Below are 288358 nucleotides of genomic sequence, written 5' to 3'. Positions count from 1 at the left end.
TCCAGGGATGGGGCATCTGCCACCTCTCTGGGCAACCTGTTCCAGGATTTCACCAATTCCATTGCAAAAAACTTTTAGTTTAAAACCTTTCCCCCTTGTCCCATCACTATGTGCCCTTGTAAGAAGTCCCTTTCCAGCTCTCTTGGAGCCCCTTTAGGTGCTGGAAGGTGCTGGAAGGTCTCCCTGGAGAGCAAGCCCAGCTCTCTTAGCCTGTCTTCAAAGGAGAGGTGCTCCAACTCTCTGATCATCTTTTTGCCCTCCTCTGGACCCACTCCAGCAGCTTCGTGTTGTATCCTGAGCAATTCCTCCAAGTGTCAGCTGGGTCAGCCCTCACCACGTCTCCACACACCCGTGTGTTCAGATGACTTTGCCGTAGGTCAGTGTATATGGGAGGAAGAATTCCAGCTGTCCTTTTGCTTTGCAGTTTTCATACCACTGAAAGGTTAATGGTGCCAAATGCCTCCCTGATCGTCAAATACATGGGCAAAACACGGGGAACACAGCTAGTGCCTTTGAAACTTAGAGCTGGAGGAAGGCTGGTGAGCCACCAGCATCTGTTCTCAGCAGGGCTGGCTGTGTGAGACTTGCAGTGTCTTCTCCAGCCCTCCAGCTGCTCTGCAGTGGTACATTTCTGAGGTGGGAGCAGCTTCTTCGTTTCCATGGGACCAATGTCACTGTCACTCTGCACTGTAACTTTCCAGGTTGCACAGCTATCTCCCAGCCTCAATTCCTACACTCATTTCAGCATTTGCATGCTGAGCTCCAAATTAATACCCTTCCTCTTTTGAAGGTCCTGATCCCTCTCTCTTCCTTTCCTTCTTCCTCACTCTCAGAGCAGGGGTCTGTCTGTTCCTTACCACTGACCCACAGTTGCTGATTACTGGTCAGACGGTGCTGCCACTCCATGGACAGTTATGGAAAATGGGTGTCAGGAGATTTTTCCACTGAGGTCTGCTGGGGTCAGAGGGGAGCTGCATTATTCTGGGAAACATGTTCATAGTGCCATGACCAATAGAAGGTCCAGCTAGCCCCTCTTCAGTCTCTCCACTCCAACGGCCTCCTAAAGTGTGACCATTCTTATTTGCTGGATGTCTTCTGCTTGGATTAATACCCTGGCCACTTCAGCTATTTGAGATCCTGCAACATCTCCTGAATTACCAGTTATCTTGTTAGCTATACCTGCCTCTGTGCTTTTTTTCTAGGATGTTTGGCTTAACTTTCTAGATGATCAGATGTTTTAGTTTACGTGACATGGACAAGTTCCAGTGACTTTTCCCACCTCACTTCTGTGATTTGGTATCTGCTGAGTTGCACAATCTCCTCTGCTGGTAACATCCAGCTCATCACTCCCCCAAGGTAAAAATCTGCTTAGGGAGCTGCTCTCATCTCAGATGCACAAACCTCTCCTGGCACAAATGCAATGGGAAAGTCAGACAACAAAGTTTCCTGAAGCCAAACGGGTGTCATTCATTCCTGCCATGTCTTGCTGCTTTAAGCAATACAGGAAGATCAGAACGAAGAACTCAGGAGCAAGTTTAGAAGTTGTCTGAAACTGTTCCTACAGGCAAGCAAAGCTAATATTTCTGCATGGAAAAAATAGATACAAAACATTAAAATATTTTGCCTGAAATAAAAAAATACATTCTCTACTTCTGCCTTTCAGCCCCATCCCTCCATTTCAAATAAGTCTGTGATTTGCTCAGCTGTTGGAGCTGTGCATGTGGAGTATCCAAAGCAAACATGCAGGACACCCATGGTTTCTGCTGCAGACCCTCAATGCAAAGGGAGCCCAGGTGCACTGGCCTTTACCATGCACAGTTCAGATGCATGAAAAAAAATGGACCTTTTCTAAGAAAATTTGGGACAGCTCTTTGCACTACTCTTTTCTTTCTGGCCTCAGATCTTTTCCAGGCTTTAGTCACTTGGGGCCACACCACTTCGCTGGACTGAGTGAAGACTCCAGAATATGGTTACTGATTGTAAAGGATCTTGTTATGTGCATTTGTCCTTTTTCTTTTCTGTGTACATATTTGGTGCATGCATGTATTGGTACATCTACGGTGCAGGGAAGAAAGAAAATATGCAATGTCCAGTGAATTTCTGTAGGGTCATTTTTTGATGTCCTGACTCAGGCATTCTTTTGGCCAAGCTGTACTGACCAGTTGTTCAAAGCCATTTAGACACTGGACATCTCAATATAGTTCAGCATTTGTCTTAGGTTGACTGAGGACTGGGCAAGACTTGTAGAGACTTATCCCTCCATGGTTATTATTTGTAAAGATATTGGATTTTGCTGCTGATATAACTGGGCCCTCTGTGCCCAGTTTTTTCTTTTTTTTTTTTTGTTTTTTTGTTTTTTTGTTTTTTTGAGAAGTTCTACTATTGCTCTTCGTGCCTTCTCTGATTTAGCCTCCTCCTGTTAAGCCTTTAGGCAGAGATCAAGGCTTGGATCGAAGAGATTTCACTGCTTTAAACTGTGGGAAAGACTTAGACCAGGTTTAGTCTCCTGCACTGTGGTTACACTATAGTAATGCAAAAGTGCATTACAGATATTCCTAGTAAAATACATTCACTTTCAGGCTTCCTTTTTGAGACAATCAGGTGTAACATCTCAGTGTTTTACCAAAAAAGACTCTTAATGTTCTATTAAAAGTACTTTGAAAGTTTCATTTTTTATCTGAACATTTCTGAGTGAAATATATATCAACCTTAACTGTATCAAACCTTTCATTTTTACAAGAAACTATCTGCATATCTGACTTGCCTACTTAGGAGGGTAGTTCATTTTTCTCCTTCTGTCTCAGCCATTTAAGTCCCAGAAAATCCATTACAGAAATTTCTTTCCTTTCATGAGGACACATTTTTCACTGTTTTATTCCCTGGGCTATGAAGAGGTACTGAGAGCTTGGAAAAAATGTCCATTGGCTACCTAAAATCTGCTACTTTTCCACAGCTCTGTTTCCCAATCTCTTCTTCCCAGTGAAGAGGAAATATCAGTGCAGAAAGACCTCTTTTTCCACAGTGGTCAGATCAGTGTTCCATTAACCAGCCAAAAGGTAATGGTAATTACTTACCTGGGTGACATGCATTGCCCAGGTAGAAAGGATTCAGAGGCTGCACGGCTGAGTATTTCAGGGCTGTACCTCTTATGTTTCCCTATCTGGTTCTTATTTGAGTCCTGTGCAGATTCTGGGAGAGCTGAACATGTAAAAGTGGGATTCACCAAAGACAACAAGGAGCAATCACCTAAGTTAGCCTGCAGGAAATGGCAAGGAGAGTAGCAGGGACCTGCAAAAAGATATAGACACTTAGCTCTGTGATGTAGAAGTACCTGCTCACATCTGGGATTCGTAACCATAAACTCTTTTCTGGAGATCGTATCCAAGCCACCCTTTTGCCGCAAAACACAGCTAGGGAGCTGTCCAGTAGCTCAGCGTTTGCAGGACTCTTCTGGAAGGTGAGAAGCTGAAGAGCAATTCCCTCCATTTCCTGGAGAAGGGCACCTGAAGGTGACCTCTCACTGTACAAGAGTCTTGTGAGCATTGGCCACGCCATGGAGAAGTGGTGCAGTAGGAAAGAGGCACTGTGCCCTGCATGAAAACATCCCTCAACCCAGCAGGGAAAGCATTTGAGCTGGGCATGTCTGGGACAATGCTTTGGCTGGTGGGCATCTCTTCTTCTGGTGTTGCAGAGACCATCTTCCAGAGCTTGCTGGCTTGGAGGATGCCTGATTAGAGTCTTTCATGACTCACCCCTGCAAAGTAGTCTCCCACATGAAAAAGGCCTGTGCTGAAATCTGACCAGTCCATCTTTGCTAATAGGTCTTCTCTATCTGCTGTAGACTTATGTGCCACTCCATTAGACTGTGTTGCATCTGCTCTTTCTTTCAGCTTCATCCATGCCTGATTTCCCAGGGTTGGTTCTGTAAAAAGGAAAAATGTTTTACTTTTACAGACATGAGTTCATAACAAGTAGATCCTTTTGGCCATCTCCCTTCCTCATCAGTGGGATTCCCAAAGGGACCACCACTCGGGAGTGACAATGCATTTAATGCCCTCTGAGTGCCAGTTGACTGCCATGCACTTGTGCTGGCTCCCTGCCTGCACAGCTCATGGAATCACCAGAATTCCTCAGTGACCAGGCAGGGAAGGTTGATGGGTTTGGTTTGCTGTGTGTGCACTTCACATTCAGTCTGTGCCTATCAGGTGGCAGGAAGCACCCAGTAAGCCAGAAGAAAACTGCACAAATGAACAAAAAGCCAGCAAAAGGTAACATCTGAGCTAATTAAGAGCCACCCTCAGTGACTGAGGATTATAGAAATACTTGCAATGCCTCAAGTAAATCTTCGTTATCGCTCAAGCCAGTGGCTTCCAGAGCAAGTGCTAATGTAAGATAAAATTGTGTAATGGTTAAGGTATTGGCAAGGAAATTCATTCCTGCTCAGGACTCCTCTGCTGAGGTGACAAGAGTTCTTAGCATTGGGACCTCAACCAATACAGACCTGCAGTCAGTCTCTTCCCACCGCTGATCACTGAACACAAAACATCACAGCAGTGGTGTCCCTCTGTGACTCCATGGGACTGGCTCATGGTGCTGACACCAATCCCTACTGGTGGCCAGGCTGGGATGGGGACCCTGGTAGAGGTGAGAGTGGCAGAGGGGCAAGGGAATTCTCTGCCCCATGGCCAGCTCCAGGATGCTGCTATCACTGTGGTAGCCACTGGCTCCTGCATGCTGCTCACAGACCCAACAGATGACATGAGGTTAGGAGCTGCTGGTGATTCCATGTCTTGCCTTTGCCTCTGGAAGGAGGTCTCATGGGTCTCCAAATGATGATATTTCATAAACAAAATGTTCGCTTGGTTCCTTTGTCATTTCCTGAGCGGGTGCATTGGTCTCCTATTTGTGGCTGTCAGCCAGAGCCCAGATCTATGCAGGAAATCTGCCTTGAACAACACATGAGCGCTGCCAAGACATGCACTGCTGGTCCCCACAGGCACCAGGAGACAACGTTATAATTACTTATCCTCTGGAGATCGAGCTGCACATGGTGTTCTTCTCCAAAGACCAGAGCCCTTCCCTATTGCACAGTAGCTCTGCTTGGGGAGAGAGGAGGGACAGCGCCCAGGGCTGCTATTAGACCTGGACACAGAGCAGGACTGCAGGATCTTTTCAGTGCTGAAACCTCTGTAGCATCCAACTGAGCCATTTGCTGTGGGCTTGCCAGGCACTGTCACAGTGGGGAGAGTTGTGACTCACACGGGATCAGATATTCAGAGCACGGGATGCACTCAGCTTCCTGGAGACCAGGGACTGGTCTGCAGCAAGTGCTGTGGCTGCTCCCTGTGTGCAGGGATCTTCTCTTTTTTGTTTGCTTATGCTCAGCTCTTTGCTTATGATCAGCTCTGGGGTCGATGTCTGCTGATCTCTCTGGGTGGAGCTGCCACATCTTGTGTGTTTGCAAAACCCTTCCCGCCCCGGGGGCTCTCAGAGGGTTGAGGGGAGAGAGTTTTTCTTCCTGCTTAAAAGAGGCCAAAGCCTGAAGCCCTAAAGGAGGTTTCATTCAGACCTTACTCTACTTTCATACCTCTCCCTGGCAGTGAGAGCTGTGCCCCTCCAAGCCCAGGCATCCCCTCTCCCAGCAGGATGGGGACTGGCTGTGGCAGTGGGATTTTTGCCCCCCTCTTTTCTCACAGGGGAGAGCAGGGAGAGCAAGCTCAGGAGGGAGAGAAGGGATGATCCTGCTGCCGGCTGAGGTTTCGACCTGGTCCTCACTAAAGCAGAAGCCTTTCAGCAGGGCTGCTGCCTTTTATTTCCTATGTGCTGTACCTCTGTGAAGGGAAAGCATGAGAGTGACTCAGCTGCTGCCACAGGGATTTGCAGCTGCAACCAGGCACAGGGGAGGGACGGCCCCGCCACCAGCACACATGGAGACACCATCAGCTGCAGCCACTGCTCATCAGCTGCCATAAAAGTTTGGGACCTGTTTCCTCTCTGATGTTAACAGGGGCCGTGGTTGTGCACGGCATCGTCTCAGACCACAAGCCAGCTGGGAGGGCTCACAGGGAGGGCTCTTATCCTCCTCGGTTGGCCTGACACTGCCAGGCAGGCTGCGCTGTTTTCCAGAGATTAGGGATAAAACTCAAAACATGTGATCTTGAACTGATCTCCCTAGGAAAATACTCTGCTTGTGAACCAAAAGGTGATCCCAAACACGAAAGTGGTCTCGTAACTGAAATATGTGTATGTCTGGAGTACGTATAACAGCTGGGGGGAGGGAAGGTAACTCCAGTACCAATGGAGATAATGGGACTCCCTAAGAAATAACCCCCTGCTGCTCCATGGAAAGTGTGAGCACCACACTGTGCCTTGCAGAGATTCTGAGCATTCAGGCAGAGACTCTGTGACTGTGCTGGAACAGAGCCCTGTCCAAGAGCCAGCAAGGGTCTGCTGGCCACCTGCCCTCTGCCCTTCTCCCCATTTCCACTTTCTTTAAGTGGCCCATTAAGCATGTTGGTTTCTTCATATTGACTGTCAGTTGCTGACATTGCCACAGGGGTTTCACCACCCAGCACAGGCAATACCTGAACACTTTCCCCTCGATAGGACTAGTGTCCTTTTCAGGATTGTGAAGAGACATCTACACTCATCTGGGATCCACCACCCAAGGCCCTTCCCTGAAAGCAGGTGTAGACACACCACCTTTCCCACACCTCACCAGAGCTGCTGCTTTCCTTTCCAAATTAATCTATTCCTCCTTTCCAGTGATTACACAGAGTTTGGAGCTTTGGTGCAAGAACTGGGGGAGCCAGGTTTGCTGAGTGAAGGGAATCAAATGCTTGCTCACCACTTAGTCCAGTGGGGGCTAGTGGGGATTCCCATCATTATTTCTGAAAATAGGTCTGCTGTTCAGCAAGGAACTCAGACTGTGATCTGATAGAGAGGGCACCACTGCAAATATGACTGTGATTTGTTGGTCAAGGTTTGGTGGCTGCCAAACCTCGCTGTGCATTTTGCATTAAATATTTAGCACATAAAAAAAGGAAATGGCTTTCTGGAGCAGAGTGCCCCTTCTCATAGGTGAGTGGCTTGACTGCTAAACCATCAAAGTCATCATTTTTCCCCTGCTGCCTGCACTGAGGTTTCCTTGCTTTCTGCAATCTGAAGAAAAAAGGAGTGTCCTGTCAGAGGTAACTTGTGAAATATTTCACTGGGGAATACCGGAATAGTATTATCCAAACGCTGCTTTTTGGTGAGTTTATGGGATTTTTGCAGGTTTTTGAGTTATTTCATGATGGAAGACTACTCTAAGACAAATGCAGTGAAACGCTCTTTCTTCTAAACTGCCCCACCCTTATGAAAAATAGAGGTGTTAATATTGCTGTTTTCCACTCAGCCTGCCTGCATGGTTTTGGTGTGAACTCTGAGCAGCCAAAGGTACAAAGAGATCCCACAGCTTGATGGGAAAGGTGGGTACCTCCAGCTGCAGCACAGGGGAGTATTTAACAGTGACTCTAATTATCCAGAGGGGTTGCTGAGAGAGGCTTCCCTACTGCATTAAGCCCTTAAATGAAGGTTGTTATCTTTAGGAAGTCTAAAGGTTGCCTAGCATTTATCAGAGGGTAAGAGTCAGCACATGGGTATGAAGACAAGGAGACAGAGGGCACAGGGCTGGGGACCACTCTGTGAGCAAGAAACTGCAGAAGAGGAGGAACCACAGGGATGAAACTGTAGCTCAAGAAGGGAGGTGTACAGCCAACAGGCGGGGTCAGGGACGGGCTGTTAGAGGGAACACTGCGCTGCAAAACAACATAATATGGCCATTCTGTTTTAAAGAAAAATACAGTGTCCTCTGTGTAAGTCCGTGTACACCCTTGTCTGACCCTGCTCTGAACCTGGGCGTGTGACCAGACATTATCTGGCGGGGGACTTGTAGAGGTCTATTGTAAATACTGTTTGCAGGAGACATTCCTACCAGAGGAAGAAGGGCTGTGCCAGAAGCACAAGTGGGGGACACAGCCCCATTGACAGAGAGGTGTGGAGGGGGTAAGGAAGGGCAGGACCGTGGCTGCCCAGCTCCCAAACCTCGGGGCCACCCGTGCAGCACAAACCCACCTTCCCTGCGCGCACCCCAGTGCTGCTGTTTTATCTTGTTTAATTCGTTTTGCATGATTAGCTTGACATGATGTAACCCCTATCCTTATGACTCAGCACGCCAAATATAAGCATCAAATGACTACAGAGTCATCTGATTTACAGGAGTCTCACTTATAACAGCTCATTACCGAGCCAGCAAAGTATCCACCAGCCAGCCAGCGGAAAGCAGATCGGAGAGCTTATGAAAACAGATTTTGGGAAGACTTTCCTAGTCAGGCCTGCAAAACCACCTACTTGCAGCTGATAAGAAAAATCATCCTGCCTTACCTTTTAGGCTTTCCCTTCTCACTTCAGTTTGGCTCAGGAAGCCAAGCTGTACTAACCAAAGCCAACTAAGGAATGGTTTAATGAGGCTGTTTAAAAGCAAGTTGAAAAGAAATCTGGCTGAGAGCTAGGGAATGGAAGTAAAATTTTCCATCAACACAGTGTGAGACCAAAGGAAACTCTAGGACCTGCAGATCTGCTGATGGCAGAATTTGCGTGCAGCATCTCTGCATTTCCTTTCATGACTCGGTGGTCAGAAACTCCAGTTGGCTGTGAAGTATATTGTTCACACACAGGCTCTCTGTATTTATTTTATTCTTCAAGGAGAGCCAGAGCACCAGAAGTTTTTATTAGATCACCCTACTCTGCTTTACAGCTCACTCCTAAAATACTAGATAGGGTCAGTGACTTGGGTAGGTAGTTCAGGCTAAGATGTTTTCTGAATTACTACAGCTAGAACTACTGCAATAGGATATCCCAGGCACTAAGTTTGTGTTATTTGACTGCAAAGCATCAGTTTGACATCTAGGTTAATAAAGGAAACAGACATTCAGAAGTGTAATTCCGCTGGCATTCAGGTCTTGCCTAATCTGATCCCCCCTGTCATGTACATTTCTCTTTCTGGGCATGTGCAGGTCTGCCTGTGCCCTGAAAACAAGAACTTAGAGCAATGAAGCTCCAGCTGCTCTCAGAGAGTTTGTACTTATGGATTCAGAAAACACATGCCCAAAGCCCTTCTCCACACTGTACAATGCAAACAGCTCTCTAGTAGTTCTCCAACAGGGTAGTTCTCCAACCTCCAGGCTATACGATACTTGGGATAAGGGTTTTCCAGGAGCAGAGATGGGCACTCAGGTCTCCCCACAGTTAGATAGGTCCCTTGCAGAGGAAACAAAAGGGTTTTATTTCAAATCTCTCTGCTATGCCCAGTACGTTACTGCTGCATCCTTGTGCTGGCCATGCTCCCTACCTGCACATCTCTTGCTAGTCAGCAGCAGATTGCCATAATGTAGGAAACTCAAGTAAGGGATTCAGTTTTTAAGAAAAACCCAGAATGTTTGAGTATATGGTAATCCATGAGTATTTTTCATTCTCTCTCACTCTTTTTGTGCAAAGCTGTCATGGGAGACATGTGACTCAGAGCCTCTTGGGCTTTGTCCGTGTATGACCACTGTTTGTGTTTTAAAAAATAATCCTGGAAATGCTTTGCCCAGCTCACATGATTTATTGCTCCAGGATGAGATTTTCTGGAAATATGTGAGATCCTCTGGGATAAAAGCAGCCTAGAGAAGGCAAGGTGCTGTTATCATTAGATCTTCAGTCACCTTTTTTTCCCCATGGGAGAAGTAATTGTGCATACAGTTTGTGGCTGGAGGCAGTATATTCTACAGAAATGCCACTTATTACTGCATTGCTTTTCATCTGCAGAGGGGGAAAATGATGTGAAAATGCCTGAAGGAGCAGAAATGTGGTAATATGAATCTCATTTTACCATGCCTAAAAGAACCTCATGCAGACAAGGAGTTGATAAAAGAGAGTCAACGCTGAATAAAAATTCCCAATTAGAGCCTTATCAAAAGCAGCTCTTCCACGGTGAGATGCCTTGTCTCTCCCTGCTTTTACAGAAGCCTGTGCTAGTGTGTGCTTGCTTGGCTCTTTTATAATCTGTCTGTACATCTCCCATCCTGAAGCCATTGATTTCTTTCCAAGTCCTGCTTCCAACAGTTGGATGGCCAAGAGCACTGGGTGTGGTGCTGGGTAACTGGGCAGAGGTGCTGCAAAGTCATTGCTCCAAGGCAGGGCACTGGAACTTCCCAGTCCCAAGATAAGGAGTTTTTTGACATCAAGTGATGACAGCTCATAGTGAGTTGCCATCACTTTAAATGGAAACATCCCTGGGTTAGCCCTGAACCCGAGAGAGAAACTGATAGTGCTCAGCAGCTCAGCCCCTGCTTGCTGCAGTCTGGGGACAGAAGTCTCATTTGCAGTGCTGGGTTTGGAAAGCAGCATACAGGTGGAGGGAGGGCATGTAACTGCTGCCATGGGGCCCAAAAGTTTTGGGAAGGACTGCAAGACTCCAGTTTTTGAGGGTTGTCTGCAACCCATGGGCTGGGACACAGCCTTGGTTTGCACCAACCATCACAATACTTGTGCAGGGGCCAGTTTTTAATTCCATCCCCAACTGAGCAAGGGGTTCATCCCAGGATGGCCAGCCTGGGATCTGGTAGCACTCCATTTGTGCCACCCTGGCACGGTGTATTAGCTGGTTTTCCTCACTCCTTGCACCACTGAAACTCGTGGGGCAATTCCTCAGGCAGGGACATGACATTGCAGGTTTACTTTCACCCTTTCTTCCCTGGAGTTTATTCCTGCAGCACATTGCCATGAGATTCAGATTTATTTCCTTTGCTTTTTCCATCCCATTGCGTTTGAGGGGGTAAAGCAAGACAACCTCTTTGCAAAACCGTGCTCTGTGCATCCATCCCCTCAGATCATGTGAATCTTCCCCCTCCACCTCCTTGCTCTCAGCACAGAGCCTTTATCAGCAGCGAGGCTGACTGATAAACCAGGGCTGTACCATTGGGGGCAGTGTTACGTGCATCTTGGCCACACACACAGAAACACACGTGCATGCACACACTCATTCGTGCCAAGAAGGAGGCAGCAGTGAAGCTGCCAGTGAGCTGGAAGGGATCTGGAGGCCTCTTAGGGAAGAACAGGGCTTTTAGGAACCCCTTTGAATTCAGTTCTTCCTCCTCCAGGTAACTGCATATTTCTAACATCTGATTTTCCCCTCAGCAAATTCATGTCACCTGTTCTGACTGAATTATTTCTGATTTCACCCAGTGTAAACTTCTGCTGGGCCATTTGTAACTGACCTGTCACAGGGTGCCCTATATTCTGCTGTCAGAGTGAGCACTCCTGATTTATTGGGAATGACTCCGTTAAGAAATTACTCGTTTACATTCAGGGGGAAAAAAAGTTATACTTTTTCTTCATCCTCTCAAATTTTATCACAGCATCATCAAAAATAAGGGCTGAAAAGGATTTCTGAAAATCATCCAGCCCTGGGGCAGAGCCAGGACAGACTGAGCATCTAAATCCTTTTGGACTCTACTTGGCCCCAGTGTAAGGACACAGCCATGCAGTCACAGTGTTGCAGTGTAAAGACCTCTCTGTAGCAGGCGATTTGCAGGGTTTTTCTCACCTTTTATTTCAGGAGTTCCAGGGTGGAGCTCTAGAGCAGACCTCTGTTTGTACCAATGGAGGTTTCGTTTCATTGTCTGAAAGTAAACATCTCCCTCAAATACACTCCTGATGGGGAAGTTTTCACTGGAAATGTTTGTTGTCATGAGACAACACAAAAGCAGCATCCACATCTGCAGATGCAGAGTCCTGGTGGTCACAGGGGTGCAGGAGCAGCAGGAGCAGCAGAAGCAGTGGTGTTTGGCCAGCAGAGGTTGTTGGATATGAGCAGACATGGCAGGAGGGAGATCTCACTGAAGGGAAGGGTGCTCCCATCCCTTCTTCTCAATCATCCCAGTGGGACCACTGTCTTTACAGTAACAGACATACTGCCACATGGTGATACCACCAGTGAGATGTACTCAGCAAGTCTGTCGGGCATCCAGCAAACGTGCTGTGAGCAGCTGGGTGGTGGTTCCTGTCATGAGGGACTGTATGGAGAGATTGGTGCCCGTGGTATCACTGCCTCCCCTGCCAAAACATAAATCTACTTCCCACAGCAGGACGAAGGTGTTTAAAACAGGCACTGTGCTCCTGTTCTTTACACTCACCAGGTTTCCAAGCAGATGTATTTTGTAGTTTCTGAAACAGCTGGGTGGGAAGCTGCATGTTGCCAGCAGCTGATACTGCTGTGTGAATTCCTTTTTCGGATGTTTGTTTATTTTGCCAGTGTCCTTAATGCGTCCTTGCTATGTGTGTAGCCTCAGTGCCAATAAAAACCTCCCGAAATTTCAGCAAGGGCATCTGATCCTGTGTTAGGTTGCAAGAATAGTGAGTGCTTTTCAACTGGTACTTGAACTTAAAACCTAATCCTGATTTACAGCCCTATAGACCTCCTTAGCTAGCCCTGTGCCTTTCCTCCTTCCTTGGGAGGGCCTGGTTTTTGAGTCAGTAAGCTGTGTGTGCTGGGAGTGGTGACACAGCTCTGCTGTGGTGGCAGTCGGTGGCTCTCAGGGCATGTCAGGGGAGCAGGTCTAGATGAAGAACGTCTTGGTGATCCCAGGAATCTTTCCCTGGAGTTTGTCCAGGGACAAGTCCTTTCCGAGCAGGGATTCACTCTTTTCCAAAGTTGTGTCTTGCAAAAGGTGGAGTCATGGGGAAGGTTATGGCGTGTGGAAATGGGGCAAAGTTAGGGGGACGCAGTTGTTTGAGTCTGTTCACTCTTCATTTAGTCCATGGAAACAAACAGTTTGGCCTCAAGTGTGAGGTGGTTTTGCTTTCCCTCACTTCTGCAGTTTCAGGATCAAGAACATTTCTTTATCTGCAATTTGATATCTACACAGAGTGCTCGGATCACGCCAGTCATTGCAGTTAGTAACATGGTGCTGAGGGAGGAGGCTTTGCAGTCTGAAGCACATTTAGCAAAGTGTATAAATGTGGGGAGGGGGGGAAAAATCCCTAAAGACGTCATTTCTGTAACTATGCACATAAAAATTTAAGCCACTTCAATAAAGTACACACAAATAGTTTGTAGTCTGTCTTCAACCCTAGCTGCTCTACTGTGATTTCTAAACAGAATATGATTAATGTTAAAAATAATCCAATAGATGAATTCTGTCTTTTGGATTGTTTTTACCAGGTCAAAGGCCATTATTGCAGTAATTGAATAATCCCACAGACCTTTGCTCCAGACATTCACTATGGAAACTAAGCAATGAGGACAGGCTATTCTATTTTTCAGTCATCCAGACAGCATTTTAATGGAAAAGAAAAACCTGATGCAGTTAAAAGCCCCTCTAAAAGCAGATTATGGGGAAAAGATAGATGCTCAGATGAGCTGTAGGCTGGTGATTCACTTCAAAATACTGTAAATGTTAAAGACACTGATAATCACTTTGGCAGGAATGCAAAGACATATAAATGCTTTTTTCCCCTATGTTCTCTAGATTGAGAGACAAGGGGAAGGTCTGTTTTCTTTCCATGAGACCAGTGAAAAGAGCAGATTTTTTAAGTAGAAATTAGGTTTTTGTTCTGAGAGTGTTTTGAGACTCTCGGATGAAAAATACTCTGCTGTTAGAAGTTTTGCATGTCATATTTAGACAACAGTGTTTATTAATTATAGGATAGAATCATCCAATGACTCCAGCTGAGATTGTGACATAGTGTGCCAAGTATTATATACACACTGTGCAGCAAGGTGTAAACACAGCCAGGGACACCTCAACTCTGAGTAGACTCGTAGCTGATCACTATTTATTTCTCCAGTTTTTACATCCTTGAAAATCCATTGACTCCAGTTGAGATGCTCTTGGCTTACCTCAACTTTGGATGGAGACAAATCAGAGGTGAATTTTGTTATTCTTATTTTATCTGAGAAAGGGGCATCAAAAAGGTAACTTATTTGTCTGAAGTCACAGGAGTAATATGTGGAAAAGGTGGCATTGACTCTAGATACGGTGTCCTAGATACATAAGAATTTTTTCTTCCTATAAGAAACGTGCTAAGCTCATTCAGGATGATTGAAGCACCCAGGTACTGTTTAGTGGTGAGCATTCAATGTTTCTCCTCCACTCTCTTGGAGTTTTCACTAGGTCCTGGCAGGTTCACATCCCCTGTGGTCCTTTCACAACCACCAAGAAAGACTCTGTAGATCTTGAGAGATCCAAGGAAAGCAACTGCAAATGGAAATGCAGACATGAGGTATGATCCAAACTTTTGACCATGCAGGGCTGCCACTGCAGCACTCATCAGGAGGGTAACTGAGCCAGCCAGGCTCAGTTCCTAAAAACATAATGGAATTTGGTTGCAGAATTTAACCTTTAGAAGTCCAGCAGCTGCTCCCCAGGCCCTCTGAGAGGCTGAGCAGTCAGCGTTTAAGATCCCAGATTTGAAGCATTGCAGATCAATTTTTTTATGCGTCTTCAATAACCTAAAAAAAGCTAAAGGTCTGCTGAACAGGTGCAGCTGCATTATCGGGAGAGAAGCATTTAAGATTTGGCACAGGAAAAAGCACATATTTAAAAGACAAGCCTATCAGTCTTTAATGAGGTTAGATGGGGACTGAGTGGTCATCTCATCATTGAGTAATCCTTAATGCAATGTGCTCTGAATCTATAATTAAAGCAGCTTCCACCTTTATCTCACATGCTAAATCTTGATTTCTCCTCGTTCTTGCTAAACCTCTCTCCATTTTAAAGGTACACCTGATGTATTCCTGAGCCTTGAAAGGACTCAAATCTTGAGTAGCCTAGTAGCACTGTGAAGGGTTCACTTGGAGTTGAGAACAAGAAACTCATCCAAAGTGACGTTTCCTCCTGACTGGGTTTCAGTGAAATAAAGTAGGTTTCAACAGACTGAAGCACCTTTTTCAGCTCTTGTTACTCATTGTCTCTTGCTGCAGTGTGTGGCTCCTGCCTGCTCACACTCCTTCCTTATGGAGAAAGTCATCTTTGCTCCTTCTTCAAAAACTCATCTCAACCCAGAGACCCTACAGATCTCCCAGGACCCTCTTTACCTTTTCCCCCATTGAAGTCTCTCCCACCTGAGCCACTGCAAAACTCTCCAATGGCACCCGTTGCTGGAAAAAGCAACTCAAGGCAAAAATAATTGCCTAAATTTCTAGAAATTACAGCTTGGAAGCACTTAGGATTAATGGTTGCCAAGGTACCCCCGGAGACAAGAGAAAGAAGGAACCTAGAGGTCCTAAAGGGCAAATTCTCACAGAGCAAAGCTGGCAGGGGTTCTGCCAGACTGAGCCCTCTGCCTCTTTATTGTGCAACTGTGAAATCGTTGTAAAAGCACAATAAAGAACATTATCAGATAATTTCCTTGTGGTCCAGGCCCTGACCAACAATTTGGCATTTTCTTTCAGTTCCTAGCCATATCCCTGGTTCCCTGTGTGATCATCAGCAAGTCCCTTAGACCAAACTTCCTCTCAAATTCCCAGGTTCCTAATTCCCACTGAGTTAGGTCAGTATGTGCTGACCTGCATTAGTCCAACTCTGCCTCAAGGCCCAGCCTGTGCAGTCCTCCCTTTCTTCTGATGACTTCCTTGCTTATTTAGATATATTTGGACTGGGTGGCAGACACTGTCTTCACTGCAGCACCCACCAAAGGTGAGTTCTAGGCTCAATTTGGGGCTCTAAAACACCTTCAATCACAATGCAGCAGTCCTAAACTACAGATGGTGGCAAAGCTTTCATGCCTGCTCAAGAATTGCATGGAGCACTTGATCTCCTTGCAGCAGATAAACTAAATAAGCCTTAGTTTTCCCCCAGGTATTGAGCCAGAAGTGTGAGCCAGGCGTAGTTTCCACAAGACAGTGATTTATCTAATCACATAGCCGTAGAGCAGAGCCATGTTGACAGCTGCCTCGGCACAAAGAGATAAACATGTCAAGAGTTTCTCCTAAAGTAATAGCAACATTTGGGTTGTGACTGTGGGAACCGTGTTGTCTTCACTGAGAATTCGGGAGAACTGGTGTGATTTCACAGCACCTCTTGTGTGCAAAATGAGAGGCATTTGAAGGCAGGTGAGCTGAGGGCATCTTTCTAAACATGCCAAGTGTTTTACAAATAACTCCTGAGAGCTGCAGCCAAGTCCAGCTGAGCTCTCTCTGCCTGCTGCTGGAAAAGGTTTGGTGTGCACTGTGGCTGCTGCCCAGATCCTTTAGGTGACATCCAGTGGGTGGGAAGGGCTCAGCCCTGGGGTCTGGGTGGTCCATGGCACAAACTACACACTTTTCACAACAGAGTAATACCACAGCATGGTCATCATTTTCCTGTTCACTGTGCCCAATTTCTGCACAAATCCAAGGCTTGCAAGCCAGGGGAGCATCATGGTATGGTCTGGTTAGGGAGGGTGAAGATGACCCACTGCTGGGGGATGTTTAGGTGGTGACTGTGGAAAGGGAGTCCCATGATCTGTTAGCAATGACTGTGGCCCTCATTCTGTCCTTCACATTCTTGCCAAGGAGCTGGGGAGCCCAGGGGTCTGAAGGGAATCCACCCATTTGAGGGCATTGCTGGGGTGGGATTTGGTGAATTTGCCAGAACAATGCGGAAAAAGAAAAAAAGGGTGGGGAGTTGAACACTTTAAGCAAAGGTTGCATTTTGTTCCTCTAACACATAAGCCATCACAGCTAAATGCAAACAGACCCCACAACAGTATTTTTGCACCTCACTCTTACTGAAATTAACGGGAATTAGGCATTAGGCAGCTAAATGAATTTCTGGCTCTAACCCTAATTTTGTAATGCGTCCAGTGCCCCATTAAGAAGTAAAACTCATTAAATGTCACAGAGCCTCTGAAACAAAGGTGACTGATGTGTTGGTAAATTGGAAATGCAATTCGCTCCATCTTCAGGTACAGAACTGTGTCCTGCATCTGACATTGCTTCATTATACTAATGTTTTTCTTTTTCTTTTTTGGAGAACGTGTTCCCAGAGAATTTGAGTCACATATAAATCAACCTGTCTTACATGTCAGCTTGTTTTTTTCTTCTTAAATTGAACAACTACTGGAAGTTAGAGTTTTAAGAAAGAGCTTTCAAATTAATGCAAAGCTTGAATTAGTCTTATACTGCAAACCAGTGGGAAAGAGTAAAGCTCCCTCTGACTGGCAGCCAACAGCCACTTAAATTAAGGAAGAATCAAACCTTTTGCCAGTTTCACAAAATGTCAACACATCTGTCTGAATTATGAATTAGGGATACTGAGCTTAAGTAGAAAAAACCAGACAAAACATGGACAAAACCAGATCCGGACCTCTAGTTTAGATGCAGAGGACTGAACTCGGTTACCCCTGCTTTTATGTGTTTGTCAAAACAATGTTGAAAAACACCTCTGCTTAAATAACTCAAATGTTCAGTAGAATACTAACAACCCTGGAATCCCTTGACACTTTTTCTTTAATTTAGGCTTTCCTTTGTTGGTTTGCTTACACTAAAACTCCAGGTTGAAATGGCAGTTTTGCTCTGTACTGAAAGAACGTGCGATCTTCTGGCCTACAGTGAACTGTTGTGCAAGTTGTCTCAAGTCATGCAAAAAATACATTTAAATAGCAGTTTTAATTAGAATTTAATTATGATGTATATACAAATTATATGTATATATAATTTGATTATAATTTCATTATAGTAACCATTACCAGCCCTTTAGGTAACATACACTACGAGTAGGGTTCAAAGCATTTCACAAAGGGAGTAAACATATGGTTAGCACTGTTTTACAAATGGGGAAACTGAGTCAGGAGCTGGCTTGGCCAGAAGAAGGCAAAAGGTTATCAGCAGTACTGCACCTCGGTCATCTGGGCCCAGATCCATGCTCAGGTTGGATGCTCTGGTATCCTTCTGACAGAACAAACTAAGATGGGCATTTGGGAGCTGTAACTTCTGTTTCCAAACACTCTTCTCCCTGCTTCTCCCCTGCAAAATCCTAGACAATATCTGCCTCCAAAAAAAAAGATGTAAGGCAACACATGCTAATTATTACTGTGGAAAAACTTTCTGTCTTTGTCAGCCAGCCAAACAAGATGTTGTCGTGGAAGGCTTATACACCTTTGGTCACCTCTCTAGCTGTTAAAAAAATACCTCTGAAGTGACTAACCCTGTTTAGACCTCTTGAGGTTTCACTTGTCCAAACCAATGTCCCACTTGCAAGCCTTCTGCTGCTGGGCCACCTCCAGTGATCCTTCCTGGCCATTTTGCTGCAGCTGCTGCTTATCCCTACAGACAGACACAGCAAGAGCTCACAGCATGTTTTGCCAGGTCATCATACCAAACAGATAAGCAGATCTGGATTGCTGCAAGAAGTGTGTGGGTGAGGAATTAATCCTCCCTTAATTGGCTGCTAAGAACTCCCTGGCTGTAACATTCTCCACAGCAAGCATTAGACTGTACAGTGTCAGACCTTAAGAAAACAGAAATACATACCTAAACTACAATGTGATCCAAAAGGTATAAAAAGATGTGTTTATAGGGAAAAGGAAGCTGTTAAAGAAGGGATTGCAATGAATAAATGAGGATATTAAAAAAAAAAAAGAAAAAAGGGAAAAAGAGGTAAAGAGCTTGACTGTGGCCCTCTTTTCCAACTTAATTGATTCTGTGATTCTGTGACTCCTGATCTGTGGGTTGTTCATGATGATTTTTATCATCATAATGCTCACCAAAAAAAGACTGAAATATGATTTTTTCTCCCACATGCTTAAAAAAAAAAAAAATCACATTTTTTTCCTCTGTACTAGTGAAATGACAGTGCATTCTCTGGAAGAAAGAAGAGAGAGACATAGTTCAAATAAATTAAAAAGGAATGGGAGAACTATGAAGTAAAGATATGCCTGAATGAATCATGCATATATACACTGTCAAGAGAGATGAAGTTACACAGGAAAGTTGGCATGTTTGTAAAATTTCCTGCCCAGATTGTGCCAGCAGAACATATGGGCTTTTGAACCTGCAATAACCCTAATGTGTCCGTGCCAGGGGCTTTTGTTCATGAAATTGTCTCTTCTGCTGCTTTGAATGATCCTACTGGTCCCAGTCCAGAGGGGAGGGTGGCTGCAGACACTCACAGAGCAGGCAATGTGTGAAATGTGACCTGGGACTTCAAAGTAATTTTTGTTATTCCAGGAAGGTGAGAATTGAGGAAAAGGCATTTCATGTCATGTAGGCATTCATGTAGGTTTAAAGACCTACAACCCAGAGCATTGCACAGAAGTGTAGGTTTCCTAGATTTGAATCCTGGCTTTCTGGGTGACTTTGGACAAGACCCTTAACAGCCTCAGCTTCCCCCTTATGCAAAAGAGACTGTCTGAGCATCTTTCATGGAGCACCACAAGATTCACTGATGAAAAAGACATATATGTTGTTATTAGTTTCCTTTAGCGTTTCTGAGTGGGTGGGTCACGTCCAGAAGACAGCAGGCTCTGATCCAAGAGGAGTTATTTAAGTTGCAGCAGTGGCATCATGAATGGAATAGAGTATTATCACAAATACTTCATACCAAAGTGCCTGGAAGTGGGAGGATGAGTAAAACACACTATGCAGCCCCCCTGTGCAGTAGGGCCCCCTGTTACACCCCTCACAGCCCCACTCCGACTCTACAGCTTCCTCAGCTTTGGCTCCTGCCCAAGGGCACCTTGGTTCTCACCAAAGAGATCCAGAGCTTCCTTCTCCCTGGAGCTCTGTCGTTGCCTAATTGTGGTGAAAAGTTCAAAGAGGTTGGCTTGTGCACTCACCTCATCGAGAGCACAGGAATCATAAAATTGTTTATGCTGGAAAAGACCTCTAGAAGGGAAGTAGAGAGGGAAAGGTAGAGGAGAAACACAGCACAAACCAGCGAGAGGGAGGAATGGCACATGGGTCTGTATTGATGATGTTTCATAGAAGAGTTACCAGCAGACCTTGGAAATTATGCTCATGGGTGAGGGGATGGTATGGAAGATGGCACAAAGCAAGGTCAGGGTGAAGGAGACAGGCTACACTTGGGCACCTATGAGGGAGTGTGGGATTAAAGGGAAAATATGGCCTAAAGGCAAAAGTAGGATCCAGAGAGGGTGAAGAACAATGACAGATAAGAGCAAGAGGGTTGGGGGTAAACAGAAGAGAAAATCTCCCTGTGATAATATTAGATAGTTAAATAAATCTGAACATTGCATCACGTCATTGCTGACTTGCTTTCACTGTAGCAGATACTGACAAATTCCTCAAATTATTTAACACAGAGAAATACACAAACAAGCAGCCTACAGAGATGTGTCAGCTTGCAGCCCTGAGGCAACTCTCACTTGCAGGCAGCCCTGGGTTGATGGGCTCTGGGGAGCCTTTGGTCCAGCACCCCTGATAGCTGTGCTGTCCCACTCCCATCATTGCTGGTTGATGCTGCTTCCATTCCAGGCTCAGTGTTAAAAGCAATTAAGAGATCCTGTTTTCCAGTGGCTGGAGGGCTGGCCAGGAAGTGCATCCAGGAGACGAGCTGTGCCCTAAGGAAAGGCCTGAGTCCCATGATATTAGATGAGGGAAGGTACATCCCTCTCTGGGATGTAGAGGGAGGCTCAGAGGCCCATTGTGGTCCCCTAGTTGCTTGGTCCTGAGAAAAAGGAAGGAAAAAATAAAGGAGAGAAACAATATTAATACCTATGTTTTTGCTTAACTAGGTGCAACTTTCAGGGTCAGGACAGGAGGTCAGAAACTCTTTGCTGTTGTCCAGCCCTTTCTCAGCTCTCTGCACTCCCTAAGACCATTCAGCAAATCTCTGGAGGAAGACTTCACAGGTGTAAATACCTTAACTCCCTTGGCTTTGGGTGGAGATACTGCTGATTTGAACCAGCTGAGGCTTTAGCTTCTCCAAGCCCAGCGTGGTTTGACCTGAGAATAGAATGCCATCCCAAAGAGAAGTTTGCTTTGGTGAACTGGAAGCTGATGGCCAGCCTCAGAGGTGAATGCTGTCTTTAAAAAATCTGATTTTCTGCAGTAGTTACATCACTTGCTTTTGATATTCTGAATCTGTTCCTAAAATCTAAGTTCGAGGATGTCCCTGTTCTACTGCTTGCTAATGGGAAGCATTTGTATCTCACTCGGATGTTATTTGTTCCAAGCGAATGCACTTGGAACAGCTTTCCCTACTTACCCTCCTCATGTTCTCACATAAAAATTACTCAAAAAAAATGTATTTCCTGGAACAGTCCTTGACAGCCTGTTTGCCATCTTTAATTGATCACCCATCACAGACTCCTTCTCTGCCATAACCACTCAATATTTCAGGGCCAGGCCAAGAACTTGCATTAAGTAGTGAAGATTTGTACGGTGTGTCTCCAAGACAAGAGGAGCCTTTGGAAAGGTTAAATACTCAGGTCTACAGCTCTCCCCATTTGGCTGGAGGCTGAAATGCTGTAGACAGGGGTGTGGGACACTGCAGCAGCCCTCAGCAGGCACAGGGACTGCCTGCTCAGCAAGGCTTTGGGAACTGGAAGCTGGGGGAAATGGGAGCAGTCCTAGTCAGAAGGTGATTATAACAACTTATGTTTTTCTTCCCACCCATCTAGCACTGCCCCTGGAATGTTTTCGATCTCCAGTAAAGCTGTGTTTCAACACAAAAATGGAATGGTTTTCTTTACTTTTAACTCCTTTTCTCCAAGTTTCGTTATTGGCAGATAGGAGGATTCAGGATGGAAAAGTGGAGAAGGAGGAACAGCCACAAAAAATCTAGATAAGTGAAAAATGCAAATGGCCTTGAAGCACTAGGAAATGTTTCATTCTACATCAAAATTGAGTAAAGTTTTTGCTTGCAAACTGAGAGTGCTGAACAAGTAAATAAATAGCCAGAGCTATTGTGCTGTTTGAAAGAGCAAAAACAAGAGCACGGCTGCTCTTGTTTTAAAAGCGCTGCTCACTGACGATATTTCAGGTTCTTACAATAATTTGCCATCCAAATTCCTATAACAATTAAGGTCCCTAGGTGTGGGCTGAATCAAACTCAGGGAGGTGGGATATGGGATATTTGGAAACACAAGGCGTTCCTTGCCTTCCACTGTTGGGGCATTACCTGTGGCCCTGGCCCCAGTCTGGACAGTGACCCCTTGGTGGCAGTGGCTGAGCAGCAGGATGGCCTGGCCCAGGGTGCACGTCCCAGAAACAAGGAGTCTTGTGAACTGAACCTCCAGCCAGAGGCAAGGATGCCTGCCTGGTGGGGTGATGCCTCCTTCAGCCATGCAGGGCTCAGAGAGCCCCAGGAATTGTGCTGAGTCAGTCCAGAGCCAGCATGCGATTGTTCACAGCACGATATTTCATTAGAGTCGTTTACTGTCATTAAAGCAGGTTAGTGAGCAGCAGGAGTTTCCAATCCATCCCCTTCTGGGTAGGTTTGTGAAGTCCTTTGTTTCCATCGGCATTAATTATCCATGGCTCGCTGTGCGGGAGTGTTGTAAAAGCAAACCTTTGGAGGTGGGGACCTGCACCGAGCTGCCTTTGAAGAGGAGATTCAGGGCATTTGTGTGCAGCGACATGTGAGTGAGCCAGGCGGGCTGTCAGGGTGATACAGCGCAGCACATACAGCGCTGAGAGAGGAGCAGGGAGCAGCAGGACATGCACTTCCTTCGGCTGGGGCTGCACAGCCCACCTTCACCGGGAGATACTCCCTCGGGAACAGCAGTGCTACATCCTGGCTACACGGCTTCCAGTCCTACAGCCTGCACAGGCTGTGGTCATTCTGGGTCCCTGCACAGCATCTGTCACCCACACGGGTCTGCCCCTGCTCACCAGCATCATGCAGGTCTTGCAAAGCTGAGCTGGGGAGTGCCTGAGCAACTCGTGTTTCAGCTCTTCAGTAACGTATTGGGAGCTGTAGGATATGCATTTGCACGGAGTTTTGATGTTAAATCCATCAAAACTCAGAGTACTGCTCAAAGGAGGCCATGGAAATCCCTTCATGAATTGTTTTTAATTCGATTCAGGCATTGTCTAATCATGGTGTTGTTTTCAGAGAGAGGTCAGTGTAATGTAAGACATCTCCTAGCAAGGACAATCTCCAGCTGCTGATCCTGTGTACCCTGGTCCTGAGGAGTGGTGTGTTCCAACTGTATGAGCAATATAAACGTTTTCGCTGTGGATTTAACAGATCCCACCTGAAATCCCTGTGAATCCATTGTAAAACTGGAAGGGGGTATCCTTTAATCCCTGACTGAAGTTTCTTGCCATTTTCCTGCTTCTCTGGTTGCTATTCAGTCCCTCACCTACTAGTCAAATGATGCCTTTGCCAGACATCCCAGCACATCAACAATTTAAATCCTCCTTACACCACAAATCAAGCACGCAGCTACCTGATCCATCTCCTACTGGACTTAGACTTGGCTTTGCCCACAGTTTGTCATGGAGCAGAGTCAGGCCACTCTGAGTATCAAACTGGTCACCCTAGCACTGCCCCTAAATCATCACCCAATAAAGCAGATTAATGCCTGTCTCCCTCCCTCCTGCATCAACTCCGTGCTTCCCCATATCAATAGCTCCTGAGCAGCTGACTTTAGCATAATGCAGTGATCCAAACACAAGCAGATACAGCGGGATTTACTGGAAGACGTCGTCTCTCACAATCCATTATTTATAACAGTGCTTTATGATTAAACCTGAAGCCATTAGAATGGCTCAGGCTGGAACCATGTCAGCTTACTCAGATGCACATGGGCATGGCCATACCAGAGAAAACATGTTTTTCCCTGCACTGTCTATGGGATATACAGGGAAAGGGTAAGAAAGCAAACAAGATGACAGTCTAATGCTGAAGGGATTGATTCTGATCTTGTGGGAAGGCACCACAATTTGTGTAGGTGGTGCTGAGGCTGCTTGCTGGGGCCAGCTTGTCTGCACAGACCTGGCTGGAGGTGCAGCAGCATCCTACTTCTCACTGGCCTGGCCTGGATGCAGGTGCTCTCCATGGAGGTGTACCAAATCTCTCTGGTGAATCCCCCACAAACCTCAGCCCCAGTGAGCTCTGCAACCCTCCCGCCCTCCACACAGCCAGCTACATATGGATGTGTTCAAAATCCTAATGCTTAATCCCGCTGCTGCTGCTGCTGCATCCACAGAGAGTTCCTCTGAGGAACCCCTCTGTGAAGCTGTCACTCATAGCTGGCAACTACAGCAAACATCCGGGAAGCACCACTGGTGATATCCAGAGTACCCAGGATGCACTTAAGTCCTGGCCAGTGAATCTTGTGGTGGTTTGCTTATAGCTGCCTCCATGAGGGAGCACAAGGGGAGCCCATGCTCTCCTGGGAGACGCTGCCTGAGTATGACAACAAAGCAAAACATCCCTCCTGGAGTGCCTTTGCTTGGTCATCACCCTGCAACTGTCCACACTGCAGATGAGTCTGTGTAACTCTGGGGGTCAAAAACCCTTTAGGACTGCTCTCCAGCTGAACATCAGCCTGAGCTGACTCTTTGGGGCCAGTCAAAGCTTTCTCCTCCTGGTGAGCTGTTCTTCCCATGGCAACACCAATACAAGTGCGCAGGTCAGTGACTTTTCACAAGGGAAGAAAATACTCTTAGGGTAGCCTGATGGAAGCTTTCCCATCCTGTCTAGCATGGGGTCTCAGCTCCCTGGTGGAGCAGAGCTCTCAACCAGTATTTGCTTGATTTAGGGTAGAGCAGTGGAGATCCCAGAGGAGACTTAAAAATGAGCCTCTCCAAGCCTCCTCTGTGCACGGCTGCTCTCAGCTCCAGAGAGTTTGAGGTGTGGGACGCTTTATCCCACTCCACGGTGCTGTCTGCAGGAGCTTCCTCCAGCAGTGAGACAGAGATTTTGGGACCTCCCAGGGGATCTGGAAGGGGTGTGAGATGCAGAGCGAAGCAAGAGGAACTGCAGCTTTTCCCTCTCTCACAGTTTGACCCTGGCAGGCAGTAAGCATATGAGATACTATGGAGAAAATTAACTCTACCCTCACCAAACTAAGTATATCCTCCAGCATGTAGTCTTGGTGAATTGGGAGAGACAAAGGGAATGGACAGAAGGAATTAAGGGAAAGTCCCTTTTTTTCATCTCTGAGAGAACAAGGGCTGGCAGCTGCAGAGCAGAATTGTCTGACAGCTCCCTGCCATACCCTTGGCTCTAGCAGGAGAGCTTGTCTGCATTGGCTGCTGTGGCTCCACACCAGACACACCAGGAACCATTTTTCAGTGTCCTTCAAAAATGTTTGCAATTATGCTCTCCAGAGCCATCTTTCTGATATCCCTTGCTCTGACCCCTTCCCCATCCAGGGCCTGACCCTGAACTGCTCCATGTGCAGATGGGGGTCAAAGGCCAGAAACTTCCAAACTCAGAAAAGAGAAAAATTACTTTCTCCACCAAAGAAAGCAGAGGGGGGAAAAAAACCCAACACATTAAAACCAATCAAACTCCTTGCTGGCAGCAGTTTGCCAGGGCAGTGAATTCAGGGATCTCTCTGGCAAGTAGAATATCAACATGGCATCCTTCTCCATTGCTGAAGGCTGAGTTATAAGTCCATCACAGATTTCAGCTTCCCGGAGTTTTTAATTCTGCCATTTCTAGTTCTATCCAGAGTAGAGGCTATTTCAGTCATCCTTCATTTTTTTGGATATGCCTTATTTTATGAGCCTTAACTCTGCTCCAGCTTCACCAGGAACACGATTGGGGTCAATATACTGAGTTTCCCAGCACTGGGCACAGTCTGCTCTTGCATTTTGGAAAATGAAAAGTTCCACTCCTTCTGCCCAGGTCCACAGGCTAACAGTGCATAGAAAGGCTCAGAAAAACCTGAGAAGGCTGGAGAGGAAAAGCTGCATTTTTGGGAACAGAAGAAACCATCTGAACTCTGCTTCTTGGTCCCCTTTCTGTCTCCAGTCACCCCATTTTCCTCTGAGTGAAGTAAGAAAAGATTTTTTTGTGTATTTTTTTTTCAGAGAATCTCTAGCTGCCCCATGTCTACAGCATCTAAACTCACTTAGTCCCTTCCAGGAAGCCACAGGGGAAATCCCACCCTTGCCCAAGCACCTAGTTCACCATAAATGGGGTCGTTAGATGCCACTGGCTGCAGGTGTCAGGCTCAGCTCTCTAGTGAGGATTTCATCACCAGCTTGCCAGCTCAGGTAGAAACCACCAGCAGGTTGTAATTGTGGTATGGTGACAACTCCTCCAGGACCAGGGCAGAGCTCTGGGACCAGGGCTGTGCCCAGACTGTGCCATAGGTCAATCTGTGACACTTCACCATTACAGCCCATGCTGTTTGGAGCAGGAGACCTGTTTGGGCACCACAGTTCCCTTCTGTACCCAGCATTCCCCTGAGGGGAATCCCTACATTGACATAAGAAGAGATCAGTGTTGGCATAGCTGGTGGAACACATAAGACTTTATTTACAACACCACTCACATAGTGGTGAACTCCTTCAGCTCACCTTTGTGCTGGTGTAAATTAGGAGTAGCAACACTGTGGTACAGTGAGATAAACCCATGATGAGTAACAGATTCCCTTGTATTTCCTTATCTCAGTGCTGTGACCTTGCTGCTGAAAAGTAACCTCAATCCATCACTTCTGGAGAATAAATTCCTTTACCAAACTTCAGGCCTGGATTCTGTCAGTCCCTGGCCATCAAGGTTAGGAGATTACTTTATGCTACCTGACCTCTGACAGTATTTTAGGGGCTCATCTACAGCTGCCACTATTCGTAACTTTTTAATATTTTCATATTTTTATAGTTTTGCTTTCTTCAGCCTGGCTGTAATGTTAATGAATGTGCAAAAAAACCCTAGTTTTGTTAAAATAGCTGCCTCGTAGGGGCACATACACAGTAGGCATAGAGGGCAGACAAGTTTTTCTGCACATCTATCAGATTCCTTTGGTATAACCTTATTTTCCATTGGTCTTATGAGGTCACTCCCATGTCTCACACTCATTTCAAATTGCATTGTCAAACTGTTTTGAAAGAAGAGTGTTACAGCTTGCTAACAGGCCATGGGATGCCAATAAAGCAAGCATTTGCTTGTTCTAATAAAAAATCCTCGCCCCATGTTGGATAACTAGCTAATTGTATACAGCCCCAAACAATTTCTGTGTTGCTTGATGTTTGTTCCATTCTTTTGGAACAAACCCTCAAGCCAAAGGATGCTCCAGTTACAATGCAAAGGGATGTGGGGCTTTGATAGCAGTTCCACACCTTAAACTTCCAACATCTTATGTTTATGTGACTCAAAGACAAGTAGAGTCAGAGTTCATGATAATTGAGCATCCATAACTCCTTTGAATTCTATTGAGTTGTACTTTGGACTAATCGGTCGAAGGATTTGTTACTGAACAAAACAAAGTCAAGGTGGGTTTGTTTTAGCCAGGAGACACAGTTCTGTCACCAGCATTCAGATGGTTCACCCTGATGAGTTCAGTTTTGCTGTGGTTATACTACTGTAGCAAGATGGAGTGGGTACAAGAGCTGGTGCATTTAGAAGCAGGTGAGGAATATCTTCCTACACATTTTGCCATCCAAAAATGATACATCAGGGAATCTTTTTCATCTTTCAATGGGTACTTCTACCTTTGGGTCATAAAGTGATCAGTCCACTTCATAAGAACCATTATTAGTTCAGGCAGAAAGTATGGGATGATATTTGAGGACACTGATCTTGTTAGATTCCTGGTACAAGGGGGACTAAATAGCAATAAATAGGAAGGATATGAGGAATGATTAAGCGGGGGGAATAAAGAGGGTTTTGCAGTCACCAGGAGAAAGTGAATGAGGAACAACAGGGCATTATTTGTCATACATGAGGACTGAAGAGTGTCCAGTGAAAAGACCAAGTAGCAGATTTATTTTAAAATAAACAAGGGGAAGTACTTGTTCACACAATGCATAACTGAGTCATGACTCATTGCTGCAGGATGTTGTGGAGGCCAAAAGCCTACACAGGTTTAGACAAACTCAGGGAGAAGAAGTCCACTGAGAGCTATTGAATAAGATGGGTCAGGTGCTACTTACAGGTCACAGTCCCTAAAGCACCAGTTGCAGGGATCTAGGCTGGGATGGCATAAGCAGGGAATAGATAACTTAGTACTTACTGCGTTTCCTACCTCTTCTCTCAAGAATCTGCTTCCAGTTGCTGTCAGAAAGAAGAGACCAGGCTAGGTGGACTTTCTGACTTAGAAAGCATTTGTATTTTGCAACACAGCCTATTTGTGAAACTAATGGTGGTTGTATTGATGACTCGCCTAAGGGGAAGATTTCTGTGAGGGGGCCTGCTGTGAGTGTGGGATTTGTGTGCACTCCTATTGTATGAAATAAACCAATGGTCAGTTATGTGTGGGAGTGCCATTACTCATCTGCTTTGCTTCCAGGCTGTGTGACAGGTTTTTGTGAGCAAAATCACAGCTGAGGAGTGCTGCTTTTGTCACGTACTCGGGGTTTTACTGTGATGGGGAAGAGCAGAGCATTCAGCCAAGGGCCAGGGTCCAGCTAGTTTTGCTGCTTAGTGTTCTTCTAAGAGGGGAGCGAAGGGAGGAAAGGCTGTGTTGGCTCTTAAATAAGTGATTTATAATAGGCTATGTAAATACAGGTTGATGCTCAGTGTGGTAAAGCACTCACTGGACCCTCACAAGTTTTGGAGAGCTTGGTTTTCCTCCAGCATCTCTGCCTGCTGGCTGGGCCTCTAAAACACAGAAGGGTTAAAGTGATTAGACCTCAAATTTGTAAAAAGGCTCTTGCTCACATCCACTGCTCAGCCTTCCAGGAAGATCACTGCAAATTTTATCCTTGTGTCTATTTAATCTGTTTAATCAAATCTACAAGTTCTTTTAAAGCTTTTATATCTGAAGTTGCCTCGGACTGCATGGGGAATGGGGAGATTTGCAGCTGGGCTTGAGAAATAGTGGGGATTACAAAACTGCTGCTTTTATTCTCCTAGAGAAAATTCATCTAAGCGTATCCAAATTCCCACTGCAAATTATGAGTATGTAACACTGGGAAATGGTGGCCATTGGTAAGTGCAGGGTTAATAATATAACCACAGGAGAGAGCAAATCTCTTAATATTTTACAAACCCAAACATCCCCGCAGAGCAGACGAGCCTTCAGCCATCAAAAATATTTCCTTTCCGAGTTTCAGATAGAGAGTGAGGTAGAGAGACTGGAATGGCAAGAAGGTGTGAACAGGTAAAACTCAGGGGCCAAGGTTGAGAACCAAGTAAATACTCAAGTGAGGTGTATCTTCTTCCACAGAAGTCTTTGCCATTGCAGTGATGATCTGCTGTAAAACATGTTCTCCAATCTCTTTGCCTTGGCTCATAGGGCAGAGATTAGCTGAACCATCCAGTTCAGAAAGCAATGAAAAATCATGGGTTTTCCTCTGTTTTGCTTTCTCCTGGCCTTTTGTGAAGAAAAAGGATATGCCCATGTTTTATTGGACTTGTTTCTTCTGTCAGTTCTCTGAAAATATTATAGAAATTGGATCTGGCCATGTTTCCCCCTAAAACTCTGGAAAAGTTATTGGATCAGTCAAATGAAAGAAGCTGTACAAATTAGCTATCAGCTGCTAGATATTTGGCAGCCTGGGCAATGCCAGCATCAATCAAGTTAACCATTCAGTGTTTCGCTCATTCTGCTGGATTAAAAACCAAAATTGCTCAGCTCATGAAGAAAACCACCAGAACTCGTCTTCTCCCTGCTTGGGTTGCTCTCTGCCCAAAGAGTCCTTGATAACACTTTGTTTCCAATTGTTGTGGAATTACAGCTTATCTCCCCATGCTATCTGAGAAGGTGATTTATTATGCACTGTTTTGGTGAGATGAAACAAATTACAGGAAATCAAGCTTGGATGGATGGGAACTCTGTCTGGCACTGGGTGGCACTGAGTCTGTGCTGAATCCCTCAGGTTTTAATTAAGGGACCTTTTTGCTTCTTGTTCAATTTCCCTGCTTTCAACCATATGGAATTAACTGTCCTTGGATGAGGGAGGAATGAGGTGAGAAACTCCATCAGCTTTGTGCTTTCCTTCTCCTGCCAGAACTGACTCCTGGAAGGGATCACGGCTCCTGCTGTCACTGGCCCCCTTCTCTAGGCATTACGAAGTGCTGCACTGAGTCCTGGCCTTGGTTTTTAAGTTCCCAAGATAAGAAAGTAGTTAAAGACAACCCTTGTGTCAACAATAAACAGAAGTTCTATATTTTCTTGGGCAATTAATACCCGAAAAAAGAAGCCAAATCTGTTAGTCCTGAACAAAGACCCTTGCAGAAAACCTGGTCCTGGCAGAACCAGCCAGGGGGATGGAGCCTGTCCTGCCCACTGCTCCCACAGTGTCTCACATGCATCTCCTGGCAGTATGACATCATAGCAGGGATCTGCCACTACCAGCCAGCTCAGAGCTGAAGGCCATCAGAGGGGAGAGGATGTGGGAGAACTGATTTTGGGGAAAGCAGCATCCTTTTAGCTTTGTGCCCTCTCCTACATTAGAAATCCTCCTAACACCAATTCTGCAACCTTCCTACCAGCAGCTCCACAAAAATCCCCTAACAAAACACACACAGTCTCAGCTCCCAGCAGCTTGGTTTGAAGTGATCTCATTAAAAGTGAAATTCCTTATTCCACAAACAAAAAGAAGTTTGAGTTAAAGAGAAATTACTTAAGCCATTTGGGAAACACATATGCCTTACCATCTTGTTGATCTGATGGATGCATTGCTTGGGTGGGGAGGCACAAACTGCTCCTGTCCCCCCTTGCTGCCTCCAGAGCCTGCTCATTCCAACACTCTGAGCACAGAAAACCCACAGACAACAGCCTCAGCAGCTGAAATGTCATACAGTGGGGTGCAAGAACTCTGCAAAGCCTCCAAAGACACCCTCTCCACTCACCTTTCCTCGCATCCAACTGTCCTGTGGCAGCTCTGTGCTGTGGGATGTGCATGATGCATCATCCCACGAAGTCTTTAGATTTGCTTCCCTAAGCTACATCGAGGTGCCCTTAGACTAGATCTGTGTGGCTGTCCTTTCTTAGTGAAAAAACCCCTCCATTTTATTTCTTATATTAATTTTTTCTGCAGGTTCAAATATAATTTTTTCTGCCCCACAATGCAGAATTTCACCTATTTGAACTGACGGAATTGCTTATCCAATTACATAATTGTTTTGACCACAAAAAAACTAAATAAAGAGTTTTCAGAGATTTTTATTTTGCTATGTTTAAGTAGGTTTGAAATGCTAGAATTTAACTGAGCTTTAAAAAAACCCCAAAAACCACCAAAAAACCCTTTATGCTTTGGAAGATGTTAACTTTGGCTCCTAAAATGTATTAGCCATAATACTAAACACATGCTGTCATAACTCAGGAAAACAGAGACACACAGACTCTTTTTTTCAGTGATTTTGGATATTGTCTCCATGTGTAACTTTATACATAAATAAGAATTCTTTCTCTCCCACCCCACCCATGCATTTTTAATATTCTCTCTGGAAAGGGTTTCCTTAAACACTTTAAGGAAGCTTCTTCTTCTTCAAAGACTTTTTTCCGCCTCCCTCCTTAAATCAAGAACTTGGGTGGCCTCTTTTCTGATAAAGGGTGTCAGCCCTGTGAGCTTTGGGGTTTCAGCTCTTTCCTGAGCATCTGTCCTGGCTGATGTTTGCACACACGGTGAAAGAAGCAGGTGCTCTAGGAAGGCTCCAGGAGAAAATGTTACGCCAGCAATGTTCCCGTAGCAATAACTGCAAGGAGCAGAAATTTAGAACTACCTTGGCAGCCACACTCATGAGCACTTTGGATCCAGAGGCTACTGCATTTTAAAAATTGATGGTTTAGGAGTGTTTTGGAGCCCAGATAGCTCTGACAATGCCCCAGTAACCTCAGTGCAGTTGTTCCTCTCTCTAGCAGGGCACGATTTGGACAGTGGGTCACTGTCCAGCTGCACTGATCTGTCCTTGATTCAAAAAGGCCTGAGAGAAGAGGGGGCTCAGCAGATAGGATAGGTAGGGGTCTGGAGCTCACGATGTACAGGGAGGGACTGAGGGAACTAGGCTTGTTCAGCCTTAAGAAGCAAAAACTGAGGATGATTTTGCTGCTGTCTTCAGCTACCTTATGGGAGGGTATTGGAAGATGCAGCCAGATTTTTCTTGGATGTGCACAGCAATAGGACAAAAAGCAATGGACACAAGTAGGAGAGTGAGAAGCTCACCTACTAGGGAACAGAAAATTACTAGGAGGACAGACAAGCACTGGGCAAGCAGGCTGCCCAGAGAATGGGAAATCTCCATCTTGGAAGACAGCAAAAACCTAGATGAAGTCCAGAGCAACCCATGTAGTTGGCCCTGGTTAAGTGAAGAGCTGGATTAGGTGGTAGCTAGAGGTCTCTTCCAGCTTGAATTTTTCAGTATTTCTGTAATTTCTCATGTATTGTTCCTTTTCATTTTCTTCTGTGTTTGTGGTTTTGTGTGCTGTGCCTGGTCATTTGCTCTGAAAACTGCAGGAGAAACAATTTTGTCTGGCCCAGATTGAGGGTCTACTGAATGATGATTTTGGCATCTAGGAAAAGTGATCAATCCTTCACCTTCACAAATGTCTTGCTTATAAATCATGGCTTGCTTGTTTAATTGACCTTCCGATCTCTAAGAACTTCTGTTGGGATATTACAGCAGTAAAAAAAAAATCATAGGATGGGTGTTACACAGGTTGGTAAGAGGAAAGGAGGCAGTGCCACACACTAGTAGAAGATGTCTGGAGCAGTTTCATTAATCCTGTCTTCATACAGGATCTTCTCTCGACAGTGTAATTCTCGATAGTGTAATTCTTCCTTTTGATTACTCCAGCACGCTGCCAAATGTGAAGATAAGGATCTTCAGTCACCTCTCTCGATTTAGTAAAACCTATGGTCTAATCCAGCAGAATACCAACAGCACTGAAAGGTAAGATCCAGCAGGAGCCCTGTCTCACAGAAATAAGAGCAAAGAAGAGAATAAATGGCCTGCCAGTATTGCATTTAGTCAAACCAGGAATGCCAGGTCCTTTCTGAAAAGAAACTACACAAGGTTCCCTCACCTTTTCTGCTGCCATTGGTAGGAAATAGGCTAATGTTCCTATGCCTTCTTCTACATAAGCATTTCCAATAAAGTCAATATGATGATATAGGAGCATGATTTGGTTCTTTGCTTGCCAAGTACTTTGATATCTTTGGAAAAAAGTATGTAAAGGTTTTAGCCATTATTAATTAAGATGATTATTGATTCTTGCAAAATACTGCCTGCTTGGAATAAGATAATGTCACTCTGTAAGTGGTACAATATTGAAACATAAACCAGAACATGGTCTGTGTTTGTCAGTCCAGGCATATGTGCACACATACAGACACAAACATATACAGAGAAGGGCTGCATATGATCCAGCCATGTGTCCTTCCTACCCTGGCTTCAGGGGAACAAAGGCAATATTCAGGAGCCTCAACTGGTTGCAGTGGGCATTTACCATTTTAATAACCAATAGAGGAACTGATGGGCAAAAGAGACAAGTCAACAGTAGTGTCTTTGCTCATTCCAATGACTGACAACTCCAAGTGCTCATACAGTGCTTTATGAATAAATTAGGTAATTCCCTATTAAGGTTGAAAAACACACTTTGGTTTGGGATGTAGACTTCTGGTTTGTGTTGGTTGCATCCAGCCCGCACATTTCAGCATCCCTGCAGCACTGTGAGCTCAGGAGCTGATGAAAGTGTGTCATTATCACAGCAATATGTGCCCATAGCTCAGTGTCTCCTCAGTGTACTGTGATAGCCTCCTGTGTCAAGATCATGAGATGTATATGGACAAGTGCCTTGTTTATAGATCTGCAGGTCCAGAGCATGATGGTCAAAAGCCAGAGGAACTTTAATGCCAGGATATGAAGGATCTTTGATGTTCAGATACTCTGGACCTTGGTGTCTACTGAGGGGGGATTTTCAGAGCCACAGTTACTAATTTAAAATGCCTAATCAGTATCTTATTGGGTGACTGATACCCACATCCAATGAGGATTTTAGACATGTTATCCTTTTATAGGCTCCACAGTTTCACTCATGCACTTGGCCCAATGTGTTGAGTGTGTGATGGACACCAGCATCTGCTCCATCTCCCAGATGGCACCCAATACACAGAGGCCAAGGAGCACCCACAGTGCTCAGCTTCAGCACTGGATTTTTGGCTCCATCCAAGCAGGAAGATAAAATGGTGCACAGGCTGTTTCCTGGTCATGGTGTGCCACAATCTTCATTGATACTGCGCACTTCTCTCTATGCCTGGGACATGTTGACTGTGATCAAGGGATCTGCTGGAGCAGTCTTGACCCTGGCAACTCTGAACATGGGCAGAAAAAACCATGCCATGGTGCCCACCAGCAGCTTAGTGTTGAGGATGACCATGTGCAGTGCTCAGACACAGCTCTTGCCCTATTTACTCATTGAGAATGAATATTTAGCTCAGACTACAGAGGCTCGTGCGTCTATTTAGGGAGGTGCCTGGTTTACCTCACAGTGTGCCAAGGTCCCTTGGGAGATGTTCTGTTTCTGCTACACTTCCTCCCAGATAAAGATTGACATAAATTTTATTTATTTATGTTTATTATTTACATCTGATGGTGAATAACAGCCATAGCAACGCTGGCACAGCTGTGGGCACAGACTATCACCCACACAAATGAAATCGGAATTTCAGGTTGTAAAGTCCTTGATGACAGGCAGTATCTTTTTTGTGGATAGAAGGGTCCCTTTTTAGCCAAACAAGTCTGAACCCTCACCAACTAAGTACTGTCTTTCTGATCTCTATATCCCTATCTCTTAAATTAGGAGTTACTAGGGAATTTATTCATACTTGTGCTTCTGCCTCTGTTGCCAAAAAGTGATCACCTTGAACAAATCCCTTCTGCTTGAAATTCTGCTTGAGGTACCCATCAGAGAGGAAAAGCTGGATGAGTCCAACAGATAATGGCATGGCTGGAAGTGAAAAGAATCAACATTCTTTCACAGTTTTGAATGAGAAATACAAGTACTGGTTGTAATTACGAAGGTGAGCAACTCTAAAAGAAGATACAACACCTTCAGCTAGTACAAATATTTAAATGTTGGCACTTAACAGATCATGATATATTCCATTCATATGGTGGCATATGAACTTTCACAGCATGCACTAGGGATGCACCATACACGTTACATCCAAGAATTTCCTTCGTAAAATCAAGATCACTCATTTTCTCCTAATTTTACAAGTAGAGAGCAGCTCTTCTGGCATTCCTCTGCCCAGCTCTGGCATGTTCCACTTTGAAATTCCTGAAGCAAAACCTTTGAGCCCTGGTCCAGTGTGACTGCTTCAGTGGAGGGTCTACATCTCCAGAGAGGTCACCTGGACAAGACTCTGCCCAGGTGGAGCTCACAGGCATCAGAGTAATTGTCAATACGTTTCTGGAGCACAGATGTCAGCACGGAAAGGCCAAATCTGAAAGTCACTAGAATTGTTTCATGAATAACATGGAGGATAATTAATGACCCCATTATAAAGACACAGCTATGGAAACAATTGCAAATTGACTTTTGGAAGACATTTTTGGCAGAACTGATCTGAAATACCAGAGAGGAGCTCATGGGGTTGGAATCTGTTTGCTGCACACAACATTTGCCCACGGACTCCTGGGGAAGCTGAGGGTGTGCACAGGGCACCACAGAATCACAAAATGGGTAAGGCTGAACTATCCATAGGGATGAACAAGTATTTCTTTCATGTCTGCCGAGCGCTCACTTGCTCTTCATTGAAATCACTTCCTTTGCAGTCCCTTCAAACCTCAGGCTCCACGCCACATTTCCTTCGCGTGTTTCTCAAATTATTCATGACTTGTTTGATAGGCTCACTGACTGCTTTACCCTTGTGTAATTCAAGGACAACAATTTTAAGTGCCTTGACATTTCAGGTGCCTCTTGCATTTTTTTAGGGGTTCAAATGAAGATCAATTAAAAAATTCAGATCCTTCAGCTTTTCGTGCTCAGAAACCTTGTCCTTCTGATGCAGTTCGCGTTGCTTGTCCCAAGTGATTTGCCATCTCATTAAAAACAACAACAACAAAACACAAACAAACTAAGAAAACAGAAAAAAAATAAGAAAGGAAAATTATGCTTATGTGTCTACGCAAGGAAATGACACACATCCACCTCCTTTCTCAAGCAAACAAACAGCTTCAGAGTAGTTGTTTGAGTCACGGCTGCCTGAAGAGAGCTGAGTAGTGAGCTCCAGTCTTGCTCACTCAGGGCACGAGAGATGCTGTCCTTTGTCATAACTAACAAGCAGAGCTGAACTAGAAGCAGTTTGACCACACAAAGATACAAATCTGTCTGTCACTTCATTCTGCATAAGCCCGTATTTTAAATAACTGTACACAAAAGCCACTGCAGCCATAGCAACACTTCTTTAAACAAACTGATCCTCAATGTAGTTTTTATACATTTATGTAACCCCTTCTTAGGCAAACATGGGGATGCGTGTCTCTATAGTTAGTATTTAAACAGACATATACATATTGATATATATCTGTATGTATATATACACATATATTTGTAGGAACATATGTGTAATGCAGAATAGTGGTCATGCCCTGTAAGTCAGAGTTCTTTGAAGATCCTCAGTGACTCAAAGCACTGTTCATCACCCTGTGAGGGGGAGCCCAACCTAGAGAAGGCCAGGTCACCCCATTGCCACTTCAGCCACCAGCCTGGCAGCTGAAAAACAGGTCATTGTTGTCTTTGGTGTTAGAAAGCTGGTCTGACTGATGGTGCTGGTGAGTACAAGAGCAAACTGGAGGGAGTGGACAGGCTGGAGGAAGAGACGTTGCTCTTTCATTATCTTTTCATGAGATCAATTCAGCGGATCCACAGCCCAAGCTATTCTCTTGGAAAGGCCTTTTTCTGTCTCCCATGACTGTGGAAAGAGCCCAGAGAAGCAAGTCTTCCTTGTCTTAGCCTTGCTAAATGCCCCTCCTATTGCTTACACTGGGATTTACGACAGCTTAACTAAACAGAGTGCAGCACCAATTAAAGTAAATCCATGGAATTCGAGACACATGAATTTCCACAGTTTAACCACATCAGTTAGTTTTAATTTCTTGCCTTTTCTTGTCCCCTTTTGCAACATGTCCAAAGTAGCATCACACAGTTCTGCAACTTCAGGGTTCTTCGAGCTGTTTCTCATGTTTGAAGACAACTTGTAGTGGGAGGGTTTCACTGGAACAGCTCAGAGAGAATATTAACATACTTCAGAGGGATATTATGTGGCTGTGACAGCTAGAACAGCTTGGACATTTCACCCCATGCCTCTCACAAGTCAGAAGATAAGAACACGATTCCCTTAAGGCAAAATACTGTAATATTTCTTACTGCAATATTTCTTACTCTGTATCCATGAAAAATGCCTTTCAAAATTACTCAAATAATAGGAAAATAAACATTAAATGCTCTTCAAACATGTGTTTTCCTTAAGATGACTATTTTGCAACTTTATATATACACTGTGAATCATTTAGTCTGATTATTTAAACTGCTGCACATACACCTACACTTTTAGCACTACAAATCCATCTCAGAAATGTAAAATTCTGGATTAATTAATTCAAAAGCTCATCTTGCAAGTCTATAAAATGACCTGATTCATTTTTATATTACGGAAAAATTAATTGGAGGAAACTGTTGGGTCAGTTGGAACAACCAAAGTTTGATGTGAATGTATCCTATCACACAGTTATTTCATATATTATGTTAGAATAAATTGCTGCCTAAAAAGAGGGAAGAATATTTTAGTATGGTCTTTGCAAATCTTTTTCCTGATCTTAATTATTACAAAATTGTGATAAAGCTGGTAGAAAATCCAAGCACATGAAGGCAGAGTTGTTATTGAAAAACACAGAGAAGAGCTCTGTAGCCACAGAATATATTGGTTATAAACACAGCACTTGTGATTGGGATGAGCTGGTCAACCTTGATAACTCACCATTATTGGAAAAGTGTGGACAAAGCATCAAAAGCTATTAAGGTGCCACAACTCAATCTCTCATGTGCTTCTCATCTGGAAGAGCTCTAAGAAAGCCAGTATGAGCCATCGATGGCCGAAACTGCTTTAAATTACTTTGGCAGTGGCCAGTTACACTTTGTGTGGTTTTATTCATAGAGGTTCTTGACAGCTGGGAAGGTAACTGCCTGTTCACAAGGAAAATTGTATCCCCGGGTGTCTCCTCATACAACATCTATGCTCCAGTCAGACACAGTGATCTCAAGTCACTTGCTGAGCCTTTTTTCTTAGTGTCAGGGACTTCAGGACTCCCAGCAAAGTGATCTCTAGAAAGCACTGTTGTAAAATCATGGATTCTGCGTCTTGTTGAAAAAATTTCTTCAGTTCCCAGGAAAAGCATAAAGACAGAAAGGGGTCGGTTGCTAGAACCAGCCTGCACTTCTGCACACACATAATTTCTGCTGGTTGTAATTGATTCAAGACTCCCTCCATGCTATAGACCAGACATTTGAAATCAGTAATTTGGTCTGGTTCACTGAATGTTGAAATCCTTGCAGTAAATTAAGCCAAATTACCTAAGACTTGCAGATTTTTTGGAGATGTAGTAAAAGAAAATGGTAAAAATAACAGCAAAACCAGGACAGAACAGACAATTGTCTCACTTGGAGTGCTCTGGATTGCAGACTGCTGGTGTGGCTGTCTGGAGAATGAGGTGGAGTATGTGCAGCAGTTTGGATGAAACACCATCTGATGGATAGTTAAGTTTGAGAAAGGGAGCAAGTGAGGCGTAATCATGTTTTTATCCTCATGTCCAGAGTGAGAAAGGAAAGAACCTCTCACAGCCCACCCTCAGGGTGTACAACCCATGAGGGGCACAGGGCGTGGCTGAGGCACAAGGTGTCCTCACACAGGGCTGGGTGAAACCTGAGCAGCAGATCACAGCACTGTGCCCAGGGCATGATCAACCAGCAGCCACATCCAAGCAGATGGAGTGCAGATCCTCCCCAGACCTAGAGCTCCTGTTCTGCTGGCTTAGCAAAATCCCCAGTTTGGGAGGCAGAGCTAATACACATGCCCCAGTTGAGCTAACCAGTCTGCCCAGTACCACCCCTGAGCCTTGCTCAAAGTGTCAGTAGGATGGAGGGATGGAGTTCCTCCAGCTCTCTGGATGCCTGTGATGTAAGACCAGCAAATTCTGGCATGTAGCTCACAGGACAAGAGGGTCAGCCTCTCTCACCTGCACTGCCAGCTGGAAGCAGATCTGAACCCATTCTTCTCATCACATCTAACAAAGAGTGGACAACACGAATATCATCTTTTCCAGCAAATATCCTGAGACTTGCAGGGTGGGCAGCAGGCACCCAACCAACTATTTGGGTGTAGACTGTGGTGTCAGGGGGGCCTGTTCCTCGTCCCTGTGGCAAGAGGAGCAGCAGTCAGCCTTGCCACCCGCTTCCATGGCCATGGCACAAAACATTCCCAGTAAAGCTGCAATGCAGCTGCCAGAGCACAACAATGGCTCAACCACAGCCACAGAGATCTCCCACCACAGTGGCTCCCTGGCTAAGCTGACTTTTCCCTTGCAGCACTGACGTCTCCCTTGCCGTGCTATGTCTGAAGATTGTTTTCAGCTCGTGGAACCACCTCAGATGCTTTTTCCTCTACAGGCTCTACTTTGCTGCTTTTCTCTTCCCATGTCACTAATGGCCCTTCCAGTACTCGGCAGTCCTGCAATGAGATTTTCTAGTCATAATTTACCCCAGTGGGGGAGTATGGGAAACAGGGTGCTGTAACACACATATATAATACACCAGCAGCCTCAGCTGAGGGCCTAGGAAAATTCCATTGCTGTCCTCCACAAGGATTCAGCCTGGAAAACAGCAGCTTGAACCTGACTGTGGCTGCAAGAAATGGTGTCAGGATGTGCTGATCCAGATGTGCTGACTGCAGGCATTTGCCATCAGATGTCATTGGCTTCTGAGCCTCCATTTGGGACTCTCTGCAAGGAGCTTTGTGCTGTCACAGCCCCTCATACAGATGTTGTCAAATGCATTCATAGCCCTTGCTTAGTTAGTGGATTTTCCATTACCTGGAACTAAATTTAGCTCAGTGCTTCTGTGTTGAAAGATGCTGTATAGAAATGCAAAATTAATACATTAAAAATTAAACAAGACAAAGATCTAAAATACTATCACAATATATTCAATTCAGTCCTCTCTATATTTCAGAATACCTTTGCCAATGAGCCGTTCCATATAAATTTATTTGAATATAGAAACCTTGGTGTCATTATTTCAAAAGAGAGGACCCAATCTTTTTTCCAATTACAGCTAATGAACTGATCTCACTGACTGTAGGGAGAACAGTATCCAGGCCTTAGCAATAAACTCAAAAATCTGAAGTTTTCAAATCACCTTATTCTTCAAGATTCTCCTCCTAAACAGCATATAAAGCATCAACAGCTTGTAAGTAGAGAGCAACTGGTGAATAGACTGACAGGATAGTGTATAGTTTTTTATAAAATTTAATAGCTCACTAGATTTACTTTTTAAGAGGCTTCTAGTTAACTAAATGCCTTTCCTTGACATAATTCTATCCATATGACATGTTTTTCCCTGACATATTCACACCCATATAAATCATGTCTGTATTCAAGTGAATAATAAATTAGTGCCCTCTATATTCAAAAATGAAAAATTAATATAAAGTGTGACTGAACTTCTCAACAAGACCTTTTTTTTTAAAAAAAAAAAGAACTATTGATGTGTCTGCATCTAAAGTTTATATTTTGCTGTATTATTAGTTGACACAAACTGTATGCTTTCATGTCTGAATTCAACAGCTTTTTACTGCAACTGCATTACTGTAAAATGTGTGTGGCATAATTCTCATTGCTAATTGCAACCTTATGACAATATCCTGCAGAGTCCTGCTGACCTCATTTACAATAGCATGAGAAGTCTAGGCCAGCTGCTAATAGATTCGTGCTAAGCTTTTTCTCTTTGGTGGGTTTTTTTAGCATAAATAGAAATGAACACAATCTAAGTCTTAAAATGCAGGTCCTTGGGCATTTGGGAAGAGTTTGGATCTAGACCCAAACTTTGAATTTTCAGGCCAGACCCAGATGCTGCAGCAGAGGCTCCCTGGTTTTACGGCTGATTTGTTTTGTTCTCAGAAATGTGACCTCAGCAATGGAGCAATATAAACCATTAAATAAAACACATGCTGCCCTCTTCCAGCTGGAGCTGTGATAGCGTCGCTAGTGCAGGAGGGGTTGGTTGTGTTCCCTCGTCTGCCCTCTTTTGATTTTGCTGTAAATTGTCCGGCCGTATGATTGTGGTGTTACTGACACGGAGCTGGGAGCAGCCGCCTTTCCCCAGCCAGCTCCTGGCTGTTAGCTCCAACCTTGCAGGTTTAAACAGTTTTCTTTTTTCAAAAACAGCTACACTGTGATCCATTTAGCTGTATTTAGTTTTACCACTTGCAATACAGACAAAATGAGGTTAAAGCCTGCCTTCTGCTGCAAAGAGCATCTGGAAACACAACTCAAGGAGGTGGCTGAATAAGGCTTTAATGCAGTCCATATGCCACATGCACAGTTCTAAAACATTTGGAGTATGGTACACACCAAGTTTTTAGCTGTGATGGGAAGGGATAGACAAGGTGAGAGCACACAGAGGATGTTCATAGCAGAGGTGGGAGAGAAGTGCTTGTTCCCACAGGCCCTTTCAATGCTCTCAGTCTCATGGTGAGATTCTTGGGGCTGTCCTGTGCAGGACCAGGATTTAGACTCGATAATCCTTGTGGTTCCCTTTCAACTCAGGATACTGCATGATTCTATGATTCTATGACAGCCTGCCTGGCTGCTTCAGGCTCACCGGCATCTCAGTGCAGTGGAGTTACTGCAGCTTCACCAGCTGCCATCTGTCTCCTGTACTGCCCTAACCCTGAGACACACATTCTCAGCTCACCCAGCTATAAGACACACATGTCCTATCTTAAAGCCAAGTGAGAGGTTCGAGGTAGCACATTCCCACCTCCTGGGCCATAAGCAGGCACAGCAAGGGTTTGGAAGTTCAGGGGACAGCTCACCTCAGCTTCAGAGATTATCACCTGTTTTATTTGATTGCTAAGCCATTGCCTGTTGTCTGTACCACAGCCACACTACTTTACTGGAGAGATGGCACCATCTGGCAGGAAAGGCAGAGGGCTGTCATACACATATATGCAAAACTCAAGCAAATTCTTCCTTTTTGCCATTTAATTCCAAGTTTGGGGTTTTTTTGCAAGGATCACAGAATCACAGAATGGGTAAGGTAAGGACCACAGTGGGTCATCTGGTCCCATCTCCCTTCTCAAGCAGGGTCATCCCAGAGTACATTGCACAGATTTGCATCCAAACAGTTCTTGAATATCTCCAATGAGGGAGACTCCACAACCTCTCTGGGAATCTCTTCCAGTGCTTGGTCACCTGCACAGTAAAGTTCTTCCTCATATTCAGGTGGAACTTCCTGTGCATCAGTTTCTGTCTGGGTACTGGTGCCTGCGTTATTCCTCCCCAGGTGCAGGACCCTGTATTTGCCTTTGTTGAATTTCAGATAGTTCTTCTCTCCCCACCTTTCCAACCTGTTGAGGTCCTTCTGAAGGGCTGCACAACTCTCAGGGTATCAGCCACTCCTCCCAACATGAGAGGGTGGTATGTAATTTTCATTCATCCTGTAGTGTTATATTTTAAACAATAAAATGACACCCGTTTGCTGATAATCAGTATCATTTCATGGGGTTTGGGACATGGAGACATCCATCAGGGACTTGGTGTCTTATTTTAGGGGCAGATAACTTAAACCATCTTTAATTCCATTTCCCACTGTGCAAAGTGCAGTGGTGACCACTGATGCACTTACCTCAGAAAACCCCTGTGAAGCTCACTTGAAGAATGAAGAAGCTCCTTGTAATTAAGGAGCTACACAGATGCTAATTATCATGATTTGGTGTTCTTTCAAATGCTGCTTGAAGTGGGGACTTGAGTTTTTAAAATATTTTTATGCTAATGCTTTATTTGATTATTTTTTCCTAGAGATTTGTTGAGTGTTAAATGCAATGACTTCAAGTTGAAGCACAGCACTTCTAATGGAGTGTCTGACCTTTCCACAACCTCACTGAGCAGCACCAATGAAACTTCCAGGCAAGCTAATTAAGAGACTGGTACAGCACCAGCCGGGTGTACCTCTAGCAGCTTAACTCTCAGCTGAGAGGATGAAATCCTCCTGCCCTCCCCACACCCACATCTCACTAACAACGATGGATTTGGGACCTAATCAGGCATTAAAACAGAGGATTAGTGATCTGCAAACCGCAGTGATCACAACTCCATTTACAGGGCATATAGGGCACTGGCAAAAATTACCAAGCATGTTCTCAGTAAATTAATGTCTGCATACCTGGAAAACCTGTGTGGGCAGCAGAGACTGTTTGATTTAACATATGTATATGGCAATTTTGAAAGATCAGCACAAAAAGCAACACAGAACAGGAACTTAATGGGAAATTATAATAGAGCAAGGTAGGTGACTGTGAAGCACTGAATACAATTCTACTCTGATACCACATCCCACTGCCATACATTTAAACAACCACCTTTCTGAAGATGTGGGATATGTAGCATCCTTCTTCAAGCTCTAGAGGGTTTAGGGAGTGTGGGCCCCACTTTCACCTGTGTTTAGAAGAGGTACCATAGGGAGAAGATATGTTGTTTTTCTGCTTTGACTACACCTATGGCAAGGAGAGATTGAAGCACAAGAATACAGCACTAACAGAAGCAGGAGTTGGAGGTTTCAGAGCTCAACAGATGTGTAATTGTCTGCCTTGAGGATCCTTTGCTTGACTGAATTGATTATAAGAAACAAGATCTTTAGATGTCTATTGCCTATGCCCAAAATAACGAATAATTTGGTGCAGTGTCTCTCTCTCTGAGGACTGGGCTCGCATATCAATCTCTGGAAGGTGCTGAATTCCCTCCTGCAAGAAGCCTTCCTGCAGGATATGCATGCAGCAACTTGGTGGCTCTGGAAGGAGACACTGTTTTGGGGCTGTGACACCTCTCCAGTAGCCAGTCTGACACCTGGAATAGCTGTCAGCCCTGCTGAGTGAAGGAAGGAGATGTTCTACCATTTGTTTTACACAAACATGGAAATGTTTGTTTCATGGCTTTGAGGCAAAGCCATCCATACTGGGCCAGGACTTGGCAGACAGTTCTGATGTTGTTGATATTTTCACATAGCTGCTATGTGAATGATTTCTGCTGCAGCCTGTAGACCCTGTGGAGTTGCTTTTAGAGGTGTGGCACCGCTCCTGGGCAGTCTGGTGATATTTGTCACTTCCCTGCTGTAATTCCATCAGAAGCTTTGTCTCCCCTGCCAAGCAACCTGTATAGAAAAGCAGCACTCACTGCGTTGGAAATAGGGGTATGGATACAGGGGTGCTGATGCCAGCTATGATGGGGAGGAGGTAAAAAAGGTATTTTACAGTATGATTTTGAGGGGATCTTCTGTGGGATACAGGAACCTTGAAACCTTGGAGCCACACCAAAGCACTGCCATTCCTCCAGATCCTCCACCATGGTGACAAGTCCATGTGAGCAGCTGCTGCTGTATTGTGCTCACATAGTTGGTGCATGTCTGCTGTGCTCTCAAGGCAGTGTAATGGGACTTCAAGGGGATCACCTTTATTCTCATGAAATCTGTTGCTGGCCAGTGCTCTCATACCAAGAACTGTCATAACATTACTAATCTGCTTCTACCAGCAAATCATTCTCCTACCCAGGAAACCTTTGTCCCTCTCATGCCACTCTCATTGAATAAAAAGCAATACCACTTCCATCAGGGGCCCAAGTCATAGTTCTCTGTGTTCTCAGGAGGCTGAAGGCAGAAGAGAGAACAGTTGGCAAATGGATAGTAAGAAAAAGGTCTGATAAAAGAAACGAGAGGTTCAGCAAGCAGGACTGGCAACAGAAGGGAAAGCAGCTGAAGAGAGGAAAGGATCTCAAACTACAAGTGTGAGTGGATGATGCAGTGGTGGCAGACTTGAAGGCTGGCAAAAGCTGGCAAATAGGAAGGTGCCTGTGGCACATGGCCTTTTATATATAGGTACAAGAAGCACTTCAGGATCTTGTGGGAGCTCTGAATTGTTTAAGTCTTCTCTTAGCACATGTGCTGTGTAAATTGCTGGAGGGTCCTAAAGTAGCGCAGCCCCACATATGGATTTGGAAGACAAAGTTACCCTGAAGTGCCAGAGTGGAATGGCATTTCTCTGCTTTTCCCCAGAAGACATCTAGTTTGTGCTCCCAAAATCACTCTGAGAACCAGACTAACCATTGAAGGAAATGTGAGCATTGCTTTGAAACCATGCTGCTGGACCAGACAAAAGTGCTCAAGGCAGCCACTGAATCCAGGGCACAGACAATTCTTGCACATCTATGCTTTTTAAAAAGGTGGATTACAATTCCTTTATCTTCCACACCTGACAGAAGAGAGGGACCTAAAGTATACCTTATGCCTCCTGGCACAGGATGTCACTTTTTTTTTATGGGTAGATCTTTCTACACTGACAACCCATCAGTGAAAGGGAATGGCTTTTCTGTGGTCAGCACAAAAAGCCGGTGGTCCAATACCTTTTTAATGCAGAGTGTAGACGGGATGAGTTACTTCCCCTGCTCAGGAGAACTAACAGATGTGTTGTGTGCACAAAAGACAGACAAGGGAGAGCTGCCATCTGCTGTTGGAAAAATCCTGGTTCATCCTTTAGCCCAGGCACTGCTGACTGCTGCAGTGGCTCATTGATGCCAGTGACTCCCATCGCACTGGTTTAGCACCCAGAGAAATATTTCTCAGTGGGAGCAGGGGATTCACACCCTTTGTGCACTGGGGAGAAGTAAAGTTTGCCCTGAAGAGCTGCTGTTCCCATGTCTAACTCAGGGAAAAAGATGGTGGATTTGCTGACCTTTTGAACCATCCATACCACAAGCAAAGCGAAGTGGGAAGGTATGGCAAGCCCACTGCGCCTCCAGGGAGGAGTTTAATGGAATAATCAACCACATTTTCAAATGTAAGCTTCAGCTAATCAATTAGATCAGTATTTAGACCTGAAATCTTCAGTGGGTTCTTAATAAGTTGAGCATTCTATATTACTAAGGAAACGAAAGAATTGCTGAAGTCTCCTACACTTCTAAAATCTGGATACTTGGGTTGAAAAAAAATTATTAATCATTGACTGAAAAGACAGCTCATTTATTTAAATGTCACTCTGAGTCAAAGTTATTTATTGACTTCTGAAAACATGTTTACTTCTATTTTCTTAATGACATTTTAAGTCAGTTTAGCTACAAGTAACTTCTTATTTTTTACAAGAAAAGACATCCAAGTATTTAATACAAATTAAGGAAAATATGTCAGTCCTTTAAATGGCAAGCTAATCTTGTTTAATGCTTCATTAAAAAAATCCTGAAACCAAACCAAACCAAAAACCCTGAAAATTCTTCATACAAAGATATTGATTTCTTACTTTTTTTTTTTTTCCCTCCCAGGAGAAAAAAATGAATGAAGACAAAATCACCCATGTCATTTACAGGGGAACCACACAATTCAGTATTTCAGGACCAGATCTTTCACAAAGAGATAGAAATTCATATTACAGCAGCATGGTGCTGGTTTGACCTGAAAGTAAACATTTTTCTGTTATTCTGTTGAATTTTTTCCCTGCAAACTGGTATTTTCCCAAAGGATAGAATGAAAAAGAGAATAATTCTGGAGTGTGAGTACTAAACACAAATAGTATTCCAGTGGGAATGGTGGTAGAAGCAGTAGCAACAGTTGCAGACGAGTGTTCAGTCAGTTCAGTTGTTTGGATTGATGAATTTTTGAGCAATGATGTTCTCTCCTACTAGATACATAAATGTGAGCGTCTAAATCTAAGCTTATAGTCCACGTCTGAAGCTTTTGGCCTATTTACCTTTTAAATAAAGACTGGGTTATTTAAAACAAAACAAAACAAAAAAACAAATAAAAACTCAAACCAAACAAACCCAAACCCCAGCAACAGTTCAAAAAGAAATTATTGATTTAATACAGTAATTATGGTGTAAACCACAAGGCATGGTCAGACAAAATTGCAAGATTTTTTTTTTCCCAAACAAATAACAGGAATTTTATTCCACTGTACTTCCGAGGGGAAAATTCTTAATCCAACTGTGATGATGCTTTTAACTTAAACCAGTCTATCAGAAGGTGTCATTCAACAGGAGCTGGGGATCTCAGCAGCAGCTGTCACACTCGTGCTCAGCTGGGCCTGAGTCCAGAGGAGCGACAGGTGAAATCCACACTGTACTTCACAGTGACCCATTTGATGTGAAAACCTGTACAAAACACACCAGTGCAGGTTTTGCTTGTAATTTTATGGGTTTTCAGCAGCATTTGCCTGTTCCAGTGGGAACACCCAGCAGATGATGCAGCCGATTGTTCCTCTGCAGGGACCCAGGGCTAGCAACTGGTTTTCCCAAGGTGGGTTATAGGGTGTGCTGGAGAGAAATAAAAAACAGTGTTATGTGGCCAGTCCTTAATAGAGTTACTCCTGTTACTCTGGGAAGGAGGCACTACAGTTTCCTTCTGTTCCTACACTGTGGTTTCTAAGGTCTGTGCCAGCTTCTGATGCTCCCCAGCTCTCCCACCACCTTGCTCGTGCTGCTGCAGAGACACCTCGAACTTGGCAGGGCAGAGATAGGTTTGCAAAACGCACACACCATTTTCTCTCCGCGTGCAAAGCCTGTTAAAGGAGAGGAGCACCTCACCCTCTGGACGGCCCGTTTGTAGCATTTTCCTTAGAGAAGACAAGGGTGAAAATGTAAAACTGAGCAAAACAACCTCAGTCGCTGCAAAAATGCTGAGCTCCCTTCAAAACTGAAGCGAGAACTGGAACCCTCGAGGTCCCCGCAGCACAAACTGTGGCGTGGGACGGTGACGCCATCCCAGCAAGTGTCAGACGCTTTGGGGCTGAATCACAGTCTCGCCGAGCTGGTCGGATATCCTCCGAGCTGCAGGCTGCCGCGGGATGGCCACGGAGGGTAAGAAACGGCTCCGAAGCAGAAAGAAAACAAATTAAAAAAAACTTTCAGACAGTTGCCAATAAAATCTTTTTGGTTCTGCGTCTGGGCATCGCTCCCAAATCCTGCCTCTCGCCTTTGGATAAAGCACTACAGCCTGGAATGAGAGGCAGATGCGTGGGAGGAGTGCATTTATCTGCGTCTGGACTGGAAAACATATGTACTATAGTGCCTAGAAAAAGCTTTCTACTTTGGGCCTTGCTCCAGAAAACCTTTTTCCTTGCTTTTACAACTGTCCCCTGTTCCTTGGGACTACCCAGATGTTTAACCGAGCCCGAGGACAGGGAGCTAAGGAGTTTTCTCTGCGTCCTCCCCTCTGCCCCCCCAGCCCTGGGAGCAGCCAGCCTTGGGCACGGCGCCTCCAGCCCACGCGTCTGGTCCTCGGGAGGTGGGAGGGATGGGACGGTCACCCAGGTCGTGGGGTGACCTGTCTGCAGCACTGTATCCACACCTTCTGGCTTTACCTATTACGAGTGGATCAAGCCCCAGCCTCATCAGAGGGTGTCCCTTGGGGGGGCACCTTGGGGGGCAGAAGAAGAGAGGGAGAGAGAGGAGATCCTGAGAGGCTGTTGCTGGCCCATTCCTGCCATTTTACCGTGAGGTTATATTTCTGGGTGGGCTGATTGTCACTTTTTTTTTAAATCCGTATCCCGGAACTTTGTAACTATATGAGAATTCTAGCTAAATTTTACTCTCAGATTAAAATCAAACAGGAACCACCACCATCAAACTGCACGTCCTTAGCCTGCCAGGACGCAGCAAGAATCTGGTTGCGGGGGGACGGGGGGGGGAGAGGGGAAGTTAATATTTTTCTTTTTCACATCACGGTTTATAAAACCAGCCTCTTCCCGGCGGGCAGGAGCTGGTTCTGTTTGGAAGGGCTGCTGTAACCCAAGGGATGCGGGTGCGGACAACCCGGGGCGAGGCTGGAGAGCCGGGAAGGCTCTTGTCAAAGCAAAGGGGAGAGAACGGGGGCTGAGGAAGGGCTGGGGCTCCTCTGCCCTCGCTGCTCCCGAGCGGAGGGTGGGAGGGCTCCGCTGTCCCCGGCCGGCCCCGTCCCGCCCCGCACCGCCCCGCACACCTCGGCCCGCCCCTGGCGACCTGCCGGGCAGCGGCGGCGGGCCCTGGAGCGGCGGTAAGGCTGTCCCTGCACCCAACAGGGGAAAACGCGGCTGGAGGAGCCGCCGGGGGGACGCGGGTGGAGGAGCCGCTTCCCCGGGGTGAAGCGCCGGCGGCTCCGGGACGCGCATCCCCTGCCCTGCCCTGTCCCAGGGGGCCCCACCGTGCCCCGTGTCCTTGGCGGCGGGAGGGACCTGCTGCCCCCCCGGACTGTGCCTAGGCCGCCTTCGGGGGGAACCTGGGTAAAAAGCACACAAAATTTGTTCTGTTAAGCACAGAAAATACCTAAGAGCGGCCAGAAGTGGGTTTAGTGTATGTTCTAACCTGCCCTCCCCCCCCTCAATAGCTCGGAAAAATACTTGAGGAGATGGGGTTAATCTAATGATAATTAGTTAATCTAATGATAATCTAGTGATAAATGCTAAAATGATCACCACCTGTGTCATCTACAGATGCCAAACTGAACTTATTAAACATGGCTCAGTTACTCAAACAGTTGGAAATACTGTATTTTTATAGGATCACAATCGAGATGGGGCAGCTCATGCAGACAGAAAGAGCGCTGCTTGGGTGTGCATGAGGTGGATGAAATAGTTATGGAAAATGTTTCTGAAGGGTTGGATTTTGTCTATAGTTATTTTGGTTTGTCTTCTGTATACTCAGTACAGAGTTAATATCCAGCAACTTCTGTTACGTATTTGCTGAATATTGTTCACTAATTTAATGGTTTGTGGTGTGGGCAGAGAACTGAATATAAATTTTAAATAATTTTACCTACAGCAACTTTCAGTGGATAATACTGGAATGTGTTTATTTTAACCCAAGCATTCTTTCTCCTACCTTATCAGCGATCTTTATTCCTACACAGCCCTTATCACAGAAGTATTTATTTCTAATGCTTTTTTTGCAGGCAAATATCCTACACAGAAAGTGAGGCTGAATTACGTGCACATGCCGATTACTGGAGGAGAGGCTGAAGGACATCCTGTTTTGATTTAGCAGTGTTGTTATTCTTTGGGGTGAAATGAAGAATTTGATTTTGTTTTGGAAACACTCAGATTTCTAATGCAACTGAACTTCAGTAACCTTTTTGCAGTGCAGATTTCGACAAATTAATTTTTCTCAAACAAAGATGCAGAACCTGTCAGTAGCAGAAAGTCTTACTAATACAGACATGTCACACCAGGGGTCTCCAAAAGACCTGGCATCTGAAGCAGGTGGTGTGTCTGTCAGTGGAAGTGACTGTAACTGGAATGACAAGACAAATAATGAAGAAATTATTAATGTCAAAGTAATGCAGCAAAGCCTCCCTGTAACGAACAGCAAAGGGGGAAGTTGTGATGGGATTTCTGAGAGCAGTCTTAGTACTTCAGAACCCAGTGGTTCCTGGGGTGATTTTGAAGGCTTCAAGGAGTCGTTAGACAAATCAGAGAGATTCAATCATAATCTTGAAGTTTTGGTGAAGTCAACAAAACCTTTTGGAGCTGACACGGAGTTAAGCAGTGGACACTGTAGCCCTTCTGCTGCCCAGTTCTGTGCTGAGCCATCTCTGTGCAGTGGGATACAGGAGGCTCTGGGCTCTCTCAATGAGGTATGTGTTAATAGTAAACCAAGGACCAGAAATGTTTGTGTTACGGCTTCCTACATCTCAAGTTTTGTATCTGTCTTCTCTACAGAGGGTAATGTTGTACAGGGAGAGAAACTGTCAAGCTGCTTTGCAGCTGACTCAAGTGGAACAAAAGCAACTTCTTTACAATGTTTGACAAATACTTAAGTTGTCTTGCTGGAGTGCCTTAAAGAATGTAATGCACCACTTTGCTTCTAGACACTAGGAAAAAGTAAGCACGTAGAAACCATGAACCCTGCCCTGAAGCACATGCAGTTTAAAACCTAGACAAGAAAGAGCATAGGAAACAAAAAATTGGGAAGGTGGGTGACAAAAGCAGGGTGGACAGAAATTCTAAAAGTTGCCTGCAAGCTTATTGAAGAAAACCAACCTAACATTGAGTTAGAAATTGGTAAAAACAATTACTTTTTTTATTTAATATACTGCCTGAATAATATCAACAGTCTTTCTGGAATTTTAGACTGATGGTGGTAGGAGTTAATAACACACACATGAACACATAAAAGAATAAAAATCTTTTATTGTAATTTATTTTTATAGCATAGGATGTTACATTCTCTCCTATGATGTTACAGGTAATATCCTGAGTAAATAATGTAATGTATCCTTATCAGCAAAAAGAAAGGTTCAGGTAAAGGGTTAGACCTTGTTGCGATGAATGTGTTTCCATAAGGACCAAACATGCATCGCCAAAGGGAAGGAAAGTGACAAAAAGGGAGAGAGAACATGAAAATACAGAGCAGCTCCTCTCCATTCTTACTACTTTTATCCTAAATTAGAACATTTGAAAAAAAACAGAGAACAATCAACTAAGACTTCCAAGGGGTTAATCTGTAGCAGTAATAACTTACTGCTTGTAGTCTGTTAGATGAGGTGTAGGGAACTGGGGGTTTTCTGGAGACAAGTCTTCTTGCCCTTGCCTAGGAATTTTACTTGTTGCACAGGTATTATTTGGGAAAGCAAAAAGATGCAGGTGGAATAAGCTGCCCACACTGATTGAGTGGAGGTACACAAGACACCTGGTTGTTGACATGCATAAACAAAGAACTCAAATTTTTTGTAATGCTGAAAATGGCAGACAAGAAGTCTTCTGTTGAAAAAAAGAGAGTATTGTAATGATTGAAACTAGAATAGAATATAGCAGGTTGCTTGGCTTCCTTCCAAAAGCAATAGATCTTAGTCTTACCTAAGCATTTGCTCTATTTTGCATCTATTAAAGGCAAAAGGAAGTGTCCAGTACAAGCTAAATAAGTTAACCATCCTTAGAGTTTCACGTTGGCTTTTCTTGTCGAGGGTAGAGAAACAGCTGCAGTGCTGAGAGAAATTTGAATGTAGAATATATGTGTAGCTTGTCCTTTATCCCTGTGCTTTTTGTATTGTTTGTTTGAGATCATAAACTCTTTGGACTGGGGCTCTGTCTTCCGTGTGGTCAATAGAAAAAATGCCAGTTAGGTTGGAGGGACCTCTATGGATCATCTGAGGTCAGAGGTCGGACCTTCAATATTTATGGCTATAACATAAATTAAACTATGTTGATCTGGAGCAAAATCACTTATCTTGAGATGGAAACAATTGCTAATTTCCTTGTAGTAGCTGGATGTTTTGCCTACAGAACTGAACACTTAAAGGATTTTTCATGTGCTCTTTAAATACTGGCCTTTGTGAGAGGGACAAGTGCACGTGTTTAAGCCCTATGGTGTTCTGATATAATGGGATACAGAGGATTTAATCAGGAAGCATGGTTGTGAAATGTGTGCATTAGTGTTTTTATAATTAGTACAAAGCTACAAGATAAGTGGAAATGTACCCAAATATGGTTTTAGAAAGACACACTGAAGTAGACAGTAATAAAGGTAATTAAAAAAACCTGCATTTTTCATCTGGCTTGACTATACTGTAAGTCAGTGACTTGTATGTGTGTTGGAGAAGCATCACAGGCTCTGAGGAGATACTACAATCGAGGTAGAGCTGTGCTTCCCTTGATGCACACTCTCTGTGGCTGTAATTGCCCCCCATCCCAAAGCCAACAGCAGCTGCCCGGCTTTTCCTTAACTCCCATCCCATTTCAGTTTTGGTACCTGCGAGGAAGTGTTTTATCCTTGACCATCAATGCTTCAACAAGTTTGCTTTCACAAAATTCTGCTTCTCAGGCATCTTTCAGGATCCTGTATGTAGTATCTCTGGTGTAAGGTGAAATAATTTACAAAGTGGTTGGAAGTATTGTGACACTTTGGGCAAGATTCAAAGGATTTTACTTGGGAGTCTCTGAGTGTCCCAGCAGCTGCTCATCAGGATAGGCATTTTAGCAAGGCCCTGCTTCAGGAAGGAGCAGCGTGGGGCGCAAATTCTGTTCCTAGAAGCAGGCTCAGAAGTACAGAATCCTTCTACCAGCTCTGTTGATTCTGCCCACGCATCATTAGATTAAATCCATAGTCTCTCAGTATTCACTGCATTTGTCTGAGTTCAGTATAATAAAACTGTGGAAGTACCTCAGTTTATTTCAGCTGTTTCAATTACAATTAAATGAAACTGTCAAAATACGGAGTATCCATACTTACATTTTTCAGATGAAATCATTGCTTGCTGGGCAAAGAAAACAAACTGACTCGTTCCATTCTCTTGTTTTCACACAATGTTGCTGCTCCTGGATTGCAGTCCCTTGGAGGGATGGTGAAGTCAATTAATTCCTTTTATTTAGAAAATTGCAGTAACTCCTTCTTTGAAGGAATAAAAGGACACAACTTCTGAACCAGACGGCATGATAACATCCCTTTAGGATAGGGTGTAAATTATGCACATTTTCCCTTGTATATGTATTTCTTAGTCATCAGATAACCCTGTTACTTCCAGTAGGCCTGTTTGGATCACTCCTGTGGCTGTGTTCAGTCTCTCAAACTTCCTCCTCATCACTGCTGGAGGAGGAACAAGTATGCAAATCTGGCTCTGATTTTTAATATGGAAAAAGTTTGGTGCAAATGCAAAGATACAGAGACATCCTCACCCCAGCTTTTCTGCAGACCTACACAGTGCAAATATTTACTGGTAGCTGTAGCATTTAGCAGTTGTGTTACGTTTGGCTGAATTAGGAGTATTTGAATACTGAGTTAGCAAAACAAGCTTTGGAGTTGATGTGTGTGTCAGATTTGTCCTGAATTATCTGAGCAGAAGAAGGAGTGTTAAATAGGCAAACCAGTCTATGATTTAGAAGCTGGGAAGTTGGAGACTAAGGTTCTTCAGAAACTCTTGGATTCTTGCTTCTCCTCCTCTAATTCTACGTAAGCACTCAAAATGCTGAACTATGGGCTCAGTCTCTCTGTGCCAATAATATTAATAAAAATATTTAAAACAATAAGACAATCTCCAGAAAAATTGTAGTCTTTGGACTAGGAACTGTGGGGGTGACTCGTATAACACATGTAATAAAACTCTCTTCTTTTTTCTAGGCAGACCACAGCTATGAGGATATATTTAAGTTGGGCTTTCCAGAAGTCTTTGTATCACAGTCCACAGAAAGCATAAGAAGCCTAGAGCAAGTGCTTGATACAAATAATGAAGATGTTGGGATAACTGAACTTCTGAAGAATCAACTTTGGTAATGAGTTTAGATCAACAGTTTAAAAAAAAAAAGTTCCTCAGCAATCTCAGCAATTACACTGTTTATTTCCTAATGTAAAAATCAGTGGTACACTCAAAAATCTTTCTTAACACTATGCTCTTCATCTTAGCAATTTTGTGCTGTATTGTTAGAGGAAATGGATGGTGGTTTAGCCATTAGAAAACAATGAAGGGAATATATCAAAATTACAAATTCCTGCTTAGGGTTTTTCCTGCTGTTGGTGTGCCTTCTTATGACTAAGCCTCTGGAATGCCAGAACCCAACAGGCAGCCTGTTCTTCCTGTTTGCTTGTCCTTTCTTTGCAGCACATCCCACTTATTTCTTCATCATCGGAGGCTGCTGCTTCAACCAACAACCCACAAGCCTTTCCCCCCCCCCCCCCGTTTTCCCAGTTGGTAACTTCCTTTCATGTTAAACCAGATGTGTTTCAGAATCTGTGGTGCATTTGGCTTCTTTCCTGGGTTGTGTTAATAGCAATTATCATCATTAACTAAGATTTCTCTTGCGACAGCTGGAACACTTCTAGATTTGTTACATGTTTGTGAAGGATCAGCAGCTGTTTAGCAGTATTGTAGTTACTGAACAGTATTGTAGTTATTTTTGCATAACTCTGAGGCTTTGTATCTAGAAAATTGGGTCAGACCATACTTGGGAAAGGTCCTAGGACTCAGAAGAAATGTAGTTAAAACATTTAATGTTTTAATGTAGGCATCCTTTTGGCAAGTTCTCTGCATACGCGCTATATTTTAATCAAGATCAAATTGTGGAGAAATAAATATATAAAAGGGACTACAGTATTATATGAGAGTACCAACTACAGACAAAAAAGCCCTGACCTATTGTGCTTAATAACTCAGGTCAATGATAACTACATCCTGTACTCAATAAAGTCCAACTGGATTTTTATATGTGATGAATGCAATGTGAGAATTGAAAATACCAGAGAATTGAAAATACTGTAATTCTCACCATTTCAGCAGTGAGTGCCTTTGGCTTGCTTTGTAGCACAGGCACGTCCAAAGCAGGTGCAGGTCACCCACCTGAGCAGCAGGTGCTGCAGAGTAGAAGTGTGACCTGTGGAATGGAGAAGGGTTTGAGAGACAGAAAACGCAAAGTGCAGAACTCATAGGGCTGAACTCTGCCCACATTTCACAGAAGCAATTGAATGATGTGAGCTGTTGGCATATAACACTCTCTGAAATGTGCTTCTGATGCCCTTCTTATCTGAAGAGTCATGTTGACTTACTGTTTCCTCTAATTGTCATGCAAGGTAATTAGTACATTGGGTTGATAGTTTGACCGAAGGTAGAAGGAGTTTTAAGGTAAGTTGCTTTTTAGATCGAGGTAGAGTAGTAGACAACTGTATGTAGGGAAAATAACGAAGTTATTTACATTCACTGGAAACCTAATACAGCTTATAACCTTAAATTGTGTTTTGTTTTCTAGGATCAATTCTGGAAACCTATGGAGAACACTTAGAGACTCTGATAACACCCCCAGCTTAAGACATCCCTGGAGTAAATCTCATTGCCAAGAAAACCTTCTGAGTGTTCTTGGAATAGATGCAAATCAAAAGGTAATTGAACAGTGGTTTGCCAGTATGGCAGCACAGACACTTGGTTAGGAGTCTGGTCCTCTCTCAGCTATACATGGAGGTGCATGAGGGACTAGATCTGGGTGAGTAAAAAAGGTTTTTTTACAGAGAGCTTTTTAAAGTGATAGTTTAGTGTTTCCTCATACTTATGTGTAAGTAACCATGAAACTGTGCAGGATCGAACTTTGACTGTCTTTACATGGAACTCTCCCCTACATAGTGCCCTGTTGTTAGATGGTATTTTGTTATAGATGGAGAATTAGCTTTCAGGTGTGTGTGCAGTAAGGTTGTTTACTTTTTTTGCTCAGAGTATGAGAAAACTGTTAGCCTCTAATATCTTTCTGTTAAGTGAAAATTAGACTTGAATCAGGGAGTCTGTTAAAGTAATTACTGGATGTTTTTACTGTATAGGAACTGAAAGTGTGTTCAGCTTCCCTTTTCCTCAGATTATTCCTCTGTCTGCTTTTGCAAGGCTTCAGGGAGAATATGTTTTAAATTGAATTGAGACCAAACCAACAGTGTTGGAAGATCTCAAATAAGAATGTCTCTGTTTAATTTCTTGTTTTGAGAAGGTAAAATTGTCTCAGATGATTCAGTATTCAGTTATTTAGTTGGGATCAATTAGTCACAAGTAATTTTCAGAAATAACTGTTTCAGTTGATATGTGATTGCTGAAGCATGAGGTTGGCAAGCTACTGATTTTTTTGGCATATTTGACTTTTCATGCAAGTTATATACAAACAGAACAACAGTGCTGAAGGTAGAAGACCTATTCTGCACATGTAAGTCATTTTTATAGAATTGGGATTTAACAGAGAGAGGAGACATTTATCCAACACAGTTAAATTCTCATTCTGTTCCTTTCTAGACCACAGATACAGCAGCATTAAATCAATGCCCAGGCAGCTTAAACTTACATCATTACTTCTTTTCTGTTACAGGAAAATTAAGTTGCTTTTAAAAATACTGATAAAGATATATTTCTCATCAATGTTTTGGCATTAATTAAGGCTAATTTTAACTGGAAATTGCTTTTTTATTAATGGGAGTCACAAATAGATTCATGTGATTAGGTAGAACTGGTTTTAGCATAAAATTGTTTTAATGCAGAGGGGAACACATGATAAAACAGCTTCAGAAAGTAAAATTTAGTGGTGGTTGTTATTTGAGGGAAACTTCTCTTTAGGTTATATACTTTGAGATCAGACAGAAATGCATAAATAAATTCATAAATGAAACTTTTTTAAGGACATTTCAGAGAACCAGGATGATATTTTTGAGGAATCAAATGTCAAAGATAGTGAGGACTTCAGATTTGATGGATTCAGTATCAATGACTGCAAAGCATTGATCCAGACCAAGGTAAGAATTGCTCTGAAAGAACTACAGAGTGTATTTTACATGTTCCTCTCTGCTGTAGCCAGCTGTTCTAGCATATGTCCTCATGTAATTGTTTGGTCCTGGTGTAACTATTTATATATGGAGTTGTTTTTTGCTCTTTGAAACCTCTCTGACAGCTTTAGAAAGGGTACCTGGGCACTTGTTTGTTTCTTGCTAAAGCAATGCAAGTTGGAAGGAAAATTGTGTTGTTTTGGAGGAATATTCTTCATCCAAGGTCCCTTCCCCAGTCAGCTGTTGTTGCTGTGGACACAGATAGTCTGAGGCACACTTCCATTGCTCTGTTTCATTCTATTTACTGCAATGGACAGTGAAGGTGTGTAACTGCTCTGGGAACCTTGTACATAAGAGATGATAGGCTAGAGATTTCAGAAATAAAGAACTAAAAGAGACTGTCCAGCTTATTCCTCCATAAATCAGTTCTGCTTTCTTAATTGAGTACGTGAGGGAGGGATCACAGTGGCTGAATCACACTTGGAAAGTGTAAACAATAGAGACAGGGTTTAGAGAAAGGGGAAGTGGCTTAAAATAGATGAAGAAAAAGTAAAAGTGAAAGGAATCATGGTACAAAGTTAAGGTAACTGGGCAAAATTTTTTTCTGGAATAGACTTGCATTTCGGGGTCTCACAAGTAAAATTCATTACAAAACATATGTTGCCATTTAATTTTAAGTAAGTAAAATCATATAATGGGATGTTTTCCACTTATCTTCCTAGCTGTGTCTCTTCCCCCCCTCCCCTATGCTAATTTTATTTTTATGAACATTTATAAAAGTTAAGTTGAAATATGCAAGCTGATTAACTTTCTGTAGGATGGAAAAAATTAACTTCGTTTTACTTTTTCACTCAGCTTTCTGTATCACCAGACTCCAGACACGGTCACCTTTTCACCTGTAACCTCTTTTTGAAAACCACACCATCAAATAAAAGCACACAGTATATAACAATCCCAAAGAAGAAGCACCTTTTCACTACTAACAACCTAAAAATGAAATTTTTCAGTAGTGATGTTTGCTGAACTAAATGCACTTTTTAGCCTTTTGTTTTGTTTTGTTTTTGAACTGAATGCTGTTTACTTTAATTTTGTTACTGACTTGGTACTAGAGACTACAGACGTTCTTTAGGAAAGTGACGTATTGCTGTATATGAGGAACCTAAAGTCACATTATTAAAAGAGATTTCTCCTCTTTAGCTGTGAAGTTAAAGGTGTAATTTTGTCCTGCTAAGTTTTTCTGCAGAGTTGTGTCTCTTACAGTAAACGCTGCAGCTGCTATCACACTTTAAAGATACTCTGTTGGAGTATCCTGAACTACTGACCTTTCAAGCCTTAATGCCTCTTCAGTCAAAACCTTCCTTTCCCTGCCAAAATCTACACCCAGCTCAGGTGTGTTGTAACGTGTGCCTTGTCACCATCTCTGCTCATACTTGGTCCAGTTTGGATCAGCTGAGATCTGCTTTGCCACTACTGGATGTAAGGAGAGGAGCCTTCTACATCTGGGATCTTCCACTGGGATTTAGGAAAATAAAACTGTGTTAACTTCTGTCTGGTAAAGCCTGCTGTGGTGATAGGGGTGGGGGCAGTGAAATGTTTTGTCCTGGCGTTGGTTTCTGACTGAAATAAATCACCTCGTTGAAGCTGATTGTAACAGGACTTGTTGGATTCATTCAGCCACACTTACACCACGCATAACCAGCTTGTTAAAGCTGAGCAGTGTTGTAGTTCAGGACTTGCACTGCACAAAAATGCTGTAAATTGCTGCCCTTTTAAAATTTTATAGTAACTATTGACTGTTGCCCCTCTTCCTGCAGCTTGAGTGCCACAGGGGATGCACTTCACTGTCATTCAGAGAATCCATGGTGCTCCCCTGCCAACTGCAACAGCTTTATTTATTCATTGGTAGTAATTTTTACACAAGTTACTAATCTATTTGCTGCTTTGGCCATATGAAAATTTTATATGGCTTTTTGTTTTAAAGAGTTGGTTAGCACTGCAAGTGATGTTTTACGTGTAAAAAGCAGGAAACAAACTTGGGTGTTCCAAAACTAAGTTAGTTAATTATTTAATAATGTGCCTGTTCTCTTCTTAGAATTAAAAATATTATAAAGCACTGACAGACTTCAACCCTTAACCTAGTAAACTGTTCATCAGTGACATTATAATTGCTGTAATAACTTTAGTAATGCTTATGATACCTTAGTGCTATTAGCTTGGGATGAACTGTGCACCGGTTACTCAGTATGTGGAGCAGAGCATTTGGAAAAGTGCTGTTTGAAAGTGGCTCTGCAGCTTCCCTGGCCTTGGAGGGAGTTCTGCAATGCCAGCCTGGAAACTCCATGTGGATAGAAGAGCAGGGTTAACTTCTTCAGTTAACAGTAGATTTGAATTAATTTTCAATTTCAATTGTATTCTTTCAGAGCAGCTAAATATGTATTAAATAGGTTGTAGTCATAAGCTCAAAAAAATAGTAGATTGCCAAAAAAGGGTGAATGAATAGTTGGGGTTGGTAATAAACATTATTAAAATCAATTATAAGACTAAAATCCCAATTTTTGTGCTTTCAGACAAGCGGGGCTCTGCAGAGGGGCTTGAAGGGGCAACCTGCAGTGTGTGTAGCACTCACTGATGCACTGGAGCCCAGACTCTCTTTCCCTCTGGGGTTTCAAGTTTGCCTTTGCTTTTGCTAACATTGGATAAAAGTAGTGAAGAATGTTTTGCACTGTTACTCTGGGAAAAGGATGAATATGTCATCTCTCCCTCATAGTACCAGGTTTTACAGCCCTGTACCAGGTACGGAATGGAAATTAAAAAAGGTTCAGCCCCTATGATTCACTGGGATAAAAAAACTGCTGGGGTTCCAAAGGTGAGAGGCTCCACCTTTCAAGGTCTTTCTCTTTTGGGCAGATGCTTTGAGCCACCTGAGCCCTACCTGCTGCATAAGAGAACTGAGAGACCTCTTAACTCCTGTTTCTAGCCTGAGATTAATGAGTTCACCTCCTCTAGGGAAAAGAGCAGCAAAATTGAAATTACAAAGTAATTCAATTCTGCTTCAAGGCTGTGGAGTCCTGGCAGCCCCCCAGCCCTCATCAGAATTTGGACATTATCTGTATATTTGGTGGTACTCACAAAGAGAAAACTGGACTCTCTCAAGTGACAGGAGATCACTTTCACAAACCAAAGTGTAGCCAACCACTATCAGGCACACTGCGTAGTAAACAGCAGCCTTGCCTTCTGTGGTTATCCTGGGAAACAAGGGGTGCCGGAAACCCCTCTGGCGTGTTTTGCACAAATAGTGGCTGTTGATTTCCTTTAGTCATTTCCTTGTTCCTGCCATCCCCAGCACCCGGCAGAAAGTGCCAGCAACAGCCGTGGGCCCTCTCCTGGAATGTACGGCTGCACCCAGAGGCACCAGGGGCCTGTGCTGTGAAAATGGTGCAGGGAGGAAATAAAACTTCGTGTCTTAGTACGTTTTAAGCTATGAATTTCATCATTTCTCATCTTAGTTGTGAGCTCTCAGCTGTGAAATCCTGAGTTTTGATGAACTAGACATGTTACTGTACTCTGTGTTTGCGGAAAGCAAATACCACAGATTTCTGACATTTGCTTAGGATTTTGAAAAGGTGAAAACAAGAGCAAGGCAAGAGTTTTGGACAGCAGGGCTAGACAGGAATGCTTTTTTCCTCTGCTGAGATTAGAGGGAAATATACCCATAGAACAAAGTTTTACAAAGTTCCAATCAGTGATGTAATTACTGAAATGCTTCCTTTGTGGAAGGAATGCTGTAAACAGCTTTGCAAAAAAAAACTAAAAAACCACTTAATTGTGAAAGACTGAAAATTTTTCAATGCAAAAAGAGATAAAAAAGGAGGAGAGACATTCAGACCCCAGGATGGTTTCTAAGTATACCATTAAGTACACCACTGGTTGCATATAGAGAAGATGGAGTGAAAAACAAACAAATCTTGTAAAAGCTTAACAGTTTTTTTCAAAATGCAGACTCATCTAAAAAGATCAGTTTTCATAGTTTAAAAAATGGGACTTCCTGGAGTATTCCTACTCCAGTTAAGACAGTAGAGGGAATTTGGCTAAAAATGAGCTGCATTCAAATTAATTTTTAAACTGCAAACTTCTTTGTGGATATGAGTTTAACTTTCCAGATCCACTCTGGAAGATTTAAAGAGAAGCAGCAATGCAGCCAGCAGATGCAGCAGGCTCACTGCAGTCACATCCAGAAGTTTCTGCTTCTTCTACTGAAAAATGGGTGAGAACCTTCGAAATTGCCATCCCATGGCATAGTCTGGGTGCCAGAGCACAGCCAGTGTAGCTGTAGCTTAGTGCTCTGCTGGGGTAAGCGGGGTCCTAATGAGAGGAAAAATGTATGGAATGAAGTTGCAGCATTCTTTTCGTTTTCAATTCAGGCTAGCTGTGAATGCTGGGCAAACCCTGAAATGCCAGAAATCTTCCAGCTTCCCTGAACATCTGCTTTAATAACACACACTTCTACAGACACACTTCTGTGACTTCAGATAACTTAATTCTTCACTTCTAATATTGGTTTTTAATAACTCAAAATTACAACTCATCTTCCTCGCAGAACTAACAGATAGGCTATTTTGTGTGTTTTACTCTTGCTTGAGCTGGGAAATTAGTCTTTTTAAGTGTCCCTGCACACAGAACACAGAGCTGGACAGAGCACTCCGGGTAGCACCAACATGTCCCCAGGCAGTCGTGTTTGAAGCAGCTTTGCACTGAGCTGAGCTGCTCTGCAGTTTTAAGCTCAGATCTTTCAGCATGGCTAAAATCTATGTAAGTGTATGAAACCTTACACTAACCTTTAAAGAATCTCAGCTTGACCCAAAAGCAATACTTCAGAAACATTTTCCTAAAAGGTTGAGCTGCAGCACCCCCTCATAAGGCAGCGTTTTCTACTGCCACTGGCACAAGCTCAGCTCTGTGCTGCAGCATCTGCAGTGCCTTCCTCAGTCACAATGGCATGGTGGTCACAAAACCAGGTTTCTGTGAAGTTCCTTCTGGACCTGTTTTTCAACCTCTGGTCAGCAGGCTCCAGGACAAAAGGCAGGAAGAATTCCTGGTCTGTAAGCAGCAGCCAGTGCAGTCCCATTAATCAAATGATGAGATCGTTCATAACCAGGTTGGATGGGGCTGCTGAGCCATGGGCAGGGACACTTTCCACTTGACCAGGTTGCTGGAGAGTGCTCTGTTATGCCTCAATGCATATATGAACATTTTTACCCTTTATAATGGATGGTCCTCCTTCATGTAACTCTTACAGTGGCACATTAATAGGTTCCTCTCAATTTAAACCCTTAAAAATGAGGGAAAACTGGGATTCTGCCTCAGTTTAAACCTTGACATTCACTGCAGAAGAGTCAGGATCTCATTGTAGAGTCCCACAACAGGAAGGGGATGGAAACCTTTAAACCTGGAGCTGCTGGTTTAATTTGTACACACAGCCCTTCACTAGCCCAGAGTGGCAGGGTTTTTGTCCCAGCCTGACAAGCACACAAGGCTTAAGTGTCAACAGTATGTGCATCAAGGACACTGGTATCTGACACTTGCTTTCAAGCTTGGCAACCCCTGAGGGGACACTAAGAACTGCAGGGGCTGGGAAGACTACACAGGGCAGTGGAGACAAAGCCCAGGGGACAGCTAAGTGCTAAAAAACATGTCATCTGCTCCCAACAGAATCCCCCCTCCCGCTCCATTGATCATAAAAACACTCTCTGGGTCATCCCTTGTTTGGTGGGGATGCACAAAGAGGACATGATGGTGAAGGAGTTAGTCAAAACTCCGAGCTAATAACAGCCAGAGCAGACAAAGCAGGACTTAAATATTAATAGCTAAAGTACACAAAGCCTGCTGTAACAATTTTATTAGAACATGACAAATTCCAAACTACAGACTTGGGCAAACCAGGCTGGGAGGGTGTGATGCTGTGCAAGACAAGGGCCACTTAGCACTGAAACACCAAAAACCACCAAATCAGTAAAAAGCATGAAGACCCCAGACCCCAATATTATCATTGGTTTGAATCATTATTATCATATAGGTATAACTGCCCAGGAATTTCAGTGTTCAGGCTCCATCTTTGGAGGCACTCAGCTTGAGCTGTGATGCTTCCCTAAGGGAATCCTTATCCTTCAGGTTATGTAGAAACCTCAAGTGGAACCCTGTTATGGTGCCTGTGATTTCCATAGAGGTTTAGAATTTCTGGGGAGAAAGGGCAGGGAGAGGCAAAAAAGACAGAAAACCCTAGGGAAAATGTTACATTGTTTGAGTAGGAAACCAAAGAAAGGGTAGCAAGGTGAAACATTTGTTTTGTTTTTAAAACAAAAGTACCAAAGTCTTCAAAATATAAACGGTTAAACTGCAAAACTGTGGCTTTTATTTCCAAACATACAATAAATAGGTCCACCACAACTAGCTTCTAACTTCATTTTACATGGAAGGATTTTAAAATTAGTTTGTGCATATTTAAAAATTAAACTTCCCTTTGCACATAATTCCATACATAACCGAACTGCATTACACACCAGCTCATGGTCTTGGCACTGTGACACAAGCAACCAATTAGAAACAGAGCTTTGTAGCAAGGACTTGAACAAAAATTGCATTTTGAATTGTTGAGAAAACATCTACCAACAATTTAATCTTTCTCTGCAGTATACAAAAATCTTTAGTACGTAAATGTTGAAAAGTGAGTTTTCTTCTGTTCTGTTTCAGTAGGTGCTGCAAGGTAAGTGGATTTATTAAGTGTTCACTATTTGCTACATGATACGATTTTCATACCAAAATATCTTTACTGCATAGTAACACTCCATATTTTTAAATGCAAAAAGAAATTAGATGCAGTCTTTTTATTTTATCCCTCATCACTGAATTTAAAGACTTTTTTAACCACAACTCTGTTTCATCACAGTGCAGAAGGCCCTTAATATTTCAAGGATTTATTCAGTCATATTTTTAATACAAAAGTAAGAGGCTGAGGAAAAGCCAGAGTAGTCTATACACAATGCACAATCTGTGTACATTCTGAAGCTGTACCTCTTCAAGAACTATTTATACACTCTTCAAACAAATCCCTTTATCCAGCAATTCAAAATACTTTAGATCAGAAGTTTTATATTAGAATCAATACAATATATGCATATAAATACATTTATACCCTTCGGTTGCTAAACAACCCAGATGGCTGCAAAGGATGTGACCTGAAATGGTTCTCCACTGGCTTGGGATACCAAATTATATCGGCAGCTAACTGTTAACCAAGAGAGTCACAGTAAAAAATGGAGATCTTTGCAAAAGGTAGGTGTGCCACAGCATCAGTTAAGACTAGAAATACCAGGTGACACCCTGGCCCCTTCAGCAGGGCCAGGATTTCAACTTCTGTGAGATGCAACATAGAGGCAACATTTTTTTCCTCTGCCGATGCTCAGTTCGTGAAAAGTCTCAGCAGAACAACAAAAACCCCAAAAATACAAACAAACCAAAGCAAAGCTTTTACAACTGCAAATTTTCAAGACAGGTGCTGCAGCTTTCAAGAACAAAGTAAAAGTTTTATCATTAAAAAAAACCAAAGAGGAAAAAAAAAAACAAAAACCCAAACCAAAAAGTAATGTGCAAGTGTGTAATTCAGAAGACGGTAGCAGGGATGGACATAGACCTCAGTTCAGGCTGAGACACAGTATCCAAAGTGTCTTATGGAAAAACAGTTCTCACTGCAAATCTCGTCTTCAGCTAATGAGTGTGTTTATATATCCTTATTCACACACCTGCCACACGTGCCCCTCCTTCCCCAGCACGGTCTGGGGCAGCAGCACGATGGTTCCAAGGCCCAGGTGGCCCCGGCGCCGCATCCCTGTGGTCAGACCCGGAGCTCTCCCGGACGCAGCTGCACGGCAGGACTGAGTCACCGGCACTGACTCACCCACGGGTGTTCCAGGAGCACTCAGAGCAGTGAGCACTCGTGTCGCAACAAGTGTTCTCAGCTTTGTTTCTTAAAGGACACAGAAATGGTTGACTCTCTGAGTATCCTCCAAAGGTGCTAGAGGTTTTTAAGTTTGAAGCGTTCCTTCCCGCAATGCCAGGTATACAAATGTGTATCTTTTTAAATAATATTGCACATAAAAATCATCTTAAAACATTGTAGTGAAAGCAGGGTTGGAGGACAGTGTTTTCCAAAACAGAATAAAAAGCTACCTGTACATAGTAAGTTTTAATTTAAAGAACGCCAAGATTATTCAAAATCTAAGCACATAATACTGACAGAAAAATGTTAAATTGCACAATCTACATATAAATTACATTTGTAAATACTTAAAAGTTTTTAAACATTGAATACCCTTGATTTCACAAATCAGCTAGGTCACTGTCAAAGGATCAGCTTAATGAGTTAGAAGTACTTTCCCCCAGAAAAAAAAAAAAAAGAAACAAAAAGATCTGCAGTCTTAGATGAAGCACTGGAAAGAGTTAAAGCATTTCAGCTCAGAGGTAGTGCTAAACACATCCAACTAGAAGTCCATTATATTTGAACTATGATGAAATAACGTAGTAAAATGTAGAAAGACTATAAAATTTACAAAAATAAATAGTTCTGAATGCTTTAGAAAATGCAAGAGACTTTGTTGGTAAGTATCTTGATCTGCTTTTCTGACCAAAAGAAAGCAAAGCGTGTCTCATTTTTAAAATATACCCATCTCTAGTAATGTGTCTGCAATCCACACGATCTAACTCTGCAACTTGACAGATGCCAACTTGGCATAGACTCTGATATTAAAAATAAAGTGGAGGCTTTGTAAAAGATCATCTCATATGAAATTTGCTTTGCATGTAAATTCTTCTGTCAAATTAAAAATTGCACATAAAAAAGTTTATTGAAAGAGGCATGAGGGGTGATGAGGGTATGTGCCTATTGTTCCACATACACCCTGGAAGGAAAATGATGATTGCACAGTTCTGATAAATAAATATTTGTTGTTTTTTTTTTTTTAAAAAATCTGCCACTTTTTTGGTTTTTAAGTTTTGGAATTATTTAGAAAATCCTACTACAGACAAATTGTTATGTAGTTTTTGTCTTAAAGAATTCTTTACAACTTTTCCAGTGGCTTTTATCCTGAAACCAAATGAAAGTGGCAGTTAAAAAGTATCTTTGGGTAAAACAAGTATCAGGATCCAACCAGAATTTCCATGATGTGGTCCAGCTCACTGAGATCTGTTCTACATATCTGAATGTTGCTTGCTGAAGAAGAATTACAAGATGGAAAGGTTTTCAATGGTTCTTCTGTAGCAAGAGATGGTGATCTGGGCGGCATTAGTGGAGGGCAACAGAAGTCTGAATCATACATTGAAGTGTCAATATCTTCGAAAATGTCATCTATTGCCAAATCCTTCAAGTAACTAGTTGAATTTGAAATCTCAAAGGAACCAAATACACATTCAGCTCCCTTCAAATCCTGCCTATCATCTTCTAGTTTCAGACCAGTATTCTCTGGAAACTTTGGTTGGTCATCTCCAGAAGGAACCAGACAAGTAGGAGGGCTTATATCTTCTACAAAGTCTAAATCCTTCAGAATGGATGAAATGGCAGACGACATGTCATCATCTGAAACTATCAGCAGGCTGTTTTCAATCGGGTCTTCTACAGACCGCAAGTCGCAACAGTTGGACTCTTGCTGACTAATACCTGAAGGCAACTGAAGAGAAATCCCAGATGACTCCATCCCTGGGTAGCTGTGAGAACTAGGAGTAATGCCAGGGCAGATGTTAACTGGCTGCTGGTTACTCTCTTGTCTCATTTCCTCTTGAATTTGCCGCACGGTGTTGGCGATGAGGACAGAGCGGTGCAAGTTCGGTTCCACCAGCATTTTGTACGTCTGTAACTTGGTGAGGCACATGTTGAGCACCAACTGCCTCTTAAGTGGATATGGCAGACTTCGACTGGAATCAAAGGCACTCGAGAGACCAGCCATGTTCTCCTCATAGTCACTCAGCTTGCGCTTCAGACCTCTCCCCAACATGAACCTGGAAGAGAGAAACTGTGAATTAACCTTGGGCAAGATTATCACCTCTACAGACAATTCTGAAACCCCTGTATTGGTTAACTTAAGACTCTGATGTTATACATCAAGAGACAGAACGAAATCCTACTCAATACTACTTCCATTGAAAAGATGCACTTTCCAGCTATATTGTTTCACAGCAACTTTTTCTTTTTAAACAGAAAATATGGAAGTAGAGTAATTCTTTTTTTAAAAAGCTATATACCTCTAAGTTTTGTGTTTAAGGTTTACTTTTAACTCCACTATGAGAATATGAATGTAATTATTTAAAATCTTTAATAGGTGAGCTTTTTGGTCTCCTATCCATTTAAATTATATAGTGTACAAAAATTCATAAATGAGAAATATCTGAATGTCTATGTGAAATAAAATAGATGCTTACACTATGCATCATAACAACTATATGGAATATTTCACCATTTTCATGTTAACATTTGTTCCTAGGTATAGTAGTTAATATTTCAAAGCTGGTTTTCAACACCCATTTTTATATCATGAAGGTATTTGCGATATCTTGCTCAGCGTCTCTGAGAACTCTCCATAGAACTAATTTTTCTTCTTTTTCTTTGGTGACTTAAAGTTGTTTGACTGTAGTTGAACCACCCAGCAAGACCAATAGCAGGGCCTCCCATGGGATCCTTATATCCATTCCATAGCTGAGTAGTTTGGCAAAATGTTGTGAGGACTCTGGATGGGCCACTGAGCTCACAGAGCGACAATCAGTGCTCACGGCTGCTGGTTCACAAGCTGCTACTGACTTCACACTAAGGACATTAGGGAGGAGGCTATCAAATGGCATTTTAAAACTAAGCAATTTTGGCAAACCAAATAAAAGAAATAGAATTTAGTTGCTTTCAGTCTGTTTTGTGTGCTCTTGATTGAAATACGGTGGGTCTAGAACATTGTGGTACAAAAAACTGTACACTCACCCCCCCCTAAAACAGAGGCAATCCAAACAAATATCTGCTCGTGTACTTTGCAATTACCATCCCAAATCTAAAGTGTTTCATTAGGGACAACAAGCACTGTGCAATGACTTGTACAGAACACAGAAAAAGACGTATACTGTGCACAGGAAACACTGGTAAAACCTTGGTTACACACAATGCTGCCAAACAATTAAAAAAAATTAAGCAATCATAAATTAGACACCCAGTGGCAGATTAAGGGCAGATCCTTCATACACAATGATCCAGACCCCGCATGCTGCCGAGGGCCTCCCAACTTCCTTTTCATGTGAGCACTGGCTACTGCCAGCAACAGCTCAGCTGATGGCCGCAGCTGCCAGCTGCTAGCCTGTTGCTAGACTTTTGGGGACAAGGAGAAGGCAGCAGGATAAAGCCTCCTTTACTTTCAGGATTTCTCCAGATTTGCAGGAAGCACTGCAGGGCTCCGTGGCTGCATCCATCTGCCTCGACAAGGCTGCTGGAGAACTCAGCTCCTCTGGAGGAACAGAAAAGCAAGCAAGCAGTGCCTCCTCCTCAGTAAGACACAAGAGAAACCAGACAGCTGCCACAGGAGTTTAGGTTTGAGACTTCTAAATTGTACACTTCTTTTTTTTTTTTTAAGGGACGTACCTGGATGAAATTCAGCTTTTCCTGAGAATGCATTTCTATTTAACAGGGAGTAGTTTGGCCTATTTTAAGTTCACTAACACCGACACTCTTGAAACAAAACCAACAACAACAAAACCTCACCTTTAATTACTCATAATTTTACCAGTGCTGTGCTTTTAAAATTTGGAAGTCTGGTTTTTTTTCTGAAGTTTTCTGCTAAACTGCCACAGCACCAGCTGAATATCTTTAAAAACCAGAAGGTGTCTGGATGTGGTGTGCCTGTTCACCCAGGTCATCTTCCCACACTGATCACGTATCGCTCCCTCATTCCAGCACCCCATTTAGAGCAGACAGAACCAGTCAGTACTAAGCACTCCATGACAAACAAAATCAGAAGAAATCTGGATATAAAGTTCAGGCACGAAATATAACAACAAAGTATTCTGGGGAAGCAGTGTGTGTGTCAGGCATCCTCAAACTACTGACAACACTGTCAGTAACTGATAATTTTTGACACAATCTATGGAAAATCACAATTATGCAGGACAAGTAAACTGTTGCTAAATATGCCAACCTTCATCATGAAAGAATCAGTGCCTGCAAATCATAGAAAACTCACAATAAAATTGTTAACTCTTCATTTTAAGTAGCATTTAAATGTTGTGCACTACCTAAAGCACTACCTCATAACATTACTATAAGATGGCTATTTATTCACTAAGTACCATTGTTCACATACACTGCATACTAGGGTTTTTTATTTTTTTTTTCCTCTCCATTAATTAAAGCAAACCAAAATTCACACTCATAAGGGAATGAAATTACAACCATATAGGAAACAGTAATTCTGACATTTCATACATTCAGAATGCTTGGATTTGATAATTTACTGCTTTTAATATTTTTAAAAATATATATTTATGATTTGTTAGACACACTGGACATATTATTCTTATCTATTTGAATTATATAAATAATGTTAATTTCTTACATCTCAAAAACGTGCTAGTATTTAAATTCTGCCACCAAGCTTAAAGAGTAAGCAAACTAGCATATGCAATGATGTATAATTTCACGAAAACAACTTAAAATGACATGTTTGACTTTTCAATTCAAACAGTAGCCTAGTTAGACGAAATACTTCATGCTCATATAGGCAGACACCTCTCTTTTCATTGCTCAAATTTCCTTCATAAAATTTGTCCCAGAGCATTCTAGAAATATGTAACAATGCTTGAGCTTGACAGCACTCGACTAGAAAAATGAAGTGCAAGAAACATAATTTGCTCCAACTTCAAAAAAAGTACTTAACATACTCCCCACTCTCTAGATGTCAAAGATGTTTTTTTAAAATACACAAACATGACACTACCTTAAGTATAAAATTTCTGTCTGTTTAACATGATTTTTTCCAAATTGCAAGGATCCCTAACTCTCCCTCCAGGAGCTAAATGACTTCAGAGGCTGCACAAAAATTTGGAAAAGGCTAATAAAAACCAGAGTACCATTGGTACAGTGGATTTAAAAATGACTAGTGCCATCGTTGCTACAGGAGACATTAAATTTCAGTTCTTGTCAAACACACTCAGCTGCTGACCTACAAAAGACACAAAGCCCCTTTGTTACCAGCTAATCTACATTTTATCAGGCCTTTTGCTTTACTTTCTAACACAAGGATTTCTGACAGGGTCAGATCCTTAACAAACTACTCCGTATTTCTTAAGCAGCTTGTCCTTTTCTAGCACCATGTAGACATCCCATCCCAAACCCAAAATTCACGCTCTCAAATGCTCTCTTTGACAGCATTACTTTGCAACAGAAGATGCTGATCACACTATTTAGTTATGTGATGCTCACCCCACTTCAATTTTGGGCAGTAAGGAGAGCAAACACACACAACCCTACGCTGCCATGCCCAGAGCACGAGCGGCTGCTGCACAGTGTCAGCCCTTCCATCAGCTGACACAACAGCACAGCAAGTTCACAGGAGCACAATCTGGGCACACCAAAGTACAAAGAGTCTCTAGAAACTGCACTCTTCTTTACTCCAGCCCAATTCCTGGAACCTACTCTGATCTCAAAAGAAAAAATGGATCAAGTAACAGGATTCTGAAACGTGCCAATCTGATAACTCTGTAATTTGTAAGTAAATACACTGAACAAAAATTAAAAGTTTATGCCAACTTCAAATGTGAGGTCTGTACATTGCTGTTCAATTATAAAAGCAGCAAGCTGCAAGTCACCCTTTTCTTGAAGCCTGAAAAAGTTCCGCAACCAAATTTTCTTTTGAGTTCAGATGATCTATTTCAGAATCTTTTGTCGTGAAAAAACCCCAGAACAATGAGGAACAACACATCTCAATAACTTTTTTTCTGGAATTTTCTCATCTTCTCTGATTATAGTAATGCAAACTGAGCCACAGGCCATTTATGGCAGAATGCTTTTTTAATTAAAATTATCTTGCAGACACAGAGAAAAGGAAGCAGAGTGAACTCAATATTTAGGAGTACCAAACTCTCTATTCACATCACTGAACTACAATGGAGTCTGTAGGTAGAAATTCTGCCCCTGACAGCATATTCCTCAGTTTCTTCCAGTCCTCCATGGAGGACATTTCATAGAAACTCCTCCCTGCTAAGATGGGAAGAAGCATCCACTGTAATCCTACACCGCACCACCAGGGTTTGAAAAAACTTGGGAGGGAAGAGGCACGTCCCTGGTTGGCAAATCCACACAGAATACCAAACAAACAGGCCTGGCCAGGGTGCAGCTTCTCAGAAGAAACATTCCAGGCTACCAAGAAAAATTCACATTGCGACGTGCCGTGGACAATACAGGGCTCGTGCCACCATTTCAGCTCCATCTGTCACAGGGTCTGATAGCACAGCACAGCTGCCACTGGCACATGGTTGGGAAGTACAGCTGGAAACAGTCTCAAGGAATAATGAAACGTGAAAACCTTCAATTACTTCTATCTGAACAAATTACTACTTAAAAACTTTTTTGGAAGATGAGGAAGAACTGAAAAGCAAGTTAAACAATGTTTAGAACCCAGAACCTCACACAGCTTAAATTTTCAGCAGAGAAAAGCTTCAAAAATAATGAGTACATCAAACATGACTGCCATGGTTAGTATTGTGTGAACATGAACTTTTCATGCACAAAACAAGCACTGTAGTCAACTACACAGGAGTTATTACTGTGCCTTTAAATAATATGTTCAAATAGCAAGATCTTCAATAAAGTACCTGGCCTTCACCATACAGATAAAAATAATTTAATTGATAGTGGTCCCTTTTGGCTTTTCTTTTTAGAACATTACTAAATTCAGACTTGCTTGACCCTTTCCATGCAGCCACACTGTTTCATTTTTCTGCCCAAGACTGTCTCAAAGTGAAATATTATTTTTTCTTGTGGGACAGAAATACCAGCTCTGCAGAGATGTAAGCACATTGTGAGTGAAAGTTGCCTGTCCAGTTCTAGTAATGCAACTTATGTATTAAAATCAAAATTAGAGACTCCTTGCTGTTGTAATTTGGTCAATTCCCTTTCAAAGTCTCCTTTGTCTCATAACTGTAGAAGCCATGTAACAGTAAACACAGGCAGAAGCGTCTCTGGATTGTAGACTTGTGTTAGTGGCTGACCCAGGCTGGCTGATAACCTGACGTCCTGCTCTCCCCTCTCTTCCACGGACACATCTCACAAGCACACATCTATCTGCAGGAAGTGCAAAGGAAGACAAACATCCCAACAGTTACGGTTACTTCCCAGAATTATTTGATGTATGCTGCATACTGTTTTTAATGATAACCCTTCCCCTACCTGACACACATCTTAGCTTAGGCAACACAACTTCATGAATAATTTTAATTAAGTGGCGGACTGGCTATTGACTCGTATACCATATTTATCCACGAATATCCAGCTGCACAAGAAAATGGGAAGGCTGAAGGTACAGTGAACAGACAGAGCACAAATCCCTTCCTCCCATCCGGACTTAGCACTGATCACTTGAACATGACTTATGTAACACAGTAAGCTGTCAGACCACACAGAACAGTGCATCTGATCTGGTGTCCTCAGCAAGTGCTGGAGGTCCCCACAACATCACATCTTGGCTGCTAGCAAAAATTCAGAGGAAGTGAGGGAAGGAGGATTTAAACACCTTAGAAAACACCCAAACTAAAAAGTAATTTGGACCTGGAGACAACTTTCAAATATATAAAAATGTATTCAAGTCCACTGCCTCCCCACCCCCCTCAGCCCTGCCCCAGTTTAGCCAGGATGAGTAACTGCTGGAGAAGGCACAAGTGACTAAAAGTGTGTATACAGGGAGGAGTGCAGTCCTACCAGCTTACTCCCATACCAAAACTCCTATGCAACAACTTCTTCACAGGAGTTAGAAATTACCAGAAAATAACTGCTCAAAGAGAGGAGAATTAATGTCAACTTCTTGATCAACAAATCCTGACCTATAATACACCCATGTCTGTTACCAGTAAAGCAACTGAAACACAGAACCAAGATATGCTACTGTTCAGACTTAAGAAATCCCAACAAAACCAATATACAAACCCAAAACCAAACAAACAGATGCCAACCCCGAAAACAAAACAGAAAAACCCCCACACCTAAGGATTTTCCCCACATTTTGAAAATAACAGTAGGCTGAATAACATTCATTAAGTATAGGAAAGGAATGAGAAGAAGATCAAGTTTAGCACAGAATTAATCTGTAATTCATAACGTTCCCAGTGTCACTCACTATTTGTGGAAGTAGAGAATAAACCTGTATCATACACAAATATTTTAGGAGCTGAAATGAGGTTTACGAAGCACTTTGGAGTAAGTTTTACCTTGATTTCAAAGTTAGTTTGAAATCCTCAATCTGTTTGAAACCACACAATCTGTTTGTTATGTCTAATGGGATCTGGAAAATTCCTGCACTTAAGGACATCTTCCCAAGTTCCTTACTCCCATTTTGTTACATAAAGCACTGGTAAGAGCTTTGCTTTAGAAACTGTGGCAACTAAGTTTCAGAGCATAGAAGTTTCCTCTGGAGAAGGAACTCCTCTGTTGGGATGTGTACCTTCCACACTTAAAAAGAGTGGATCCAGGCTGTTTGCAACAGATGAACCATATTCTCAGCAGCTGATATCTAACACTGGAGGCTGAGAGAGAGCTGCTGAGGGAGTACCAGTGTTGGGTAGAGAAACTTCCATCCTCAAAAGAAAAACTAAATCACTGTTACTCTTCCCTGTCACTTGTGCATCTCGTTTCACATCTACAAAGAAAGGTCGCAGGTGTACATCTGTGTGTTTAGCAGACTTTTTTTCCCAGGGATTCTGGGTGGATTTTTTTTTAGAGGAAGAAGAGCCTGAAATCATTTAAACTAAGGAGCAATAGTCGTTGGCAAAAGCTAATACGTGATCAAGACTTACCAAACCTAGAATCTCCCACAGCAAAACTAAACTGTAATTAAGTGAGAACATAAAGGAATCACAGAGGAAGCAACGAGAACTGAATCACCACCATTCCACCAAAGCATCCCACTGGAGAGGCAAAGGATCATTAGAACTGCAAGTGTGATGACGTACCTCTTCAACTGTTCTAGTCAACTGAACAGTTCTCAATCTCTTTTGTTTACAGTATTTCTTTACTTCAAATACAGAGATACTGGATGCATTCACCTATGTAATACTGACATATATTTTAGGGTTACAGTGATCTAAAAGATCCACTAATAAAGGAAGTCAAACCTTATTAACTATAAAAATTGGCATGCCCATACTGTACCAGAAAAAGTGGACAATTAACAGTAAAAGCAACCAAGAAAAAAAGGCTCTTTTCCTGATAGAGGACCATGCCTTTACTCTAGCTGTCTGTATGGGGTATTTAGTTACATAATTTTCAGACATCACTTTGAACTTTCTCTCATAACACACAACTTTACATCAGTATCCTTTACATCAGTATCCTTTACATCAGTGCTGCCCTCTCATAAGACATGATCCTAACACAATTTTAGCAGCTGAACAGTGGATCTCACTGGCAGACTGAGGCCTTAGTTAACAAATTTCCAAGAAAAATGTGATCTTATGGCAATATGCTTTGCTGAATTATAATAAGTCCTCATTATAATGGAAAAAGAAAAAAGCAGTAATGCAAATTCAGAACACTCAAACCAGAGAGCTTATATGATTCACTAAGTCTAAGCACTTCATATTCTATACTCTGTTTTTAAAAGATATTTTTCAGTTTACCACTTTAACCCACAAACAACATCTGCAGCCAATTATCAGAACGTTCTCTATGCACATAAGATACAATTTCATAAAAACATACAAGTAGTTACCCTCAGAAAACGGAAAGGAGTCCAGGCAGGAAGATTCTGGATTTTGCATAAAGCGTGGTCATCCAAGAGTCTTGAACTACCCAAGAGGCCAAGCCATCCACCGAGGTAGGATGATGTGACTTAAGAGGAAAAAGAAAACAAAACCAGAGTGTTTCATTACCGTGTGGTGGTTTTATTTTTTTTAAACAAGAAGCATTGAGCACACAATTAAACACAAATTTTTAAACAATTTGTGCTAAATCCTATTAAAACAGATAAAAACGTGAGCAAGAAAAACTGAAGTTCATGAATACACTGAAATAAGAGGAACCTAACAGTTTCACCTATGAACACATGAAATGTGGAAATTATCTTTCATAAATGAGTACTACAGAATGCTGATCCTCTAAGTGTTAGGCTTTAGGATAAAATCTTGCACTGATACTTCTTCAGGTTACTGAATGTCAATTTACATTTGCAATCATCTCCAGACTCAGACAATCAGGAGATAATACCATGCACTGTGAAGAACTACATTTCAGAATTATCCCCTAACACTTACAGGCTGCAAAAGCAGTTAGATTTTTATTAAATTCCCTAACTTTCCTCATTTTCAGCATAAACAAAACCAGTATGAGAAGATAACTGGCAAGGTATCCTATGATTGCATCTAATATTCAGTGTGGCATCATTTCCATCAAAACCCTGATAAAGCAACATCTGCAGTTTGGCTAGAGCCCACATGGATTAAATCATAGATTAGCTCAAGGCATTGGAAATTCTGGGAAATGTGAAAGGGCTGAAGTGACAGCAAACTATGGACTAGGCTAGGAGATGTGGAGGGAATCGCATGATCCATGCTCTTGGGGTCTCACCTCCATCTAAAGAGTTAAACAGTTACTAATTTCAAGAATTAAAGCCCTTACATAGGCTAACAGCCTACAGCCAGGATTGGACCTACCATGCCTGTTTGTGCACAGCACACACACAGACACCTGACCCCATCTACAGCAAACCACTTCACAAACGTACCACAAGAGCAAGGATCAGTACTATCCAGGTCAACACAGTCCTTCCCGATCAAAAAATCAAGAGTTCATACATTATTTCACAAATCTGAAAATAATACATAGTGAAAGGCAGTCTTACATTGAGACAGATGGGCAAGTAAACGCCTACAGTTCATCTTACATAGCAACTCATAGCCTGATGCTACCAAAGGGCTCCTCTGCTTACAGAACCTCGGAACTGTAAAGATGCAGTAAAACAGCAGTAAAATGCCTGTGACCTAAGAAAGCCAAATCTAACCCACAGCAACAAACACATTAACATCGCCCTCCTCCTCCTCCTCGAAGCTGACTTCTTTCCCATTATAAAGAAATCCATGCTATTTGTAAATTAAAAAAGCCCCAAACAAAGAGACAAATGAAGATTCATAACCTATTTGCTCTGAAACAGCAGGACATCAGAAGGTCACTATTGAGGTTCATTAAAGTGCACTTGTTAGGTCACATGGAGAGGTGCGCAGTCACTGCATTTTCTATACACTGAATATAAAAGAACATGTTTTAGAATGTGAAGTCGTTTAGCATTAAAGAATCCTAAAAAAGCTAATAAGCAAATTAAAATGTTGAAAAGTTTTAGACTTTAGCACCTTAGTTAAAAAAAAAAAAAAAAGCCCTAAGCAGTACTGTTTGTTGGATTTTAGAAATCCAATCTTTTGCTAGAAGGAGTTGAAGTCAAGAAGTTATCAAATTTAATTCCTTTATTATATACTTAAAGGACTCCTGCAACAGTAACTGTTGAGGTTATGACTTCTTCCCTGTATGATTTCAGACTGGGATGAGTGTCAGGAAGAAGTACAGAGGTAAGGTTATTAGGTTTAGTTTTTCCAATCTGTTAGGCAAAAAAAGAACAACTATAGAAGACGCACAGTAGCTGTAAATCACTATGAATTATATCTCTAGTAGATGAATTTTTTCCCTGTCTTCCCTTCCCAGTACCTGTTTAGGGGTCACTTTAGAATTTTGAGATTATACCGTTCATTTCAATGTTAATGGTATTTTCCACACTGCAGTTAGATGCCTGAACTACAGAATTTTAGCCACATCAAAAATAAAGCAGAAAACTACCTATGTTTTTGGAAACGAGCTGTTCCAACATAGTTTGAAAAATTCCAGGCCTAACTAGCGCAGAAATTATTAACTGCATCTATTAGCGAGATTAATCTACAAAACGCATAAAGGAGATCGAGCTTATTCCTCCCCCCCCCAGTCCTATCCACCTGCTCGCAGCCCGGACTGACACACGTTTTACTGAGCCAAACAAAAACCTGCTATTAAAAAACGTAACTGCAGCAGACACACAAGTCGCAACTACCGAGGGGCAGCGATCGGGGGGTGCCGGGATGGACACGCTGGGGATCCAGGGGAAAGCCCTTTCCTGCCGCCCTCCCGCGGGCTCCTGCCACCATTTGGCCTTTGTGGAAGGAGCGTCGGTGCTTCCTGCGGCCGCCCGTCCTCCCCCCCTCCCCGCCCCTCCCGCGGCCGTGGGCAGCGGTAACCAGAGACAACCTTGGGCTTCCCGAGCTGCGAAAAGTTACACTCCTCCCCCTTCCTCCTGCCGGCCCGCACAGACCCCGGCCGGGCTAATTATAACTGCGCGAACAACTTCCACCGCCGGCCGCGCTCGGGGCGCTCCCCCCGCGCCCGGCGCGGCTCCCCCGGGGCCGCAGTGCCCGCACCGCGGTCCCGCCGTGCCCTCCTCGCCCAGCCCGGCTCCCCGACACCCCTCCACCTGTGCCCGCTGTCCCCTTCTCCCTCCGCGCTGTCCCCCCTCGTCCTGACCCCCCTCCCCGCCAGGGCCCCCCCCCCGCCCCGTCGGGGTTCCCGCCTCGGCCGCCCGCTCGTCCCCCCGCTGCCCTCCCCCTGCCCTCTGCCCGCAGCCCCGCGCCCTCCCGCCCCGGCCGTGCCTGGCGCCCCACCTGGGAGCGGAGGAACCCCCCGTTCGTTCGCAGCCGGCCGGGCTCCCTCCCTTCGGCGGGGCTGGGACTCGGCGCGGGAGGAGGCGGAGGCAGCGCCACCCCCGCCGGGCCCCGGCAGCCTCCGCTCCGCCCTTCCCTCCGCCCGCGGCGCTGGGGGGGTGGGGAGGGCGGCTGCGTGCGCCGCGCCCGCCAGCTGGCCGCCCTCCCATTGGCCGGCGGCCCATTCAACCTGCCCGGCAACCATTTTCTGACTGGACGGCGAGCAGCGGGAGGCGGGACTACAGCTGGACCCGTGGCACCGCCCAATGAGAACACGAGGAGAGCCGCGGAGGGCGGGGCCGAGCGCCCGGTTCGGCCAATGGGGAGCCGGGCGCCGCCGAGTCCCGCGGCCCCGGCGCGGCGCTCCGGGGACGGCCCCGCCCGCACCGGCGGGGGCGGCCGGGCCGGGCCGGGCACCGAACCGCGCCTTAGGCTGGAAACGACCGCGGGACGCTGGCCAGCCCGGACAGAAGCTCTTTCTTTTTTTTTTTTCTTTTTTTTTTCTTTTTCATTTTTTTAAATTATTTTTTTGGTGTGAACTCACAGCTCGTCTGTGCCCAAAATTGCCAAAATTTCAGCAAAAGGCACGCCCCAGGGCCACCCTAAAGCAGCGTTCCTACAACTCCCGGTGCCAGGGCTGTTGGGAAACGAGGCACGCACCAGCCCTAGTGCTACGTCAAACATTGCACAATTCTCCCATGAATATTCACTCAATTTTTTTTTTTTCCCCTTCAAAGATGGGGTAGGTTTGGCCACGCTCAAACCTCGTATTTGCTTTCCCCAGGCATTTGCGTAATCAAGTTACACTGGCACAAGTGTTTGTACAAACTAGATTTCAAAATCTGACAAAGTATTTGTAAAGATAGATTTTGAGACTTTTGTCAAACCCTGCCATGGGTTGGTTGCCTGATGCATCCCCAAAAAGCTACTCAGCTCTCTGAGAGAAGGGTTTAGATCAATCTATAGCACAGTAAAAACAAACTAAACTCAAACACGTTTACACAGACACCTTCCTACACTGAAGGGGAGCACAGACCAAAAGCACACAAAGGTTCTAGGTCGGTCTAATAAGTACTACAGAAACACTTGCAGCTGGCTGGTGGAGGTACACCACAACTTCGATGAAAGATCAGCTGCTTTTTGTGATTATTCAGCTAAAGAGAACCGATTTTTTTTTTTTTAAAAAACCCTCAGGTCCAACATATTTTAGCTCTTGTGTCTCCTGACGGGCACTTGTGACAGGGTAGGAGGGTCCAGGGCCCAACCTGAAGGGCAGCGAGGCACAGAAAGCCAGAGCTGACCCCGTAGTCCATCACTGGGGGTGAGAGGACCCTGTCTCCAGGCCACCTCTCCCCTGCAGTGCAGTGCCACCGATTCCCGGGCCACAGCTGTGCTCTGACCTCGCTGCCGGGGGTCACGGAGCACAGAAGGGGAGCGAGTGCTGCCGCAAGAGGCATTAATGAATCCTTTTTGACACGCTGGAGCTGTGTTGGAGGGGAGGATGCCTCCCCGAATGGCTGAGGGGTGACACCCCTACCCCCACAGTCCATCTGCTGCACCAAGACCAGTGTCATCACTGAGAGGGAGGAATGGACCAAAAATCCCCCTCCCGTAGTATCCCTTCCCTTCCCAACACACACTGTGGCTTAAGTGGAAGAGTAACTCAGAGATGTTCAGGATTCTTCTGTCTGCTCAAGTCAGCCAGGGACAAGCAGGAGTATTGCACCAGGACCGACCCCTGCCATATGCTAGGGATTATCTCCAAGGAATAGACAACAGATAGGCATACAAAGGCAGCTGATGCAGAAGGGACAGATCTGGAATCCTTACGTCTAATGCAGCATATCCAGGGGTAGCTGAACCAGCAGCACCACCGAAGTGTCCTCATAACTTGAGCAAAGATTAGGTTTTGTAGACTTGACCCCTACTGGGGCAGCTTCACAGCACTGGCACAGCCCTGGACAATTCCTCCCTCTCTACAGCTCCAGGGAGCAATGCAATGCCTGAGCCTCTGGTGCAGCCATTCTCCTCCTGTCCAGCAGACCTCCCAGAAAGACACCAACACCCTGCTCTCCCCACTTTCTTAAGTGATTGCCCTAATGTGGTCAGCTGTTCTGTCACCAATTTTTGTTCTGTGCAACAGAAAAGGGTGCGCGTGCTTTCTACAGTGCGTGCTTCTAGAAAGGGCAGTTGTGTTTCAAACATGCTCTGACAAGAGCTATGAAAAAACTGAACCTGGAGTTGTTTGAATACACACATTAGAACTTTGGATTTATGGCTTAACATTTGGAGAAGTTAATAGGAATTACATAGAATACACCGACTATTTGCAAACGGTTTTGTCTTCTTTTTTTTTTTTTTTTCCCTTGTGTCAACAGTGGGATTCATGTAAGGGAACTGGAAACTAGTCCATCTTGGTGACATGTTCCATGCAACTTGCACCTTACACTACAGGAACCATGCTTGTCTCACAGGTTGAAGAATTCAGAGGGCTGAGCTCCTGTATAAGGCCTTTCTCGACAAAAAAACCTTTCATTACAAGGCCCTTACTTTCTCAAATGAGGTCATGTTTTAGGAGTCTGGTGCTCTCCCATTTTGACTTAAGCTAAGCTCGAGGCAAACAGAGGCCTAATATGATTTTTTAATGATTTAAACATGGCCTTTCAGTATGACTATGCTCACTGCAGCAGGCCAGGATACCACTCTCATGAGCAGCACTTTTGCTTTTGCAGCAGATTTCACATGAACCAGAAAAAAATCCAACCCCCAAACCAATCAAGGTCTCTGTATAACTCATCTGAAAGGATCACTGGAGGTCTGCTACTTCTCCTTACCCTTGTACTAAGCATCTATTCAAAAACATGGTTCCAGGAACACAGGAACAAATGAAGACTGCTTTCCTATGGATTTATGCCTGTGATTAATTACCTCTGAGTCCAAGGTACAAGCTCTAATTGAAGCTGGTCTCATGCCTGGAAACTTATGTCTCTCCCTTATCTGGATTACTGGATATCAGTACAGAACGCGGTTTTCTTCTGATCACTCATCTCCACACTTAGAAGAATTCTAAAAATGTAGTGACTGTGAGATCTGCCAGATTTGGCTGAAATTAATTAGGTATTCTAAAGCTGAATGGCAGAATGATCCCGTATGCCGTGTTTCCACAGGGAAATGAGAAAGGCAGAGCATACTGCACTAAAGCCTGGTTAGCTTTACCACCTCTTTTTGGTGGTAAAGCCTCTGTGAACAAACTAATCCTGCACTTACTCATGCTTTTTTAAAAAAAGAGCCATGACTCAAGATGGTTATTAAAACACCACCACCACCACCTTACTGAATATTTCTCAAGAGTAGTAAATCAGCCATTATTCTGTCAAAAGAATCACAATTTACAAGAAAAAGCACTTTCTCCCTGTACCTTTCAAACAGAGACACAAAAGCAAACCACATTACTGAGCTTCAATTAAAACAAAAAAACATTCAACAATTTTATCTTAAACTTGACAGCTCACTGGACACAAAACAATCCCAACACCCAGTTCTTTCCATATCTACCCTTTCCCTCAGTAATGATCTCAAATACAGAAAAGTGAGCTTGTTACAAGTACTGTTTTTTTCCCTCTAAGTATTAAACTCTTCTAGGTTTTGTTTGAAGGTTTGACTTTTTTTTTTTAGAACCATACCTGTTCTTCCCTTTTAGAAGTCCTGTTTTGGAAGCTTGCACAATCCCAGTTTGAAGTTGCATTACATTTTCTTGATCTCCTCTTCCAAACTTGACTGTAATTGACACATGAAAAATATTATCCACTTCTCCTTTGTTGCAGCATTTTACTATTGCAGTACATACCTGCACTTTCCACATGCTCCTAGGGGATTTTCAAATGCAGCAGACATGTGCATACAATTTTTTTTTAATTCTGTTTTTGAAAGAAATCACGTATTCACCTGTATCTTCAATTATTCTTTCCTAAGAAGATGACAGTTGAAATTACTCAAATGTTTTCCCTGCAATGCAAAGCTGCCTCCTGGCTTTAGGTTTTCCTGTTGACATGTTGGTCATGCATGAACATACCACAATAATTCTTCAGGTCATAAAACACTCATTTTGGGGGAATCTTGGTTAAGCAAAGGAGTAATTGTTTTTTTAAACAAGAGCTGCCATACAAACTTATGAAAATCATGTCAGATAATGAAATTTTAGTATTTTTCACTGGCTTTTTTTAAAAAGAGGCACTACAAACATCTAAAGTAAGTCTCTTTGCTGACAACTTAAATTATTCAATGGGATTTCATCTCTTCACAGAACTTCCTTGAAAAAAAATAGGAAAATTTATCTTAACTGTCAACTTTGCAAGAGACACCAAAAGGAGTTCAGACAATCCTTGCAAAACCCTGAACAAGTCAGATTGACAAAAATACGTATGTTCCCAAGATGTTTATTTCATTTCTTTGAAACTTTGTGGCTTTGTACTTTTATTCTTAGTCACAGAGTGTGAAATCACACTCATTTAAGAGTTGATGAGCAAACAAAATTTGTCATCATGTCATGTTTTTTTGCATATGGGACTATACATCCTAGACCTGAGACAGAAGCATACTTACACTTTGAACAGAAGTCACTACTGAAAGCATTTTTATTTGTCTTATCCTAGATGTCAGCAAATAAATGGATTTTTTTCCATTCTACCTTTTGACAGCTCTTTAGTTGTATGGGAATATGGAATAGTTTGCAGGACTGTAAAGCAGCCATACACTCAAATCAATATTCTGAGGCACAAAAAATCCATAATGGTCTGGTAATTACAATATGAAACTACACTCTCAGTCAATTTACAATAATGTCTTTTAAGATGCCTACTAAAGCAGCCCAGACATACCTGAGACTTCAAAAAAAGTCTAAGGACAGCTTTCAAAACAGGTAATTCCTGGTTAGTCTGAAGGCTCAGCTCACATGTGAATCCCTACTTTGTTCAAGGCTGGAACCCCTCACTGCTGCTCTCCTGATGCAGTCTGGTCAGGAAAGGTGCTTTTCATCCAAAGAAATTCCCTCTTCATTGACCAAATTTGTCCTTGAGGCAAATATGGCTCTGTTCATAGAGATAGTGACATGTTTTGCTACACAGGCTCACAGATTAAAGGAAAACAACAAACACTAAGCAAACAGGGAAGCAATAGCAGACAAGCCCTTGTTACTGCAGCCTGGATCCTCACACTTCTTGCACTTGCTGAACGCCAGAGCTACAGAACCTGGCATTTTCTGGTAAGGGAGAAAGAGAAATAAAATTACAGGCACAGAGGCAGAAGGGGACAGAGAAGGTAACTCAAGGTTACCTGAGGAGGAAGCAGATTTGATATTAGCTATGTGCTTGAAAGTTTGTTTTGTGCAAGTGTGCAGCCCAGTTACATCACGCAAACCAACAGCCTTGTTTCACACATGGCACTGACTGCCATGCAAACTCCGTGATGCTTTTCCCTAGGAGCACAAAAATGGCAGCAAAATCTGTCAGAAGCCTTTCCTAATTTAATAGAGGCCAAATTATTTCCCATTTATATGTAGAAATTAAGAAAATCCCCAGCAGCAAGTATAACCTCTTACCATTTGTATTAACAGCTCGCTAAGTAATTTAGAATTTACCATCTTACAGGCACTGTATCATTTCTGATGTCTCTCAGTACCTCAGAGGAACAAATAGAGGGGAAACATTGTATTAACCTTTAAGTGATGCATATTTAACCAATACCTCTTTAGACTAGCAAACAAATTACAATGGCAGTTAGAAAATAAAGCTCTTTTTTTAATTCCTTTTTTCCTCATTTTCTACCAGGACAGGCAAAACACAAGCAGCTGAATTAGACTGAGACACGTTATTAGAGCAGTGGGGACACAAGCTGATTTTACACTGACTGGTCTCTGCAAAGTCAGACCAGTTGAAGGCACACATCAGTACAGTGACTGTGCAAGTTTCAGCAACACCAATTCTTATACCTGCCAAGCCAAGATGTCAGGCTTGTAAAAGCACATATTTGGCGTAAGTTTTAAGAATGTAATAAAACAGGATATCTATTTCTGTTTAAATGCTTAACTCCATAAAAGCATATTTACCCAATACCTTTCCCGTTAAGCCACACAGTCTCTACAAATTGTTTTAATTAGGCACAGCTTCCCCAGTAAAGGAATGCACCCAGCTAAATCCACTGTACAGCATAAAGGTATAGAGTTAGAAATGCACACACGTGCATCTGACATATATAACAGTTATGAACAAATGATACTAATTCCTACCTGCAACATGCAGACAGTTCAGACTATTTAAAGACAGTTTGGAGCAGTTTTGGGGAACTTTCCCAGAGAAACAGAAGATATTTAGTTATTCGATTTAATGATGATGTTCCCTTTATAAAACTGCCTGGCTTTCTGCTTTATCCTAAGGCATCTGCTGTCCAATTCAGTGGTTCACACACAGAAAAACATCAAGCAAAAATTACCTGCAGGTTTATAATTTTGGAGCAATCTCTACAGCAAACACTATCAAATAAAGCAGACTGTTATTTCATTGGGAGGTATGACAGTTTGCATCAACATTTGTAGGCTCCTGAAGCAAGATGAACTACTGCAACACCCATCTCAATTGATTAAGACATGTAGCATTGGCTTTTCTTTGGTCCAGCTATATCATATGGACTGAACTTGCAAGTGCCTATGTGGTATTTCATCCTTTAATATGAAGTTATTAATCAAGCTTTAATTGAGGAAGCAATGCTTAACTACTACAGTCATTACAGATTATGTTATGCCAAGCTTAATACAAGAAACACTTTCAGATTCACTGAAGACTCACACCAAGTGTGTGGTTTCATGCAATGGAACCAATATTCATGCAACTATTGAGTTTGAAAAATTTAGCTAAATGCTCTAATTTTTCCTCAAAGCACATGATTCTAAAGCACTTGTTTAAAACATAAGCTCAGTGGTCTCCTTTTCTTCATGTGATACTCAAAGGTCCTTAACTACCCCTCGGTACTTCTCCCCCCAGTCCCCTTTTCAGGGGTTTGAGGATCTGCCAAGGACAGTGCATAGCAGGGAAGGTCACTCGTGGGAAGGCAGAGCTTGTCAGACACAGCAAGGTTTTCTCTTCATGTTCAGCAACTTGCTTGGTTCAGATCTACAGAAAACAACCAAGTCACTGGCAGATGTCTCCCCTGGCAGAGCCAGTCCTAACACATTCCAGAAACCAGCCCATCTTTTCCCCTTCTCTACTCCCTGCTAGCTGGGGCGTTTTCCCCAGCAGCAGCTTGTGATGGCAAACATTTGTTATTTTGTAACAAAACCATAGGCTGTACTTGAATTATTCCTTTCCCCTAAAAAAGCCTCATAAGAAGAAGTCGAATTGTATACATTCTAAATCGAATGTGAAGAAAAGACCACCATCCCATGTTGTATTATCTTTTGTTATTAAAAAAAATGCCAAGAGGAAACCCTTGGTAAGAGTGGAGCATATTAATTATGACAAGACATCATGACATACCAGTGAGATTTAAAGGCCGCTAATAACACTTTTTGTAGTAATTAGTGCAAGATATTTATCCCATATAAACAAATATTTGATGGTAGACTTCAGTGATAAACAATTCACTTGATGACATTTACATATAAATACACATAAATAAAAACCTATGTAATTTAGGTTTGTAGTTAACAAAAAGTATAGTCTGAAATGAATTAAATGTAATTGTATCTAGCTGGATCAAAGCTCTTCCTATAATGATACTCAAGTATGAGGGGTATGAAAAGCATAAATGTACAATTCTCAATTTAGTAAAGTACTACTCTATAAAACAGAATAATGAAAACAGCTCTTACATTTTAATGTAAAGTATAAAATTGTATATTTACATTTACATACACTTTACTGAACTACATTAGGTAGCTCATGGTAAAAAAAACATCCCTTTTTGAAAATCTTGCAAAAAATACATCAACTGCAGATATGATCAAAAGTTACTCAGTTAGCAGCTGACATAACATCTGTAGTAAAAATATATTTTAGGAAAATACCTGGAAAGATCTAAACACCAGTAAACACTTTAAAACTATTTGTGAAGTAAAAATTGTAGCAAAACCCAGAAGAAGCTAGCAAGGGTAACAGGAACTATTGCATACTGCTCTTTAAGAGCCATGTAGAGACTTAGAACAGAAGCAGCAGATATGGCAGGAATTTTGTGGTGTAACACACCACAAAGTGGAAACCGGAGGAAAATAGGAAACCAGTTATCCAACTTCTCTCTCGGTTTATTATCATTTTTATGGGGAGAAGTATAAGAAGATGACAGAGTTCCTCTCACTGAGCTTATCCTCCATCAAAGGCTAAAACAAATTGGTAAAAGGAACCCAATTTCGAGAGCCTTGGACCCCAAACTTAGAAACATTTACCGTATGTACTTACAGTTCAGTGGACGATAAATCAGATTATTACACTACAAGTTGCAGGTTAACTTTAAGAGTTAACACTATTTTGCAATATGAAGTGCTTCTTAATATATCTATATCTATATAATATATAGATATTTGTAAAATACTCGTGCAGATTTGATAGAACAAACTATGGAGTCTTTTCTTCCCGTTAACATTAAACTCTCAAGTCTTTTCTTCGCATTAACAGATCTTTACCTCCTACACAAGGAGTTTCAGGATTCAACAAGGATTTCCACAATATGATCAAGCTCATTAAGATCAGATTTACAATTAGAGTTAGAAGCTGTATTCGTTGGAGAAGAAAATGTTTCAAGCCCATCACAATGTCCCATTTTTGTGTTGCTCATCATGCCTGTTAACATAGTATCAAGATCATAGTAAGAATTGTCAACTTCTGAAAACAGATCTTCAACCGAATTAGGACTTTTATTCTCCAGCGTCTCAAATATTTGATCTAAAGATTTCTGAAAGTTTCCTTTATTTTCTTGTGGATTCTCCATTTCCCACACGTTGCTCTGCAGGTTTCTCGGAGCTTGCACTGAAGAGGCTGTTGACATAGTTTCTGAACTATCTTGTCCCTCGTCACCCTCAAAGTCTTTACTGAAAGTACCATAGCCTGGAACATGCTTTCCCTCAGCTTGTTCCCTAGATGAACGACAGAGGATATCTGTTGAAACAAGACGATCCAGGGATGTCTGCCCTGTACTCTGTGTATTTATCATCTGCCAAGTCCCATCCTGAGTCATTTCCTCTTGGATCTGACGTACCGTGTTGGCTATAAGTACTGAACGACAGAGGTTGGGTTCAACCAGCATGTGACACAGCTGAAGTTTAACCAAGGACATATCTAAAAGCGACTGCCTCTGAAGATTATAGGAAGGAATAGCCTTAATACCAGCCAGAGTCCCTTCAATATCTTCTTCACCATCAAAACATTTTCTCTTTAATCCTCGAACAAACATTGTGTCCTGTCAAAAAAACAAACAAATCTCGTACAACATCAACAGCTCAGGAGGGAGGGGAGAAACAAAAAAAGACTAAAAAACAGAACAGCAAATTTTAATCTTAAATTTAAAAAGCAAATTCTTTAAAGACAGAAACATCAGAATTGTCATACCAGGTTATAGAAAGCCAGTGTGGTACAACATGGGTCAGGAACATATGGACCGGGTCCCAAAGATGGCATTCAGGGGTGAGCAGGTCCACAAGGAATGGCATTGGAGAGAGGCAGGGGCTCCCAGCTCCTGGCTCCCATGAAGCTCCACACTTGATGGAAGCCAGGAGCCGCTGCTTCGCACAGAAGCAAACATCTCAATGGCTGTATTTCACCTACTGGAGAAGCAGCGTCTCCTCGCTCCTCCCGAGTTTCTACTGGCATGCTTAACCTCTAATTTTGGAAATAAAAATACAACCTGGCACACCATCTTTAAAAGATTTGACCCCTCCAAAACATTAACATGCCTAACAAAGCAACGTGAAAAAAAATACTACGGGCAGCATTTGTGAAAAGATTAGCTTATTTTGGCTACACAGAGAGCAGTATCTAGATTTGTTCCACGTAACTCGAGACATTCAGCTGAGGTGCCCAAAGCAGTCCTTCCGGTTCCCTTACTCAGGTGAGTAGGTGAACTGCATAATTCCAATAAGAATTGTGCAAGTCCAATAAGGATAGTAACAGTCATCCTCCATATGGGCTACTATAGTCCTTTCCCAGTTGACTTAAGACAGCAAAATTCCTGTATTCCTAGTTTAGGTTCACCAGCTAAAAATACACAGGCTGCATGCAGGCTTCTCATTATTCACGTCTAAAAGTCACTTGCTGAACTTTCCAAGGTGTGCCTCTCAAGTACCAGCCTCAGCTCTTCTTCTGAATTGCACTATTTTTGACAACAGTGCCTCATGCAAATATTGCAGCTGATCCTTGGAATACAAAGTAGCTTTTTTTTTTAATGCAGTAGGTATAATTTCTTCTAGTCTTATTAAAAAAATCAGGCTGCAAATGAAAGCTGGTATCTGATCTTTCCATTTATGCTTCTTCGTTACTTCCCTTCTAAGTCTTCTGTCCTTAAAATTCCTGTTTGTCCAATATCCGGGGATTTTTTTTTTAATGCAGTAACCCAAACAAAACACAGTTTTTCAACTAAAAGCTGATAAAACCAAAATACTATTGCAGTGTCTTTCTACATAATTTCCCATTTCCCTTGGTAAGCCCTAAATTCTGCCTTGCTTTTCTGGTTGCTACAATATATTCCATGTATTTTCTGAGAGCTCTCTCTCAGCTTTTTCAGAGTCACTAAAAATCCACCAAAGGGCAACAACACTGTTCTTTTCAAAATACATTACATGCTTATCTACTGTGAAAACCTGGGGATAGCACAGTAGCGAGATAAACACTTGGTTTGACTCTGTACAACACTTCTTACATTGCTGTACATATCCATGAAATAACCTTTTTTGGGATTTGCTGACTCTTAAAAGACTCCTTTCCACTGAAGGTACAAAACTCTTTAGAAATCTTAATGTGTAGAGACTACAATATAGAATACATGAACTTGGTCTTATGGTTATTTTTCATTATTTCTTAAAAAGTTATCCATGCAATAACAATATATTAAACACTTTAGAAGTTTCTTTAAAAATTTTATCCTGTAACCTAACATATTTGCATAACTCTCATTAAATATAACCCGTGTTTCTGCCTGACAGTGCCTTTTCCAGATCTTTAGACATTCCTGCAAACTTCCTATCAGAGGACATCCTATTTATGTACAGCCACTCACCCTCCCCTCCATGTGAAACAACCTCTAGAAATATCTTTTGGGACTATTAACAAACCACGTCATCAAACATTAAACACTGTGCAGAGTTTGAAGTTTCTTTTATTTCAACTTATATTCTTGTGAAGAGTAATTAAAACTTCAATTGAATGTTAACCTGGTTTACATACACCTAATGTTTGGCATTTAAATGCCTTCGGAGGCACACCAACAGAAAACAGAACACAGCAGAAAACTTGAAAACCTCAATACATCACTCACACACTTGGGCACGTAGGAGCAGAGGAAAAATGTTTATGGATTCTTAAAGGTAAACCTTTCACAGCATTCACTGGGGGTTTTTTATAACACTTGCTTCCAATTAGTGTCTTACATCATAAAGCCAGCTCTTTGTCACCCTGTTCTTGTGACTGCACAAAATACTGTGTTATGGTTTAATTTAAGAAACAAAAAATGACATACCAGTAACTGTGTTTGATGAGGTCCTTCCTCTTCTCCCATGCTACTGAGCAAGAGTCCATACAGCAAAAGTGAGAGCACCACCTACCAAGTACGGGGAAGCAGGATGTCAGGCAAGGACAGGAGATGAAGAACAAAATAGTTTTGCTTCGATATCTTTATTCTCATGTCATTCCCACAAACTTAAATAGTACTGTTAAACCCAATTCACAGCTAGAGCACAAAGGTGATTTGGCCAACAATACACCCAAAATCTGCAGCAGAAGGAAACTGCCAGTTTAATTCCAAGTCCTAGGCTATTACCCTGACCTTTGGACCAGCCTCTCCCTTATCCCTACACCTTTTGCCATCTAAAGAGCAAACAAAATCTTCAGCACTCATCTGAAAAATGGAAGTGAGCACAAAAGCTACTGAAAGCAAGTTACTTTTGTTACAAAATGATACATTTTTCACCTTGCTGTACAAAGCCCTGCATATCTCTGTAGCATCTAGAGAAAAAGAGCAGGCAGGCACAAACCCAAAACTGAAACACAGCTAACCCAGAGAGAATTTTCCTTTACCAGCACAGAAACTTTATGACTAAGATTTACTTTGCAAGATGACAATAATGAAAGTAATGACAGCAATGAAATTGTTTTAACTATAAAGGCCGAGTTTTTAAAACACATTTAAGGCAAAATAAGATTTTATATATCAAACACAACTTCCAATCATATGCAACAATTCCCTTAATTACTGAATCCGAAAAGAATGCTGTTTCAACAGGCTACAAAAACTTTTATGATAAACTATGAAAACAATTCAGATACTTTTCTAGACATGTCTGTACAATACAAGACAGTTCCGTGTCTGCAACTGAAATGCATACCTAGAAAAGAAACAAATAAAGAGGATGCACACGGATATCCCCTCTTGTTTTCTACTGTGGGTAGTAACAAACAATGTTTCAAGGGTGTTTGCTCTCAATATTGGGAGGGAAGAAGGTGGCCGACAAAGGACTTGCAGGTGGGGGTGTAGAAAACATGTTTTTCCTCAAGAAGCTGCATAGTCATTAAAATACCACAATGGAAAAAAACCACCACCTTTAACATTCTCAAGCCAAAATCCTCTGACTTGACCCCAAATATTCATGGAAACTGTATTTCAACCAACTCACAGTCTCATTCTCTTTTATGGACTGAGCCCACAGCAACATTCAAAATAGTGTCTCAAGGCATCTGAACTACAACTTCAGTCAGACACCACAGTATCAAACCAATAAACTATTTTTTATTTCTGGCGAACACTTCATGACACTATAAAATGTCAAAAGTTTTTGCTCCCCAGGTATACTTTCAAAACACTCCATAAATGAAAAATTATCTCTTTGAAAGCCTGTATATGGTAACTATTTGAATCCCAAAATTTCTACTTTCCTGGAGGGTAGGTGACATGGGCATAAACTTCGTTTAAAAAAAACCCCACCCAAACAAAAAACCACCCCACAGTAACTACAGGTAAAAACAGTGCAGTCATGAGAAAAACAAACTGAAATATTTTCTGGTGCTATTTGGTTTATCTGACAATTTTCGGGGAACAGGCTTCGGCTGTTTGCCTCCCAAAATAGCGGACCAATACAGGAGGGGACCATTGAAGGAGCTCTTGGTAAAAGAGCCATTACCATGTAGACAAACTAAATGACAGGGGATGCTGGCAGACCAGTCCAGTCTGTAACTATTTACATACGAAAGAAGGAAAGTTTTCCCATGCAATATAATAATGGGCACGTGATTCCAGGTTCTTCCCTAGAGCAACTGCCAAACCACGTGGACCTCTGTTAGTATAAACTTATGAGAATATGCCCATCACAGCAATAATTTCTTTAGGTTCTGTTAACTGGCATACAAATGTGCATCAGAACCCAAGTTCTTTGTAAAAGCACATTAACTTCATAGCAATTAAACCCTTGCACATAAATCACCTCCCGCAGACTTCTCTGCACTATCTCCAACAAGCACTCATCTCAAGAGAATGCTGAATTTAAAACTTAATTAATTAAAATCTCACTACGTTTTCCTATTGATGTATGTATTAAGGTACTCAAAAAGGCATTATCCATTGTGTAAAGCCCTTCGGTACACAGGAGCAAGACTGCTCCTGCTTCAGAGTCAAGGTGTTCAAAATCCCCCAATAATTTCAAGCATCTGCCTCTGCCCAAGAGGCAATGTCTGGACTAGTTACATCATCTCCCATCTTCCACTGCTATCCCAGTGTCATGAGCTCAAACTTGGTATGTTAAACTAAACCTCTGTATGAAACAGCTATACAAAAAAAAAAAAAAAATAGCTGTCAAGGAGACAACAGCCAGCTGCAGAATAACACACCAGGAAAAAGGAGTTCTGGTGTTTGCTTTGTTTTTAATAGTAGCACAGGGAGCACAGTATTATGTAATTCATTACAAGTTTTGGTTTTAGGATTGACAAATTCCCAGTCTGCTTTACAAATAAGGTGCTTGAAATCTGATCCGACTCTTACTGGAGCATCAACTTAAGGCATTCCAGATTCACAGTCAATTCAGACTCATATAGTGATATGCTGCCAAAGATACAGTTAAGTACTGAAGGGAAAAAGCTGCTTCCCATTAGTTGGGATAACAGAGAAGACAGGGAATTTTAGCAGTGCTCATTTTTAGGAGAAAGTGAACAAGACCTACCTAGGCCAGTGCTGGAGGTTCAGTGAAGCACAATCTGCCTTCTGTACAGCTTTAAGTACAGTGATGATGGTTAGCAAGGGAAGACAAGAAGGGGCTGTATCTCCCCTCTACCACTCTAGTCCTCTCCACTCCAACACTGACTTTTCTAAGAACCGTGGGAAGAAACCAAAGCTCTGTGTAACGGTGAAAAAAACGACGGAAAGAGAGCTACTACTCCTCTTTAGACACGCACGTGGGCGCATATGGTGGTGTCGAGTTATAAGGTGGGATGCAGACACAGCAGAGGGCTGGCAGGGCCAGAAACATCCCTATTCGGACCGGGACAAAAGACTCTATAAAGCTCTGGGGTCTGGTCCACCCCCGGGGCGTAGGGGGCTGGCTGGCAGGCACCTCTCCGGGGCACGAGGGATTCGGGAAGGGGCTCCAACTCCCGAGGAAGGGCAGTCTGGGCAGCTGGGGCAGGAGCTCGTGGAAACGCAGACGGGGCCGGGGTGCGCCGAGTGGGGGGAGCTCGGCAGAACCGGGGGGAGAGGCGGGACCGGGGCGGGGAGCGAGGGGGAGCTGCCCGGCGGTGGGAGGGCAGCGGGGAGCCCGGGGGTGGAGGCGGGGGCGATGCGGGAGCGCGGCTGGGGACGGGACCCAGCGGAGGAGGAGAGGGGAACGGGGGAGCGGGGCTCTTGTCCCGCCTGCTCCGGCCCCTCAGCGCGCCCGGCGGTTACTCACCGCCCCGTGCTCCCGCCGCCATTTTGAATCGGCTCTGACACCTCCGCCGGCTCCGCCGGCACCAGCCCCTCAAGGGCCCGACCCAGCCCAGCCCAGCCCGCCGTACTCACTCACTGCCTCGCCGCTGCTGTCGCCGCCGCCCGCGCAGGAGCCCCCACTCCGCTCCCGCCTCACCGCCCGCTCCGCGCCTGAGGGACGGGCGGGGCCACACGGCCCCGCCTCCCCCCGCCCGCCATCTTATTGTCAAACCCCACAAAGGGATCCGCGGCCTCGGGGGCGGGCCTTCCCCGGAGGCCACGCCCACCGGGTGCGCGGCGACCGCTGCTATTGGCTGCCGCCAAGCCGCGCAGCCGCCGCTCAGCGCTGCGATTGGTCATGGAGCCCGCCTGTCCCGCCCCGGGCTCCGCCCCCGGAGGCGGCGGGGTTGCCATGGCGGCCGGGCCCCGCCCCTCGGCCCTGAGAGGCTGAGGGAGGCGGGGGTGGGGGTGAGGCGGGGCCTCCCCGATTTCAAACGGCGGCCAGGGCCCCGCGGCGTGTCTGGGCTCTCGGCCACGGACTCCGGCGGGAACAGGTTCAGACCTGGCCGTGCTGCAGCCCGCGGGGAGCCGCGGGAGGGGGGCGTTGGCTGCTCCGGCCCCGGCGCTCCCCGCCGTCAGGCGCCGCTTCCTTCAGGACTGGGGAGCCCCCGGCGCTGCTCCCCGCCGGGATGTCAGGGGGCCTCAGGACTCCATTAGCAAGGCCTGTGGCGTTTCCTGTTCGGGCCCGGTCGCTCGACCTCGGGTCTCGCAGTCACAGCCGGGAACCCGCGTCCTTGGGGAGGGGGTGACGCCTCGCACACCGGAGGGAGCCACTGTCCGAACACCAGCCCAGGTGGGCCAAGAAGGCCAGTGGCATCCTGCCTTGTATCAAAAATAGTATGGCCGGCAGGACAAGGGCAATGTTCATCCTGCTGTCCACTTCTGGCCCCCTCAGTCCAGGAAGGACATTGAGGTACTGGAGCAGGCCCAGAGAAGGACAGTGGAGCTGTTGAAGGGTCTGGAGCACAAATGAGGAGCAGCTGAGGGAGCTGGGGGGTGTTTAGCCTGCAGAAAAGGAGGCTCTGGGGTGACCTTATCACTCTACAACTCCCTGACAGGAGATTGTACCTGGCTGGGGGTCGGTCTCTTCTCCCGGGTAGGCAGTGACAGCATGAGAGGACATAGCCTTAAACTGTGCTAGGGGAGGTTTTGGTTGGACATTAGAAATAATCTCTTCACAGCAAGAGTGATCAGACACTGTAAGAGGCTGCCCACGGAGGTGGTGGAGTCATGTCCCTGAAAGTGTTTAAGGAAAGACTGGACACGGCACTTAGCGCCAGTTCTGTTTGACATGATGGTGTTCGGTCATAGGTTGGTCTCGAGGATCTGTGAGGTCTTTTCCAACCTAATCGCTTCTGTGATTCTGTCCCCAGAGCTGCCGCTGCCTCGCTGAGCAAAACCCCCCTCCCCGAGCCCTGCGCGCCGCTCTGACCCCAGCCCGGTGCAGCTGCACATCTGCAACCACTTAGGCCGCCCCAGCGTCTCCTGGTCGCTCTCCCGGCAGAGCAGCTACGTGCCGGCTGCTCCAGAGCTGCCAGAGGGAAGGAGGGGGGGGCTGGCCCTGCCTGCGGCTGCCGCAGAGGCGGCAGCTGCCGCCTCCCGCCCCCGGGGCGCGGCGGGGAGGGGAGGGAAATGGAGAAAGGGTGGGATAGACAGCGAGAGCAGGGACATCAGCGAGGCTTTGGAGCTGAGGTCTCGTAGAAAGGCCATGAAACGGCAGAGCTGTAGCTTGGTGTGATAAAGCAGGAGGAAATAGCATTTCCATGGCAAAGCAAGATCTGCCTTTGGGACGAGACAGGTTTCAAAGCGCAGTATTTCCCCTTGTTTGTTTATTTACGGTTCTTGGCACCGCGCTTGTGGCATCCTGGTGCAAAAACATGATCAAAACTGTGCAGGAACAATACCACAAAGAGATTCTCGTGCTCTGCCCAACTCGTCATTGAATGTCCTGAGTCGGAAGGGATCCACAAGGATTTTTGAAGTGACAGCTCCCTGGCCCTGCACAGGACAACCCGAAGAATCACACCATGTGTCTGAGAGTGTTGTCCACATGCTTTTTGAACCCTGGTAGGTTTGGTGCTGTTGATTTTTAGTGTTGGTAGTGTGATTTGTTTTGGGTTTTTTTTATATTTTATTTTTTCTTAGCCCCTGTCCTTTAATAAGGATTTCACTTGGGAAATAAAGGCATAACATCAAAGCACGAAACATGGCTTTGGATCTGATGAATTGATTAAGATTCTCAACTACAACCAGTCAGCATTAGGCTTTCACTCGATTCAGGTATTTCTTTAAAAGTCTCTAAGTGACAAACATTTAGGTGTTTTCTACCATGGTACCCAGACTTGCAGCAAGGAAGTGAAGTTTCCACATGCAATGTATATACTCTTAACACATATTTGTCACTTTACAGTAACAGGACCACACCATATCCTTCATTATTGTGGATCACATTACTGTCCACAGTTTCCTTGGGAATATCATAATGTTCATCTAAGAAGCTCTTTGTAAGTATTCCCTCCTCGCAGCAGTGCATGCTGTTGTTTAACAGAGTGCATGCACTACCTGGATATATTTCCATACCAGCACCCTTGACACCACACAGATCTGAGTTTTTCATCAGTAGCTAGGTTGATGTTTACACTGTTATGCCTGTGGTTTCACATTGTAACACACAGCTCTCCAGGGTGGTTTTCCCGTATTGGAAATTGAAAATCCCCTCCATGACATGGTGTTGCATTAACTTCAAACTAGAGATCGTTATAGTGGCTCCTGGACAGTCAAAATAGTGGTCTGCTTTTCCTTGTTTTTCTATTACAATATTTTCTGGCAGGCCTTTAATTGTTCTTTTCTTCCAGCTTGGGGCCCTCCAGGGCCTCAACCTTATCTGAAGATAGTCTTTCTCTGTTTACTCCCCTGCTTAGCTTTCCATGCTAACAAACAGTACATTTAAAGTTCCCAGGCTTTGAACAGGGCCCATTCATGCTAAGCTGTAAGCAAGTTACAATTAAACTTAACCCTAGACTACTAATGTCTAATATTCTATAAGTAAACTTAATTTAACCCCCAACATGCAGTCAGCCAAGATGTAATCCTGGCAAGATCTAAATCACTTGTGAAGCAAAAGATGATTGGTGTGAAAAATATCTGGAAAAAGCACATTCCCGTCTGGCACGGTCCTTCCTAAAAACAGTCCCTGGTTTGTCAGGACTGCCGCAGTCACTCCAGGAATCATCTCTCCATACTCCAGACACTCTCAGCATCTTCCTGGAGCAGACCTAGGGCTCTCTCTCAGCGCACTCCCGCAAGCCACCGCCTCTCACAGCCGGCAGCAGGGCCTGACCATCCCCCCACAGCCCCTTGGCAGCCCTAGCTCGGCAGGAATTCAAATAGGTGTTCCCACAAACAAATCCTGCAAGAACCTTTGAGCCTCGGTGGAGGCCCCTCTCGAGGCAGCGTGAGGGCTGTTCCCCAAAGGATCACTGCTAGAAGAGTTCATTTGCTTGGCTCTTTGTAGTGATAGCATCATCTATACAGTAAAGTACTTAAGTCCCCTCTCCTTATCCCCCTTTTTTTCCCCTTCTGATTAGCTACAATGACAGGATCTTGACTGTTTTGTTTGTGGATTCCCCCCCAAAAATCTTATGAAACAAGAGGATGTCTTATGGCTTAAGAACTATGTCATCTATGTTTCTGATTAAACCAGTGAAAGAAAAATTGTGAAAGGCTCTCCATTTTCGTTGAAAAGCTGAGGAACTATTGATGTCTCATCAAGATATGATGAGATTTGATTATTCTCAGGAGAAAACAACTCTCACATCTCGCATATGGGAGAAACAAAACTCGAAAAGTCAAAATGGAAAAATCTGGACAGACCTATGCAAAACAAAGTCTGAAGTATTTACTAGAGAGCAAACAATCTCTGATAGAACTAGAGTTAAAAATAATTTAATTTAATTATAACCACAGTATAATAAAGAGAATAATCAAATTTTAGCTACACTCTAAAAGTTTTCACTCTCCTACTGGTTTCAGTAAATGAAATTTTAACACCACGGTTAAAAAGAACAGATGAAAACCTGGTAATTTCCTAAAGAGATATTTATATATTGAGAAAGCTATCTCATCTCGGGAAACTTTTGCAGCTAAGATAATCTGCAAGCAAAAGCAAAACTGATGCCGAAGTTGGAGAGACAAAGCGTGGGGCTGTGCTGGACAGAGATATCTACAGAACAACCTGACAGGGGAAATGAAAAATGAAGAAAATAACTGCATACAAAGAAAAGCAAAGAAAGGAGGGAATTACTGGTTAGAAGTGTCCGGCAACTTTTAAATGGGAAGGTAATTCAGAGTATCGACCCAAAACTTCTAGACAACTGAGAGGCATTGCACCTAGTGAGACACTGCAGAGCAGCCTACCTGCTGATGAAATGAGTAACACGGGGGACAGGGAAAATGATGCAAACCAGCTCAGTAGGTCTGTCCTAGGAAGTCGGGTCACCACTGACACCCAGTAAAACCTTCAGAGCGAGTGACAGTTCTAAAGGGATTTAAAAGCACTGGCAACCTGTATAAAATATGAATGGGATGCTCTTCTTTGCCTGAAACAGGAGGTACAGGGCTGGTTTAACAGGAACAGGCATCGCCTTGACCTCTCCAAGCAGGTCTAAGGTGCAGATCGATCCTCATGTGATGGGGCTTCATTGAGCTGGAGGACTGTGTCGAGTGGAGCTGCTGCCCTCGGCCCCTTCCCTTGGCTGGGCAGCTGTTGGCTGGTGCTCCACAGGGATGAAGGACGGGCCTGGCTCCAATCTGTGAGCGCTGCTTGTGCGCACAGGCTCCAGGCTCCTCGGAGCAAAGCATCAGCGGCTGCGGGAGCTGTGCTGGCAGCCAGCTCTGGCTCTCGCCATCCCACAGCCCGCCTGCGCTGCCGGGAGCCCTGGCCAGCCCCTTCCTCCGGCGGTGGCTGGTACAGGGTGGTGTGACCTGCGTCCCATGCTCGTTTGAAAGCAGCCACTGCTCCCTCCGTCCCAGCCCCCTTCCTTCCCTTCTGGACAAGTCTGTGCTGTGCTGCGCTTGATGCATCGGGAGCTTTGCTGCTCCTTTCTCAGGGCTGCTCAGCCCCTGCTGTGCTGGCCAGACTTTCGCACATCGGCTGTGACGAGAAAGCTGGTTTTGAGTTGGATAGTGCTAATAAAACCTCAGAAAGTAACACAAACTCAGTGCCCAGGAGCGGGGCTGAAACTGTGTTTTTGAAATACAAAAAAAACCAAAAAAACAAAAAAACCCAAAGAACCAGACATGACTCAGCCCTGAGCTGGAAGCTGTGAGCTGTCGTCAGTGCAGTGCTGTGCTCTGGCTGGCGACTCTAACTGGGAGACAAGGTGTGTTAGCTCGAGCTCTGTGCTTTACCGGCACAACTGCATGTGGTTTGGAAGAGTTTTTTGGCTGTGATCCCACTGGTTCAGAACGGGGATGGAGCTTGCTTGCCTCTGCCTGCTAAAGACAATGTGGACTTGCTCTGAGTCTGTATTGTTTCTCTCATAATTATTGTTTGATTAAAGCATTTAAGATATGTTTGTCTTTTTAATTTGGCTCCAGTGTAGGGCAGGAGGCCCACTCCTAAATGTGCCATTTCTTTTAAGCCCAACCTGGCAAATTCTGATTACCTCTGAGATAGGCAGCATTATGAAACAGTCCTGAGTGCTTCTGCAGGCAAGCACATTCCTGCAGCAGAGCTAGCCAAAAAAATCCAGAGGCAGATGGAAGAAAGGCTAAGGAGGGTAATTAAATGTGGCTGTTTCCTAAGAAATAAGCCTGTAGTAGCAGCTCAGCTGGGCCCCATAAGCCAGGTACAGGATACAACTTCACTGCAATCACAGTGCACTGAATTTAAGAGAAAGCATGTGTCTTGTTACAGTGTGTTAATATGTGGATCCACAGAGGTGGCTGGAAGTTCTGTTCAGCCTTCAGTGAGGGTAACCTTCTCCTTCACTGCTCTGAGCCTGGAAGGGCTCCTGCTCTTCCAGGAGGGGTTGGACAAAGAACAGCAGGTATCTGGTGCCTGTGAAACAAACCAAAGCTCATAGCAAGCGAGTGAACATTTGCAGGCTAACTGTAGCCTGATGTTGGATGATAATGATGCTGGCATCAAATGTTAGTGGCTTACAAAATGAGAATAGCATAGTCAGAGCACTCATCACACCAGCTAATCCACACACCAGCTAATACATGTCTGAATATGGCAGTATTGGCTCAGCTGGGTGTTTGTGCTGGCGAGAAGCTGAAGAGCAGTAGCAGGCAGGTGATGGGAGGGGGTGTGCGGCTGTCAGCACAACAATGGCAAAGCAAATCCCTTCTTAGGCAGAAATCTGCCTGCCTCAGGCCACCAGCCTCAGGCCTTAGGTTTTATGGCTGTGGGTATCTGATCTATCTACTAGGAGGCCAGGGGGATTAGGGGTGACATGAGCCAAGAAACGAGTTCTTTGTAAGAACTTGTACAGACTAAGACACTCTGTGAGCTAAAAGCAGCACTGTTGTGTTTACCCAAGCCAGCGAGTAACTTTATGGAACCCATAATAAATTGCTAAGAAGTGGTATTAGTATGTTTTGACTGCAGGAAATAGAGTGGAAACAGGACACAGGGAAGCTGTTAAGCTTGTTCTAGTCCACAAACTTTCTTAGCCTGCCTGGCTGAAGTATTGTGTTGGAGTTATCCCTCATGTGCAGGTAGGTGTTGAAATCACTGACCATCAGTTTCCTCTTACAGTGGAAAGAACCTGAAGAGTGCCCTCCTGTTACTCTATTTGTTTATGCTCCTAAACCAGCAGGATGTGACAAAATAAAAATTAAAAAAGTGTTTTCAGCAAGATTTAGAGTTGCCAGACAGTTCAGAGAAGGGATTCTACATGGTGGGTGAGATGCAAAGCTACAAAACCAAAGGGGCTACGAAGTACACTTGGGAAATTCCATTTGTGACACCACAATACGTGCCCTGGCAGGCAGGGACCAAGAGCTGGTGTTGTAGAGGGCGGGAGGAAGAAAGCCTGGATGATACCAAGTTAAGGGCAATGGGAACCTCCAGTGACAGAGCCCCATGCACTGCATCAAACAGCAAAAATCTCCAGATTATGTACCAGCAATCAGCAAAGATGGATTTTAAAGTGCTGAACGATGTTTGGGGTTTTATTTTAAGGCTTCTAAGCCCTCTCCTGGACCATCATGGTAGTTCTGGTTTGTGTTTGTGAGGGACGAGATTGTTTTGTTGTTGCAAAAGTGCTGCCTTAAAAGGATTTTTAATGACTAGAGGAACATGCCTACTTCTTAATAGGGCTTTTCTTTTAAACATACATTTTGGACACTTGAGTGCCATGTTATCTGGTGCTGCTTAAAATATGTGTTCCATATCTAAGCATAAATACCATAGGCTATGACAGTTGCTATAGCAACTAAGCATCTACTATTAAATAGCACCCACAGGCTCAAAACCCATGTGCAGCCTGTCACTACACAAGGTATTCCTTTCTTTGCAGCCAGCTAAGTACCATATTTTCACCTCGGGAGTTAGTCTGTTTCTGATGAATGTGTTTGTGCTGGGCATGTGAAGATCTTTTCTCCCCCATCAGCTCTACCTTCCTTTGAAACTGCAGATACTGTAAGAACAAAATAGCCCGAAGCAGTTGCAAGCTGAAGAAGTTAATGAATAATTCCTTTTTCATATATCCTTGAACATACATTAGAGCGTGGCTTTCAGATCTTTTAGGCCAGATTTGCAGCTTGCACCTTTGCTGTTCTGCATCTTTTGATATTACAGTGTTTTGCTCTTGAAACCAGCCTTTTGGAAGGCACCGTGCTGTTCCTAGAAGCCGTATCCTTGAAAATTACAATACCAATGGGAAACTATTTTCTGCAGTCATGGCAAACCAGAGAGTTATAATTCAAAAGCACAGTTAAAGCTAACAAAACTTTTAAGATTATATAGGTCAGTTGTTTATTTTGAAGCTTGCCTTAAAGTTGGTAAGCATTTGGACCATGAAATTTAGGGGGGGAAAAGCAGAAGAATAAGAACACTGAGGTTAATATGCAGTAACAGTTCTGATAGTTCAGACTTCAGTAACAAGCTGTTGACAGCATTAGTTACTGTCAACAGTAACTAATTTTTACATTTTCCAAACCAGAAATGTGATTTTCTGTAGATCCATCATAAATAGTAAGGAGAATAAAAGTAAGCGTCCGTAAGAAAATTATACTGGTTGTAGAAGTTAATGCTTTATCTACAAGTTAAAATGACCCTCTGTGCTCCTTGAAGAGAAGACGAAGGCTGTGATGACTTGTTGGAGTGTTTGGATTGTGTCCAAATTTTACTGGAGAGTTTGGTGAGTCCATAGGTTAAACGGAAAATGTACTGTATCCACAAATTATTACTGATGTTGATTTGATGTTGGCTTAGTAGAATTGCGTAGTCTATAAGAAAAAATATATCCTAAAATATAGTAGCAACATAGCAATTATAATTTATTGAAGGTATCAGAAAATATTCATAAGAATTAGGTAAACGAAGGCTTGAAAAGGGATATTAAAAATGTGATTTCTTTTTTAACACTATTTTTTCGTAAGAGAATGATTGCTAAAGCCTGTGTGTACCTTGTCTGGTTAAAGGGTTAACCCAATTAGAACCATGAGTAGGAACACAGATAGCAGTCTGTGAGCTGGTCTTGTTCTCTGCTCTGGTCCTGCACCTCGATGGGAATGACAGCTTTGACTTTTGTAGCAGTAAAGGAATGTTAGCTCATGTCTGCTGGTGGTCTATCAGTAGCCAGTGGTTTCCCAGCAATCATTTCAACATGTCTAATGTTAATGGAATAATACTTTGATTGGCGTTATTTACGGATAGCACCAAATGCCAGTAGACTTGGGATAAAGTCACCAGAGCTGCAATGAGCAGTGGTGCAGGATGATGTGGAGAGTGGTTTGCTGAGGCGGGGAGGCAAAATGGGGCTCATCAAAGAGTTGTTCAAAATTTGCTGGGTGTTTAAATACTGCATGGGGCTCCTCAGCTGAATGTCTTAGATGATCTCTTTGCCTTCTGCCACTTACATACTCTCCAGGGAATCACAGACAGATCCTGGCAACTTCCATCACCCTCCATTTTTTATTTTAGTGCAAGGGAATCGTCTCTCTCTTTTTCTCCCCATGACTTTCCTACTTGTTTTCACTTCTGTTTTTTTTTGGTTTTTTTACTTCTTCTTTTTCATCCTGTTTGTAGCCATCATTTGGAAAAGGCTGAGTGTTTCTGCCATATTTGGATAAATATTATAACCTGGTCGTGTGTCTGACTCAGCAGCAATCAACAGCACACACACACACACATCTGTACGGACTGTTCTACCGAGCAGCACGAAGTCTTACAAACTTATGATTACAGGATGTGAACTTAAGAAATATGAGCGTTATTCATGTTTTTTCTTCTACTGTGAAGTCCACCATGCCCAGCAGGAGAAATAGGGTAGAGTCTGGTGCCCTCTTGTGACTACACCAAACCCCTGGAAAAACATCATCCCGTGACCTGAAAGAGATCAGGACTTGAATTACACTGGAAAACACAAAGAAATTTATCCTAAACAAATCTGGAATATAGAAAGGGGAAATTAACCTCTCAGTGTAATTTCTGAGATGAAACTTCTGCGTGGTTCACAGTAGAGGCAGTAGACTTGCAACCCATACATGACTGTTATGTTGAATATTTCAGTGATATGTTGCTTTCAAAAAGCTTTTCTTCATGCTAGTCAATTAGATATGATACTGAAGGATGGACAGGTCAGGATTATATATTAATATTGCTTTACATTGTATAATATACACAAGCTACATTTCTACCTTAAAAAACCCCCAGACTCTCCAAATTCTGGGGGTTTGAAGTCACTATGATCTGAAAGTATGGTCCAGCAAAAGAAGTTCAGATTCACATTTAATTTTTCACAGCCTTCAGGGAGGAGGAGGAGGAGGAGGTCTGTTTTCACAGCTTTGGTTTAACTTCACGCTGATTTATTTGTAATGAGTTTCAGTATCTCCAGAGTTAAAAAAAGAAAAAAAAAAAGATTATTTTCTGGGATTTTCCCTTGTACATTGTTATTTACCATCTTGGAATTTTACTGGTTCTAGTATCTGAAACTGAATGCTAAGAAAACAAAAAGAAAAATATTTATTATAATTTCCAGCTTCTCCCTTCTCATGAGAGGGGAATATTTCTGGTCAGAAGAGGGAATGACTCATCCTTTAAAAAAGCAAGCAGGGTCCACTCAGCCTCTCATTAGGGAAAGCCCCGTGCTGAGTTACAAAATGACTTTTAATTCTGATTTTGTGGATACCGAAGTGGCCTTCTGACCTTTAGTTTCCCATCAAATCTTTATGACATTACAGTCTGCCTGTATCTGCTTCACACCCCTGTGTGCAGAGGAAGTTCCTCATTTGCCTCTTTGTTTCTGATAGAAACTTGAGAATTGTTCTTGACCTGCCTGGAATCTCTTGACTTTTGTCGATGGGCCATTCCCGCAGGTCAAGAAAACAAGAAGTCAGTGATACTCCTGAGTTCCCTTGTTGTTTAATGTACATTTTTCTTCCCTTCTGCATATTGCTGTGTCCAGTCCTGAGTTTAGTTTGAGGCTTGTGCATTTGTTCCCTTAGGACAGAACAGTCACTGCCAGCGGTGCAGTGAACTGTACCATTCCACTGAGAGCTGAGGACTGTCCATTTTCCTAAACCTTATTTTAGGGAAGAGTTGAACAAAAGAATTAGAGGTAGGCAGAAACTGTACATGCAACTAAATGGAGAATTGCAGGATTTTTTAATAACATCTCATTAAATATCCTTTATTAAACATATTGTCTAGCCACCTAAAAATGTCAAGCATATAATAATAAAAACTAGCTGTAGTGGGTAGTGTGAGCCTAGTCTTCTCAACCATATGTAAGTAAGGCAACCCCTTCCCCCAAATTAATCAAATAGATAAGCTCAAATAAATAAGAATAGTTCTGTTGTCTCAAGCGTATCAGACTCACATTGTCAGAGACTCATCCCAGAAATCTGGTGCTAAGAAAGTGCTTCCTAATCTATGAAAATAGTGCCAGGAAGGGAAGAGCTAGAGAGGCAGAGTCCACTTGGATAGGTCTCCAAGAACTGAGGATGTTGAAGATTTTTGCTGAGGGCCTATTGTGTACAGTAGTGCAATAGCAAATGCCATTAATGTTACTGATGTCTTTAGTCCTGTACCCAGACAGGTACTATGAGCCTAAAGGCTACTTGGTCCTGATAGTTTCCAGTTTGGAAGTCAACTCTGTAGATCAGTATCACTCATATTTTGGAAACAACAAAACACCTCCAAACACCAAAACATCCCAGTGAAGAAAATCCCAGCAAAGTCCCCAAGGGTCTATTGCCCATGTTACCAGAAGGAGACACAAAGTTAAAATGAAAGTCTGCATATTTTTTTTCTGGTGCCCCAGCATAAATAGAAGCAAATAAAGTACTTTGAATCTGACCCTGAAAGTGCTGACCCATTAGAATTTGTGCTTTAATACCTTATATTTGCCTCCATGCTCTTCACTGCTCCATTGCAATAAGCTCTGAATATGCATACCACACACCTGCTCACTCTTTCTAGTATCTCCTGCAAGGGCTGGTATTTTAAACTGAGAAGCCAGACAATGCTCAAGGGAAGAAGTGTCACATTTTACAGATGGGGAACTGTGATACAGGCTGCTGCATTTCTAAGTAGCTTTCTGAACATGGATATTTGCATATTTGAACAGAACATCTGCGACTTCAGGTTTACAAGGCTTTTCAGGACTTTGTTTATCACACAGCACCTTTTTCCCACAGTATCTCTCTTCTCTTTGATTCTTCATCGCCCTCCACAAAATATCTTGAGACAGACCTTTGAACATAGAGGGGATGCTCTGTGATCAAGGGCTGAAATGCACAGGCCCTGTCACAGACTGAGGCTACCAAACAGGATGGATCATTTCGTGGTGTACTGAGAGCTTGCTCTTGTAAACAATATTCATGTGATATTTCATACAATTCTTACCACACACCTTATCATCTCTCCTCAGCAGACTTTCTACCTGTCTGCAAGGCTGCTTTTTGCTTCCTTACCTCAGAGCATTTCTTATGGGATGGAGTAAGAGAGTAAAATCCTAGCAGTTATCCATGATGCGAATTACAGATGATACATAATGAATTGAGCGTTCTACCCTTTCTTACCAATAGCTCATGATGGCAGCTACTAACATCTATTACCACGATGTAAGCATTAGTCCCATTTGGGATAACAGATTTCTCATTTTGTGCTTCATATTCTCGTCACTTGAAGATTGAATCGTGAGGCCATGCTACATCCCCCTGCTGCAAATATAAGCGCCCTCTCCTGTGCATAGGTTCATTTTACAGGGAAAGAGGGAGTGCAGAGGAGTGAAAACCACCTCAGAAGGTAGAGGACTGGTAGGTATCACATCCTCTATAAGTTGGTTGCAGAAGACATACTGGGAGATCCAATTTTGGGGATGCTGACAGCTGTATGCTTCCCTGCACACCGAGGAGGTTAAAAAAAGGATTGCATCTCTCTGATGCAATCCCTCCACCCTTATTTGCTGCCTTTGGTTTGTGCTGGTTTGAAAATAAGACAGGCATTCCAACCTGTCAGGGAACTTTGTCATCATTTCACTACATAGAGGAAGTTTCCTAAAAGACGTGTCCCACAGTGTGAGCTGTAGAATGATAATATGCTCACAAAGAAAAACCATTAGATTTTGGATATTTTTGAAATATTTTTGAGTTAGGTTTCATCCCTCAGTACCCAACAAAGATTCGATATGGGGTTGTACATGAGAGCAGGAACTAAATGAGACCAACTACAAGGTTGCAGATGAAACTGTATCACACATAGAGTCTGAGTAAATTCATATCGGGTTTTGCCTGTTTTGTGTAACTATCCTCTTGAAGCAAAATTTAAGACAGAACATTATTTACAGAAAATTTAATACAGAAAGTATTTCTTAGTCAGAAATAGAGTTTTGTAAGTGACTTACCCCAAACATTTACATAAAAAATTACAGTCTTTAGAAACAGCAGAAATTGATGAATAAGCAAACAGATCAGATATATTGTCTGCAAAAACTAGTTTGGCCAGCTCTAGTTCATAGCCAGAAATTATTCACTTCACGCTTTACAGTCATACTTAAAATAATCAGCAATCCACTTATCTCTCAGGCACATTATGAATGTCTGAGACACATGTAAAAATAAAATCATGTTTTATTTATTCAGTAACCCACTCTTCTTTAAATGATGGAAGTTATACTTGAGTAAATGCTGAATACAAAAGAGAGTGAAATTTTCCAATCTCAACCCCATACACCGATGAGCAGCTCACCTGCTCTGAGCCTTATGTGTGAAGACCTGAGCATGTGAAGACCAAACTGGGAGGCAGAGCCTAGATTTGGTTCTGTACACTCTCCAAGTCATGCTATAGCTTGAGTTGAGTGAGTAGATTGTGCACGGATCCGAATAGCTGTGTTGAGATTCAGATCTGATGTAGCAAGTGAACCTTTCTTCACAGCACGAAGCAGTCCCTGCAGACCCACTGCAGGGGGATGTCTCTGCAAGAGGAAAGGGTGGAAAGACCCACACAGTCAGTCCACCCCTTAGATCTGCTCTGACATGAGTAGTGCCCCTTGCTGAGTCTCTTACATGTATCCCAGTGCTGAGACCTTTTCTTTGCCTGAGTGACACAGTCAGATACTGTCTGACAAACCAGATCACGTGCTTTAATTTATCAGATAAGAAACATCAAGTTTGTCTGATGGGATATTTTAACAACACAGAATAGCATTTCTATATGTCCTCTCTCAGCTGTAAAGCTGCTTTTCTGTTTATCCAAAGAAGTCAGGATTGGTAGTTCTTCCATGTGGATACATTGCTTGATACCTGGCCCCTAATACTTTCAGTAATCTGTCACAGAATTATTTGGAAAGCACCTCTGGAGATTATCTGGGTAAATTTCCAAGTTAGATCAGACTTCATGGGTCTTTGCCACTTCTGAGGCTTTTGGTTCAGAGTGTGTCTGAACAAAGAAATTCCAACGATTTTCTTTAAGAGAAGATGCATAATGATATAGTAATTTAGAACAACATGTAACTTCAGTGAAGCAAAAGAATTACAATTGTTGCATCAGATCCTGATAATCCCTGTCCCTTGCATCTGTGGCACTGACCTCTAATGTTGTTCATAGAATTACAGAATATCCCATGTGAGAAAGGACCCACAAAGATCATTAAGTCCAGCTCCTGGCCCTGCGCAGGACCATCCCCAGTAGTCACACCACATGCCTGAGAGCATTGCCCAAATGCTCCTTGAGTTCTGTCAGGCTTGGGCCATGACCACTGCCCTGGGGAGCCTGTTCCAGTGCCCAAGCACCCGCTAGGTGAAGAACCTTTTTCTAATATCCAGCCTAAACCTCCCCTGACACAACTTCATGCTTTCATCTTGGTCCTATCACTGGTCACCAGTGACAAGAGATCGGTACTTGCCCCTCTGCTTCCCATTCTCCCCTCATTCTCCTGTGGGCTGAACAGATCAAGTGACCTCAGTCACTCCTCCTACAACTTCCCCTCTAGACCCTTCACTGTCTCTGTAGCCCTCCTTTGGACACTCTTTGATAGCTTTATTTCCTTCTTGTATCATGGATCTGAAAACTACAACAAAGTGCTTGAGCTGAGGCCGCACAAGTGCAGGGTAGAGTGGGACAATCACCTTTCTAGACACTCACTATTTATCAGAGGAAAAACATCAGAGAGATTTTTAAATTCATTGAGGTCAATATCTAATTTGCATCCATTTCAATCAGTTCAGAAGCCTGTTCCTCTGGTTTCTTCTAAATTCACTGATATTATTCACCAGAGTTTACATTTAGGCTATGAAAATCCTGAGGCTGGGGCAGTTTGCATTTGCATCTTCAGAAATGTGTCACCAGTGTTGGAGCAGTATTCAGCTGCTGCTGAAAGTTTGATTTTCAGCAAAGTTACAGACATTCTGATATTTTGATCTCTTCTTGATACCTCAGAGAATTTGATTTCTGGGATGTGTATGAAGATAGAAACACAGAATTTGTTGATTAGTATCTCAACAGAACTTCACATTTTTCCAATTTAGTATTATGTGAGCTACTTTCGAGGAAAAAACATTTCATATGTAGATACCAGAGGAGCAATTAAATAATGGTAATAAAAAAATAAATATGTAATAAATATAATGAATTGAAGAAATATCATTTTGGCACAGTTTTTCTTCCCAAACAAGTATAAGAATAAAACATAATATATAGAAATATCAATGGCAATTTTAATATATTAAAAACCAATATATTTACATTAATATTAACATTGGCTAATACTAGTTCAATTAAAAAATATGAACAAATAACAGTTTTAAAATATCACAGAAATACAAAATTACAGATGAAACAAAATGATGCTGTGAAACACTTTATAAACTCGTACTCAGATCGACTCATGATCTCTGTCTGTTGGATCACATAAAAATATGAAGAAGCATTTATTGCCATATTTGTACAATATTTAATTTTTAAATTCTGGTTTGAAGGCACAGGGAACTACCATCAGTAAGTTATTAATAGTAAGAATGGTAGCATCAATAAGAAATTTGCTGCAGGGTGGTCTCCTGTGTGCACCTCCAGCATGTCCAAGGGAGTTCCCAGCTATGGGGAGAAAGGACTCTGCTCTCCAGGCTACCAGCCCTTCCATGTCAGTAAGGCACTTGGCTCTTTTATAGACAATGTTAGCTTATTCAGAAATGAAACACAAGCTCAACAAATGTTCAGAGATGGCAAAAAAGAGTCCCTGACTCCACTTGGAAATATCTAAGTTTTCTATATGTGTCAGTTCATTCTAGGTTTGGCTGCAAAACAAGTAAAATTTACTAACTGTAAACCGTCAGACATTAGAATTGCACATTTTAAGAATTTTAGGACAGTGCAGGATCTTGACTAATGCAGCAGCAGTACCATCATTCTGTGTTACCAGGCCACTGTTTTGCCCTCTAATTCCCCCAGAATGTGCAATGCATACAGAACTATGGGAAACATTTTCAAGGCTCTCGTTGAAAGACTTACTCATTCTTAATATTTTCCACTGGTTAACCACAAACAGTAACGGCAGAGTGCATTTATGAGACTCTGAACATGTACCTCCTCAAGAAGCAAAAATGTCAGCCATAGGAAAGACACGTTGTTCTCCTCAGCAGTGGGTTGGTTTTTTTTTTGCTCAGATGATAAACCTGATTTTACCTCATGTGAGCAAAGGAATCAGTCCAAATAATAACCTTTTAAGATTTCAATTTGAGTCAAAGTAAATTACTTGGTTTATTCCACATATCCGTAGCAAATCAATATTTTCACCGATGATACTGGTGGGCAAAGTTTATTGTAGGAGACAAACAGAAGAAATAAGAATTATTGCTCCCGTAGTGTCCTCGAGGAGTTGCTGACCCATGCAGGACATGCAAGATGATGTCAGCATGGAAATACTTGTGTCCTACAGTCTGCAGCCTGCAGCTGGCATTGGGAACTTCTTATTTGTTTCAACATCTACCCGCTAGCTGCCACCTTCTTGGTCTCTGCCACTAGTACAGGTCTTTTGAGTGTTGGGCGAATCTGTTAGTTCTTTGTTTTCTTCCCTTTGCCCTTCTTCCCCTGATTCTTCTTGTATTTTTGATTTTCTACTCTCAGTCTTGTGATTAATGGATGAATTTAGCTTGGATGAGTTCAATCTCCATCTCCTCAGGCTCCTGTAACAATCTCTTCTGATGTTTTCACTAACCAGCACGTAGATGATTGGATCAGCAACACCATTTGCAGTGCCTAAACACAGAAACACTGTAAAAATCGAATATATCTTCCTTTCAAATGGACATGGGCAATTCTGATTAAACATGAAGTGTATGGCTCTTATTATGAGTACCACATGGTAGGGAGCAAAGCAGATCAGGAAAATTACAATAATGGCAATAGCCAGATATTTCACTTTGGCTTTTTGGTGACAAGTCAAGCTGCTGCTACTTTTTGTAATTTGAAAAATTTTGTAGTTTGTGAAAATGAGGATTGTGAAGGGTATGGCAAATCCGAATAGGAATCTAGCAAAGCTGAAAGAAGCCAATTTTATGCCAAGGGGCACAGTCTCAAAGCAGGTTCTATTTGTGTGGTTTTGTTCATCTTCCATGTAAAATACTGGAGTGTGGATTACTGCAACCACAGCAAAAAGAAAACAGACTATTATGATGGCCTTTTTCTGTCCTCTTCTCCCCCTTGATTCCAGAGGATACACCAGTGCCACGTAACGATCCAGAGAAATGCAGCACAAAAGCAGAATGCTGATGTATATATTGCAGAAAAAGATGAATCCTGTTACTTTGCAAGCAGTGTCACCCATGGTCCATCGGTGCCTGTTTTGCACATAGATAATCCAGAGAGGCAAGGTACTTATATACATCAGCTCACACAATGATAAACTGAAAATGTAGATGGCAATTATTTTATTCCTTTGGATTTGTACCAGTGTAAGCAGGGAAGTTAAGCAATTTGCTGGAAGGCCTATGGCAAAAACGATGCTGTAAACAGCAACCAGAAGTGGCTGGCTCTCTTCATAGGGAATTCCTGGGCAAGTGGAGTTATTTTCTGTGTCTAGGCAGTCTTCCATTATTCTTATTCCAGCTGGTGTTTCCTGAGAATGAGAAGACAAGGTGGAAAGTTAGCATTGTATCACTTAAAAATGTGTCAGTAACGGTTATGGCCCCGTAGGTGCCCACTTGACATGTCAGGGGAGCAAGTGGGATGCTTGAGGAAGCATCTAAGGCAAGTTTTCCAAGTCCTGCTAGTCTTCTGTGGGGACTCCCTGGGAGTCAGGTCTGATTTACGTCCGGGAAAAAGTGCTGTTTTCCACAAGGAATTTCTTGACTACAAGAAATTTCATTTTATTATAAAGGGTGTCTGTCTATTAAAACGGGGTTTCATGGACTGTTCCTAAACCATGCCTCATAAATAAGACTGAGCTGCTGATCAATTACTAAAGACAATTCTCAGAGTAAATTGAGGGCCCTAGTAGTAAATTATTTTATTTTTTTTAACCGAATAACAAGAAATGCAAACTACAGAGATTTCAGAGGCAGACTTCCAAATTAAGGTAACATTTATGGTCACTCAGGTGGGGGAATCATCTTAAGTGGGTGGTGGTAGTTCACAGAATCATAGAATCGTTAAGGTTGGAAAACAGCTCTAAGACCATTGAGTCCAACTGTGCTGTTGTGTCAGAGACTACCTTGTATACAAGAACCAGAATCTGGCCACTGGTGTGTACCTCCACACTTGCAACATAGTGGGTCAGGTCTGTCTAATTCACACTTCTCTCCTCCCTCCTCTTAAAGAAGAAGACAAATTCATAGTACGATACTACACCCATGATAGAAAGTCAGTGAAACTGCCAACAACATCTGTTTGATACCTCTGGGAAACAACAGGAAGTAAGGGCAGTTAGAGGATGTAGACAAGACCAAAGAGAAGAATATACATGTTTAAGAGATGGAGGCAAAGAAATTTGGTGCTCTTTGAACAGGAGTGGTTACAAAAATCTCCACCTTTTCAAGATGACCATACACAAAAGCAGATGTGGCATTTGGGTTGTGTTAAGCAGTGCTAGGGGCAGCATTTCTTGCAAAGATGCAGGATTATTTCCATGCAGAAGTATTCTCCAAGGGAATAGAGAAATATGGAGGTGGGTGCGCTGTAATGGTGGTGTGTGCCCTTAAAAATTGTATTTTACTCTATTTATGAGTTGAAGGTGTCCACTGTATAACATTCCTGATAAAAAGAGGTCTTACCTGGCTTAATATTTTGAGGATTCTCTTATGGGTGGACACCTACTCCAGGGTAACTAAATCCTGCTAACTCCACAAGGAGATGTGTTGGCAGAAACAGTCCCTTTAGACAGAGGAGGCACATGAGCTTTCACAGTCCACACTATGTGTGTGCAATTTTTTTAACCCTGAGTTCACGCAGGGGAGAAGCTTTTAGCAGCCTGTGAACATTTATTTATTGCTTGTTTGGGCCCATCTCAAGCAGACCAAGGGAAAGCGGCTTGCTCCCAATGCAGTGGGATTGTCTCCTGCATCTCCTCCCCTCCATGTGGGCAAGAGCAGTCCCTGGGGTGGCACAAACAGGTCAACCCTGAATGCTTAACAGAGCACCTGCCTTGCAAGATCCCTAGAGCTTGAAGGGCAATCAGGTCCCCTGACTTAGTTTGGTTACCAGATGATGAGAACAGTGTGAGAAAATGGACACAGGTTGCCTTGAGCTGCAAGACCCTCACAGCAGCACAGTACTGGCCACAGCCATAGACACCAAGAGAGGATCTCCTGTCCCATGTTCAGAGATCTTCACTTCCATCAAGTACCCCGATGCAGTCAGTTTTAAATGAAGATGTCCTGGCAAGCAAGAGGGCACAGGCCAGTGGCACCTGCTGCCCCCAACACCAGCAGCAGAACAAGCTGTTCCCTGAGCTGGGGATGTTTGAAAGGCACCTCCTCAGACAGAGGAACTGAGAAAGTGCTGTGAGCATAGAAGTACAGTGGAGGGTGTGACCCCCCTCTGAGACTGCCTTCCACTTCCCCAGAGTAAATCTTGCTCCACTCTTGTGTTGACAGGCTGGTGGTTGCTGCACCAGTTGGGCCAAATTATCTTTCCAGAGGGTTGCATCCCTCCACCTCTGAGAACTGGACTGGAGTCTGGTGGGTATGTTGAAGCTCTCTCAAGGGGGATCTGAAGTTTTGTCCCTGGACACAAAACCATCCCTCTCCTATCTGCTAGTTCCCCATTCTACAATCATATTTTAGTTGCTAAAAGCCCCAACATTTCTCATGCCATGTGTCACTGCATCCAAAATCTCACATGGACCTCAGCCTACAAAAGTAAGGTAGGTGAATATGAAGTTGTAGAGTAATTTAGACATATTCATGCCTTCAAAAAAAGTTGGATCCAGTATAGAAGAGAATCCTCACTGCTATGTGGGGAAGACATCTCAGTACTCAGCAGGTCTGCTGCCAGGCTGTGTGTCAGAGGGTGCAGTTACTTTCCTCCTTTCCTCGCAGTGAAAGTGAGGGCTGGTGTTAACTTACAAAAGCAGTGGTTGCGATCAAGGCTGGTGGTGATTTGAGTTTTTTGCTGCCTCTGAGCATCTGCCACCCATGGTGTAGGAGGAAGGGTTTTCTCTAGGCCACTTCCCAAACTGCTGTGTAGAGTGGATAAAAAGGGTGTTTGATTTCAGGGTCATCAGTGATTCTCTGCCCAGACTTCACCTATGAACTGACATACAAGAGCTTGTCCTCGACTCAGACGTGCCTGACCAATGTGAGAGCTGCTGTTCAGCTGCACACCACAGAACTGCTCTACACCTGTGCACCACAGAGAGTCTTGGAGACCTCCCCTTCTATGATAAAGCACAGCAGGTGAATACAGCTCATGGGGCAGGAAGATGGGGACAGCCAGGACAGGGACATGGCAGAAGTCACACACCATCTCAGTTACTCATCAGCTTGTCTGCTCAGAGCAACTTAACAAAAACACCTTCAGGACTGGTTGAGTTTCTCTCTCCTCCCCTCACTCTGCGCTTTGCACACTTCTTTTGACCCTGTGTTTGTCTGAATATTCTCCTTTCTGCACGGCTTCTGCCAGGGCAGCTGATGGTGCAGGGCAGGAAGGAAGTGGTAGAAGAGTTCTGTAGACACACGCTCCCAATGTTTGTTTCTCTTGCTTCTTTCCTTCACCTCCTTCCCTCTCACTCTGCTCCAAGTCTCCTTCCTATGCTCAGCACCTGGGAGAGGGCCTCAGGAAAGAGACGCCTGTGACTTTCTTAGCTACCTGCATGGAGCATACTTTTTTCCCTTGGTGTTTGGCATATGGACTAATCCACAGAGCTGGGGCTGAGCTGAAGAGACCTTCATCTTTATAAAACTGTCAACTGCCAGGAGCAATGCCTTGGCTGACACAGTGCAGCTGTAGGCGTGGATTTACACTCGTAGAAAAAAAGCATGTGCTGAATGACTCTCCTGGAGCTCTGGCCTGTCAGCTTGGGAGCATGTATCCTTCCCAGCAGGAATCCTCTATGTCCCAGCCCCACATCAGGAACAAGGAGAGGAGACCATCCACTTCCTCCCCTCCCTCACCTACTCTTACCTCTCTGCTACTGGACACTGCATGCAGCCCAGTTCTGAGCTTTACTTGTCTCTGCTAAGTTCTCCAAGCCTGCAGAGGGATTTCCTTCTCAAACTGAAGATCACAAAGCAGCACTCAGATAATTTATGAAGTTTCTCCCAGTGACATTGTGATGACTCATGGTTAAGGGGAAAAAAACACCACTACAATTCACTCCTTGACTAAAGTCAACTTCTCGGGGCCTCTACACCCCCCTTCAACTGAATACACATTGTTATCTCTTTCTCAGGCCTTTAGAGTTTACTGGATTCGTACTTGATTCTGAGTTCTTGGCTTCCTCTGTGGTGTCTAGTCTAACCTGCATCTCAGATCTTAATTCAAATGAAAAATAATGATAATTACAGAGCTGAAAAATCCACGCACCATTTTCTGCTAATATTTGTGATGAGAAATTTTGATTAGAACAGCAGAACTTAAAAGATTTATCACATCCAGCAATTTTCAGGTATTTGTAAAGAGTCGAGTGTAGCTGTGATGCCAAGGATGAACAATATCCAAGAACACCTTTGTGAGATACAAGCTGCTCCAATGCATTAGGTTTCTTCACTGCTCAGCAGCTTTCAGTTGAGCTAAGCCTCTCCAAGGTAGCTGTTTTCACCTTTCTGAGACTTACCTGCTAGGTCTCACCAACCATAGCTGGGTGTTACATCAGGTCCTGACCATGTTTCACATCAACAGCTCAACATATATTTATCATCACTCTGAGGCTTCTTGCTCCGTGGGACTCACTGCACGTGACAAACCGCAGTCAGCATGTGCACATTTGTCACGTTCAGGACGTGCAAAACATCTCATCTTCCCAGACAATCCACTCTGGCTCAGGAAGCACCTGAGCACAAATCACTGGGAGGTGGGGTAATCCGCTAGGGAACACGTGCTGCGTGTGTGCTCTTTATTTACAACCTTGCATTTCTGATGTAACTGTGCTATGTTTACACTGTTAGTTGAATAGATAATTATGTTTCTTACTCCTAAAATGGAGTGCCTACATCCTCTTAATGTATTGAGAACTTACGAAGAGAAAACCCTGGGAAAGGCCAGGAGATACCCAAGTATAAAGGGAATGGATGGAAGGGGCATGACAGAGATGAAAACCCACTTTCTTGAGGTGTGGTGAGAAAGCAGCAGAAGTGTCTTGCTGCAAACCCACTAAGCAGGGCTATGAAACCAGAGTGTGATTGACTGCCCTTTCCTCATCTCCTCTTTGATCCAGTCATCTTGCATTCCTCATGGCAGGTGGCCCAGATTTAGCAGGAGGAATGGAGAGATGTTCTTTCTCTGGCTTTCCTAGGAAGTGGCAGATTTCAAATACCAAACTGGTGTCTGGTCTAGAACAGATCTTCTATATTGTGGACTGGGACCAAAACATGGCATTGATGTGCAGGAGAGCCTGTGTGATGGTCATCTGTCCTCTCCTCTACCCAGCATCAGGGAGCATGGAACTATCCTACAGCAGTGCCTTACACACCTCATGGGCAATGAAATCAGGAGCCTGGGATGCTGTGAGGATGTGGTTTCACATCACAGCCACACCAGACTTACAACCTGTCTGTCATCTTTTTTTCTCCCTTCCTTTTTCATGACCAGTAGCTCACCTGACCCTGCAGTGACTTAACTGGTGGCTCCTGCTCCTGCTGCTCATTTGGGCCAGTTGCATTAATCCTCTTCCAAGAAAAGTCTTTTTATTAACACTGAAGTGTAAAAAGGGAAGTGAAAGCAAGTGGGAAAGCAAAAGGCTTTATTTTGCCCATTTTTTTTTTATTTGTCTATGAGCTGCTCATGTAAAACTGTTTAAATTTCCAACAGAGAAGTAGGAGTGATAAAAATAACCCCTTTTAGAAAAAATAAAAAGGAAAATTACAGATACCATTACAAAGAAGGGAGAAGTAAAAAAAAAAAATAGCTGAACAGAGACTGGTTGAAAGTCTATGGATTAACTCACACGAGGTACAGAGGGACAGCAGAGAAAAAAACCAGTGAAATACATAACATGAGTACAATTACATGAGCAAAGTGCTTTATTTCATAAAATTTTCTTTTTCTATTAGTTTTCTGATCATCCTCCTATGCCAAAGATTATTCTTAGGACTGAAAGTTTTGAGGTATTTATGTGATATTAAGAACAATTTAAAATAAGTGCAATGATGGTTAGGATTAAAATAAACCTTCTCTTCACACCTTCCTTCCTGTCCCCAGTAGCTGTAGATGAAAACAACCTGAGTGTCTTAAAGCATAAATCAGCCTTCAGAGGAACAGAACCTGAGCTTCTCCTGAAGGGTTTTGTGTGCTTTCCTTGGTAGCATGTGGTACTGGAACTGCCCAGATGTGGCAGATATGCCACCTACAACACCCATCACCAGCAAAATCACTCCTTGTCTCAACCAGGGCTTCTCCTTTTTGTGCAGAACTTACATTACCTGCCTGTAAGCTTTATGACGTATTACACTTTCCAGGCCCTAGCTTTTGTGTCTCTTAACTTGAATACAAAATAAGAAATTACCAAAGATTATTTGCTCTACTGTTCTTGAAAGTAGGAAAAATGTTTATGGTATCTTTGTGGATAAAAATAGATTGTAACCCATGATTCCAGCAAGTCAGTGAACATCTTTATTTTTTTTTCCATTATTAATAGACAAATTAATAGGTGAATTCACTCCTATAAGAAAATCTCAGCATAAAAAGGGAAAACCAGGAATGGCTCCACTTAATTACCCTGCTTTACTGAGACACGCAAGATGGTAGGACTTGAAGTTATATAATTTGAAATCTGAACATAAAAGTAAATATTTTCAAAAACATTGTTTCAAATTTGAATGTAATATATGAGTATATAATTTTCAAACTATACGGTTTCAAAACTCTGTAGAGAAAAAAGGCTGTTTTTAAATTACAGGTCTATACTGGGAATTCAGCCTGAGCACAGCTCCATCTTAAAATATCTTTCCTTCACTGTGGTGAAGCAGGTAACCCCTCTCTTGACTAGTGCTGGTTAAAACAAATCATGGGGCATTTGTAGGCTGAAAATAACTACTGTCAGGAAGCAGCAAGACCTTGGGATTAGTTATACAGCCTTAATACTTAACTCTATACTGCAGATACAAGCAGTCTTACAAAAATAGAGAAGATATTTGCTAAACGAGAGAGGATATTAACCAATTGCCTTTCAGGAGGGGACCTCAGCAATCATTTCTGATGAGAGGAAGAGGTTTGATTTGTCTCATGGTACTCTGTTCATAGATTTGAACTTTTTGAAACTATAGATTTTTAAATGCCTCTGTGGAGGTGTTTTTACATAGATCCACTTCCTCCTTTCCACAATCTGCAAATCCCACAATAGTGGTAAATGTGCTAGTTTGCTAAAATAAGCAGCTGTGGTATCAATAAGCGGAACTGTCATAATTCAAGGTTGACAAGGGACTCAGTTTAAAATAGTGATCCTTCCCTAAACTATGTGTCCTAGTGCCATGTTACACTACCTGGAGAGGGACTGCACAGGAGAGAGCATGCCGGGTGGTTTGGAGAAAGATGTAACAGAAGATCCTGATACAGGGCTTAAAACTGTCTCATTAAACGTATCTAAAAGCTAGTAAAACTACTCAAATGTCATACATTGCACATAGGGGAAGTTCACAGATGAAAAATAGACCCCAAAATCCACCCGTACCAGTGGACTTTTTTCTCCAGTCTCATGATTCAAAGGCTGTGACTCATAATTTTGAGACTTTTAGACGCAGCAAAGTTTTTCAGTCCTCCCTGAGACCATCAGAGAGCAGCTGTTGCAGGGGAGGTTTACTTCCTGGTACCTACTAGCTTATCTGGAAAGGGTCTTGGAGCCAGAGGAACAGTTTCATGGCCAGAAGGGCCACCAGGAACCCCAGAAAAGCTCTCATACATGTGAGGCTAAACTATAAAGCTTGTCAAGTCAAAAGGCTGAGGAAAGTACAGGTTTTAGAGCAGAGGCAGTGAAAGTGAGTAGCTGAGAGCAGCTCTGCTTCACACCCTCTTCCTCACACTTTCACACACAAAGCCATCAGGCACTCCCGTTCAATGACTTCCTAAAGCTGTCACAGCTTAACTGGTAGCCTTGTTGATGGGGGCTATTTGTATACGGCTTCTGTTAATCAAGTGGCTCATTTGGAAACCTAACTGGCCAAACTTTCTTACTGGCTCCTGCTGGAACTACAAAGTCTTGGAAAAAAAAGGTGAGAAGTGTGACTCCCATGCACAGATGCTTTCTCCTGCACCAGAGTGCTCATGGATGCCAAAGCACAGCCAAATATCTGCAGATTTGGCAGTGAGGGCTTACACATGGATGAATACTCCTCTGGACTCCTAAAAGAGCAGGCTGGGGTGTTGGGGAGCAGGCTGTTTTAACAAGACAAGGAGCTAGAGCTGAGTGTGTCTAATTGCCATATTTAAGGAAAATCTGACTTCAAGCAGAAGAACAAAGAAGCACCAAGACTTATGTCAAAACCCACAGGTCTACCCCTTAAAAAAGAGTGCTCTGTTATCCTTAGACTTTAGGATTTCCCCAGCAGCTACTTAGGACATCTTCCTCCTTATTCTTGGCCTTCGGGCCTTCAAACAGGACACTCCTGCCAAAACTCTGGCACCTGCAATTAGAAACACACTAGGAGCCACAGAAAGCCCACACTAGAGCCATTTGCACCCTCCAAACTACCATGACTCAAAGTCATCTCTGGGACAGCAACTGTTCACCTGGAGTCGCTGGAGATTTCTGTACTGAGGCCATACACCTCACCCTTCAGGGAATGCCAGCACATGGCCATGTGTGACACCTGGACCAATGCAAGGCATCAATAAAGGTCATCAAATCCTGAGCAAGCAGAGGACAACCACAGCCACCCTGTGGTAAAGAGAGAGACTTGTTCTGCAAGGAGGACATCACCTCCAGAGTTGTGAAGATTGGATCTCATCACCTCGTAGGCAGGCAACGAGATCAGCGCATGAGGCATGGCCATACCTGTGGCTTGTGGCATCCCTTGGCTAGCACTCAGCACCTCTGTGCTCCTGGCTCCACAGAGGCTGTGGGGACTCTTTTGCTGCCACACAAGAACAGAGCAATGCTGTAGCAGAGTTGGGTGGAGAGTGTGAGTTTTAGTGATGGTTCAGTTATCCTACCTTGCAGTATGCAGCTTTGCTTGTTTTAATTTGGCTGTGGATGGTGCCTGGCTAATGGCTCTGTTTGTTTCTCACATATCGGTTTGTTTTTATTAAGGGTTGTGTCTACCCAAGCATGGTCCTGCATGCTGTTGGCCTGCCACTGTTGAGCTCAGACTCTGTCCTCCATCCCTGACCTCTTCTCATCCTGCCAACCTGTCGTCACCTGGGTCTGGCTTTCCCTGTATGTGGTCTCTGTACTGCCACAGTTCATTCCCACCTTTCACCATCCCACTGCTGCTTTTCCTCCTTCTGTCCCAAGTCAGTCAGTGGTTTTCAAACCAAGAGATTCACAAATGGTAGCTCATACCTCTTCTGTCAAGTTCCCATGGGAGCCAGAGGATGCTGGCTCAGCAGCAAATGTCCAACGCCACCATGCAGTGACACTTGTAGAGAATATTTATTCATAACCAAACACATCTGATCAAATTCCCAGATTCACAAGCTTCCCTTCATCCTGCACTGACACTTTCACTGCAACCATGACAGTCACAGGGATCTCAGGATTTTCCTGCATTCCCAAAATCTGTTTGTCTCTTCCATCCCTCTGAAATCCCTCAGTCAGAGCATGGCTTAACTGGACTGCAAAGAGTGAGCATGGACAGGATGCCAGGAGCAGAAAAGTGCAAAGACAGTGTTGAGCTTTGACCTCATGGACATTTACCATGAAACTCAATTTCTTTGTTCCCTTTTGTCCTATGATTCAACGAATTGGGGAACCTCCATTTTCCTTCTCTGACGTTTGGGTCTCCTCCTGTAGCTACCAACTCCCATACTGGCAGCAGCGTTTCCCCCTTTAGACCTTAGTCATACCAACAAAAACTGTGACGCTCAAAGATTCCCCTTTGCACCTACACACGTCTCTGATGTCCCTGTAAGCCAACTCACATCTGCTAAATCTGTAGTGTCTTGTCTGAATCCTCAGCTCTGATCTCTCCTGACTCTTTGTACATCTACCACAATGAGCATCTCATTCTTTGTTGGGCCACTTAGGGTTTACCCTGGAAGTTATTATGTAAAAATCCCAGCTGCTGGATATTTCTGAGTGTCCTGACACTAGACAGCAGCACTATTTGTGTGATCGTGATGAGGCTCTAAGATCAATGGCTCCCCGAGAGGCATAGGAAATGCTGAACCTGAAAGAGCCATCTGCAGTTTCAGACAGAAATCTGAGCAGAAGGGAGTGATCAATTCAAATTGTGAGATTTCTGTGTACAGAACTGTGGAAAAGTTCTCAGAAGAAACCCAGTCTTGCCCATTAAGTGCTAACAATCAGAATAAGTAGGTTTCTTTCTTTCTCCCCCTGCCTCCTCACTGCCACCCTAACCCCCCTACCCCCCATCACGATGAGTTTACTGGAAGTTAAGGAGCTGCTGGTTTAGAGGCAGCAGCAGACTTAAATGGGATTATGGGAAGGGCAGGTTTAAAATAACACCAGATGCACTTTGGTCTTTGGCAAAGTAGTCAAATCCCAAATATTAACTCAGTCTTCATGTTTCTGAGTGCCAGAGATCAGCAGTACTGCGTGAATAAAAGATGGAGAAAGAGAAGCAATGTAGTATATCAAACTAGCCACCATAGACCAGCAGGTAAACTTCACAATTAAATGCCTGCCTTGCTTTTCCAGCAGAGTAAGAATGAGAGGAAAGACTGGCTGTTAATTCTCTTCAAAAGAAACCCAGCATTCATATTTCTATTATAATTCTGTATTCATGCCTCATGCACTGCAGTAATAGCTAAATCTAAACTCACAGCAACCTATATCCTGCCAAAATCCTTCAATCCTAATCTGTCCCTGACTAGAACTAAAGTTGATTTGTAAGAGAAATGTGTTTTTTATAGGCAAGGAAATTCGTAAGGAAGACAGGTAGGAAAGACTTCACAATCTGCAGAGAACTCTAGTTAATACAGACCCAACAACACTTTTTTGCTATTATGTCAATCACAAGGAGATTTAGACTACGGTGAAACATCAACAGGGTCTGCATTTCTTAAGCATAAACCCACAGCATGGAGAAGCAGTGACCAAACCAGAACAAAGCAAAATGACGCTAAATAGAAGCAACGCCTTGCCTTGTGGACAGAACACTTACTTTTCTTTTTCTTGGTTTGCAGAGGAGATGATGGGGTGCTCCAGCTCCTGCCGTACTCACAGGCTGCTCTGAAAAAACTGCAGGAAGTGTTTAACTTCCCCCACGTGCAGTCATAAGTGACGAGCTAAAAAGAAAGCACATAACTTCACCAGACTCTCCAACTGTGTCACTTTTAGTTGGGTGTGCACAGAAGGAGGCTGACCAGTGCTGTCAGGAGAGCAGCTAGGAGAAGAAGCCTTAAAAAGGAAAGTGTTTGCTGTCAAATTCTGTCAATTGTACAGGGGTGGGAAGATGCTTTTGTGTCTGCCAGACTCTATTTGGGTTCCCGTGCTGAGTGTGCACCTTAATCACTCTGCTGACGTACCCTGGAGGGACCAGAGACCAATGAACTGCCCCAAATCCTCCTGACTCCTCAGGAGCAGGATGCCTGTGGTAGGTGCTTATTCCTTGTTTGTAGAGTGGAGGCAATCACCTGGCTATGAGTGAAATGGATAGGTATTGAAGTAGGTGAGAGCCAGTATTAGAGCCCAATAGAAGGGATGGTGACAGGGGGGAGAGACTATTGTGTTGCCAGCAGCGCTAGAAAAGGCTGAAAATGAGATGGTGGTTTGAGCAGCTTCAAGAAGAAGTGTTCCTTTGCAGGAGTTCCTTATTAGCAAAGAGCATTGATACAAAGGAGCACACGATCTTTGCCAACTGCTCTAGCACGGCTTTAAGTGAAGGAGGAAGAAGATCCTGATGTTTCTTTGCCAGCCCAGACCTTGTTTGTGAGATCTGTTCCAGGTGTTTTTGCAGATGCTGTGTGTAACTCTGCAAAAGTCAGTTATGAACAGATTTATTAAGTTTTCAGGCGACTTACCCATCAACTTCTACCAATTCCACTTTCAGTGAGATGCTTACAGGACCCTATGAGGGTCTGTCAGTGCTTGCAGGCTGCTGGGGCTAAGGCAGAGCAGGGTGGAACTGGGTGGTAACCTAAGGCAAGCAGAGTACTGAATTTACTTTTGATATCTGTATTGAAAGCAAAACATTTCTGCTGAAAAAATTAAAGAAATACTTAGTATGTACTTTCATTCTGGTCTGAAAAGGTTACTTTCTTTACATTTTGCTGGAGAGGCTCTCTGAGGATAAGTCTTTCTGTGAAGAGCAAGTTATTCTCTGGATCCAGAAGGAACTGAGGAAGAAGAGGCTGAAACCAGTTTCCATCTGCAGAGGAGAATAGGTGAAATTTCTGCCTGTATCAGCTCAACCTGATTGGGCATAGGGCTGGAACCAGTCTGTGCACTTCCTCAAACACGTGGTTTCACCTTGGTCCTCCTCTGTGTAGAGACCAAACCCAAAGGAAAACAGAAAGAAGGATGGAATGGCGTTTTTGAGATGACTAGAGCTGATTTCCTCTGTAGGTGACCATTCTTCATTTAGAGATGTGGGTCAGAAAAGAGCAAAGTGCTCTCAGACCTGAAGAACTGGAGTTTTCATAGAGACCAGTGGGCTACCCTGGGGTATTTTTGATGTCACAGTTCCCACTTGGATGCAGCCAACTGTGGAGTCAAATACCTGCCTGATTATTCTCTTACTGATGTGGGGTTTACGATAATCAGAGGCATGTGCATTTTCCAACTAAATTTCATAATGAAACACTGAAAATTGCATGGTCTTCCATAGGGAAATGGAAGATGACACCTCTCTGTGCCCTTGAATTTTCCAGTCGAACCTGAAAGGTGTTACTACTTAGAGTCACTGCTGCTTCATTCTTCTCTCAGTACAGCCGCAATCACCCACAACCATTGTCCTGCAAGCTAAAGACTGATGCCAAGATACCAAAAAACCTTTGACAAGATCTTCTGTGACTGAGACAAAGACAGACCTACAGCTTCCGTGGGTGGTAAAACTAAACCAAACAGAAGAAGTAAGTTTAGTCTGTATTTGGTAGAGATAATGCAAGCAGTACAGAAATATAAATTCTTGCCTACTACTCATATTGTAGTGATGTCATATCTAGGCAGTGAAAAAAGATCAGATAAAGAACCATTTATAGCAGAAGGCAGAAACCCTCTGGCCTCTGTCTAAATCCAATAGAAGTAAATAAAAATGTTTCTTTTAGCCTTACCGAGTTTAGATTGAGCAGTCTAAGAATATTTCTTTCTACCATATAATTTCTGCATGCTATTCAGCCAGTTGCCTTTATGGTAGCACGTTTAAGCAAGTAAAGCTGCAGAGATATCTTCTCTGCACTCTTGATCATTTTGCTATTGAGGCAGAGTGACTGTCCAAAGAATAAAAGAAAAAAAGGGTCCATCCTTGTTTTAACTCACTGCTGCATAACAGAGAATATTTGTGGGGATTTTCACAGCACTGTGATAGAGAAATTGCTTGTGCACCGTTGACCAGTAAACACAAGTAACTGTGGAAGACTCCTGGGGCCCAATGTCTTTGAAAGACTTTCAGATTTGAGTTTTTCACTCACCCTTTTTTTCATTTAGAAACTATCAAGAGAAAAGCTAGTAGAATATTTCTCTCTTCAACTACATATAAAAATGCTTAATGTTAATGTTTTCTTCCCCTGGTTGTGACCAATAAGAACTCAGAAATGGAGAAAACTTCAGATTATCTGCCTCTCCTACCTCCATCTGCAGCTGACACAGAGTCATGGTTATATAAAAGCTCTGCAAAAGATTACCCAGGAAGACAATTTTGTGCAGTTGTGCATCTTTTTCCAAGTAACTGAGGCTCATTTTTCTTGGAAAATGGTAGAATATGGCTTTAAATTTGCAGCATAGGAAGTGCTCACACGGCTTTCTGGCTTCCCGTGCACACCCAGTTCACAGCAGGGAGTGCAGAAACTTTCTTGTTCTGCTGCTAGAAGCAAAATGTGGGAGTTTCAGCTGCTAAGATTTTCGATGCACTGGCTTTTCTACATGTGATGGGTGGGTAGACACAGTCAGATTCCTTCTGGTTAGTCAGGTTGCATAAATGCCTGCATCTCATGTCTGCACTGGAAAATCCTCTTGCTTTAAGTTTGCCTGTTTTTCTGAATGGCATGTGGAAATTTGGTCGTCCTCAGTTTTCACTGGTGCAGTGGTGTACTGTGTGTCTCAGGGGTGGAAATGCACAAAATGACTGATCATGCCCTTACCAAGGAAAGATCTCTCACTCCAAAGAGAAAAGCCCTATCACGTTTGACAGTCCTACCCCTTCATGCATTGGGATTGATGTATTCCCTCCCAGGAGCTCCCTGGCAGAGCGCAGCTTGTTGTCACATGGCAACCCAGAGAACTTTGGCTCTACTGACTTCTCTGGGGCAACAACAGGTTTGTCCTCTGTGTGGTGAGAGTGAAGAGGTGCCAGTCTGTGCACTGGGGCCCTCAGGATGAGGTGGGGCACACAGCTGGGTTATTTCTAACAGCATTTTTGGGAGATCCTGCTGCCAGTGTCACGGCTGAAGCTGAGACAGCGAATGTGCTGCAGCTCAGTGGATTTGTCTCCACGCTTTGAACTCCACCTCCAAACACATGTATCTCCAAACATCCCACTCACGCCACACGTGCAGCCTGGGTTGCAGCCTTTTGACAGATATATCTGGCTTTTTTTCTTGTGAAAACCCCACCTTATACTAGGAAGCTCTAACACCCACAGGGGTAAGGAGGTTACAGTTGTTAGAGCAGGGGGAGGAAAAGGGTGCGGTTCAAAGAATACACATTTATAATTTTTTTTTACTAACTCAAAGTAGCAGCAGTTCTGGGCCAACAGTTGGAGTTGGTTTAACCTTCACAAACTCAGAGAGAAGTCCAAGCTGGTTTTGCACCCTGTGCAAAGAGCTAATGTGGCTACCCAGAGCTCTTTGCGACTGCAGAGCTCTTATGTTCTTGTTTATTAGATCTGAGGTTAATGCAAAAATTGTGTCAACCATGTAAGGTCAAGGGCCACTATGGGCAAATGAACTCCAGCTCAGCCAGACCCAATACAACAATGTCATAAAATTTGTCGTCCCATTTGAAATCCCTAGGATGTGGAGTGGCTGAAGGACTGGGAGTTGACATGCATAAAAGTGTGTGCCTTGGACAAACCTGGGTTTTGGATCCACCAAATCCCATTCAAACGCCATAAATCCAATTTTTTTTGTTTACTGCAGCTGTTTTGTGCTTAGCCACCATCATTTTTATCTGTAGCTAGGCTTGACCAAGCTGGTGCAGCAGAGATTCAAAGGGTGTTTGGTGTTTATGTTGCGTCTGCTCCTTCTGCTACTGTCAGGGACCCTCAGTGCCAGCTCTCCTTGGCAAAGATTCCAGCAGCCCACCTTGGAGAGCTGCAGCAAGCCCTGGGAGGGTGGGTGGCTTTAGGAAGCTGGTGCCCTGCTAGGGGAAGCTGCCACAGAGCTGGCAGGTGCTCGTGGGTTATCCCTGGCACGACTGCTCTGGGGCTCAGTGCCGAGGGGCACCTTAGAAAATACTGCAGGCAGGAAAGCAGGAAACACTTTGCAAAACGGAGATAACATAGAAAATAATGTTATGTAAATGGTTTGATTTACTGATTTGCACGTACAGGGGCTGACATGTAAGCACACAGGAAAAGGAAACGGGACGGAGGAGGAGTGGGAGGAAAAAGGCAAGAAGACAACAAAACAGGCAGGCAGATTTCACTGGGGACAGGACTTAATGTCCTGGTTTTTCTCCAGAGCATGATGTGTTGTGGAGGTCTGCAATCGCAGATGGACACTGAGAATGCGAGTCCTTTGGTTCAAAAGAATGTCCCTATATATCAAAATGGGCAACTTGCATCATCTTGGGATTCTTCTGCACTGGGAATTCCCTCTTGTATACAGCTGGAATCACCCTGGGCAGGACAGCCCTTGTCTAGATCAAACTGGTCCCTGAGTCACTGATCTGAACTTCAGCAGCTCTGTGTGATGGAGAAGTCACAGAAGAAGCTGCCAGCCCTGTGCTCCATTTCTCAGATTTTCTCAGAAGCCTCTTTTGTGAGAAGACTTCAGAGGTCTCAGTGATTTCATGTGAGGTTAAACCTCCCACGATATGAGCCTCAGCAAGCAGTGGGATACACACCTCCTGCTAGCAGCAGGCATCTACATAAGACCATCAGGCAGAACCTGTCTGCACAATTGATTTATGTGAGCCCTTGCCAGGCTTTTTGTGATCCCCCTGACTGCACCTCAGTGGAGGAGCTGACAGAGCTGTGGAATTACTTGTTCCTTCTACTTTACAATTACTTGTTCCTTCATTTGGTCCACTTCCTTTGTACCACTGACCTCCAGTGGAAAAACTGAGTCTCTTATGTGGGTATGAACTGTATGGATAACATTGTTCTGCAGCAGCCAGGCTGTGGAACCATCTCCTGCAGTTAGATGGTTACCTCTGATGTCTTTTTTGAGGCATCTTCTCTTGAATATTTAGGGATGCTGGTGGGTGTGAAAGACCCCTTCCAGTCTTTGCTAGAATCATAGAATAGAATCATTTGGGCTGGAAAAGACTGCTAACATCATCGAGTTCAACCATTACTACAGCACTGCCAAGGCCACCACTAAACTGTGCCCCCAAGTGCCACAATTAACATATTTTTTGAACACTTTCAGCAAAATGTTTCAACAAAAAATGTATTGTTATAAGCAACTTAATGTTTCAGAGAAAGGAAAGTGTCTGATGTTCAGCCTTCAATTAAAGTGAAAGATTTAGTGGGGCACTTATCTTGAGATATTTGCTTCACCTTTTCTCAGATAAATTCCCTGATACAGTCTGAAAAAGGAAGTAGGGCCTTCCTTGAGATTTCTAGGGTATGTATACACCCCAAGGAAAAAAAATCCAAGCTTTTCCCCCTCCTTTCCCACCAGTCTTTCAGATCCTCTTACTTTGTCATAAGGAGGGAACAAACAGAAAAATCTACTGGAAATCACCCTTGAAAATTGCTGACTTTTGATCTCTAGCACAATTTTTTCACTATAAATATACCCTCCTATGTATGTCGGTCTTTGTATAGACATCCAGAACTTTTGTTGGTGTTCAGCAGTTTCCAGTCACTTAAACGATTAATTTACAGCCTGGGAATGTATTTTTGAAGATGCATTTGTGAACCAACCATATTAATTGGAAAGATTCTTCAACATTAGAAGGCATCCCTTCCATCACCTTTTCTCCTGACACTAGCGGCTTCAATCTTTTGGTGAATAGAGCTACTCATGGGAAGGCAGATGTTGCAGCTTCACCTAGTGCAGACTCATTTTGACATGTGAAACTGAGGATGGGAAGTCTGTCTGCCCTGCAGTCTGCGGTGTGTGAGTGGAAGCAGGTGGACCTTGACACCACAAAGCTCTGTGTACTCCAGGTTATCCAGATGTGGGATGTTTTTGCATGAAACTTCAGTACAGGCAAACCTGCAGCCCTCAACATTTTAAGAAATGCAAATATTTGATAATTCTCCACCACCTTTGGTGGAGTATGCTGTCAAAAAATGGGAAGGAAACAGATAACTCAGTTCTGGACTGATCTTGTGGTCTCTTTTCATTAATCTCTTTCTGAGTTCTAGTTTTCTCTGTTTAAAAGACAGCTGCAATATATACTTCCTTTGAAGATATTTTGAGATGAAGTGGCAAAAAGATACTGTATGAGACCCAGGTATTATTACAAATTAAAAAAAAAAAAACAAACCAAACCCCCAAAACCCTAGATATCTACGTGTAATGAACATGCATGATACTCCCATAATTCTACAGGACTAAATATCAGGACTGACCTGACTGAACAAAAGTGTCGTGCTGTGTTGTGCCAACATCAACACTCAGGTCCCAGGCAGACAGGATCACTGGCAGGAGAGAGGCAGGTTGCAGTCCAGCTGCATCCTGGAGCTCCAGCTTGTAGAATACATACAGCAGAGATATGGGTGAAAATAAAGCATGTCTTGTTAGGCTCCAAAGTAACAACAAAAAAAAAAATGCTAATACAAGAACACCCATAAAATCTGACTTCCATTGGTCTGCAATAGCCTTTTCTTGTCCCATCATGACATCCTGGCACTGGCAGGAATAGGAGGAAAATGCTGTAAGGACAAAAGAAGAAAGAAGATGGTCCAGAGACACAAGCAGTGTCTTTGTTCTGTTTTGTTTCAAGATGCCTGAGATGCCTACATGTCAGTGAGGGCTCTGGGCAGTGATAAAAAAGCTCTTTTTTTTTTTCCAGAGAGGTGAATAGGAATATCTGTAGGCAGCTGCAGGAGCAGCCACTGGTGTCCTACACATGACTTTAGTTGCCCTGGAGAAACGTGACATTGTACAGCCAGGCAGTTTCTTTGCTTAGGACTTCTTTAAAGGCCAGGGAAGCAGCTGCCATGGCAGAAGTGTTGGTCATCAGCCTCCTGTTACCCACCTCAGGCAATTCCTCTTTCATACATTTTGCTTTGTTGAAAACAGCTGCCTGTACTCTCAGTCAGAGCCCCAGCAGACCCCTCAAAAGAGCTACCCGGGCCTGCCATTCCTATTGAGCCCAGTTTGCAGTAGTTTTTATTTGTGCCACTGCAGTGGACATGCTGCTGTATGGACCAGACCCCCTTTCTTACAGGCACTGCACAAAAGTAGCATAAAACTTGCTACTAGACTGCTGCAAGCTGCAGTTTTACACAGCATCTAAATTACTGTTGGAGCACCACCATGCACTTTTATCAGAAGGGGAAGGTCCATCCCTCTTTGAAAAACAAACAATAGGATGGGTTTTATTGCCTTGAAATTTTACTTTAAAAAATAATTGATAAAATGGACACAGGGGATATTAGGCCTCTTTCCCTAAAAAGCTTCTTGACAATCCGGAGGCAGAAAAACAGGAGGAGAGAATGTAAGCTGCTGTACTATATATAAAAAGGTCACCTTCTGGTGTTTTCTGTTATTGTTCTGTGGTTCCCCTATAGTGTTTTTTTTGTAAAAAAATTATGAGCCTGTCATGGTAATCTATGATTTGTGCACCTACTCCTAGCAATAACATTTTCTGTTAGGACACCATCTCCTATCTCCCTGTTAGAGGGTGTCTTAGTAGAAGCATCAGTGGTAGGACAACAAAACAATAAATAATCAGTTATAATGCCTAAATCCTTTTGAAAAATGGTAACAGCATGCTGGTATTTGCTCTTCAAAGTATAATCCATTATTTGGAAATGAAGAGGAGCAACCTCTGAGTTCAAAACCTTATCAAGCTCAATCACAAAATCAAATTAAAAGCTGCGTTCAAATGTAACTTAATTTATGAAGTGAATTATTACTTCATTGAATAAGAAATTTAAAATAGTTTAAAATGAAAAATCAGATTCTATCAGCTCTTGGTCTTTCTTTGTAAACACCAGATTACAAGTAGTCCCTAATTCTATGTCTGCTACTGAATTTCAGTTCACTTTATTTTAGCATATTTGAATGGCGTTTGTTTATGGTATAACTAATGGGAAATTCCAGATGGAAAGGAGGAGTTAGTACGTACAAAGCTGGACTCCGAGCTTTTCTTCTAAGCTTTGGTTTTCTTCTAAGCTTTGGTTTTCTTCTGAGAATGAAAAAACAAAACAGCAACAATTCCCTTTTACCAGTGCTTTTTCATCTGGCTGTGTGGGTGGTATGTTGAAATAATAGTTTGGTGGAGATTAAAGACAGTGTGACTGCTGTGTAACTTCTATCAGAAGGGGGAATCCCAGCTCTTTAAAGAGTGTGCACAATGAGACATGAGTAGTGTTATTATGGGGTTCAAAAGAAAAACCAGCCCAAACAATCCCCTTCTCACAAAACCTCCCTTAGATTTCCAGTGTGTGCAGAAGTGGGCCAGGTCTGTGACCGGGGAGATCTCTGCCAGTGTTGGTGTGTGTGGCTGCTGGGTCTGGGTTCTGTGTTGAGTCTGAATCACCCTGGGTTAAAGCCCCCACTGCAGAGATGGGCAGCCATGCTCTGGAGGTGCAGAGAATGGAGACTCCACCAGTCCCCTGATGTGTTTGGTCACTTCCAATGGTATTTCACCCCACTTATCAAAGAGCACTGCTGAGAACTGTCTCCTTTCTTCCAGGCTGGACCCAGCAGCAGCCAGGGCTTTGTTTATACAAAAGTAATACACCTGTTTAATACATAAGGAACGAACCTGTTTTAACCTTCCCACCTAAAGTAAACCAGCCTTTAGTTCCTGGTGTTTTCTTCCATATATGTTCAAGGTACAAAAAAAGGCATAACTCCTAAGAGCCATTCTTAGTAGACACCCTCTTTCTAGCCCATATCTAACCCACAATCTGTTTCCTCTTTTCAGAAATCACATTTTTTATCATTGGTGTCCCTAGATACCTACAGTTGAGTCTTCCTACGTGCCAGTGCTAAGCAGTAAAGCACCTCAGCAGTCTCACTTTTATTCCTGGTAAAATTATGGAGAATAATCTGGGAGTTACTGAAAAACACCTGGAAGACAGGACAATCACTGGTCACAGCCAACGCAGGTTCATGAGGGGAAAGTCCTGCTTGACAAATTTAATTTTCTTTTATGATAAGGTGATCAGTCATAATAATAATCCTTGATCAAGGAAAACCAGTTGATGTAATCTTTTTGGATTTCAGTAAAGCTTTTGATACTGTCTCTCATGGGATCATTCTGGACAAAATGTCCAGCAAATACCTGGATAAAGAAATACATATGACTCCCCAGCCAGTGGCAGGTACCAGTCTGTGCCTGTGAGTTCCTCTGAGGATTTTGGTTGCTCTGGAGAGAAGACATGATGAAGAGAAGAGGGGTGGAAGAGGGTGAGGCCTGTACCTCTCCCACCAAAAGCAGGCCAAGTATATGGAAAATTACATCTACATTTCATAAGGAAAGTGATTGGGGAACTGACCCAGAGACTGGGGAACTCGGCTCTCAGAAGGAAGTCCCAGTCCCTGGTGCTGAGGCTATTTTTGTCTTTTGACAGACAACTGTAGTGGATCAAATGGAAAAACACTCCTGACAGCTGAGTCTGAAACATGCCTGCTGCCCATGCACCCTGCTAAAGGTCATGCTCGAGGCCAGACCTGTGCTGGCACAGCTAGGAGACTGTGCTAATAGCTAGAAACTCAAGAAACAAGTGGTGTTTTGTGAAAATATTTGTGCAATTAGCTTACACACAGTCACAGCAGACCGAGAAGTGATTTAATGTGATGGATAAAGCAAATAAAAGACCAAAGAGCAGAGCGAGTCCTGAACCTCACGAAGGATGGAGTTTGCTCTGGTCTTTGGAGGTTGCTGTTCCAGGTGGTTGGTTCACAGTTTCCTCTTTTCAGATTCCTTTAAAGAGTGCACATATAGAAAGACAGATATGCAGACAACAGAAGAAGGTAAGAGTGGCTTTACTGGGTAACCAAAGGTTTGCCTAGTTCAAGGTCCCATCTGAAGCAGTGGCTAAAAGCAGCCCCTGGGGAGAAGTAGTGTCCTGGGGTCAGCACACAGTGTCCTCTGCCCAAAGCTGCCCCATGACTCCACAAGTCTGCACGTCAGGGACTATTTCAGCAGCGATCTTTCTAGTGCTATGCATGAACGTGAAAAGATAAAATCGTTTTGCCACATCTCTGCCTGCATGTAACACCACATACACACACTCATGGTTGACTTATTTCCTTTTCTCATAGGGCTGTACCGGGAGCCCATGCTGTGGTCATTCATTGGTATTTGAAATCTCTCACTTCTCCAGCTCTCATATCAGTTATGGGATCATTTTCAGTGTTTTACAGGACACAGCCTTGTTCCCTGGTACAGCATCTGACACCTTGGAAAACCCTGAATCTGTCATGTCTGGGCTGGACTCGTCAAAGCTGGAAATCAGTTTGGAAAATAATTCCTGTTGTTCTTTGAAGGATACCAATCATCATTTACTGCACTCTCACTCTTAGCTCACAGCTGTTTGCATCTGTCTCTTCTATTTGGCTGTCCTTACTGGGTTCATCCTCTTTACCTTTTTGGACTATTGATACACTATGAGCCCTTCTTTAAATGGAAGTGAGAGAGAGATCATGTCATCTCTTTCAGGAATGTTGATCAGCCATAGTCCTCATTTTAAATATTTTTTTCCCTATTAGACCTTGTTTATGAGCCTCTTGAAATTACTGAGCAAAAATGTCAATCAGGAACCCCATGTTGCACCTGCACACAGTCTGACTTCTTTCTGAATGCAGACAAATATCTATTAAGTACTCTCCTTTTTTACATTACCATTAATTTTACTACCTCTCTCTATTGATATTCTCGCACTATTGTTAAGCTACTTTTGTCCTTAGTAGATTTTTTCCTCTGTTCTGAGGTGTTTCCAGAGGGTTCTAATTTCACTTACTCATTTCTCCCACATAGTTATTTCTATTTGATATTAACTGGCAACTGTTTCCCACTTTCACAGCTTTCATAGATCACTTTTCTGTTTCACATTGATTCCTTCACTTTGTCGCCGAACCAGGATGAGATTTTTTGCATGATCTGTTTGCACTCTTGACTTGGAAATCCCGGCTTTTTGACCATCTGATAAACCCTCATCAAAGGCCTGACCTTTCATTCAGATTTTTCTACCCACATTTTTTCTACCAGTGAATCTGGATAGTAATTTTCCTTTGAGTTAGAGAATTTACCTTTTTAATGCTGAGTGTTTAGGGCAGACATATAATCAGGTCACAATCATAATGTCTGGTATTCAGAGATCAACAAACTCTCTACCCAGCACTTGGTTCACCATGGTATGTTGTAAAGAATGATCTCACCGTGGCTGCATACCTCATGGGTTAGAGAATTCACCTATATCACCAAAATGCTACTTACAGCTATTGGCTGCTTACATCTCTAGCTCATGCCTCCCACTTGAAATCCTCCGTGCATACAGAACTCTTCTTTCCACAAATTGGATGAGGATTTAATGAAGAGTGAGTTTTTCCCTAAACTCATCCTGCTTTTTGACTTTCTGATGTTATTTGATGGTCTGATATACGGATCATTCCGCAGATATTCTTCCTCTTCTGCTGAGCATCTTGTAAATCTGACGTTTCATCCCCCAAGTCCATAGTGGTGCTATACAGAACTGCCCTCAGTTTGCTTTTTCTAATCAACAGTTTTACTTCAGTGATCAGGAAAGCCATGTCACCAGGCTTCTGACATCAGCTGTGTCAAATTCCTTCACGAGTAACATAACTTTCTGTTCCTCTCATTTGTTACCAACCCTTCTAGCATGCATACAAATGACCACAAATTCTCATTTTTTCTCATTCAGCCCTGCCAAGCTGCTGTCTGTGTGTAGAGTTGCATGACACACTCTTTCTTGCCACTGTGTTTAGCGTTGCTGGTCTAACCAGCCCTATATGGCCCCCCTAAAAGTGTGGGGAACCTACATGTGACAGTATTTTTTTTCTGTTTCTGATGTTACCCCTTTTCCTCAAGGACAGGAGACAAGCAAAAGCAAATCTGTTTTCCTCATACCTGTTGTGTTGGCCATGTACAGCTTATTGTTGTTCTGCTTTGCTTTGGTTCACCAGAATATCAGTCAAATACAGAACTTTTTTTGTGATCAGTCTATTATTTCATGTCAGCTCTAGCTGGATGAAAACATGAAAGGCCTTAATGCTCATGAGAAAATCTTTAGTTTTAGGATGTTAGAAGATGAGTTTTGCTGATCTGTTGATATCCATGTGAACATCACCAAGTGAAACTGCTCATGGATCCCATCCCTCTTACAACAATGAAAAATGAAACATCATCTACAATATCTGGGTTGAAGGAAGGTGGTTGTGAGATAAGCTGTTGTGGTGGGAGTGTCTTTCCAGAAGGAGGAAAGGAATAGAGTAAGAAACAGTAATTGCAAATGAGTGTACATTTGAGAAAGTAAGAAACAGCATGAACCAGACAGCCTCATGCAGTGCCCAGCATCACAGTCCCAGCTCCTGTCTCCCAGCTCCCGTCTCCCAGCTCCCATCCCATTGCAGGGTGGCCAAGTCCACCCAGGACTCACCCAGGTGGAGGAAATGTCCTCGCTTCTGGCTGCAGATCCTAAAATGGGCTGGGAGAGCTACCGCAGGGCTTTAAGGAAGAGAACACAGGAGCTTCCCCCAGGAGAAAGGAGAGCATCTTGTGATGGCCTTGAGCTTTGTGGGGTTTCCCTCTGTCCCTGGGGCTGATGGCCCCATAATGTCTTCCCACTGACTCAGAGAATTTCCTGAGACCATGCTGAGAACTCTCCCTTGCACAGATCAAAACTGGTTTGTGGTTGGGTTTTTTTTTGAGCATCAAAAACGCAAAAGAAATTTTCTAGGTCCTCTCTATCTGTCTGGGAAATGGAGTAAGTCACTGAGAAAGCATGTGTCAGAGAGGAACTGGGTTGCCTGTCTGTCTGCCTACTTGTCTGTCCCGAGGCAGGATGTCCTGGATGGTTGGAAAGCTAGGTAGAGGTGCAAAATCCTAACAGCTACAGCCAGGGCTGTCACCACCTGGCCACCTCACCAGGGTCACAACTCCAGGTCCAAAAGGCTACATGAGAGACAGTCTAAATGCAGGCCTGCTTTTGGAAGGAGAGATAACTTTTAATACTTAAAAGTAAAAATTCTATCTTTTACTTATTAAAAGTAAAACTTTCACCTCTTTACTGCTTTGCTACTTTACTTCTTTACTGCTCATGGATAACCACTGCAGCCCCTCACAGATGTAGGTACCTTCTCTCCTCATGGACATGTATTTCCTTCCATGTGTCTGAAAGACAGAGCCTGGATTCCCACACATGGAAGAGCACAACTGTGCCTGGGAAGCCACCTGGGAGGAAACCTCACACTGGGCCAGGAGCAGCTCGACAGAGTTACCTCCTGCTGATATCAAGCTGCTTTCAATTTTTTTCTTGGCTATTTATTAAATACCCTCAAATAAATACCCTTAAATACCCACGTCAAGATATTGTCCTTGTGTGACTGAAGGGATCTCACACACTTCCACACAGAGGACTCAGAGGTGGCACAGAAAAGCTGTCACAATGCAGTGATTTGAAGAGAATCTTTCAAATCTTATGCAGTCAGGATTTTGTTTTTTTCTTGAGTCACTCAATGTAAAACTATTCAAGTTACCCAGGGATAAAGAAAGTTATCAAAGAGTTTAAAAGAGGCAAACTCAGACATGCCTCGACTGTGCAGGCTGCACATCCAACCTCTTTTCTCGTAGAAGGAATGTAGCTGTTTCCACATTGAAAAAAAGAACATGACTAAGATGCAGTGTGTTTGAATAATAAAGCAACCCAGTCTGGGCCCCACTGAGTTTTAAAGCAAGACTGAGCTTGTAACATGTGGCTTCGAAGCCTCTAACTGATAAGTGATTTTTTGTCTGAACCTCTCAAACCATAGGAATTCAGGAATGGCCCAAGCTGACTCTACAAATTGTGGTTCTGCAGAATGTCATCCTCAAGGCATAGAATCATAGAATAGTTTGGGTTGGAAGAGACCGTAAAGATCGTCTAGTTTAACCCCCCTTCCATGGGCAGGGACACCTCTTACTAGACCAGGTTGCTCAAAGTCCCATCCAGCCTGGCATGGGACATGACTCTGTTCTCACTGAGCCATCAGTCTGCTCCACTCCTCACATGGTTTTACCTGGTTGGATGACCTTGGTCTTGGGAAATGCTCCGTCTTGGCAGGGAAAAGGTCTGAGATTGCGAATACAACCATGCATCACCTTCCCATGGTTTGTCCTAGACTTTTAGAGCTGGTAGGTGGTCTCATCCCATCCAAGATTTTGTAGAGACTTTGTTTTCCCCAACTCAGTCAATATATTTTTCCTAAACCACCAGCAGCAGCACCACCATAAATAAATAAATAAATAATCCTGCATCCCTAAAGCAGATCAATTATTCAGGGTTCTTCCTGGGTATAAAATCTTTGGAGCAGTGACATTTAGGAGGCTGTGGATCAGCTACTTTGCAGTGTCATGAAAATTTCATGCTGCCTTGGCAAGGAAGTTAGTGAGTCAGGCAAATGAGCTCTTTTGCTGTCTCCCTGACCTGGATACAGACATACACAGTTTCAGATTACTGCTGTGGGTGTATGGCTCAGAGAGGGAGAGACCCAAGTGCATTTAGGCCTTTGACATCCAAGGGTCTGAGTTTCAGATGAGCAACACCCTTAGGGATGTTTTGAAAATTTCAGCCCTGATGGCCCTAAAATAAAAATAAAATAAAATAAAATTAGAAAAAAAAAAAAAGAAAAAAAGAAAAAAGAGAAAAAAGCCTTACAGATGAGTTGTTGGTTTCTAAATGCAAAGGTTCGAGTCATGCACAGAACATCCACCTGAGAGTAACTTTATTGACCTGCTGGCACTCACTCCTCCTGGTCCTGGCCACTACTGCTACAGCCAGCAGCACTGTCCCAAGGTAGCATGTCTCACCTGGTCTGCAAAGTATGGCTGGAGGAGTGGAAACAGAAAATGTGTCAGCTAGTTGCTGCAGTTCTGAAGTTTAAAAAAAGCCAAGACTGGGGGAAATGGGGGAAAAGAAAGAAGAAAAACCAAAGCAGTAGACCTAGTAGGCAGGTTTAGCGACAGCAGAACCAATTACTACAAAGGGAGAACTGGAATTTTTGACTCTCTTACAGCTTGGTTACACCAACTTTGCTCTACTGCGTTGCTTTATTTTCTGCAGCCCCGCCTGTGTTCCTGGCTGTCGCACTCCCACGCTCTCCTGCAAGGCATCAGGACCAGTTCATTCACCTCGCAAATCTTCTCTGCTTCTCCAACGAGCTTCTGCCAGCCCGGGGATGCTTCAGCCTTGAGCTGAAGGGTTCCTACCGGCTCTCGCCAGATGGTGTCACGCTAATCCCGCGGATGCTCTGCAGCCGGGAGTTTATCTCCCAGCCACAAGCACTGCAGTGGAGGGTGCTGTCCGTCCTGCTGCATCAACGCCTTCCCAAGCTCCGCTTTTTGTACCAATCACACAGCACAGAAGGTGCCATTAAGGCTTTAAAATTTAATGAGCTCTAATAAAACCTCTCCCCGTGATATACAACCCAAGCACAGGCTATGCTGTGGGAAGGTTGCATTTGTGTATGGCTTTATATCTTTCCCTTCGCTCTGTTTTATATTCTCAATCACTTACATAGCATTTCTGCATTTTTATGTCGTGGAGTTATTGCAGATTAACTCCATAAGGATAGGTAGGTGTCTAATTGCCCCCTCTAATATGAGGCATCTGCCCCACCTAACTGTGGTGTTTGTATTCCTGACACCATGATAAATTCAACCCTGCCTAAATCTTGGCTTGGCTGAAATGATCATACCTAAATCCTGCTTGATGGCTTCCCAGCCCACGGAAAAAAATGGGAAATCCATCCTCTCTCCTGATTTGACGAAGAGTTCATCCTCTAAATTTACAGGGTGCGAGAAGCTCTATAAGTGGCTATATCCTATAAGCTTTCTCAGTGCACCAGTAATCTACACTGGAAACAGATGCCACTGGTCTAAGCCTTCTCTGAGGCAGTTGGAAACCCAGACTGAACTTCTATTCCCTATGGTTTATGCAGAGTCTCCCATGTCTTGAAAAAGTGCCGTGAGCATCCAACTGTTAGATCCTTCAGGGTCTGGTCTCAAAGTCTCCTGCTGAAGCTGTTCCATGTGGTATAAATAATTAAACATTCGTTGGACCAGAGAGAAGAAGTGAAAGATGGACTATCCAGCCCCAGAGTCAGGACACTCATGGATGTAATGTGGGAAAGTCAAGTTATAGGTTCCTGCTCCAGTGAACAGCTAACTAGCAGCACAAGCTGGACCAGCTCCAACAGGAGAGCCTGAGACCCCCCCCTTTCCCAAGGCCATCCAAGGCCTGTTCATTTGGGCATTGCCCTGAAACAGAGGAGAAAGAAAATCAAGAGCAACCTGAAAAATCTGCAAGCACCTAAACTGCTGATATAAGAGCTGAGATGTCTCTGTGGGAAGAACCTGAACTATCTCACATAGAGGCTGAGGGATGAGCTGGATGAGAAAGTTCCATCCAGCCCTGTGCCTGTCTCCAGCCTTGGCTGAAGGCAGCTTCTGTGAAAGAGAAAAAAACACAGGGTAAATCTTTAATGACACCTCCCTAGGACACATGTTGGACCACCAGAAGTGATGATTTTCTCAAGTGGATAAAAACACCTGGTCACCTCTCCTGTGTTCTCCATAATTTATTGTTGTGCCTTACCCAGTTAGCTTATTTCCTATGAACTTAAGCCCCTTACTTTTCTTAGATGTACTGTTTTTCAACTGATGCTTTTCTTTATTGACCTGGTTGTGCAAGAGCATCTGAAATTATTTTATTTAGTCTCAGATTGGTTTTGCTCATTTTTCAAAAAGAAAGGGGAAAGGAAAAATGTGTTTCTTTTTGAAACAAGCTTCCATCAAAGGACCTCTCAATTCCCCAGTCTCTTGCACCAATTTTAAAGTGGAAGCAAGGTGTGGAAAGAGAGTCAGTATCTTCCCTCAGATATATTTAGACAGAAAAGCAAGTGTCCAGGGCTTGACTGGTCCTGGTCTGAAGAAGAAAACTCCAGGCTAAGTTTAGCAGCTTCTATTTCAGACCTGAAAAACTGTGAGAGTATCTGAATTTATCCAGATTAGTAGTTGAGCTAATGAAAAATATTTCTTTGCAGACCTTTCCCAAAGGAAATCCTTAGATCATCTCAGCTGTCTGTGACACTCAGCCGAAGTGAGCGGAGCTGCACAGGTGTTAAAACTCAATAGTACACAGAAGACCAAGGCACTCATGTAGGCTCCTTGTTAGGGAGGTTTTAAAGCACCTTTAAACATATTTGCAATTCCCCCGACTTCAAGTCAAAGCTCTTTGCTTAACACAGTAAAAGGTGGAATGACTTAGCTTTGGAAGCCCTGGAGACTTCAGGGAGAAGTCGTTTGACCTCCTTGTGTCTCAATCCATCCAGAACAGGAGAGTGAAAAATAAACAGCACCTCATCAAAATAAGAAATAGACAGTGTGACTGACCCAAGCCTGCCTTGGTAAATAAATTACAAAGCCATAAAACTGCTTGAGGAGCTGCTTTGCCCCTTTGAAACAACACCCACTTTAGGCAGTCTCTAAACACATCGTGCTGGGGGTGACGTGGAGTAATCGCCAAGGAGCTGTTATTGTTATCTACCTCTCAAGCCCCCATACATTCTTCCCAGGCTCATACCTGAGCTCAAGAGAAAGTACAAACCAGTGACAAGAGGTCCCAATAAACACCAAAAGAGACTGATTTACCTATGAGGTTTCCCAGCTGTTCTTGGCACACAAAAGCATCCCAAGCCCAAATTTATACCCATGTCCTTCTCCATAACCAGAGAACTCACCTTGATAGTTTAGCTACCTGGGGCATTTAGATGCTGCTGCTCTCAACCCTGTTTGCTGCAATGTCCTGTATTTCCTTGATAAATAGCAGGCTGACATGAATAGTCAGACTGGGTGTTGTTGGAGTTACATTGATGATCCTTAGGGTTTCTTCCAAGTCAGGATATTCTATGATTATATGAATAAGGAGAAAAACAGCCAAGGACTGCTGGGAGAAGTGTCAGAGGAATGATCTGGAATCTTAAAGATTAAAAGAAATGGACAACCAAACAAAGTTTGGGGCTAGTATGGGTCTATTTAAGCACTGAGGTGACAGAATTCGTCTGAATGAAAGTCAGTGCCTCTATTTCAGCACCAAATCTGAATGCAGAGTGAAAAAGCCCCATGGCTGTAAAAGCAAAAACTGTCTCTAGAAATGTATTTGTAGGGAGTTCACCATGAGTGGGGATTGTTACTAATATAACAGGAATCAAAGGGGGGAAAGACTCCATAAACTGCCCAGCCAGATGAACCATGATCATCTGCCACACTACTACTTCAAAAGTAAACCAAATGCACAGCATCCCATCAAAAAGAGCAACCTTCAGCTCCTTGCCCAGTGCTGCATGGATTATCTGCCCTTGGATTACCTGCCTGTGACCTGAAACTCTCATCCTGCCCATTCCCTCACCCCTTGATAACCTCTGTCTTTGGGAATGTAACCTGCCATTGGTCACATGAAGAGATTACAGCCCAGACATTTAAGCTACATCAACACCTGTCCCCATGCTGTGTCCTAAAGACAGATGGAATGGCAGTAGGATGTTTCCTCCTGTGTGTAAACAGAAACCTTCCTGACAGATCATGGTCTCATCAAAGAGAAGGTGCAAACTTGCTTTTTGGTAGTTGTAGAATCAGTGCTCAACTAACATGGGACTGATGAGGAAAGATACAGTTTCTTGGCGTGGTCTTTCTACACTACTTTTAAATTCTTGTGTAATTAAAAAGAACCAAGGAAAAAAACCCAAACCACAACAAGTACCACTTTTTACTGCTTGCCCTATGCTTAATGAAGTCCTAAAGATTAGAGAACTGTATGGACAAGACACCTGAGCATGGCAGACTGGAGTTTATGGGCTGTATCCAGCCTGCTGCGGGCACTGCACACAGTCAACTGCTGCATTATGTGGCTGCAGGAGATCTGTAAGTGATTCAGGTCACTTATTATCCAGGACAGTGAGGCTTTGGTACAGTGAGTGGAGAAAACAACCTTGGCACTTACATTAGGTACCCGAATGCCCTTTGTCTTGAGCAGGAGGTGTGATTTTGTGTGTGTTGTCAGCTCCCCTCCCTTCCCTTTAACTGTGTGAAAGGCTCTGTCACAACCAGATGCTGTGAGATGAGGATGGAGTTGTGTCTTTGTTTGCAAGTATCTAAGCAGCTGTATTGTACCTCTGAGCAAGACGAGTTTGAGATGCATTTGAAAAGCAGCTAACTGGTAATCTCTGCTAGGCAGGATTCTTTGAGGGGCAATCACATTTATTATTTCATTTTACTGTTTAGTATTACATATGTTGTTCCTCTTGAGGGGGGCATTTATCGAGGGAAGTGCAGGAAAAGCCCAGGATTCCAGACAGAGAGGGTAACTTAGATTTCCATGATACAAATATTCTCCTACATACAGTGCAGTGAAAGGAGCTGTTTGCTCAGGATGAGTGAAAGTATTTTGTTGGCCTCCTCTCACGACAACTCATCTCAGGCCAGACCCTGTGGGCTCTTCCTCAGATGGGTTTCTTGATGCTATCAGTAACAGCAACATACCTGCAAATGTCTTAGAGGTACAAACCTTGGCCAAGACACCCCAGGAGCCCATGGAGTTACCCCGACACACACTCTGTTTTCCAGCTGGAGCTTTTTGAGTAATCTGGATGACTTTATGGGCAGATTTCCTCAGGCTTATACGTGCTGAGCTGTATTTAATGGGACATTTTGGAGAGTGAGAGGCTGTTCAGTCTAGGAAGGGACTTGGGACTGGCCGTGACTTGGAAATATCATGTACAGTTAAGATCTGCACACTCCAGTGAGATAGTTAATGTGGTTAAAATCAATGGGCTGTGCTAATTTACCTCAGCTGAAGCCTGCAGTTCACATGGCTTTTCAGTACTTCCTTCAAACTATTAATTCCACCGTTTAACTGCAAACAAACTGACTGGTGGATCAGTTAAAGAAAAATCTACTGTAAAGGGTCAAGGATTTAACCTGTACTATCTCTATTACTCCCATGCAGATCTTTCAAACCAGTTATTTGCATATGTTAAAATCTAATTTGAATTGTTCCTCACATAGAACTAGGTAAGCTTTTTTTTTTTTAATGAGAGATGTAACTTCAGGGCACTATTAAATTCTAATTAAAAATCAGTCAAAAGCACCCTTTTCTTAGTGTTTGTGCCTGCAGCAACACTTCCACTGTGGTATCAAAAGCTCAGTTCATTACTTCTTAATTAATTTTGCCTTGAGAAGCTCTAAGTTCTCAGAGGACTTGTTGGATTTTTAGAGTGTTGTCTACATAGCATTTTCTTGTACACAGCGGCCACGACATTCAGATCAGGAATCCTTACCCTTGTAATCCAATTTGATACAATGGCTGCAGCTTGCCAGCTTTTGGGAATCTGAAAGACCCTTGAAGCTCACAACACAGAGGATATCCTGCCTGGAGCTACTGGTCTTGTAGGGATTTTCCCATCTCCCTATTCTCAGTGTGCCTATTTTACAGTTGAAAAGGTTGTTTGGGTTGGGTGTTTTTTTTGATGAAGAAGATCATGATGAATAAGAAAGTAGACTTGTTCCTGACCCTTAGGAAATCTTGTTTGGAAGTTCTCGAGTTGGCCAAGATTCTTTTTCTCTGCCAGGCTCCTGAAGATGTGCATGTTTTTTTTCAAGATAAGAATCCTGCAATCATGATCTCCCAGTGTAAGTGATTCATTTCCTCTCTTGGCCCGGCTGTGTGCGCACGTGTCTGAGGGTGGTGAGCCAGAGCTGACCAGTGCCCTGGGACAAAGAAAGGAAAAGAAGGGAAAGGGGCGGGGGAGAATAATCTACCCAGTCTCAGGGGACATTTTTCACTGGCATAGGGCATTTTCACCTGAACAGCTTTTGTGATGAACAGAGTATAAAGGTGCTTGGGATGGCTTGAACATCGGAGTATTCCCCAAACTCTATAAGATGAGTTTAACAGGAGAGTGTGAACCAAACCTGCAAATGACCCTTTGAGCTGGGCTGAGAGGGACATGTGTAGCTGCTGTCTAAGCCAGGAGGGATCTGGATGGTATAAACTTTCATTAGGAACCTTTGTATTAAGCCTAGTTTGCACAAGCAGACCCTGTAACTATCAAAGGCAATAGTTCAAATCTACCTTCATGTGTGTCCAAGTGTTCTTGCTGCAAGGCACAGAGTTAGATGGGTGTGACTGAGGGAGCTGTGGATGAAAAAACAGCATAAACTGGGAATGGGAAAGGCTTAAAATGAGATTTTGAGGCAATGTCAGCTTCCAGATTTCCTCTTGGACAAAGTGCACAGAGAAAAGGGGAAAAAAAATTAAATATAGAAGGAAAAGAAACCTTGATGAGTGGATGAGAGCAAGGCATTTTGGATGCTGGGGAAAGCCCCTTTCCTCAGGTTATCCTGTCCTTTTCTTGAGCAACTCTTCAGAGAAAGCTCATCTCTTCTTTCCTCAGATGCTAATTTGGGGGTGGAACAGTGGCTGAATATTTTGCTCCTCCTCCCCTCTGCTGGGAATTGTGAGGGGGCTGAGCATGAAAATAGACAGGACATCTTAAGGGGGACCAGGTATAAATTTCCTGCTCAACTCCCTTTTTTCAGAGCCTGTCCACACTGGAGCCAGCAGAAGCAGACTTCAAGGCTCAAGTTTTGAGCCACACGCCTTCCCTTTCTCTGTTACCAGAGCCACACTTAACAGCAGGCTTTAAGGATGGATGGATGAATGGACGAATGGCTCCACATCTAAATGGTCTTGTCTCTTGTTGTGGAGGCTAGGAGAGGTTGAAAAGCAGTACCAAGTTTTGCTCATAAGCTGTAGAATTTGATGCTCCTGCTATGTCATGCTGCATCAACACTCAACAACAAGGAGCTACCTGTTGAGATAAACATCCAGTTGAGCTGAGAAAGCTGCAGCCCAGCCTGGGTCAGGCAGAGATGGTCATATTTCTTTCTGTCTTCAGGAAAGAGTCAAAACCTCAACCTCTTGATGCAGTTGTAGATATGTTGTCAGTATGTACCCATCAGCTGTGGCCATGCCAACGTGGGCATGTCAGTCCTAGAGAGAAGAAGCTGAAAGTCCCTTCAGTTTTTATTTTGAGGTTCATTCAATTTTGCCAACTTTTTGTTAGTGACAGGCATCAAACCTGACCCTAATGTGTCCCAAAAATATCTTCACTTGAATGTCAGAGACCACAGGGGCTGTGGAGCTTAGATAGAAGACAAAGGGAAGGAGGGACATGTTCTTACTTGAGATGTAGGAGCAAAGCTGGCCTGGCTTTCCATGGAGGAAAAATCACAGCAAGATTGGGCCAAGGCCATAGTGGTACAAAGATGGCAAATTTCAGGGGAAAACAGAGAGGCTCTTGCCTATTCCATGTGGCTGGATAGAACAATTTTTCCTGATATGTTCCAGGATCTCACAGCTACTAGTAATAAGTTTATAAGAGGGTGCACAGAAGGAGCAGGGCAGAGTGTGAAGAGCCCATGGACTATGTAGCCAATGAACCTGAGCAGGGTGTCTGCCCTACACTGTATGCAGGAATAGCCTGACTTTCTGCCTCTGTGCCTTCCTGAACTGACTGTTCCTACATTGCACTGAGTGCTGATGAAAGAGCAAATACTCTCTGCTCAGGGAGCCTTAGATGTTAGCTAAAATTTGGGGTGGGGAGATGAGCAAGGCTGCAGACCAGTTTTAGCAGGAATCCCCTGCATAGTTGAACCTACTTCCTTTTCTCTTTCTGCAAAGAACACCTCACCATGGGGCTCTGGATGCAGTCTGTGCAAAGACCTCCTGGCAGGGAAAGCTGGCCACTTGTGAAAGACTTCCTAAGGGAAATGCTTGCATCCACTGAGGTTTAGCATACTGGAAAATGTACAAAAAGGAAAAATCTTTGTACAGGACAGAGGATGGCCTGGATAAGATAAGATAAACACTCTTGTCAGGCTCTTAGAGCTTGTTTGCTTACATACACCACAGTGCATGGAGTGAGGGTATATTGGCAACATCCTTCCAGCCTGTACCTCCTCACTTGCAGCTGTGCAGAAACCCATCAAGGAGACTGAGCCCAGCTGCAGAGTTGAGAATGCAAGTGGACCTTCTCCCTCACCTCCTGCTCCGCTTCCAGTCCCTTTCCCTCTCCCACCTCCCCACCACCCCTTCCACTAGCTGCCACCAGTAAGAACATGGTTCTTGGAGTACGTGCCTCTGACCACCCTGCCTCTATGTTGTTTCAATGCTGAGCACTCGGAGCTCTGGGATTACCAGGAGTAAGTTTCCAAGGAATTAATTCGTCACTACTTGCTAAATAAATGGAGTGTGATAAGAATCTGCATTCTGCTTCCATGAAAACCTATTGATGCTGTAGTTGGTGTCTCAGTAGTTTCTCACAAGAATGCACAAGTCGCTTATTCTTCTCCATAAAAGCCGGAAAGGGCTGCCTGGATCAGCTGGTGTGGTGAGTTCTTGGGAGGGAGCCTCTGAGCTTTCATTATCAGCAGTTGCCACGAAGTGTTGGACGGGGAGGGCTCAGCAGTACAGCAGGAAAAGGGTTTCATATCTGGATGTAATCTTGTAGAAGTCTCTCCTAGGCCTGAAATTCTTGGCAGCAGCCCTTCATCTGAATATCCCGAGACAACAAGGCAACAGGCTCTTGTCCTTTGATAAAGCTGAACAAGTTTTTTGTATTTCTGAAAAGCAATTGTGTTTCTTTTAAAAACTCCATATGACGGGAATCATAAAAGGAATAATCTAGTCCCTTTTTATGATGGACATAAACCGACATATTCCACAGGTGACATCCTCAACAGTCTTCTTAGGGGCCAGGTCTGACTCACATCTCCAGAGCACCTGAACATCAGATCTTTAGACACCTGAATGCTGCTGAAATCAGTGTGATTTAGTCAACTGCTTAAATACCTTCTCAATTTAAGCCTGTGCTGCCTTGCATGCATTAATACATGTATTGTCATAAAATCTCTCTGAAACAGGACTGTATTTTAAGGTTTGGGGTACAGGCACAGAGCAGCATAAGGTCACATTTTCTGCAGAGCCTGGACTAAATCCCAGCAGATTGAAAACCTCACCCCTGCAATTTGTCCAAACTCTGAGAGAGAGCCTTGGGATAATATTCACATCTCCATCCTCCAAACCTGGATTTTGCAGTGCCAAGCAGGCATCAGCTAGAGTTCATTAGCTCCAGTAGTCTTTTAATTTTTCTGTTATTACATATAGTCTTTCCATTATAGAAATATCAGGCACTGGGAAGGGAGGGAAAGACTTTTGTGCTTCAAATAGGTCTTCACAAAGGGGCTAAAAAAAAATCCCACAGAACACCCAAGATAACATTGTCATCTGTAATATTAGTAATGCACCCAAAATGGAAAACATTCTTTATTGTGAAACTCTCAGGTTGCTGTTTTGTTTGCTCCTTATTAAGAGTTAATAAACAAAACTGTTTGGGTTAATTTTGTCATGTGTACTGTGAGTTGCTAAGGAACACGGCTCCACTCTGCCTGGAGTCTCTGTAGTGAGACAACTAAGAGAGGCATTAAAGTGCTACAAAATAAATGAGATGGAGCATGTTACAGTGTACCAGATCCTGGCTTGGCATTTGGAGCATGGACAATTTTTTTTTCCCCTTTTTTTGTCTCAGGTGTAGAAAACCCAAAGATACAGAGCCCACCTAACGTAGCAGGGGCAAGGAGCAGGATCTGCTGTTGGCAGGTGGAAGCTGTGCAGCTCTGGCTGAGAGATGATGCCCCTTGCTGAACTCATCGCTGGGCTGAGGGGGATGTGAAGCAAGAGGCAGGTACCAAAGGGCCAAGGTGGGTAGTGAGGAAATTATCTTGATTGTCACAAGATCTGGGAGGCTTATGCACAAGATTTTTGGTCAGCAACAGGTGGAGGTGCTTGGTGTCTCTGGAGGTCCTACGTGGCCCAGCATAGCAGAGAAGCCAAACCACACACTGTGTGTGTCTGAGGTGATATAAGAGATACAGTCCCACCACATTTTGCTGATGCATTTCAAACAAAAGGCTCTCTGAATGCATTTTATCTCCTAGCAGGGCCAGGCAGGCCAGGCCAGGCTGGGAGAAGGGAAAAACTGGGTTAAATGGTGACCATGTGAGCTGCTTTGAGCCTGTCTGTTGTGGAGGGCTGGGGGAAAGGTGGTGATTTTGCCACAGCTGTCAGACAAATAGACTTTTCCTTAAAATGGTGATTATCACTGTCATATGAGAGTAAATTGAGAATCATTTTCTACAGACAACTACAAATAAAGGTACTGTGTGTAAGGTCTAATTTAATACTTAAAGTAACTAGCAGAGAACAAGGCACTATTTTAATAGCAATAGAGATGGAGCATGTTGCTGGGCTGGGAATTACCAGGGAACACTCTTAAAGGTTTTATCACATCTCTTTTGCTTAGTTTGCAGGCACTGTTCAGTTTTTGAAGAAATCCTAATTTGGATCAGAGAATTTCAATCTTTAAAAGTGGTGTTAGCAACAGAGTAGTTTATTTCTGCCTCAGTCTCCTCCCAGGACAGGTTTTTCTCACGCAGTTTTTTTTGTGTTTGGGCTGAGGATCCTAAAAGAAGAATCACACATGTGTTGCTTAGGACCATTTCTGTTCCAGGACTGGAGATACAGTCTGAAAAAAGCAAATCATGTTAGAAAAGTCTTACATTGGTCTGCTTATAGGGTGAGCCACAAATTTTCAGCATATGTCACAGCTTTAAGAATTATTATTTTGATGCAAAGATTAGCGTGTTCAGCATACATTTTTTCAAATACGAATTTTCCCCTTGAATTCAGTGACTTTAAATAGCATCAATTATGCTGCCACTTAACCAGGGGTTAGAGGAGAGAAATGAAATACAGGAATACCAATCAGTTGAGACAGATGCTGGAGGAATGTGAGCGGTGCAAGTTTAAAAATTTCAGGACTTCCCAGATTTCTCAGGGCTAAACTAATACTTGTCAGTATAGAAAAAAACCCAAACAACCCACCCCAAAATTCCAAAACTTTCTGGTTTTGATGAAATGTGGGTGATAACTGCTGGATTTAGGACTCAAATGACCACTTTCAGAACACACCTGAAGCTATTTGCTTACAGCAGCCAGTCAGATATTCCCCAAGTGCCTGCAGACATGACAAGAGAGACCTCCTAGCACCTTCTGGGGTTATGCTTAAAAGCACCAGGTTGGCACTTCCTAAGACACTTTAAAGCATACATGGAGCTCATTTATGGATTCTGCAAGCAGAGGTTGGGCAGGATGCATTTCAAACAGCTTACGTGTAGAACACATATAGATGATGCATATGCAGCCTGTTCTATTTTGCCTGCAGTGCCTGACATAGCCCTGTCTGACAATGAATCACACACATTCAAACAGCTCCAGCAAGCCACAGATTTAAACATGCAAGTGCCATTTCCTATTGTCCCCAGTCCAAGGGGTTGGTGGAACATCATGTTAAATAATAGGGCCGCTATTAATAAAGCTGGTGGGTCTGCATTCAGCACTGCTACATGACAAAACACATCTGTGAGGCTGAGGTTCTCATCTGCTGACACAGGCAGACAAACCTGGCCGTGCTGGAGCTGCTAACACGCTTCTCAGTCTCGCTGGAGACCCTCTAGAAATACTGAGATGATTAACACAAGACAGAACAATATGACTAATGCAAACCAGGAACCCGCATTGCTTCTTGGAAATGCCGTTGTGAGCATTTCTGCTGGTGGAAGGGAGGCCAAGTCACTGGCACTGCATCAAGTGGTCACCTTTTTTGTGTGAAATTTGCTCTGCCAAATGGATGTACCAAAGGGACACCTTTGGATCTCAGAGGGAGGGAACATGGGGGGGCACCTATTTTAAAGACAAGTGTCTTGGGAAAGTAGCAAACACAGCAGATTGAGACAGTGAGGTGTCAGGGCATGGACAACAGACCTGCCATCTCCCAACAGGAGGAGGAAGCGTGAGTGACAAAATGCAGTGCAGCCAAAGGGTTATTTGAGTGCTGCTGCTTAGTCAGACAAAGGTGTCAGGTGGATTAGAGATAGTTGTGATCGCACACTGCAGGAGTATTTTAAAATTAATTATATTCTGACCTGGAAGGGAAGATTTGGTGCCATGGGTTTGCAAGGCTGAACTTCCCCAGACTAACCTATGCAAGAGATGAGCACTGGCTGGACCAGCCACCAGGAACCAGGAAAAAAGCCTTGGTGAGAAACTGAGGCTCAACTTCATTTCCCCTTGCTGTAAGGACTTAACTGAGTGTCTGAGCACCACAGTTTCCTCCAAAGAGATGTATTTGGAGACACCTAATCCCTACCTGAGTTGTGCCTTGGGGACATTTGTCTCTTTTGGGGTAGCTTTTTGGTGCTTGGCACTGTGGGAATGAATCCAGGACTGAGCAGCACCTGGGACCACACCAGGAAGGATCATCTCCTCCTCGGGGGCACAGTCTCTCCCTTGGCTGTTGTCCTCTACCACTTTTCTACCCCTCTTGACTTTCACTGCATCCTGACCTTGGTCTTTGCTGGAAATCCTTGACACTCAGTCTCTCTCCCAGAATGCAGACCGAGGACTGAGCCTTTGAAACTCTGACATTTCAAAATCAGTTTTTCCTTCTACACATATCACGAAGAGTATCAGTAGCTGCCATATCCTTCTCATTATTTACTTCCCAAGAAAATGGGAATGCTGGTCTGATTCTCCACTCCATCCTCGTCTCTGCTTCCCACTGTGAGTGATCCCACCCATCTGGTGCAGATGGGTCATACTGGCAAAAATCCATTTAAATTATGGCTTGAATTATACTTTTAGTGGCATGAAGGCCTCTCAAGGGTCCTTCTGAGACCAATTGAGTTTCAATTCATTGAGAGAGAAGTTTCTTTCTGAGCAAATGAGAGAATTGAATGGGTCTGTGCTCTGCTACGTGGCTGGGGTTGATATGGCAACAAAGGTTCTAAAAATGATGGGACGCAAATGATATTCTCCTGTGTTATAAATAGCTGTGTCAAGTTGTTATGGAAACTGTCAAGTAAACTGGGTTAAGAAGGGCTACTTTTTCTGCTCTCTTTTGCCAAGGCTTTCTGAAACAGTGTGTACCAAAACAGTATGAGAAACTACAAATACTGGGCAACACATTGATCAGAGAGTCTCTACAAATGAGGCGGGATGGCAGCACTTTCTCCATGCTCCTCAGAGGCTGCGACTTCAAATGACATGCTGTACCTGCTCTGTTCCCACAAAGGTGAAAATCATGACCTTGGCTCACCAGAATCCCCTCCTGGAGACCTGGGGTTTGATGCTCTGTGATGACACAGTTGTGTGGGTACGTTTTTACCTGAAGTCCCCAAGAAAACATTCAGGTGGGTGACTGCCAGATGGAGTTATGGTCACAGCTGTGCATACAGTAAAGCACATTTGGGACAGGCAGATGGAAGAAGCTTCCACCAAGATTAAAGATGTAGTTCAGTGGGTTTTGAAACCAATGTACCAGCTGTGAACTGGAGGGGACATCATATATCCTTTGATGGGAAAATAAAAAAGGTGAAAATCAAAGCAAAAATGTTGAATTGCACCTTGGGCACTAAGGTTTTGTCTTAAAGATATTCCAAGAGCAGACAGACCCAAAACATACAAATACTCTGTGAAGAATCCTTCTATTCTTCAGCTGAAAGATTGCTTTGACGTCTTGTTTTCAACCCCAGCGCCTTTTGTGAGCTGCACAGAGGCATCACTTAGGTTAACCTCCCCTTATGAGATGCCCACTGTGTTGTATTGTCAGATGGGTGATTTTGAGATAATACACTTGTTCTTGATTCATTTTAGTTCCTTAGGAATTTTCCAGTAATGAAGAGCAACTTGATATCTTTGAAAGATACCAGGCAGGTAAATGAACCACTCACCTATTAGTGCTGTCCTGTTATTGTCACTGCATCTGTCCAAGGCCATAATTCAAGCAATACAACTGCTTATGGCATGTACGGCCCTCTTATCTCTGTTTCCACTGATTCAGTTATCTGGCATCTATCCCTCTCAACACAATCAAGATTAGAGTCAGAGGGAATGAGGTTGTTGAAAGGTTTGCCTTTCATATTTCCAAAGACACGATAGCAAAGAGAATTTTTAAAGGGTATTCCTGTGCTGATGTACAGTGGGTATTCAATTCCTATAAAAAGCTCACTGTCATACATTCAATACACCTTTCCAGGGCTTAGCAGTCAGCATGTGGAGTTATGCCACAAGGGGTTAGTGGAATGTACTTTGTTCCTGTGTATAAATAGCTGGCTTTTAATAATGAGCATTCAAAAGTATGCAGAAGCGAACAGGATGTTAAGGCTGAGAAATCCTTTTCCTCTGGAGCTGTGCAAAAAAAAAATAAAAAAAATAATATAAAAATTCACACATACAGAGGAAAGAAAGTAAAGCACAGCAAATTGGCTTAGTGCCAGCATTACAAAAAGGGACAAAAAAAAAAGGACAAGAAAAGTTCACCTTTGTCTCTGGGAGCAAATTTTTGCCTTTATCCCTTCAGTGAAGAAAAATTGCCATTTGCCTGGCAAAAGAATAGAATGTATGCACAGTGGGGCAAGGCTGCAACACAGGGGTCAAACGGTAAAAACCGTGCCCGGCAAATCATTTTTGAAAGCTGAATAAGTTGCACCACACTCATTCTGGGATGTAGCTCCCATGGAGAAGAACCTGACCCAGCTCCTGTCCATGAGGACAGTACTGCAGAGTGGTTGTAGGATGGAGAGGATTCCTCCAGCTGCTTGGTGCTTGTTTGTGAGGCAAGAGATATTGCTTGTGTCACACCTAGGGGAAACCACAGTCAGGGGCAAGGAGGGCTCTCGTGAGGTCCAGTTGAGGGGTGTAAGAACAGTGGCCAGTCCCTCTGCATCCCAGGTATCCATCTGCCTCTGCCATTTCAATTGTAAAGACCTCAGATGATGGACTGTTTCTCCCTGTGGGCCTGGCACAACTAGGGCATGTTTCTAGTAGTGATCTCTGATTCCTATAGGGTATAAAAGTACAAATAAGTAATGAAGATTGATAAGGAACAGATGTAATGGAGATCGGCAGCAGTAAAAAGACCTGACATAGATTAGTAATGCAAATATTTCTACTGAGTGGTAAATCTTTCAGAAGGAAAGAGGAGAGGATCAAACAAGAGAAAGAATCAAGCATGCAGCTCAGAGAAAGAAAGGCTCCTGGTAAATGGCTCCCAACCAAGAAGATGTTCAGGTAAAGAAATGGAGAGAAATATCCCATCATGGGGGTAGCAATGCAGGGTGTTTCAATATGTGATTTATAGAATAGAATTGAGGATCTAAAGAAATGCATAGAGGAAGTATCACTCTCTTAATCTCTGTCCTTCTGAGATGACTACAGTCCTGGCAGAGAACAGGGGAAACTTTTCTACCTGGAGTACATCTGCCAGGTTTACAGTCACCCCGTCAGGAATTTCAGAGGCTAGAGGCTGTCCCCTGTCACCTGGAGCAGGATTTCTTCGCCCCTCTGCTGCCTTGTGAACACCAGACTTGTGGGACAGGAGCAGAACCAAGGCAAAGGGCCCATATGAAATAGTGTATCTACTGATTTTTCTTGCCTTTCTGCTGATTTGGTAAAGGATCCAGGACAACATTGGGACCCAATGTTTTTTCAATGGCATTCTACAACTTCATAAACTTCATATTCATCTACCTTACTTTTATAGGTTGAGCTACGTGTGGGGTTGTGGGTGCAGAAGAAATGCTGAGGTTTTTTAGCATTTAAAACATGATTTTAGAATGGGAACTGGCAGAAAGGAGTAGGATGGTTTTATGGTTCTGAGACTGGATGAACCAAGATTGACTCAACAGTGGTTTTGACTGGAGATTTTCTTTCAGGGATTGAGCTGGGCTGATTATGGGAAGTACCTGAAGGATTATGTCCAAAAGATGAAAAATTAAAAGCTCTGCCTACCAAGGTTTAAAGTTTCTATTTTGAAGGTATCTCATAGCCTGAGACTTATTCCTGACTATAAAAATGGGGAAGACTATTAAAATTGATGCCACACCTCCAAATGAGGACAACTAAATACAAAGAAGAAGCAGAGCTACAGAATTGAACTGAACATTCACATTTCCTGTGGTTTTTTTCAGGCTGTTTTAAGGGAGACTGCAATGGAAGAGGAACTTGGTGACAATTTCTCAGAAGTCATATAACTCTTAAGCAGCTCCTGGATAAAAGAAACAAACAAAACACCCTCTGCATCTCAGGGCACTGTGCAGTGATTTTCCAGTCCTTTCCAATTGCTTCACATTGCGTGGGCTGAGCAGTGATTGGAAGCTCTTACATTTTAATGCCAAGTTTCAGAAAGATCTTTCTCGATGTCTACTCCACCTTTGTTTCCTCTTTTCTTTGTGGTTTGGGTCCACCCAGGCTCAGAAGTCAAAGAAAAGTGGATGGGCTGATTCACTAGACTTTGCACTTGAATGGCTTCAGACATTTTTCATTCATTCCAATCCTCCTCGGAGGCATTCAGAACATTTTTGCCTTTTTTTTTCCCCCCCACAGCCTTACATGTATATACATTGCACTATCAGATAGGGTAATAATAAGCATTAAAGGAGTGTGCTTGTTCACGTCTTCTTGGTGATGTAAGACAAAACTGTAGCCCTCAGGTCAGCTCTCTAAAGTTGTGCAGCCACACAGAGACTGCCCATAGCAGCATCTCTCCCGCTCCCTGAGCCCTATCCATTTCTCAGTTTCATGTTCTTCCTTGTACCATTATTTCTCCCTGGGATCAGGATGCACGTCCCAGTTTCCTGCTGATTTTATTCCCGTTCAGCCCATCTCATTTCAGCTCTTTTTCTGAACCAAATCTGTTGTCAACTATGTTCTCAGGTATGTGGTCATCCCTGGAAATGGGATCTGCTATCCCATAAACCTAGGGAAAGTTGGCCCTAGAGAACGCACCCATGGTCCTTGCTGTTTTCTTGCCTGATGGGAGCTAAAAATTCCTTGTTGAGTCCTCCCAGGAGATACCATACCTCTCAGAAATACCCTCCCCTTTTTTCTTTTTCCCAACAGTGGAAATGCTTTACATACTTTGCAGATGTGTAAGGCTGTTACGTAAAGCATCACATGAAGGCAAGGGCTCTTGCAAATAATAAAACTGCAGGCTAGTTGAAACCAGCCCCCTTATTTCATTTTCCTTAACGAAATGTAAATCTACACCCACACAAACTATGTGCGCTTGGAGCAAAACAGTATTCCACATTCTGCGGCCGGGAGGGAGCCAGCCCTGTGGAGGGGCAGCTGCCTCACCACACTCCCTCTCCCCTGAGCTTCTGCTTTGTTTCCACACCAAATGTGATCGGCCTGGGCATCGGCATGGGTGCTGGCAGAGGCACTGAGGTGAGGAAGTGGCTTGCCTGTCCATAACTCATCAGACAGCCTTCCTTGAGGATCTGCCCAACCCCGTGGGCTTTACAGATGTGGACTGGAAAGTGCTCAGCCAGTTTTCCTTCAAGAAGTCTTTCATGTGTCCAGGCAAACTTCCCAGGTGTACACAGGTACGAGTGCAAGAGCAGGAGAGTGGTGTCTGTCCAGCCGATGTTCATCCTGGACCTCCTCCATCTGAGCAACCTGAGTCTTGTGCCCTCTTCTCTCCTACTTGGGGCTGGAGTTGTCCCACTTTCACACTAGCTTGCTTTTCCACCACCTGTGTGTCTTGTTTAAATAAAGATAATAACCCTACTTTCCACCACCCCCTCCAAAAAAGAAAAGGCATAGCAATTTGGAGCAACACCTTAGTGGGCATCTCAAAATTACCACCGCAAAATCACTGCCAAAGAAGGGACAGGGCAACCTACAGGATGAGACATTTCTCAATATGATATCCAGGAAACTGTTTAACATGACTAGCTTCAATCAAATTAATTATCTATTATTCAATTAAAAATAAGGAAGTAAAGAGACAAAACCTTATTTGATTTCTTTCTGTCATCAGCCTATGTAATCTGCAGTTTAATGAAGCTGATGGGTTGTCTTCACATGAATAAAGAATTTTTCCTCAGGCCACCTACTCCAGTCATCACTGGGGGATGGGAAATCTCAGTTCCATTAACAAAGGAGAAGTCCAAAGGTGCTGCTCTGCAGATGAGACAGGACAATTCCCCATTGCTATTAAAGCACCTTAACTGGAACAGGCGCATTTGGGCTTGCAGAGGGACAACATACTCCATTTTCCAAGAAAAACTACTTCCTTTTCTCACATATATTTTGTGACAATTCATTTCCACTCTTCTTCCCAGAGGTGATCTGTTTTATATGCAGTCATTTCATAATTTGCTGTCAGGCCCCAGGAACTGCAGTATGGACACAGAATGATGCTCATGAAAAAATCTTTCCACTGAGCATGGATGTGTTGACTCAAACCTGGTATCTGGGAAAACTGTACAGAAACCCTGAGCCTTCCCTGTGGAGAACCTGGAAGAGGAACTCAGGCTGCCTGCAAGTTGCTTCTCTACTTCTCCAACCTCTGGACAACAACTCAGGGTCAGGCTTAGTTTCCTTGAAATTATGCTCCTTGGGACAATATTAGAAAGCTTCACCTGCATGGTTTTGCCCCATGTAATCCCCTGCCGGGTCCCTTTGTCCAACAGAATTAAAAAGCATGATTTGAACTGCATCTCTATGTTTCCTGCACCTACACATAATATTTCTGGTCCAGTTGGAGAAAATGAAGTTCAACACATGGTCAGTTAAATCAGACTTGAAAAGGACAGCCAGTGGGAACAGGAAAGATAAGGAAAGGTTCTGTTGAACATGGTATGCCAGGTTATCCCAGGTAATCCAGACGCTGATGGAGCTGGTGATGGCTGTTGCAGTCTCTCTGCCCTACTGCACACAGAAGCAGGTGGCCAGGGCTCACCAGTTCCAAGAGTCTCTTCATCATTTTTGTCTCACTTCTGAGTCTGACATCCACTTGCATGTTCAATGAGTGTGCACACACACGTTTCATTGCACACTCGGTGTTTGTGCCATTTCCCTGTGCTTTTAACTCACCACCAGTCATGTGGACCATCCTGCAGCAGACACTCTGGTTTGTGGAGGTTCTTGGGGCAAAAAAGTGATCCCAAATCCTTCAGGACACTAAAGTGAAGCTGCAGCATTAACAGACTCCCTGGTGTGGCATCCCCAGCCTCTATGGGGATCCATGCTCTCAACTACCTTTGTCAGCCTTATATAATGTTACAGCTGCAGCTCGTGTGACACTGACACCTTTGTGTGACTGTGAGGCTTTTGTGCATCAGCCAAAATGCAATGCTAAACCAATCAGGGTGATAAGCACCTGCCTGCTCACACACCGCTTATTCCAAAAGTGGGGGTTTTATGCTATTGATAAAAGAAATAAAAACTTTACTCACAGTATCCTGGAATGCCCAAACAAGGAACAATATAATCTTAGAGCAATCCTAGAGAACTGGATAAAGGGATGTACTCAAACAAAGAAGATGTAAACTAAGCTCTTTATACCTGAACAAGATAAAATAAAGAACAAATGTAACAGGTTTTGGTGGTGGAACACAATGATGCTGTATCTGCTCAAGAACTGAGGTCAAGACAACAAGAAATACCTGGAAAGACCAAAGAAGGACTTCCAATAGGGGTGTGACTATGTAAACAAACCAATGAACATGTATTAAGTAAGCAAGAATATCTAATGAATATGTGAACAGTAGGTGTAATAAAAAGCCCTGTCCATCTGTCCATCTGTCCAGCTCCATTAGAGGAGCTGTCCTCCTAACATCCAGCATGCTGAATAAAGAAGAATGTCCTTTTTAACATCTACAAATTGGTGTTTAGAAGTTTGTTTCTGCCACTTTTCAGTATCACTATTTCTTAAGTCACTGGAAGCATTAGTTTGAGGCTGGGCTAAGTCAGAGGGCAGGTGGGCTCATCCTGGGACAGGTGTGCTGGTCTGTTGGTTGTACAGCTCTGGAACACACTGGGCTCTGTGAGTATTCAGTGGAGAAACCTCACTCACCAGCCAGGGCCTTTATACTGGTGGATGGAGGGAGACAGTCACTGCAGTACTTGTGCCTCCTACACCTGCACCATGTCCTGCTCCAATCCAGCTGGCACAAGCAGTGAGATCCAATGTTTTTGGTGGGATATTGCGGAAAGGGGATGCAGGAGTTGTGGTGACTCAGGCAAGGTGCTCTGGTGGAATTTGAAAGCCTCTTTCCCTTGGCAGAAGCCTCCTTTGCCACCATCCCTCCCAAAGCCTAAGTGCTTCCACTCAGACCTTCAGGATGAACCTCATCTGACACAGTTAGAGCTGTAGGAGGGATCAGGCTTTTCTTCTCCCTCACCAAAAATAGAACAGAAACAAGGCAGAACAAAAAAATCAGAGGTGTGGAGGGGTTGCTTGTCAGTCAAGGCTCCAAGTCTGAGGGAAGAGGTCAGAGGATTCCCTGTGAAGCAGTCAGAAATCACAGGAGCATATGATAAACAGGCCAAGGTTCCTTTAAATCAGCATCTGGCAGTACAGGGCTGCCCCAGCCAGAGCTCTGGAGTTTGAAGCACTGTGCAAATAAAGATAAGAGTGACACGACATCCTGTTAGGAAGCTCACTAATTGGGCGAGGAGCAATCAGGATGAAGTGCTGTGAGTGTTGGAAATGCCATCAGTGAAGGTGGCTGTTGCCTCAGGGAGGTGGCATCTCCCTGTGCCCCTTGGAGTGGGACAAGTCCCAACTTGCACCGTGACCTTCCTGAGTGTCTGGTGTGCGGCTGAGGGGGGGCTCAGGAGTGGCGCCAGGCTTGGGGTCACTGCAGGAGGTGAAGGGACACATCTGGGTGAAGAACAGCCCCAGTTTTAGAGATTCCTACTGTCCAGGGGCAAACGCCCTTCCCTACAGCCTGTTATTATGGATAGTGGTGGCAGTGGCTGGGTCTGCAGACTGCTTTGCATGTTCGCCACTGTGCACAGCATCTCTTTTCCTGATTCAGAAAATAGGCTGTAATTCATGGAAATAAGTGTTTAGTCACAAGCTCAGCTCTCTTAGTCTTTTCTGGCAGCTACTGAGATGTAACTGGCAGGTTCCTCTGTATGGCAGTCAATGGAAACTCTGGTTTTAAGTCACACATCTGAGAAACCATTTCCCCAGCTTTTAACAAGAAAGGGAAGGCTAGTTAAACCTATCCACCAAGAACTGTAGCTCCAAATGCCTTGTGCCCTAAGCAACTCCAGTTATCCAGCTCCAACATCAGCCCCTGGCCAAGCCTGATCCCCAAATTGAGGCACCCCAAGCAGCAGAACACAGCACGGTTTACACAATATTCCTACTTGTTTCCAGTTTGGTGTGACTGTGACTGCCTCCTCTAGCACTCACTTGACTGGTAATTTTGGCCTAAAGCATGTGACTCCAGTTATCTTCTCTGAATTAAGACATGCATTGCAAAATTTAACATTTTTTTCTGTATGGCCTAGAAAAGCATATTTTTGACTGAGCATGACTTGACACCTTTCTGGAAAGCATGACTGCTTGTCTTTTAGTTTGCCCAATGGGAAATGTAAATTACGAGTAAGCCAGCATGACATATCAAATTCAGCTCCCTGAGTAGAGCATATTAAAATGCCATTTTTACATCCCAAATTATATTTCATTATACAGTTACAATTTTGACAGTAGCAGTGTGCAGAATGCATTTCATATGCTAACTAAAACAGACTTTTTTTGCTAATTTGCTGAAAAAATATTGTGGTATATCTAGGGCATAATGTTTCTGGAGTGAAAAGAACAGCAGCATCACGGATGTAGTCTGTGATCTTTGTTTTGGGTGCCGATCGTAATTGTACACTCTGCTCAAGAAGAAATGACAGACATTTCACCTTCTATTGCTAAAGAACCATCCCCCATTAAGATTTTTTTGTCTAATTTTAAAAATTCACACACAATTGTATAAAAATACTTGTTTATCTATCTAAGATGCAGTTGGATTAGAGGATCACTGTAGGTCCCTTCAACTGAACTCCTGTATTCTACAAAAACAATTTGCTGATTCAAGAGGTTATTGCCATAGAAAATGACCCATTTTTCCAAACAGGTTTTTAAATCCTTATTTCTTTCAAGAAAGAGAAGAAAAGCCAAACCTAGGGTTGTAGCTTACTCTAAACTTTATTTAAAATCTGTCTGTAGAGGTGGAGATGGGGTTTAGCACAGGGCAGAGCAGAGACCATTTCTCTTAACGCACATTGACAAATATGAGAGACTGTAATAATTTTATTTTCTTAACTGGTCTCATGGTCTATGTTGTTTACTCACTGAGGGAGGGGTATAAAGTGTCATCACATCTCTTGCTATGGTCAGCAATAGGACAAGCTGTGACAGCAGGGAACGTCATGTACCTTGTGATGTTACTTTCTGCGTGCCGATCAGCTCAGCTGGAATTGGATATAAGCTGCATCCAGATCCAGCAAATGCCACTTCCTACCATCATCAGGAGCCAAATTAGGAGTCAGGTTGTGCTTCAGGTATCTCACAGACTTTTGCTTTTAATACTGCTGCCTCGACCCTGTTGTTGTTTGGGTCTGGCTACAGCCCTCTCCTAAATGAGTTCCCTATGTACTCTGTCCCTAGGAATTCTCCTGCAGTTTGACCTGAAGACACTCCACCAGGAGCTCATGTGCTTGGTTTGGGTGTTCATTGAGCACTTCATTCCTTCTGCTATTATCTCCTGCTCCTGGCTTTTAGGCAGCCTTTAGACACTGATCAAAGATCTGTTTAAACAGTGGTATTACATTAATAGGTGACCGATGGGGATGGTGCACAGTGTGCAGGGGTACCAGGCACGTGACAAGGCTCCGAGCACTCTGTGCCCAGAGGCTCCCTCCTCTCGGGCAGCAGTGCAGCACCTCTTGGCAGTTCTGCATTCATTTTGCCTCGTGCCAGGCTGGCAAAGCATGATAAGAGATAATTAGTGATTAAATTGCAACCTTTTATCTCGGCAAATGACAGTTACTTCCTTGTAGGCTGCCTACGTTGACAAGGAGTATTCAGGACAAGCTGAACAAATCTGTTTGCTTTGATCCTGAACAAAAACCAGGGAGAAGCTTCCCAGTCCTAAGGCAAGGTGGGATGGCGGCTTCAGCTCTGCAGCCTCTGGGAGCCTCCAGTGAGAAGTTTTGCTGGAAATGGATGCATCCATCCGACCGTCTCCTTGTCCGGGGCTGCACAGCAGCAGAGGGCAGTAGCTCAACATGATGCTTCCTCCACTGCAGATGCCTTCTCTTCGTCTCATGGCATCTTTTCCTACAGGTTTTTGCAGCCTCCAGGTAGCTGTGCATGCTATTAATGTCAATCATGACTTTTTAAATAAAGCTGGGTGTCCTCTGCAGGGAAGGAGGAGGGCTTGCCTGTACCCCCAGCCTCTTGTGAGGCACCCACGGGCAGCACTGAGTGCCTGCAGCTGACTCACTGACTGCCTTGGTGCCTCCCCATCAGCCCAGGAGGTGGAGGTGGCACAAGGGAATTAAGGTACCGTGTGGGATGTGTAGGTGGAGCAAGCATCCTGAAAATTGAGACTGAAGAATCAGGATGGCTGTTGTGTCTCATTAGGCTCTCCTCTGCAATGGATTTCCATTCCCACAGGAGAGACCAGCAGTTTCTCTGTATGGTGCAAGTAAGAGTTTCAGTAATACCCATGTCGTGGCCATAAGTCCTCGGTCAGTGCCGGCTGGTGCAGAGTCCTGGATGTCAGTCTTTGGGAATAAAACCAGCTCCACTTTATTCAAGGGTAGTTTCTGATCTAATGCAGAGCACCCAGACCTTGCCTCAGCAGCATAAAAAAGTCCCTATTCTCAGTCTTATTCCTTGTGGGTACGACAGTGGCCCTGAAGCCAAAGACACATAGGACACAGTCTCATCTAGAAAAATAGGCAGAGGCACAAAAATATGATTTTTTCTAAAATATGATTCCTTCCTTAAAAGCCTTTTCAGAAGCTTCAGGAACCCCAGCAAAGAGAAGGGAAATAAATCACGGAAACCTGTGATGAACCCCACCCTGAGCATACCAGTGTACACACTGCTGAGGCAGAGAGCAGTAAAACCAAGGCACATGCAGCAACATGGCAGGCGGGTGCTCACAGCCACATTTTACACAATCCAGTGCAGGTATGCGAGTTATTGCCGAGTGCCCTCCTTCCTCGCCGAGACGCAGCCCCAGAGCTGCACAAACACGCCCAGAGAGCTGCAGGTTATATCTTTGCCTGCTTTGGCAAGCTCAGCTCAGCCATTAGGTGAGTGAAAGCTCTGCCTCACCGCAGGTCCCGGGAGCTACAGCTGGCCCAGGCAGTGCCTGCTCCGTGTGTGCCCGTGCGTAGGCTGGTTTCCCAATGCAGCTCCGTGAGCTGTAGCTCACCCCTACCCCTCCTTGGCTCCTGCAAGGCCACGCTGCAGGGAGGGTGCTGGCTGCAGCTTTGTGCGGGAGAAAGAGTCATGAAGGGAGACAGGAGTCTCCACCACAGAGCAAATCTGCTGGAGCAGCACATTTCCCTTGCCCCTGAGATGCCTGGATGCTCTGCAGACCCAAGCAGACCCCCAGAAGGGCTGGCACTTGTTAACCCCACCATGTCACAGAATCATAGAATGATTAAGGCTGGAAAACACCTTTAAGATTATTGAGTACAACCATTAACCCAACACTACCAAGTCCACCAGTAAACCATGTCTTTAAAGCACCACATCTACATATTTTTTGAACACATCCAAGGACGGTGATTTCCTTCAGGGCTGGAGAAATCAAATGTTTTTGCTGCAGGCTCCCAAGCATCTGGTTTTTCTGTGTCTGTGAATGTCTTTACTGTGTGCCCTGCTACTGGTCTGCACACTGAACCTATAACCTTGCACTAGACTTGGTCTTTCCTGCCTGCTACCCTCCAGGGAGCAAACAGAACAGGAAGGAGAAGGCCATCACGCTGGAGTGCTTCCTTCTTACTGCTGCAGGGGAACACCCGGCATCAGACCCATTGCCGGGACAGGCTTCCTTGCCCTGCAATCCCCTCTGCAGGCAGGTCCATACACTTTGCATCCAGACTTTCTGACTGCCGTCACTGTATGCACCACATAGAGAAACCTAATGGGAGTCACCCAGAGTAGGGTTTTGTAAGGTGTTCAGGCTGGATCAGATTTGAAAGGATATTAGCACATTATAAATCAGTACGTTTCCCATCTGTTTTCTTCACTTCTGTGGAAAAAGAAGATCCATACAACACCTTGATGTTCCAGACACAGTTTAAGTACCATCAGGATTTGTTAAAGGACTTTTTTTGCAATGTCTAAATCACCAGAAGTAAATGGGTTCCTGTCAGCCTTATTGTCTTAAAGAGTTTCTTGTCCACTTCTTGGACCCTAGCATGACAATACTCAGCTCTGGATGCTCAGCCCTGAACCCACTGAAGTCAATCAAATGATTTAGGATCACCTCAGGTAACTTTTCCCTCCCTTGCAGGAGGATGTCACGGCTCTGCCCAGTGTCAGAGAGCCACAAAAGTGAAGTGGTGTGACTAAGAGCAGACATGAGCTCAGTGGCAGAGACTCCACTTCCTTTGTGTCAGGAAGAGATCATCCAGAAGTTCCTAGAGCTGAGGTCTGGCTCTTGATCTCTGGTCAGAGGGTTGGAGACTTCAATCTCCCTGGTGTTGAAGCAGCCCATGACACAGACCTGCAGCAAAGCCATCTGGATTGACAGTCTTATGGTGATGACTTCAAGGACAGTCTTGGAAGAGAAAACCAGCAGTCCCAGCTGCCAGCAGTGCTCATCAGAGCTGAAGAAGGCACTGATCATGAAGATTTAAAGAGGAAGATTTGCAATTAACTCGCTGTTAATAATCCCCAGGCACTACCTGTTGCTTGCTCTATAGGTGGCAGCACAAGGAAACCAACCAGCTTCATGAACTCCGTGCAAGGCAAGTACATAGGTCTGTCATTAACAGGGTCGGTGGAGGGGGTTATTTCACCTGAGACTTGAACCACTTTCAATTTTTAACAGCAGTGGGTTAGGAAAACAAGAAAGAAGCCACGGCTGCAAACAAGTAGTAAAAGTAACTTGTAAAGGAGAGGTCCTGTGTCATGTGGAGATAGCCTCCAGCTCATAAAACCCTCTGATGGTTACCACTTAACTGCTCAAGAGAAGAAAGCCACCTGATTTGACTTATTAGGAGTCTGTGTTCTTTTGAGCACAAACCTGACTTTTATTGTGTTTAAATAGCAAATAGGGACTCCTTGTCTCAATCACCAAATGCTTTTGCAAAAGGGGCTGATATGGCAAAATTTATCAAAACAGAGCATGTTCTAAACCGCTTGGAATTTCCATTTGAAAAACGTGAATAGCTAATAGTTCTCAATCAGCTCCTCTGTGTATCTGCCCTGAAATCATTTGGTTGCATCATGATAAAGCTTGACTTTGCAATTTAAAACCATAAATACTCCCTCCAGGGCTTTTGCTTTTCTTCCACAGGGTGCATTGGAGAGGGAGCCTGGAGGGACCTTCATCTCATGAACTCCCAGGGCTGCTATTTCTGAGCACCGATTTCCTACTTGGGATGTAGATCTTGACCTCCATGCCCCCGGCCGACTGGTTTGCATAAACAAAGAGCATCGCAAATAAGTCAAAGCCGGATGTACCTACAGCAAATAAATCTCTTCCTCTCTGACAAACAGAGAATGAATTGACCTCTTGCACGTCATGTCTGGTTGTCTGACCAAAACTGTCACTCACAACTTTCCCTCTGGAAGCCTTGGATGAGACAAGGGATAAAAGGGACATAAAAGTGACATCAGTAAGACTAAAACAATGAATGACAGGATTTCCTCTACCATCTCCATTACTTGATTCCTACATGTTTTCCAATAATGGCTGGTCAAATCCAGACAGTGTCTGTGTGCATTTGACTCACACACAGAGAACTAATAAACCATCGCCTGTCACTCCTGTCCCAGCCCCACTTTTGCATTCATTTTCTGGAAACAGTCCAGCGAACAAGTTCACCAGCCTGAACATTTGGGCTGGAGTGAATTTTAAAACAAACATCTGGGATCTCTACAAACAGGAAATTCACCACACTTCTGGGCTGGGACATTTGTAGCTGAGAAGCGGGTGCTTTCTGCTCTCCGGACGTGAGATTCCTGGGAGACGCCCTGAAATCCACATATCCAATCAAGCCCTCACAGTTCTCCTCAGATTTCAGGTGGTGAATCCTAGAAGCACAATGCTAGCAGTCATATCACGAATTACAGCTGGAATTATTATATCCTGAGTCATGGGAAATTAATCTGTGAGTGCTGGACATTGCTCCTAGATAATTTGGCCATGCCCAGACTAGGGGGGGGGACATAAACTCCAAGACAGAGCTTGTGTCCTCTCCAGCCTCGTGGAGGGAGTCATTCCCTGGTGAACTGGGGAGACAGGATGGGGAATCACGCATGGCCAGCATGTCCTGGCACAGTCCCATGTGGACTTTCTGAGCAGTGACGTGGCTGCATCCATTGCCTGGATGATTTAGAGCGAGGTACTTGCTCAGTTTTGCTAACAATGCGACATACAACAAAATGTCACAGACAATTCCATCCCAGCAAGATTTTCAGCTGCAGCCACAGAGAGCCATGTTTTCTGGCATACACCATCTGGCCCTATTGGTCCTGCACGTGTTTATGCCAGTGAAGGATCTGACCCAGTAATCTCTGCAAGAGATATATATACACACACACATACACACATACACACATACACACATATACATATATACATCCCCAGTTTGCAGAGTCAATATGCAGGGCAGCCTGTAATGAGAAGCACCCTCATGAAACAGCAGTGTGAGATCTTAGAGTACAAGTGCTGCCCCTTGGTAACCAACCGAGGCTTTGAGACCCTTTCCCAGCCTTCCAGTTACCTGTGAGATGTGAAAATACAGGGTAACATCATCCCCATGAACACCCCACAAGACTAACCAACTCCTGCTGAAGCCTCCTTCCAGACCTCCCTGTGAATGGGGAAACTGAGGCAGCAGCTGCTGTAGGGAAGACTGTGGCAACTTGGTCTGTCTAGGACCCTTCCCTATCCCTTTCACACTGAGTTGGTCCAAGAGATGCAGAACACTGGGACAGTGGGGCTGGGCTCCTGGCTGCACGCTGAGCTCCCTTCTCATCTGGGCCAACCTACTGAGCTGGTGTAAATCCAGACTAATTTGGGCACTGTCTTTTCCTGTGGGAATGATGCCTGGAATGCACATCTGTATAATTTTTGTCCTTTTTAAAGCCCTGGCAGATTCCAAGGTTGTTGTGAAGAAACAGCATGTCAGGCAGGAACTCTGCACCATTGACCAAAGCAAAGAGAGGATGGGCATGCCTGCTGGGAGACACTGAGTTGTCTCCATTTTTCAGTGCAGCCTGGGAACAGGGGCTCTTTTCTCAGACTCCAGAAGTTAAACTGGGAACTTCACCCAATGCTCTGAAGCGCACATACGAAAAACTCTGCACCTACTTTTGGAAAGTGTATGCTTTTCTGAAACAAAAAACCAAAACAAAAAACCCAAATGGATTGTGATTCAATCACAAAGAAGGCAAAGGGGCAAGTTACTTTCTGGTAGTCCCAGTTGCTATATATCTAAGAGGAATGTAGCCCACGCATTTATTTCCACCATTCCCACTCTCCTTGTGCTTCAAGGAAGGGCTAATATCCTTCCTTTGGAAAAACCATGTGCAAAGCAAACCAAAGCTATACTCCCTGCAGTACCCAGCATATTCCTGCAGTAATTTTGGAAAGAAGAAGGGTGCAGGATGCTGTTGAGCTCTTCACAGGCCATTCCTCCGTTTTGGATCTGGATGCATGATGCTGAGCCCTGCATGGTGGTCAGCTTGGTCCAGACCTGGCTGTGGGTACAGGTGACCTACAAGCTGCAGTCAGTTCCCTGGAAAGGACCCAAATGCATACTTTGGGCTCTACATGTTCTTCCCCATGTGCAGCCTGGTCCCACTCCTGCCCTTCAGCCCCTGCTTGGACTCACTGAAATGGAGGGGGAGAAGAGGAGGAGGAAGGGAAAAATATAGAGGAATGATGAAGGCTCCACTCTAATTCCAGCTCAGCTACATCAGCAACCTTCTGTTTTTGTGGATCTTGCATTTGAGAATTCATCCTACCATTATGGAGGTTTCTGGTGGGACACAACAATGAACAAGCTAGGGGACAGAAAGTCCCCCTTTGCCTCCATTCAGACAGCTCAGTGCTCCACGAGGACTTTTCCTGGCAGCTGTGAGCACTGGGAAAGGGTTAGGAAGGCTTCAGATGGTAGGGAAGTGCTTCACTCGTTTGTTTGTTGGTTTGGATGTTGTTTTAAGAGAAGCACCCTCTCTTGTTCTGCTGCCCCAGAGGCCAACTCCCAGTGCTGGCCTTGGGTTTACTCTGCCAGAAAGGCTCGGAGTATACACCCTCAGGCATCACCTATTTATCTACACAACACTTCTGTGGGAAGGGAAGTGCTGTTAGCCCTTAAAAAAAATAAATTAACGTAGAGTGACTGACAGACAGATGCTCAGAACCCCAAATGGATGCAAATAAAAATCAAAGGAAGGTGAGGAACAGAGCTGCATGATTTTCCCAGGGGTGGCACAGGTAGGACATGATTCCTGACAGCCCAGTGGTCCCTGGTAGGTGTGCCAGTCCCCAGGCTACCCTCTGTCCCTGCAGTGAAGCTCTTGGAAAAGAACCCTGAGAAGAGCAGTGGGCAGGCAGGCAGGAGGGGCCAGGCATTCTCCTGTGTATCTTAGGATGCAGCTCAGCTAGTATCATATCGTGCTGGGCTAGAAATCACATTTGCCTGAGTTCCCAAGATAAAGCAGCATATAATATCTCAGTAATTTTCCATCCATCCATTCAGTCTCATACACTCAGCATTTACTATCATCAACTTTATTGTCTCTTCCAATGCAAACAGCCCTGCAGTGCAGCCTTTATCTTCCCTGCCTTATCTCCAGGCTTCCAGGCTGGGGGAGCCCTCTGGAAAAAGTGAGATTTTTCTCAAAGAGAAACATGATTGCAGGCAGTTCACTTCAGATAGGCCCTACTACTTCTCACCCCTGTAGTGGGGAGGCAACCCCATTAGGAGCCCATTTATTAAGTGGAATACTTCACCGGCTGGGGAAAAAATCCATCCTGCTACTGAAAATGAGGGAGAGTCGCATGGCTCCAGACAGCAGAAACCAGGGAAGCTGTGTGGCCTGGCAAAATGGACCCTTTTCAGCATTGCCAGGTATTTATTCTGAGCAGTAAAGGACACCTCACATTTTTTCCAGATAAACTAGACGCCAGGTCATATGGAGACAGGAAACATTTCTGAAAGATGCAAGGAGGCGAAGGAGAAGCTCCTCCAAACCATTGCTTGTGGCCATGAGGGTTCAGGCACTGCAAGCAAGACTCATGGAGTGGGATGATCATGGTGCAGGGTTCATACAGCTCTGCATGCTGGAAATTCTACCCACTTGGTTCAGTTTCTTTAAAAAGTCATTCAGAAGAATTTGGAGAAGCTGAAAGAAGCCTTGACTTGAAAGAGGAAGTGCGGATTGAAATCCTAAATGCTTTCAATACTCTAAGTCCACATGTGAAGCATGATTTAAATCAAGATATGTGTTGCCTAACTCAAATGATTGCAGTGACAGTTACATTAACCTCTCTGGCACTGGAGAGAAGATCACATCCCACTAATTACCAGCTCTAAACAACGAAATACATACCAGCTGAAAAGTTAACACGCAACTGGCATCATCTTTGTTTTCTATCCAGGCTGTGCCAAGATACTCCTTTCTTATGAAGACTTGATCCAGTTCAATTTAGAAAAAAAAAAAAAAGTAAAAATCCCCGATTCTCTGAGTCTGAGTCCCAACACTTGGCAAGCTGCACCTTGGCGAGTACTTCTCTAAGCAGGACATGTCTTGTTTGATGGAAAAGCTTAAAACCCAACACCTCAGGGTGCGTTATTGCAGGAACTTTTTATCACGAGGAAGCAGTTTCCTGAAATCACACGGTGAAAAGGGTGTGGGAAGGTATGGAGTTTTTCTTCCATCCTACCCTGGTGAAAATATCTTCTGCAGAAGAAAGATTACTCGCATGGGGGTTGGACTTATGCCTCAGCCCTCTTGTTCTGTGGGCGCGTAGCATCAGGAACCACAGCTGAAATATGGCCTGTCTCAAGGCCAGCAGAAGTGAGCCATCTGGTACCCTGGTGTAAGGAACTCTTTAACCAGTTCCTATGTTTGGAAAGGTCAAGATTAAGCAGAGCTTGAAGACTGAGTACATCCTCAAGGTCTAGAGTGCAGCAGGTCCTCTAGGAATGGATGCCATGAGAACAGAGATGCCACAATACAATGCCAAGAGGATCTATATAAATATATCATTTCCAGTGATTCACTCTTCCCACAGATTCTTGTCTATGCCATGTTATTATTAGTGTTACAAGCAATTTGTGGGTGAGACGGTGTTTTACCAAGGACAATATCTGTGATTCAACACTTTCTCCCATCCTGCTAGTTTGAGAGCACGTAAAAGAGACATTTGGATAGAAGATATGTTTCGTAGTTCCTCCACATGCTGGAGGGTGTGATTGCCGAATTCTCACTTCCCTGACCCAAACCTTATCGCTTATCTGTGCTGTGGCTCTGCCTAGAAGCTCCAGCTGAAACTCAGGTGGTGGTTGTGCTGGGTGCTGTACACAAACATGCCCCAGATGACACCCTGGCAGGAACAAGCACCAGGTTGATGCATATTTGCAAACTCTTCCTCTCTCTTTATCACACCACCCCCCACACACTAATTTTTTTTTGAGTAAACATCCCCATAGCTTGTTCTCCACACTCCCAAACGAGAATTACGGAAATTGCCTGACTGTGTGGCTCTGGATGAAGCTGTTGCTCTGAACAAGTACAGACAGACAGAGCGATTGCCATAGCAACAGAAGTTATGTGTGAAATCCCTGGGAACCGGTCCTCCTCCTCCTCCCCCGCCCATTCAGGTCCCTTTTCAGATTTCTTTCCTCCTTTTTTTTTTTTCCCAAGGTGCCAGTGTCAATTCATTCCTTGTGCTGAACACCTAGGGAGATGCTTTTAAAACAACTGGCTGGGTTATGGCAGCCTGCCACCAATTACTGCAGTGGCAGGACAACTTTGTGGAGCATCATATTGGAAAAATGCATCCTGCTGGGTCTTGGGAAAGTCTTAACAAGGCGAATTGAAAGAGGGTAGATAGTGGGAGGGTTGCTGCCTGCATTTAGGACCTCAAGGGCATATACCAAATTCGTTCCTGATCAAATCTGTGCTGAACTATTTACTTTTTGAGACGCTAAGTCAACAGATGTGCATCAAAACAAATTAAAACCATTTAATGTCAAGCTGCTAATGGCTGGAACCACACGAAATAATGCAGGTTATTAGCCCCATAATAAGGAGCTCATTAAAATGGGAATTAGCAATCAGGTTACTTAGGAGTTCCATTAGGAGAAACACAAGCAACAGAAAAACCAATGAATATTTGCCAGTTGCTGGTTGCAAGACACTGTGAAGATCGATGGCCAAGGAGATGTGTCCAACTGGTGTAGACTGGCAGCATTACCAAGGGCTGCCACACAACCAAACTGCCTTAAACCACAGCAGGATAAAGTTCAAATGTCTCATTAACTCAACTCAGATCTTAATGAAGAGTATTTTATGCAGGAAGTGCTGGAAGCTTCATTGGTGGTCAGGGTTAAGGATGCCAGTGCTACCACTCACATTTGAGATTGGATTGACATTTGGCTTGCCTTGGCAAGCAATGCTTCCTTCAGGTCAAAAGGGGCATATTTAAATGCCCTTTGGACATGACAATTAGCCCAAAAGTTACCAAAAGCCTTTTGTATTGTAATCTCTGACAAGAGAGACATTCAATTGGACTATAGCTATTAGCAGCTTGACGTTGCAAGTAGACATCCTCAAACTGCTTTGGAAAAGAGTTTTACTACTCTTGTCTGTGCCCTGCATTTTACTATTTCACACAGCTCTGCAGCTTTAACTTATTCTTCCCAGGTACTGGCATTTTTATGTCACCTGGAGGGAGCTCGCAGCCTCTCAGAACTTTCCTTCCTTTATATATGTAAAAATATATTTTCCCCAGTATGCTGAAAATGGCATGGACAGAAGAGACCTTTAAGTTTTATTTTGTTAACGTATAAAACTAGCACAATAATGTCCTCATGTTGAAATCCTCATTTCCCAAATGGCATCCTTCTTGCTTTCCCATTCACACTTGAGTGGATTTCAGATATCACCAGGCAATCTTAAAAGCAGCAAGTGCACTGCCTAGCAGACGAGTTGAGGGTATAGAAAGACAAAGACAGAAATGTGCGTCAGCTCTGTTTCACTCGCACTCTTAACTCTCCCAAACCCCAGACTTGAGCTGAATGCGTCCAAAACAGGCTGTTAGACATATCAAGAATGGCTTAAGAATGACTTCAGAAAAATACTTAAAAAAAAAAAATCCAAATTTTCCCTTCTGAAGTCAGAGAAAGCCCCAGAGTGTCAGGTACTTCTCAAGATGGGAGAAGAAAGAAGTAAGATGCTCCAGGAAAGCCTGGGGTGATTGATGCCTGAGTGCATCAGGAGGGGTCTATGACAGACATGGTTTCCTGAAGCTCTCAGAAAGCATCCAAAAGGGGCTTGTTTTCCTCAGGAAAGGAGCCAACATTGACCCTGGGAGGACAACAGCTGTGATAAGCTCCTTCTGTGGCACAGCTGAAGCTCTGTACCTCAGGGGCCACACCATCCGGGGATATCAATTACTGCCAACCTAAATGCCAGTCTTCCCACAAGGACTGAACTTCCAGCAGAAGTTACATTTAGTCAATTAAGTCACCTTCCACTTCAGCAACACTCATCTTTATCCACGCTTTACCTTCATCACCCAACATTTGCTTTATGCTCTTGTTCAATCCTTCTGGTTTTATTGAAGTAGCCAGTTATTATCCATGTTTCCTGTTAACTCAATAAATGCATTAAGGAACAGTTCAACAGTTAAACTGAGTGCATTCCCTGTAGTGCAGACTGTGGCTGACTGTGGGGCCAAAGTGCATCTGTAGGCTCCTGAAGCATGAGAGAACTGCTCCCACACAGCTGTACTGGGCTCTCCCCTCAAAGCAATGAGGAATCTCTGCAGTGCCAAGCTCAGTGGCATGTCAGGATATACCCCACTGTGTGTTTATACTGTGCTGCCTTGTTCTGGGGTAAGCTTAGCTGGTAAGTGGAATGTCACTCCCACACCTTGCACACGTTTGGGAAAGCTGTGTTCCAGCCTCTGCTTAGTCCAGCTTGCAGTCCCCATTGAGAGACCTGCTTAGGATGCTCAGTTTCACTCAGGTACCAGCAACCACCTCAAAGACACCTGGGGAAAATGAACCCAGGATGGTGGAGAACATATAGGAGTTAGCTACTCCATCCCAAAACATCGCTAGTCCCTGACAGCCCCCTCCAACATCCCTTAGGGAACATCAGGGTGTGGGGATGAGAGACCTCACAAGGGACCATCAGCATGTGACAACTCCAGGCAAGTAAAAAGCCCTGCCGAATCATGGTTTTACATGGGATCATGAGAGCAATGTGTATGTACTTCTCTTTGACACAACTGGCAAGAATACTGGCACTTCAAGGGGAAGAATTATATGAGCATATCAGCAATATCTTCATGCGGTCCAAGGTGAACACTTTAAAGTTTTTTAATAGACGAAACTGTGCTTTGAACAGTCAGCAAATCAAGGTCATCTCATTCAACAAAATGACAAAGAACAGCAAAATGTTAAATCAGTATGGTCATATATTTACAGTGAATAATTTAAGCAGCATGAGAGTTGAAGCCAAAAAGATTTTCTTCAGTGCTTTGAATTTAGCTCTGTTTTCAGAACCACTTAAAATGGTAAATTATGTTCTTCTATCCCACCAGTCTCACAGAAAATCAGTCTCCCCCATGATGACTTTGCAAGGAACATTTGCCTTTAAAGACTGAGTGGGGACAGGTTCTGTTCTCTTTTGTCTTCCCCAAGATGTTAACTTTTGCCCATATGCTTACTGAGGACAGAAACTAAGATTAAACAGGTTTTACTAGCATTGTTCAAGAAAGCATTGAAAAGATGTTAAGTATATTTAAAACTAGAACTGTGCTGTCATCTCATCTGGTATAGACTGACATATTTCCAATGGCATAATGGATCTATGCCAAATTACATCAGCTGGCCACAGCATAAGATGTTGAAACCAACTGGAAAAACTCATCTGATATTTAAAAGCAACATATGGGAGCAGCAGAGACTTCAGGAAGATACTTCATTTAGGATATTTTGAAAACAAAATGTATCCTACAGTAGTGGGGAAGGAGGTGTATTAGCTTGCATCTATGTCCTATGGACAGTAATTATAATTTAAATGTAATTAATACTGTTCCATGTCATAACACTCATTGTCATGGTCTTTTGGGGTAAATGAGAAGAAAGTGAATGATGCATTGTCGCATCACAGAGCCACAGAATCACAGAATATTCTGAGTAGAGACACACAAGGATCATGGAGTCCAACCCTTAAATGGGGATCAAACCCATGACCTTGGTGTTATTAGCATCATGAGCTAAATGAATGAACAGAAATGCTGTCCCTCTCAGGACTTGGTTTTGAAACTCAAATGCTACTGTTCATAAGGAATATGTACAAAATATTGTATAGAATATGTACAAAAGATGTACATTGTAGAGAGACTGTTTGCAAGGGCATGTAGTTACATGACAAGGGAGAAGGGATTCCAACTGAAAGAGAGAAAGTTTAGACTAGATATTAGGAAAAAAGTCTTCCCTGTGAGGGTGGTGAGGTAGCAGGGTGGTGAGGCACTGGAACAGGTTGCCCGGAGAAGGTGTGGATGTCCCGTACCTGGTAGTGTTCAAGGCCAGGCTGGATGGGGCTTTGAAGAAACTAGGATTCTGCAGGCACAGAGGCTATTCTTGGCAAAGAGCTGTGAATGGTCCTATCTACCTGAAGGAGTGAACGTGTTCAGCATACCCATATTCAGCAAAGTAACCTCAAGAAGACGTGAGTATAACCTGGACTACTCTCTGAACCAGGATCTGTCTCACCTTTGGTTTACATAAGAGTCCCACCTGCAAGCTTGTCAATGCTCAAGTGCACAAATGGTGCTCTTTGTAGAACAGACACCATGAAAGGATGACACAGGGAAACACGGGAAAAGAGCCTACTTTCTCACTCTCCTTGGCAGCAAGTTGAAGAGCACAGTACATATTTTGTAGTGATTCAGCATTTGACTACCTAAAAAAAAAGTCAATATTTCCTTCTCTGTTTCCTTTACGTCTTTTTAATCCTTTAAGGAAGCTGCAGTGATGAAAGCATTATTGTAAGGACCAATCTCATCTATAAATGAAAAATAAAACTGATTTTTCTCATCAAATGTGAGCCTGATATTGCTGCAGGTTTTATGAAGGAGAATTAATTTCGTTCCCATGAAAAATTCAGATGAGGCATGATGTTAAAAGGTATTTTGTCAATGGAAATAATGTTGAGGTAGTTCAAAGTTTGGCATAGCTTCCCCAGCTTGGTGTAAAATCTCATGCTTTATGAATATACTCAGCTCCACACACTGAGCCCATCACAGACCTACTCTGAAACCCACAGGTTCCTTGTCAGGTCACTTAAAACTGTTAAGAACAGAAACAGAAAGTGACGTGTAAAGCATAAATCAAAAGTGGCATTGCTATTGCCAAGAACTCTTGGTTTGCAAGCACTGACACCTCTCTTTCCATCCCACTGATTAAAATAAACTCATGCACGAGTTTAACTGAAACGTTAAACTTTCCTATTAGCTGGTGAGAGGAGACAGAGGGAAATTCATCTCAGAGATGTCTACGACTCAACCCCTGCAGAAGGCTGAATACAAGGGCACGGAAAATACCTGGGCAGGGACTTAAGGCTTCTGTTCATGGACTTGAAATCTGTGTATGACCTTGTGGGGATGGTTTGGGTGGAAGGACCAGATCACTGCCAGACTGCTCCCTGGTAACTGTACAAGCTCCAGGGCAGTTGATCACACCCAACCTGACAGGTGCAGGGGTGCTTACGTGTGAACCCCTTTGCACTCTGGCAGAGCATATTTTTCTTACCAAATTGTCACATTGTGACAAATGGAAAAACCCTGGGAAGGGTTAATTGCCCTGCCTGGTTGGCAACACTGGTGATTCTTCATGTTCTTACGATGACCATGGAAGAGTCATGTGGCGAATTGCTCTGCGGTTGTTCCTCCAAAGATTATGCTACCTAACACAGATTAAGCTCCCAAATTTCATGCATCTGAGGTTGTATAAGATGATTTCAGGATGGGATGTGGCCCTCTGTATCCTCAGCCACTTTGGAAATCAAGCCAAACAAACCCGACCGTCCAGCAGAATCTTTTCACCACTATCACAACTCTGACTCAGGCCCACAGCACACTAATTCTGCGCTCTTAGCCTTAGAAGGGTAAAAAAGCATTAAAGTTTAAAGGCAAATCACATGCATTTTGTACAACAAAATGACTCGTTTATACCATCATGTTTTGATTTCCTCGGGAAAACTAGGACAATTAAAGGCAGGAAGGAAGATCATAAATTTGAAAGAAGTTTAGGGGATCACCACTCACCTGAATAGGAAGTTTAAAATACTCTATCATTGACTCACCATGATTTGGAAACAGTGTAGCTTACTCTTTCTTGCAAAACATAGAATAGATATTATAATTATGAATTAAAATAGACATGGTAATCTGTACCAAACAAATAAAATACCTACATTAGTTTTAATTGCATGTGTTATCCTTTCATGGTGTAGACATACAGTGAATAATAGCTAGTTCTGGGAGCCATTATGTGAAAATGAAGAGTTAGTCTTCAGCCTTTCAGTCAAAATACACTCTCCATCACAAGACTTGGCCACTTACAAAACCACTCATTCTCTAACACATTGCCCATACCAGACAGATAAATATAACTCTTTAAACCAGAGAGACAGATACATGTAACATCTAGTTAGCCATGCTCTGTAAGAGTTGTTTTCTGTAATAGTCTTCCTTTGTATAAAAGAACGTGGTGAGAGAGCTGACATTAGTATAAATATCAATAATGTATATGTCCTTAATCAAGATGAAGCACTCCACTGTGCAGGAAGTTGTGCATTTTTATACTAAATCTTCTCCCCATCTCCCACCATTATTTAATAGACAAAATAGATGAAATGTGGAGAAGGATAGTATTAGCCTTATCTCCTGATAGGGAACTGTTATACATAAGGGTAGGAGGATTAAGTAATTTGGGTTACAGGAAGCTGGGCTAGGACTAGGAACTGACTCTGGATTACTCATCCTACCTTCTCAACCATGAGCCTGCCCTTCCTCTCATTTACTAACAGCAAAGTGACGTGCAATTAGAAGATTAGACAATGTAACATTTCCTTTGAAAATATAAAAATTAATTTTGGGACCTTGATTACTAGTCCCAAATCCAACAATTGTTCCTATATCTGCATATTCCCACTGTGATTGTTTCTCTGAAACAATACTTATGCAAGCACCACATTGTCCAGTCAGAATAGCAGCCCTGGTGCCTTGGGATGCCCCTTAAAAACTCTTTTCAACAGCTCATAGCTCCTGCACACGTGTGGCCTTTCCCCAGTAACCAGGTTCAAAAGGCAGCTGACTCAGCCAGCATTTGAGCAAGATGGTGCCTCACTATGGCTCACTCTGTGCAGCCAAAACACGCTTCTGAAATGGGCACGGTAACCACGGATGAGCAGATCCCAAATATTTTGATAGACAGAGCCCCATAAAACATCAAGTTGGAAACTTGGCAGCCCACGGAGAGCCATGACTTCAGCGGCTGCTCCAACCTGTATCTAAGCAGCAACCCACATGAGTCAAGTGGTGGGAGTGAATTTCTCATCCCCTTCCTTCAGAGCTTCCGTTGGTGTTGCTACAGTCACTGTTACGGGCACCCGAGTGATGCCGTACGATCACAATGCTCTGTCACCCTCCCAAACATGTGGGCGGATTTCATATCGCTTAATAGAGTGAAAGCCTTTCCGTGGAGAAGAATTGCCAGGAATTCCTCAGCCTGCTGTGAGCAATACTGCCGGAGCAGCGAGGTGAAGAGCTGCCACTTGTGGTGAAGATCAGATAAGAACGAGGAGTGTCTCTGCTGGGTGCAAATTCAAGAGCAGAGGGCCTGCTGCAGGCACATCCTGCCACGGGCTTCTGAAAGCCCTGTGTTAATAAAGGTTTGGAGGTGATGTGTGTGAAAACAAAGAAGAATTTGCTATCTGGCCATGCACATTTTGAGATTTCTGGAACATAACTCCACTGGGAATCCCAGCCAGAAGTCGGTGGGCAGACAACTCAGAGAAACAGGAGCATAGGTAGAACCAGCGGTCCAGGAGTTTTGTAAGGAAATCACTGAAATTCTCAATAAGTCCTCTCATCTTTTTCCAGATTGGTAGTCCACAGAGAAAAGAGAGACACTGAGAGATGATGGACAAAACTAGGATTCAGGTGTAGCATTAATCTCTTGTCTTTGGTGAAAGTCTAGTGGAGGTTGTGAGCTAACAGGAGTTAAGTCCTTGAGGTGTGGCAGTGTAGCATGTCTTTCTCCTGGTTCCCACACCAGAGAACTGTGGCACTACCATAGGGATATCAAGAAGAAGGTGAGATTTCTCTCTCCATTGGCCCACATTAATTAGTCTCCAAAAAAGAGGAATAAATAGCACCACTACAAAGGACATCTGCAATCCTTCTTCTGCGACTGGGCCTCTCCATGTGATAATTTATGTCCTTTTCTTTATCAGTTGATGTTTGCCTTGCCAAAGCCTGTTTGTACACATCTGGAGTTATCTAACCCAGTGACACTGGGATTTTCCACCTCTTCTGCAGCAACATTCCTTCCACTCACTATGACACTTTTACCCCAGTATTCAAGCTCTGATGATTTTGCTTTCATTTGCACATCTACTGGCCCAAGGAACATTGCCAAAAGTGTGACTGTAAACATGCTGTGATCTCAGAGGCAGCACGATGGTGACTCCATGGAGGTGGAGAACCAAACACAAGACCAGAGTATATGGTGGTTTTAAACCCTATTCTTCCAAACAGTGGAGACCTTTCCAAGCCAGTCCCACTGGATATCCTGTGTGAAGTTGTCAGACCATTACCCCATTCCCCTGTCCAAGTTTGGCCACGTATACAGCCCTACCAATGCTCTCTGATGAACTTTGGTTCTCCCTCCCACTCAGCAGCATTCTTTCATGTTAAGGTTTGTCTCTATATCAAACTATACCCTGCTGCCTTCCTTTTTTTTTTTTTCCCAGGCTATTTATGTGTTTATTTCCTTTGATCTTCCTAGTAAATAGGTCATTCCTTCCACCCTCTTGTCTATACCAGTTAATCTATAATATTACCTGTTTGCCTGCACTCTTTTCAGTAGGCCCTGCCCCAAGTGGTATTCCTATTAGCACTTCAAAAGCAGATTGATCTGGGTGTTTTTAATGAATTATCAGCTGTAGCTTTCTATCAACATTAACATCCAAGGAACTTTTCTGGATTACTCCTCTCCATGGTCTCTGGGGTTTCTGCTTTGACCTCTCCTCAGTGAGCAATGTTGCCCTGTGGATGTTTCTGCACTTAGATTTGTTCAATTTCTTTCTATTCCCACGATGTCCCACTCTTCATTTATTGAAATCCCTTTAGGATAGTGCTTCTAATAAATGATTTGCAATTCACACTCCAGCTGAGTGTTATCTTTGGATTTGACTGACGTATTTTTCTTCTCCTTCCTCGATGTTACTGCAGATGAATATAATGTCCAACACAGCAGGAGTCCCTGAGGAGCCCAACATGGCAATATTTAAAAGCATGCTCCACTTTCTATTGTAGGAGATTTTAATCTCTTTCATTGTTATTCTCTGTATCCACCCTACATCTTTCTTGTAATGCTTTGGGCCCTGTCCAACCACTGTTAAAGTCAACTGTGTCTGCATGGAATCTTTTAGGGATGGATCAGGATCTACAGGAATACCATGTCTGAAGAAACTGAGTAAAATTACTTACTGAAATCAAGGAGCTTTCTGCAGAAGAGTTATCTGTACAACCAGCTGTCTTGTCTGTGAGTGAAACCCTTACAGGTAAATTTTCTGAGTGACTCAAGGGATTGTATCCCTTCTTCCTCCCACCAGCATATTCCACTGCTGTGTATACTCATCCCACATGATGGATAAGCAGCTGCTTATCCTTCACTCTCCCCACCCAACACTTCCCACCTCCCGTGATTTTCCTCCTCCCATCAACACTGTGGGTATAATCTGCCTGTGAGGTCTATCACTTGAGTGCAACTGCTTTTCTTAATGTGACCTCTCTATGTATGTGACACATTTCTGTTTTTTTCCTCCTGCAGAACAACTGCCAGTAGTTTCTGAGTATTAGAGACCACGTTTCACCTGGAAAGGATGTCAAGTTAATTGATCTGTAATTCCCCTTTTGGAAAAGAAGTGTGATGTTTTCCCTCTGCTAGTCACCAGGGCTTCCTCAGTTCTCCAGGAGCACTTGAATATAATGGATAATGGGCCTAAGAGTTTTTCAGCTAATTCCTTTAATACCCTTGGGTATGTACCATCTGGCCCTCTGTGCCGATTTGAATGCATTGTGCTCTTAATATTTCTTTGCTGTTTCTTTAATGATTTGCTAACATTTAGCTCTCAGCTTCCTGGCTTTCATTTGACTGCTCATTGCACACAATATTTTAAAGGAATTTTAGAAAACTGAAATATGTGATTTCTTTTTCTCAACTCACTTTTTAAATTAACCTTTCATCAGGAAGCATTGTGTCTCAAAAGTCTGAGCTGCAATTATTGTTTTTCACCCAATCCAAGCAAAATGGCATCTACAGAATATTTGCTGTTATTTGAAAGAGAAAGGCATGTAAGAAAATTTTTTCTTAATCAGAAACCCTATATCCAAGTCTTGTCTTCTCAATACTGGTAGGGAATTTTCCCTTCTTCCTGTTACATCCTATTTTCTCTCTCTTCAAGTGTATTTATGTGACCCTGCTTACATCCTTCAGATACTTGTAGACTCATGTCTGCTATTTTCTTATCTCTTTGCCAGGTTATATTTAAGCATCATTTTATCTTCATGAATCAAACCCACACCAAATGATCTGATCATGTCTCTACTCTTCTTTGGGGCCTCTGACTTTACAGTGTTTGGCATTGAGATTCCAAGAAATCAACAGCAGCCTTCCAGCTGTATCTAAGCCGGGCAGGTTAGCTGATGCCCGCTGAGCATGGCAGGGTCTTTCACAATGCCAGCTGGCTGCCAAAAGTTACATGTACATTTTCCTCCTATATCACCTCCCAGCCTCTTCTTAACGTGGCTGCTTCTGAGTGTCCTTCGGGGATATTTTTTCCTGCTTGCCTATATTATTCCATGTTTCATGTTGCTATATCCTGGCCTCATTGCTAATCTCTGTAGGTGCCACAGGGTTAGTTCTCTGCTCAATAACATTCTAAACTCCTCCCATCTTAGCACCAACACCATCTTGCTGTACTGTGCATTTTCCCTGCCTACCTACATGTGACTTGTTTTCATTTTTCTCCAAACTTTTCTTTCTAATCTCCAATATTCTTCCCAGAACATTTTTTCTTTAAAATGGTGTGTATGGGATTTCCTTTTCCTTTTTTTAAAACAAACAAAATTTTTTTTGCCTCCTTTCTACATAAGCCTATTAGACACAACAGGTTTATACCTGTCTGCCTCTAATACATAGTCTCCTTGAAATAGGTACAGAAGACAATGGGTCTTCCCACATGCTGAAAGATATAGTAAAAGGTAAGCAAGTAGGCTACACAACTACCAGGGTATGGTTGCAGGATGGTATTGGCTTGTATGTGAATCATTTCCTGTACAATCCATTGAGGTTGGAAGGGTACAGTCTCCTTCCTTCTTCCTTTTAGGTGGCGTTAAATGAGAAAGTTCCTGTCTTAGGTCAGATTCACCAAAAGGACTGCACTGGAGCTGCTCTGCACTTCTGACTTTCCTCCTGTATGGGTGGGGCAGGAGCAGGTCAGTTCAGCCTCCTGAATGCTGCCACCTTTGGCACTGATGCTGTTAGTTAAGGGTATTCCCAAGGATGCTCTCAGGACCCAGCTGGCCTCTCTCCTGCATGGCACAGGCCCTGAACATAGCCACAGAATGCCTTGGAGGGGCACGCCAACCCCACATTCCTCCTCAGCCCCAGCACTCAGGGTCCTGGCAAAGACCTGGGGAGTCCCCAGGCCACTCTGCACAACATTAGCAAGGAGACCCTTGGCCAGCGGACAGCTTGAATAACCTTCAGTCTTTTCAAGAGGCTGCTTCCAGTGTCATATGGACATTCTCTTCAAGCCAGGTAGTTGTGGTTGCCTTGCCTTCACCCTGACTTTGGAAAATTATCATGTCATGGACTCCAGCACTCCATTCCTTTGGCACATCCAGCAAAGCTGTGTCTGGATATGGACTAGCCCATGCCTGTCAAAATGCTGGATGGGAAGCAGACCAGGATAGGACATTCAATAACTTTCCTGAGCCTTCAGGCTTCAGAGGAGAAATGACCCCCTGTTTTTGCAGAGACAATAAACAAAAGACTGCATTAAAAGCTTTGTTTGCAGGAGATCATGAGGATTTCAGTGATACCATACTCCCTGCAGCAGGAGGGATTAAGAGTGTTACGGAACAGATTTACAAACCCCGGAGAGAGTAAGTATCCAACGGAAATCTTTGGCAATCTCCTTCCCTTCCTCTTCGGAGTCTCACCCTGGCTTCTGGTAACACTTAGAACAAAACCACCAGCTCTTGCTTATTTTAATGTGTTCTCTATTTTACCCTGAACCCAAATGAAACATCAAAGGTTTGGCTCAAGCACTTGCAAGTAAAAATAGCTCTAAAGCCAATATATTTAAGGCCCTTGTATGATATCTCTGAAATAACTCATCCTAAGCCCATGAGAGGGGAATGGTGTTGTTTGTTGAAGGAATGTACGTGGTGCTGATAGTGGGCAGCACTGACATGTAAAGAGCAACGAGTGATACTGCAAAACAGAGGGAAGGTGAGAAAAGGGGCATGAAGACTGCATTACACCGTACTGTGGAAAAAGAGCAAAATGTATTTAAGATAAAAGCCAGTTGCAAGATGCCTTTATTTTCTTTCCAATCTGATCCTTCTCTTCCCTTCTTAGAAAATTAGATTTGATTGTGTCTTTCTTGGTACACAAGAGAATGGTGAATCTTGGTACATTCTTGTTACACAGGGGTATGACCCTCTCTCCTCCATAAAGTACTTTGTTTATAACCATCCAGGACTCATTTATTCTCTGTGATGTGCCTGTTTTTGAAGTAAGATGAATCAAGGCTATAAAGGCATCAGGTACATCCCATGTAGTCCCTTTGTCTCCATTGCACTGTATTTCAATAAAACACTATGCTTTCTGTTCTCTGTTACTATAGACTTCTGTCTTAAATTCCTTTGTTTCATAGGTAAATAATATTTTCTCTTTCCATCTTCTAGTAACAAGATGCATGTACCTCTTCAGTCATTAATCCACGCTGCCTTTGCATCTGCACTTTCTCACTGAAACTTGGGCAAAGATAAGTTGACCCATTGTGATACCAATACCAGCTGGGATTTTCTGGAATAGATCGGTGTAAGTCCTGTCTTCCTCACATCTGATGTTTTTCATCCTCATTTTTCAGCTAATGGTTCCCAAATGCAACATTTCTGATTAGTCTTTCTCGGATACGATGGAGGGGTGCCACAGGGTATTCCACAGACTCCTACCTTTCCCGGCAGACAATTCAGGAAATTACTGTAGTCATGAAGGAGGCTTTCTTTACTATGGTGGTACTCAAAAGAAGTTGGAAAGTATACTGGACTTTAAGAACACATGTCCTTCAAAGGCTGCTACATAGACAAACCCACTGAAGTGAGTATATCCCTATGGCTCACCAGTGAGGAACATGAACATGGACATATGGAGCAGATGCAGGCTTCAAACCACTGACTGTGAGCAGTGCAGTTGAGAGTCCCATTAGCTGAACCAGAGAAGAGCACAATAATGGGTCAAAAATGGACAAAAGGAGCAAGGGCTGGAGGGTGTGAAAAAAACAGTCTTATGTCTTACAGCTTCCAAAACCGCTCTATTAACATGAGGGCTTGCTGCAGCTTTTTCAGCAGGATGAACAAGATAAAAAGGGCTTGTTGGTGTTGGATGCTGAGGCAGTGTTTAAGACATCCCTGACTCACAGCTCACAAGCTGGGACTCGTTTTGCAAGTTCAGTCTCTGTTCAGATAGGATCAGGGAATGTCTCTGGGCTGGATTGCGAAGGAAGCAGTCTTGCCAAATATGCTCTGCCCACAGCACAGTCCAGACCCGTCAGATGATATTTCTCCTAACTTTACTAATGTATGCTTGGCCCTGATTCCACGCTACCTGAGGCTACAGCCATAATAAAAACACGGCACACATGCTGTGGGTGGGTGCATGCAGCTGGTGGAAGTTCAGGCACGTGAAAATGAAAAACACAACCCTTTCTTAATTGCAGCCTAGAAATCAAGAAATAGTGTTGTTCCTTTCGTTCTCCCTCTCTCAGTGGCACACCCTCACCCATAGCCCTGTCAGATGTCAGAGAAAGTGACAGCAGGTTTCCTCTGTACACAGGTTGCTCCATACCCTGAGCAATGCTTGGGTTTTCAGGCAGCAGTGGGCTTGTAATGCCACACACGGCTTGTGTTCAGGTGTGGCTCCTATGGTAGGATCATCCCACGTACCCACCTTGTGGGTTACACTGGTGGATGGTGTGTTAGTGATCTAATCCCTGCCTGAGGATGAAACCATCAGGCTGCAGTCAAGCAGGACATACACTTCTGGAATGGAGTGAAAGAATCCTGGTCACACATTTGTCTCCTGCCCATGAACTGCTTCCATAAACCCTTCTTGCGGAGGTGGGCTGGATTGCAGCTCTGGGCTGTGTGAAAATCTCACTTAGCAGCTCCTGGGTTTAGAAAAGTTGGACTTCTTTGAGCCATAAGCCCTCCTGAATGTGCAACTTATAGCAACATCACTGCTGTGTCTGTAGAAAAGACATTAAAACAGAGGCCCAAGAAAAGGTATGGGCTTGTTGGGGGAAAGAAAAGCTAGCCCTAGGACCTGTGGGATTTGTTAGGGAGGGGACGTGGGGAACCTGTGGACTTTAACCAAGGAATAGTGCTGAGTCTGGGATCACACCTCAGGTGGTTCCTGGGCCAGGTGTGCTGCCTCAGTGGGAGTATTTGCCCTTGCGGTACACTCCTCCAGCTACCAGTACTGACCCTCACCCTGAAAGGGATGGGGGAGAGAGGAACTCCTTGATGCAACCCTTGTCTCTACTCTCAGGGTGTAAACACCAGCACTAGAGGGATACTCCATGAAGGGGCCAGAACATGTCGAGGTACTAATACCATCCTCATCACTGTAACCAGTCAGTTGCTCTTGAGCTCCCTGCCGTATCGTCCCACTAGCATGTAGTCTTGATAGTTTCAAGCTTCTGACAATAGTCTGAATCCTTGATTGTGAGCTTATAGTGAGCATTGCAGATATCAGAAATATTTTCAGTCTAAAAATTTGCATTCATCACAAGTAGTGCAGTGTATTTGTTTTGATTTTCAACAACAGCATTCTGTTTATTGGCAGCACTTTTTGCTGGGTGATGTTTAGCAGCTCCACCTGCTGATGCCCAACTTTGCAGGATGATATGCAAGTAAGATGATGCAAGAAATAGAAAATGGTCACTTCCTTCTTCCACTTCTGATTCATTTCACACACTTGGTACATTGGTGATTGTTTTTTTCACTGGTCTGTGCTGTCATTTGTCTCAGATACCTCAAAAACACTCGCCCAAGCAATGCACTGTCACATCAGAAGAAGCCTCTTTTCCTTGCTCTCTCCGGGGGAATCTCCACCCCTCTCTGGGCAAAACACATGAGATGCTAAGCCTTAAAATTTATGGAGTCTGATTGAAAAGCCAGGATGTCTCCTGGTCTCAAGGGAAGGGAAATGACCCTTGGCTTATTTTGCAGTCACTCCTTTTTGGAGAAGGAAGTGCCAATAAGCGCTCACTTGAGGCACAACAGCTTAGTACAAATGAAGGCCAAAAAGCAGACACATAATTACCGTGACTGGGATAGAGGAGCCAAGAAGAACACATGAGAAGTTTCCCTTGTGAGCAGAGCTCTGGGAGCGAGACAGACCAGCAGTCACAGTAATGTCTGAGGGAGGAGCTACCAAACATCCAGGACTACCCCTGGGGTCCTGCTTCCCTTCCCAAGGCAGCTCAGCTGGAGCTGGGTGCTGAGGATGGGTCCATGGTTGCAGCACGAGAGAGGAGACAGAAAGGAGAGGCAGGACAGGGAAAAGGAAATGCCTAAAATCATCCCAGACATTGGTAGGAGTTAGACATGGAGACAGTCCATTGCACACCCTGCGGATACACAAGCACTTGAGCAGTTTGAGAACAGCTCTGAAACCCCATCACACTCACTCAGGGGAAACCTCATGTGGGATTTCAAAGCACAGCATCGCCAGGCTCTCAGGAGCCCCCCTGGAACAGTGTCAGGCCACTTGCTTCCACTGCACCCAGAACCTTCTCCTCGAGATGAGCCTTCCCACAGCCTCCCTGATGGGGACACCTCCTTGGCTGTGACACTCTGAGTTGCCCGCCCCAGTTCCTGCTCCACACACCCCAAAAGTGACCACATTCCAGTCCCCACGGGACACAACACACAAAGCAACATGGACCCGACACATGATGCAGCTGAAAGCCAGAAGGGGCCATTAGTTTGTCTTACCTGGCTTGGCAATCACAGACCATCAGATTTCACCTGAGTACTGCATCTGGTGACTTGGTTAGGCAAAATGTCTTGATCTTCTCGAGGCAATAGGGTCTGGGAATAGAACAGACTGATCCTGTTGTAGTGTGATGCCTCAACAGTGGCAAAGAAGAGTTTCAGTGAGCTGTGCCTCCATGATACCAGCAGGCAGCCAGCAACTCACTGCTGGAGGAAGGCAAAATGAAGCCAGGTCCTTGCTTTCTGGTCCAAGGAAAAAACAGTTTTGACCCTTAAAAGCTGTATTCACTTTGACCCTCAGCAAGTTAGAGCCAAGAGTCAAAAGGGGATGTGGTAACACTGCCTTCATAACTGTTACACCACTTTTCGTGTTGCACTTCCACTTATTGCCCAAGTACAGTCCACGACTCTTCTGGTCAGGATTTGCCAGTGTTATACTGAATAAAAGCTCAGTGTGATAGTGTATAATATCCTTATTTGTGACTGTTAATAGTTCTCAGGCAATGTGTAAAATGAACATAACTAATTTCTAAAAGACTAGGTGCACCCAAAATAGGCAACAAATCTAGGACTCCTGGACAAAAAAAATATTTTGGTTTTCTGATTTCTATGGTCTTTTCTTACTGTTAAACACTACAAGGTCTCAGAAGGGGATTTTGTCATGTATGTATGTAAAAACACATTCCCACCAGATCTCAGAGATGATTCCCCTCTGTAGTGTCCTCATCTTACAAGTGTGAGGGAATGGCAGCACCTCAGCCTCTCCCCAACCATCAATTCATCAGTCAACAGAGGTGATTATCCTGCTGTATTGATAAATTCAAGAAAGATGCTAAGGGACTTGAATGCATCCAGAGGAGGATAGCAAAGCTGGTGAAAAGATTGGAAGGAATGTCCTATGAGGAGCTGAGGACTTTGGCTTGTCTGTTTTGGAGAAAAGGAGGCTAAGGAGTGACCTCATTACTCTCTGCTCTTGAGAAGACGAAGTGGAGAGGGAGGTGCTGATGTCTTCTCCATGGGACCAAGTGATCAGATGCATGGGAATGGTTCAGAGCTGCACCAGGAGAAGTTCAGACTTAACACAACAAAACATTTCTTTACTAAGAGGGTGGTCAAACACTAGATCAGGTTTCCACAGACATGGTCGATGCCCCCAGCCTGTCAGTGTTTAAAGAGGCATTTGTACAATGCCCTTAACAACATGGATTAATTTTGGTTAGCCCTGCAGGGGTCAGGCAGTTGGACTGGATGATCGTTTTAAATCCATTTCTATTCTATTCTATTTCCTTTGCAAGAGACCTTTTCCCTTAGCACTCAGCTTCTACTTGTCTTCCACACAGGCCACAAAGTCCAGTTTCTCTGGGGGACAGGTTGCTCAAACAGAGTCCACAGGAAAGAGCTGCTTGGTGAATGTGGTTTGGTGAGTACAATCCACCAGCTCAGCCCCCTGTGCTTATCCTCTGTCTGGGGGCAATGGCACCTGGCCATTTCCAGTAAGCCCAGCATCCTTTCACTGGCTGCTTCGGGGAACTCCCTGCTGAATCACCCAATCCTCTGCAGATGCACATGCACTTCCTACTGCTTCTCTCTGGAAAAACCAATCTGTGTGTACCACCCTCTTACAGCATGTGATGTCTGCTGGCAATGCAGGCAGGTATAAGCAAAGCAGAAGTATATTTCCAGAAACACTGCAATTTTCAGGTCTACCCCTTTTTGCTGTCATATTGGAAACTGAAAGCATACTAAACCTTCAGAGGGAGGTGGTAAATGAGCAAAAAATATACTCTTAGTATGCGTCTACTCCTGGAGGAGCCATGAGCTTATACTCCTCTTATATTCTGAAGACAGAGCCACAAACGTGATAACCACACTGAGGACAACGGCAGCTGGCCTTTTTCTCCACAACATCCAGGATGAGGGAGAGCAGGAGTTGGATTCAGAGTGAAGAGTACTCCCCACACACCGTGCAGCCTTGCCCAGTTGTACATACTGACTTCACTGAAGAGTATTCCCGGTAGCTGGATCAGAGCACATGGTGCAGAAAAACATCCTTTCTTGCTGCAACAAAGTGGGAAGGTGAGATGTCAGTGGACTCCTTACTGCGAGGGTGGTTTTACCAGATGTTGTGTTGTTTGCTCATGTTTCATCTTCACTAGCAAGACTCAAAAGCATCTCCGCTTCGCCTTGTTCAGTTCTTTTCATACAGAATCACCCACTCGCAGTGATGTCTGACAAGTAAAAGGAATCCTAGTCCTCAATCCCAAATCTCATTTTCCAGCTACATCCCCACTTCACTGATCCTCCTTTACACCCTCCAGTGCCTTCACATCCTCTTCTGCCCTAGCACAACCCATTCCAGTATCAAATGCAAATTGCTTTCCTGACTGAGTGTCACTCCACCCTCCATCCCTCTGTGAAAGAGCTAGACTTTTCTTGTCACTTTACTCATAGAAAGCAGTTGTTGGCACCACTTCCCAGAGCAGTCTCCCATCCTGTAGGCAGACCCGGGGTTTGCTTGAGATGGAGAACTTGCAGCCATGCCAGGCTTTCCAGGTAGCATTTGCCAGAGCATATGTAGTTTAAGTGAACAGAAATGTAAAGAACAGCATGACTATCCCCACCCCTTGCTAGCCAAGTTCTGCACATGTTCCCCAGTAAAATTCCCAAACGAGGTCAAGGCATTTAACTCATCATCATCACAGTGTTCCCTCCCAGACCAAAGGGTGTCCAGATAGATGACAAACATTCTATCTAGGTAATATGGATGACCAAAATCCGCCACTGCAGCACAGCTGCTTTGGACTGGAACACAGCTGTTTTCCCAAGCCAGGAGTGTTACACAACCATTGCCTAGAAAGGAGGAAATCAGCAAAACTTCCCTAGTTTTAAATCGCAGCAGAAAATTAAGTAAGTAAAAAGTGGGCTTGGCCACTGACACTCAGCTGGGAATGGGAGATCCTGGTGATTCTAGTGGCCACAAGCCACCAGGAAATTAAAAGTAGCTTTCTACTTGGAAGGCCAGAGGCCAGCAACACCATGGCCTCTACCAGCACTGAATTAGTCCTAGGTTGACCCAACCTGACAGCACTTCCTGTAACATCTGGATATTCTTTGGATGTCTCTGCCAAGTTGCAGCTTGTTCCAAGTCTGTTGAGTTCACGCGACCTGAAAACACATCTGCCTGGGAACTGGCAGCATCCAAGGCAAGAACTGTGCTGAGAGCTTGGTTATCCCTTTGCCAGCAATCACGTGGGCATCTGCACAGCCTGGGCACAGGTCACTGGGCGTGGTCCAGACTTCACTGGCAACAGCAGCCCCACTGCTGTGTGGCCACGGCAAGGCTGCTCGGGGACAACCAGGTCCTGTCCCCATCCCTGACAACTCTGCCCAGGGTGGTGGCATGCACAGAGCAGCCTACCTCCAAGCAAGCTCCAACAGGATCCGCTGGCACGGAGCGATTCGCCCTCCGTTACACAAGCTGACGGCGCAGGATGGTGAGTCACGGCACCTGGGAGGGCAGCTGAGTGAACAAGGCTCCCTGAGAGAGATACATCTCTGTCTCTCCCAAACTGTTCCCCACAATGCCTTGGGCTATGCTTGCCCACAGGCGCTAAACTCCAGAAGAATATTCTCCATCTCTTGTGCAACCTTCCACCCAAGTAGGGTGCTTTTCTATGGATCCACCTAAAATTTTGGTGCCCCATGGTTTACAGGGTATCTGCTCTGTAACAAAACAACAGATTTGGTTTGATAAAAAAGTCATCCTCTGTCAGGAAGGTCCTACAGGATGCAAGGATGCTTAAGGACACAAGGAAATGCCGTAGTCCTTGGAGGTGCCCCCAGCAGTGGGTCACGACGGCTGGTGGAGCTGATTGGGGTGTCCAGGCTGGCAGTGGCACGGTGGGTGACAGGCATTGCAGGTGTTTCCTCAGCAGCACAGCTGCCTGGGCTGAGCTGAATTTTTGAAGAAGAAAGCAAAGCCCTGGTGCAGTGTTTTCGTGCACGTGGAGGGTGTGCCCTGGAGCCAGAGTGTCTGGGACAGCCGCGGTCAGAGGAAGCTGCTGCGGCTGCTCGCGGAGGAGGAAGTCGGTGTCCCCAGGCTGGAGGCACAGCGAGTGCTGGTTTTTGCTGGAGAGCAGGGGAGGTGGCGGGGGGAGTTGGAGAAGGGAGTCCAGCCTAAGAAAAGAGCACGGAAGGAAGAGGCTTGCAAAGTGCATTGCTGATGTGGACACGGAGGAGCGGGCTGGGAAAGGAGCTTGGCCCTACAGAGAAGAGGACGCAGCTTTTGTGAGATGTGGGAGAAAGGGCTGAGGTTTTGAGATGGAGGGAGTGGAAGGAGCAGGGGCACTCCAGGCAGACACAGCAGGATGAGGGGGAGAACTGCTTCCAAGTGGAAAATAATTCAGGAAATGGTGGCTGGAACTGGAGAGTGAAAACCCAGTGGACTAGGAGATACAGAAAAGGTCACTAGTGACCAAAAGTCATCATTCAGAGCTGCCATAAAGGCTGAAATGTGTGTGAAATGAGAGGCATCCTGGAGCAACCAAGGTGAATAAAAAACAAAACTTTGCCCTCAGGTATATGTAGCAAACACGCAATCCTTCTTGCCTTGTAGACTCATGGCTTCGTTTCGCCATAGTTTTTGTTTTGCTCACCTAAAACCCTTAAGCTTTACCTGGCACCATTTAAATTCAATGAAAGGGAGCAGAAGAGCAGGGAATGGGCACATGTTTTTTTTCTGGAAAATCCCCAAGTGCCTGTACACAAGCAGAGAGCAGACCAAAGTCACACAGTCCGGACCAGGCTGGAAACATCCAGCAGTACATGGGGCATGTCACCAGCATGTGCTGCAGGAATCTCCTCCACTGCGTGAATAAGTCAAACCAGCAAATACTGGCTTACACAGGCCCCAAGGGCAATGGCAACTAGCCATGGGGCAATGCCAGGGCAGGATTTCTAGGGAGCTGGGGCAGGAGAAGAGGTCTGCTGTGTTGCAGCCACACAGGACGGCTCCCCATAAAGGAGTCAGGTAATGGTACTTTCTGGGTGTGGGTTTTACCAGTCAGTTCTGCTAAACTAGATCCAAGTGTGCGTGTCCAAAGCAGGGCAACAAAGCTGGGGAAGGGTCTGGAGCACGAGTCTGATGAGGAACTACTGAGGAAGCTGAGTTGTTTAGCCTGGAGAAAAGGAGACTCAGGGGAACCTTATCGCTGTCTACAACTACTTGAAAGGAAGTAGTAGACAGGTGGGGTTCGGCCAGTTCTCCCAAGTAAAAAGTGATGGACAAGAGGAAACAGCCTAAAGTTGAGTGTGGGGAGGTTTAGATTGGATATTAGGAAAAATTTCTTAACTGAAAGGATGGTCAAGCACTGGAACAGGCTGCCTGGGGAAATGGTTGAGTTACCATCCCTGGAGGTATTTAAAAGATGTGTAGATGTGGCACTCAGTGACATGGTTTAGTGGTAGACTTGACAGTACTGGGTTAATGGTTGGACTCTATGATCTTAGAGGTTTTTTGCAACCTCAATGATTCTAAGATTCTAAGTGCTTCCTGCCCAGCCCGGCCCAGGACTAAAAGCTGTGTATGTTGTTACGTCCTAACACATATATGCCTTTGCATGTGCCCTGGAGATGTCCTAATCAACTACTGATTGAGTAAAGTCCTTACCCAAGGGCAGTGCAGCATTTAGCAGTTACCTACAGTGCAGCTGGCAAAACCAAGTCTTTGATCCCCAGTGCATGGCTGTCCCATGGTTTATGCTGCTCTGTCCCTGGCAATCGCTGCCATCAAGGGGTTTGCAGAAATCAGGATGGGAGATCACTGATGCTGAAGCTCAGTGGTGCCAGGACTGATCTGCAGAACTGCAGTGTTTGGCTCAGACTGGCTGGAGTTCAGCAGAGATGTGTAAGTGAAAGAAGTGTGTCTTGCTGATGTGGTTCATAACTCCTGGGCTGCGAGCTGAGCTTCCCATGTTGACATCTGATGTGTACCCAGCAAGTCTTTAAAACAAATAACTCTAAGAACAAAGAGGCAGAGCTGAGCTGCCCAGGGCTGCATGTCTTGTGATTGGAGACTCTGGAGTCTAATAAAACACAAGATGTGGCTGCGGCTGGGCCGTTACAACATCTTCTGTAGACACCTTTTGTATCTGCTGTGGTTGAGGTCCTTTTGCTGCTTTCCCGTACAAGTTAATGAGGTTTCTCTCTCCTTAAAGAATAGACAAGTATTCATGGAAAAAATATGAGTGCAGCATATCTGAGTGCCCTCCCCTTCTGCCAAGTGTTTGTTGCAAGCGGCCAAAATGATCAAAAGTTGACCACATTTGCAAATCTTGACTAAAGAAACTCCATGAAACAAAGCTACAAAATTGTAACCACTTTTTAGTTGAGCTTTACTAAGGAGTGGCATGTATTGTGGCTAGCTCATACAGAATTTGGATGTATTAAATATTTCTAAAATTATATGGCACTCTGTTGTGTGTTATTATATGCCTGTTTGGGGTTTTTACCTGCAACAGCCCTAACAATTAAGTCAGTATAATTCTTGCTAAACCACCCCGCAAGGTCAGAACTGTGGTCTGTGCTTCAGCAAAAAGAAGAGCTGATGTCTGTGAAGAACAACTTGCCAAACTGGAAAACAAGTACCACCTGCATTCTCCCATCACACATGGGGAAACAGGCACCGGTTTTCTCCACCAGCATTTTTCCTGAGTGTCTGCAATATTTGTGCGGAATACTGACAGCCCGTGAAATGTCACAGGCACTGAAGTAATTTTTAATAGCCATAGAAAGTGTCCAAAAATGGTTTCCTGCAAACAAATTCTAAGTTCACCATTTCTGCTCCTGATGAGCAGCACCTTTGGCAGTTCTGGATGTCTTCTTGTGACTTGTAGTGTGTTAATATTAACTTCAAATACCAAAAGCTTTGCAAGTTCTGCTGCCTTGGATGGAAGAGCAAAGTATATCCCATCTTGTTTCATGACTCAGCTCTGTAATTGGTGGTTTCAGTTCTGATGGCAAAAATCACCATGGTAGTAGAGATGCAGAAATAGTAAGCTGTTGTTCAGATTCCCAGCCTGATCTTTACTGTCTGAGTTGTAAACCTGAAACTTGGTCAAAATAAAAACTGTATCATCTTTCTTAGCAGACAGGGAATTTATAGAGCACAATATACAATTACCCTACAACATATATTCCTTTCTTTAGTAAGAGTAAACCTGTCACTAGAACCTTCCATTAAATATGAAAAATTTCATTTAAATGAATTAAGTATTTATCATAGAAAAATACTGGCAAATATATATGTATATGTATATGTAGAAATATGTATATGTGTGTCTGTATATATACATATATATATACATGTCTACATATATACACAACTAAAAGCACACATACATTTTTTTCATAGATTGGCCGTTTCTCACTGCAAGAGCCTTCTGTTACTGCTGGGTGCAGGTGTTTACCTACTAAAAATAGTATATACATGAGGTTCAGGCAATGGTTCTTATCAACTCTCCCTTCCAGTGTTACTGAGCTTTTACAACTTACCCAAATGCTTAAAATAAAGACCTTAAATAAGAAAAGTCAGCCTTGCCTGGTTGATCTTAGACACCTTTCTTCCTGCTTTTAACCTGAAATCGGCCTTCTATGAGGCAGGGAGGAAAATGCAATGAAAAACTAAAGTATCCATCCATTAAAGGATGAGGAATGCATTCAGTAAAGAGATCCAAAGAGAAATAAAGGCAGGGTTTGTGTTTCATTTTAAGCATGAGATAAGAGTGTGGCCAGGAAATACCTCAAATGGAGACATTATCAAAACCTCAACCATGTTTTCTCTTACAGCAGCCTTTGCTCAGGGAGCTTGACAGTAAGGTCTAGAAACGAAAGTGATGCTGACTATACCCAGAAAGGGATTTCTATACCTATAAACTCAATACACACGACTGACAGTGAGCACCTACATGTGTTGGACATCTATAGATTTAAAAATATTGTCAGATTTTGCACAGGTGCAATAGGGAACCATAGAAATGAGCAGCAAGCTACTCAAAAAGCTTGTTCTATGTCACTCAAGGAAGGTTGCGTAGACACTTGGTAAGCAAGCACATTCCCAAGGAAATGGCATATTCCAGAAGATGTTTGGAGCCAGGAGAGACTGAGGTGTAGGGTGATGTAGCCCCACCAGCTTGGATCTGGAAGCTGCACTGGGCCAGTGCATCCATTTCTGTGTTTGGCCCCATTGCAACATGCTTGGTTTAATCTGCACCCACCCTTCCCATTTGTACATTACCAGTGAGAGTGCTTATTCACTGGAACAAACTGGGCAGAGAGTTGTTAGCATCTGCCTCTTTGGTCTGGCTGGAAGCTTTGCTGTAGCCTCAACATAAGCTACAGGCCTCAACTCGGGGCTCACTGGATGAAATACTGTGACCTGTAACATTCAGGAGTTGGCCTAGGTGACCTAAGTGTCCCCTTTGGCCTCACGCTCTATGAATACTCCTGCAAGACCAACTGCCTTAATCCCTCACCAAAGAGATGGGGGGATACTGATCTTCCCTCGTAAGACTTTCCATCTCTGTTACGGTGCACAGTCTTAAGCAGCTCACGTTCACCCATATGGCCAAGCACATACTTTGCATTTGTCTTCTGCTCTGGTGTTAATGATCCTACCAGATGCATCCACATACGACTGCAGGAAATTCACCCAGCATGTGCAGTTTTGGAATGGTGCACCGAGTAAGAGATACCATCTTTCAGAGGGTGAGTGTATTCACTCATTCCAGCAAATTTTGGAGAACAAAAGAAATAGGTGAATTCTCTTCTTCCTTGCAAAGTTTCCTGCTACTGACACAAGTGTTTCTTCAAACAAAGGATTTTCCCCCTCCTCAGATGTCCTCAGACACTGAATTTGTGGTATCTGATAACACACATTTCCATAGCAACAAATAGTGATGACCCAAACACAGGATTATGTGACTTCACTCAGAGTTGAGCAGAATATTAACAAGGACACTGATAGCTAATACTTTCCATTCTGTGGCACCTCCCTGCAGAGGATTTCAGGGAGCTTTACGCACATCATCCCCAATTTGCAGATGGAGAAATGGAGAAGTAAGTGACCTATTCTAAGATCAAGAAAAGAGGCTGGGCTCAGGGTGCCCAGGAGGGAGGGAAGGAGAAAAAGAGTCACAAACGCCAGGTCTTCTGGACTCCAAGCAGCAATGGAGCTGACAAGGTCATGCTCTGCCCTGTTCCTGAGAGCTGCTCTCTTTGGGATAACATGTGAACCTGGCTGCTTCCCATCCCCTCTCTCTGTCCCCTCAGAGGGTTCTCTGAGGTAAAATGGCATCTGTAGGTCCAGCTGCCTTCTGTTAGCATTGAATGGGCTGGCGTTACCCCTGCCTAACAATCCTCAAAGGCTTGGAGGTTTCCTTCACTCAAAGCAATTTACTGGAGGTGATGTGAAGGCAGAGGCAGTTTGCAAATACAGGGTACCTGGCCTCAGACCTGAAATACGTGAAATGCAAGTCCAGGAGTTTAAACTTCACCAAAGGGACATGAAAGATGCAACTGGATGAGCAAGCACCATATAATGCTCTACTGGAGTCAAGGGAGAAGGGAGAGAGATACCAGTGTCTGAACTTGCACAATGCATCATGAAAAACAACATGTATCTCACTGACGGCAAGTTGAAAAGACTGTTGCATCTTCAGAAAATCAAGGAGTCTTTGAATTTCAAAAGAAATTTAATGAAAATGATAAAAGCAAGCACATCGCTATCTCTCCTCCCTCAGATAATTGGGTGTAAATACCAGCTTCTTTTCATGCATCAAACCTTTTATCTGTAATTATAATTGGCTTCATCCAGATCCACTGGTATCCCATGTAAAGAGAGTTCTGATGGTGTAATAAAATGCCATGTGATTATTTATTTATTATCATAATACGTGTCAGAACAACTTCCAGAGATTTGTCTGGGTTTGGAAATGAAACTCTGAAAGGCTGCTGTTGCTAAAACCCAAGAAGAGGTCCTTTAACAGGTCTCTGTGATACCATGCTGCTGTGGTTGTCTGTTCCCTTTGTTTGAAGAATGGGGGGAATTCATTCAATGAAGAACTTGGGCACGAGTTTGCCTCCAAGTAGTGCAGAAAATACCTTTAGAAACCTGGAGAAGTTAACCACATGCTTAAACCATGCTTGAAATAAGCTGAGGTTTTCTTTTGGTTTGCTGTGAGTTTCAGAAAACCAATAAAGCTTTAAGAGAACAGATCAAATAAAACATTCTGTTTCAGTCCTAATAATCTGTTTCACCTGGGATTACTTGAGGACTTCTTTTACTGGAAATTAAAAAGATAATTTGGAGAGAAAGGGACCAGAGTTGCAGACGTTTTTGTAAGTGTGGGTAGGATAGGGAAGCAGGGACTGGATGCTACCTGCATGCCACAGCCCAGTGAATAGGATGCCCACCTACTGAAAGGGAGTCCCCTTTTGCTGTACTGGGAGAGCACAATCTTGGTTCTTCCTTCCATCCCTTTGGGTGAGGGCCTAAGCACCTATTTTGCAGAGCACTGGTTGGATGAAACCTGGTTTTAGGGTGTCTATAAGAAAGTTGTAGCTTGCAAGGAAGTTGTCAGATATCCCTGTGATGTGACCTCTAACCTGAAGCATATAAGTGGTTTCTTATGTCACTAACACAGACCCAGATATAATGGGAGAAGGACTTTTCAGATCTCCAGATGCATCACGTATTACAAGAGCACCTGAGAAAAGCATCTTGTCCTCAGTCTACATCTTCTCACAAGAAATAAGCCTCCCATCACCTTTTCTACTTCCCAGTTGAGATAAGTTTGGGTTTAAAAAAAAAAAAAGTATTTTGTGACTCTCAGGGTCTTTTAGAGGGAACTAATAATATTCTGTGACAAAAGACTTGACTGGGTTTAGGGTGGAATTTCTGAGTGGCAGACCTTGCTGAGGATTTCGTATCCAGTTGCCGTCCTGGTTTAGGAAATGCTGTCTATGTATAACAAAAAAAGGTGTAGTGTAAACCAACCGAGTGTTAAAGTTCTAAGCGAGCTCATAAATTAACATCCACTATGAAAGAAAATACGTGTCTGTTACTGCACAGTTATTACACATCTCTGCTGGAGAACAGCTGCAAAATCCCCGAGCAGTTACTGGAGCCACGGACTCCACTGCACAACTCAGAGAGATTTTAGCTATGGCTCATATACCCTCTACAGAGACAAACTGGGCTTTGGAGAAATAAACCAACAAAACCAAACCAAACCCACAGAAAACCAGCCTTACCTTGGACTTTCTGCATGCAACTTGAGCAGTCAGCCTGTCGAAGGAGAATTCCTTTGGATTATAACTCCAAAGCACATTTTCTTGCAGCTTGTTCTAAAGAGGAGACATTTGGTGTTTTTGAATGACAGAAGGTGTTGATAGAATTTGCATTTGTGAAACTGACGGAAAGTAAATTTCTCTTTTGCTCCTGTGGCTGGAGCAAAGTGGACACAAAGTGCTGTGTCCAGATCCTGTCACATTTGTACCTGGATGCTAAAAAGCTAATTCAGGGATTGTAGCATTTTACATGGTAATTTTTTTCCTGTCAGGTCTATGGTACCTGTTGCCTGCCATGCTCTTCCTACTAGTGCTAACTTAAAAAAAAGAGGGAAAGGGGATTTTGTATCAGCCAATGAGCTATGTAAAAACTGTGGAGCAAAGCAGAGCGTCTTCCAAATAAATTAGGCCCAGTAGTTAGAAGTGACTTGGAAGCCAAAGTGTGTGAGGGTGATGCCAAAAACAAGCTGCATTGCATCCTGCTGAAGTCCAGAGGGATCGTTGTACCCCGAGCTAATCGCAGTGGCCTTGCAAACACCCACCACCACCAGTAGACATGTTACAAAGCAAGAGACCTATCTGGAAACCCAAGTGTATCCCTGAATCCTCTGATACATCCAGATACATGGACCAAAGAAGCCATCTGGATTTCTGGACAGATGTTGCCCACATCCCCTTGGATTCCAGTGGGGGCCCACAGGAGTCCCCAGCCCAATAGGACCCTGCTGGCAGACCTGTTGCTCATTGTTTTCTTCGAGTAAAAAGCAGGATATGACGGGCTGAATTTTGCCCTGAATTCTGTGGATAGGATGACTCAGAGACTGGGATATTTCAGGGGGAAAAGAGATCAGACTGTGTGCTTACTGGGCCAAGGAAGTTCTCTGCAGTGAGGAAGCTGATGCAAGTAGCCCTTGCTATGAGGGAGCTGGCATAGCCTGAGCTCAGTTGAAGGGGAAGCCAGATACTTCTCCTTCTCACCACGTCACTGCAGACATTGCTTCAGTTAAGTTGGTGAAGAAACACTGCAGGGGAAGTGACGTTGATATTTCCTGCAGGAAAGTGTATATGGACCAGCCCGTGCCTTGTGCTTTACACACATGGCCAGGTCAGGGTGGATATTACACTCAATCACACAAGAGTTGTAACAGAGTGGACCTATGTGTGACAGAGAGAGGGATCAGATTCTCGGATGCTTCCTTCCCCACCCTGCCAGAGTAGTGACATGCACATACCTTGCTTCTTCTCCTTCCTAAACAGCATGGCCATTTCCAGCTCCCAGCAGCACTCTCCAAGGGCCCAGCTCCGGGCTGACTACCATACACCAGGCTTCATTTCCACCACTTGCATTATATACAATATTCGTTCTTACCAGCTTTGGGGTTTCTTTGTGACATGGAAGGAAAAATGCCTGTGGAAATCCCAGACAATTAGACCTTCAGAAAGGAAAGTGGTCAATTTCTTTGCAAGTTGCCTAAGCCTTTAAGAAAAGTTTAGAAGGAGAGGACTATGAAAAGAGGATGAGAATTGAATAAAAAAGAAGGTGTTTCCAAATGAAACAAAGAAAATTCAATATCTTGTTTGATCTTTTCATCATCATCTTCAACGTCTCATATCCTTCTTCTACACCACATCCCTACACAGCATGTGTTTGCATTTATCTGGGCCAAAACTATTGGTAAACTCCACCTGTTTTCATGAAAAGTATCCATTTCTCCAAAATGGCATTTGTGGGTTTGTTGAATGGACTGTTTTGCGCAGGAACCCCATCCTAAGCTCTAACACTTAAGTCAGCAGGAAGCTATAGGTACCTCTTTCTTTCCTAAAGTGGTTATTAAAGCCCTTTTCCATCAAATCCTCCTGGGAGTAGAGATTAAGGAAAGGCTCAAACATGGGCTGAGCTGTGACATTGCTATTGCTCAGTGGGGAGGCTTGTCCCCAAGGTAACTCGCACTGGAAAAGTTTGTTTGCCATAAAAGTAAACACTACTATAGTAACCTGCCCTGTGCAGAACAGCCCATGCCAGCAAATCTAATAATTCATTGCATTCACAGAAGTAACTGCAGGGCAGATGCACCCAAACTGCTTTTAAATGACTCACTTTTGAGCAGCATGTTGCTCAGTGCACGCTCTCGTTTGAGGCTTAATTCCACTGTCTCCAGTTCTTGCCTGCACTCTGCCCCAAACAGTTCCAGCTGCCCTTGTCTTTCCCATTATTTCCTGACCCAGTCTGCAATGAATCCCGGTTTCATACTTGGAGCCTTCACCAAGGTTCTGTATTTTTCTTACCTTATGGTCAGAGTCACTCTCATTACTTTTACCTTGTACCAGGCCTCTCCCTCTGACATGCTTTTCCTCTTCACCTCCTGCTGCCACTTTATTGCCTGTTTCATCTGCCTGGACCAAGCACCCACCATCTCCTCAGACTTTAGAGAAAGTGTCTTTACCCAGCCAGAACAAAAGTCTTCCAATCCCCTCTGCTAAGGGCTCCCTGCCTCTCTATCTGTGTCACATAAGTCATCTCCTCACACAGTTCTTGGGAGTCCTTGCTGCAGGGTATTGGAAGGTTCAGACATCTTCATGAAGTCAATTGAATTGAATCAAAAGGATTGAGATTATTTTTGACTCTCTCCTCCTGATTTCAGAATCACCTTTGCTGTCTTTTAGGTATCTCTAAGAAGCAGATGAGCTCTGAGGAAGGCTGCAGGATCTGTGAACATGCTCGGTAGTAGACAGTTCGCTTTCACTGATCATCTTAAACAGACCAAGTCTGTACAGCTTTTAAGACATCCCTCCATATGTATCTATAAACCCAGTCCTCAGCCATTAAAATTAGGGCCCATAGAGAGGCAACCAATTCCCTCCCTACCTCATGCACACGAAAAGTATCACTACGTTAGGACACCTCATAAATAAAACATATGTCAGAAGTTTTCCTTGCAATGAACACAGTAAACAAAAGCATTCAGTCCTGTTTGAGTGAGGAGACATGTGTGCCAAGCAGTGCTGCAGGAAATCATGTTTATGCCTGCACAGAAATTGCTCAAGATCATTGTGTCCTTGTGAAACTATTACCTTTGTCCCTTCCCTCTCTCCCCTAACTCCACCATGGCCAAGTCCTGGGAGAGCCAAGGTTCTTTGGCCACAGGGTGGAAACCATGGAAGTGCAGCACATGCCTGGATGCCACTGTCTGTTTGCTCAGTCACTCTGAGCACTCTTCTCATTCCTCCTCCTTCCTGGTTATTCTTTGTCTCCTCTCACTTTTTCCCATGCCCAGATCTCAGTGGGAGCTCCTTCCTCCTCTGAAAGGCTGGAGAAATCCCCAGGAGCAGAACATAGCCTTTGGGAGAAGGCAGGGAGCTGCACTCCAGTCCCACTCAGTAGCACTTGGCAGGGCAGCTGAGAGGGTGACCGAGGACAATTTGCTCCTGACATCAGCTCCTAATAAATTATGGCAGGAGTAAGGAGGGAAGTGGGGAGATGTCTGGAGATGCCATCCCTTCATGTGCACCTGCAGCAGGCCATGGCTCAGAGGCAGATCACAGCCCCTGGGGGATTGCTGTCACAGAGCAAGCTGAGAAGCCCTGGCTCTCTCTTCTGTGGAGGTCAGAGCAGCAACACAGGTCTTCTGCTGGAAAACATCTTCTCCCACAGTGCCTGGAAATCTTCATCCAAAGTGCACATTGTGGGAGGGCGTTGCTGCACCTGGGCCAGGATATATCATGCCTGGAAAGGGTCCAAAAGGCAGGACAGTGGTGAAGACAAGTACAAGAGAAGTGCTTTAACTCTTCGTAAAAATAAGCTCCAAGGTGCATTGCTGTACATCCTCTGTACAAAGAAGGGAAAGACACTGATTTTCAGGGTCTGCTATTTTTGGGAAATGAGTGTGGACTCACTTCTATGGTCTTCCATCCTCGGTTTCTGAGTTTTGCTTCTTCTACTGTGATCAGCCATCATGAGGAGTGTATAGAAAGGGTTGAGGAAAACACTAAGTGCAACAGTTGACCCTGTTTTAAAGTGTCAGCACAAAAATCTTGTCCAAATCATGTATATTTTTGCATACTAACCTCTAGCAGCCTGAAGCAGGACCACAGCTGGATCCAGTCCAGTTCAAAAGCTCAGAACATCACTGACCAATAGCAATGTCTGTGACAGACAGAAATGTGACAGACAGATGGATGTGACAGACAGAAATCTGACTTCTCTCTCTAATTCTATTTATTGGGAATGAAAGCAGCCTCAATTTTGGTTTTGTTGTTGTTTTTTGTTTGGGTTGGTTTTGGTTGGTTTGGTTTGGTTTGGCTTTTCTTGGTTTTTTTTGGTGGTTTTTTTTTTTTTTTGCTCCTGAATTTGGCAATCCACAGTAGAGTTGGGATGATACTGAGCATCATCATTTCTCTTCTGTGTCTAATGTATTGCTGAACAACTGTTTTGCAACAAACCTATTCAGAATAGAGATATCACAAGTCAGGACCTCTTCTTACCATGGAGAGACTTGTCCATGTACACAGAAGAGCTGGAGCCAAGCCAAACCCTTGGTAGGGCTAACAAATCCAGTGATGTGCCTCTGGGAAGAGGACACTTTGCTTGAGAGGAGCAGGTGATCAAATACTGAAGAGTTCATGAAAATGAAGAGGATGTTTTCATTATTGTTTGGAAGGGAGCAGCGATGATAATCACTTCCTCTGTTCACTTCATGGCAGAGAGCAAACATTTGCCACCAATTTATCACTTACACAGAAACAGAGGCTGTTGTGAAGTGAGAGGGCATCACCTTTCCCTGGACTGACTGTGAGAACAGTGTGAGCTGTCACACACCTCTTTCAGTTGAAGCCACTTCATATTCCAGCTGCCAAACCCTTGCAGAGTTTCGTAGCCCCACTTGCAAAACTTGGAGTTATCACTCCTTGGGTAATTAGGTTGATCCCATAGAATGTATATAAATAACACACCTGAGTAAATGAAAAATTACAGCCTGTGCTGTGCCTGTTACATCCTTTGGCAATGCCCTACAACGATAACTCGCTGTCTCTGATCAAGAGAAGATACTGTACCTAACTTAGAAGCAGTATTTGTCTACATGGACCTGCTGGACGTCGTGTGTATTTTGCTCTCTAATTATTTAATATTTAAATATGGGGTTAGGCAGAGAGATGTTAGTGGAAGTAAGACAAAATGTTTCTATTAGAATTTGGAAGATTTGTAAAATTGAGCAGAAAAGTTGTTGAAACATCCTGTTCCACCTTTCTTAGAATTAAGTAATTTATATTTTCCACCATGGAACAGATTATTATTTTGATATCCTACTGTAACATGGATCATAATGTAAGAAAACAGTAATAGAATATAGTACAAAAAGGAAACATTGAAAACCAAAAATTAATCAGATCAAATAGATTTAATTTAAATCAAGGAACCATACCTCGTGTTTGTTTGTATTCTTTTTCTCAAAGGTTTTCCTTACAGTAGTTTTGAAGTTTCAGGTTTTCAACTCCAATCTGAACAAAGACAAACTCTGGAAATCTTCCTGAGGTGGAACATCAACATTCAGTTGATGGGCCTTCCAAGATTTATTTTGCTGACCCAACACACATTACCAGGAAACACAGCATAGCTATATCAGATACAGAACTCTTGCCATTAGTATATACACAGCTATATCTGGGGTCTCTGCCAACGCGGCCATTCCAGCACAGCCTCTGAAGGAGAAACACGGCTTCCATCACTGCTTATCCTGTCTGTTCCTGTTTAGCTTCATATTTCCACACTGGCTCAAAAATGTGCATTTATCTAAAATAAAATTTGAGCCTTGGATTTCACTTGACTTGTGAAATTTGGTCCTACCCACTTTTATTTTGTTTGATTTTTTATATACTTACATATGCACATACATACATGTGCACTCACATATACACAGAAACATAAAACATTGAAGGCAGAATATAAGTTTTTTCTAATGTTTTCCAGGTGCTTTTCAGGCCCAACAGCTAAGAAACCTTTTTTTTTGTTGTTTCTGAAGTACTAAGTGGATAAATATTGCCATTTAAAAAATAAACTTCCTCAAAATTGTCCTTTCTGTTCTGAAAGACCATCTTGTTCTTTGGGTGATTTATGATATCAAACTGTAACTACACGTATATTGTTCAGAGTGTTCAGCAAACAAGACATGAGTGTTTGAAATACTTCAGGGCAGGAAGACGCACAAAACATTAAAACAATCTCCCAGTTCTAGTATGGGCACTTAAAATTCAGTGTCTTCTTTCCTGTTAATTCATCTCATGCTGTCATTGCCTCTTCATTTCCACATAAACGAGCACTGGCAAGCCAGCTAAGCAAGGCATTTGCTGTGCAGAGACCAAGATTAGCTTAAGCTGAGTACATTTCTACTTTTTACAGTGTTAGACCATGGACCAGGTGGGCCAAAATTGTTTGGTGTTTTTTTCTTTTTGAGTGAACTTGATGCCCAGAAAAGAAATTCTGCCAGATTATTGCAGGCTTCCCATAGCACGGCTGGCAATGTGGGAACACAGGTCAGGTAAAATGCAAGAGCATGATGAGTGTTAGGAAATTGGTGTACCATGACCACGGAAACCACCTTTTGGTGGCAGGGTTGGGCCAGCTCTTCCCCTGGCTGGTTATATCCCAGGGGTTCCCATCAGAGTGAGGGCACACAGACCTGCTGCCTGAGGAAAACCAGTGTTTCTGTTTCAAGGGGCTGAGACTGGAAAGTCTCCAGAGAGAAGAGTAAAGAAATTAGCCTCAAAAGACATGAGACCCAAGAGTATTATGGGAATCCTGAAGGTCACAGCCTGAGGGTTCCTCGTCGAGAGGGAGAGCAAATCCATCCTCCTACAAGACCACATGTGTTAGGGAGAAAGAGAGCCAGTGGGGAGGAGAGGAAACAAAGAGAGGAGTAAAAGGAAGAGCTGGTAACTTGATTAGAGAACCAAGGAACAATTTGTGCTGGGAGGCACCTCTGGAGACAACTCAGTCCAACTTTGAGCTGGACAAAGATCAATTTGCTCAGGGACTTGTCTAGTCCAGTCTTGAGGATCTCCGAGAATGGGAAATCCCACAGTCTCTCTGGATGACTTGTGCTGTATTTGACCATTGTCATGGTAAAAAATTTTTTGGCCTTATATCTCACTGGAATTTTCCGTGTTCCAACTTGTGACATTATAGGGCACATTCCTGCTTGCACCTTTTGTTTATGAATCTGTGTAATCCTTTGGCCCTGCTGGCACTCCTTGCCTCCACAGCCTTCTAAAGCAACAAACTCCCCAAGCTGACTGCCAGCTGGCCCAAAGGCTAATCCTGGTGGTCCAACCCAAGAATGACCTTGGGTTGGTGGTGGGGAGATGGACAACAGATGACTCCCTCTTCATTCACCTTCTCTCTCCGTTAAGACTCATTTTTCCATCATAACCTATTTTCTAGGCTGGGAATTAGGGACTAACAGTTCCACAAACATTTGATTTGCCTGAAGAATATTGTAAAGCTTATTAATTTCATCAGTGACTAATTTGCATAAATTTGTTCAGCCAGCACTACAATAGCTCTTTCTGGCCAAGTCTGAGTGAGTTACACATCTAATATTATATATCTCATGCACATTTTGTGTGTATTATCTACATGCACATGTATTCACACATACATTCATCACCTTGATACACGCTTTCATGTCAGGTATGTGAATTATTTTGTTTATATGAAACAGAGTTCCCTCCCTGTGCCAGGATTAAGAAGATCTGTTTTCCTTTCCTGGCTCTCCTTGGGATCCCATGTGATCCGGCCAAGTCATTTCATGTCTCTGTGCCTCTGCCTCACATCTGGAGAACAGGGGCAGTGCTTCAGAAGAAAGTGTGGTTCACTCTCATCAGAGCTGCATCCCATAGATGCTGAGCGGGAAGAGTGGGGACGTGTCATTATCTGCAGAACAATGGCAATTCTGACATTCCTAATGCCATGGCAATATGAATATTCAAAATAACAGGGCCTTTGTTAGAGGTCCTGATTAATCAGTGATTAATATCACTGTCATTTCCTGTAAGCTTAGAATAACCTGTGCTATGCTCTAATCTGAAGAAAAGGGAAAGAGAGAGGGGAAAAAGATAGTGCTTGAGCATACTAGTACGTGGACTTCAATCGTGTCTATGAACAAAGGCAGGAGACTCAATTATGAACAAACACCGGTTCCCAATCTGGCCTTATTCCTGTGACATTTACGCTGCTCAGGTTCATGTACTTAACACTCAGCTCCAGGAACCCTCCCTGATTCTCAAGTGCTGCTGGTGTAAAGTGTCAAATCCACCAAACTCCGGGATAACAATTATGCACTGCAGCTATTTTCATCTTTCTCCTGTGGACACGCTGTGCCCCTCTGCTGATCCAAAACTCTCCTCTGAGCCACAGAGTGTGTGGAAGATCCACGTTATACCTTGTCATCACATCTGTCCCTAATTAAGCTGTTTCAACAAGAATGCATCTTTGAAGGACATGCACATATTTCAGTCGAAAATTAAATTATTAAGCACAGTGTTTGGAATGTTTCTACTTCACTGGAAGATCTGAAGTTAGCTTTACCATCAAAGAGAGCAGATCACGTAATTGCGCTCAACAGTGTGGCCACAGTACGTCTCCAGCACACCTTCTCACCCCATTATGTGGCTCAGACAGAAGAATTTTGCCCTCAAATTCTTGTTATGCACACATATAATGGGTATTTTCTTGCTTGACAAAGCTTAACTGTATACAGGTTCTCCACAATGAATTACATCTCCAGGATTTAACAGAAAAGGCCCCTTTAGAAACTATAAATGCAACATCGACTCCAAAGAACAAATCCTCCACTTTCATCAAGGCAAAGCATAGAAACCACTTAACTATGGCAAAACATGGGCCAGAGCACTAGCAACACCTCTTCAGAAGGGGTCTAGGTCTTAACAGACAGACATGTCCTCTTTAACCAAGGAGTTAAGAAAAGAATCTAGTTCAGTATCTGGAATAATCAAATGGAAGAGCTGGGGCACAAATTTCATTCATACCTAAGCTCTGTAAATTAAGATGGATCTGAAGATGTGTATTTCTAAGAGGACACTTAAGCAAAGATAAGCAGCTAAGTACTCACAGCTTTGCTTGTGTCAATGTTATCTGTAGATACTCTTTTTCCACAACACTCTGAGTGACTTTTTAATGTATAGATAGTGTGTTCCTTAAATGTAGCCTATATACATGCACTGTGAATTGCTCTACTGCTAATAATGTAAATTTTGTAGCTTAATAAAAATATTATTCCTTTCTGGATTCTTCTTTCTGATTTTGTTTGATGAAGCCTCTTTAAACATGCTGAATGGAGTATTTCAGCAATGGCTTTTCCATTACTGCTGCACTAGACTGCCCTGTCTGCTGAGAAAGGTGGTGCCTCTGTTTTGGTAGCAGGGAGGTAAGTTTCTTGCCAGAAGTCTCACACTTGCAATTCTTAAATAGGTCAGGGATAGGAACTAAATTTTAAACAGATGCACACTTTGTTTCCCTGTTAAAACCAGCCAGATGCTTCTGGGTTCTCCAGGCCAGGAATGTCCTGGTGTCTGAGGGAAATTCTGATGTCCTGGTTGCTCATGATTTTCTTCATGAGGAATCACTATCAGCAATGGCCAAAGTTAAAGTTTTCACTCCCAGTTCACTCTTTTCCCATCTTCCTCTACCAGTCTTGGCAAAATTCCCATCTACCCTGTCCTTAGTGCTCTCCTGATCATGTCTCCTTCCACTTTTACTGTATGATCCCAGCTCTACCACTTGTTCTTCTGCAAACTCATCCTTCAAGCCCATCCCTGCTCCAGGTTTCCACATCGTTGCTTTCCTCATTTACAGTGAAAAATGCTGCCAGAACAACCTCCTCCCTAATGCCCTTCTGGTCACCTCCTTTCAAAGGGTGACAACCAGTGGGCTGGGAATGAAGAACAGGATCATGGCCCACAGGACTCGATGGCAGCAGGATGGGGTGTGCTCACACTGCGGCCGGGGAGTCGGGGCATCAACGTGTTTCAGGACTCTTGATTATGGCACTGGAGACATTTCAGTTGACCCCTGGGAAAGGGCACACAGCTCATAGCAGAGACAAGGTCTGGCAGTCCCCTTCTGTAGCAAGGTTGTCCCGTTCCAAGTATTAAATCTCACTTGCAAGGGATTCAAGGGTGTTACTCTTCCTCCTTCGTCTCAGTGTTGTGTCAGTGTCTACATCCAAGTGCCAGCTTGTAGCATTGACTATTTTCTCCTTATGTGATGCTAGTTGAATGGCTCTTGAAAACACAGGCTAAACAAACCTATATCTATACCCATACCTATACCTACATCTATGTATCATGATCAAACAATCTTAAGTGTTGCAGCAACAAAACCAGTAGTAGACCTTTTTTTCCCTAATCTAATCATATTGCTTCTAGCATCTGAAAACTTAAACAAGATCAGCAGTAAGCCCTGTATAAAGAAGAATATATGGAGGGATATTTACTTGTTCAAGGAATTTACAAGCAAGGTACAGAAGAAGGGAAATGTGCACTGCAGTGATGGGAAATTGAGAAATGGGAGAAATGCAGGCACTTATCAAGGTCATGCAGGAAGCTTGTGGCAGAGCATGGTATAGACTGCACAATATTCAGGCACCAGCCCAGGCCTTTGCCAAGCAACTATCCAGCTTTTTAAAATATTCATGGAAGAAAGGCAGGCTTGTGCAATGCTCCACAAAGAAGTCAGAACAAATGAGGAGTCATTACCCTACAGTAGGGCAGACTGCAGAAACAGAATTTGAGGGGTTATTATCTGATGGTAAAAAGTTGTAGACATTGCCAAATACTAATTTTAAAATTTTCTGGTCTAAAGTGCTTAGAAAAAGTGAAAAATCTTATTCTCAGCCTTAAGCATTGCAGCACATTCTGTCCAGTGTAGTTAAACTGGCCATGTCTGCAATCCAGGATTTATATGTCACTGTTTTATCAGATTTCCAGAGACATATAATGTCTCTTTCTGCTGCCAGTAAAACCAGATGCAGAAGTATCCCTGTGTGTTTATTTAGCACAAGATTGTTAATGGCTGGGAGTAGCATACACTGGGGTGTGGCTTCCATGTCTTGCACACAGAAATCAGCACTAAGAGACCAGAATTAAAACAGACTGAAGCTGAAGTGCAACCAGTTGACCTTGGCGCCAGCAGAGTGGGAAAAACGTTATGAAAACCTGGACACAGGAACCAGGTCAAGGCTGATTTTTACCTCTTGAAATTCAAAGGTACTTGATATGAAACATTCATATAAGTAAGTTCTTTACTTTCAGTTTCCTTAAGGAAACAAACTTCCAGGCTGCAGGTAGTCCTTGTCATCTCAGCTTGAAGGGAAGAAAGAAAATCCTGGGTTGGTCTTTTCAGTAAAGAACGTTTTGCATAACTTCATTAAGACAAAACAAGATGCCATTATAGATTAAAGACTTCTGTTAAGCAGGAGGCTAAACAAGCCTTTAAAGCAACTCCTGCTTCATGTGCTAATCCTGATTTCCTGACAGGTTGGAGGTACAGTTTTTTCCTCTGGTTCTACTTGGCTCAGCTTGAGCCTGAGCATCCCTGGTTGAAAACCAGTCTGGCACCTGCAGCATTAACTTCGGGCAAAAAGGGGGTTTTGCTCCAAGATGCCTTTGGTGGAAAAAGTATCATCTTGGTGGTGTTATCTCCTCTCTCACCCTTGCAAAGCTCTTCATCAACAAAAGGCAATGCACCCTGAATTTTCCTGCAGCTCACAACACAGAGGACTGAAACATTCATAACAGAAAGCTCATCCTTATCCCATTTACAGCACTTTGCATTTTTCTCTGTTTAAGTATTAGGCAGCCACATGCCCAGGAAAGTTGTTGGCTGGGAGAAATGGTGTGGTTGTGCCTCACCACAACTGCACAACAGTTCCAGCCTTGCTGAGGACTCAGATTGGGTTTAAAGTAACAGTGAGAGTCGAAAGACCAGTTCCAGAGCAGGATGAAGGTAGAAGAGCAGCTGGTCCACCAAGGGCAAAAAAAAAAGTAAAAACTTCTTTGCTGAGGAAATTCCCGTGTCCAACAAATTCAGCATCCTTACTAGTGTTAAAGTCACCTTTAAAGCAATAAAACTCCTCACTCTGCCTCTGAAGAAGCAGCAGCAATCTCTGATAAGTGGGATGGGAGGAGAAGAGTATTTTAAGTTCTCATGGTTCCTTGGCTCACACCAGCACTGTTTGATTAACTAGGAGCAAGATTTATGTGCTATAAAGTGCTCTGGGGAGGCTGCTGATGCCAAAGCTCTGCACCTGGGTTTTGAAACGCTTTCTAAAGTTATGAGAATATCTGTGTATTCTCATCTAGGATAAGAAAGTCCCCCTGAAAACAAAAATGACTACTGCTTTTTGGCAGAACAGCAGAGTGCATTTTCACCTAGGAAGTAGATTTGCAGATACCAACAACAACTACATGGCCTGGTCCCTCAGCAGTTGGATGTGAGCTAACATTTCATGGTCATTTAACCATGGGGAGAGGTGTCCCCTTACCCCTGATTAGTCTGGATTTTTCCATATAAGGAACATTAAGGAAATATCCCATTAAATGATTTCAGGGTTGTTTTTTATTCCTAAATTATTCTACCCAGTATAATCCCATGGAAACTTGCTTCAGAAGACAAAGGAGTTCAGTGTCTCTTAATGGTTAGTGGAGTCACATTCCTGTGCGACATCTGTCTCTAATATGGTTACTTGGGAATGAGCACGCCAGCAGGATGAGCAGTGTAAGCCGGGGATGTTATCAGCCTCTCAACAGACTTGGGAACTGATTTTCATCAAGTATTGTTTAAAACTATTGTGCTGAGCGTTGAAATTGGCCTGTTTTACAAATAATTATGCTGTAGTGATGATGTTTTCAACCCCTCTTAAAAGCCATCAACAGTCTGCAATATCTGAGTGTTGTGCAGGCTTTTTCTGGAAATGACATCCAGTCTGTGTGACTCCTGTGAGCTCTGACCGAGAGGAGGCTGTTCAAGGGGATGTGTTAACTCTGATTTCCACTGAGCAAGGTTTCCTTCAGAAATGTGCTGCTGCTTATCACCAACTAATGCCACATGTGGGCAGAGTCCTCATTTGATTTGATTCCCATTTCAGGGTTGAGCATCGTGGACTAGGATCAACTTTACAGCCTGTGAGAGCTGTGGTGAGTTCAGACAAATGGGATGGTAGAGGAGAAAAGCAAATGGGGGAAAAACAGCGGGAAGAAAACAGCCTTGATGAGGGCAAGCTGAAGCAGACAGGATGCCTGGGCTCATCTCACCTCTGCAACCACAGAGGCCAAGATTTTAACAAATTCTGGAGATCAGTGGCCTTGGGAGATGATACTTCAAATGGAAAAGGCTCAGCCACGGAATTTCTTTGCCCTCCTGGTGACCTGTCTGATGCCATGACTCCATGCCGGTGTTCAGGGGTGTGACCTCAGCAGACCATGCCTGGATGGCCATGGAGCACAGCCACCTCCTCACAGGGAGAGCAGTGCCCCTGGGCTCACCCCCCTGCACTCCAGGAGTGAGGATGACACTCAAGGAGGTGGTGATTGAGTGGCAGAGTATTGGGAGAGGAAGAGGGTTTGGAGTGTGATCAGATACCTTGGAAGGAGTTAAGGGTCTTTAAATTTGGGGTGGGAAAAAACCCCGCTTTTCAAAATCCTTTGAGGTCTCACTTCTGGCCAACACCAAGGAATCTGCAGCGTTGGGGGCATTCCCTGCATCATTACAACAAATCCTGAATAGCAACTAGCAAGACTTTAATCTTCTAGCCTTTTTGCGTCAAGGTGCTGCCATTACTTGCTACTGACCCCTCAGACAGAGAGACAGGCAGCAGTGCCCTCTGTACCTCCCACCTCTGCACTCATGCCAAGCCCTTCAACCACACAAGGTACAAGCACAGGGTTTGCATTCAACCTTTGAAGGAAAAACAGTATCTCCAGGGCTTCACATGGATTAGGTCATTAGATCTCTCCTGTTGGACAGGAGCTCCCTGAAGGAATGCAAGGAAGTAAACACTGTTTCATCCAACTTTGAAAGAAGTCAAGAGCCATGTATTTAACTCCCACTTGATACTTCCAATTACTCAACCTGGTTCAAATCTAGAGGGGGTTCAAGGAAGACAGAAGGTTCTGCATGCCTATTTGAAGACACCCTCAGGTCAAACCAGGTGGTATTTGACTGACAAGTGGCTTGTCCACAAGTGCCCTCACCGTCTGGCTTGTTTCTGGGTGTCCAGGCTCCCTGGGACTTGATGTTCATGTGAACAATGAGTACATAAATTCTCCAAATGTCAGGCACTTCCTGGCACTTGCATGTACTGGATGCCTTGTACTCGCTGCTCACTGCACAAGCTCACTGCTAGATGATCCCTGTGCCTTTGGAAACGCCTGCAGCCATCTCCAGCCTGTTATCTGCAGGCCTTGTGGTGACCTCACCTGTCAACTGCAAGCTTTTCATGGCATGATAGAGGAGAAAGGTTTACCTTCATAGGCTCCAGACTTTTGCAAGTTCTCCCTGTAGGAGCTGAGATAATTTGGCAGCAGGATCACAAAGGTTGGTAGACCCCATGAAAAAATCAATGTCTTGATGTGATGGCACTGGAACTTCTGTTTTGTTTTCTTTCCAAAGGGGTTTTCCAGCACAGAGATTGTTCAACAGTCTCTGAAGGCATCACCTGTCTTCTTTCAGAGGCTGAAGAAAGGATAATTTTTTTCATATGTCTTATGGTGTTGTAGGCATACCTAAAGACCAGTTTTACAGATAAGTGGTCCATCTCATTTTGAAATGCAAAATAGGTAACTATACATGCAGAAGGACTCTTCCAGATTCATACACAACCAGCTGCTAAGTCAGAGTGATCCAATCCAGCACTATCCCACAACCATGAAGTCTGAGGAGTTAAATGTGCTTTAAGAGGAGATGACTGATAGGGAAAAGAAACATTTCAGATGATAAGTTGATGGAGCCTGTAGTGCAGTTTGGGCCTGTGATATTCCTCTTCTGTTAACGTGCTAGCCATAAAATTGTATCTATATCTATACACACACCTATGGATATGTATGTGTATTAATTAGTCTGCAACTGGACTGTAAATGGGATGTTGATGCTATCTAAAAATGAGACACAGAGCATACTGAAAAGTGCAAGGATTTTATCTGGAGTCTTATTTGTAAAATGCTGACATTTAAATTAAATGTACTTCTTAATGTTTGTAATCTGGATGCCCAGCTAGGGGCAAATTGTGGTGATGCTGCTAATGGAGCTCCAGCAGCACAGATCAGCAGAGAAGCCAGCCCATGCAGAACAACATGAACATCAATTCCTCTTGTTTCCTTGTGAAAACTGGTGTGATTCCTCTCTCTAATGAAGTGGCAAACCTGTCTTCCAGGATTCCAGCTGACATGGTATAAGTCTGTACGTTATTCTCCATTGATGGTGATTTATGAAATTTCACAAGAGGGGGTTTAACTGGTGCTAGAGAGCTTGATTTCTTGGTCTTCAGATGAAATCTCCATGTATGCAGAGAAGGCAGGCTATAAATAATTCCTGTAGTGTTTTATCAACGATTCAAAGTAGCAAATATCATCTGTTAACTTTATTTGCAATTGGTTACATGCAGCTACGGGAAACAAATGAACTGCTGCTGAATTAATTCTCAGCCCATCCAGAAACTTTTTTGCACTTTGTCTGGAAGGTTTCCAGGCAGCAGAGCATCTGGCATGCAAAAAGTGGGTGGCTTCCTGGGAAAGGGGGTTGGCCTTTTTTTTTTAATAGAATTTATTTACAGAAATACCCACCTTCAATGAGATTTAATTCTGCCAACCTGCCTGCAGTAGTCCTTTTCAAAGAGAATGTGTCAATGCTGACCAGCCTTTGTTTATCGCTGATGAACAGCTATGAGCCTGTGAGAAGATGCAGCCCATTCCTCTCAGTATTCTCCTCAGGGCAAGAAAACCTCCTGGAAGCGTCCAGCTCTCTCCTCTACCACAGATAGGACTAAAGCAATTCCTCTAAACAGAGCACTGAAGTTTTTCATGATCCCTGGGAGAGTGGGAAGATAGTGGGACAGTTTTGGGGGTTGCTGGTGAAGGTGAAGGTGGACTCTTTGTGTACCTCTCCCACGGGCTAGTGGGCAGATCTCTGCTGGGCTGCAGGCAGTTCCTGTCTAGGGAAGAGCTTTGAAAATAATCTTCCCTCTTTTCTAGGAATGTGCCCGATTTCTTATGCCAGTTGCCCCACTGTGTTTGTGTTGAGAGAGAAAAAACAAAAAGGATTTTCTGAGGTGCTCCTTCTCAAGAAAAACACTTCTCCCAAAAACGTAGCTACAAAAATTCTCCTTCATCTCTTCTGTACAAATTTTTTTGCTGTTGCATGTCTGGGTCAGGCCCCCCATCACACATGCTGCAGGATGTGCAGGATGTGGCCTGGAGCCCTTCAGCTTCCATGGCCCTGAGCTCATGCTTGTTCCAGTGGCAATAACAACACTGCTAATAAGGATAATGACTGCAGAGCTGTAAGAGTATATCTGATGTTTTCATAAGTGATGTAACTTTTCTTGATATGGAGATACCTCTCAAACCCCTTCAGCTATACTTTTTATTACACTTCATTTTCTTTTATCTTTTTTTTTTTTCTTTAAATACACTTCTGATTCTGGTATAAAACAGCTGACATGCACATAGACAGACAAGTTTCCACAAGCAATTAAAACTTTAGGTGCAGACACCCGTGTCCCGTGATATTTCTTTTGAGGAAGGGAAGAAACACAAAGGGAAAGAAACTGTTTAAACTTTTAAAACAGCAACAATGAAAGTTTAAAGTAATTTCCTAGAAGAGAAAATAATTAAGAGCCAAATCACCGCATTAAGTACAATATAAAACCTTCATTGGTAATAAAAATCCAACTGAATATCTTGAAAACCCTGGAATGCTAAACAGACCCTCAGCTGTGTGGGGATGAAGGTGGCACTGGAGGGAAAAAGGCACACTTGCCACTCCTGGTCCTTGCCCAGTGCATGGTGATGTTGCTGTTGAGGCTGCTCAGAAGTGTGTTAGGTTAAAGGGTGATCTTGGTTGCAGTGGCTGGAGCAACTCCATTAACTTTAGCTAGAAATGCTACTCAAAAATTTTGTCATGTTTGTGGATGGTGGGAGTTTGGCCCATTTGCCCTGGAGCCACCCCCACAGGCAGGCCTTTCCCCTTCCTCCCAGGAACACGTACGGCATCGCTGCAACACATCTCCTGCTGCTGCTGAAGAAGCCAGGGGAAAATTGCACGTGTGATTAAGGCCTGTTGTTTTTACGGATGTTCATAAGACACCACTTTCTGTGACCACAGGAATTCAAAGCTTAGTCAAAGTATTGGAAGTAAAATGCTTTCACTGAGACCTTTTGTTTTCAAAAACGGGGAAAAAAAAAGCAAAATCCTTATTCTTTCACCTATAGAAAGAAATATGCTCCTGAGCAGCTGTTGGAGGACGTATCCTCTGTACAAAGGGCAGTATCCCTTCTCATTCCAACTCAAGGGCTGCTCTAGCAATAACAAGGTGGCTCCATGTCACCCTGGAATGAAGGAGAGTCAGCTTGGAGCTGCAGCCTGCCAGGGTGTCCACCAGTAAGGCTGCTCTTGGGTATGTACCTCTGAACCTCCTCGGGGACACACCACACAGATTTCCGGAGCCCCTGGGGATTACACCCTCTATTTGGCACCACTGCTGGTGCTTGCAGGAAGCTCTTGAGACAGCGTGGGCAGGGAGGGAAAGCATGGCCACCACGGATGAGGCTGGAAAGGTGCCCCGGCACGTCGGGCCTGGGCATGCTGCCAGCCTGCCAGGCTGGGGCTCACTGGGGACTATGGGGGCTGGCTGGGGAACCCCATGGGAACTGCTACAACAGCACACCAGGGCAGAGCAAAGCAACCCCACATTCAACTCCCACCTCTTCTTGAATGGGGGACACTTAAAATCTGACTTTTCACCCGGTTCAGTCAGGGCAGAGCCTGGGCATGGCAGCAATTGCAAAGAGCCAAACAGAGGCAGCCCACATCCCTGCCTTGCCAGGGGACCCTGTGACCCTCCCTTGGCCATCACATCACTCCTCACCAGTGTGTGGGGTGGCATTGCTACGAGCATTACTTGGATCTCACCCAGAGCAGCCAAATCTGTGCCCTGAGGGAGCCCATTCCTCCTGCACCATGTGCTCCAGCCAGCTGAGTAACCCTGCAGGAATCAGGCACCGGGGTGTCGGCAGAGCTGCCGGGCACGCGCCAGTGCCCCGCCAGCACCACGGTGTGCAGGGCCCCTCCCCGTCACCCAAAAGCCGCAGGGAGTGTGTCCCCACCAGAGCCAAGAGCGAATACCAGAGCCATGAATCCTGTCCTAACAGCCCGTGGTTTGCAGAGTTTAATTAAAATGATAAAGTTGCTGCAAGGCTGGGCAGGCTCGCTGGCATGTGGCTGGCGGCAGTGGCGGGCGAGCGGCTCAGCTGGTTCCTCACCGCCAAGGCGTGCAAGCTGGGGAAGGTCTGCTCTGTGCCCACTCCTCTGCTGCTCATGTTGCTCCTGATGTCTTGGGAAGCTGCTCATCTCTGAGGGCCAGAGAGGGATTCACCTGGTGCTCAGGTCCCACCCTGGCCCAGAGCTTAGCTGAGAAGCCATGGTGGGCTTAGCCCTGTTTCTGTGCACACTCAGACACTCACACACCTATTTGAAGACCCACTGTGGTCTGCACCAAGGGACACTATTGCTATTTTTCTCTTCACCTTAGGATTGGCCAACCTTTGATGTTGCAGGTTCAGGCAGTTGTTGGGAAGAGTAAAGCACTTGAGGAATTTTCCTGTTTCCGCCCCCCACCAGGAGGGATTCACTTGATCTCCCTGTGGTTTAGAAGAGCCTCGAAATCCACTTCTTCTCTTCAACTGATCCCACCTTCCACCCACATAGAGGTACCACCCTTGCACACTGTGTCTCTGGTCCCTCAGGAGAGACCTGTCCTTGGCTTCCACGGCCAGAGGCAGTTCCTCTAAAGTTTGATGGCTCTACTACACTGCAGTCTAAACTGACAGCCTGCTGCATGCACAAATAACTTTTGTCCACACAAAATTCCCTCAAAGTAGTCCCAAGAGTGAGAAACCTTCCACAGATCTGGTTGGACATCACCACCAGGCAAAGGTGCTCCTCTTCCATCTTTCTCACAAGAGCTTTCCTCACATCTCCCCATCCACACTCATTTGTGGGTTTAGGAAATCAGGAATAAATCCCATAGGAAGCATGTTAATGCAGCTGGAGTATCTCTGTGATCCCTCAGCGACTCTTCTCTTTGCTATCCTATTATGTAGTGGCAACCACAAGTCCCTTTGCTGCCTGTCTGTAGGACTAAATGTTATCAAAATGCAAGAGGTTTGTAAAGGGCCTGAATTCTTACTTATTTTGTATCTGGATCCTTTGCTGTTCTTAAAAATCGTCTGCTTTTCTAATATCCAACAAGATGTCATGGAACCAAAAAAGCCTAAGATACACACATTTACGTTTCCTGGAGCTTGCTGGCTGTTATGGTACCCTCAGATATTCTCACTGCTCTTCCTCCTCAGGGGTATAGCTGAGCTGCTTCAAGGACGAATATTCCAACTACAGAAAAAGCAGAGAGCTCTCAGAGGTGGGTGTTAACATTTAGCTTGTAGTTCCAGCTTTCCCAGTGCTCCTTTCGAGGTGTCCAGGCGGCAGATGTAATCCCCTCTGCTTCCCTTTCTGTCCACAGGTCTCACAGTTCTCTGAGGCTGCATCACTGTCACCTCCCGGTAAAAAGGGAAACATCTGAATGACACCTCTGCAATGGGAGAGCAGGGATGGAGATGTGATGGGTGTGTGGAACACCCTGAGTACACTGGATAGCATGAGTGGTCACCCTAAAACCTGCCAGCAGATGAACTAAGGACAGGATTGCAAAGCTGCTGGCTGAGCAGAGCAGCCAAGTGACTAATTCTTCATCCCCTGCTCAGCTCTTAGAGGACATCCCTGCATCATCAGCCTCTGCTCTGCCACAGATGAGTTGGAATACTGTGGATATATCACTTGTACCTATGGGACAGCAGTAGGATCTACATCAAGCACTCTTGCAATGAATGTCCCATCCTGTGCAGGTAAATCACCATTTCTCAATGGCAGAAGAGAGAAAGTAAAAGTGGCGCCAAAGACAACCAACCTGCTTTTACGGAGGAGGGAACCCTGAGGATTAGTTCCTTGGTCATAACTACTTCTGCAAACAGGTATCAAGTAAAAGCCCCTACCATTTATTGGTAATATTCTGTCCTGCCATATTTTTCAATTGACTTTTTCTATAGCTGGGAATAACAGTGTCAGAACTGAACGAATGAAGTATCTGACTGGGAATGGGGCATCAGGAGAGCCAGTGTCAGTTTTAATGCTGTGACCTCTGACAAAACACCTTTCTGCCCCACTTTTTATCCTTCCACACTTTGTCTGTCTTGTCTGTCCAGACTACTAGTGCTTTGGGACAGGCATCATCTTCCAAAATTTGTTTGAAACAATTCCCCTGGGAGGGCACTGAAGAACATAATAAGTGCTTAGTACATCATAAAATTATTTAGCAAATAACAGGCAGTTGTGAGTCACTGCCCTGTAACACTGTGCCTGGTTTTTGGTAAGTATTTTATACACAACTAAGAGTTGTAAGGACGTACACCCCATCTTCAAAAGGAGGAACCTAAGGGTCTTGACTCACGTGGAGTTAAAAATGCAATGGCTGAGGCAGGCTCGTGTCCTGCTTCTTTTGGATGAGGGACATAAAGAGTACAGCTGGGAGCAGTCCCTGTCTTCAGCTGTCCCATTATATGGTGGCAACCACGAGTCCCTGAGCTCCCATTACTTCAATCTTTTGAGCCCTTTCTGAAAACACAGCTTAATTTCTTGACACTTAAGAATTTACTGGTCTCTTGGTGTTAAAATAGATGTTTATTTTGTTGTGTTTGTTTTGCCTTGGTTATTTTCTCTGGCCTCTGAGGAGGACTTTGTCTTTTATGGCCTTGTTTCATGATATAAAAAGGTTTGCTGAGGAACAGCTATGGATCAGCTTTGGTCTGCAGAGCACTTGAGAAGCACCCAGCTGTGGGGACAGCTTCATCTGTGGTCACCTTGTCAGGGAGGTGTCCCATTGACCCTTCTTTTCTTTACCTGTTGCTCAGTTTTCTTCATTCATTCAACTACCTGCTGCTTTCTCTTTATTTTCCTACAGTACCAACTGGCTTTGTGTGACCACCGAGGAGGTCCAGCTGGTACAGTCATACCAGGTTTGGTGCTCCTGACCCAAGCAGAGGAGAGCTCACATGGCTGAGGATGTGTCTCCTCACCTCCAAGCTCATCTACCCTTGCACTGCTTTGGCTGATGGTCAGACTTCATGATAGCTCAGGGGAAAAACTTGGGCAGTCCTGGCACATGAACATCCCAGGAAGTTGGCTGAGGCCCAGATGTTGGAAAGCCTGTGCATGCACAGTGGATCTGTGAGGTTTTTGTGCCCAAGAGCCATTTCTGTACCTGACAATGTTGGTGGGTCTCAAGCTCCAGCTCTCAGGTCTCTTTTCCATTTTCTATTTCAGCAGTGCACGTAAAACTGCTGCAAGGTGAGATTGCAGCCAGAGGGAGTATAAAGTGGGAGATATGGTTTGTCTTGGTGAACATGAAGATCTGATAAGTGTGGCAGCTGGATCAGCCAGATGTTTCACCGGGTTCAAGGCATCACTTGAAGAGGTGAGATGTGGAACCAGCATGTTCTTTCTCTCATCAAAGAGCTTTACATGTACACCCACAGATAAGGGAACAATTTTAAGCATTTATCTGTGATAATCTTGTCTGACCAATTAAACCAATCACCAGATTTTGTACCCTCCCCCAAGAACTGTATTGAAATGAGGATAACTGTGTGACTGCACCAGCAGGAGGAAAAATTAGAAACTGGAAATACACAGAAACATATGTTACAGTGAAAAAATGGGGGATATTCAGAGGGGGGCTGTGTCCAGGAGAAAGCAAACGCTTCTTAGATCAGACCAATTCTTTGTCCTGTACATATCCATGCAATCAAAACAGCATCACAACCTGACTGACAGGGCTGTTTCTATGTGGTACCCCTGCACAAACCCTTTGCAGACAAAACCAGAGCTCCCAGGCCATCAAGTACATTTTATTCTGGCAAAAAAGAGAGGGCTGTTCGTCCTGGGTCCCAATGCATTCCTCCTTCCACTTCTCCTTAAAAGGCATCACCCACCTGGTCCAATTACGAACATGAACTAAGCAGCCTCACACTCACCCTTGTGTAGCAACTGCTGGATAGTGACAGATTTTCAGGGAATTGGTGGTTATCTGATACATAGTTGAGCAGCCACGTTCAAGGCTATAATTGATCCTTGCTCTCTTTTCTTTGCCACAAGCCCACCTGCTAACTGCAGCTCTTTCCATCAGGTTGTCCTCTAAAAAAAACAAGAAGGGATTAATCTTGTAGTGTAGCTCAAATTACACAGGAGTTATTTGGCAGAATAATATCTGTGCACTGAGCTAAAGAACCAACCTGGGAGTAAAAAATCAAACAGGGCTGTTCTCTTAATGTATAAAACCTAGAGACGAGGCTCAACTGGTGCCACAGTGTAACAGGCGACACAGAGGGCAGATTTCATTTTTATTTTCATTTTCAAGGGGTTCTCTTGTGCTGTGACATGTGCTCCAGGCTAATGCTGCTTTACCTTAAACTGCTTCCCTTGGGTGAATTTAACAGCTAACAACTCTCATGTTATTCCAGCTGTAGGCAAAATGTGTGGCACTGTGCTTTTTATTTGAAAAATAAAGGCACACTGGTGCAAATAAATGAGACTGGAATCACTGATGCTGTGGATTATTTGCAGCTTGGGAAGTACACGAGGTTGAAAAAATACCTCATTTATGGGCGGGTCGCTATGGAGGTTAAGACCTGAAACAGAGTCATTAACCATGTCCTATAGCTATGTTTGGTAATGTTTCTTAAATTTATTCTTTCTACAGAGATAAAATCACTGTTTTCTTTTCTCCCTTTTCTGGTTTTATGATCACAGAATACATTAACATATATTCATTTTTTTTTGCACTTTTATAGTTGCCTTCGCAAGTTTATGAACATGAATTTAACACAGAGGCACTTGGAGACAGAAAGATATCGAGTTACCAGCGTAGAGGAGAGGAAAAAGACCTGGACATAGATAGCAGGGAGGGAGAGAGTGGCTAGAGGCAGCTGAGAATACCGGGTAAGTCATGAAGGATCCAACATGCTTCACAAAACTGCTGCCTGGATCTGCTGGGCACCAGTAGGCGATCCTGAACTCCGACATCAACACCAAGAGAAATTTTTTTGGGAAGAAATGATCGTGAAAGCATGACCTGGGAGTCATAATCACTGCTTGACTGCCAGTTCTAGCAAACCCTGATGTCAGGGCAACACAACCAGGGGGAAAATCCTCTTTGGCTTTGGCTTGGGCCACGCTGCCACTCCATGCCTCTGTCTCCCCACCCGCAGAATCCCTCTTTTCACAGGTCTGTCTGAGCATCTCAGTGACTGCTCACAAGGGGGAACAAGCCTTCAGTAATGGTGGCCCATCTACTTCACGAGAATTGTGCTTTTAGAAGAAGAAAGTGCTTCTTTTTTACAGCCTTACCAACAAATTCACTGTCAAAAGACCTGTTTGTTGGACAGGAGCTTGCAAACATTAAAGCCTGACCTCAGCCATGATTACATGGGACACCGGTGCAGTTAATATCACAGCAGTTCACAGCAATTGGGAAGTAAATTAAACCTCTCTTTGCAGAAGGGGCTGTGCATTCATATGCCCCTATAAGGTGGGGACATATCGATTTCCCAGCTGGGGTAATTTCCAACTCAATGAATTACTACTAAAATGAGAAGAAATAAGGTTTCTCCCACTCATTGCAATCACCCACGAAGGTGGGGCTCAGCTGGTGAGCCAGGATTTCTGGGAGATGCTGTTACACAGAGCACTACTCCAGGGGACCGTGCTCCAAATTCTGAGCTTGAACACCTTATCAAACCACTTACAGCCCACAGCTCAGGACCGGGGGAGAACCCTGCAGCAGGATCACCTCCCTGCAGTGGCACATGAAAACAGCTCTGCACGCACCTGAGGTCCTTGGAAGGGGCAGAGTGACTGGACAGGCTTCAGGTAGCAGAGCAGAAATCAAAATCCACATGGCATCTGTAGCATTTATTTCTTAGCCATCATTTGTGAATTATTTGGATTTTTTAATCTAATATTGCCTTGTTCTTCCCTCCCCGCCCCCAACTTTATTAAGTAATTTATGCATGTGTGGATAGATTGACATTTAATAGGATGCTGGAAAAATGGAATTAAAAACTTCAGGAAGGAAAATCAGGTGGAAAATTAAATTTGATCTTTTAATTGAGACAAATAGGGAGAAATGAAGAGATGTCAAGTGATGATGTGGGGCTGACAGGGAAGTAGAGACAGAGGCACTTAAATATCACATGAAGTTATATAGATTTGCTTTTCTTCAGAGAAAAAAAAAAAGAAAATACTGGAACTTCCTTCAAGTTGTAGATCATTTTCTGATAAATTTAATACTGGTTTGGCTTTATTGTTTTTTTGTAGACAATACACCAGGTTTCCAGATAAAATGTGTTTCTGATCCGTGTGTCGGGTTCCCCTGCTGTCATTACAACATCTGCCCCAACACAGAACACATCTGCTCCCTGGTCAATGACAAATCTGCTCAAAGATGCTTAGAGGTTGTTCTTGCTTAAAACATTCTTTCACCTTTCCTAAAGTATCCAACTACATCCTGGGAAAGCTTAGAGAAATAATGGGTATAATTTTACTAAATCTGGTTTGTATTTTTTTGCTCAAAAATTCCCTTTTCGTCCTAAATTTGGAATTCATGTGAAAAGTTTTGGATTTTCCTAAATATAATATTTCTCAAAAAAAAGAAAAGAAAAAAAAGAAAAAATCTCGGTTTCTAACAAGTGGAGAATTTTGGTTTTCTGCTTTTTTTCCTTTCAAGTAATACCGTGTCTTTGCTTTATCCTCCCTTTTGTCCTTTTAAGTCCAGTATTATGCAGTTATTGGAAAGTCACAGATGACAGGGCTCGTCACCCTCTTTCTCTGCTGCCTTAGTGTAGATGTCTAGTGAAAGCTAAGCTAAGCCTTTTGCCCCTTCCTAGAGAGCGTGGGATAAACTGCCAGCTGGGTCTCTCTCTGCCCACTGTAAAATGAGCCCAGAAGCCCAGCTCGAGTGAGCAACTCCCTCTCAAATGGCTAAAATTGCGTCAGATGATTTGCACCCAGAGTGACTGGGAGAGAAATGAGACACGGGTGAGCAGATGATTGTAAGAAAGCTGGAGAGAAAATGCAGATTATCATAAAATCTATGTGACATTGAGTGACAAGTGAGGAACAAAGGGACTTGGAATGAAGAGTAAAAAGGAGAAAATAAGTAAGAGAACTGCAATTTCAAGCATTTTAATAGATAAATATCAATAGTTTAAATTATTGATTTTTTTTTTTCAGTACAAAACTCATGATTTCTCATAGGTCTAAATTCTTCATTTTAGGATTCACTTCTAGGTTTTTTTTCCCAACCTCTGATATGCGTTGTAAAATAAATGAAACCCCTATATCTAGAAGAATAGATTCTGGCAGCACAAACAACTTCCTCTCTCTTTCTCTGCTTCTCTTTTCCAGCTTCAGCTGTTATCATCTGCCTTCACACACGTTATGTGCTGCTTTCCCTGGTTCCAGATGGCCAGAGAGAAGACAGTCAGGCACTACAGAATAGCCCCCTCAGTCTCTGGGAGAGACAATTCATTTTCCCCTTTCTGGGATCATCCTGTTACAAGTTTCCTGACTATGCAGGACATGATAACTGATGGTGTAACTGATGTACTGGACCTTATACTAGCAATTATACAGATAAGCCTGTTCAGCTGCTTATTCCTGCCATCCCCTATCCTTGTAGCATGGAGCATGGCCCCACGTGCTTCAATCTTCCCAGAGCTTCCCTCCAGGGCAAGCAATACCCAACCTCCACTTCAAATGTTCTGATTAGTAACAGGATGACCTCAGTGCTACTGCAGAGACTTTGAGATGGAAAAATAGGTAAAAAATATTCATGTTGGAGGGTCATTACATGGGGCCTAACGAGGATCCAGTTCTAAATACTATGGAGCATGGACACAGTCAATTTGTGTAATTTGGTGCCACAGAAAGGCCCTCTGTCTTGCTTTAGGTAGCAGTATTTGAGCCGGTCCTGAGCTTCCCTTTGGGAAGGAGCACCTTGTGTTAGTCTCTGCTCATGCACTTATCGTTTATTTTTTTAAGCTTCCTGTGTGATGGGAGTCTTAAGGGAGAACTGCTAATCCTTGCATGACCTTGCATATGGGTCAGGTCTGGACAGTGGTTGGAGCTGGAGGAAGGGCAGCAAAGAATTCACATGAAAACTCATATGGGTCAGGTCTGGACAGTGGTTGGAGCTGGGGGGAGAGCAACAAAGAATTCACATGAAAACTCCATCTGATCCAAGCAGTGAGGCACTGTGATAGATGGGAATGGAACAGCCCCAGGAAGGGTTGTCCTGCAATACAAGACAGATAAGTGCTTGTACCACTGGTACTCTGTGGTCCATCTGGGTAGCAGTTGCTTACCTGTATCTTCTCTTTTTGAGTGGTACCTTAGAAGCCCAGGAGTTTTCTGTCATGGGACACTGAATGTGTCAAGCACATTTAATAGAGCCCTTCAAGCACATCTAATAGAGCCCTTCAAGACTAATCTCCATTTTCCAAGGTAACCTTTATGAGTTTTCATAGAAATCATAGAATGGCCTGGGTTGGAAGGAACCTTAAAGGTCATCTCATTCCAACCCCTCTGCCATGGGCAGAGACATCTTCCACTAGATCACATTGCTCCAAGCCCCATCCAGCCTGGTCTTGAACACTTCTAGGGATGGAGCATCCGTGACTTCTCTGGGCAAGGTGTTCCAGTGCCTTACCACTCTCACAGCAAAGAATTTCTTCCTAAAGTCTAATCTAAACCTGCTCTATGTCAGTTTGAAGTCATTGCCTCTTGTCCTATTATGATACACCCTTGTAAAAACTCCCTTTCCAGCCTTCTTGTAGCCCCCTTTAGGTACTGGAAGGTTGCTATCATTGTAATCACAGTTTCGTTGGTTCCCATTCTTGGTTTTTCAAAGGTTTGTGGCAGATTTTCAGGAAGTTGCACCATTTTAAAGGGTCACTGGATGAAAGGTTCAACTTGTAGGTCTATATTCAAGTCTTGAAGACTAAGTACAAAGCAGACTCCTAGGCCCATACGGGGAATGTGAGCAAGTGGGACATGACTTCAGGTTGTGCCAACAAATACAAAAATTCCCTATCAGAGTTATGACTTGCCTTCCTTCACAGTACTATGAATTTGGAAGCTGAAAGAAAAGCAGGGAACTTTGGAAGTCACTATTAGCTATTACAGGAAGTAGTATTGTTGTAGTCAAAAAAATGTGTCCTACTTCCAACATTCTACTATATTTTGTCATTTTTCTGGAAGAGACAAGAATATATGATGGAAATTAGATTTTATTTTCCATTGTTCATTTCTAGCAGTTCTAGTAGTATCTGCAGAAAACCTGCTAATCCCAGCTACACACCCACACAGAGACTCATATTAGAAGTATATCTAAAAATATTTCAAGCCAACCCCCAGGATTTATTAGCATTATGATACCTCCTACAGATGCTAAGATTGGGCACACTGGGGTAGTCCTTGAATAAGCATATGCTGAGAATGGTGTTTGTGCCACACCACTGGAAGCCCCAGTGTCCAAGAGAGTGTAAAGGAGGGCAAGGATTAATAAGAAGTGTCCAAACCAGAGTCAGACTCTTTAAAATTGACAATAAAATCCAGTTCTAAATGCACTTTTCCTCTGGCATACTGGACGAAGTTGCCTACTCTCTTACATTCATTACTGCTTTACGTCAGTCTGCCATAAAGTGCTTTATCCATATCTTCTTCCCTTTGAAAAGGATATAAACCCAAATACCAGTGGATCCCTGCAGAGGATCTTTAGCCATTTCTGCCAGCTTTGGAACTTCTGATGTACCGATGAGATCAGCCATGACTGATTTGATTTGGTGCTAACACACAGCGTTGCCATGACTCTTCATATTGCAAACTCTTCTCTTCTTTTCCCAAAGTCAAATATGGAAAAGCTGTGACAGCAGCATGAGCAAAAGGATATTGGAAATAATCCTCTTCATTCAGCCTGCATGCAAGATTTAGTGGTGCAGTAGCATTGCAAGGATGATTTCCACGCATCTGATAACACTGTGACACCCTATAATAAAACATATACCTTCTGTTTCATTTTATCCATTTAAGCCCTTTGAGCAACCAGCAGTTGTTGAGTTCCCCACTCTAGCTATTAATAGTCGGGGCAGACCACGTCTGCCTACTTAGATTTATTACATTTTAACTAATCTTGATTGAAGTCTTCATATGTAAAGGCTCCAGGGCAGTCACTCACCAGGGTTACACACAGTGTACACACACACACACATACACACACAGAGTTTGCCCTGAAATTATCTCATTATATCTCACATAACCATTTAATGTGAAAAAAAACGGGTTTTGATTTCCCCTTTCAGTTATGAAACCTGGACAACTAAACACAAGGTTCACCTCTTTCACCATCATGGATGTATTCTGAACTTTGACCCATGTGAAAATTCCTCTGAAGTCTATGGGGAGATTTTCCTGAACTGGGAAACCTGTGCAGCTCCACAACTTTTGTCTGTACTGAGAAGCCATGATTCAAAAGACATCACACACAGGAAAGCAGAGAAAATCCTCCCTGATACTCAATATTTTTTGCTGAATATTTTCAATTATGGACTATATGCCCAGGAATTTGTTAGTGACATATGAAAACCTGCTCAGGGGAAAATTTGTGATGCAGATTTTCAGCTCAAGATGAGATCTGACAAGCCCTATGTATGTATTGCACAGGGATGATGAAAAGACTGATGCTGTCCCCGTGGCTGGGAGAAGGGAATTTGGAAGCTGCCATGTCCCTGTGTCCCTCCTTCCTCCCCCAAGGACTGCACGAGTAAGCTGGATGCCTGGCTGAGGAAGGACTTCTGAAGACACTCTGAACACTTTGCCTTAAACACAACCTTTCAGTTCCCGTAAGACAAAATATTTCGTTTAATTTCTATGTTTCAGTTTCTATTACTCCAATAAAAAGTCAGTCATGCTCACTTCCTAAAAGATATGTCAGCTTTAAAACTTTCTTGAGAAACATCCAAAACCTAAAAATAAAATAAATCAAAAATACTTCCCATTCTGGGCAAGAGCATCTCCATTCTTAGATTCAACCCACCATGAGTTTTTCCAGGAACTGAATTTGCCAGTGAACGAGCTACACACCAGCAACACACCCTGACTGCAGGCAGCCCTCTCTGGAGGAGCTAGGCAATCTTGGGAGAAAAGGCTGTCACCTCCTAAAAATCCTCAAGACACAGATTCTTTTGCTTGAATCTGATTTTCACTGAATGCCTGCTGCAACCAGTGCTGGGGGCAGGCATAAGTGCAGCGGCTGCTGTGACACAGGGTTGCAAATGTTCCTATTGAAAGAGTAGGATAAATCTCTCAGGTTTCTAAAGATTGGCTTCAAAGCTCCTGCAGCTGGTGTGCCAGGGCTGTGGGTTTGTCTCAGCTGAGAACATGCAGGAGTCTGGACAAGACATGGTTGGTATGGGCAGAGAAATTGCACAGTGTGGGGAGGGCACAGCAGTGATGCCAGATGTGTCAGACTCCAGGAGCAAGCACCATACAGGAAATCTGATGGGTTCAGCACATGTGGAGCTTCCTGACCATACACAAACCTCCTCCACCATTTGCGTACAGCAGGTCCAAAGTGTGTAGGGTGCATTCAATGTATTCACCATGCGGTGCATGTACAGGTTGAAGGTGACTGAGGCCAGACTGTGGGATCTGGGGATGCTGTCAGCACACTGCAGGACCCTGTGAGAGAGTGCACATGAACTATAGAGACCATATTCCTGGAAACTTTGGAAGAAACCTGGCTATTGGCAAAACTCTGCATTTGGGGAGGGACAGTAAAAGACTGATAAGAAACTGTTTTCCTGACAGTTCAGCAAAAATCCCAGGAGGAATGACAACTAGGGAGGGGCTTGCGTTGTCTGTGGTTTGGCAATGGGTTATGGCTCAGCTGGGACTTGCCACTTGTTAAAGCCCTCTTATTGTCTGGGCCCAGGACAGAGGTGACAATTTGTTTCCTCTTGCTTCCTTCCTCTGGCACATTGGGGTTTCTGGCCTTTCACTGGAAGTGTGTGTTGAGGACAACCCTGATCCTGCACTGCATGGTGGGGACATGCAGGGCCAGCAGTGGAGAGTGATGCTCACAGGATTGAGGGGGGCTGGACTGGATGGCCCCAAATGCCTTCCCATCCTGTGTTGGGTGGTATCTTCTACTCTGAACCACTGCTTTGACCCGCAAGCTGAGGGATGAAAATTCATGCTGCTCTGATGTGGCAAACAGGTAGAAAATTCACCCTTTTACTGATCTTTCTGTCCCCAACTGTGCAGTGTGCTTCTGCCTGCCTGCCCACTGAAAGAGCCTTTCATGAAGAACTGATGGCTGGTGACATTTGTTCTCGAGAACAAAGTTAAAGGGAAATGTGGGAGTCAGTGTTAGGTGTGGAAAGGTGATGTGGACACTGCTTCAATGCTTGCATGGATGCTTTAAAAGAGCAACTGGGTGGTTCAGTGATGTCTGCCAGGAGTAGCACTCTGTGTTTGGCTTGTGACATTGGCATACACCCCACATAGCTAAAGGGACCTTCGCATACCCACTAGAATTGTAAAAACATCAGCTGCAGGGGATTTGCATCTAATGTCTTTCTTGGCACAGACAGGACCTCCCCACCCCCAGCAACCAAACAATCCATCCCCCCTATCTGCTTTTGCCATAATATGTAATGCAGATCAGCACTCCCATCAGGGAGACCTAAACACTTTAATAAGCAATTTCATAAAAAGATGCTTCTCTGAGACTGCATACAGGAGAATCTGGAACAAAAGATACAGCACAGCAACAAATCCATCCATCACCAGCAATATACTTCGGAAATTTTATGTCTTTTTCTGTCTCACACACCTATTGCAAAACTCTGTATCTTATCAGTTTTTCTAAACAGTGTCCAGATTTCCTCTGTAAATAATTTTTAATTCACAGTCATCACTTTGTGACTGCTAATGACATTATTTACAGGGCATTTTTACAGTTACCAGCAGCTTAATGTATGTATATATTCCAGTGAAAAAAAAAAAATTGAACAGCCAACCAAAGCATGAAGATTAAAATGCTGTTTTAAGACTATTGAGGCACAACAGAGATGGAAGAAAGTTTTGGTGGGAGAAAGAAATCTCAGTGGACATGTTTGAGCAAAGGCTTGGGGCCATGGCTGTGGTCCCTGCTGGGGATTCTGAGCTGGAAAACAGGCTTTGCTGTTTTCAGCCAGCTGGAAATCTTCGCCTTTTTCCTGGGTGTGGATTTTCCTGAAACATTGTGACTGCAATGTGTTTTCCCAGGGGTTTGCACGGAAGGCAGGAGCCCATGGAGCAGTGCTGGTGAGACAGCCACTGTTGCTAAGCTGATGAGGTGCCCTGGTCTGGGATGGAGTACCATCCTCATCCCACCTGCAGGGACTTGTCAGCAGTGCTGAACCCACAGGAAAGCCAGACCTTTCTCAGGGCTGAGAGCAGCAAAAGCCCTCCCCGAGGTTCATTCCTGGGCTGACCTCAGCATATGGTTGGCCCACAGCAAGGAAATGTGTGTGGGAGAGCAGGCAGGGAAGCTGTGAAGAAGGGGAGAGGCTGAGATGGAAAATCCATGGGCATCGTGAGCCCGAAGGAAAAGCCCCAGTGGTAAGTGGTGGGTACTGAGGTGTGGAGGCAGGTCCTTCTCCTGCAAACGGTGGGGAAAGGCTTTTGCAATCCAGGGGAAAGTGCAATCAAGACCTGGCAGAAGTCTTTGTTCAAGCCACGCTTCTTTGATGCTCCTGTGGCCAAAGCACGTTGAATAGAAAAATCCTCTTTAAAAGAAAATAAAGGGCTTAACAGAGTGTATCAATTATATAATAACAATACTTATAAAACCATCCGCTGGCCCCCGATGCCTCACTTAGTTACGAGCAATTACTTGGTGCATTTTGCTTTCTAAATAGCAAGATGTCCCCTGAAAAAAGCAAACTCAGAGCTGCTTCTTGGGAGAAAAGCAACATCCCATTTGATGAAACCTGTGCTGTGAGCCAGCACATCAAGGAAGAAGAGCGTTTCCTCAGCTTTTCCTCCTGGAAACCATTTTGGAGGAAGCCTTCCTTACAAAGCCAGAGCGTGCCCCTAGTCCAGTTCCACTCTTTTTAAACACCACCCCAGGCTTTGCAGCGGGCTTGAGAGGGCTCAGCCAATCCTGGAGTGACAGGAATTCCTTAAAAAATGATCTGCATGCCCCCCTTGAGCCCCCTCATGCTTGTGCTCCCCCCGCCCTGGGGAGGCAGGAGGACTTTGTGAGGCTGCTGTGGTCCAGACAGCCTTGAAGCAGCCCCAGCGGGGTGATTGATGGGCACTGTGGTGGTGGGAGAGCTGAAAATAATCCCAACACATGTTTCCCAGTAGCACCTGGCAGCCAACCAGAAGACAGCACTAGCATTTCCTAAATACTGGAAAAATGACTGTCACCGCAGATGCCTTGCTAAATATAACCTCAGTGAGGTGGCAGCCTGTGAAAGGCTGGAGAGGGGCAGCTACCCAGGACATACATACAACTCTGGTCCCATCTGAGCCCTGGCTGTCTTCCCTGGACTGCAGGATCTCCAGCACTGCTTGTGGCACAGGCTTTGGAATCACAGACCTGATGAGAAAGTGCCACTCAAGGCGTAGGTGCCAATAAAATGCTGGAAATTAAAAATACAGATCTGTCCAAGCAAAGCAGGCTCTTACAGCCCATGGGAAGGAGGTATGATTTAGGGTGTCTCTCCATGTTTTGGTATCTCTGGGACGGGGTTTTCCCCTCTTTGAGGCCAGGGACTTGGGACTATGGAGCGCGTGGTCCTCCATGGTGCCTGCTCTCTGCCTCTGCAGAGGGAGCTGGGCAAGCCCCTTTGCGTGGCACCCAGCTGAGAGCTGGGCAGCTTGCACACCTAGAATTTCCTGGTTTTCTCAGTGTTTCACAGAGCAAAGTACTACCCAGTGTTGGAGCGGTAGAACAGAGTGTTTAATTTTTAAAGGAGATGGGGATTATCCTCCCCAGTGTGCCCCTCTCCCCTTTGCCCCCTGGCCTCACCTCAAGGATTAGTTTACCAGCAGAGTCCAGTGGTTCCTCGGGTGACAGCACTGCAAAGCATCAGTCCTGGGAGCTGCTCTGTATTGTGTTACAGGGCGAGTCAAGGGGTAGTGCTGCCAGTGTTTGCTTTAGCAGCTTGCTGGGCCACCATATGCATCCAGATACATGGTTCTGACTGATAACCTGAGTCTCGTTTTCCCAAGCTGGCTTTTGTAGGGGGGAGTAGAGTTGAAGGGACCTCTTGGGTCAGTCTTGAAATCTGGGATCTGGGACAAGCCCCGCTCAAGGTGTTTCATGCTTCTGAGACTCAGAGGTATCACTCAAGAGCCAAAATGTTAAAATAACATGTCTAGATTTGTGCTTCTAAGAGAGAAGAGTTTGTTTGCAGAGGTTTCATTTGCTCTTCAGCTTGCTGTCACCCCCCAATATGAAGTGTATAAGGTCAGCCCTATACACTGCAGACACAGCCCTAAGGAGCTGTGTCATGAACTCTACCAGGTGAGAGCCAAAATCAGAATTTTAAATTAATGGCATTTTTCTTCACTCCCTAACTGGGCTTGTGAGCCATGGGGAGTGACAAGGCAGTGGAAGAGAGCCTTCAAATCTGGGAGCACAGAAATCCCCCAGTAAGAAAGTTACCATCCAAGAGAGCCTGAGTGAGGCTGCAGAGCAAGGCAGTCACTGTAGAATGTCCGATCTGTCTTTGTCTAAGTAGCAGGATGAACAGAGCCCTGAAATCATCATGACTCTGCTTTTACCTGACTGTCACTCAGGAAGGTCCCCAGCAGGGACCTGTTCTTCTGTTACCTGTGCTTGACAAAGCTCATGTCATGGCGCCCTTGCTAGAAAACTGCTAGCAGTGTTCTAACACGCACAGCAGTCATGCTTCATCCTGCTTTGTGGAAAACCCCACAGATGAGGTGAAAAAAAACCCTATTAAAAAAGTCTTTTCCTGGTTTTGTGTTCTAGGAAATTATGGGAATGTCTTTTGGGGAAGCGACAGGAACAACATTGCTAACATCAAGCCCAATCTTCTAGCAAGCACTGCCCAAGATCAGTCCACTGCCAGATAGGGAAGGGCTCAACAGCACATTTCCAGTCTAGATGCTATAGCCCAGGTTGGTCTCCTTGGTAGAGTAAATGGGCATTTTTCTGTTGGCCAAAGAAGGTTACAGCACTATGAGATGTCACTACTGGAGTGTTTGCTGGTGCATGCTTTTACAATGTCTGCTCTTGGATGTTTGGCATCTAACACTGCCAGAATTTGAACTTTGTGCTGGACCTCAGTTTAATTCCAGCAATGCAGAAAGAGGGCCTGAGTGGGAGATTTGTTTTTCCGGATTTGGCCTTGCCCTTTGATCCTGATCTGTATAAAGCAGCAAGTAACCTTTTCACAGCTCTGATTCAGGAGCAGAATTTAAAAAGAAAAAGATTAATCAGCAGGATAGAAAGAAAAGTCCATCCTGTAAACCCTGGGCTATGTCCTTTCTATATGTGTGCAGAGTGCCTGCTGGGGCAAACTCAGGGATCCTGAAGACTTATCATCAGACAGGTAGACTGCAGTGGCAGACTTCCATCTCAAATCCTTCATGTAACATGCTAGCAGAGGGGAATTCTGGAACTCATTATCTGAAGCTGCCATCTTCTAGATGCAGCTCCCCATACACAGTTCTAAACACTCTTTGGAAATTCTCGCTCTTCCCCTTTTTTGAATGGTTTAGGCTTCAGCCCATCAAGATGAACAATTAAGTTCCAGCCCAAGGAGCACAAGGTTTCAGACTTGCAGGTGTTCCCTCTAATAGGAGCTGTCATAGGAACGGTTCCTACAGCAGAGTAGGTAAACAAACGGATATAGAACACAGTCCTCTGTAGGACAGCTGGTGAGAAAAGCTGTAAGGGCAGAAGTGTCATTTAAACAAAAATAGCTAATTTGGGATCTCCTGTACAGGACACAAGCCTTTAGGAATTGCCAGTGTTCAACCATATTAGAGCACATGGTTATGGCTGATCCATTTTTGCCTCCAGCATTATCTGTACAACCCAGAATGCAGCATGTGAAATTTTTTTGTGCAATGAAATGGGCAAAACCAACCTCAATAAAGGGATGTGCAGCTTCATCAGCACTGCCTGCATTTCTGGGTTTCCTTTTTTGCTGTGTGCTTCCCTCCAGCCTGGCTGTCCATGTCCACCTGTTGCCTCTGCTCTTATGTTTCGATTGTAAGCACTTTGGGATGCGAAGAGTTATCTTCACGTGGGGCACTTGTGCAGGGCCTTAAAGCTCTGACATTTTATGTAATGGTCTCCTACAGGAGTAAAGTCCGTAATGCATACAAAAGTGTGTGCTCACACGTATGTTCAGACTGCGTGGTATGGCATTTCATGAACCCTGGTAGGTGGGAAGTGTTGGGGTGGGACCAGCAGGCATGGAGCTGGATGTGGGGGCTGCTGAACCACCTGCACCCAGGCTGGGGGAAGGGAGACATCCTGTCCACAGTAACATCTCCTGCCTATCTCGGGGCTCAGCTGTGTGTCCATCCCTGGAGCAAGGTATGGTGCTCCTGGGAAGGCTCTTGGGAGGCTTGCAGCTTGGAGCAGTGTGGGGCTGCAGTATGTGGAGTCAGCAGCCCCTGATCCAGAGTGAAAAGTAGGGGTTTTGGGAGTGAAGCACTCAGCTGAGGTGTGAGTGATGAAATTCCACCCCCTTTGAAGCATGTCATGGGATAAACCACCTTCTCAGGGCCTTGCTCCCACCCTCCTCTTTGTGTCTTGCCATCCTTCCCCTCGTCTTCTGCCAGTTTACATCCTGCAGAGCTGGTTGTGTTTCATATCCATGTTTGTGGTGTGTGGTGGAGTTGGACTCAATGACTCTCGTGGGTCCCTTCTAACTCAGGATATTCTATGGTGAAGCAATGAGGAGAGAAAGGGCTCCTTCAGCTCACTTTTCTGATTCCTCCCTGCCTCTGGCACAGCTGTCCTTCAGGCAATGGGAAAAAAAGCCTCCTGGCAAATTGGCTGAGCTGGACTTCTTGAGACATCATTGCAGCAAATCTCATAACCTTTTAGGAAATTCCTCAGGATTCCCCCCCTCCTTCCCTTGCCTTCATTCAGCATGCTTGATGATGCTCTCAGGTGGTTTTGGAAGAGCAACCCTCCATGGTTGAGATTAAGAGCTCTGGGTCTCTTCTCTTCAGCCCTCCAGTGGGAAGCTGGCTTCCAAGAGGCATTAGGGGCACTAAGAAAAATAGGCTGATTGAAAGGCTCCCTTTATCCTCATACTCATCTTCCTCAGGAAGGCCCATTGTGTATCTTCCTTTGCATTCAGGTATTAGCAAAGTTAACAGGCACCTCAGGAGCCATTAGGATTTTAATATTCACACACTTTCCTAATTGTTCACTTCCCAGTGCCTTTTCTTCCTGCCAGGAGATGATAATATTACTTGCCTAGAGCCAGATTCCTCCAGCTCTCTGACTAATTTTCCTACAAATTTTGTAGCAAAAGCAGTTGGCTTGTAGACCTGTTCAACACTGAAATTGTACTTTGTGTGAAATTCATGTCCCTAGTTGTAGGTGCCTCCATCTAGCTCATTACCATCCAGCCTGCTGCTGTCTTTGGCTTCAAGCAGGATTTATCTCATGCTAAAATGGGTGCCCAAAATTAATTACATCCATCCTTCTCTAGAACATGTTGCAGGACTGTGAAGGGAGCTCTGATAAGACAGCAATGCTGTAAAAATCTAAATCACAGTGAGATGAATCTTGTGACACAACTGTTTTTCTCCAGTAACTAAAGTTGGTTAAAAAGAATGTTAGGATTTATAACAAATTCATAGCTGCATTGATCAAAGTCATCAAAAGCCTTGACTTCTTTCTTATTACTCCGGATGAAGAGTTCCTATTAGCTCCTAATCCCCAAAATTATCTTGAACCTCCCAATCCCAGTGACAGGCCCCAAGAAATTTTTATGAAGGTTCTGTATCAGCTTTCTGTGTGTTTGCACACAGTTTGTTATCTTATCTACAATGAAGTGTCCCTTTCAGTGGCTGAACTGCAGGTTTGGATGCCTGAAGCAGCAGCTTTCCAGGTCTGTAGCTGTGAATTTAGGGCAGGTTGATGAGCTATACATGTTCTTTGCCCACCTATGTCCACACCAGGGCAAACACAGGCAAAAAGAGAATCGTGGAATCATAGAATGTTTTCAGTTGTAAGAGACCTTAAAGACTATCTCGTTCCAACCCCCTGCCATGGGCAGGGACACTTTCCACTAGACCAGGTTGCTCAAAGCACCAACCAAACTGGGCTTGAACACTTCCAGGGATGAGGTATCCATGGCTTCTCTGAGCACTTGGTGCCAGTGCCTCTCCACCTTCACAGAGAGGAATTTCTTCCTAATATCTAATTTAAACCTGCCTTTTTTCAGCTTAAGGACATTTCCCCTTGTCCTAAAACACTTTATATCCTAATTTCTTCTGAAAGCTCTTTTCACTTTGGTTCTGAGTTTTCAGTCTTCCCAGTGTCTACAAAAAATTGTAGGGTCTTTAATTTAGTGGGAGACTTTGGCACTTGCCAAAAGACAGCCACATAGTGAATCTCCCTCCTGAATAAGGAAACACTAAAGACTAGGGCCCTTTGAACGGAGTATTAGTGTTTATTTTAGGTCTTAGGGGCTGAAGTTATGCTCTTGCTGTATGGTTGTCCAGTGGACTGGAGACTGTGAGTCTGCAGATACACACATGCACGGACACACAACTGGTTTGCAAACTATCAATTACAGCACTGAAAAAGAGAGTTCGATATCTGCTGAGACACACAGATGAAGTGGGAAAAAAGTTAAGGAAAAAAAAAATAAAAAGCACAGAACTGGCAGGAGTACTGCCCAGAAGTAATAAGTGAAGTTTTTAAGCTAAGTTTGAAGACTAGCTGCAACTTGCCACACAGGAAAAAACAGAAGACAAAAGCACCATTATGCTTTCTTAAAAATGTAAGAGTACAGCACACACATTCCCTGACAAGGTCATTAAACATCGGTTCAGAGACCCACAGCAGCATATGCCCAGGTACAATGGGTGTTTACTCTTTGATTCAGCGAGGTGCTGGTATGCATAGGGGTTACTGTCGCCTGAAGAATATCGGTTTTGGCCCCGTGTGGATCATAACCACTTGGTTGGGTTAGTGCACAGAAATGCGGCTAGACCCACCCCTTCGGATATCTAATTTGTTTGGAATGACAGGCATGTCCTGACTAAAAATTAATTCTACCAGGTGATACAACTTGTTTGAATTTGCAGGAATTTGCCGTTTGGAAAAAGGAAAAAGGAAAAACATTTAATTAGGGTTGGAACTAAAGCAGCCAATTTGATCTTTCTATGGAAAAAAATAAATTACAGTTTGAAAATGAGGATTGTGCACTCTGGGTGAAGCATGGTCCCTCCTTTCAGGTATGCTTTGACGAGGCTTCTTCCCCTGCTAAGAAATGCAGTGCATGTTTCTGTCGAAGCAATGGCAGCACTGACTTCATCTTGCTGTTTGTCGTCCTCCTGCCTCTGATCCTGAGCAGATGACCTAGCCATGCCAGAGATTTATCCAGGGGGCTTCACTCTGCTGTTCAGCTCTTTGTGCCACGAATCAAAGGCAGCTGCTGTGGCATGGAGAACAGACTTGCCTCTCCAGGGCTTCCCACCCCATGCACCACTCTGGCTCAGCCTGTGCCCTCTCCTTCCCGGGAAGGAGACCCCCTACACCCCTTCCTATTCCCTGGAGCTGGGCAGTCCCTTTTATCCACACTTTTTATCACACCAAAACCCTGTGGCACAGCCCCTGCAACAGAAATTATGTGGTGGGGAGCCTGAGTCGGGTGGGCACAGTGCTGCCTGCTCTGGGCTGGCCCAAGCATGGCCATGAGACCGCTGCCCACAGCTTCTCTGTGCTCTGGAGAGCCCCAGGGCAGCTTCGATGTAGCAGTTTGTTTGCCGTGTCCTCGGAGCTACCTCAGCCCCTGCCCAGATGAAAAACGAACCCTGCAGGTTGGTTTGACCTCCGGCCCAAAGAAACCCAGGCAAATTTCCTGTTGAATCCAGCGCTGCAGATCATTAATAGCACCAAGGACATGTCTCAGCAGCAATGACTTTTGGGCTTCCTTCTTCTAGGGGAGGTCTGTGACTTCTTTGCTCCTTCTACCTTCCCTGGGATTCAGGAGAGCTTTGTCACTCATGTCAGAGGGGTTCGAGTGCAGACGGGTTCAGACCCACCCTTCCCCTGGCCACGAGCAGATGGTCTAGACGACTAAAAAACCACATTTTCTGGAAGTAGGTACTCAGAGGGAGTCACTTCCTGACAGAGCTTTTTGTCTTTTATCGGGAGGAGTGCAATCAGAAAAAAAAGCTAATTATTTACTGGAGGGAGGGTTTTTTGCTTAAATCTTTTCTCTTTTCTTATTAGTGTCCTTCCAGTTTATTGTTCATCTGTGGCTTTTTTACAAGTTGTCTTTCAGGTGAGGCGCAGTGAAGTGGTGTTACATTCCATACATGTAGGGGCTTAGCAGCCGCTTCATTGTGTATTCAACCCTATAATTAAGACTCAGATGGAAGACTTTATGCCTCTAAAGCAAAGAAATTCTAGGTTTCTTGGCAAAACATTTGGCTGAGTACATAGAGAGCACCTTAAGTACTTAAATGGTCTCTACGTGAGGAAACCTGATGCCAGAAATGATGTACCTTAGAGGCAGGCTGTTGGGAAAAGGCAAACAAACCAACGCTAAAACGCTTGATGTCTCGAGGTGCATTCTTCCTGCGAATTACTTTTTTCTTGGAAGATACTCTATGAGAGGAATTGTATTCTCAAAAACTGCTTGATGCTGGCACCCGATCGCTGTTAATGTGAGCCACAGAAGGCGTGGGAGTCAGCAAAAACCACACGGCTGGTCCTCAATAAATTATGAGGGACTCAGCCGTCGCCTTTAAGAGAATCAATACAGCGCTGCTGTGGTGTGCCAATAGCCAGGAATACTTGGTGGGAGGAAGCCAGCATCTTTCTCAGGGCGTGTCCACGCAAGGCTGCAATGCCTGGTCCCTTCAAGGGGGAGGATGGCTGGAGTGAGGCATGGCAGCTGTGGGACTGCGGGATGAGGCTCATGGCAGGTTGGGTTTATAGGCAGTGTGGGGCACTGGCACAGGAGGGCTTTACCCATGAGAAAACCCCTGCAGGAAAGAGGAGAAGCATGTCTCCTTCATCTCATAGCTCTGCACGGGACAGCCAAGGGCTGTGCCCCTGGCTGGGGCAGGGCTGGGGCAGTCACAGGCAGGAGGAGATGCTCTGCTCTTGCCAGTGGTGTTTTCCCATCTGAGCATGCACTCATCATCTCCCCCCGCCTCTCCTCTCTGTGTGCTGCCCTGCAGCCTTCCCTGGATCCCTCAGGGCCTGCCGATGTGCAAATGGGACATGCTACTGCAAAGGAAGGCTTCGGAGGTGGGGGTCAGCAGAGCAGCCCTGTGACCCACCCCTCCAGGGGGAGCACAGAGCAGTTGGTCTTTTACTTTTCGTCTCCTGCTGGAAGGCAGCACAGCTCGGTGCAGACTTTGAAGCTGGAGATGGTAGAAAGAAGGACGCAGTCATTAGACTCAGGATAAGCAGCACAGGTCACCTCTCCCTATACTAAACTGCATCACCCACATGGTGCTCAGACAACTGGGTGGAGCAATATGGGCTGGCTTAACAGCCACCACTGGGGTAACAAGAGGCAACAAGAATATTAATCCTAGCAATAATGGTCTCAAAATACTACAAAAATTTTTGTAGATTTTTTTTGTAGATGGAGAAACAGTGTCACAGAGCGGTGACCTCGTCACTGCCATGCAGCTGGCTGCCAGAAGAGCCAGAAGCAGAATTAAATTCTCAGCCCCTGCTTTTCTCAGCCTAAAACAGACTCAGCTTTGCCAGTTCGGCTTTTCTCAGTGTCATTCTAAAATTTGGCAGAGAAAGATCCGTGTATCCTCCACTCACCTCCCCTGTGTTTGGGGTCTATCAAATGTTAAATGAAACAGCAGAACCAGAGCAATAAAGATTTCTATCAATGGGGACCTCCCACTGCACAAGGAATGTATTTAGTTTGACCTTCAAAAGTAAGCATTTTGCCAAATTCAGCCCCAGGTTTTTAGGGCTATCTGTGCTTCTTTCAAGCAGATGGTCAGTTTGTATCAGATGAACTAGAATCTGTTAAAATTACAGATGTGAAAAATTTAAACAGCTTCTTTTTCTTTCTTTTTGTTTTTTCGTTATTAGGCATCAGAGTAAATAAGTGTAAGCCCTACACGGAGCATCTTGTTGGGGCATACATTGTATATGCTCCAGGGCACAAATATTTTACACACCCTCCCCTTTGATTTTTTTTTTAATGGAATATGCAAATCATACATGTTTCAGCTGGGATTGTCTCTCTTTGATCTGACTGCTCTCCATCCTGGAATTTCTCGCAGCAGGGAGAAATTGAACTGAGATGTGCAGCTAAAGGGAATTTCACCCTGCGCTTTCTGCAAACCTGTCGGGGAGGAGTAAACTCGTTGCAGAGGCCTTGGAGGGTGGCAACAGGTTCAAAACAAAGCCTCTGCAAAGGAAGGGCCAGAAAGAGCACTGCTCCAGACCATTGCAAAGGATGAGCAGGAGGGCTTGGTACCTCCCTCCATGCGAGGATGCACCTACAGTGGGGACATACATGAAAGAAATCATGCTTTCCTTTGAATTGCAATGCCTGTTCTCAGCATGAGGCACTGATAGCTGGGTCCTGCAAGCATGATATGTGCAGAATGATGGAGAGCAGCGTGTGGCTCTCCTACCCAGGCAAAGACCTACACTAGTCAAATCCCTGTAAGGATCTGCTCTTAGTGCTGTTACCAGTTTGCTGCCTTTGCCCAGCACCTCTCGGCCCCGCAGGGTTTTAAAAGTAATTCAGGGTGCAAACTTGTCCAGTGGGAGCACCTTCAAGAGTCCCACTAAGCAGGGCAGGGCAGGAGGTCCTCCATCCACAAGCGATTCACAGGAAAATGGTTTTTAAAAGCACAGCGGGGGGAAGGCTGGCGTGAGAGCCACCTGCATCCATCCAGGAGGCCGGGGCAGGCGCCGCTGGAGAGGTCAGCTGGAGCAACAAGCGGTGCCTTGGCTACGCTGCCAAAACAGCTCACGCCGGGGCTTGAATTACCGCCTTTGTGCAAACACCCCGCGCGGCCACCGCCATCAGCTCCTGGCTTTGATGAAGCAGATAGGGCCGAAAGGAAAACAGAACAGGGAGAGAAAGCAACATATGGCGATACGGGGGGATTTGCCGGACGAAACCTGCTCCTGCTCCCGCTGGAGCTAGGGGAAGTTTTGCCTCTGACCCCAGTGACAGCAGAAGCAGAGCTCAGGGGACTGGAGGGGTGTTTTGGCACACAGGGAAATGAGCTGTTGATCGGGGACATATCCATTGCCAGGAAGACCATCCACCTGTATTCCAGGCTGTGCTGCAGCAAACCAAGCAGGTTCAGGAATTTACAAGTTTTCAGAGAGAACCATTTAAGCTGTCGGGAGAAAAATATACTTATATTGGGAAAAAGAGGGAGGGAGAAAAGACGAGAGGGAGAGAGGGAGGGAGGGAGCCCTTCCCGAATTTGGAAAGCGTTCGTGTTTATTTCTCCTTGCCTGTGGGGGAGAGGGAAGCATAATGAATCATCCCAGCCACATAAAGAGCACAACTAAGATTTTACCTGAGCGAGAAGAACACTTTTTCATGGCTCATAAATGCTTATTGATTTGTCCTTTTCTATTTGTGTGCCTCTGCATTTCCGGGAGCACAAGTGGAAAGAAAACATCCCTGAAAAAAACCACAACACTATTAGCAGAGGTCTGACCCTCGGCCCCTTGACAGGGATGTAGCCACTTGCCTCCAGCAATGGATTTGGTCCATCCTCTGCTGACAAAAGCAAACCAGCCCTAGCGTGTGGAGCCCCTGGCCTGCAGCAGTGCCCTCCTGTGCTCCCCACTGCCTCTCTCTCGCACACCTTTGCCTTTCTGGAGAGTGCAGGACACTGCCAAGGGTCAGCTGGGGGGTAGCCAAGAGTTTGGCCTGCAGTGTCTTGGGGCTTATCAATGGGCTGTTGTTCAGCTTGGGATTCCTGAGCTTCTTAGTCACATCTTTGCAGGTAACTATAAATCACCTTCTGTAGAGCCTGGGGTTTTGCAATACTTGGCCCTTTGCAATGTTGCCTCTTTTGCAAATAACAGGAGTGGCCATTTTTGGCCTGCTTGAGACAGGCTTTCCAGTTACGGGCTCTGGTTCACAAAGAATTGGTTGGGCTGATTCTGCTTCCTTGCCAAAGTTATTAAATTTCATTAAAAGCAGCAAGAAACACATTAAGTTCCCCTGTGCTCTTGTTTTCCCATATAAGGAATAGTTGCCAGTGGGGTGGAAAATTGGCGAAAGCGTCCATAAAAGCATCACTGAACAGTCTCGGGGAAGAGAAATCACATACCTGGATGAGTGTACATCCCTGATCCATCTCACCCTGATGGGTGGCCTTTCCCCTCAAGTGGGCTCAAAGTTGGTTGCGGGTTCAAACCCTCCTGGTGTTGCTGTGATGGTGATCAGTCCTGCACAGGCAGGTGAAATCTGGAGTCTCCCTTTCCCCCACATCAAATCACATCCGTCTCTATGGGTGATGGAGTCCCAGAGGACAAACCTGGCACCCAGACTCTTCCCCTCTCTGTCATGCCATGCAGTTTCATGGTGCAGCAGTTTGACTGGGACCATGGCTGCACAGCTAAATGTGGGTCCCAGGGGATCTCAGCTGATGGTTTAGGATTGCTGTGGCCTTGGCGGGGCTCTGCACTCCCACATGTGCTTCAGGACCAAGGGGATGTGCCAACAACAGAGCTAGAGCTGAGCTGCTTTGCACCAGCCAGGGTATCCTCCAGCCTCAGGCGACAGCAGTGCCACCCCAGGAGCACCCAGCCAGGCTCACAGCCCATACATCCCTATATGGGACTGCATCACGTCTGTGGGGTTTGGCTCTGGGGCAGCTCATCCAATGGTGAAGTGTTTCCACTCCCTCAGCACTGAGCTAATTAGGACAGAAACAAGTGTATTGCAGGCTTTAACATTTACTGCCTCATTTTTCACAAAGTCACTACAATCATGGAAAACCCCCACGCTGCTGCAGCAAACCATCAGCATGGTTGTCATGTCTCTGTGCCTGGTCCGCTCTGCCCATGGGAGCAGCTGCCGCATCGGCTACTGAGGCTGCTCAGGGTTGGATTTATTTTTAAATTCCTTTTTATTACAGGGATAGTTTTGGCTTTTCCACTTTTCAGGTTCCCTCACCCTCTCTCTTGTCGGTGCCTTTCCCTCCCTGAGATCACTTAATAATGCATGACAAGGAGCACAGGCTGCTTGCTCTGCCACAGCAGCAATAATGCAGCGCGTCCCCACTCCGTGCAGGGTCAGGTTTCTGCCGCTCGGGAATTCGACAGATGGAAATGCTGGGATTCTTTCCATGGCCCTCCTGCCTCCCAGGCCCCCAGGATAGCAGAAGATTATCGGGGGCATATCCCAGCACAGTCACAGGCATGGGAGAGAGAGGACCCATGGTGAGGAGGGGGGAGAGGAAGAGAGGGTATGAGTCATTTTAATGAAACTGTTGAAGATGAGACCCTTTCCTCTGCCTGGGACAGCAGTGCATCCATAATCCTATTGTTAATTAAATCAGTTTGGTTTCTTTAAACTGACTTTTTTTCACTCTCATGACCCAACTAATTAAAGAATTCAGACAAAAAAAAACCAAACAACCAAAAACAAGGTCTCCTCATCTCCATTCTCAAACTGATGCTTGTGTTTCTTCTTCTTTGTTTTCTCTGCACCACATCAGGAGCAGAATCCCTCTGTTCCAAGGGATTCTGAAGAAGATGTCCAGACACTGGGGTCTGCCCAGACTCTCTCACCCACTAGGGAGGAGGCCATGATTACAAGATCAAGTGCTTCTGCCACCCCCGAGTCACTGCTGCTTCCAGATACCCACTTCTAGAGATGTAGGGACTGGTCCATATGATCAGGCCCCTCCCCTGTCCATGCAGAGGACACTGCTTTCAGATCAATCCCTTTTGTGCCAGATGCCCCACAGGTGCCAGACTGGTGCAGTAGAGGAGAAAAGGGAATGTGGCAAGCTGGTCTGGTGGTGGAGCAATGTGTATCTTATTTCCCTAATCTGTGTTGTCTGGGAGAGCTAGGGTCTTCAGGTTATAGAAGATAGGACAGAAAAACCTGGATTAGGAAAAGCAAAAATGCACTGAAAAGAGGAGCAACAGAGAGAGTGTCACAGCCAAAGCTAAAAAAGAACAAAAAAGACAGCTCATCTGAACAGGTTTGCATTCTGAAAACAAAGCACCAGTGGTGGTTTTCTGTGTCATATATCTTTACTTCTTTATACTAAGAAACATGGATAGGAGCAGCAGGGTGCACAGGCCAGGGATTTGGGGGTTTCAGGATTGAGTGACAGTCCATGCTGGAATGTGCACAGGTGAAGACATCCTGAAAAATGGGCTAAAACCACATCCATCCTTCCCCCTGAGTCTGCCTCCCATCACCTCTTGCATTCATCGATATTGTGGCATGATGGTTTCTGACTCCAGCCCAGTCCTTTCTGTATGGGGAAAGACCTGGGTTTCTTTGTCTACAGGAGTCATCTTTTCTTCCAAAGACCCAAAATCTCACCTACCTTCCGGATTTCATCCCAGATTAAATAGCTACTTGTTTCAGAAACAGCCGTCTGCCCAGTAACAAAAATATTCATCATCATTTTCATGTAAGAAACATTGCAAAAGCCAAAGCTGGTTATATTTTACAGTTATGTCAGGTGGTTGAAGCAGTCCCACAAAAATGGTGTTTCTGTCAGAAATTAATTACTGGGACATGGAAACATCAGTGCAGCAGACAGTATGAAGTTTTGGGGACCATTCAACTGCCTTTGCAGTTGCTTCCATTGGAGAAAGGGTTGAACAGGAACCCAGTACCAGTGTCTACCCCAGGTGTTCAATTGTGGCTGAGTGAATACAATGAGAACTTGTTGGTGTCTGGGCACACTGGGTGAATGCCCTCAGCTGGTGCTGAGACAGGGGCTGCCCCCTCTAAGGTTCCTCCTTCTACATTTGCAACCCTCATTTCATCTCCTGATGCTGCCCCATACGGTGACAAGCAGCTAAATATGGGACTTAGACACATCCATAGTATGAAGTCACTGATTTTTGTCTTGGCTGGGAGATGTACAGTGCTCTGGGAGCTGAGCATGTGGGAGAGGGAGCTGAGATGCTCCTAAAACCTGGGAGGGGTGGTGCAGCCCCAGTGCTCCATGGCCAGCAGAGCTGCGAAGGAAAGGATGATATAAGTCTTATGAGGAGCAGATGAGGGAATTAGGGGTGTTTAGCCTGGAGAAAAGAAGGCTCAAGGGGGACCTTATCACTCTGTACGACTACCTGAAAGGAGGTTGTACCAGATGGAGGTCAGGCTCCCTTCCCAGGTAACAAACAACAGGACAAGAGGAAATGGCCTCAAGCTGTGCCAGGGGAGGTTCAGTTTGGACATTAGAAAAAAAAATTTTTCTGAAAGGTTTATCAAACATTGGAACAGGATGCCCAGGGAAGTGATGGGATTTACCATCCTTAGAAGCATTCAAAAAAATCTGTAAATGTTGTTCTTAGGGACGTGATTTAGTGGTGGACCCGGCAGTGCTGGATAAACAGTTGGACTCAGTCATCTTAGAGGTCTTTTCCGAACTTAACAATTGTATGATTCTCTGATACGTGCTGGGATTTCACATCCTGAGGTGGCAGGGAGGAGGTGGAGTGGCACTGGGTCTGCTTTGGTGCTTCAGTGCCTCTGTTGGGTGAGGGATAGCTGGCGGTCAGGGACATCACTGTGGGGCATGGTGAGCCTCCCCTCGGCTCCAGGGAGGAGGGAAGGGTATAACATGGAACATCAGGCAGGCATATCATTTGACTTTATCCCTTTATGAGGCCACTTTGTGGTCTCTGTCAATCCTAGATGACAAGACTTGTAGATGGAAGCCAGCATTTGCTCCGTGTCTCAGTTTGCCCACTCCAGCCATGAACAGAGGCTTAAAGCGCCTTCGGAACAGGGACAGAGGCTGATCCTGCACCAAAATATGTCACTGCTGGCTGACGCAATCCAGGCAAGAGACAAGGGGACTTAATGCAGCTCACGAAAAAAAATGCCATAAGACTCGCCTTTAAACCTTGCCTTCAGGCTTTTGGACTTAAAAATAACACACACCATTGGCCATTTATGTTTAGCTCACTGGGGGCTTTCTTTCCTGCAGGAATGCAAGGATTAGATGGTCTTCTCCGCTTGTGCAGTGACTCCACCAGAGTCCTGCGAAGTGATCATGTTCTTCTCTCCTAGAGCCCAGGCTGGATTGGCAGCAGTGGTGCAACAGCAGATGCATGAATGAGATTCCAGTGCTCTGTGTCTGGTCCCAGTGGGAAGGAGGGGACCGCTGTGCAGGACAGGCTCCAGGATGGGTTGGAGTGGGACCTTTGAGCTGAGTGAAGACTCCAAGGAGAATGTGGGTGACACGCACGTCTGTTTTGTAGGCAACAAACCCTACTGATTGCAATGCCCTGTTTTCTGAGGGTCAGATCCAGCTGCCTGGCTGAAATCGGTGACAAGCTTCCAGCTTTATTCCACTACCAGCAGTGGAATAAAATGACTGGGAATGACACTAGGAAGTTGTTGTAGAGGTTTGTTGGTCAAGGAAGTGTTAGATAGGCAGGTACTTAGCAGGATGCAGCCAAATCATCCGAGTGGAGAGGTGTAACACTGGGCTGCCGTTGGAGCCAGGACTGGAGCTGTGACTTGGGAGTGTTGGGGGCTCATAAACTTATTCTGCCCTCAGAGCTAAGTCTGAGCTCTCTGTGATACATCAAAACAGCATGTGGGGTAAAAAGAAGCCATGGGTCTGGTGCTGGCTCCCCTCCAGTTCCTCCGCAGGACAGACACCTGAGTTTGAGAGATGCAGCCCCCTGGCCTCTGTCTAGGCAGCAGCTTGCTCTGTGATTGAGTGGTGAATGCACATGCGCAGTCCTGAGGCACAATCCCTCAACATGACAAGACAGAGGAACCAAATTCAATCTCCTCCTGTCCCACGAAGAAGAGGCTGCCCACAGTGGGCAGCTCATTGCTGGGCATTCTGGGCAGGAGGCAGTACATTATACAAGGGACACAACGAGGTTTCAGGGCCCACTGACAGGTACCTTGGCTGCTGCCAGCACCTCATGGTCTCTCTGGTGTGCACCTTGGGGGCCTGGATGGCTCTCATTAGCCAGCTCACTGACACTTTTATTTATATATTATTTTGATTTTTAGTTATGTAACAATTTGGGGATGCTGAGGAATACAGAAATAAAAGAAGAGGTTTGCTAGAAGAGGCCTAGAATGAGCATCCACACAAAAACTGAGAGCAGGTTTGATTCTGAGAATGAACCTGAGATGCAGGCTCTGCATCACAGCAGAAAACAACTTTGTCACAGGAAGAAGGACTTGTGTCTTCATCTGTCAGGGGATGGATGAGTGGTGGAGTAGTTCCCCAGTGATATGCCTGGTGACTGTCTTGCAGATGCAGGGAGACAAATGCTGTTCAGAAGGAATTTCATTATCATGGACAGTGAGGCTGGAGTAGGTGCTGGCTGCCATGCTGGATGTTGATGTGCTTTCCCCAGGTGGTACCAGCCCTCTGTCCTCCTGCAGGAGCAGTCCAGCCATCCAGCCAGAGGATGCAGCAGCAGGCACTGCTGACCTCTGGTGTGTGTGTACTTTGGGATGAGATTCACAGGGGTGCTGCTTCCTCAGAGCTGAGGAAGTGGCTTCAGCCCAGGTAATACCTCCACCTTCCTCCCAATAGCTCAGGACATCAGTGCTGGCTGTCAGAGGCTGCTGAGCTCGCCGTGACTTTCACCTTCAGATAGTTTCAGGCTTTCACCTTCAGACAGTTTCAGGCTTTCCTAGTGCCTCCTTCTTTTGTTATTTCACCTGCTTTGGGGTCTAGCCAGAGCACTTCTGAGGCTCCCTTCACACTAGTCCCTTACATTTCACCTCCAATGGTGGTAAGAACTGATACTGTTACCTTTGCTTCACAGAGACTCCTAAGGTGCTCTGCTGTTGAAGGCTCTGTCACAGTAGCACTCCTACACATGGATAGTAGCCTACTCCAGCACACTGGATTGCACTGAGATAAGCAGTCTTCCTTCAAGCTGCTTCAGCCTTCCACGATCTTTATGGAGCAATTTGTTGTGTTAAGTGTAGGAGGTAGCATGGGGCAGCAGAGCAGTGGTCCTTAAAATACGCTTGTTAGAGAAGGAACATTTGCAAAGGTGAACTTGAGGTGAGAAGAACACACAGCTCAGATGTCAAATGCCATACTGAAAAAGTGTTTGGTGATGAAATAAAGATTGGTAAACTCTCTTGTGATGGTTGGTTTGAGAGATCAAATATTGCCTTCGGGCTAACTGTAAAAATGTAGGGAATCTAAAGACACATGGAACTGGTGAAATAGAGAAGTGGTAGGTGATCATTCATACCTATCTAATAATGCTGGGAATAGTTTGAAACAAATTAGAGGTGGAAAAATGAGAGTAAAAAAATTAAAAATAATAATAAAAAAGAAGGTAGGAAAGAACAACCTGTATATATTGCTAATATTTCTTGTCCTGTACAAGTGAAAAATTTTCCTTGTGGATAATTGGACTCTCCAGCCAAGTGAGAATGTGTAATTGTAATTCATGTGGAGAAGAAACTGTTGGTTGTCATCATTAGTGATAATATATTAGTACTGGATGTTCCAATGAGGGCCCTCTGTGGTCAAGTAAACATGCCTGCAAGGCTTAGCAATAGTCCCTTCCTTTTAGAGAGCACTTAATTACATCTAGAGAGACCTATTGCACCTTCAGATGTGATAAATTACCACTGCTGTGCTTCTGACCCTAGAGCTGCCTATCTGCCGAGCAGTGGTGGAGATCAGCAGACTCAGTAGGTGGTTCTATAGTAAAGTGGAAATCACTTCCACCACCTGAGTCTATCCTTAATGTGTTTTATTTCCACACACCTTTTCATCTCCTGGGTCTGAGCTGGCCAAATGACACACATGATTTTCTTCTCTTCTGACCTCCCAGCCCATCGCCTAGGTGCAATTCCCAAGAGAAAAATCATCAGGAGAAGGTCTACCACAATCATTGGCCCAGATCTCAGGATGAAAGGAGGTAGCTCACCCAGCAGGTCTTCACAGGACTAAGCACCCCATGAAGATTCATGAAAAAGTGTGTGTTCAACCACTGCACATCAGGAACCTCTGCAGAGTTATTCACCAGAACGCTTTCACTGCTTGAGAGGGGAAGAGATTGTCTCAGCCTCTTGAGTCCTTTGCAGAAACTAGCTTGAAGAACAGCAGAACCCCCTGGTGATCCCTCTGTATTTATGCAAATTAAATCTTAATGTGAGAAAAAATAACTTTGGAATATTTTTTCTGGTCACCTTTCTGATTTGCAGCTACAAAGTTTTACTCAGTGGTGGCTATTAATATGTTCCTTGGGAGCCATTGGGGTGGCACTGTTCAGACAGGCCAGGAAGTGTTCAGAGGAGCAAACTGGCTCTCTGAATGCAAATTAGCCCTCTGAGATAGCTGGAAAGCTCTTTCTTGTGGGATCTGCTAAATACTATGGTGTAACAGGCCGTTATTTGCTCCTTTGTTCTGAAAGTAGGTGCTGAATGCACACCCTGGCATGATGTGATGCTGTTTGTCCAGACTGCAGGTTGGGCATAGAAATTAAATGAGCACAGACACACTGAGCCTGCAAAAACAACAGGTTCATAAACCACTTTCAGCTGTACGCCGAGTCACACAGGTATGGGTCTTGCTTGGGCTGCATTTGCCCTTGTTTCATAGAATCACAGAATCTTTAAGGTTGGGAAAAAGCTCTAAACCCACTGAGTCCAACTGTTAACCCAGGACTGCCAAGCCCATCACTAAACCATGTCCCCAACTGCCACATCTACTCATCTCTAAAATTTCTTCAGGGGCAGTAACTCCACCACTTCTCTGGGCAGCCCATTCCAATACTTGACCATCCTTTCAGAGAAGGAATTTTCCCTAATATCCAGTCTAAACCTCTGCTGGTACAATTTGAGACTGTGTCCTCTCATCCTATCACTTGTTACCTGGCAGAAGAGTCCAACCCCCACTGTCAACAACCTCCTTTCAGTTAGTTGCAGAGAGTAATAAGGTCCCCATTGAGCCTCATTTTCTCGGGGTTGAACAAGCCCAGTTTCTTCAGCCACTCCTCATCAGACTTGTGCTCCAAGTTTCCCACTGGCATAGCCCTGATGACTTCACTGCCATATGAACGGGGTAAGAATCCCATGGTAAATGGGATTTACCCATTTAAGCCTATGAGCTTACAGAAGGGCTTGAATATACAATAGCAGTGCAACAGGTCTGCTTCTAAAATCAGGTGTGTTTCTGTCAAGTAACTGTATGGAAGAGACCGGAGAGGTACAGTCCTGAGTAGGTCTGGAGCTGTCTGCTTTGATCTGCTGCTGGGACAGCAGCTAAGAACACTATAAAGTGTCAGAAAACCCTTATATCACTTGAAAGGAGAGTTATAAACCCTTAATAGCTCAAGGGAAATCAGGTAGGCAGAACACTGTGGGTGAGGTTCCAATTCATCAAAGCCTTCCCCCATGGATCAGCACATGGTTTACCCTAAAATACCGAGACCAGCCTGGCAATGATGTATGAGCATTTTCCCAGCTCAATGCCTATGTGAGCAAACAGATCCATGAGAAAACAACCTTTCTTGTCCTGGGACAGCAACGACAAGGCTTGAGCCAGCCCGCCAAGTCTCTTCCAGCCAAGGCAAGAGAGCCCTGACTGCACATGCCCATCTACAGAGAGTTTCTCCATGCCCATTTCTTCTGGACAAGGTGGTCAGGCTGTGGTGATTTGAGGCTACTCAGGGTGTGCTGGGCCACACACTGGGACAGTCATGGCATCCATGGTGGAGTTGGGGATAGCTGGTGGAGTGAGGAACATTTCCATTGCTGTGAGCCTTGTCTCCCCTGCAGCACCCAACTGCCAACTGCCGCTAGGCAAAGAGAAGCTGTTTCTCTGCACTCTTAGTTGCTTTTTGTCATATTTTCAGCATTGGTTCACATCCTGTTCTCTTTTCACTGTAACTTTGAACTCCTCTCTCTCTCTGTGTTTTCCAAGCCTGGTGTCCTGCCAGGACATTTCCTTGGGAAATCTCCCTGCCTCGAGTCCCTGAGCCTGCGCCCTGCACGGGACGAGGGTATGCAGTGCTGTTTATTTGCCACAGGGCATCAGGGTTTGCGGCTCTGGTTTGCTCCTGCTTGCCTGCACATTCCCACCTGGGATAACAGTATTGTCTCAAGGAGCGGCTGGCGTAGGTAAGGGATCAGGAAACTTGTTTAGTCATGCCGGAATCAGAGCAGGAACCCTCTTATCTGCTCTTATCACGCAGTGTTGCAGTGAGGCTTCCCTAACCCAGCAGTCCCTCTGAAACTCGACCAGTGCAAAGGCTGCTGGTGTGGGACCACAGACTCTGGTGCAGCATTGCTACCCTAAAATGGATCAGGCTATCCTCCCTGCACTGATGGCCGTGTTCTGCTTTCTTAGGGATGCCAGGAAAGCATGGAGGGAAGGAAGAAGTGCTAGGGAAAACCTGTGCATTCATTGCAGCTCCAAGGCTGGGGCCAGCTGCTCTCTTGCAAGCAGCACTGCATACAGATGCTACACCTGGTCATGATATAAACCCCAGGGAAGGGGGTTTTGACTACCCACGAGCCTGACCAGGGAGCATCAGGACCTCCAGGAAAAGTGGTTTGGCCCTGAGCACTTTAGAGAGCATCCATCAGCCAGGAGGTGCCTGTGCTGCCTTACTCCTGCTACAGCCAGCCTTCCTATGCTCATGTCATCTGCTTATGGGTGAGCTTTGAGAAAGCTGAGCCTAAGTTTTGCACTGCTTGAGGGGTCCAAAACAAGATACAAAGTTCACCACAGTGTTTGTCACCCCTCCAAATCCTGCCTGGCGCTGCCTGCCCAGTTTTTGATCAGGAGCAGAGGCAGGTGCCAGGTCTGCTCTATACTGCAGCCCTTGACACAGAGGGTGGCCTGTCTCAGGCAGAGGCAACCAGGAGCAGCTAATTAACCCTGGCCTAATTTGAAATAATTGCTACACAAAACAGATGCACCCTACACTGGTTAATACACACCCTGCTCTGTGGTCAGTTGCCTCCTGGTGCTCTTGGACAGCCAAGGTTTGATGTTGGTTCCTCTGGATCTCTCTTTTTCCATACAGATGAGCTGTGAGAGTGAAAATTCCTACACTGAGAGATGCCTCTCTGCCACCAGCTCCATGCATGCATAATGTGATGAGGCAAGAAAATAAAACAGGAGCATGAATTTCTGGTGGCATTTGAGCAGGAGAGGCTGGTCTTTCAAAACTCCGGCTTCGGGCTCATTTCTGCCCTCCCTCTTCAGAGGAAGTGTCTCCAGATTTTTCTAGGCCTGTTTAAAATAAAAGCTGGTGAGCCTAGCAGATGTATTTCAGCATTTTGCCTCAGACCTTGCTCACCATGAAAATATTGTGATATTCAAAAATACAGGGGTAAGCCAGCAGTTGCGAGCTTTGGGAAGCCTTGGATTGGGTCCAAGTGTGGGCAAAGTGACTGGACTGTTGCTATCAAAGTGTCTTTCTCCCTTTGATACAGGTGAGGCTGCTGTGGCTGACAGTACCTTGGCAGAATTCCCCCAAATCCAAGAACAGAGTTTCCCATCATGTGAAGACTGCTGTGATTTATTACAGAATAATCTACTGAAAGGGGGTGACGGAACTGGTCAGGACAGGGAGCCAGGATCATGGTGTCCTGGGCAGGGACCGAAAGCAAATGGGACAAGAGTCTTTAGTGCATAGTTGGGACATTGAAACAGTACAGAAGCAAAGTGTAAGCCTAAGGTTCAGCAAAGCAAGCTGCTGGCTTCAGGTTTGGGCTGTAGGATTGAAATCAGTGAAAGTAAAATATTGCAGAGGAATGGGCAAAAACTGTTGTGGAAAGGAAAACACCATCTTTTCTTTGCTTGCTTTCCTGTATGCTGCAAGAAGCATCAGCAGCTAAGCAGCATCTGATGAGTTGTCCTGCATCTGAGGCATTACCAGCATCTACAGGCCCTTCTTGTCTATTATTTTACAATAAATCACAGCAGATCTTCCCCTGATGGAAACTCTCTGTTTGTTCTTGGATTTAGGAGGTGAGGCACGCTGGGGGCTGACTGGGCCGGGATTGAATGTGTTTGCACATTCCCTCCCCTTATAGGATTGAATCCCTGTCAGCCCAGTGATGGATGCACTGCTGAGCCAGTGTATCTGATAGCCAGAATCATTAACTAAATTGTTGGAGGGTCAGGGGTTGGAAGGCCCAACACCGTCCCTGCTCCCGGATTTACAAGGTTCCTTTGTCGCATTGTGTGCGAGCACAAGCCGTGCAGGCAGGGAAAGCCACTTGGAGCCCTGACACCATGGCTGATCCACAGGGGGATGTAGAGAACAAGGGACAAGTTGTTTGCACAGGGATGGGGAGAAAACTGTGGGACTTGCATCACTCAGCCACTGGATCTGCCATATTTTTTGGAATGAATGCAGGATTTCCCCACGCTCGCATCTTCATTTGAGAGTGGCATTTGCCTCTCCTCTCTGCAGAAGGAGAAAGGGCACCATGGTTGCACTGGCTTCCACCCCCCATCTTCCTTGCTGCCCTCCCCCTCTTCCTCCTTTGGGAAAGGTCATTTACAGGACACAACCTGTCTCCCCAGTCCATCAGGGCCTCCCTGCAGTTTCTAGCTGCCACACACATGCCCAGGAACTTTTCTGGAAAATTGCCCTCCATTTACTTACGTCTGACGCACAAACACGTGTGGATCCCAGGGAGGCAGATACTTTCCCAGGCAGAAGTCTCCAACTGTTAAAAAAAATAATCAGCTGCAAGATGGGATGCTCCTGTTCATCCTGGGGGACAAACTGCAGCAGAAAAAAAGGGATGTGACTGTCCCCTGGCTCTTATGGAGGGTCTGTTGCTTAAGAGGCTATTGAGCCACATTTAATGCACCACTGAGGCATCTAAGAGGGGATTTAGGGACTTAAAATTTGCCTGTGGGCAACAATGCACACTTTGTGAACAAATGTCTGTGATTCTGAAAAGAATGACAAAAGACAGGGAAGAAGTAAATGGCTCATGTTGGGACAGACAAGGAAATGGGAATGGGACAAAATGGCAGGATGCTCAGGTGGGCCCAAGACAGGGAGAAAACCCTCATAGATGAAATTCCTGAGCAGAAAAATGTGCTGCCCAGAAGCTTTGGGAAATACTCTGGGAAAAGTGTAGAGAGAAAATGTGTGATATTAAGTACGTCCACTTCAGTGACCAAAAATACTTTTGCTCATTCTTCTGTGTCACAAGAAGACATTTTTGTCATAGCTTATTTAGACAGCTGCCTGCAAACAATCAGGTTGAGTCCTTTTCTGTCAGGGGAAAAAAAAAAAAAGGAAAAAAATGGAAAGGAAAAGAAAGTACCATTCTTAAATAAATTGAAATTTTCTGTGGGAACATGGAACTTTCAAATGAAAGTGACTTTGCCAGAAGTTACACTGGCACTTTCCTACAAAGGTCAAGACATTCTCTCAGCCTTTTCTAAGAGCTTTTTTCTTCTTTTCTTTTTTTTTCTTTTTTGTTTTTGAAACAACTTTTCATTAATTTTTAATACATATTCTATTAGAAACATCAGTGCACTTCAGAAAAGACTGAGCCTGGAACAAGAAGCATTGATCGTATTGATGGAGAATGTTGATTTGACATTGTACCTTTGGAAGAGGGTTTCAAACTTCTTTTTTTTTTTAATTACATTCTGGGTTTGAACCAATATTTCAAACTCAGATTCAAAATCACGTAAATTCCCTGCCACCTGCTGAAGGAAATTCTCATCTCATGTAGCTTTACTCATTTCTCCCTCAGACCTGCGGAATGTGCCATTGCCAGTACCTCTGCCAGGAGGAGGGATGAGGAGCTGCAGAGTTGGCAGAAAGCCACTTATGGGCTGTGGGGAATGGGAAAGCCTGTGAGAAAAAAACAAACATCAACCACCCCCAAACATAGAAGTTCTTATTTTCAAAAGCCACGAGTATCCAGAGGGCCCTGGGGATTTTGCCCCTGCTGTAAATATGTCAATATCATCAACATGATTGAAGAGAGAATTCCTTGGGGAAGACGTGTGAGGAGTGTGGAAGGCAGTAAGGTGCAGTGACCCTGTGAGCATCACCTGGTGAGGGGGATGCTGCAGGCAACACCTTCTCCAAGTTTTGTCCAAATAATATCCCAAGCTGACTGTGGCCTGGGCTCTGGTTCAGGAGGGCTGCGCTGCAGAACTGTGATTGCATTAACCCGACTACTTGCTGACCTTTGACAGGAGATAACCCGTCAACCCGCAGTCCCTGTGGAGGTGCAGGCAGAAATGGAAGCAGTAAGGGGACCCACAGGATATCCAGTTTTATGACACGATGTGATGGGAATAAAAAACTGCTGAAAAGGGGAATATTCAGAGGCGCTTTTTTTTCAGCTGCTGTTGGTGTGATTCTACTCCTAGAGATACCAAAGGAGTTTCGGGAAGCCCTACTGCAGGCTGTCCAGCACGGTGACAAGTTGGAAGGAAGGAGACTCTCTGCAGAGAGGATAACAGCAGAAGGACCAGTGGAGGCACACAGGAGATATCAGATTAGAGGGGACCCAAATTCTTGGGCTGTGGAATCCTTGTCAAACAGGTTCTCTCATCTGCACCACCAAAATTTGAGGGCTTTGTGGACGCAGCTCCTGCACACCATAATGTTTGTGGGAAGTGATGCCCATGCCAGGGGCTGGTCCCATACCAGCAGTGCTGAGCTGGCCTGCTGGGCATGCACTGAGGTCAAAGGCAGGCTGGGTATCCCTCCTCTACAGCTGGCTACAGACCCAAACATGAGCCCAGACCAAGGGAGCAAGCCTGGGAATGTATGGGCAGGAGCTAAGCAGATGCCCCCAGAAGGTCTCATTAACTATCCATCAGGTAACTCAGCCTCTGGATGCATGGCAGAAAGGCAAAAGAAAGAAGCTGCACTAAAAGCTGGCCTCGTGCAGTAAGTTTTCAGCAAATTTTCCTCTCCTGTGTCTCCCGTTAGCTGGCTTACTCAACAGCTGGGTGGTGTCCCAGTCCCATTGCAGATGTGTGGGCTCCAAATCCTCTGCACTTGACTACCCATTTGGGAAACCGCCTTGAGGTCACTTGGGAAACCTGGCACCTGGAAGTTTCAAAGCTGTGTCTGACTCAGAGATGTGCAGGAGCTGCTGCCGTGAGCTTGGTTTGTGACATGACCACAGACATCATCTCTGACAGGAGAGTTGATTAATACTACCCAGGCCACTGCTTGAGCATTTGCAGAATCACCTCTCTCCTCTACCTGAGATGGGTAATTTTTATTATTTATTAGTCATAAGGAAGATGAGTTTCTTGTGTTTGTAAGCCGTGGGCTGCTCCATGGCATCCAATTAATTTTACAGGAAGAAGGTGTCTTGGTCTCCTGTCCAGGTTAAAAGCAACAGACAGGAAATGTTCCTTCTTCTGAAAACTGAAAGATTCACTTGAGGGTAATAGAAAGGTGTGAGTATTCCTATGCTAGGACTTTATATTTTAAAGGTGAAATGATTTGATAACCAAGCAGTCACCACACGATGCTCCGTTTCAGTGACATTATTGTGTGGATTGGTGAATGAAATGGTGAAAAATTCATGGCTGGAGTCAGCCAGCTGTGGGCAGATGGTTCCTAAGTTGTCACCTGAGACACAACACTGCACAGAGGGCAAGCAAACACTTCCAACCAAGCTAATAATTCCCAGGAAGGAATTTGTTTGGTGAATGTGAGCGAGGTCCCTGTGATTCCTTGGAATTACTGACTACTGGCTTGGGTTTTTCTTGGCAGAGTCAGTGGGGAGTTTTGTTGGGGCTTATTTTTTTTTTGCTTATTGTCAGAATTTCAGGTGCATTCTGATGGGAAATGTAAGCTGTGGCATATGATTGTGTGCCCAAATGAACCAAATAAAACTCTACAAAGGACCTGCATTCAGAGTGGGCTTTCTACAGTAGGAAGGACAACTCAGTGGAGATTAATAATTATGCCCAGGCAATTGGAAGTGGGGGATGAACTGAGCTCCTTGAGGCTCATGTGAAAAAATAAAAAGAGAAAAATAATAAAATAGTCATAATAATGCAATGAGTTTAGTTTCTCAGGCAGTTCTGCGTGTTTATATAAAGTCACACTGTGCCAAAACTGAGAAGCCATGAGTTTGATGGTCCTCTGGTAAAATAAGTATTGCCATGGCTCAAGTCAGGATTTGGTTAGAGCTAGCTCCAGGACATTAGCAGGTCATTGCTCCAAGACACCAGCATGTCATTGCTTCAGGATGTTTTTGTGTTATTGCTCCAGGACAATAAAGTGGCACTGTTTCATGAAGGGAGCAAAGCCCAACAAGGCAATATCAAGTAGGTCTTAATGGGATATTGGCCTCTGGGGTAAATTTCTGTTCTGTGATCAACTAAACCCAGTTCAAGTAAGAAGCTGCAGATGGAAAGTGACTCCTGTGGACAGAAGGACAACTCCAGAAGTGTGGCCCACTTCTGGTAAGATCCAATGTGCTCTTTGCTTGGTTTCTAGTCTCCAAAACTGGAAGTGAGATCATGTGTTTCCAAAACTTGAACCCAGGCTGAATTCCAGGACCCCTTTAACATCTAATTTTTCTATCACAGTTGGTACCAGGCCAGACACCAGCTGGCCAGGGAGCAAACAGGCTTTTTTCCCTCTCCCTGGTGCAAACCACCAGTGTTCCTGGATCTTCTCCATCCTGGTGAAGCCAAAGGCACAGGGAAGGTGAACACAGGTCTTGGGCTTTGCCTTAGGATGAGGGGAAGGAGGAAGATGTCTCTCCACTCTGCACAGCAAGTTGAACACAGAATGAAGGGGGCTTCCTTTGGATATTGAGCTAAAAAATATGTGGAAAGGAAACCTCTTTTTCCAGTAAGCAGCTCTAGCTCTCAAGGTCCTACATCCTGAACTTCCTCACCCCAACCTTCTCTCAGAGATTTAGGCAATAAAAGCACTGCCATAACCAGGCACGAGTGGACCAGATTCTAGATTGCAACTCACTGTCCCTCCAGAATCTGGGTGCTGTTGGTATTCTTCTCCCTTTCCTTTTTAAGGGCATTTGAAAAGCCCCTACACTAGAGCTTAGAGCCTCCTCCTCCTTCAGTGTTTGAGTCAATACCCCTCCTTGAGCACGTGATGGACTCAAAACACGGCCAATTGCTCCCCACAGTACTATCATCAAACCTGTACTGGCTGGTCTGGGATAACATCCGGGACGCCAACCCCCATGTCCAGTGCAGTACCAGGCCCTGAGTTGTTTCTCTGCCCCCATGTTGTATTTTCATCACCTTTATCAAGCTGTGTCATCTCTGAAGAGCATATGTTTTTTTTTGTCAGGTTCCACATAGATAAGAGGTCATCTTTTCCTTCCATCTTTCAAAACCCACTGTTTGTTCTTTATTCACTTCCTTCTGCTGATTTAATCTGCTGCAGAAATGAGCCATTGCATTGTGGCTCCCCTGAGCTCCTGGAGGAGCCGTGCACTTGGGCACCCTCCCACAGAAACCATCAGCTCCTCGTTCAGGGTGGCCACCTCCCATGGAGATGCTTGCTCATGACCTGCTGCCGGTAGGATCTCAGTCGTAGGAGGGTCTTCAGTAAACCTTATCCCAAAGTACCTGGTTTGGTCAGAGCCTGAGGAAAAATGAAACATCCTGAGTTTTGGAAACAGTTTGTGGTAGACCAGGTTTCTGATGCTGATTGCCAGGGATATATGTTACCCACCACGGATGTAAGAGGCAGAGGAGGAGGGCAGACCTTGGAGGCAGGCTCTTAAGAAGCCGAGTTCCTACATAATTTTAGAAAAGAGGACTGAGAGACAGCCTGATACATATGCTCTGAAGGGATGAAAATATTCAGTGCTGCTGAAGTCTGCAACATTACCGAAGGCATTGGGTGGATTGACAGATAAGGAAAAGAGTATTTGAACCAGAAGGAAAGCACATAACTGAGCTATGATGGTGACCAGTTACTGAGACAAAGAGAAGGAAGAGCTCCATCTCCCAGTGCCTTCAGAGCAACTTGGACTTCAGTGAAACAAGTTACTGAGTTTGAGTGATTGAGCTCAGTGATCTGTGTAAATCCAGATTTAGCAATTCCTCCTGGCCATAAACACTATGACCCTGCTGGTTCTCACAGTTTACCAGTGGGAAAGGGCCAGATTTGGTAAACTCAGACATAAGTGTTGTGTGCTATATTTATACAAAGCAGTGCAACACTCTCCTTGTAGGGGAGCAGTCCTGTCCTTGCGTGGCAACAGTCACTCATCAAAGGGTGGGAGCGAGTCTGGGGTGGGGGGACATCCCCTGGGAGGGTGGCTGGAAGCCATCCACTGCTGTCTGGACACACTGGTGGTGCTGGTGTCCCAGACTCACTTCTACACTCCCAAGGAAGCTCAGAGGCAGAGAGGGAGGGTTCTCTGCTCCCAGAAAGGCACCCCTAAGATGTTCAGTGCTGGCAGCATCCTGCAATGCCCAGGCAGGAGCCCAACACAGAGGGGAGTGATGTTACTGAAGAATGTAGGTAAACAGCATCCACATTGCTGTGATCAGATCTGATGTTGGTCTGCTTCATCCTGTATTCATGTAAATACAATTCCCTGAACACCTAAGCTTTACCAGCCAACCTCATTTGCCCACAAATCCCTGCAATAACAAAAAAACCCAAGTGAGTTAAAACCCTGCAAGAAATATAAGATTTGTAACTCCCCAAACCCACTTTGGTTCCAGGCTGTTGCTCTGGCAAGACAGAGGAGGATTTCCAGCTTTTGTCTGGAAGACAGCTTCACCTCCCACGTAGGAACCCCTGGCACTAGCCCTCTGTCCCCTTGCAGGGTACACACATGTGAAGTCAGAAACACTGCTAACCCACCTGAGCCTGGGCACTGTTTTTTTGTAAGAGTCATGGTATTAACCAGGTCTCCTGTGAAAGGATCTCGAGCATGAAGGGTAATGCAGGAGTGGTTTGAAACCCACTGGGGAGAGTAATCAGAGCAGCAGCATCACTATAGCAATGGAGATAAGGGGCAGCCCTCACACCACAGCTGATGAGTGACATGGTTTCTAGCCCTTTCAATGCCTTGAAGTGTTTTCCTCCTTGACTCAAACTAGAAGTAGCACAACTTAAAAACAATTAAAGTCCCCTTGGAGGGGGAAAAAAAAAAACAAAAACCAAACACCAGAAATTTTTCCTTCTATTTTTAAGTCTCACTTCACCACAATAGCTCCAATATTTCACTCCTGATTCAAAGGCGAAGTCCGAGGCAGCAGGATATGCTATAGAGTATCTCTCTTGCCACACTATTCGTGTTATTTTCAAGTTCCTCTCTCCAGGGTTGATCTTGGCAGCAGATCACAGGGGCGGCGCAGCACAATGTAAACCGGAGCCATTGTTACTCCATCTCCCGCTCCTCGTCGCTGCAACAACATTTCCCCGCTCGCCTCCCAGCAAACTGTTGCATGTCCCGTCCTGCTTCCCCCACCTCTGAAGGCCATTAGGCTCCTGCAGTTCAGCTACTCATCTATCCTCCTTGGAGGCTCCGAAACAAAGTGGTTTCCCTTTGCCGACTGACACTACGGAGGGTTTTGACGACGTGTCTCAATGACGGTGGTGGGTGACTGTGCTGCAGGGCTGCCCCACGTTTCATGTCGTGTGCACTGAGCGGGCACAGAAGGCTAGTAGGGAAGCAGGCAGCTATCAAAATGGCCTGAAATTGCTTCATTTTCTTCCATCACCTGGTGAAGGCACAGTGGTGGGTCTGGTAAGACGTCAAAGAGGTGACCCTTTCTCATGGGATTAGCCTGTTCTGCCTTCTGAGGAGTGTACCAGGATTTGGACCAATACAGCCAGGTGGCTTTTGCTGATGGATGAGTTGCAACACTAGTGGAGAGCCCAGACACTCAGTCTTCATCAGTGGGACTTATGAAGCTTTTGCTCCAGCTTTCGCTGGAGCTTTTGCTTACAAATTGGTGGCTAATGAGGCCCTGACACACGTAAATATGATGTATCTATGTGTATGCATCTGGGCTCACTCCATCAACAACACAAAGCCAAAGGACACTGCACAACATCAGCACAATGCTGAACCTCAGCTGACCCACATTGCTTCACGTGGGTGCATGTTACCCTGGCCCCAGCAGCTGCAGCAGAAGGAGGATCTACCAGCAAAGCCAGCTCCATCCCTGCAGAGCTACTCACAGCCACACTCTGCCCGGGCTGGTGGTGGATGGCACCCAAGATGGGCTGGGAGCAGCGATAAAAGTGATGTCTGTGGGAGTTCACCGCCAACTTCAGTGAAACAGGATCAAGTTTTGAGTCACTTGGCATCCCACTTTATCAACGTGAACTTGTATCTCTTTCTGCTGCTGTTTTTCCAAGGGCTATTCATGGTTCAAAGCTGTAGACAACACTGTTCCTTTCTTCACTCACCGCCACCTAGTTATCTCTGGCAGAGTGTGACTCTGGAGAGAAGCAATTTGAGGGAGGAAATACATTGGAGATGGAAATAGCATGGAAGATACAACAAGGACTCAACTTTCTTGTTTCTATCTTATTCAAGATTATGTTTCCTGACTGAATCCCTGAAGTGATTCAAGTTGTTTTAAAAATTATGAAAGCAACAAAAGAATTTTTTTCATGCACATTGCAGAGAATCCAGAATGATTCAGCTGACTTCCATGGTGTGGAAGCAGGAAATGGGGGTTGGCACTTGGCCCTTGGCTAAAGCATAAAATATAGGGAAGGCCTAGGGGCATGGAGGAAGAAAATTATGTGTCCCAATCAGATAAATATGTTGGAACATTTCTGTCAGCATCCCAGTTCATAGCTCATTGGAAAATCCATCTTGGTCTCTGAAAACTTCAGTTTCATAAAAATTCAGTAGGTGGACGGCAAAATATCAAAATGGACAGGACAAGTTTAGTTGAAAGAAATGACTGATGAAATCTAAAGCCATAGGTTTCAAATCGTGGGTGTGCTCCCATTCCTTTGAAGCCTGCTGGAGCAGTTCATCTGTACAGTGAGGAAGTTTGTCTTCTCATCCTGGGCTTACCCTGAGTTTCCGAAGTTTACACTGGAATTTGGCTCAGAAGCTCTCGCATGTTTCATTCATGGAAAGGTGAAGTGAAAAAGTGCACACAAGCACAAAAAATTTTTATAGTAAGAGTTTTGCAATCTCAACAAAACATTCCTTGAAAGACTAAAGCCATCCTCCGGTGCGTAAATCTGATCTAATTGATTTGATATTCTGAAAAACATATATGTAGACATCAGGCGACAAGTTTGCAATGAATTAACAAAATGAATGAAGAATAAACAGAATAGAAAGAAAATGACAGGAAAGTCGTAAAAACAATAACCTTGAGAAACAATTTAACAAATCCAATTTTTCTCCACTTAGCTGACCTGCAACAATTAAGGCTAAAAGGTCACATAAACCCCAGTGGGAGGGCACAGTGGCTCTGCTTGGAACAGTCCCCTGAGGATGGAGGGGCCTCAGGGAAGCATCCCATGGGCAGAGATCATGCTGCTGCCCCACTGCCTGGGACACTTCCAGTGGCCAGGACACTGGGATACAAAGTGGCACTAGGACATGACCTTATCCCCTCCATACTGCTGGGGCTGTGTGTTGGAAAGCCTCATTGAGAGAGTGGCTCTGAAGAGATTCAGAGCTGCCAAAAATCCCAGACTGAAACTTTCTATTTTGATCAAATCCAGCATGATCACAAAGCTTTTTTTCCTGCCTGATCCCAAATGGATTTGCAGGCAGGAAAATTTATGAGAAATAAACAGCTAGAGTTAAATAAACACTTGCAGGCCTCTGGCTATCCTGGCAGGGGAAAAAAAACAAAGTAGAAACTTGACAGCAAATATTAGCAACAGATTTTTAACAGGTGGAGGAATTATCGTATGTATCTAGGAAAGAAAACAAAACAGGCACTCCTAAATCACCAGTGCTGATTTAAACATGAGCTTTTAAATATAGTGTGTGAACAGCAAATGAGTTCTAATTGAGGAAGGCTTGTAAACAAACAACAGCTTTCATCTGCAGCATCACGCGCAATACAGGCTCTGTGCTGGGGCCTGGACTGTGCCACCACAGCCTGGGCCTGGCAGGGGAGATGGGAACAGGTTCTGATCTCCTCAATGAATTTCAAGGCATCCTGGAGCAAGGAGGAGCAACAAACCTGGACTCTCACTTCCCAAGGTCTGGATGGGCAAAGGGAGCGGCGCCAGGTCAGTGAACCAGGGACACATCAGGATCATGGGGTTTCTCTTCATCCAGGTGCTGCAGAAAACCAGAGCAGTGTCTGGAGGCAGGCTCAGAGCAGTCAGACTGCAGTGAGGGTCACCTTTTAAAACCACCTTTGAGAGATGTCATTTGCCTTGAAGTAAGAGAGGTGAGGACCCTTCCAGCACCTGTGTGGGCATCTGATCCGTGCCATGTTCACTCATTGTCTGCTCTGGGGAAAGACCTGCCTCAGCATCCAAGGGCTAGTGAGCACCATAAAGTGTGTGAGGAGCAATCTGGGAGTCAGACAAAGAAGGGAATGTGGCTGGAAGCAAGCCTCTGAAAAATAGCTGGGGCTGTGGTCAGAAAGGAAAGGTCTGCTGCAGCAAAGCATGCACAGTTAGTGCTCAGCCTGTGATGCAAGAGCAGGGGAGATACAGCACGTCAGGAAATGTCTACGCAGTGCAGATACAATCAGGCTGAAAACATGCAGAGCATGCCAAGGAAGTAACCTTGAATGTCTGCTGGTATTTTTCTCTGGAAAGCAACAACAGGATATTACAAAGGGACAGAAGCATGGACATGGTTGCCAGTGCTTACCAAGATACATAAATTACCTGCCCTGGAAATGAGCATGAAAGGGGAGAGTGTTTATGCCCAGTTCCAGACCACGGCTCCTTAAAAGGCCAACACTGGCTTTGCTTGTAGCAGTGCCTTGCTGAGCTGTCACAGTCAGCTGGATGTTTTGACAGAAGGGTGGTCATATTCAGCATTAGAGTTCAGCCTTTCCACCGGGTCTGCAGGGGACAGGCCATGGAAAACACTCCGACTGGAATAGGGATGTCCTGCAGTGGCCACGCTGCACGTGTGTCAGGCATCTGCTGCTGGGAAGAAGCAGTCAGCCTATGTTCAGTTTTTATTTCTAGAAGTTTTAATCTCTCTCTCCTCTGATAAACGATCAATCGCTCAGATGAGCCGAACCAGAAACTGGTAAATCAAAGCCACCCTTTGTTTTGAAAACACATTGCCCACAAACCCCAGTTTAGCACCATACCCCACAGCAGGAGAAACACAAACCCCAGCAGAATATAGCACCCGCAGCTCCCAACCCAAGTACCCAAATTTAGGCATGGAGATAGAGCAGCTTAACCCCGAGGATTGCTGGGACCCATATAGACCACCAGAGTCAATGGAAGCAGCAGGTGCTTGGAAACACTGCGAATCAAAGTACTCATTTAGGGCACTAAATATAGAGCAAAATTTAAACACTCAGGCTGGAAAATGTCGGCCATGTACTCCCTCCACTGACTGGCACTGCGGGTCCTGCACACCCAGGCTGCTGCTGCACAATGCCCCTAGAAGGTGCTGGGTCTCTGCTCCCACCACCACTGCTCATTAACAGGCTTTTATCCATGGTGACACAGTGCAAAGAGGGTTCTCCTCCTCACTTTTCTAGAGGATATTGCCGCACTTGAGATAACCTCACTGGTTTATCTGTACTGAAAGTGATGTCAGCGGACTGTCAGAACACTTCCCTGCAGACCCGCCATGTCCGTGGAGCCTTGGGAACCTGCATGAGGGTTGTCCCTGTGCCACCATGCTGGGGACCCTCACCAGGCCCAGGTTTGCATCAGGCACCCCTGGCAGCCCACCAGGGTCCCAGAGCCAAAGCAGCTTCAAGAATGTCTCAAGAGAGCAGAGATCTCCACTGCCAATTTTTTTCTTTTTTTTTGGGGGGGAGTTATAATTTTATTTTAAAAAGAAGAAAGAGGGGGAAGAGAAATAGAAAGGACAGCCTGCTAATCCACACTCACCTTTTAACTTGCCCAAAAGTTCAAGTCTAGCAATTTTCCTTCCTGTTGAGAAGGTGCTGCACTCACCATTCCCATTTTCTTCTGAGAAGCAGAGATAAGAAAATGCTGCAGCAGTTGAGCCTTCGGTGCTCTGTGGAAATGCTAGCCCTGCCTGGGGGGAATTTTAGCACCATGGAAGGCAGTCCATGCCAGGGATATCACCTTGGGCAGAGCAAGGGCTGGTTGGCACATCTCCTGTGTAGGGTGCCTTGGGGGTTCAGCACTGAACAGTCCTTTCTCCCTCCCCTTTACACCTCCTTGTAAGTAACACATGGAGGATTTTGGAGTGTAGCCCAGTCATGTACACATACATCAGTGAAGGGACCACCAAAGAGGAAAGCACCAGATAAGCCACGTGGCAAAAGGAGAAACAGATACAAACTGTCCCTGAATTTCTAATCCATAGAGCAGTCAGGTCCTGGGACCACATCTAACAGGGGTACAAAAGAAGGGACAACCCTTTGTTCCCCGACAGCTACCATACACTATTTTGAAATGATGCCACAGAAGTTTATATGAAACTATGACTCCTGGATACGCAAAACTAATTTTGAGCTGTTTCTGAATGATGTTGCTGCTTTTCCTGGCACTGGCGGGTACCAGGACCTAAAAAAGCCCTGTCAGAGCATTTCCTTTGCTCCTAAAACAACAAACTGTCCGAAGCAGATCTTGGACACAGGTAAGCTTTTCATAAGTGGCATCCCCATGATGAACCAGAGCTGATGGTCTCTGATAGGTAATGGTGGGAAGAAGCCTCCTGGCCTGCTCCCCTCAAACTTGAACAACCGCATGTCTGCCCAGGGCTGGGCACAGGACAACAGTCACCAGGCACCCACCCCTTCTTTCTTCTTCCTTTTGTGTCTCCAACAGCAAACCACAAATATTGGCAGTGCAGCACAAACGTGGCCATTTCGGCCTCACCTTGGAGAGTGCAGGACTGTGGATACACCACTTTTGAGAAAGACTGTGGCAGCTGTGACTTGTTGCACAGCTCTTCAGCAGCAGGGAAATCTAGGAGGGATGAACAGATCCAATGTGGTACCTACCTAATCCTCACCTCAAATCTTACTGATGTAGTGCTCCCCAAAACACAGTCCTCTTCCACACTCACTGATGCCCACATCCTTTTCAGACTCCTCCCTGTTGGGAAGGCTGCAGGGTTAGTTCCTCTACTGCCTTGTGTACAAGTCCTGGGCATTGGCATATCCCCCCCATGCCCACTCTGCCCGAAACAGAATCACAACACTCACCCCCAGTGTGGACCCCCACACCCCAGTGCAGACAGTTATAGCAGAGTGAGCTTCTCCAGGGACTCCAGAACTCAAAACAGCAAGGTTCAGACAGCTTTGCACCCTTGTTCTAAAAAGAACCAGGCACACACAGAGCCAAGGTATGAAATAACCATCTTTGCTTCCTCACAAGTCTTGTAGTCAGCATGGGCCAAAAAGCAACTAGCCCACCAGAAAGGATCTGAAGAAAGTATTGAACAGTGCTGGCCTGTGGAACTCATTGTCACATGATGTTGTGAAGGCCTAAAGCATAAAAGGGATGATATGATGCCATGGAGGAGAGATACCTATCAAATATATCTGGCTCAGGAACCCCATAAACCACTGAGCAACAGAAGCTGGATGGGTGTGAGAAGGGCTTATGCTGCAATTTACTGCTCTCTTGCACTTTCTGTAAGCATCTTCTTCTGGTCACTGCAGGACAGAGGATACCAGACTGTGTGGATCTTTGATCTGCACCAGTACAGCTGTTGGCTGAACCAACTTCCACCCACAGGTAGGGCTTTGTTAATTAATAGGTGGGGTTATGCCCAGAGTTATGCCTCCAGGCAGATGGCCAAGCCTTCAAAGGGCCTTCTGTATGCCGCTGCCACAGCAGTTTCCAAACCTGCTCCACAGCTCCCTGCTCAACCTTCTTCCATCCATAGTCTATCAGCGCAGCAAATCTGCCAAAGAAGTCCCCTCCAACCCAAGCCTCCTTCAGATGGGTGGGAGAGAAGATAGGATAGCAGCTGAGAAAGATCTACAAGTTAACAAGACTCTCTGTAGCAAACAGAGCTGAAGGATTTGCATTTCGTTGTTTTGGGGTTTTTTGTTTGGTTTTGGTTATCTTTTTTTTTTTTCCCAGAACACTGGAAAGTGTTCTTGGGAACCCAAGGGTCAGAAAACATCATGCCTCCCTAGTCACATTTACACCTGGAAAGTGGTCCCTCTGTGTTATCCACCACTGAAAAAAAAAAAAAAGAAATCATAGTTTGGTTTTCAGAAAAGCACATGTTCCCTGTGTCTCTTAAAAGTAATACGGATGGAGTATATTACTGTGAGCAAAACCATAGCATCTTCTAAATGCTGCTTAAGGTTTCTGTGATTTTTTTGTTTTGTTTTGGCCCATCCAGAAAAAACTGAAGCAGCTTTGGTGCTAGGGAAAAAATTAACTGAAGTTCCTCCCCGAGCTTCTAGAGACTGGGTCATTTGTCCCTCAAGGTAGTTGATTTCCACACTCCTTTCATAAAGGTATTGCAAAGTACCCTTTGAGAAGGATGGGCTCCACCCACACAGTTGTAGGAATGGGTTACAGGTACAAACTATGGGACTTGTTACTGGCTGCAAAAATCATGAAGATGACAGTATTCAGTCTGTGGAAAAATACATGCCTGATGAATATAGCACCTTCCAGTTCCTAACAGCATGTACTGGCAAGACAAAGGGGAAAGGCTTTAAACTGAAGATTTAGATTAGATATTAGGGAGAAATTCTTCACTTTGAGGGTGGTGAGGCATTGGAACAGGTTGTCAGGAGAACTTATGGATGCCCAATCCCTGGAAGTGTTCCAGGTCAAGTTGGATGGGGTTTTGAGCAACCTTTTCTAGTGGAAGGTGTCCCTGCTCACGGTAGGGGCATTGGAACTAGATCATTCTTAAGGTCCCTTCCAAGCCAAACCATTCCATGACTCTATGAAATCATGCTAATTGTCCGCAAAAAACTGGATTGTTAACTTTGAAGCAGGACAGGTGGGTCTCTGTTCAGCTCATTTGTAATGTACACTGCCCTGTACATTGTCTATTTCTTCTTGCTCTAGAATTAGTATATACGATGTAAAAAGGAGATTCATATAAACCATCCAGAAACTTAATGATTCTTGTAGAAAAAGAAAAGACTTCCTTCTTCAGAATATTACATATGACATTCACTTATAAACATTTGATTGCAAGCACATGTTTACAATCAAATGGTCAAAGAAGAGATATTTTTGCACTTAGTCTAAGTTCCCATCACACTAACAAAATATACAGAGCATAATGTGTACAGAGCAAAAGCAAAAAGTTCTACATATTTGTACAGAAACATTTTCACAAGAATGGGTGCCGTAACAAGGATGATCTTGGGAAGGATTCAGTCATCTCTCATTCCCAAGAGGACCTTTTGTTCTGTTACTTTTTTATAAGCCCATTCTTTATTCCACCACCTGTGATGAAATAATGACACAAGCTAGTTAGGGACTGCTTTGTAGCACTGAACACAGCAAGTCTGAGCATCATTCAGTTTTTCCAAAGCAAGAGCAAGATTCAAACTGAAAATGACTCAAACACTCACTTTACCGCTGAGAAAGTGTAAAGCCAACCTCTACCACCCCCCTTCACACAAAATAAACCCCCCAAAGGTCACAGCTAGACTGTCTAACAGAACAGATGGAACCTCCCCAGGACAGTTCACAAGCTATTTGAACTCTTCTTCAGGCTCATTCTTTCTCTGGTGCATCCAAAGGAGTAAAATAGCCCAGCAGCACTCAAGAATAATGAGGGAGTTCGATTCTGTCGCACATATCATAATTCTAATAGAAATTTCTCTGCAAGTTAATTTTATGTCACCCCAATCCCTGTTGTCCAAGCTACCTCACAATTAGCTTGGCAACTAGTGTCCTCTGCAGCTTTCAAGGCAGTGACCAAAATGCCTTTCAACTCTTAGGTTATTCTTGAAAAGGTATGAGCAAGTTATTTTGCTGTTTGAACTAACTTTCTAGCTGAGCATAGTCTGATCTCACGAGGAGTAATTACATGGCCTGCTGGAGAACAAACCAGACAACAGCAAATAGCCAGAAGAATCAGGCTCACCAGGTGATTCAGGGTAACATCAGATCTTGAAAAGAGCATTAGAGAAGAAAAATTAGCACAAAACTACTAATTATGTAGAAAAATCTTGAGGAAGAGTCCATTTATTAGTTTTCCTCATTACGTAGCTCTTGCAACATATGATTCTGGTAGTACCCTCATGCTTAGTTGAGATGTAAGGGTTCAGCACTTCTTGTAAAAATCAAAAGGAAACAAAACTACTGAATAAGGTGATTTCGGGCATGTGGAGAAAACATACAAGTAATTTAAGAGCAGCATAAAAATAAAATCTGCATAAAATAGATCAAGGTTAATTTGTGCAAGTTAAAAAGCTCACTTTTTGTTCAACTCCTATTTATTCATCTTGTTCCATGTATCTCAGCATACATAACTTGCCCATCACAAAATAGTTCTTGGTTTTGGAAGGCAAAGAGCACTACAAAGCTAAACACTTATCTGTGGTGGTTTAGTGAATCCACAGTATCAGACACTTTGTTTAGAATAGCAGGTGATGACCATTCTTATGCCCCCATTACTTTATATACTATTTCAGTACTGTGAAGAAGCAGAATCAGTACCTTTGGGAGCAGTGAGCCAGCTGACAGATGCATGACAGAACAGCAATAGTCTTAACTCTGTATGTATATAAATCTATTTCTCCTTTTGAGAAAGGTAACAGAACTTGATTTTGAGAACTGACTTAGAAACAAACTCTCACTTATCACACAAAGACAAGCAAATACTTCAAGGAAAGCAGTAACAAAGTAGCTCTATGATGACTGGAGTAAAAGCTCTGCTAGGATCTACAATTCTTGTTTGGAGGTTGATAGCTATTAGGAAAAATCCAACTTTTATATTCCATATTACCTTACACAAGAATTCACTTTTTACTGTAAAAATTATTCCATACAAAGCCACTGCAAGAAACAGGCACAGACCTAGTGAACTGAAATTGGAGCATGACACAAACAGCTGCAGAATAGAGGAGGAAGGTATTACTTTAAAATCCAACTCAATTTGGCAAGGATATCACCTCAGGCCTCTGCATGCTCTTCTCACCCGAGGAATCAAAATGCTGCTGCTCAGACACGCCTTCACTCAGCAGCCAGGAGAAGAACCACTGCAAAAGATCATACACACAACCACAGAATATCCTGAGCTGGATGGGACCCACAAGGATCATCCAGTCCAACTCCTGGCAGCTAAAACACAGCCCTTGTGCTTTGCAGAGGGGCAGCGCAGGGAGAGCCCCGGTTTAGGAACTGGAGGTGTCCCTGTCTCTAAAGCACACGTGGGACACCACCTCCTCCACAGACTGTCAGCAGCGTGGGCACAGGACAAGGCTGCCAAGCGGGCTCAGGAAGTGTCGGCGCTCGGTGCAGGTTGAACGCTCAGGTTACGGGAAGTACCGGGAATGAAGTCAGGACTTACACTCCTCCTCTGTTTAGCCTTGTCACATCCGAACTCCAAAGCACTTAGAAAGCAAACACAACCTGAAGTATCTTACACACAATGAGGGAATCATTTTATTAGATTATGGAAGACAGCAGCATTACAGTACAAAAAGTTACAAGAGTAGCAGAAAAAAAGTGTTTTTGGTTTAAATACTCAGGATTATACTGGGGAACATGAGAAGGATAGTACCCTTTTCTAAACTAACTCCTAACCAGGTTATCAAAATAAGTTTTGAATATTTAGCACAAGTAAAAAAGTTACAACAAACATCATTATAAAATGCTTTAATAAATAGTTTCTTTTCTGAAAGTTTTTTTTTTTAACAACATGTCAAAAAAATGTACTAATACAGATGATCCTGCAAAGCAAATCCTGCATTCCTGTATAAAATAACTGGTTTCAAAACATTCACGTTTACATTGTTCATGGGCCAGAGTTTACACTCTCAGACGTCTGTTCCTCTCAGTGGCAGGGTAACTAGGTGTATGTAGTGTTATGCTTCTTCAGTAATTAAAAAAAACAACTTATAGTTTGCCCAGTTAACAGCAATAATAAAAGCCTAAAAAAAAAAAAAGCATAAGCCTTCCATAACATATAACCATTTCTAATGAGATACTCCCATCCTCTGAGCTTGCCAGCCTTTTTTTCTTTAGAGCGAAAGATGAATAAAGCACAACAGAAACAAGATTGAGGAAAATATTGTTCCCTTCATTAGGCCTGTATTTAAACGCAAAAAAAAAAGTAATACCACATGTAATTAACATATTCACAAAAGAAAAAAACAATGCCTCGCTATGTTGGTACTGTACAGTAGATGCACCCGTTAGTGTTCTTGAGATGGGCTGAACATGGGGATAAACAAACATTTCTGGATCTATTTACACATAGAGTGGTTATGTTCCTATGTAAATACAAATGACCAACAGATTCCTAACATTGATTGTATTAACATCATTTTCTAATCTGGACATTATACCAAAAAAAGTCTTATAAACTGCCATAGAACCTCCTTTTCTGCAACATAAATTAAAAGGAATGACATGTAAAAAAAAAAAGACCAAAATATTTAACTTATTAAATCAAATATACAGAGTGATTCATTTAATATGTACATATTTACAAAAAAGCACTTTCACTATTAGAAAATAAACTGTGTCAGTTGGGGAACCTAGAGTTCTCACAATTTTACTATATTGATATGGCAGTCTTTGACAGTTGCTATAGAAAAAGTTTAATCTCAAGGCACTTGTCACATGCTTCAATACTGCAATTCTAAAGTAATTAAACAGAAATAAAAAGGCCACTTTTAAACCACAGTTGAAAGATCTCTATAATTATTTTTTTTGTTCCTATTACAAAGTGTGTAAGGCAAATTTGGAAAAAATCTTACAGAAGCTACTAACGTAACAAGTGCAGTGAGCTGCCATTAATAGAGATTCAAAGTCAAGAAAGCAGTTTAAAGTTCACACAATTTCCTCAACCAGGAGGTTTTAAAGCCACCATTAAATTAGAGCAAGTAATAAAAAGAAATACATTCTGTAAACAGTGTACAGTCTTTTGTAATAAACTTTACACATATTGAAAATACAACCTCTCCTCTGCCACACAGCGAGTGTATTATAAGTAAACTTTACAAAAATAGCAACTATCAAAGATTACTCATTTTTTTTTCATCTGACAGTCATTGAATAATTTATACAAGGCTAAAGAAACAAAATAAATTTTATTTATTATTTTTATTTATTTTTTTTACGCAAAATAAAGAAACTATGAACATTTGACTCCAGATATTTTTAGTCCTTGATGCAAAGTGGAGATGTCAATTTTTCCCCTCCCCAGTAAGCGCAGGCGCAGTCTGCCTACGTCCCAAATACAGGTTAGACTCTACTGCCTTCAAAGTTTGATGCATTCACATTTTTTACAGATCTGTTGTCCATTTTGCCTATTTGATGGGATTTCTTTACTGGACTGCTCTCTGATGTGTCAGATACCTTTGTCGGCAAAGGCTTTGTGAGTTTGTGAGAGAGGAATTTGTCCATTTCCTCATCTCTTTCCTCCTCTTCATCCTCCTCTTCCTCATACTCTACGTACTCCTCTACTGCATCACAAGTTCTTTTTTGAGGAGATATGAAGTTTTTGCATTCATAACGAATGTCTTTGTTACTATAAGATCTGTCTATAGGATTTCTGATGGGATTTAAAGGCGCCCACTGGTTATTGGCACCCTCTTCTCTGGGAGGACGGCTTCTCTCTCTCTCTTTTCTTCTCTTCCGAGTCCACCACACACAGATGATTATACAAGTCAGCCACACAATGCTAAATACCGCACAAAGAATTGGAACCAAATAATCTAGAGGGCAAATGAAAAGAAATAAAGTCTTCAGTTAACAGAACAAGATACATAGCACTGGACACCTGCAAGAGAAGCATCCATACTTAGCTACAGGTTACTCATTGAAAGATATATTTGGGACAAAGGAAGTAAGATGGTTTTATAGCACAATCATAACTGCCTAAATGCACCAGTCCATCTGGAAGTGTTCTTTACTAGTTTAGAGTTTCCTGTGATTAACGATGAGTGAGGAACGCTCCATTTGAGATGTTTTTTCCCCTCCAAAAGACAAACTGGTTATATAAGTAGCATCTTTCTCAAGCACCCACATGGAAGTTGGCCCAGAAAACCTCAGTAATGACTCCTAAGAGCCTATCCCAGCATGAGGCAGGCTATAGAGTAGTACCTGTAAGTTGCTCTAGAAGTACTGACACTTGCATCACAAATATGTCCTGCATTTACTATCAGTCCTTTAACATCAAATCTACAGACATTTATGTATCAACAATCTCCAGAAACATTCAGGTTAGAGTTATGTAATCAAATTGATCATGCATTCTCTAGGATGTTCCATCTTTCCTTCAGAATGAAACATCAGAATATTGTCACTAGAGACAAGAGTCTTCACTACTCAATGAACAAACAGAAGGAGTTGAGGCAATTGCTTTTCTCCACATTCCCAATCCAAACCTCACTCTGGTGTTCTCCCAGCCACAGAACCTAGATTATTTCTCTAGGAAAATATTCCTGAAAATGTATGTCTGTTTGGACTTCCCCCCCTTCCTTAAGTGCTTTACAGTTAGGACAGGATAACAACTTTTTCTATTCTTCTTAATAAGCAAAAATCCACATGTGGTAAGAGGCAATGAGACATGAGGTGCTTTGTTTTTTTGTAGAAAGCATGGGATCATTCAACAGTTCTGCAGGCAAATGCTGTCAACTCATCACTCTAATGTCTGATCCAAACAAATTCCCTCAGCAGTTTCAAGACATCTGCTTACAGAATAACTTGCAAAAGACTGTACAAAATCAACCAGTGTTTCAACACCACAGTCGTTCACTCTAATATTCAAGTGTCTTCTGAGTATATTCCTATGTGGAATGTGACACGTCCTCAAACACTTCCTTTTGGTAAAGGGGAATGAGTAAACTGCCAACATGGTTGGCCTCAAGGGATCTAAAAATTGTATTTTAACAGTCTGGGGAAGTATTGTACTTGAAGGAGTAACTGCTATTCTATCCTTATTTTTCATCAGCAATTTAACACTAATCCATGAATGGAGGAAATACTTCAAGGAAAAAGGAGCTCTTCATAACAGCTTCTCCAATATTAGAACACAAAGCTAGCATTCTTACTGCTATCACATCTGTTATTTTGTCACAGTACCAGGGATACAAGTTTACTTAATAACAGGTTCTTATACAAAATTGCACGCCTACAGATTCCAAATCCAGACTACTTTTTCTTTAAGACGGAGAAAAATCAATGAAGTGTCAAAATGATCATCTCCACCTAGACACTTGAGCATCCCATAGAAATGAGATTCTCAACACACAAACAGGCTTGACACCACATTTTGTGATAGGTTTCCACCTACCTTACCCAATTAAGGGGTAACAATAAACCAAACCAAATCAAACAACATGAGTGTCCAGGTTACAGTTTACTTCAGAACAACTCCACTTAAAGAACTAGGGGTCAACATAGCATCCATACTAAAATGTGGACTCTGGAAATCATTCTGCAAGAGAATCAGAGTTCATCCACTAATTTTGGAGAATCTTTAAATCTTATCGGAGGTAGGAGGCGAAGTAATCCACATCCCTTTTTCCCTAGCTTTTAACATGCAATCAGGAAAACAGAGGCTGAAGTACGTCAGAATCTCAGCTCAATTCTTTATCATCTACAAAACTGCTGTTCAAGACAAGAACAAAGAGGGTACACTCCTTGAGGAGAGCTAAGGAAATAATACATTTGCCAAGACTTTACCGGATGAAAGGCATTTCCTAGAGGGGAAATGCAAGGAAAGTGGAACCAGGCAATCTACTAATTGTTTGGACTATGGGTGGAAGATCTCCCAAAAGATTATGTTGGGGAGGACTAGGAAAAAGTTGGGAGAGTCTCCTACTATTGTAAGATTTTTCACTCTGGGGTTTAGTTGAACTTGAGCCTACCAGTAGTCTTCCACAAGACCATCTCCTGCCTCCCCCAGGCAGGAACACAGGCATGCAAAATCTTCAACCGCTTATTTTGGCACAGCTCTGGGAGAGCCAATATTCAGAGATAAAGGTCTCCAATCTCACTATATCCTCTGTAAGAGGAATGAACATTACATTTTAAGCCAGCTGTGCACTAGTCAGAAACATATGATGAAGAGGGGAGCAAAGTTTTACATTATCATGGCAAAGTATTGGAAAAAACTATACATCTTTAATTCTTGAAGTAAATACATAAGCACTTCAGAAGATATTGGTACCACACTGTCTTCCCCCTCCCTATATTTTTAATTCCTCACAGCCTCAGTGCTGCAACATCAAGGGCTGATATTGGCCTAAGGTTAATGTAAGAGAATTGAAAAGGACTGGAACCACACACAAGAGCAACTCCTGATCTTGTGAAAGTATGCTTAGACTGGGGAACTGCAATGGAAGTTAGATCCAAAACTGCAGCAAGAGTATCTGGAGATATCACATTGGGGATGAGGTTAAGTTTAAACCAGCACACAAGCACAAAAATCTTGATTTTAAAGCCATTTTCTCTTCAGTTAGTAATACTAATTAAAGACACAACCTGATCTGTCATTTTCCCCAACATGTAAAGAACGACAAGGGAAGACTGACAGCAGGGGAACAGAAAACGCTTACACACACATACAGGAGGTATGCACTGGGAGACTTACCTGATGATGAATTCCCAACAACGATGGTCTCTACTTTGACTTCAGTTACTGCCAACATAACAGTGCTGTTCTGTCGCTTAGTGATGGCATTCACTATTGTATTAGCAGCATTCTGTATGAGGCTATTATCTTGTTCATCTCGGTGCGGGACAAAGGACTAAAGGGAGTGAAGGGGAAAACCAAGAAGTTATTGCAATCACCTAACCATGGAAATTTACTACAGCTAGACCATAATTGAGTTCACTAGGTTGAATTTGCCTGACAGTAGCTACAAACAGTACTCTAGAAGTTTACCATAGCAATAGCATGGCTGGCTCTGCCCAAACTGCAGATGGTGGATAATGTGCCTACTTGCTAACCTAGCACACCTCAAAGGAAAGGCAGTGACTTCTATGTTACTTAAACTGATGAGCTAAACTTAGTCATAGTTTGGAGCAGTTCAAGATGTGGATTATCTAGATAGAAGCCTGGACTAATAACAGTCTGCTCTATTTATACCATACACTTTGCTCCCTGCATCATGGCTCAGCATGTTCTTTACAGTACTAGAAGAGACAGACAGTCCAGCTTCTGCCTGGATAAACATTTACTATGAAAATTAACCCTTTCTTGAAATCAGAGCTAGACACTGGCATCAAGTGATTGAGCTGTAAGTGCCTCTAAAGCAAGTCTTGAGCTCATTAGGGCAACAGTTACTTTCATCTACTCAATCTTGCACCTTCTTCCACTTCTCACTTAGTACCTTGTGTTTAATGAACACCCTGAAGCAGCCATGCTCTAAATGCAGAGCAGAAACCTCTTCACAAGATCCAATCCAGCCACCTGTAACCATATCTCCTTACTGAAAAGGTCAATAGCCCAAGATTTCTGACAGAACAAGTAGGCACCTGTTCTCTAATTTGGGCTGACTTACTCTAAAGACTAATTTATCAGAAGGTTGTAGTAGCCTTCTGTCATTAATGAGACCTGCAATTTTTCAGCTCTCTGCTGCTACAGGAAATTGTGAGATCACAAAATTGCTTTGCAGTCAAGACTAAGCCACAGATTTCACCACCTGCATTCAAGTGGAACAAGCTTAAATGACCTCTTCCCCAGCAAAAACTAATAAGAAAACATTTTTGTATATATATTAATACAGGTCTCATACTTACAATAGCAACTTCCACTGCATTCTCTGTAGAGTAAGACAGATCACATAATATTATCAGAGTCCTGTCCCTAGAAACAGTCCTAGTAGCTGGTAAATACCGGATTTCAGAACAGATATTTTCTGTTGTAGTGCCCTGTTAGAAGCAAGGGAGATGGTATGTTTTTAGCTCAAGGGAAAAATGGTATGGAAAAATAAACACCTTGAGTTCTTGCAGTTACTAAAACCCAATGATGGCAGCAAACACAGCAGCAAGAAAGGGCAGAAAAGTGAAGAACAGGGTTTTGGAATGAAGGGTGAAAAACTGAGCTTGCATGACTATCCTAGTACAGCCTGAGCCCATCTTGAAATGTAAATAGTTCAAGACTAAAGAAAGAAAATAAAATATTCTGTACAAACCCTAATTTTGCCTCACCCTTTAGACAAAGCACAGTTCACAGCAACAGAGGAGTCTAGTAATGGATTTTGCAAGTTTATAATAGCAAGAGGTCATACTAGAAACCTTAATCTTCCCTGCTATGACATAGAATAGATCTCTACATATATTACCATACTTCATTATGAATTCTATTCTTACCTGGGGGACTTTGTCTCCGTTAAAAATTAAAGTAATTCTAGCACAGTCATTGTCCAAGTACCCAGAATTAGGCAGACACTTGATATTGATAGGCAGAGGTTCAGAGGCACTGCATTCTCCCCAGTCTGTGCACGGTGGCTGAAAGCATTTCATGTACTTCTCCTGGCATTCTTGACCCATGGGACACTGGTTATTTGAACTATCCCAGTATTTGTGTAACAGACAAGGTTTTTTTCCACACCACACCTAGAAATTAAAAAGAACAAAGTCCTGTTACAGGTAATTGCTCAAATCAAAATAAGGAATTCATGTAAGATGGTCATCATCTAATGCTGACTGCAAAATATCTGTATTTTGATACTGCTGTAGTCTAGTAGCAGATGGAGTTGCTCTTCCACAAAATGAGGACATTTTGTACGGACAGAAGAGTAAAAAACTGGGCAAAAATAACCTGAGAAACCACTGACTGGGCATATCTCCTTAGAAGTTTATAGATTTGTCCCACATAACTGAGCTATACAGAAATTTAAGTATTTATTTTAATCTAGTCATCCAGGCTTCTATAATCTAGAAAGAGAAATATCTCCACAAAGATTAATTTCTTCAATATTTATGCTGAGACCCTTGCCAGAAAATGCTGAATATGTTAAGAGCTGATGTACACTGGTGATAAGCACTGCCACTTCAACCACACTCCCAAAAGAAAACAGTATGCTGGTACCCACAAATTACTGAGGTGCAGGGAGTTTCCAAACATAGCTCCTTTCCAGGAGCTGGACTTCAAGGATCCTTGTGGGTCCCTTCCAACTCAGGATATTCTGTGATTCCATGTAACCTTTCAGATTCTACATAATATTCTACAGCTATTAGTGCAGAAACTTACAGATTCTTAAAGTACAACTGTCAGCGAGAAAGTGAATTTGTTCCGTTATGCAGGAAAGAACCAAGTACCGCACACTGATAATTTGCATTTACAGCACCCACCATTTGAGATTCTAGTTACCTTCACGTACTGTTATCTTCTGAAGACATCTCAAACTTAAAATCACAACACCATAAAGGGTCTAAAATAGTATTTCTAAATTACTAAGTGCAAGACTTAGCTACTTCTTTGCCTACAGTGTGCACTTAGCTAAAAATAAAAAAAAAAAAAGATGCTGGATAGATAAAACCTGGAGGTTTTTTAACTGGTGCTCCCAGTGAAAGATGGGCAGACTGCCATGTTAGGCAATGTTCTAAGTGCTATCAGTGTTCAGCTGGAGCCACCTACTTAGCCCTACAACTTGTCAAGCAGCACCAACCTTCCTTCTCTCTCTCCAGCTGTGATATAAAGCTACACAGGTACCACAGATCCACTGAGAAATGCTATCTCAGAAGGGCAGAAAGGCTTGGAGCACATACACTAACACACATGTTCAATCTGCATTTAGGTTAGTTTTATTTTTTCTAAGTCACAACCACCAGGATATAGTCCATAATAAATAAAGGTTGAAATCTGTCAGTTCATAAAGCCACTAAAAGACAATACAAAAAGGCAATTAATACTCACTGAAAAAACTTCTTCCAACATGTCCTTCACCTTGGAACTAATGTTACACAAAATTAAGAGGTCTAAAATTGTGTTTGGAAAGTTTTAGCAGAGTAATTTATTTATCCTTTCAAGGATCATTATTCCAGTTAATATTTCATTTTCTGTAACAAGAGTTCTAGAGAGCCTGTTCTAGCAGGTAGAGAGCAGGACAGTACTCAGGATTATAAAGACAATCCATAAGTACTTTTACAGGAAGTCGTTTTTTTTTTAAACAAAGGAAATTTAGGAGAGACAAATACAAACTTGTGCATGAAGAACAGCAAATTTCAGCCAGAAGAATTTAAAAAAAAAAAAAAGCTCAAAATGCCTACCTTGGTACAGTCAATACGACCATCCAAACAGTGGCAGCTGTTGCACTCTTGTTCCCACCGGCTCCCATGGGGAAAAGTCATTCCTTTAAGCCAGCAAGGCTTTCCAAGTCCAATCACTAAAGAAAAAAACAAAAAACCAACAAAACCACACTCAGACGCTTCATCTCTTCAAAGTTAAAATTATACAAATTTAAATAAAAAAATACTAGCTACTGTTCCTTACACATCAGACTACTGTATATAAACTGGCTACATTGTGCCCTACTGATTTTTGGGTAGAGGTTGATAGCAGATATAGGAATACCTTCTTGGCATCTTGGACCAATTCTTCCAGGGGGACAAGTGCATCGGTATCCATTTATCTCATCTATACAGGTGGCACCATATCCACAAGGGGAAGACTGGCATTCATCAATATCTAGAGAGAAAATAGGTAAAACTCAGAGACAAAGACACAGAACATTGTAATTAATAATTTACTGAGATGTAATTTGACAATACCTCCTTTTCTAAACGCAAAGGACGGTTTCTTCTCAGAATTCATCTCCTAATTAAACAATTCTATCATTTCAGCAGTAACCTGGAACAGATTTCTCATAATTGCACCCTAATTGAAGTTCTGGTAATTAAAACACCAGTCATATGCTGACTCATCTCACAGAGCAGAGGTGTTGGAGAGCTGAAGCTGCTAATGCCTTCCCCACATTCAGCTGTAGAACAAGTCCCACATCCTGTTCTAGTGCTAAACTCAGACATTTAGACTTCCTAGAAAAGTACATGCTTTCATGAAGTTATCACAGTGCAAGAGCTGAACAATTAATTTGCTCAACAATGCTCAAAAAAGTGACTTAGTGCAATACAAGTCACCATGAGGCAGAAGAATAACAGTTTGGTTTGTAACACATTTGATGAACATAAATAACCTTGAAATAACTGAGCAGATTAATTTACTGTATACATACTTAGCACAAAAGCCTCTTAAAAAAAACTCCCACCTTCCAAGATTCAGAGGCTTAGCTGTAGAAATCTATGGAAAAAGGAAGGGAAGCATAGTGCATTCAGATGCATGGCAAGGTATCATGTGTTATCCTGGGGAAGTGACCAATACTAATTTATGGAACAGTCTACAAAAGGCAACAGAGTCCAAGTTCAGAAGATACAGGCACCAATTGCTTCATTTTCAACCTTAATCTTTCTCTTCCAAAGCATCTTTTGAAAGGTTTCCATCCACTGAATACAAATGGCATTCATATTCAATCCCAACCCCTCAAAAAAACCTGTTTAAATACCAGTTCTTGTCCAACACACATTTTCTGTCTTCAAAGGACTGAACTTTAAAAGCTAACACAATAAATGGCAGTAGTGAGACTGCTACACATGTAGGCAATAGAAAATAATCAAATGGATATGGAAGGGCTTTTGGTTCTATTGTAGCTTCCTTCAAAAGTGCACGAAGATGAAGTTTTACACAAACACACGAGTACCTAAACATCAGTGGGGTTTAACTATTCTTTCCTTCTCTCTTCAAGCTATGAAGGTTTAAGATTCTCCAGTCTCTGTATGCTGAAAAAAGTGACTTAACTCTGTTTCTGTATTATCCATAAAAGGCATTTTTGTCAGAGCTACTCCTTCTGTCTATACCAGTCTAAACAAGTAAAAAATGTCTGCAGTTCCATTAAAGCACAATATTTGTATTTGTGACGTCCTACCCTTAAGGGGAAGGAGCACCCAAGCAGAATTCAATATCCCTTTCTGGGTGTCTGGACCTAGATACAGGATGATCTGCCATCCCTGGTTCTGTATCCAGAGATCACTAAGTTGATGCTTCTACAAGTGCTGCAGCTGCCCTCCAACTAGAGGTGGTGGTTTATTTTCTCTAAGCCAGAATGAGGATGAAGACTAAACTTGAAGGCACATCACCATACTGATGGAGTGGAAGGACCAAGCCCAAAAGCCTCAAGGCTACAGAAGACTCAAAGTCCTATCTTCCAAAGTAGAAATAAAGTAAAAATAAGGTATCTATCCATGCAAGTCAAAATGGTAAAACTGCACCAAAACCCCCCCCAGAACAACTCCCAAATCCAACCAAACAATAAAACCCCACCACTAGATTCTTCCACAACACTTCAACACAGTTTTAGGGTCTGTTGCTCTCCCTTCTTTTCAGCCTCTATCCTTAGAATAATTGCAGTGCAACAGGTTTGTTTTCTAGCTTTGAAAGACCTTTATCATACTTTTGTTATTCATGTGCCAGCACTGCACTCCTGATGTTTTTGTTTTCATTTGTGAAGTCTCAGGGGATTTTGGTTTCTAATGTTAAGTGGAACACCTGCCGATATACATCATCTTTACCAACAAGTTGTTTGTCAACAAAAATATTTAAAACTTAAGTTTCTATGAAACCAGCACCCCAGAAGCTTCAGAATTGTCCAGTGAAACCCAGAAACCAAATTTTTCAGTGTAATTTAGGCCAAGTCACTTCAGCTCCATTTCATGAAATTAATAAAGGCATATAACTTGGCAATATTCACAAGGTAGTAGTACCTGGTTTAACAGGTGGCTTCTGCTTCGTTATTTGGAAGTCAGCTAACCTAACACAAAAAGGGTCACTAGGAGTTTGTGCATTGGAATGGTTCAACCATTCAGGTCTTTACCCACACAGGTACTTACTAATTCTGCAGTCAGGACCAGCAAATCCAGGTGCACATTCACATCGAAACCAATTCACCCCATCAACACAGATGCCTCCATTGTAACTGTAAAAATAATAAACCTATCATTACACCAAGCATTCTCAGGGTAGACTCACTAGTCTACAGATGAGTCTTAGGCAGCGTGTTCAAATCCAAATTTCCATTGTCCCTATTCTCTTTTTTCCTCACTATTCAACAATGCAGAATTAAAAGGTCCCTATTAATTCATAATACAAGTCTACTTAAAAAAGCCATCTGCATTATTTCATTGGTCTCCAGTTAAAAGTCTCTGTTAATTAAAGCATCTGCTGCTGTTTAAGGGAACAATTTATTGCTATCAACAGAGAAAGTATAGTGCTAGATGAACAATATTGCTTAGTAAGTCACCTGTTAAAACAGCAACATCCTACAAATGCATGAGAAAGTATATCCACAGAACTCAAGGAGATGGAACAGCAATTCCAAGTGAACATAAAGAAAGCCCAAACTTTTTCAAGTTTGTTTCTTTTTTTTATACATGAAACACAGAGAAAGATAAGGCAGATTGTTTGCTTCATCCACACACTGTTTTTCACCTTCAACCATAAATATCAACTTCTATATTCAAAATATTCCCATTGTATCTTCCAAAAATTTAATTTTGTTTTTAAAACACATTTAGACATAGTAATTCATCTAACAGGACATTTAAATTTATTTATTGCAAAGGAACAGGTTTCAATTTTTCTTTTTTATTCTGCTCAATTGCAAAGGCTTCAAATGTTATCAAGTCTGATTCACTTCATATCACTGTAATTTACTATTCAGCTCTAGTACGAAGAGTACACTAAAATACTTTTATCTGTTCATACAGATTAGACTTGGGGTCTTTGTTGCTGTCAAGGAATAGATATGGCATGGCAAAAAAAATGGCTTTAAGATATTTTAGAGAGGCTGGCTTCAATTATTTTAGAGTAGAATTAGTTGTAATCTGAAATGGAAATCTATATTACTGTGCTCACTTTTGTTTTCACAATAGGTACAGAACTGGAGTTCACATACTTACCACGGATGAGGGTTGCAGTCATTGGTGTCTATAAAAAAGAACAATACAGACTAGTGTAACTAGTGGCACAATTTATTGTCTAATACATAATACTACAGTTTGGAAAACAACATATCTAACAAGGAAAGTAAAGAAAAATAATACAGAATTAAATGTTTTCTTCCACACTTGTAAAGAAAGTTCAATTATCATATCACCATTAGACTTAAAGTAAAAACAGAGTTGAAATTTAGATTTTTCCCTCCCCCAGTGTTATGCCTTGGGGGAAAAAATAAACCAAAGTTGCAGGCTTTACTCCACCTAAGCAATTCATTGTGTTGGTATGTCAAAGTAGTTACTGCTATCCTCAGAGAAAACGGTTTATACGCTACTGCTCGCCTTTCTGTATAGTTTTCATTATTAAAATTAGTAGTTCCGTGAGGATTTTTCTGCTCTGCACATGTTTCCAAAAGCTATATTTTTACAGAGGGCTGAGAGTCTTATTTTGGCAGAGACTAGATACAAAAAGAAGCATGACAAACTCTTCATTCATTACTCGAGCATCGTCTTCTTTACCTACCTCCCACTCTGAATGATTCAGATATTTTGGCACACGAACCCTATAAACTTGCTTTGTTTCAGTTAACAGTTCTCTGCCAGACACTCCCAATATCCCAGGGGAATGCAGGGGAAGAAAGGAGAAAAGCCTTACTCTGTGTGCATGTACGTCCTTCCCATCCTTCTTTGCAGATGCATGAAAAGGAATCTCCACTGCCAACACATGTTCCACCATTCATGCAAGGGTTTAGAATACAGCTGCTGTTTTTAGCTTTGAAAACAGAAAAGGTCTGTATTTAGCACAGGAAGCAAAGAGTATGTATCATCTGGGTATGTCAATATCACAATCCTGAACAATATTTAAATCAACAGTTCAAAACTCACAAGGTCAAAATGCTCCAAAAATAGTCACATCGCATGATAATCTCTCACCTACCTTCACCATCCTCTCCCAATTCAATTGTTTAATTGAACCATGAAATTTTATTTAAGAAGAATTACTTATTTTCTTCCCCATCTGTGTAAGCATTCTTCATATACTGATAAATTATTGCTTTGGCAGCGAGTTACCCAGATCATGAGGTGTTCTTCATGACAAAGTACTAGTATTTAAAGTTCAAGTCTTGATAAAAAGCTGCAAATGTATCTAAAAAGTAGAAAAACTGTACTGAATGACCTTCATTCAGCTTCCTGGTCCTAATGAAAGTTTCAAGTTTCATTTTCAGAAAGATGCACCACAGATACTACAATGAATTTCCAAAAAAACAAGAGTAGTTCCCTACAGCAGGCAGTAACCCTGCAAATCCCCCAGGAAGAAGCACTTCATTCCATTCTTCCCGAGTATGCCTGCTCAGACACCTCTCCATCACAAACTTATTCACATTATGACTCCACAAGCCAAGTGGGGAACTAAGTTCCCAGGAAAACCCTTACACAGGGCCTCTGAAGACTAATAGACAAATTAAGACAAGCCCAAGTGTTCTAAAACTGTTCAGGAGAAGCTACTGAAGAGACCAGAAATGCAGTCGGAGGAGAACAGCTTCCTAAAAACCAGTATCATGTCAGGTGAGTAGAAAAAGTTACTTTAAACTTCAGTCACCACTCAACTGGAACAGCTCTGAACTAGCCAGAAGAGTTTGCCTATTTACTAAACAATTTATTTATTATTTAAACACTTCTCTACTTCTTTTGGGTTCACCTGTAGATAATTCAGAAAGCTTACCAGTGTTGCAAGTGCTTCCTATCCATTCTGGAGGGCATGAGCAGCGGAATGTATCTCCATCATCATAGCACGTTCCACCATTGCTGCAAGTGTTTGCATCACACTGGTATTCACCTACACATCACAACAAAGCAACTTTAATTTCCATTCCTCTTGCTGAATTTAAAGAAGATGTACTTCTTAATCACCAAAGTACTTTAAAAGAGACTTAATATTTAAATGCAACCGCACCAGAAACACATAGTTCCACTTGTTGTATTACAGTAAACAACCCAAAGAATGGAATCTAAGGACATCTCTTACAAAACTGTTTCCCTACAAGAAGGAACACGTTTTTTAAGTGTTCCATTTTGTGACTGGGAAAATGGAAGAGGTAATGAAAACGTGCCTATTTTTTCACTGCAATTGTTTTATTTTAAATTTCAGGAACTCTAGTCCCTTGAGAAGAAAGAAAACAAATCTTTGGGTAATCTAAAGATCAAAGCAAAGAACACTTACGTGAATGACAAGTTTTGCCTTTCCAGTCATTCTTACACTCACAATAGAAGTCATTTACCAAATCAATGCATCGGCCACCGTTGTGACACGGGTTAGGAGAACAGTCATTGAAATCTAGAAAAACAGTTATTCAACTTAGATGATCTAGCCCAGCCAAGGCCATGAGAAAATACAAAATACTTCTCTATAAAGAAAATAAATTTTGTACTGTTTAGGAAGACAGCGATCCTAATTATTACAAGGTTATCTTTATATAAGCAAGGATAAAACTCTGATATAATACAGAACAATATGAATTATGAAAGATTTTCTGACAGCTTAGAAGGACCATTCAGTATGGCTTCCAAGTAGACCACCAAAGTAACTTCATTTTTACAAACAGCTGTATTCTGAACTTCAGAAAAAGCTTTCTAGTAGGGACCAGTGTCCTGAAAAGGAGCCCCAACACAGGACATCCACATGAGGCAGTTAAGGTCCCCTTCTTCTGCTTTCAAAACACAGAGTTAAAGCCATTAGGTGGTTTAACCATATATACACATGTATGTGTAAGTATACACGTGTTAAACATACATACACTAACGTAAATTTCTGAGAAAATTCTTTTCACTTGAGACAAACGTTTTAATAGGTGGAACATAATTATTCCAGAACAAACTTCATTTAGACCACACAAAAGGCTCTTTAGACAGCAATAGCTGCCAAAAGCTTCTCAGTCTGTATTTCACATCTGAATTCATGCATGTCCCATAATAAGTCTCAGCAAGTCCTTGCCATCATGTTTTAGAAAGGGCTTCATTCAGAGCAGAAAAAGAAACAACCAGAGTTTCCTCTGAGGTGACTTAACCACGAACTGGCCTAGTACACTTCTTGGACAACATTTTTGCCTATTCCCAGGAGAAAAAGTTCTCACCTTCTATACCAAAGAATCAGATTCTGCTCCTATTAAAGGAACTGAGACTTCTAGAGTTGCTACCCAGAATATCTTCCTGAAAACACTTCTGCAAACAAGACTGTAATTACAGAACAGAAAAACTACCCCATTATTAACTACATACCACCTCTAACTGTTACAACAAAGCTGTAATATTTGACCCTGCAACACTTAGCAGTACTCACTTGTGTCACACAATTCTCCTTCCCAGCCACTTGAACAGAAACATCTAAATGAATCAACTTCATCGATGCATGTCCCACCATTCTTGCAAGGTTTCCCAAGACAATCATTGATATCTACAACAAAAAGTCAACAATTATTGCACAAGGCTCTTCTCCCCTACATAGAGGAGTGATGTAGACTTGTGCCTCTAGGAAAAGCAGCACAAAGCTATTACTTCATTCATACATGCAAAAGAAAGGCTCAAACACCTCTTCTCAAGCCTGGTAAGGTTCCTAGCTGTATTCTCTCTCATGTAGCAAGTCAAACCAGAGCACTAAGTTTACCTGGTAAAAATATGCAAGTGTTTAAAAAACACCTAGACCAGAATACACATGCTACTAAGCTGTGCTGTCAATATGTCAGTCCCTTCTTTACCACTCTCATGTTGGAGAAACCCATGGCTTCTATGACTGTACATAAAGGTAGTAGGCACCAACACATTCACACTGAAGTTGGACTAAAGCCAGTTTTCTTTCACAGAGGAAGTGTGAACCACTACAAAGACAACTGCTACCGGAAGAATCTGAATTTCAAGCAGTACATGCAAAACAATGCTCTGTGCAATTTTATTAAAATCCAAATGTTCTGTTCTATGGTTTAAAGCTTCATAACAAAAACTAAATTTTTTAGAGAAAAATAATTTACAAACAACTCCTACTTACTTTCATGACAGTATGTTCCAGTAAAACCTCTGTCACATGCACAGGTAAAGTTCCCTCCTGGCTGACTAATACACCGTCCATGAGGCCCACAAACATTAGATGAGATGAAACGGATTCCTTCTTGGGTAGCATTAGTGAAGACTTCTATTGTACAGCTGTCTATTACTAAGAATGAGAGGTGTATCATCAGAGTAATGATCTGCATCATAAGTTTTTAATTTTATACACATTATACAAAAATTAAAACTAAATCACAATTTTATGTCACCTATAAGTTACCATCTACCTCTACAGGTAGATGGTCTACAAGGAGCATTTCTTCTCACTGTCTCACTATTTTACAAAGTCTAAGTGAGTACAGTAACATTTCTGCATTATTCTATTCCCAACAATACTACCTTTTTTTTTTTTTTTTTTACAATGTACCACCACTATATCACGACAGATTTCTGGACAACAGCAGGTACCTTTACAAGAATTGTTCTTGCAGTGGTCCTTGAGATGAGAGCAATTTTTTCCATCATAGTCATCAGGGCAGGCACAGTAATAATCTCCTCCCAGATCATAACATTTAGCCCCATTCTGGCAAGGGTTAGGTTCACAGAAATCAATATCCATCTGTAAGAGAGACCACAGTTAGCAGCAGCTGCTTCATTTCCCAGGAGCAGGCAGCATTATCTGCTTTGCCAAAGGCACAGATGAAGCTAATGTACAAGGAACCTCAAGGTTTAAGAAGGTTTATGAATCATACATATTGCATTCCATCCTGCAGGACACAGAAACTTCAGCTTACTTTAGTCCATCCTAACACAAAGCATTTGTGCCACTGCTAAGAAGATACTCCTTTGCAGGAAGCTGAATCAGCACATTTGCAACAACTTAGCAAAGAGTTACTTAAGCCATTCAGAGACATCTTATTATGACTGTTGTGGATCACTAAGTCGCTTCTCTGTCCTTCACATTCATGGACTAAGTGCTATAGTGCAAGTTAAATACCAGTGCACTTGTCAGCTTTGTGTGTGCAAGAGATTTAAAATATACAGAATCTGAACAAAATCCCATCCTCTAGAGCAACTTCTCTTCCCATCTCAATTAACAGAGAATTTATTACAAAACCACACAGCTTGGAACGGACCTCTAGAGGTCAGCTACTCCCCACCTCCAGCTCAAAGTAGGTCTAGTCAGACCCAGCTGCTCAGGGTCTTATTCTTACAGATACTGTCACCGTGCCAATTTACACACAGATACATGAGGTACATTTTGAACTCTTACCATCTGATTCAGAGAGCAAAATTTAAACCCGACTTTCACAATATAACCTTTAACATAGACATTGCTGTGGCAAAACAATTCTGCTGCTTTCTGCTTTAGACTGACACACAGGATCAGTGATTCGTGATGCCCTAAATTGGTCTCAAAACCCACAAAGTAGCCTCAAAAGGCATATTTTTACATCACAGTATCTTTCCTCCAAACTGTTATTCTTAAGGATTGCTTTTCTCCTCTCAAGTCACTTTTTCCTTCTTCACATCTCTCGAGAGAAAGACAGCTTTCAACTTTACAGACACAAAATTAAGCCCAATAGTGGTTTTTCATCCCTATTTTTAGCAGTTCAGTAGTTAAATAGGAGAAAAATGCAAAACTAGCCAAAGCAGAAGGAACTCAAATGGTGTTAAGTATTTAATTCAGAGGAGTACATACAATTCCAGCAAGCCGTTTCGTGCTTTCATACAGAACATTCAAAGCAAACTATAAAAAAAATAGCTAAGGGCTAAGAAAGATTCTCAGATCTCCTCTATCAGATGTCTCCATTTGTTTCCTTCCATTAGTGTAAATTTCCCCTTCCCAATACAAGTTCAGTAGCTGGTACTTTAGCATCTGGAATCAATGGTAGATATTTCCTGCAACACACAAGGCAAGCAGCCAACTCCCCCCTATTAT

General features: G+C 43.9%; 5 protein-coding genes across 16 annotated transcripts in view; 1 reads left to right on the top strand and 4 right to left on the bottom strand.

Annotated features, from left to right (window-relative positions):
- The first annotated feature begins 49335 nt into the window (after positions 1–49335).
- CLBA1 (clathrin binding box of aftiphilin containing 1) lies at positions 49336–59203 on the top strand. Its single transcript, XM_027638007.1, has 6 exons — positions 49336–49380; positions 50275–50955; positions 54435–54583; positions 56054–56183; positions 57450–57563; positions 58449–59203. The coding sequence occupies exons 2-6, from the start codon at positions 50497–50499 to the stop codon at positions 58614–58616; spliced, it is 1020 nt and encodes a 339-aa protein (XP_027493808.1). The 5' UTR covers positions 49336–49380; positions 50275–50496; the 3' UTR covers positions 58617–59203.
- A 4714-nt stretch (positions 59204–63917) lies between these two features.
- Positions 63918–78693, bottom strand: LOC113944629 (SERTA domain-containing protein 2-like). Of its 8 annotated transcripts, none has more exons than XM_027638012.1 (4): positions 78549–78693; positions 76715–76813; positions 75577–75705; positions 63918–67637 (listed from the first exon to the last, which is right to left on the bottom strand). In XM_027638012.1, the coding sequence occupies exons 3-4, from the start codon at positions 75633–75635 to the stop codon at positions 66782–66784; spliced, it is 915 nt and encodes a 304-aa protein (XP_027493813.1). In that variant the 5' UTR covers positions 75636–75705; positions 76715–76813; positions 78549–78693; the 3' UTR covers positions 63918–66781. The 8 variants fall into 8 exon arrangements, with proteins under 8 accessions (XP_027493813.1, XP_027493809.1, XP_027493812.1 ...); XM_027638008.1 differs by lacking the exon at positions 76715–76813 and adding an exon at positions 76598–76681; XM_027638011.1 differs by lacking the exon at positions 78549–78693 and adding an exon at positions 77006–78085.
- Positions 78694–84361: 5668 nt separating this feature from the next.
- Positions 84362–93993, bottom strand: CDCA4 (cell division cycle associated 4). The gene is given in 7 exon segments (XM_027638142.1): positions 84362–88028; positions 88178–88191; positions 88194–88273; positions 88275–88447; positions 90300–90380; positions 92989–93037; positions 93826–93993. Coding segments are annotated over 5 exon segments (1062 nt in total). The 5' UTR covers positions 90339–90380; positions 92989–93037; positions 93826–93993; the 3' UTR covers positions 84362–87272.
- A 16128-nt stretch (positions 93994–110121) lies between these two features.
- GPR132 (G protein-coupled receptor 132) lies at positions 110122–186154 on the bottom strand. 5 transcript variants are annotated; one of them, XM_027638439.1, is made up of 5 exons: positions 142801–142849; positions 129135–129252; positions 123253–123368; positions 122390–122517; positions 110122–111577 (listed from the first exon to the last, which is right to left on the bottom strand). In XM_027638439.1, exon 5 carries the CDS (start codon positions 111551–111553, stop codon positions 110453–110455), a length of 1101 nt encoding a protein of 366 aa, XP_027494240.1. In that variant the 5' UTR covers positions 111554–111577; positions 122390–122517; positions 123253–123368; positions 129135–129252; positions 142801–142849; the 3' UTR covers positions 110122–110452. The 5 variants fall into 5 exon arrangements, with proteins under 5 accessions (XP_027494240.1, XP_027494241.1, XP_027494239.1 ...); XM_027638440.1 differs by lacking the exons at positions 129135–129252; positions 142801–142849 and adding an exon at positions 185948–186154; XM_027638438.1 differs by lacking the exons at positions 129135–129252; positions 142801–142849 and adding an exon at positions 123462–123587.
- Positions 186155–269790: 83636 nt separating this feature from the next.
- JAG2 (jagged canonical Notch ligand 2) overlaps positions 269791–288358 on the bottom strand; it is a 69798-nt gene continuing 51230 nt past the window's right edge. Inside the window, exons 13-26 of the mRNA XM_027638082.1 lie at positions 286885–287035; positions 286418–286582; positions 285716–285829; positions 284600–284713; positions 284102–284215; positions 283034–283150; positions 282343–282370; positions 281275–281360; positions 278909–279022; positions 278605–278720; positions 276703–276948; positions 276130–276261; positions 274979–275135; positions 269791–272096 (exon numbers count right to left, since the gene is read on the bottom strand). Coding sequence (XP_027493883.1) covers positions 271624–272096; positions 274979–275135; positions 276130–276261; positions 276703–276948; positions 278605–278720; positions 278909–279022; positions 281275–281360; positions 282343–282370; positions 283034–283150; positions 284102–284215; positions 284600–284713; positions 285716–285829; positions 286418–286582; positions 286885–287035 — 2127 coding nt within the window. The 3' untranslated portion in view covers positions 269791–271623. The remainder of the gene's footprint in view (positions 272097–274978; positions 275136–276129; positions 276262–276702; positions 276949–278604; positions 278721–278908; positions 279023–281274; positions 281361–282342; positions 282371–283033; positions 283151–284101; positions 284216–284599; positions 284714–285715; positions 285830–286417; positions 286583–286884; positions 287036–288358) is intronic.

The sequence above is a fragment of the Corapipo altera genome, unplaced genomic scaffold, assembly GCF_003945725.1.
Source record: "Corapipo altera isolate COAL_440 unplaced genomic scaffold, ASM394572v1 23, whole genome shotgun sequence".
NCBI lineage: Eukaryota > Metazoa > Chordata > Aves > Passeriformes > Pipridae > Corapipo > Corapipo altera.
The sequence above is the reverse complement of the archived record's forward strand: the minus strand, read 5'-3'. Positions and strand labels throughout refer to the sequence as shown.

Bases quoted from the DNA above. Each gene is read 5' to 3' on its own strand.
- CLBA1 (XM_027638007.1), top strand. From the start codon at position 50,497: ATGCAGAACCTGTCAGTAGCAGAAAGTCTTACTAATACAGACATGTCA. The intron at 50,956-54,434 runs GTATGTGTTAAT...TCTTTTTTCTAG, and splicing joins CTCTGGGCTCTCTCAATGAG to GCAGACCACAGCTATGAGGA. The intron at 57,564-58,448 runs GTAAGAATTGCT...TTTTTCACTCAG, and splicing joins AAGCATTGATCCAGACCAAG to CTTTCTGTATCACCAGACTC.
- LOC113944629 (XM_027638012.1), bottom strand. From the start codon at position 75,635: ATGCAAAATCCAGAATCTTCCTGCCTGGACTCCTTTCCGTTTTCTGAG. The intron at 67,638-75,576 runs GTATGTTTTTAT...TCTCTCTTCCAG, and splicing joins TTTTCTGAGGGTAACTACTT to GTTCATGTTGGGGAGAGGTC.
- GPR132 (XM_027638440.1), bottom strand. From the start codon at position 111,553: ATGGAAGACTGCCTAGACACAGAAAATAACTCCACTTGCCCAGGAATT.